General features: G+C 38.0%; 5 protein-coding genes across 7 annotated transcripts; 1 reads left to right on the top strand and 4 right to left on the bottom strand.

Annotated features, from left to right (window-relative positions):
- Positions 1 to 170,272: 170,272 nt before the first annotated feature.
- Positions 170,273 to 176,131, top strand: MRPS22 (mitochondrial ribosomal protein S22; the record flags this gene model as incomplete). The annotated part of the gene is made up of 8 exons (XM_082487285.1): positions 170,273 to 170,393; positions 170,653 to 170,807; positions 171,566 to 171,730; positions 172,915 to 173,058; positions 173,560 to 173,643; positions 174,231 to 174,376; positions 175,577 to 175,685; positions 175,979 to 176,131. 8 exons carry the CDS (start codon positions 170,273 to 170,275, stop codon positions 176,069 to 176,071), a joined length of 1,017 nt encoding a protein of 338 aa, XP_082343411.1. The 3' UTR covers positions 176,072 to 176,131.
- Positions 176,132 to 176,614: 483 nt separating this feature from the next.
- Positions 176,615 to 192,880, bottom strand: COPB2 (COPI coat complex subunit beta 2). Of its 3 annotated transcripts, none has more exons than XM_082487403.1 (22): positions 192,799 to 192,880; positions 190,881 to 191,018; positions 190,189 to 190,275; positions 188,972 to 189,098; positions 187,780 to 187,928; positions 186,455 to 186,601; positions 185,052 to 185,151; positions 184,778 to 184,920; positions 184,357 to 184,556; positions 183,645 to 183,755; positions 183,281 to 183,369; positions 183,096 to 183,202; positions 182,650 to 182,793; positions 181,802 to 181,932; positions 181,292 to 181,499; positions 180,958 to 181,068; positions 179,943 to 180,157; positions 179,583 to 179,675; positions 179,323 to 179,503; positions 179,109 to 179,177; positions 177,350 to 177,442; positions 176,615 to 176,939 (listed from the first exon to the last, which is right to left on the bottom strand). In XM_082487403.1, exons 1-22 carry the CDS (start codon positions 192,799 to 192,801, stop codon positions 176,844 to 176,846), a joined length of 2,742 nt encoding a protein of 913 aa, XP_082343529.1. In that variant the 5' UTR covers positions 192,802 to 192,880; the 3' UTR covers positions 176,615 to 176,843. The 3 variants fall into 3 exon arrangements, with proteins under 3 accessions (XP_082343529.1, XP_082343530.1, XP_082343531.1); XM_082487404.1 differs by having other exon boundaries at positions 177,350 to 177,439; XM_082487405.1 differs by lacking the exons at positions 190,881 to 191,018; positions 192,799 to 192,880 and having other exon boundaries at positions 190,155 to 190,253.
- Positions 192,881 to 210,200: 17,320 nt separating this feature from the next.
- Positions 210,201 to 221,009, bottom strand: RBP2 (retinol binding protein 2; the record flags this gene model as incomplete). The annotated part of the gene is made up of 4 exons (XM_082487343.1): positions 210,201 to 210,254; positions 211,865 to 211,966; positions 215,035 to 215,213; positions 220,937 to 221,009. The coding sequence occupies 4 exons, from the start codon at positions 221,007 to 221,009 to the stop codon at positions 210,201 to 210,203; spliced, it is 408 nt and encodes a 135-aa protein (XP_082343469.1).
- Positions 221,010 to 239,626: 18,617 nt separating this feature from the next.
- RBP1 (retinol binding protein 1) lies at positions 239,627 to 255,721 on the bottom strand (the record flags this gene model as incomplete). The annotated part of the gene is made up of 4 exons (XM_082487344.1): positions 239,627 to 239,776; positions 242,757 to 242,858; positions 254,854 to 255,032; positions 255,649 to 255,721. The coding sequence occupies 4 exons, from the start codon at positions 255,719 to 255,721 to the stop codon at positions 239,723 to 239,725; spliced, it is 408 nt and encodes a 135-aa protein (XP_082343470.1). The 3' UTR covers positions 239,627 to 239,722.
- A 1,346-nt stretch (positions 255,722 to 257,067) lies between these two features.
- NMNAT3 (nicotinamide nucleotide adenylyltransferase 3) lies at positions 257,068 to 288,085 on the bottom strand. Its single transcript, XM_082487184.1, has 6 exons — positions 288,015 to 288,085; positions 277,932 to 278,059; positions 275,346 to 275,482; positions 265,648 to 265,831; positions 261,811 to 261,920; positions 257,068 to 257,738 (listed from the first exon to the last, which is right to left on the bottom strand). Exons 3-6 carry the CDS (start codon positions 275,452 to 275,454, stop codon positions 257,329 to 257,331), a joined length of 813 nt encoding a protein of 270 aa, XP_082343310.1. The 5' UTR covers positions 275,455 to 275,482; positions 277,932 to 278,059; positions 288,015 to 288,085; the 3' UTR covers positions 257,068 to 257,328.
- Positions 288,086 to 288,358: the final 273 nt, after the last annotated feature.

Here is a 288,358-nt window from a genome sequence, read left to right as displayed (position 1 = left end):
GTGCTACCGTTTCAAGTAGTTCTAGTTTCTTCCCTTTTTTCTCTTCTTCTCCAAACACTACTAGTCTTTAAGATCGTGGAGTATTTAGTCCGATGACAACCACAGGAGAATAAAGTTACATGTAAACCCGGCATGTGAGGGACTGTTCTGCACCCCGGCGCTCATAAGAATTAACAAAAGGTACTTCGGGAAGTAAAATATTCTGTCCTCAATGAACACTCATCAGATTTAATCTGTTAAAAGGGTGGAAGAGGGAGGCGGTCTCCTGCGCTCCCTACGCGCGGGAGCTCGCTGTGCCCGCGGGCAGAGCAGCGCGGCGGTGCCCGCGGCACCCGGCTCCTCCAGCCCCGCAGCCCGCCGGCAGCCCGGGCCGCGCCGCCCGCTTCGCTCCCTTTTGACACCTGAAGGCAGGGCTCGATCGTGGAGGTGCTGAAGAGCGGCGCAGCACTGGCTACCAGCAATAATAATCTTTGCAAACTTCAAGGCAACCATTACGCGAGATAAAATGGCACGCGTGTCACTCCCTATACTCTGGCTTGAAAAAGCTTTCGTTTTCAGAACCTCACCTCTCACTTGGCCTTGCAGATCACCTCGCTCATCTAGGGACACCACAAACACACACGATCCTACTTTCCCGTCTATTCAGGATTCCCAGCAGCATAGTCTCAAACGTTCCATAAACGCTCTTTAATTACATTACTTAGTGTGTGCCGCCAGAACAAGGAAATATTCACCTGGAAAGTGTCTTCTTCTGCATGAATGAGTCTCATTGTCAAAACCTTGAGCGTATATAGGTGCATGTATGTTTTGCAGTGGAGAATTTAGTTTCTCGTTTATACTGTAAAGCTAAAAATTCTGGTTGCTTCAGGCTTGTTTTCACAAGTTCCCAGCTGTACAAGGATTTCTGTTTTTACAGGAAAAACTAAGCAGTCCATAGGCCATGATGGCTGTACATCCATAATATGAGCTTCATGAGGAACAGAGCAACTTTATTATGATCAGGACTGAAATCACACTGAATAAAAGCCCATCTAACAGGGCCTGAGGGAAAAGTCACAAATGGGCTCAATTCTATACCCACTCCAGTGGGAATTTCAGACAGAAAGGTTTTAGGATCAAGAGAGGGATTTTCCCCTTCAGCTGACACTATGAAGATACTTTTCACTGTCCCATTTAATTTGGAGCCTGTTCCTACTGCCTTGATATCAAAGAAATCTATTTCACGAGAAAAAGCAGCCCCAACCTTTCTCCCTCTTACATTGCTACTTCCCATCTCTTCTCTACTCGGCTTCTTTTCTGTAGCCCGAGCCAGAGTCTTCACTACAGCATATTTGTTTATGCTTAGAGGACAGGCCTACAGGAAAACAAACTGTATATTTCACTCTACCATTTGGTAGTTCCTTTCTTTCATCTGAAAACACAACCTGATCCAGGGAAGGTTCTTGAATTCACACAACCGGTTACATGATGAAATGCAAACAGTTTCTTGTGGTATTAAATGGCAGCCCGCAGCAGAGTTCAGGTTGGCTGTTATGGATTCACTAGTTACGGCTCTGCAGGATAATCCTGTGTTACTGCCATCCTGCAGTTAGTGGCCTACAGCAATGCTGCTGAATGCTGCAAATAAAAACAAACAAGCCAGCCTCCTCTTTTTAGACAGAGTAGAAATTATGTCTCTTTAGGAAGCTCGAAGCAAAGATCGTTTGTATCAGAGTCTGACAACTTCCAAAGCAAGCTGTTCTTTCTAACACTTCAAAATTGATGCTTATTTTTCTACAGAACATGGAGGGGGGAAGGAACAAAAAAACCCAAACCATACAAGTCCACTCGTGTCCAGATCACCCTGAAGTTGCAAATTAATAGCATTGTACAACAAAATTAGAGCCAAAGCAGGCTTCTCCCATTCTTGCTACAGAGATACACTGTTTAACAGATCATTTTTAGGCAATAAAAAAATCTGCATCCCTGTTTAGAACGTTTCAAAAATTGCACTGTTAAGGATCCAAGCAGGGAAAATGCTACAAATTTCAGATTATTCGAAAAAAAGAGGCTTCAAGAAAAATTCTTCCAACCAACCTAGGGACATAAAAGAGAATTTATGCCTTCTATTACTTCTCTGAGAACATGGGTCCAAAACTATAGCCATCACTCTCCCTGAACTCATATAATCTACTCAAGTCTGTTTTCATCTAGAGTCTAGGATATTACTGCTTTGAGGAAACAATCTTTGAAAATGTTATTCAGGTTACAAGTTGAAACTCCTAAATTTAGGAGACATAGACCTACCAACATAGTATAACAACATAACTGGAGTGTCAGTGATTGGGAGAAGAGCAAATCCTCACCTGATAAAACTTTGCTGACAAAAGCCCTTTTAGAAAGACAGTCATACTGACGAAGCTGTTTTAGTCTGGAGGGTCTGTACAACAGGCTTAAGGCTGAAGTTGTCTGGCAGTTGACAATATTAGTTAGCTTTGACCATACCAGGAGTGCTTTGCTGCAGCAGTATACGGGGATACTCATGCTCGATCTCGTGCTGGGTGCCCCCACTCTTACAACAGACCTGGCCAGATGGGGACATGCTTGCACATGTTGCAGCTACGCCGATTTCAGTTTGAGTGAGTAGCTTGTAGTGACTCACTCGGGCCGCTGAATTTGAGTGGCACATCTGTCTACTGTGAATTCAAGTTTTGTCTTTAGCAACTTCTTGAGAACTTGTGCGGGGCACGTTCAGTGCTCTGTGTCCGTTTTCTGCAGCCTCCTGCAGGGGAGGTGCTGCCTTGGGAGAAAAGCTACACAGATACAGCAACTTACTGTAAAATCCACATGTATACTCAGAGTTTGCTGTCTGCATTATGACCATGTAAGTCACTCTCCTTTTCCATTTCTGAGCAACTAGAAGCAGTTGGGCTTGGTTAAAGCTAAGTAGATATGTCTCAAGGTCTTTCAGAACTTGTAGAAGGGGCTATGTTAGCCAGGAACAGGGTGCTTTTGTTTTGAAATAGACTGTCACCATCTGGAGTTTATGTATGTGTTACCTATATAAACAATTGGTGAATAACTCCATATACACACAAGCTTCTCCCTTATCTGCTTATTGAACAGAAGCCCTGGCTGAAACATTCAGAGAATACCCTGCCAGATCCAGAGTGCAGAGTTAAGGTGAGGGAAGACTACCATGCCTCTACAAACTTCATCTACCCCCTCTTAAAAACTGGAAGTGTTAGATGCAGCCCATGTTCAGGAAGAATACATGGCATCGCCACGCAGATGTACGTACAGCTGCATGAACTGGAACCGCAAAGCCATTTGTGTTTTCTAAGCTCTCCAGTTGGAACTGGTGTTCTTGACAATCTAACGCCCCCACCTCTAGCTGTGCCTCTACTGAATACATGCTGCACTTTAAAACAATTAGAAACACAAGTTTGTTTCCTTTTAAATGTAACTACTATGTTTCTAAAAGGATTATAAGATTCCAAATTATATAACTAGGTTTGGTCTGAGAACAAATCTGTTTTGTTGGATCAAACCACATACAGCTCTAGAGAATCAGGTTAAAAGTGGTGTGATGGAAGTGATTTTCTTCCTTTTGGAGGAAAAGTGCTAAACTTTAGCCAAAGTCAACTTCAGATCACATACAGCCCCCCAAAAACTTGAATGCATAACTTGAAAGCATGCACTCATTGGAGACATAGGTTGTGGTGCCAGTGGAAGGTGGATTTGATCCTCAGACACCATTTAAGTCCCTGTATTGTCCCAACCAACCAGTGGGCTTGGAAGCACAATGCAATCCCACAACATTAATTTTCCCTTCACAGCAAGAACAGAAACCTCGAAGAAGCTGAATATTTCAGTTTAAGCTCAGCCACCTAAAATCTGGAAGTTGATTTTAATCACCCCAAGGTCTTTTTGTTTATCTCAATCATATTCCAACCTTATAAATATGCAAACCTGAACTGGAAATCTACCAAACATGGGAGTTTGTATGACATTTCCAGCCTGTCCTACTTTTGACCTGGCCAGAAACATCAGCATATCAGACTTGCTCACAGTTTTCCAGCATTTCTACTCTTGGTTGCAATGAGAGCAAGGAAATGCAGGGCAGACCAAACAAAAAAAATAATTAACCAAACTTTCTTAGGCTCTCAGAAGGGGCTTGGTTCAAATCCAGTTGAGATGTAGATGAAAGTTCAGCCTGTTCATTTTATTACAGTTTGTTTACTTACATATAATTTCATTTTAACTTGTTTTCCTTTTTTCATCCATTTTGTAGCTAACCCTTGCAACAAATAAAAGAGATACACCCATTATAAGAATAGCTGTCAGAAGAAGTTAAGCCCCGCAGGCGAGTCCAACTTATGCTAGGCACTAATAATTGCACCCTGTGACCTAAGGGTTAAAGTCAAAGGTTCTGTCAGAGCCAGCCAGCACAACCTGGTCAGACAGCAACAACTCTGTGGACGTCAGGACACACTAACATCTTCCCGATGAAGTGATTCAGGGCTGGCTGGCACAGAGACGATGCTGATTGGAAAGGGGAAGGGTGAGGAGCGCTGTAAGTTTCAAAGATTCAATCCATCTCCTGGAGACCTTCGCCAGAGCAGCTCCCGCAGAACTCTGGCCAAAGGCACTGGTGTGACAGGGGATAGACACCCTTGGGCTTATTAAGAATCACCATGATGCCCACAGCAGGGTTCAGAATATAAACAGCACATGTTATTAAATAACAAAATGCAATTATTTGCAAAATAAATCTCTCCCCTACTTCTTCCCTGTCCTGTTAGGTACACAGTTAGCTCCATACTCTCCATCTTCATCTTCCTGGTACCAGAGGTGTGTCATATGAATCATGAAATAATATTATTGGGACAGGAAGGCTACTAGCCAGTGTGCCACATGACTGAATAGTGTATCGAGCTAGTTCTGTTCAATGGCTTCATGTTTGGCTTAGCTTTTGCAATGCCCACTAAATACAGATGCATGTATTGCACTGAATGTATGTTAAAATCTTCAGCAGATATTTGAAATAATTGTTCAAAAAAATATTAAATTTGTTCTTCTCCTGTGGTTCATTTCCAGTGGGAAGGGTGAAAAGCTGGATTTCCTTAACCTTGATTTTATCTGACTTAAATAAATAGCAAGGGAAATGAAAGGGTTTGGCTGTTTCTATTTTCAAAAAAAAAAAGATTTTTGCCTTGAGTGATTTGTTAGCTTTTAGTGCTTTTTGTATCCTAGCATCCTTAGAGAGAACAGCTCTGAAAATGTACAGTGCATATCAAGGAACAAACACAGCCCTATAGATGCCTTACACTCCAGCAAGGAGAAATAGGCTCAGCTTCACCTGATAAGTTAGTTCCTCAACAATTACAACTCTGCTTAAAGCACAAGTCTCTACTAGTTGATGTTATGATTGGAATAATAAGAGGCATTTAAGCAGCACGTCACATTTTGGGTACAAGTATTTTACAAACAGCATCATTGCTGGAAGGTATAAAGCAGAGTTTTACTTGCTGTTGGATCCTCCACTAGCCATTTAATGTCACATTTTTATACATGCGGTTTCTCAGAATTAGGTAATACACAACAGCTTTAAATGCACCTGGGAACTCATGTCAAAATACTGATCATGATTGCTAATTTCAGACATCTCAGTTTGAAAATGGGATATTTAGAGCTTGACCAAGAGAGGCATGAAAAACAAGGAAGGAAGGGCACTTCAGCAAAGACTTTCAAGGAAGACATCGTTCCCTCTGAAAACAGAGAGAAAGTCAGCAGTCATTTCATGCTGCGTGTCCTTGAAGAAATGTTCCTGAGTACCATCCAGGAGCAAACCCTCTACTGACCTGTAAAACTGATATAAGGATGCAAAGAGCTGTGTCTCTTTTCCCTGCTTGTGGGAAGACTGCAAAGTGACAGAAATATCAGGGCTTTTAAAAAGGTTTGCAGAATAATACAAAGCTAAATTTTGGTTCTTTTGAAGCTAAAGTGGAATTTCCCTCTTGATCTCAAGGGGAGCAGAATTTCCCCTTCTGTTTACGATTCTTCATAATGAAAAGGTACTTTTCTGTTTCAGTTCTTTCTGTTGGATGAGGTGTTAATCCAGCACTGTCATAGCCTTGCAGCCATTTTGCACATTTGCTGGGAATTAACAAAAGGAGAAACTACATTTTATGACACATTTGAAGCCTAGTTTTTCTAGTATTTTCTAATGTAAATCTATTTTCTAGATTTACAAAACAAGTTTTTACAGCCAGCTTTGGGATAGAAAACCAAAGAAAGGCCATGTATCCCTTCTTGCTCAAGTGTCTACGTGTAGGATCTTGCCTATGTCAGAGACTTACCACCTTAACGTTACCTATAGATGGACTAACGTGAAGGACAACCCCATAACTCATTGATTCATGGAGCCAGTGGAAGTCTGTATTTTGAGAAACCATTTGTTCAGAGGCTCCCCCTTTTCCAGAGAGACTGTTAAAGTTTCAGTCTTTGTTGTAGAAGAGATTCTTTCCTGAAGCTAGTAAAACACTTTGTTTCTGAAAAAAAAGTGTGTTTCTATAAACAATTATTTTCAGCCAAACATTACCAAAAATCCCAGCTTGGCTTTAGTTTTTCATCAGAAATACCGTTAATTTTTGATGAAAAGCAAAACTGCCTAACTATTCCTATGGGCAAAGGTCAGTTTCTCATTTAAAACTGTTTTGATAAAAGATTTCTGATCAGCACTCCCCTGGGTCTCTGAAACGTCCAGCTGAAATATATCCTGGGCAGGAGCACAGGCTGGGATCAGGGTTGGAGCGATGCATAGGCCACCTGGGGCTTTACCTTCAGCCCACAGACAGCGGTGGTACGGTTGTCCCATGCTGCCATGGAGCACCTCTGCTGCCTCACATCCCAGCCAGAAATCAATCACCAGATAAAATGTTTCAGGGAAGCTTTAGACCAGTAGTTAAGTTTTGCTGCTATCTAACTGGAAGAGTTTTTTCAGAGTTTGGTTTAGTATTTTAAGAGTGATGTTATTGTGCAGCACTTTAGTACCTACTATTATTTGCTGATGGGTTAGAGGCTGCTCCCATCTCACAGAACAGTTGTAAACGGTACAGTATATTGTGCACACAGTGGGATTATTCAGCTGCACCGTTTCCTCTCAATTTCAGTGTTTCTGAAAACTGGCAGAAAAGCTATTTCTCAGGTTCATATGCCCATCACATCAGGACCATCACATCACCACAACTCTGGTTAGACCAAAAATAGGAAAATTTGGGGTAATGTAGCTTTTTCTAAATGGTGATAATTATAGTAAATCAAAAGAGCTTCTGTTTGCATGACTGAAATCAGCTTACTTTGTGCCATTTCTGCCAATAAAACAATTATAATACAAGATGCTTAAGTGCAGGGTGGCTTGCTCCCTCTTACCTCCTTGTATCATTAATAAGCTACCAGGTTCTCCCACCCTCCTTCCCCTTTTTCTTAAATTTCTTTCTTGAGTCCCATTATGCATAGGCTGCAAGTCTTATTTCAGTTCTTCCTTGGCTGCATTAGTCAAACACACAGCAGATGTCAGTGCATTACAAAACTTGGTTTGAGCATAATAAAAGAAGTTACGAACAAGAAGTTAAACGAGAAAGCGAAAATGCAGGGAACTGCAAAGCTCTGAAGCTATCGAGGAGGTCATCCTTCCGTGTTTGACACTATCTCATTAACCACTAACACTGGGAGCATTACTGCAATTTTACAGCTTCTCCCGTTGAACCTTTCTAAGGCTTTTAAATCCCTCACGCACCCAGGCTTTTTGGGAACCGTACCACATGCTTCCCAGCTGGTATGGGAAAGTGATGCCTGGGTATTTTTTCCCCTTTTGCACAATTCAGACTGTAGAAGTGCAGTAGAGTGGAGCAAACGGAAAGCATTGCTGCTGCTTGCTTCGTTCTGTAACTAGAGATTCTCTCTCTGCTTTAGGAAAGTTAGTCTAAGCAAAATATTTCCCTGGCCCGGGTGTCACAGCTGAAACAGAGGTGGGTCATTTAGAGTCAAGCTACGCATACCCTAAACCAGACCTCGGTCCTGCTCCTCCCGATTTCGTTGAAATCGCAGCAATCCAGGAACAAAAGAGAGATCCAATTAAAGGCCTCCCTTGTTTCCCCCCAGAACAGAGAGCGCCCTGGAAAAATAAACAGCCGCTCTCCCCCTCCGGGAGCTGCGCAGATAAAGCCTCGTGAGTGCGTAGGGACCCTTGGGCGATAAGGCACATTCTCAGGAAGCTGAGGACACACACCTCAGTGCAGGGGGCTTCCTTACTTTGTACACCCAGTTTCCCCGCATGACACACATCATTGTCTGGCAGTGGAAAGCCTCAGCTCCAGAAAGCAGCTCACATCCAACTGCCTCACAGGAAACTGCAGAGGGTTTTTTTTTTTTTTTTGTCCTTCTTGGAGAAGCAAAGCAGAATGTTTATCTTTGTTATCTCAGAAAGGAAACCTATGGGAAATGCTATGCCGTATTCTCCACTGTTCTCCTGTCATATAATTATAATGCATTACACAAAGCAAAATCTTTTGGAAAGTCAGTAGGGCTAATGAGAAGACCATCCCATATTAGAAGGTGCTTTTCTTTTCTTTCCAAATTCTGCAAGTCTCATTTGAGCAGCCATTGGTATAAAAACAAAAGATGAGATAAATGTTTGTGTCAGGAAAACACAAAGCACCCCGAGTGTCCCATGGCATTAGGAGAATAATTGTTACACAAGGCAAATCTCTTTTCCCCAAATAACGAACCTAGGCCAGATTTTTTTCAGACTTCAAAGAAAGAACACAGTAGGGCCTTTCCACTGCCAAATTGCTAAGTGGAATAAAAAATTGTGATTTTGCCATTAAATACTTGGTATAAATTCAAGAGGTTTTTTTTTATTTTGTTTGTTTTTTAAACAGTGATGCTATTACATTCTATACTGGAAAAGTATAAATTAGAATTTCAAAGGCTTTAAGTGGTCACTGGTGAAGAAACTGTGCACACAACACTTCTGCACCATGATGGATAGCTTACAGTGTCTATGATCACAAGCCCTGCTAAACTATCTTCTCTATATTATTAAGGTCAGCACAGATTATACCAGAGAAGCATCTAACGCTGATTATCAGTATGTGCCTCACATTCTGCCAACAGAATTTTCCCTTGAAGATTTACTACAAAAGCTCACGGTATTCCTCTAAATTCCACAGCATTAGATAAAAAAAAGACTCACAAATAGTTGGGAAGGCTGACATGAACAAAATCTCTAATGAACTTTAATTTTCTTAGTGAAATACTTAATGAAAATCTGATAAAGAGGATACTGAAACTATAATAAGAGGATGGCAACAAACCCAGCTCTCCAACAACTCACTGCAGAAACTTTAAAGAGCTTGGGACTAGATTTTAGAGTTGAGCACACACAGACAGGCACAAATACATATTTCAAAGAGTGCTCAGCACTCAGTACCAGCATGGCTCTAAGAAAGAGATTTATTTTTTTTTTTTTTAAATCTAAACTACTGAACACTTTTCAGATTTAGCTACTTGTTACCAGACCTAGATGGGAACCAAAATCCTATGAAAGAAAGTACGATCCATATTAGTTTCTGTTTCTGCAGTCTGTACTATTCAGGATTGCCTACAGACACACACTCAGGAAATTATACTGAATTAATGTTTAAAGTGGATTAATTAATTGGCCTCAGTCCCCAACTTATTCACAATCAAGAGGCTTTCAAGTTAACTAAGTTAAAGGCAGTTTAGAGCACTGAAATTCTAAAAAGAATTCCAACACAGCATTTTAATGCCGTTAAAGTAATTGGTTTTAAATTCACATGTTCACTTAATTTGTTGGGTTTTTTAAGCCTTTCTATGTAAATGGGTGCTAAGGCAACACAGAAAAGGGAGTTTGGATAAGTAAACTTGTCATTTTTAAAGTAAACAAAGAAAATGTTTAATATCAGCAAATGTTACCAGATCATTTCATGAGAGCTCTACAAGCAAGCTTTGAAAACATGCTGTTTTTTTTAAGCAAATGTCAGTACAACAGCAAGAAACTTGTTACATCAGAATGCTCCCCCACCGGTATTTGGCCCCCAGTGTAATACATACAAGCACCTGAAAGTGTTTGCAGGTATTCCAGGCTCCTCACTATTTTAAGTAAAACCGCATGTTGTCATCCAGAGAATCAGATAAACTAATGAGAATTAAGTAACCTACGTGAGCCCTGCCAAGCCGCCACGGGAGCTCAGGGGGTGTGCTGAGGGGAGTCCCCAGCCCTCGCAGCAGCCGGGTGGGGAGCAGAGCAGCTTGGCCCTGGCGCTCAGCAGGACCAGGGGCTCAGTTGCTCCCACCGAGGGCTGAGGTGGAGGATGAGCGGGGTCCTGCTGCCCCATCCCTAAGCTTTCTGCCTGCCTGTCTGTGCTGCCCGTGCCTAAGGAAGGTCTGATTGCAAAAGTCAAGACAAAAGCAGGTATGTGTTTCTACCTGGTGATAGCCATGATAGGAACATCCTCCACCTGTCTGGAGCCAGTTTTGTGGGAAAACAAGCCTATTGGTACCGAAATGTACCAATTCACTACTGTCGGCTTTTTTTTTTTTTTTGTGGTTGGAATTTTTATTCACTATAAAAATACATCTCCCATTGCTTCTCTTGTGTCAATTGTTGCTTAAAAATAAATGGTTTGTGTTGGTTAAGGTTTATTTCTTGTCGACTAGCTTCAAATTTAGGTGGCTTGTAACACCTCCTGTTTAACAGGAAGACCCTCAGCTCTTATTGTGAAATATTACAAGCCTGAAAGTTTAAATAAGGTATATGGGAGATAAATTATTTATTCAGACTTCAGTATTTGTAATACTTCTTGCATTAACAACAGTAAACTGCAAAACCAGACAGCACACAACTGGTGCGACAGGCAGCAATGCAGCTTTGCAGATCTCGGTCTGTAGAAGGTTTCTCTGAAACGTGATAGCAATACTGCTGCAGTAATTACAGCCCTCTTCAGATTGACACGTAATCAAAGTAAATGTGGATCACACCTCCAGATGAGGCCTCAAAAAGCCTTTTAACTTTATGTTCCTTTATGTGGAACTGTTACCCATACCTGATTATATGAATGACACCTAGAGAACACCACAATTTAGATTTGCTCCCTAACCCAGCTTATTTCCCACTTTCCACTTACAGAACGAACACGTGGTGCCCTTCATTTGCTGCTACTGCTGTCCTAAGTGCTGTGGGAGCGCTCTTACTGTCCTTCCTCTGTAAGGACCTGGCCATAATTTGACCAAGAATAACAACTCCAAAACAAGATGCACATTTTGTCTGTGAGATTCTAACTTCACTGTCTATTGCTTTACAACGGCTAAAAAAGCCATAATCCAGACTTACGTCCTCTTTAGAAACAACAATAGAAAAAAGCAGCCAACCCATTACTGATACTCCATTGCCATTGCATTCCCCTGCTTTTGTAGGACAACTTAACTACTTAAAGCCCATTTACAATGTAACTCAGTGAACTGAAAAAGAACCTCCACGCTATTATTAGATTTCATCTACATATTAGGTTTCATCTGCCTATTCCTCATTTGAGAACAGGGCTACATACAGACAACACAGCTCTGGAATAAATAATTACAATAGAAGATGTTTGTCCCAGAGCCTGCACTTATCAGTTACAAGAATAATAGCTACTACGGAATTTAGTATGTGAAAGAAGGACTTGATACACAGAAAGGCACTCCTTAACTAGCTGTGTTTTCTAGCTAGACAAGCTTCTTTTAAAAGAACGTAACTAGAACTGGAATCCAGAAGAAAAGGTGTACCACATTTCCTGGATATTCAGTAGTCTACAGAAAATTTCACTGGAGCCTTTAAAGCAGCGTTAAGACAAACTAAAACAAAACAAAAGCATCTGTAGGTTAAGCAGCAGTATAACGTTTCTTTTATCACAAATAAATTTAGCCTGATCAAAAAGCTATTTAAAATGCAATAGGAATTATTATGGAAATGCTATTTGTTGCTTATATGATAATGAAATAGTATTTGCTACCTTTCATTGCTTTGTGTACATCCTGGGATCGTAACACAGCTAACAGAATATGGAAAACAGAAGCACTGAGTTTCTTTGTTGTCAAAACTCCTACTCAAAGCAGGGACTTCATTACAAAGCTATTTTCAGTGGGCATTAAACTGCTTGAATGGAAGCAAGTAAATACTCATATTTATGTTGTACTCACGTAGTAGCACAAAACAGCGCAAGAGGGAAAAAAGCTGGAGACACACTTGTAACTCCAAAGCTCTCACACCAATCTGAGTTTGCTTTGCTACAAAACCCACTTTTGAAAGCAGATTTTGAGCTTTTTAAAAGCACACTTCTCTTGCCTAGACACGCATGCAGGCAGTGCTGGGACCAGAATTGGGCAGCACTGATTACTTTGCAAACGTCACCCCTTGTGTGAACTGCAATTGCTTTTTAAGGCTTGAAATAATTCAGGATGTGGGTAGTTCCTGATCATGTGGATTTTCAGATAGGGACAGAAATTAAAGAACAAGCTTCTTTTCATCACACACACTTTCTCCGGGTCCCTCACACACAGATGAATCAAGCTGGGACTGCAGTTCACTTGCTCTTGCTTTAAACTCCTCTGACAGATCACTTGCTACCTCTGGCTTTTGTACAAGGCTGAAAGAGAAATTTCTTTTTCAACTGAGAAATAGAAATCTCAGTTTCACTACAGCAGTGGAAATTTACTGTTGACTTTACAAGGTCCAGCTTTACACTGGTCTTAACAGCAACTAAAATTACAAGAAATTACTACTTCTACAAAAATCAAAGCTCAGAATAATTTACCGAAGTGCAGTAGTTTTGCATAGGTAAAAGCCTAATCAGCTGCTTACAAGGATGTATGACAACTGCTGTAAAAAGGCTGTATTTTTTGTTTTAAGTAGGTGTCAACGCTACAAAACTGTTCCCTTCTCAAGAGGGTCTTTTAAAAAACCTAAGTCATTTTGGAGCAAAATACTATTTGAAGTAATTAAATTTATGCATGGTATATCAGTAAAACATTTAAAACCCATGATTATCAGATATTTCCCATTGAAAAATATAATATGTAACGCTAGACGAAGCATCTAATATTCACATACATATAACATGTACTTAGCATCAGTTTCCCTGAGTATACTATTGTCAGAAGGAGAGATACATCACTTCTTTCTCCACTTTTCAAGTAAAAATACCCCTATAGAGCTTTTAAAAAGCCACACAAAAGGGGTTGTCAAAGCAAACAGAGAAGAACTGCCTGGCAGTAATACTCATTGATGTGAGACAGTGTATTGCTGTAGCTTCATAAAATTTTAAATCTGTGCATGGTTTTGGATTTCCTTACACGCTGTTTCCAGCTGCCTTCTCCTGCTCTGGGTGTTTCTTAAAGTGACCCAATTATCATCACCCAATTAGTGCTGGAGGGAAAAAAAAGGGCTTCTGTCAGACAGAACTCCATAAACAATTTACAGGTCCTTAAAGACGTGAATCAGGGTTTACAACCTATTGTAAAGATTCATGCACCAGATTCATTCAAATTTCTGAGACAAAAGGAGCGGAAAATGAATTAAAATTATTTACCACTGAGTATAGCGAAGTTTGTGAAAATATTGGCAATAGAAGTGTATAGTAGAGATTGTTATCGCAGCAGTTCAATCACAGGTGTTTCCCCATATTACTAGATTATCCTTATCCAGAATAAACATTTAATGTTAGTATTAACAAAGAAAATCTGTAGCTCCAACAACAATCTCTGTGTATTTAAAGCTCAATGATGATTATCCACTTTAAAATGAATTGAATAGTAAGTATTAAACAATTTTACACAATACAGGTTTTCAAATTGTAAAGAAAACGCTTCCAGTCCCCAGAGGCGCCTCTTCATGAGCCAAGACTCGAGCCAGTTCTCCCTGCAACCCATTCAGAGCAATGCTCTTTAGCTGCCTTGTCTGATTTTTTTCCCCCCACAGATGTCTTCACTACACACGAGTGATGTATTAATGTAACGCATCCACCCACTGCAATGGAGGACAGGATTCCTGACAGTGATTTGTTGTTTGTACCTCTCAGGAGGTTGCACTTCAACTCACAGACTTTTCAGCTACTCTGTAAATCCCCTCTGCTTAGCAGCTCAGCACAAATTTACCTCTGGTGTAAAATAGCAGTGCTGAACCAAGCTGGGATGATTTTAGAGGAATCATTTGAGTGTACCAGTAGTGATTAGTACTTGATGACTTGTGAGTTACAGTCTGATCTTACCAGAGCGGGAGCTGTGAAAGCTCAGAAGATGATCCCCAAGCCCGACACCCACAAAGACTGTAGCACCCTTTCTGCCAGTGACAGAGCTTTGGGTTTTCAGAGGGAGATGTCCAAGGATCCTCCTCACTACGTTAAAACTCCCCAGACTATTAGAAGGATGCAGCAGTTGGATGGTGCTATGCTCCTACCAAGAAAACTCTAAAGCCCACATCTGTAATATAAAAAATACTAGGAAGGGATTCTCAGGGTATTTGGGATGTCAAAAGTACACAGATCCCAGCATGGGCAGTGGGATGTGTAGCTTAGGGGATGCTGGAAACATCACATAAGATTCACTGGGTGAAATGAGAAAGTGGGTTTCCTGTCATAACCTTCTCTGAGATGGCATACAAGTGCAAAATGGATTTGATTATTTTCATGCAGCTTAGATACTAGGTGTTTCTTTCCAGCTTTAAATACTTGAATACTCTCAATACACACCTAAACACAAATTCAGCTCACATACAAAGCTCCCATCTTTTTTTCCTAATTCTCAGAATAGTAGCAAAGAAAGAAAGGGCAGGAGAGACACAGACTTCTACTGCAAAACTTCCCCACTTTTCTTCATTTTCTACCTCTCAAAGCTCTTCGTAGCCTTCTCATTTTCCTAATTTTAACCTCTTTCTCATGAGTTTCTTCTGACAAGTCTTTCATCACTAGTATATTCAGGCTTAACTTTCCACCTACCTCTTCTCTCCCCTTGCTATATCCTATGGCCTTGCGCGTCCCACCATCCTCACAGCAAACCAACTCTGTGTAAATGCCTTTCCCTCCACCACTCAGTATAGACACATATCCCTCATTTCCTGGGGGATTTTGCCCCTCTCTCAACCTCTCCTACCTTCTTCTCTTATGAATTACTGAGCCCGCAAGTTCTGTAGACCCCTTCCCCTTTATTTACTCTTCTTTTTGCATTATTCTTTCTCAAAATTTTATGAGTGGTTTGGGGAAGATGAAAATCTTCCCTCCCATTGGAATAACTTTGATTGGGAAGTTAGGGAGGTAGAAGATGACAGACCATCAACTCATAAGCCACATGTAGTACCCTGGGGTCTCCCAGCATGCTTTTGTTCCACCCCTGTTACGTCTCTATGATCACTCCCACTCTTCCAACCTTCCTTTTCCCGGTTTCTTCTCTTCTGATAATTCCCATCCTTCTTTCTTTCTAATCAAGCAACCCTTCTCCCTCCAGATAGTCTTTTTCTGGAGAAACTTATCACAAGTTGTTTTCTTTTTGCTTTCCCTTTTTCAAAGCTAAAGTACATCTGCCTGGATTTGGTTATATCTTACAGCATTTTCTTCCTTTTTTGTTTTTCCTCTTTTGGGAGAAAAAAGATGAACATTTCTCATGTCTTTCATGCTATTTTGACATTAAATTTTAGAAAATCAAGGTAAAAAATAGACTCTAAAGAAAACAAAGTATGTTTAACAGAACACCATTCTTTACCAGTGTTTTCTATCGCGTGGCCCGCATTCACCTCCTGGGGGAGACAAGAGTGGCCAAGGTTGTATGGGGAGGAGGGTGGAGAGGTGGAAAACCTTTGTGAGCAAACCCTGCAACCCTTGTATCCTGCTGAGTACAGTTCAAGAGCTAGGTCCACTCTAGAGGAGTATAAGCAGCAACATAGGGCATGAAACAAGAGCAGAATACTTCATCAGATCCTCTTTCTGTGGGCTCTTTCAGTACCAACAATTTATTTTGAATATAATCACTTTATGTTGTGGTTTATAAATCCAGGCCTACCTCCAAATAGCAGAAATCTTTATCACAGATAATTGCTTTTGGCTAGAAGCAATTGGAAAAGATGACTGATAATGGTTGTGCAATTATTGTTTAAATGATTATTTCTACTTAACGAACATCAATACATCCTCTGTATCACTTCATACCTACACGTTTGCACTGTTTCCAGGTGTTACTTTTCCTAATGCTCCTGTGTGGATGCACAGAGGGTGCAGCTCCCGTGCTGCTACAACACAGCCTACACAGAAGAGGCAAAGCCTAAGGGGGTCCTGTCAGTGCCACTGACCCTTGCCCTGCACCAGGGCACCGCTGTGCTCTGTGGCTTAGCCCGCTGACCAGTTTCTTCCAGTTGCTGCCCCCTGCTCTTTCCTTCTCACGTCTCCATCCACCTACAGTCTCTCAGGTTAAGCTCGGGTGCTTGGACTACCTTCGGCGTGTGGGTGATGAGCACATGAGATCCCTGCTGCAGGTATGAGGCTCCCCTTGTTATCATAAAGAAAACAGGGCTGAAACCTGCTGCAGCACAGACCTAATGGCCCACACTCTGATGGGGCTGGGGCGGCCCTTGAGGTTCCCAAGGCAAGGGAAGCAGGCCCTCCATGCTCTACTTCATGGACACCTAACACCAAGGGTCTCCAGGGACACCAGGCTATCCACACTCCTCACCACCCTGCAGGGACCTTGAGGACCAGCCCACACTCAGCTGAGTCAGACAAGAGTGGATGGAGCCAGGTGAATTGCTTCCATACACAGCCCAGGCATCCTCAGCCAGCCAATTCTGCTATTCTAAACTGGTATTATTTACAAATGCATTGGATTTCTTTTTCTTTTGTTTTAGTTAGTTCCAGGAGCTATGGACTAGATTCAAAAAAAATAAAAAGCTGAGGGCTTTTTGGTTGGTTGGATCTTTTTTCTTTGGATAAGACAAACAGGGAGATTAAAAGCATCTCCAGTCTTTCCATATACTCGTGGGAAGAGTGATCTCTATTAACACAATCAGTGAAATTTCCTGGTGGAATCAAAACTGTTTATACAAGCAACAGTTAGAGGACTGGTATCATACTATATAGGTGGAAATAAGCAGTGTTAAATTCAATCTCCTTTTCAGTAAGCCCGGCATAATGTAATTTTCTTACGCTACTTAAGATCAAAAGTCTACTTTGTCTTCATATATGGCACAATCCTATTGTATTGAAAAAAGTATAAGAGAAAAAGTACTTATCCCTACTGCCTTACTATACCTATGTGCTGTAGGGTACAATAAGAGTCTTTTTTCAAAGTCTTGCACAAGTAAGGATGTAAAGCTGTGCTTTATTTGTGCTAAGGAATGCAGCATTAAAACCAGGCTTCTCTGTGGGACATCTCTGGGGGACCCAGAGGAAGCCTTGCGCAAAGTGCTTCCTGCATTTTGCTGCTTCTCTTGGGAGGGGATTAAGATTAGGGACCTAATTCCACTGAATATCCTCAGTTTTTTTAGCTGTCCACGGAACTGGCTTCCTGCAAAGAACCTCATCTAATTAACTTAAAGTCACGACTGACTTACACGTGCTATGTTATGAAATATAGATATGATGGCATGTTTTCATACTGCATAGCTGAACTGTCCTTCCCCACAGTGCCATCAGGATGGCACTGTGAGCAATATGTTTAATATAGGCATGCTGCCAGCAAATATAGATGTTTCCTGTCCTTTCATGGGTGCCTCATACTATCTTGCCTAAAAGATTGAACATATTCCACAGTTCTAATAACAAACATTGTAACCTTGCAAATAGCGACACTTGGAGTTTTCTTTAATATTTATATTTTTTGACCCCAAAAGGGAAAAGAATTTACCATACATAGACTGGAAAAACAGTGTGCTAATTTCACTTATCAAAGGCGTTCAAACCAAAGAGCCTGCCACTAATAATAGTGTGTTAAAAAATATTCTTGAACGCAACATGCGTTACTGTACTTTAGTACATGCTGGTACCTAGCTCTAAATGTCAGTATTTTCACAGCGTAATTCATGTCAGCTCCCAGATCTTATGACATCAGACGATGAGTTCAAAGGAACACAGTTTTCTGCTTTATAAAAACAGTTTAAAGATAAAAGCCGGTTTCAACTAAAAAAAAAAAAAAAGAAAAATGAAACTATTAAGCACTGCATTAACCTATGAAAGGCAAACGCCAATCAAAAGAAGATGTCAGTATTTTATAGTGAAACCATATTAGTACAAGTGATCAACTGCCGTTGCTTAATGCCTTACACAATGCTCAATGTCTTTCCTACTAAATCATGCAGCTGAGGAAGCGGTAAAAGTCATATCAGCTATCGGACAGGGAAGATTGGAACAGAACTATGCTCCTATACATCGCTGGACAATATTTATAACATGTAATGAATCTACTATCGGTAAAACAACTTTTCTATCTGCGTGAGCATGCAGAAAAGAGAAAGTGACAGCGTATTATTTTTCTATATTTATAATTAAAACAAATAAATATCAATCACATGGCTTTAAGCATTTAGTTTTCTGTAGATCTTTCAAAACTTTTTTGACCCAGCACTTGGTGCTCTGGAGCTTATCAATGACACCAGGGGTCAAAAGTGTTAGTGCGACTAAAATTACTTGGACAAAGCCAGAACCAGGTCAGATCGCCATGGGATAGTCCCATAAGGCCTCCTGTAGGCTGCTGCCACCAAGGAGTTCTGAGGAAAAGAAAGGAAAGACCATGAATCAAACATCCCAGAAAATTCACAAGCAAATGTGTTATTAATCAAGGAAAATAAAAACAAAGTTTATTAAAATGCCTTGTAATAGTACATTTCAAAACAACACAAAGACATCTTATGTGATGACCATTTTATCACTGAGGCTCATTCCAATTGAGTTACATTCTTCAAACCCAAAGAGCCACAAGTGTGCCAGAAAAGAAAATAAACACTGGAACGATGTGTGCAGTCACACATCTAATTTGATGATTGATCTCACAATTTAAATAGACACTTTCCACCCAAAATAAATGCAGAAGTCTGTATCAATGGCACTTCTGCAAACTGAAGCTAATGGCAGGACTGTTCCAATTTACACACTTCTTTCCATATTTAGCTGAGAAGTTCAACTTAGGACCTGAATGAAGTCAGAGGATAAGAAAACAAAGCAGAAGGCATCTACTGTGTTCTGTACAATTTGGAACACCGCAGTAAAATATTTTTAAAATTACTTTCTCATTTATTGCATAAATATTTATGAAGGGGACGGATCCTCATATGGTGTAAACTGCCTTAAATTAATTGGCTTCGGTGAGTGAAATAAAGTCAAGGAAGTTACAAAAATTTACGTCAACTATGAATTTGCCCCAGCATGTTTACACAGGAATTTTGAATCGAATTCACTGCTGCTCCGACTCCAGGGAATTGATGGAACTGTGACAGTGCATGATTTAGTCTTTTACGCTCTAAACCAACATCAAAAGATGGATCCTGTTTCTCTCCTCCCACAAGCTCTTGTTTACATGAATATTGTCTGTGAAGTGACTCATGGGAGCGGGGATTGAACTATTAGGCCCGCTTTTGCACTAACGAGGCTAATACAGAGTGATATTTGAACTGTATCAAGTTTTTAAGCTAAAGATGGAGGTCAAAGTTACAATTTTATCAGTTACATTTTGGAGCCTTTCACTTGATCATGACAATACCATGTTCATAATACAATTATTGTAATCATATTTCCAGCATTGCTTGCCTTCAGTGGAAACAGATTGCATTAAACTCAAAAGCTGCCAGAAATGGTATGCACATTTCAAAGTCAAATAAAGGTTATAGAACAGGACCTTTGAATTCATGTGCAGTGTATAATCAGTACTTGATCACTAGAGGTATTTTTGAGGCTTTCATAAACTTCACAATTAGTGCTGAAAATAGGCATTATATAAGGAGAGACAGAATAGTTACTAAGCAGCTCACTGATTGTACAGACTTCAGCAAGGCTATGGGTAGAGATGAGGGCTCTACATGATACCTGCGCTGTTATGATTTATTCATGCATACAATTTATTTCCTTGAAGTTTATATCAGAGAGCGGCTTATATCCCTGTTGATGCAGTAGAGATCTTAAAAATCTCCATAGCTCGTCAGGCAGTGTAAGTCAGCATACCGTCGCTGCACTCAGCACCCACTCCTGCCAGGATAGAGCTTATTTTGACTTGTATTCTGTTCAAAACTCTATTTTATTAATATTCATTAATGAAAGCAATTAAAAAAATGTGTTTTTTTGGTGTATTCTTTCTATCCTTGCTTTCTGAAGCACTTTACTTGTTAATTAATGATCTTCAGTCACTAACAAATAATTATGTTAGAATTAATTGCCTCGAGTCTCATAAACCCTGAAGTAGCATTATGTAAAAAAAGCTATCATATTACCAGGAAATACAATATACAGAAAATGTGTCTTAATTATTTGAACAGAAGCTGGATGAAGATTTATCACCTCACTAGCTCCAGAGATTGAAGACTGGAACAAAAGAAGTTTTGTTCCCTGGCTAAACCAAAAGTTTAAGAAATACAGTTTTCACTTTTTTTTTCAGCTCTCCTAGAAATGAATTTCTGTTTTCAGAAGTGTGGTTTTTTTTTTTTTTTTTTTTTTTTTTAAACTAGGGTAAATAAATGCTTTTGTCTGACCCAAAATGAAACTGTGATTAAATTTTTTAGTTTTTGCCAGTCTATAGAATTACTTAAATTAAAATTTTGGATTTCAAAATACAAAGGTCTTTTCAAATAAGAAATGCAACTTTATTTAAATATTGCAAGAAATGTTTTTTGAAAAATCTATTTCCTTATTCATTAGAAGCTTTAAATTTAGTAAAGGATTTTGGAACTTGCATTTTCGGTGAATAACAATAGCAAGTTGAAAAGCATCACCAACATTGCCCATAATCAGGGAAGAAATCACGAACATCTCAAAGTGCAGAAAAGCACTGAAGATCAAGTGAGACAGAATACTGAGTTTGTATGGGGAACAATTTGTTTTATCACGAGCTGCTGTTGTTTTGGTTTATTAGGGTTTCATTCTTATGTGCGAAAAATTAGCCATCTGCAGGGGCATCTCAGGGTCTGAAACTAAAGGCAAAATCCTCTTCAGCCCGGCTGCAGCCGAGCTCAGCACTAACACCACAGGCTCGTTTACAGAGGTTCCCCTCCATGCCTTGCTCCATGGTATCACTCTGTCTCCTCCCTGCCATATGTCTTACATCCACACATCACAGCGCTCCAAACAGCTCCAGAGCCAGTTGCTCCCGGCGCCTGCCAGCGCTTGCACAAAAGCTGAACTTGACACTCCCAGGCAGTTCCAGGGAAGTTCCTCAGACTCTGCACATGTAATTAACGGGGAGAACAGGAACATTAGAAATAGCAGAGCCTAATCAGAGGATCAGTAAAATGGGAGACTTGAGTAACAGGGAGGATAGCAGTTCTCTACAAGCGGCATGTACGTATTCAAGCTTGTCATACACACACTTATAAAGTCCCAATAGATGTGTGACCCAGAGTAAGCTCTGCTAGCCCTAGTCCTTTTATTTAATTTGTATAGATTGTAAGGTGATCACGTAACTTGTAGTCTGACTTCCTAAATAACACAGGCCAAAATAACCTCACCCGCTATTTTCCCTCTCCATTAGTACAGACTGTCTTCACCTTGGAAAATATCACTAATGCGAATCCACAGAAGAATGAGCAGAATGCTGTTTCCAGCACGGTGTCTTTGCCAGAGCGTGCTGGCTCCTGCTGAAGCCAATCCAGCCCTTGTGCGTGCAGAGGGCAGATCAGAGCTCTCACTGGCTAAAAGGAAACTTTGCAGAGTGTCATGTTACTTTTGAATCGAGAGTTTGGGGGTTATTTTCAGAACTTCCCAGGGAGGGTTTAGAGGCTTTTAGTCTCCCCAGCCTGAGGCAGTTCAGCACCAACTACCTTAAGAAATCCAGCTCTGGCATTCTGCGGTCCCAGGCTCAAAAACGAGAGGGTGTGCTCCGAGCGCACTCCTAGCACGGAGCCTTTGGAGGGCTCGTGGCAGTTTGCAGCAGCCCGATCACAGGACTGGAGTCTTGGATTGCAGCTGCTTCAGGGCAAGAATCATGGCTTTGTCATTTGCTTGCGAGATATATAGCTCCACAGCTCTCAATCTCTGGCAGGATGAAAACACCAGGCAAGCTATTTGGAAGCGGGTCTAGCTAGTTTAAAAGAATTTCAGTACTTCTTTCATGTCTCTGAGTTTGCAAGCTCACACCATCAAATTCTACTCCAGCAGGGGTTGATCGGAAAGATAAAATGCTGAGGACCTCCAGAAACCAAACCTTGCTACGTACTTTTCAGAAACCCTAACTGGGACAGCCTGGGTGCAGCCTTTGTCCAAGGACAATTCTAATTCAGGTTCCCCCTCAAAAATGCCATGAATTGTGTGCTACGTAGCACCGGCTGGTTTGGTTTTGCAGGTCCCTATGCAGGTAGCTGCCACACACCAGCCATGCCTGGAGTCCAGTAATACACTGGGAATTTTCCCAGCCCACAGAGATCGTGTCCAAGCTATCAAAACAGAAAACGATGAGTTCCTAGATATTCTGAAATGCTAATATTAACACAGTTTTGTTTTATTTCAGATGGAAATAGGAATTTCTTTTAAAGATTTTTTTTTTTTATCGCTGGTTTTAAGATAGCAGACTTGAAAGAAAGAGGTTAAATATTGTCTAAACTTAGCAAACGTTTTCCACAACTGCAAAGATTAAAGCAGAAATGAGTGGTGGTCTGTACTGCAACCTGAACCCCACTAAATAAACCAAAATATTCCCTTACTTGAACATTTAATGAAGGTTAAATATAACCCTTAAAGCATGAAAACAATGATTTCAAAAGTTTCCAAGAGCCTGTTAACCCCCCCCCCCGCCTTAGATTTTGGAGCAGTGATGAGTGATACTTCTTAGCTGCTTCAGCTATTCCTGAATCTCATATTAGAGATTTAGGAGGGAAGTTTTCTGCAATTCTCCTACTTCACTAATGACTCTCGAGCTGGGGTTTCTAGCATGGACTGAGAGGAACATTTTCCCTGGAGCTTATACAGGTGTCATTTGTATGAGCCTTCGGTGGTTTTATACTAATGATTGCTCCAGGATTCTTAACAAAACAATCCAAAGGGCCTCCTTCCTTTAATATACTATTTAAGCAATAACTTCACTCTAGCCTCAGGCTCGCAATGCAATAATTGCAACCAAACTAGCACTTACCCACAGACACAAATGATGTATTTAAATGTAATGGCAGTATATAAGCTAATTCTAATTCAGAGAATAAGTAATTGAAGTATCTGAAGAAAACATTAAAGAGATGTTAAGGACTTGTACCCACATTAAGATTAATCAGGAAGTTAGATAGGCATATATTATGGCTAATAACATAAACGATACGATGGTAGAGGAACAACTGTTCACCTGAACGGTTGCAATGCTCACAGTAGTAAAAGAGAACAGGAAGAGTACCATACTTTGAAGGACAGTTACTGAAATAAACTAAACTACCTGGATAAAGCCAGCCAGCCTGTTACAGAAACAACTTGATTACTATGGGCAAAACACCTCATTTCACCACTCAGATCTACTTGATGACAACTTTCTTCTCTCCCCTTGCAGTTGCACTATTTTTCCTCCTCACATAAAACTTTAGTAAAATAAAGTTTCCATTTAAAAATGAGATGACAATCCTGCTTATGAGAAACTTGGTAATAAAATAATACGTGCTATCAAACAACACACATCAGCGATGCAACGAAATTTTTCAATGCAGGCCTGATCTCCGGTCATAGAACCATAGAAGAGTTTGGGTTGGAAGGGACCTTTAAAGGTCACCTAGTCCGATGCCATATTTCAGGTCTCCTCCCAGAATGACAGGGTACATTTACGAAGTACCACACCCAGAATGGGTACGGGAGCCCTTTCCCGGAGGAAGCGCATGGAGGAACAATGGCAGAGAGGGGTGCTCGGCTAGCAGGGCTGTGTGCCTGCATCAGCTCTGCCAAGTGGCCTAAGGGGAAAGTTGTGGCTATGTCAACATTCGCGAAAGAATTTCCTATCCATTGTGCACTCGTACAGGGTGAATAGCAGCAAAGAATTAGACTTGGAGGAATCAGGAACTTGCTCAAAGTTACAACTTCTATTTTACCAATTTGCTCTGTCTTATGCAACACTTACCAGGTGAGGTAAGCTTGCCTCTGTGCTCACACAAAGCAGTTCTGCACGCATGGAAAGTAAATCTGAACTGGCCTCAGTAATGAAACAAGAGCTTACATGACTTGCCTACAGAGTCTGTCTGGCAGTTTCTAGCTGAGCCACATAACAATTATTTCCTGATTTTAACCATTGCTACAGTCTTACCAAAGACAGCAGCTGTTTTAATCTCTTTTAGCTATTCAACATTAACAAACCCCTTTAGAAAAACAGCAACTGATTTGTATTAAGCTCAAGTCTTTCAGAACACTTCAGTGAGACATCTAAACCGTCTTTTTCCTAATGAAGACAAGATCTGTATATGTAGCTCCAAGCACAGCAATCTCTCGAGCTTGACGGGACAGTAGGCACCAAATACAAATAATAAGCATCAGAGGTGTTTCTAGTTAGAAAGAGGCTTCAGCAGCCAAGTTGCATTGTTAATTGGAAGCAGGGTGTTGCCTTCCCCAAGCACACGGAAAGAAGGTGCTTGAGGCTGGCTAGGATGAGCATTCACAAGCAAAGCCACAAGCAGCAGTGGGGAAAAGATATGAAGTTACAGGGAAAATGAGGCTTTAAGAACTTAAAGGAAGACAGCAAGCAGTCAGTAAAAATGATGCTGGAAACAAGCACTGGGGGTGACTTTGTGACCTCCAGGGTATGTTTCTCTCCCTTCCCCTTCTGCCCCCAGGGGTATTAGCATGGACTTCAATAGAAACTGGTCGTCAAACACTTTTTGCGTACCACATTAAATTTAGTAAAACTACCTTTAACTGTGCTGAAGCCTGAAAGTCTGTACCTTGTCTCTGGTTCTGCTACATCCACTGCCAGAGAGTACTGTACGGAAAATACTTCATGTAAGAACTAAACTGCAAAGTGTGTCCATGTCCTGTGGTGATGCATTGGGGAGAACTTCACTGCCATGGGGCAGTGGATTTAAAGGAATGATAACGTTATGTTTCAAAGGTACAGAATTGTGAACTTGCATTAAGTCAGTCCTTCCAATCATCCTAATCTTGGCAGGTATTTAACTTTATTTCTACTTGAAAAGTTCTCTCTGTCCTTCCCACCCCCTAACACACACCTTTTCTTAAATGATTAAGAACCTTGAGCTGATGGAAACATTAGAGGGAAACTAAAACAAAAATCGATGTACAAGTCTGTTTTATTTGCACAAACACTCTTTCTATTTTTTCTACTGTGCTATTTACCAGGCAGCAGAGGTAATTTGTTAAGGTCTTATTTCACTCCTGTTACCTCTCAGATAAAAAAATAGCCAATATGGATAATGTGTGTGGGGTCCTCCTCCTATTTGTTTTTGGTGGCCAACCTTTTTATTTTAGGAGGGTTAGAGAAATAATTATTGAACCCTCTTTGGGTAACAGCCAGAGGTTGTTTTCCTTAAGCTGCTCCAGATTGTTACAAGGCAAGGTTGAAACTATAGGCTTTCACATGGCATTTGAAGAGTAGGTGGTGAGTCAGAAAGGCAGCAAGACACAGGAAGGCTGCTCCAGGTGGCAGAAGCAACAGGGTCACAGAGAAGGCCACTTCTAGCTGAACAGAGGAGAGCAAAGACAGTAGGTTATTTAGCAAGGCCGGAGTTAGCCCAAGAAATCCTGGGGAGAGGCCTACAAACAAGAAAGGCAGTTTTGAATTGCACTGGGGAATAATGGAGCTATTTGAAGTTGGGGGCTTTGAGTCTGTGCTTCCTTATCTAGGAGACCCTGGGTAGGAAAACTGCATTTGCACTGGGACTGTAGAGGAAGCAGCAGCACGGAGCTGAAATACGCAACAAGCCATCAGCAAAACTGCAGATCTCGGCAATATGAGGGACCAACAAGATTTAGGCATCTGGTGTTGAATGCCAATTGCTTTGGCTCTCAGCACAACCAGGGAAAAAAAAATGAAATAAAAGCAGCTCTTCCAGAGAGCTGTTTTAGCCAAACAGAAATTAAGTCTGAACTCTGGATGCTTAGGTAGGTAGTAGGACTATCCAGATCTGAAAAAGGAGATGGGTAAGAGGAGGCCAGCAAGCAGGAAGGCAGCAGAACAACAGAAGATGCTTTCATTTGTTCATAACAATCATTCCTTCTTCCAGGTATTTCTGCTCAACTCCTACGTGACACCAGAGGTTCACTTTGCTAAGAATGCCAGAGAAGGTGGGAAGGATGGATTTCAATCTGTATTTCACAGCTCAATATCAGCCTAAAGAGATCTAAAGAAACAACAGAAATTATTAGTCTATTAGCATAGAGAAGGACTAACCCTAAAGAGAGAATCGGCATCTAGGTGTAGTGTCCCTGTCTATGGCAGGGGGGTTGGAACTCGATGATCTTTGAGGTCCCTTCCAACCTAAACCGTTCTATGATTCTATGAAAAGGAGTAAACCAGGCAATTGTACAGGCAGAGGTACAACCCTGCACAGGTTTGGATGGAGGGTCAAAACCTGCACCGACACCAAAGAGAATGGCAATGAGAGGAAACCATGGAGAAGAGAAAATGGAAGGAGGATGCCTATCCAAAAGAAGGCAGCATCTGACATGGCCAGACATAAGCCCAACTCTATGTACAATGTACATATGTATGTACTATATGCCTTAGACTTCTGAATGACCCCATCTGCTGACATTGCTGTAAATGATGCATTTTTATATGCTGAGGAACTTCTGTGGTCTCAAAAGTTTGATATATATTAAATAAAAGCAATGAGAAGAGACCTAAAGGCTTCGGGGATGTCTTTTTTTTTTTTTTTTTTTTAATGATGTTAAAATCCACTTAATAATATCAAGAAACTCAAATGTTTCTAAGTGTGGAAAACCCAAAAACATTGTTCAGTTTGAGTGCTATAGCAGGGACATTCTGAGAGTCTTTCACTGGACATTATGAGAAATATCATATAAAACAGAAGTAGATATCTGAGGAATTTCAGATATTCCACTAGCCTACATGATTGACACTCTAGCACAGCTAATTTACATTTTAGAGATTTATAAAAAAAAAATTAGATTTTCTGCCCTTGACTGACATTCAAGGTGCACTTTACTAGCAAGCATCTTTCTGAGTGTGCAACCAGGGAGGGAAATTCAGTGTTTTTGTTATTCAACAGGATTAGCAGCCTGGATTCAGGTTAAAGTGATACAGAAGGGCATTAACTAGTTCTAAATGACTTAATTCCCTGAAAACAGTATTTTTTAATGTGCTGCTAATTAAAATATTTAAGAACTCACTGTAACAACATTTTGAAAACAAACGAGAAGAACCAATGTAAACAAAATATCATTTTACAAACCAAACGGAATCACTTAAAATCCAATGTAATTCTATGTTCCAATAAAAATAAATATATGTACAGGTGTCAAGTTAAGATTGTCAAGCACACTCCCAAGATACCATCTAAGAATGAACCAAGAAGTTAAAATTAACCCCTCTTGTACTCATTCTTACTTTTTGGGACAGGCAATATGATTTTCTGTGTAGCACCTACCTTTGAAGCCCATGACACTGCCCAAAACCACACTAAATGAAGGAGTAGGAGCATCACCAAGAAATGCTTTGGTGGAAGTTCACCAGAAGTATCTCTGCAGAATTGCAGTGCACTACTGCCAATATATTATGTTTTCAGGTTTTTACTCAACGTTCCCAAAAGCTAGGAGATTTTCTTTGCAGTATTTTTCTTAAATTTTGATCAAAATCTCAGTATGGCAGATATAGACTTAAGGAATGTGTGCTGCGTGACATGACAGTGTTCAGCAGCCTTGGTCCCCTTAATGACCACCTTTTTTGGTAAAAGATTATTCTTGCTCTTCCCTAATACATTGTATTGACACAAAATTACATAAAGATTACATGCTTCACAGGCTACAGATTTGTGCCCCTTAAGTTCAAACTTATTTTTCTACGTTCATTAGTTTCTTAGTCCTGAGAATGTTTTAAGTACTGCTCAACTGTGATGTGAGCAGAATAACAGCAAAACTTTGCGAAATAATCACTCAAGGCCAGGTGCATGAAACAAACCTTGTGCCTCTTAACAGACAGATTCCTTCACGTGGAAATAGTTTCCTTATATGGTATTTGCATGTTTCAGATGTGTCTCTTCTTGCATTCAGCTCCTTTAATACAGCTAACTAGCTAACTTTAGGAGAAAGGAAGAGGGTAACAGCTTCTTTCCTTTTAATTTACTGGTATTTCCCTCTCATTTCTGAGACTTCAGCTTTTAGGTTGGGAGATATGTCCTTGGCCACAATTTTGTGGAGCACAATTCTGTGACTCCATGCATCCGTCAGAATATCGCCCCTTATGTTTAGTTCAGACTTAGTCTTTCCTTTGTATTCTCTGTACTGTACTAGTGGTCCCAGAATGCTATTCAGAAAATATTTTCATCTATATAAAAATGTCTACTAGATTGCATGGCATTGCCTCCTAAAATAACATCTTATGGCCATACAGTACAGAGAGATGCTCAGCATTTAGATGACAGGCAAATGGGGAGAATCAAATTGTAGATGAAATGCTTCACTCTAGCTGCTTTAGAAAGCCATTATTTTCTGTGCACAAGCCAACATCAGGTTACCTGCCACGTAGCTAAGTAAGTTCTTCCTCCTGGATTTATTTTGGTTCCAAATTAAAAAAGCCTCAACATGGGATATGTGCTATTTCACAGCTGAAAAGATGTAATATTACATCAGAAGTCTATTTTGTCCATTAATAGAATACAGGTGGTAGCTTCAGGACAGAAAAAAAAGTCGTCTTCCCCAAATAATGAGGTCAGCAGGTTCCCCACCTTTAGCATGTTGGCAGGGACCAGTGCTAGCACAGAAGACAGGAATGTTTCCTAGGTGATCTAATAAAGCTAGAAAAAACTCATATCAATCAGCAATATGGGGATATTGCCGATAAGCTGTTGCCATAAGCTCTGAACTCTTTTGAATGTCTCATCTTCCAGAGGTCAATTTTTCATCTGTCAGTTCTTAAAAACCAGAAGATCTTGGCCAGGTCATCCATATTATGGTTCAACTCAGTACTATATTTTGAAATGCCTTAAATTTGACAAATTTAAGGTGACAGAGGAGAGAAGACACTTTGTTACTTGCCTCTTCTCCTGTACATCCAGTTCATAACTTTTATCTTTGTTGACGCAAAGGCCCAGACAGTCATTAGCTCCTAAGTAGTTCTATCACCTTTTCCTGAAGTAAGCATCTCCCAGAGTGCTGTGAAGGAAGCACTCAACATAGACCACTTCCTCTCTGGAGTTTTTCAGAGACACCAAGGTGAAAGAACAAGAAATAAGCCATAGCCTGGATTCCTTCTTCATTCCCCCACCCCTTCCCCCCGACTGGCAAGAGGCTACAAAAAGCAGAGATATCAGGGATGTGGCCAGAGCAAGATTGTGCAGTCATCTTGACTGTGAAACTGTTGAAAAGAAAGGACAAAACTGTCTATTCCACCGCTTTCCCCAACCAAACCAACTCATCATGGTTTTTTAAGCAGGAAGATTTCCACATGTTTCTTTGCAGTCCTTACAGTTATCGACAATTCTCACACGGGTACAAGATTCTCTACAGATCAAAGATCAAACTGAAGGGTCAGCATGAAAAAATAATATATTACCTTCATGAAAGGATCTTGAAGAACTCCACAAAAGAAAATTAAACCCAAATATTATTTTATGTTCCTACTGCAGAAATGAGCGCTGCAGTCAACTGAGTGCCAGCTCTTAACCAGCTGGGCAGAAAGCCAGAGGGGCAAGAGGGTGTCAGATGGAATTTAGGCCAGGCAGGCAGGAAACACCAAGAGGAAACACCAGCAGCAGCTGTAGAAGCAAAAGAATGGGCAGAGGCTCTAAGACAAATAATAACAGGCAGAGCAGCAGCAGTAGCAGATGTCAGACTAATGGTTTCTGGAGGGGGATGGGATGGCACTTGTGAAGAAAGGGGATTTTTTTTTTTTTTAAACCACTTTGCATTAATTATCTGAAAAGGGATTCTTCCTCCAAACCCTTTGCAACTTGTTATTTTGGATTAGTTTGTGAGGAAAGACACTCAACCAAGCACCCACTCAACATGTGCAATGCCCAGGACAGGCATTGCTGCTGATCCTTGTCTCATGTATGCATTTGAATTATCCCAGTGGCTTGTGGAGATGTTAAAAATAATTCTGGAAATAAGTTTGGTAGAGGGAACCCTTATTTCTAGAGTGGCTTTACTGAATGGTTTTTAGACTTTCTTTAGGGTTCTATCAAGTGGAACTATCAGGGAGAAGGAGGAAGTTCTGCTTTTCCAAAACATGCTGCAATGCTGCTTTTGTCAGAACTGTCATTTATAGGCTAGTTGATATATTTTCAATCTATTGATCACATCCATCCATTGATTGATTCACTAGATAGTGAGGAGGGGGCACATGCATCACAACAGACTCTGTCATGGTGACATCTGTAATTCCTGAGAAACTTGTCTTCCACACAATATGAGGCACTTCGCAGAGAGGATACTACACACACTCAACCACATTTATCTAATGCTGTAATCAAGAGGTGGTAGATGAAAGAAGAGCTAATCAACCATTCTCCTCAAATCAACCATTCTCCTCAAACAGTATCAAAAGAGGAAGAGCCACCTGCACAACTTCAAACAAGTAGAGCACCGGTTCAAATCAGGAACCAGAGAATGTGACCAGAGAGCCTAAAGAAATAAAAAATGTAAAGAGAAAAATATAAAAACAAGCGATCTGCACTAATTGTATTATCTTTGTTTCACTCAGAAAAAACAGTGTCATTGGACAAATAAAGGAAGCATAGGTTATAGCTCAAACAGCCTAATGAATTTAAATGGGAGCCGGCTTTGGAAAGCAAGTCACCACAAATAGGACATACCGAATCCACACGTTAATAGCACTAACCCAGTGGCTACTCACTCACATATGCACATTATAATCAATGGTTAGACCACCAGCTCCCCAGATAATTAATGAGGTGAACCACCTCATCCTCGCTGTCAGTCATGGCATGCTGTGCAGCAACCTAGCACACTGAAGAGGCCTCCGAGGTGGTCTCTGGAGTAGAGACATGGTTTGGCACAGGTCCTATGAAGTGCACTTGCTGATAGCTGCCTTCTCCCCATATGAGGATGGCAATCTGCCGCACGTCAGCCCTTCAGGAGACACCTGGTATTTAGATGAAGTGGATTCAGATTTCTTAATCCCTGCCAGAACCTAAGGAAGGCATGAAGTAAGTAATTTCAATTAGACATGGATTATGTTGGGGTGAGGAAAAAAAGGAAGAAAAAGGGCAAAATTACAAACTCAGTGATAACAAAAAGAATGCTTATGAATTTGTCAGGATTTCACTTGATTGTTCATGCCAAAGAAGCAAAAAGATTCTATACAATTTTTTTTTTTAATGAAAGGTTTGTATTCAAATTGTCTTTTCATCTCAAAATCACCTTCAATTTTATATTCAAGGAAAATTGCTTGAAATGAAAGCTAATAGTTTTGTTTCACATGAGATCATTTGGTTGGGCTTTTGAGAAACCAAGATTTTACTTTCCCAATTAAAAAAAATAAAATCAAGGTCTAACCAAGATGATTTTCTCATCCAATTTCTCAGGACCCTTGTTGGACCTCGCCTTATATTTCTAATTACATTTCCAAGTTTTCCTGCAAGTAGTATTATATTGAAAAGAAATAAAACATCCTTCCAAAAAAAGTTTCATCGAGCAGTTGGTCAGAAAATACACAAGAACAGAAACGATTCTTTACTTGCTCGAGCCATGAGCAGCACCTGGTTCAAAATATTCCTAACAAGAACATTAACACCCATAGCACACTGCTGCTTGTAGGAGCAGAACATCCATTACATTCGTGCTTTAATTAGAGTATGAAGCTTGTTAAAAGAAAATTAAAATCAGAAAGTAAGACAGAAATTCTTGTATATGATTTAAAGACTACAGAAATATTTAAATATATCACGTCAATGCGACAGGTAATGAACATCTATCAAAGAAGACTTGACGAAGACCAAAGAGATTGGAACAGCTAATGCACTGCTAGAATATTAGAAATACAGACTTTCTATGGAAAGACAAAGTCGGATACAAATGAAGAAAATAAAAACAACTCAGGCAAGCCAAAGGTAAAAATATGTTACCTTTGTTACCTAAAGTCTAAGACTTTAAAGAACAATGTATTACAGGCATAACTACTAAAATCACTCCTCCTCCAAGTGCATCAAGTGCAGAAAGTGTTCAGAAGACCAAACTGTGATGAAAGTGTGAAAGGCTCAAAGAGGTTAACAACACAGCAGAAAAACCAAATGAATTCTTACAACAGCATTTATAGTGCTAAGGATGTTAGTGTGACGCAACCTTCCTTAACAGGATACATCATAAATAATATCTACTTGCTAGCATAAGTTTTAGAATTAATCAATAAAGTAGTAAAACAGTAGAAATTACAAAACAAATATAAGCTCTAACCAAAGTCAAGGTGAAACTGCGGTGACTAACTTCTCACGAGGACTGGAAATTGGCAAAGATGGTACCCAGGATTCTGGAGTCAAAAGGAAGATCCAAACTGCAAACCTATTAACCTGACATAGATACCGTTAGAAATACCATTAAGGAATACTAATGAATGGAACTACAAGACACGTGGGCGGTAAGATATACAGATAAAGGTTTCCCTTCTGAGAAGGGGTTATAACTCCAAAATCTGTTTTCAGGCGTCAGTAAACACAGATGTAAGTAATCTTATTCATACACCCTACTTGCATCCCCAAAGAGCTCAGGACAAGTTTTTCTCCTTCTGAGTTTTAAGTTAGTGAAGGATAAAAACAACCCTAGGTCCAAAAATGGTAGGTCTTCACATTCATAAATAACTTCTTAAAGAAACTAGAGTAGGAATCTTTTTGCGCATGAAACTATGGAGTTCCACAAGAATCTGTACTAGAGCTTGTGGTGTCTAATGTATTCATAAGTGATGTACAAAAGAAGGTGGAGAGTGAGATGAGGTTTTCCGATGATATGTAGTTTTCACCATAGTAAAAACTAAAGCCAGCCATAGATCATTACGTGACAATAGTATATATTTATACATGCAGTGATGGACTCTGGCTATTACTATGCAACAGAAGTATTTTGAAATAGGCGGTTCTACAATAAACAAAAACAAACCCAAAACCAGCTCAGGGACCAGCAACAGACAAAATAGCAGGCAGAACATTAGGAGTTATTAGGAAAAGAATAAGAACAGAAAACATTCCTATGTCAACATATACACACGTTTCACTCATATACTGACTATAATACGTTGCTTGGCCCCATCTCAGAAAGGGCCAACTAAAGCAGGCACAATCAAGGGCAGAAAGAATAGTCAAAGACAGGGAGCATCGTTCACAAAGGAAATCATAAAATAGACCAAGACACTTCAGGCAGGAAAAAGACACCACTGAGCAGGACACAACATTAAGCAAATAAAACTGAGCAGCATGGAGAAGATGAAGGAGTTATGTCTTAGATCCTTGTACCAATGTCTTTCTTCCTCAAGCCCTTATTGCTCTATTTGTCCAGCTACTCCTGGTTTTAGACCAGGATGGCTAAGACTTCAGCAACTTCTAAGTTCAGTTTTTTCCTTCCTTATTCCCTTCTTTGATTTTAATATTTCTGTGCGCGCTATTGGTTGTAGCATAAGTCTCCTTGCACACCCAGCCTAAGCCACCTCCTCACTGTTCTTTCTGATCTTGTTCATCTGAACATTTGCCCTTCCCCAGGAATCATACGTTAACCTACACCTTGTCTTCAAGCACAGCTCACAATCTTTCCGAATTTAACTCTGGCGAGCAACTTTTCTGTGCTGCCTGGGTCTGCTCCTGAAGCTCTCACAATGGAAAAAAAACATCTCTAAGGGTGAAAGCCTCTCAAAGGGTTGGCTATAATGCTGCACCTACATCTCTAGAAAAGTGTGTACAGTGTAACCTGTCTTGTCCCAGGAACATACTGAAACTTTGAGGGGTGAAGACACTCTGAAACCCGGTGACATCCACCTAAGCCTGGCACACACCATCACAACCAGCTCCAGTCACAGTTCTGCACAACTTGGCCCAACAGAGGAAACATTCATGCTGTCCCTTCACAAAGTGCTGCGAAGGGCTGTGGACTTCCTGCAAGGCAGTGAACTTGGTCACTGCACTTCCTCTGCTTCCAACACCCTCTGTCTTGTAAATCATCTGTCAGCAAGAGCATCCTGTATGAATGTGAGGGACAAGGGAATATCCAAGGGCCGTGATCTAAGGGTCATGGTCTACACAGCCTGTAATCTTCCGCTGGCTTAGGAGGAAGAGAAGGACTCCTCCTCACACAGCTTGGGCCTTTTCCAGATCCATCTCTCAGAGCAAACCATAAGCTCACATTAGCTTTTCCAAAAGGGTAAGCAACCTCAGATGGAAAAGATAGCGAGCAGACCACTATAGGCAACATTTTCACTGATGTCAACCATTTCCTCTCCTCCACACATGCCAAACTGATACATCCAGTCTAAATAGACAGGGCCAGCAAACATCTGGTTGACACGAGAATCAGAAGGTCCCAGCCCACACTGTTTTGTGTTTTTACTTTTGTTACACGCTTTTAATTACACCAAAGATATCAGTGCAACAAATGATCTTAATCCATTTCCCCACAACTTGTTTCTCTCCATCAGATGTGGTTCATTACATCGATGCAGATCTGTCTCCCCTGCTGAATTTGTCAGATATGTGACTGAGTGCTCTGTCCTGGTAGTATTCTGCAAGTTGATTTCAACTTAATGTTTTATTAGCAATATCTAGCACTCAAAGAGGACAGAAGAGCCAGGGTGAAGTCCTTTGGAATTTGGTTATTGGCTGCATGTCAAAGGAGCATAAAAACTCCAAGAACTTAAACGAGCCAGTTCATACTTACTGACAGAAAGCCTTCACTGAAGTAATGATATGAATTTAATGCTCCTTAAATATTTGTTGAATATTTACACCTAAAATAGCAGCAAGAAAAGAATAAATTCTAAGAAACGAAGTAAAATTGCAGGCTACATATTTTCCTAATTACCTATAATTTTAAATTGAATTTATTAAAACTAAGGATGGAAACATAGTGCACACTACATAGGATTTTTATTTCTTATGCATCTTGTTTCAAATGTGAAGATAGAAGTGCACAAGAGTTATTTTTTGGAAGCATAAAATTTCAAATCTGAGCATTTTTTTTAGATCATGTTTTATGGAACTTTAACTTACACTTTCACAGTCTCTTCAGATTCAGCTATGTAAACCAAGTCAATCTAGTGCATTTCAAACTCTTTTTCACTTTCAGCATGCAGGGATTTGCCTTTATTAGCACTGAGTCTGTTTATTTCTGTATTACCTGTTTATCTAGCTTTGATAGCCATCTCTAATACACATAGCTATCTGTTTTATTTCATGTTTTACCATGCAGCCAACCTCCAAATGTCATTTTTGACTAATATTTAACGTAATGAATACAGGTTTGCTGACTACTTGTGTTAGCCATGTATACAGAATCAAATTCTCCTCCAGATTAAGTCAATGACACTACTGTTAACTATACATACATCTTCAGGAAGAAAAAAGTAGAATAAATGTTGATAATTATTCTCATAATTATTGATGCACATTAATATTATTGACAGAGTGCTAAGTCAGAAATTCAAGTCAATTTAAGGACATTTCAAGATATTAATCTGAATTCTACATTAATTAGTTATATACTTAAGATACCCGAGTCCTGTATGAATTAAGTTGTCCTAAGCATGCTACTGGTCACCAATCTTGCAAGAGTTAACATAGCTGTACTTTTTATAATTATGTAATCCCACCAGTACTCTATGTTGCTCAATTTATGTATTACGCATTGTTCAGTTTTCATAAGAGTGACTATCATGGACCAGTTTGGGCTGGTATACTACAAAGACAGAACTACAGAAAATATATTGCATAGCATGGTGATTTGTTGTATAAGTAATTTACTGCTGTAATGGAGCCTCAATGGAAGTACAGTTAGGCTACTGTCACAATTTACAGCTTCCCCACCCCCAAGATTTTTGCATTTGTAATGACTTAAGCTTGAATATAGGTATTTTAATTGAATATATTCAATCTTGTGTTTATTCTGCAAAACAGACCTAATAAAACACATTAGCATTCACGACAGCCTATTTCCCTGACAGATCAGGATGTACCTGGCACACATAAAGAAGTCCAGGTAATCATGCTACACAGAGAGTTCAATTTCCTACAGAAGCATGAAGCAATTTCAGTATAATCTAGTGGGCGAGAACTGTACATCAGACCTCGCAGAGTCTTAGCTTCATGAATTTGGACAGGTTAAGTGAAACCCATGTTTAAAGGATCTCATCTACAAATTGCGAGCAATTGTCTCCTTCCTTTAGAGAGGTTACACAATGCCTTCTTTAATGTACATAAAGCTAGCAGTCAACTTGAAATAGGTTATAGTCAGTTAGAAGAAATAAGAACACGGTACAGGACCTTCTGATCCTCAACCATACACCTGTTAATGACTCAGACACTGAAGAAAACAAAAAATTAAGTGTTCATCTTCCCAGATAATCTTCTCTCTCTCCACTCGAGAGGAAACTGATCATTCTGGCACTAGAATGGATGAAACACTCCCAGTACTCTATTTTTTTTGGAGAATTACCTCACAAAGCATAAACCGAGTATAAAGCATCCCTTTTACAGCAACTGTCATGATCTGCGACTGCCAAAACAACCTTATTGTCAAGAGCCAACAGCATAGACTTACTGTTGAGTTTGGTGGTTTTATTTTGTGGTTTTTTTTTTTTTTTTTTTTTTTTTTTAATCATTGTCATAAGGAGGAAGGAGAGGAAGGAAGTGAAGGAGGAGGAAAAAGGTTGCTCTCCCTTTAAGATCTAGTTTGAGTCCAGGTGGCTGGACTGAAGCATCTAGTACAGCTGTACTCCCAGAGCGAGAAAGACTTGGTGTGTTCAAGAGCGACCCAAATCTCTAGTTTCAGGCAAGTGCTGAGTTTTTATCTTACGTCACTCCAGTGAGATGAAAGCAGCACACTGATAATGCTCTTGTCTGTTTGTACGTAGGATTAACAGTACGAAATACTTTCAATTCTACTTTGTAGGAAGAGCAAATATTGCACTTTTTAAAAGACAGTGTCTATGGGGGAAAGCAGTCGTGATAAGAGAAGAAAGCAATACATCTGCGCAGGGGTTTGAGCAGGTGGAGGCCTAGAGAGTTTAGTTTTAAATACAGACGTGCAATGCAGTATTCCGCACAGGGCTAGGAGCCCAACAGAGACAGCACTAGCTGCCTTCCTCCGCTTTTATTTATTGATAAGTACCAAGAACTGCCAAAAGGCTTCCCCGATTCTTTCATTTCAGAGAATTTTTGAGATGAGAATTTATTTCAAGGCAATGACTCTATTAGAGATACCCTGAATGACTTTTTGTATTTTTTTTTAACCTCCATTTCCTGTACAGTATGCAATTACTAGAAGGGTGGAAACTTCTGAACTCCCTAGGAGAATTTGCTACGTCTCTCATTTCAGCTTAATAAAATATAATCTGGATTGCAGCATCTGTAAGACAGTTGTTCCCTATCCAGCTGTTCTAAGTCAGGTTATTCACAGGACAAGGAAGAAGAGATTTGCAAGAGGGATGCTGAATTTAGTTGATAAGAAGAGCACTGCTAGATCTCCAGTATTTGAGGACATTTCCCCTTGTCAAAGTAGTTGAGTTAGAAGGAATTGCCACTATTGTGCTGACCCAATTTATCTTTTTTAGACTGTCTGCATTTTTATGTGCATTATGGCTTTTCATTGGTACATTTTGTGTTCATTATCTCTCTAGGCTACCTCAAGACTTTCATGACTGTACATTAACCTCCTGATTTGAAAAGCAGCTCTGTCAGAATTCAGATGCTGCGGGTTGTTCCTCTGGTAAGTTTGCTGCTACGTATCAGCCTTTGCGCATGAACCCGAGTCAGCTGGAATTCACCAGAGTGGTACTACACACCATCAACTGGCCACACAGGAGCCGAGGACATGGGCAAGTCTAACATGGGTGCCCTCAGAGGGGATGTACAGAGCAGCGGTCAGAACAGGCTGACCTGTGCCCGTCAATGAAAGGTGTGAAAATGCAGAAGTCAATCAGTCTGGGAGTACTGTGCATTAAGTTGTGTCTCATTTTGCCATTGTACCAACCTGGAAAAAAACCTGCAGCTATTTTGCAAAATTAGGTACTTCTAAAGCATTTATTTCAGTTCCTGGAAAAAGGGCAGCTTTCTGGAGCAGAAGTACCTACAGTCAGGGGGTTATGAGAGTTAATTACCAGGAAGCAAAGGGGGACAGCATACTCTTACTCTCGCCTACACTGAAATCTCATTTACCTCTTAAAAAAGAGAAATTTCATATAGTCAGCACAAAAATCATGAAAACAGCCCAGCTAATTAAGAAGTTCACTTAACTAGACACTTCAACATGAAAGAAAGGGCAGAACTAGGGACATAAAAGTGAGGAACTAGAGAAAGTTTGAGCAAAGTGAGTGCTAGTCCCAGAGCTTTTCTTTTGCTAGTTAACTCCACCAAATTGTTTGCTGTTGGTTACTGACATCAAGGAAGCTGATCTAGCCCTGGATAGAGACACTCCAAGACTAGTCCATTGTGAAGAACAGACATTCAACTGAAAGACTTTTTTTAATGATAAATTACAGCTCCCTATCAGATAGTTTAGAACAGGGTTGAATAGACACTTATTTTAAAGAATGAAACACTGGAGGTGTCTTCCTTTTTGCTTAACAGCTCCAGCAAAAGGGAAGTGAAACCTTGTTGATTCTTTCTGAATGCAAAGACATACAGTGAAATTTCTCTGTTAATTCTCACCCAGAAAACAAAAATCCATTTAACATTCAAAAAAAAAAAAAAAAGGAAAGAAAAAGCTAAGGAGCCAAATCCAGTATGACAGATTTCCACGGGGATATGTTTGACCGCATGAATTTTTCATGGGAGTTACTCTATTAAGTGCATTACCAAACTTTGATTACTCAAAGAGTGCAAATGAGCAATCAAATTTTGCTTCAGCAAAAAGTTCCTTCTGTTCAACATTTGCTTTTTAAGTGCTCTTTGGTAAACCGTACAGATTTACATTGCTCACAATACATAAAAGAGAGCTTCATCTGGCACAGAATATATTTTTGGGAAAAAAATACATTGTGGGATAGGATGGGGTTATGTATTTATATGTTTGGAATGGCATTAAAATCAGCTACTAGGAAATAGCTTCTTCATTGCTTCATTCCACTTCTGTCTATTCCAGATTTAAAACTGGAATAATAAATTTATGAAATAAATAGTATTTATATATTTAATTTTTTAACTTAAATTTTTAGCCTTCGCAACTCCCTGAATTTCACAGCTATAGATGCAACTTATATATTAAATATGCTCCTATGACACGCCACAGTGAGGTGTCATTCTGTAATAGCAGGAAAATAGACAAGTGCATTAGGCCCAAAGCAGCATTTGCACTCAGGAAACGTCTCTCAATTGCACAGGGTAAAGAAAGGTCTTCAAGCACATAGAAATGGTTGTGGATTACAAGACAGGGACTCCTTTCTTTATTTCCTGCTGTACACTTCCTAAAGGCATTTGCTGACAAGGAATTTGCAAATCTTGTCTTGTTAACAACTGTAATGCTCCTTGGTATTACTCTGATATAATCATCTGTGTACCTGTCCAAATACAGCTTAGCAACTGCCAGTCTGTGGAGCTGAGAGTTTCCCTCCCTGTCTTTTCACCAGTGATCAAATAACAAAGTTTGCCTGCGGTAACCTTCTCCCCAGTATCCTTGCAGATGTTGCCCGCCCCCTCCTCCTGAAGGTTGTCCTGGAGAGAACATGTAGTTCCAGGGTGACTCATACCCACACACTATCCCTTACTCATCCAAATAGTTTCATTAAAGGCACTGGATGACAATAGATAATCCCTCATTTAATTGCGAGCTTGTTTCAGTATGAACATCCTAAAAAAGAGAATAAAGACCAAGACAGGGACCTCCATGGATAAAGGACAGAACTCAGCTGGGATACTTCTGAGGAAGGAAGAGCGTGTTTGATCACAGCACCCCTTATTCAAGCATTTACAAGTGTTCATTAATTTCTACATCACAGAACTCATGCAAATACCTACAGCCCCCTCCTCCCTAGAAATGCTGACCTTCGCTATTTTGCTTAACGTTTCAATTCTTTAAGAAAAACAAAATATATGAAATTGCACATACCTTCCCCAATTCACTCCCTTCTTTGAGAAAGCAGGTAAGCGCACCGAACACTGAGCTCTCCAGACGACTGTACAGGACTCTGAAGCCCACAAAGCACGGATGGGATTTATCACCAAAACAATACCCTATATTTTAACCGATCTTTGAATTATTTTGAAATTAGAGGCTTTACTTTGCATGCTCCAGTTACCCGAGAAGTGCAATATGGTCCTACTTCTAAGAGGATAAACTGCAAAACCACAGAATGTAAAGACCACAAAGTGTGTAAAAACAGTTGAGGAAACAGTCAGCAGCCACTGAACCTCCTGTGGGCCAAAAGCTAGTTAAGAAATATCACAGGAGAGAAATGTCAGGAGCAAAGGAAGAAGAAAACTAGATAGTATGGTGGCAAGTATGCTAAATGAAAGTTTATGGTGGCTACTCAAGAGCTATTCCAGGCAGAGAACAACACTGTCTTGCTGGAAAGAGAGGTACAGTGTCTCCAATGCAAAGGATAAAGTCCACAAAGCTAATAGTGATTCTCAGTACTGGAATTGTGAAATAGTTTGTTTAAAGTCAACACAGAAAGTAGATTCATGCCTTTTTTTTTTTTTTTTTTTGTTAATTCTCTACAAAAATGAGCTAGGAAAATGCAAGAGCACATTTTAGTCAAATACTGAAAAATGCATCTGAATTTTCCAGGAGGCTCTTTGCATCAGGGATCCTGTAAGAGTCACGCTGATCTAGTCAGGAGAGGGAAGTACAGGATGCCCAGCCCTGTAAGTAGGTAGATCTTACAATGATCATTTTGTACAAGTCATGAAAGAACAATTAATATTTTCAGAATTTCAGATAATCCCTAAACAAAGCAGAAAAATTAATGGAAAAGGTGTTTTGCTGAGAATTTCGCTCTTGCCAACATTCAGAGTGCTGCAAGATCCACAGCCACCCACAACAAGTCAGACCTAAAAATATTCCTTTCTCAAAATAAGCCTGCCATACCACTGCTGACGATGCAGGCTCCTGTCCCGCCACCTTTGCATTCACAGTCAGAGCTGCAAGAGCTTATTTTGCTGCTTGGTTGTTTTTCAGACAGCTGCATACATACTGTTTGAAACCATATGAAAACTAAAATAGTACAACAATACTTTTCTAACCCTAGAAGTGTTAATTTCTTAATAAGCTTGTTTGATTAACCAAGGAAACCCAGAGAACACGCTGACTTTGTCTTGTTTCCCCTCCCCCAATTGCATTTTTACAAAACTGCAGTAGAATCTTAACCAAAACAATGTGCTGATAGGAGAAGCTGTCTGCATTCCTCTTTTGCAATTCACCTTACACTCTACATGTTACTTGCAGATAAGTTCTTCTAGATGCCAAAAAAAATCCAGCAAGAGGTGAAGGCTTCTTTGCGATGGGTAGAGCACTGCACAATTTTGTCAAGTTATTCATTGCATTCTTGTTTGTGGATCCCCGCCCTTAGTGTAATCCCTGCAGTTGCGCCTGTTCCAAGTGACCCCAGCAATACTTAGGGGTGGGAATAGCCCATTTCAAACTTCACTATTAGATAGTCAACATTAGATACTGATTTAACTTCTTTATTTTCACACTCATCCCTCTTTATGTAAAGCAGCAGCCCATTAATTTGATGCCTGCAATAGGCCTGCTTCTTTCCCCGCCAGGAGGCAATATCCAGGGAGCTTATTAATTTCCAGGGAAGTACCCTCATGTTCTGGGACTTTTTGAGTGGGAAAGGGAGGAGGGAGGAATAACATTTCTCTTTGTATTATTTCAGCTTTGCTCTACAGAGCTGCTCTCCGTAAATAGCAGATAAAAACATTTTAAGAATAGTCAAAGAAGAATGCTTCTTCCTGAACACATTTATATGCACACACACACACGACTAAGAGAGTAAGTGCAAGAGAAACACACAGATGCACTGCAATTTGCACTACCAAATAGGTGCTAAGCAGCAACAAATGCTGTAAAAACCTAAGGTATGAACAGAGGAGCTGACAACGGAGGAAACTGGTGTTTTCTGATACAATTCAACCTTTACTTTTAGCATACTTGTTTTATGACTTTTTTTTTTTTCCCCCACAGCAGACAAGTTCCCATCACCCTCCTAATCTTGTAGCTGGTGGTACAGAATTCAGCTTCCAGAAATAGTGTCAGTTAGAATCCTTAAATTTAGGACTAGCGACATCTTGGAAGAAAATCTGAAAAAGCATTAGGAGAAGGAATTACATTTTATTCTAAAGCAACTCTTTTGTGTCTCCAAAAGAAGGTCCCCTGGAGCCAGTGTGAAGACAGAAAATGCAAAATTACTTAGGCCCTGTTGAAATTCCCAGCTCAGGCATTATGATAATCTTTTTCAGGAGAAGGATGACAATATGTACATATAGTGACTTGGACAGTAGGATCCTGAGCTTATTCTGGAGCTTACTGCAATGTTATTAATAAAGATCACTAGTAGAATTAACTGTTCATCTCAAGCGTTCCTCTGACCTGAGAAATAGATGTCTCGTGCTTTATATTTAGAAATAGCAATTAGGAAAAGCACACCTTTGAGGGAGAAGACAGGGATGAGGTGAAAACATCAGTGGATGAACACATAGTAAAAACACATTGTAAAGAATTACATGGATAACACTGCTTTGTGGAATCCAATTCCTTTAAATGCTAATATAAAATATAATGAATTTCCACTATTTCTACCTTTTTTCAATGAACGCACCAAACTCACATCAGAACACTTCCAGAGAAGCCATATGATTCTGAATTATAACTTAAATAACTGCAGTAGTTTACCTGAGAAACATCAGAGTCATTAACTAATATTAAAGTTGTGCAAACATTCAAACACATGGAAATGAAAAAGATATCTTAAAACTAAATTCAATGAAGTGTTAATGCTCTTTAAGTCTATAGCAATATTTCTTCTATCCACTTGAAACCAAAATTAATTCATGAAATCAGAGGCAAGTAAAGGCTGGAAAGTGTCCTGTCACTGAAACACAACCACATCTGCAGTGGAATCCCAAAGCTGCTAAGAAAAAAAAAAAAAGCAACACTGCAAACCAATTTGGTTTGTTTTTTTTTCCTTTTTTTTTTTTTTTTTTTTAAATAGGGCTTTTTTTTTTTTCCTTTTTTTTTTTTTTCTTTTAAGCTCTCTTTAATCTAATTATTCAGTTGTCTTCTCTAGGAAAATATTAAAATTTCTCCAAAGCACATTAAAATCAGGAAACAACTGTAAGTCAAATAGTTCTTTTGGGCTAGTTCAAGGGCTGCTTCAGGAGAGCTGGCTGTCAGAGTCTGAAACCAAATTTGCTCATTTCCTCCTTTATTAACTCGTGAAGTCAGCCTAAAAGTATTACAAGTTCTGGGTTAGCAGAGTTTAATTTCCCCCTCCTTTTCACACGTGTGCACGTTCTGTGAGTGCACAGAGCTTCTACTTAATAAATATTTAAAAATATATACTACACAAGAGAAATCCATCTATGTGTCTTAAAGTTGTGTTGGACAAGCTAACATTTTCCCCTGTGCTCCTTGGGAAAGTAGAGCTGTTTAAAGTAGTATAACGAAAGTCACAGGGATAAAAAAGAGCAAATATTTCCTAGATAAAGAGACTGAATGTCACACTTTTTTTAAAGCAAGAAGCAATGTGACATTGCTCATTTAATCTGGGCTCTGCTAATTGGTCTATTGCACAAGGAAAAAATCTGTGTGAGTCCTTCTGGGAATGTCTCACATCATTCCCTATCAGCTGTTGACATACAAATACTCTGGTAATGAAAATATTTTCATTCCTTCATAACAGCATTCCCTGTCCTGTTTAATCTTATTTTCTCTCTTTCTAAAAACAAGCTTCTGTGTGGGGTTTCTGAACTAATGGACCTGATGCCATATATCAAAACCGTCCTGTGCTCCTGTCAAACTTGCTAGGAGTCCACCCAAAAGAGAGTGAAAGGGAAAAAACCCAAGGATTTATAGCAATAACATAGGATTTTAAACACCATTTGAAATTCATCTCTGGTCTGTATCATTTCAAAGGACTGTGAATGCAACTGAACTAGAACTAAGCAGTACCTGTGCTGCTTTAGAGTGGCGATCACTAGCAATGGAGTACCTGGCACAGGATCCAGCTACCTGCTGGAAGGGGGCAAGCTTGCAAATTCCTGGAAACATTGCAAATCAGAATATTTTAGCCAATTTTTACAACTCTGTCACTGTAATGAAAAAGAACGCTGAGGAACAAACAGCTGGAAATCCAGGGTGCCTTCCTGGCCTCCAACCAGGCTCTTCTAAAGCACAGGTTCAGACTCTCTAACCATGAGGACATCAGGGAGATGAATAAAGTGGTGTTGGAAAGACTTCTAGCAACTCTGCCCGTGCACACTCCCCCGTCTCCAAGAGGGTATCAGCATCTCCAGGAGGGCAGACCCCTCTGCAGAGGCTGCACTATCCTTCAATCTAACAGCAAATCCTACTTGGGACAGTTTTTATTTTCAACAAGCTACTTCTAACCATGTGGAGCCCCACTTTGTGCTCAGCAATTAGCTCGGGAGATAAGATCACATTCTGTTGTGCATGAAATCCATGCAGCAGTCATTACTATAGTCTCAGAGCAACTGCTTTTGGAAATTAGGTTATTTCAAAAGTTATTGCATTCACATTGTGGTGGTAAATACCTCTCTTCCCCTGGAAAACTTCATACTTAAATACAACTCTTAAATAATTTTACTTTTGTTACGTATTTGTCCTCAATACCACAGTTCTTCCATATTCAAGGTCTGAAATACGATGCAAGCTCCTGCTCCTCTCTCCCCCATCCCTCTCCCTGCCTTGGGACTTGTGCTTCCACCCACATCCTGCTGCCCAGGTTGTAACATTCCTTTCTGCACCCTATCACTGTCACACTCCCTCCTGGAAACAGGTGCAAGAAGATTAAAAACCCACTCATTCAGCTGGGATTTTCATCTGTTGGCACCTTCCTCTTTGCCACTCCTATATGTCAACATCTCTTGAGCAGGAGGTGGCGGGAAGGCGCGCTCTCTGTCAGTTCGTGCTGTTTGCTGTTTACAGTGAGAAGCAGGAGTTTTATTCTGAGGGACAGCTATATCAGGGAATGGGAGAAAACTTAAGATACAGAGGCTTTACTTGGATTTTTTTCCTTAGAAAGCATGTGTGTTTTGTTAAAGCTAAAGTTTAATTTGAAATGTCAGTGTTAACAGATCCCCAAGAGCGCTATTTTAATGAGTTTTTGAAAAATCCATTAATTCTGTGTTACGCTTTTTAATTCTAGATTGTTCATGATATGAGGATTGAAGTATTCTACCATTTTTCATTTTAGTCATTAAGTCATTTTATGTCAAGCTGTCATTGCAGCACAAACAGAAGACTTTGACCTAGAAGGGTGATCATTCCACTCTAAGTGGTAACTGCACTTAATATTGTAAAAACAAAGGTAGTGTAGTAACTGAAACCTACGTTCACAGTAATACTGTATCACTGCAACTGATGTTGGGAAACAGTGTTACAATCTGCAGAAAATCCAGAAACATTTCTGCAGACATCTTTTTCCTAAAAATTCCTAGAACTGGGGAAATGTTTTGTGTCTTCTCCCAGCTGTTTTTTTTTTCTGAATCAAAGCAGCCTTTATACTCACCCCTATTTTCAATTAACAAAGTCTCCCACAAACAAAGTTTCTGATTTTTTTGATTACCCAAGCACCTGCACTCTTTGGACTTGTGGTCCATATTACAGAAGTATCCACCTTCATGGGAACTCTCAATTGTCTATGCAAAAGGAGGTCCCTGGAGTTCCCTGGGGAGGACAGGCCTCACAGGATAAGGACTTGCCTGTATGTGGATGTTTCCCAGAACAGCTGTTCCCCACCACTTCCAGAAGAGTCCCTGGTGAGCTACCTGCAATCGGCATCCACACAAGCAATTCTAGCAGAAGAGACATTCCTGAATAGGTTTCTAAGGGCAGGCAGACCTTCAGATTTGAAGTTGTCCAGTGCCAAGGTCACATCCGCCAAACAATTAAAAAAACCTTGTGAAAACTGATGGTTTCATTCGCTTTCCTAGCAAAGTGCACCATAAATGCAACAAATTGGAACTGAACCCTCAGGGGCAGCACCAGCAAAGAACATGAGTCTGGGTAATTTTCTCATCTCTGTAACTGGATCTCTCTGGCAAGAACAGAGAAATCCATCCTGGAGCTGGGACACTTGTCCTTTTGCTGTCTGCCGCAGAAGCGTGGCACAGACTGGTCAGCAAACAGAAGCTCCCAGGGTGAAAAGGGTATATGAACTCCTGTATTGCATTGGAATGCAATTAGAATCCTGTTGGAGCAGGAAGAACTCTGTGAGCAAGAACAGCCATAGAGATTGGTCTTAATTTTTCAAAGATACCCTCTTTTTTTTTTTTTTTTTTTTTTTTTTTTTTAAGGAGGAGCTTATTTCAGATGTGACACTTCAGCTAAAAATGCACAGGTGAGCAGACAACTAACAACTGTGTAGCCAAATGTGCTCTTTGGAGCTTTTTGTTCACACGCTTACACACAAAGATTTCTAATAGATTAATCATTCACACCTCCTTCCCTCAGTGTATTTCTCATTAATTCACAGGTTCTTACTTCCAGAAAATGCAAATAGCTAATGTAGGACTCAGCAACACAAAAGTAATCAGGATGGACCTGTCCCCAGAACATACCCAGCAGTACTCAAACCCAGATTCAATGTCCTATGCTATATGATTTCTGGTTATCATGACCTAGAGATTTTTCCCTGATATGAGGCAATGAGGGCAGAAGGGGGCATCAGTGAAACAGTGAGCAACACAAAGTCCCAAGGAGAGGCAGGAGATAACTGCAGCCAAACAACAGGGCAAAGCACCTGGTGACACATTTCTTTAGGAACCTGAGCTTTTTCTGGGCCTTCCCAAGGAACTTATGCTCTATAAACAAAGTGGAAGCACTAAGAAAATGCCAAACACAGATATGGCTGTTTCTCTTCTGAACAGGAAAAGGATCTTTACAGCTAGAAAAATCTACTAGCATGCAACAAAAGAAAATAATATACTCATAATGTTTAGAAAGATTTTGCATGGCTGTCTGAATGTAGCCAATGATTAGGGAAAAAGTGTGTATTGTTTTCCCTGTCTAATCTTATATGCTAGGAAAAAAAAATTAAATTTCTATTTAAAAGGAAATGATTATTTCAAGATTTACTCTTTCAAAAGCAAGCCAAGAAGTTTTGCAAGTGTAAAATATTGTTCCTATCAGATATCAATTCACAAGAAGTTCTTGCTTTTTTAGATAGGAGAGAGTGAGAAAATATAACTGATGGGTTTCTGATTGCATGTGCATGTATTAAAAATGCCACCATTATAAACAATCCAGTGGTGCTTTCAAATGAGTTCCTACAAAGTCTCCAAAGCCACTCTCAACATTTCTTAAAGATAATGGGGAAAAAATTAAGTCGAGGAAAACCTGCAGTACTGTTGCATTCCAGCTCTTGGTATGGATGACAGAATTAAGTGAATGTTTTAATACACGCACTTGCAAACATTTGTTGTCATCCTTGCCTCAGGTGCTGCCAAGAATGATGACCTGGCCATGAAACATTGAGCATGTACTCCTTGTCCGTGCTCTTTGAAGTCCCTTGCAGAGTTTCTGCCTTGAAATTTTGGATTCCACCAGATCAGGGCCTAAGAAAATGTGTTGCTCTGCCACTTGCCCTCTCCTCATCCACACACTTCAGGTGCTAGCTTCAAAATCCCTTCAGCTTCAATGGGAAAATTGTGCAAGATAACTGGGAGCAGGAGAGCACCAAATTACACCCAGCCTCCTGCTGTCTCCTGGCCGGGTGGCAATGATGCCTCAGCATGCTGCTGGTACTCAGATAGGAGCCAACTACAGAGCTGTCGCTTAATTCCTTTCTCTATTCCTGCCTACATCCCCACCTCCTCTTCAACTTTTGTCTCGTATCTCCTAATTTGGCCCCTGCTTTATGCTGTCCCACATTGAAAAGCCATGTGATAGCCACAGCCAGTCACTGGGTCTTCCCTGGAGGCACATACTCCTGAGTCTAAAGAAATTTTCCACCTGCAGCCTCATGTTGTATCTCCTCACCTCCCCTGGCTTTAATGTGAGCAAAATACAACCCCCACCTCATCTCAGGAGCCAGCACAGGGGTGCAGCTCTCTCTCTAAGTCAGAAAAAACCCAAACAAACATAATAGGAGAGATTCCTCTTTTTCTCTTTTGCCTCACTCATGCATGGGACCCTTTAATATTTAATCTATATTTTAAATTGGTATTATAGAAGAGCTATGTGTATCCTCAAAGGGAAAGCTTTTACAACTTGGGTAGTTCTTCAGGATATATAATTGTACTAATTTTAGTTAGAGGTGTGTGTCATTCAGGCTTCTACAGTCTGAAAATCTACTCCTGCTTTAAAGGAAAGAGGGAAAAAAAATATGTTTGTCCTTCAGAATCCTTAGATGTTTTTACTGATCTTTTGTTGACCATTTTGTGAACTCAGAAGTCTGATGTCAGTTGCTCTATAGAAAGGATACAGGCTGTTCTACCATAACTGGAATTATTTTTAAACACTTCCCGCTCATAGACAAAATCCTTAGAGGCTAAGGGGGAAGGCAGACCAAGTGGGTTTATATCGAGAACAGAACAACTTACAAGAATTTAGTTCAGGAAAAAATAAGGAAAGTGTGGTGAGAAAACACAGGTTACACATATTCGCAGCGGAGGTATTTTGACGGTGTCATGGGAGACAATCAACAGCTTATTTCTGGATACAAAAGCTCAGGTCAGACATTTCAATCAATGTGCCTGCATGCATATTTGTGTCACAATGTGGCAGATTGATACATCCTCATGATTATTAATAATTATGTTTCTGCTGGAATTATCCCAGCTATTTGAAATATCAACTCAAACTCTTGCTGTCAAAAGTTTCTACCCTTTACATATATACAGAAATTTTTCTTCACTTTGAAATTCCAGGCAGAGCATCTCAGGAAGAAAACAAAATAAAAACAAGCAAACAAGCCTCCCCCTGCTTGAGTAGCTCAGCCACAACAAACAACAGGGGAAGAAATTTTACTGGCATGGCTTGGGACAAATCACAAATGATACATAATCCGTAACTTCTGAACAGAATATTCACAGCAGTATATAAAAGCATAGTAACAGAAACAGGCTAGGTAATATATAATTTTAATTAAAGCTTCAATTTTTCAGCTGCTTTTCAGAGAAGCAGCTGAAGCTAAGCAGAACTTATGATCAGTGATAAAAATCACAGAAACAACAAAAGAATAACGCTTTCCTTTAACTCGCTTTCAAAACAATCATAAGGAAAACATAATACCAAACAGCATTTGTAACCAGCTGTATTCTCAATGTCAGGTTGCAGATATTTGTTTTGAAAAAGATATTCTCTCACTTGTCTCTCCTGAGGACACAGTCAGAACAGTGAAATTTGAATTGGTTTTTAATGTACTGATGACCAAGTAGCATTCCTGGCTTCTGTCGTACACATCTGTACCCTATACCCTCTTTCCAAACTGAAAACTCCTACTGCCAACTTAATAACACTGCAAGGATTGCCTAATAGTTCCAGTCTTACTAAAGAATACCGGTTTGAACTCTACTAAACTCAATTTTTCTTTGTTTTTGCAATTTATAGTACTTTTGAGAAAGCCTCAGCTCTTGCATCCACAGAACATTGCAACTTCTACATTGCGAACCATCAACTATTTCACTTAAAAGGTGAGGGGTTTTAGCTCTTACAGCTGCAGATAAAAGTTAGAAGTAGAAAATGCTAAAAAATAAACACAGTAAAATATGTTTCATTGAGATACATTTTAGGTGAATCTCACGGTTATGTTTTTTTTTTTTAAAACTTGTGGCTAACTACAGAATAGAAATGCAGGTATACAAGACTACAACAATAAATGCTCTCATATTAAATTTACAGCTAGAAAGGATGAGACTGTGTTGATGACACCTATCCCGGAAAGCAGAAAGAGAGCGTATATGCTACAACTCTGGCCTACTAAATTTCTCTTTCAGATTTTGAAGAAAACACATTCGTAATCATTCAGCGTTGTCAAGTGACAGTTAGCCAAATTAAAATGGAACTTAAGTTTTGTGTGCTGCCCACTGCAACACAGAAAAGTTAACTCCCAATAGGGACAAAGCTGCACATCCATGATTTTAATCAAGTCACCCGAAATTTGCTACAGACCTCAATAAAACAAAACTTGTCACTGTACCTGACAGGGTCCCTGGGTCACTGGAAGCAGACCATCTACCAGATGTCACATCTTGCAGAACCTTGTCATATCCTTCCTCAGGACCTTTCTGAAATGTTGTGCTTTCTGAGAGGTTTCTCAGCTGCGCTGAGGATGTCTGCGGAAGAAACAAATACACACTTCTTTCAGAAAACAAATGCTATATCTTTAGTAAATCATCGGTCTTCAGGTATTCAATAACACTCTTTATGCATTTTGAAGCATGGCAGAGTTTATATTTTTTTCCATTTATAGCACGGATTTAGTCAGTATCACTTTTAATATGGAATATATCTAGAAAGTATTCCTTACGGAGCTGACAGTATTTATCACACATGTTACAGAACTGCAACTGCTGTAACATGGTTTATGTGTTTTTTTTTTTTTTTAATACAGTATACTTCCTGTGCAATTCTTAAGTAGGATTTCTAAAGTATTAAATATCTAAATTTACCATGGGCTTTTGACAAAATTTATGTTTACAATTTGTACACTCGAATAGAATAATATTTTTTACACAACTTCAAACAAGTCTACACGTTCTTTAGCGAATGCATAAGAGTATTTCAAGTTTACTGGGATTGAGAATAAGACAAGAAAAATTCAGGAGATAAACACATCAAAAGCCTTAGTAAGATTTATGTAACTGCCTTATACCTTTTAACCATCTGATAGTGTTAGATCTTTAGAGCAGAGTCCGGAATATCTGTGTTCGTTCCCACTACCCCAATGTGTCTGGATGCAAACATTTTGCTACAGTCTTCCAGTGCCAAAGTGAAGTGCAGAGCTGGTAAGTGAAGAGTGGCTGCCCAGCTGCCGTGCAGAGAGCAGAAAGAGGTTATGCAGGTTTTCACTGCCTTCACCTTAACTCGGGCAGGCACTGTTCGGTCACTGGCACTCACACACAGAGTGACTTTCTTTGCATTTGTCTTGGTGTCTTGAGGATTAAAAGTAACAAAGCGCATTTACTCACAGACCAAAGTAGTGAAGTTAAGTATTAATACCATAAGGTGTAAGACAGTACAAAGAAACATCAATTCCAGTTACACTTTTTTTTTTATTTGGAAGTTGCACTTAAACTGATTCATCATTAAATGTTTGTGAGGTTCCAACATGGGTCCCAAGGTCTCAGTGCAGCCCATCTGCACAGTCATGGCCTTGAAAGCACTTCCATTCCATTAACATGAAACTTAAAGAAAATGCTTAACTTACTAATTTTTTGAAATGCACTTAGAGCTTTCAGGGGTCCTACTGAGATGAAGGCAAAATCCATGGGGATGTGATCAGCTTGGTTAGACCTTCACTGTCAGAGGAACGCTCATAAGGACATTGGGGCTGGTGGTCTGGCCTGCTGAAATGTCTTCTCTTTCTAGTTTAGGAATTATATAGGGAGTAACTAGAACAGGAAACTTCTCCCTCTCCCCAGCTTATTAAATGATTTCCTGTCAGTCCTTAGAAGAAGCAACTCATTGCTCAAAGCCTCACCACGAAGTCGTGAGTGGCTCACGCCCAGGCTGGGAACAACAGGAAGGGAAGGACAAGCAGAGCTAATCGGCCTTTTTTACACTTTACCTTTAGCATGCAGATAAGCTTTCCTCGCTACTGATGCCCTGTTGGTCCCTTCCTCTCTTTCATTCTGTCTTGCCTTTAGACATGAGCATGTGTGATTCTGGCCAACGCCCAAGGGTGACTTAATGACCTTCTTTACATACCAGCTCTCAGGGAAGCTACATTTAAATCTCATTACTCCACCATTTCCCATGCACAATAGAAATAAGCCATTTTTCCAGTGGCCTCACCTACATAATTAAAAACCAAATCAGCACTAGTAAGACCACCTAATAAGTGACTATTTCATTTGACTCAGTCAATAAGCGACACATTTCACTGATAGAATTTGTAGTCTTCATTTGTTAAAATACTTCTCAAAGTGATCTTTCTAAAACTGTATAATTTTTTTTTTTCCTGAAACAAGTACATTTACAACATCATCCTGGTAAGGCCCATAGACAAATGTGCCATAGACAAATAGGTTGGCATCTAGAAAACCAACTAGCTGGTACTATAGATTAAGTAAGTTCCAGTAGTCCCAGACACAACATATTATCATGCTATGTCTATACAGATGTGATATGTAGGCACATTTACTCTGATGTAGGTTTAAATTATCCTTCATATAACTAAGTATTCACACTCCTTTAACTGCAACTGCATGGCAACTATTCCTTTCTGTTTTCCTGTTCTCCTGCCAATATGGAAGCATAAAAAGTGCACGAATTATATTGATACATACCTAATTTACTGACAAATCTGCATGTTTAAATGCTAGAAAAAGCCCATTAAGAAATACCTCACTTTTATCAAACTCTAGGAGTTATTTGTAGGAAGTCAATGAGCATTATCACAGTGACTTAGGCCCTGAGTGGCATTTCTAGACCTCAAAATATTCTTAGTGCTCAGCACTGAATTGTCCCCATTGGTACTCACCTGTTGTGAAAGACAGAGTCCAGGATAGGACACACCATGCTTGATGCTTTCCAACACTACAGAATAAAATGATTATTCCATAGGTCTCATCAAAAGCACTCCAACTCCAGTGTAGTGTGGGCCTTTCTTCTCAACAGCATGAGTGTCAGGGTACATAATGTGATGTATGGATGAAGGAGTCACAGTAACTGATATTAGAGTAGTCAACTGGCCATTGCTTGTTTATGCAATAAGTTATTCCTGTCTAGGGTCGTACCTTACACATCCTTATTGTCTAGAATCCTGGGTTTTTTCAGTTCATAACTCATCTGCAGATTTAACCCATACTCTAATCTTTCAACCATGTTTTGATGGATGTATTGAATAGCACCATAACCAGGGATCTCTGAAATCCCACCCAATATAGCCTCCTTTAATATAAGTTTCCACTATACTTTTCAAACACGATGCAGTGGTTCCATAAAGATCTGAATTTTTTACCATGCATACAAAACCACCATGAGACTATTACAAAAAAATAAATAAATAAAAAAAATCTTTCTTCTCTATCAACTGGGCCTGTTACTTTTCCTTGTGGAAGAAACAAGGCCACCCTGGGCAGCAAAATTCAAGATCAAGGTGCAACTCTTACTCTTTCTGCAACTACCACTTGGGTTCAGGTGTTTGCAGCATTTAAACTTCCTGTTCTGGACTGTGTTTACAGCAAAAGTTGATGGCACATCCTAGAAACATTTACTCTTGGAGGCAACAACAACGTTGTCAACATTTATGGCAAATAAAAAAATCTCAGTAGAATATATAAAAAAAAAGAGACACCATTATTTTAGATGCAGAGTGTAAAAATGTAGGTGTTTGTATTATAATGAGTACTTTTGTAATTACCCATCAGAATAAAGTAAGATGAACACATTGAATTTTTTTGCCTTTGACACATCACATTTGTGTCTTGAGTTATTTTAAAAACACATTTGCTCTAAACTATCACAAAGTGTGGCCATCCTGAAGAAATAGTTTGTGCAATGTGTGCAAACTTGCAGTTCATATACATTGCACACTTGCAAGGGGAGGAAACAAAAAGCACATAGCAGAAAATCCCCGTGTCTCTACTGATAATCAAACATTTTAAGTAAAACGTTCCAATGGTTATACTTCATCTAACAGTTAAGGATGTTTCATTCTGCACTGAAGACAGGCACTTTTTTTGTCTCCTAAAATATGTTTCTAATTTAAGTTTGAAAAAACCCCCACATTTCCATTGTGCCATATATGCGGTAACTCAAAACCAAAATGAAAGGATTAAAATCAGGGCTGCACAGAATGGTTTAAATTAAATTCAGGTAGTGGGGAAGACTGCCGTATCTGGCAAACTCCCACTTATACTGAGCTTTCTGGCCAAGAGGCAAGATGAAGCATAACAATCCTTACCTGCCAAGTCTAGAGCAATTTTGAGGCTTTTATTCATCTCTTAAAATGTTAATGCTCTTGGAAGCTTGCCTACCTATACAGTAGATCTCACCTGTCTTTTCTTTATCCTCAAACAAATGTACTATAGTACGCTTCAGTAATGACTGAAAATGTTTTCAGACTGTTTTTTTCCTAAATACGTGGTATTTAAACTTATCACCCATTACACTTCAATGGAAGACTTGACTAAATCCTACAGGTATTTTGAAAATCTCAGCTAATAGCTTACAAATTATTGCTAGCAACATACTGTATGAAGAGCTGAAATTTGGACTGTGGAATACCCTTTTCCTGTCTGTCGCTCTTCTCACACCTATAAAACTTCTGTTGTCCCTACATAGTCTTCCTAATTAAATCTGCACCCCCCAGAATGATTCTGTTCATGATAGTGCAAACTGATTTATTTGATTCATATTATTACTACAGCCAACATGAAATCAGCCCCAAGGCTTCCCCAAATACATAGTTATGTCCCTGAATGGGTTGATTTTGGTTAAGGAAAGAAAGGATAAGTAGTGATCTGTCTTTCAGAAAAGGTATCAGTGTTGACAAATTAAAATTTTCATGAGCTTCTTAGGAGATTCCTCAAAATAGTAATATTAGATGTTTTTTATTACCATTTGGCAAGAAATGAAACATGTAAATAATACATAGATCTCTCTGGGGCTTTCTCCTAGTCTTGTGTGAGGTTTAAAGATTTTCAGATGGTACCAGTTACAAAACAATTTAGTAACACCCTGGACTAATAAGGCCGCAGTTAATCTGTATAGACCATCTACCTTCAGGAAGCTCTTTATTCCAAGCCAGGGAATTCCCAAACTTTTTCTGCCACATGTAGAATCCTCAGCAACAGCAAATATCTTCACTGGCAGCATCAGTTCCCATTTGTTTGCTAGGCTGTGTGCCATTTTGAAGTGATTCATGCCCCTCCCAGTAGTACATTCATCACATTATCTAAGATCTTGCATTCTACAGCAATCTAAAAATCATTATTTGCTGTAAAACCTGAAAATTTTGCAGCAATAGCACACTAAGTCACAGGCACAGCTGACTTGAGAAACTACTACTAAACCTAGTGTATTAATGCTATTTTTCATCTCCCTTGAAGATTTTTTTTTTTTAGGATACATTGACTAGGAAATTTTTACAATCTTGTTAAAAAACAAGTTTCTTATCTTTCTGGTTGGGACTAGGGACATTGTAACAGGTCAAAACCAGAAGAATTCTTTTGTTTTGCTTTATTATATATCAAGATCACATCTGATGAAATGCCGTGAGTTCTGAACACTTTGGGGTGAACTGACAGCAGGTACCGGAACTACTCCTAGTACTATGCATTCTGCAAAACGGTAGTTTAAGAAAAAAATCATAGGATGATTTAGCTTGGAAAAGACCTTTAAAATCATCAAGTCGGTTAGCTTTGTTCTTTATAATTTGTCAGGAAAAAGTGAAAGGAGGGGTTAAGCAAGCTTGTAATAAAGGCTTGCTTTAGTTAATTTTTTCTTTCTTGGACCACATTTCACGAAATGGGATACTTGGAAACTAATGCTCACCACTTGCCAATGAAAGGGAAAGTAGGCAAGGATGCCTCAATGCAAAGAGGTGGTACCCAACTTGCCCTTCCGCAGGCTCCTCTCAGATTGAGGTGCACTCCGGAAAGTGCAATGTTCCATGTTGGAACTCCTGCAAAGAGGTATCTGCCTGATATAGGGTCTGCAGAAATGAGGAGTTTAATGTTAAACTTGGCAACTCTGACCAGGGCTGAGATACCAGGGAAAGAAAACTGCACTGTCAAACAGGAGGTAAGTTTTCAGTTTTGCTTAAACTCATGTCCCAAGTGACTTATTTCATGATGATTTCAACTGCCACATCAGTGACCTTTGTATTCAGAATGAGTTTCCAGTACTGGCGCATGCAGAAAGCTTTCTTCTTAAATTACAGACAGTTCAAATAAGTATAATCCTAAATGGGATCTCAGCTTCAGAACAGAATCAGAGTCACTTGTGCCATTATCAGATCATCTTCTCACACAACCCAAGGTCAGGCCAACCTAGGCAATTATTTATAGTCATTTGTGTGGAACTCGTGGCATTTGAAAGCCTCATGAAAGCTCATCAGGCTGCACAAAACTCCAGAGGTCATTTCTGTTCCCTATCATTACACCAGCTCTTAACAGTGGGGAGATTAGAAACACTCCTTCAATTCTAGATGGTGATATTTGGCTTATTAAGGAAAACTAATGTACTGCAGCCCACACTGAAAAGGAGATTGAGATGAATGCCTGAACTCATGTGGCAAGGCTGCTCCGTAACACGAGACATTTCAGCAAGAACAACCTCTCTACACGATCACAGGAATACTCATGGAACCACTCCACATAGGTGCAGGCTATGATTGAAAACATGGTCACCTAGGAGGGAAGTGTATGGGAAAACAGAGGTTTTGAACTTGCCCACATTAACTTCTTTTGAAGGCCCTAAAAGTGAGGTGGACTTTAAATTACATTACTAGTACAGATAGAGTGCTGTTAGCAAACCACTGCAGAGAACTGTATTCCTGTATATGCCATCATCTAATGGCTTAAGGTGGACAGACCTAGCTGGATATTGCAGTGTAAGGTCTGATGAAAAGTTAAGACTTTTCACTACTGTTCTCATCGCCAAGCAATTTTCTCATTTTTCCAGACATCATTCTGGTTTGTAAGGAAATCCACAGAAATCAGATAAAGACAATCACAGTATATTTGGGAAGTATATACAGCCCACCTCCCATTTACCAAAATACCACTAATTACTCTGATACAAAGATACTAAAGGGCAGCTACAGAAGCAGAAAATATCCTTCGCATTAAACAGAGGCAAAAGTATTGCTGAACTCTCATTACAAAAATGAAATTTAGGGAATTTAGGCGGTTTCCTTGTAGTAAGTGCCATGAACTGGATGCTGTGGTCTTTCTCTGCTGGCAATAAAAAAAAAAATCAGCTGTATGATTGCTGGTCTGCCAGCTAGCAGGCACCCAGTATCTCAGCAAGTAGACACAGACCTTTTACCTCAAAGTGTATTCTGAACATTTTCAGTACAAATGCTGGAACTGAATGGAGCCACATGCCTAGGCGGTGCACGTGAACACACTGAATCACAACACAGCAGGAAAGCAGCATTGGCTCTACACAATGAAAACTCTGTAGGAGCACAAGGAGCCAATCCCACCCCCACATCCAACTTCCAAATTTATTTTGAGCTGTCACAGGAAACAAGTTCCATACTTTCCATATCTACTTTTATATGTATTTATATATATATTTACATAAAAACAATGTAAAGAGGAGTTTAATTCTGTTAGGCAGCCACCTATCTACTCCCTCTATCCAATTGCTGGTAGCCAAGCTCCATTGCTGAATAGACTTCATCCTTCATTTCTATTCTGTCTTTTATCACTCATTTCCCTGAAAATCAATCCCTTTATTCATGTGCGTGTGTTCATTCTTTCAGGCTACTGCTCTTAATTATTACATTGATGTTGAGTTAAAAAAAATAATAAAAAAATAATCAGCATGATCTCTCCACTGTCTTCCCCACAGAATCTAGGGTTGGCTGCTTTATTATTATCATTTTGGGATAGCTCTTTAAAAACAGTTGTCGCATTCTCTGCTCTAATATTGTTTTACTTGAGCATTTATCAATATGACAAAGGAAAAATGTAAAATATGACAGTATGCATAGCTAAGACATGTGCAACATGGCAGGTTTACACTATTTATTATAGAGAGAAAGAAGTACCAAAAAGTTCTGACTGAGCTGATTTAATATTGTGCTACCTTGAGTGTACACTGTCTTGACAAACACGATGTATAAAACTGTGATGGCTGTTTTTGTTCAAGAGCATAAGAGCCTGAAGACATCACAGGCTGGAAGCAATCTCCTAGCATTGTATCCCTCTAAGGTGACACACCTCCCAACTTCTAGTGCAGCCTTAGAGTATATAAAAGTGAAAGACACCCAATAGGTTTAAATATAAGTGTATAAATCTTAGATAAACTGAAGTTTCTCCCAAATGCACGGTATAAGAAGGGATCTATTTGCCTGAAGTAAGAAGTGCAGTATACTCACCTACTTTTTAGAAATTAAAAAAAAAGATTCTCAGGTATTCCTACATAGGTATCTATCCACCAAATATTGTAATGGACCTAGAGAAATCTGTTCATTCCCAGGGAGCGTCTTCTATCTAATGTCACCCATCCACTGATTTCAGCAGCATAATTCTCCCCATGGCAAAGCATGCAATCTGCAACCCTTGCTTGGATTTTCACCATCATACTAACAGGTTCCCTTTATGTCCTTTATTTATTAGTGTTTAGACAGAAGACTTATTTGGCCTACTAAAACAAAAGAGGCTTTTTCTCCAGGGGCTGTCTGTTCTGTTTCTGGGGCAGTAAGTAGCTGTGTTTTCCCTGCTCGAGAACAAGGTCTATGTTGGATTGCCACCACCTCCACAAATGGTTCATCTGAAGATACACCTGTATGTCCTTATATGATACCCAATGCAAAACTACACGTGACGCACAGTATCTCAGAGGCATTGCTTCACACTGTATACTTATTCAACTGTCACTCCAACATAAAAGAGTACTGTAGCGGTCTCCGGGGAAATATGGAACTCCCTCTGCTAGTGACAATATATGCACTGAGATCCCTTTCCACTTATCCTCACCCTCCAGTGATAGCTGTCACTTCTTGGGTGGACAGCTCACATCAGTTTTTGGCAGTAGAAGGTTTTAGTCCCCTACAAGGTGTAATCAACAGATCAATAGGTGAGTATTGGCAACAGAAAAGAGATGTGGGACTTCCAAAAGTCTATTCAGGGTTGTTGCATACAGACACTAATAAAGATCATCACCCTATCGGCTGATAGATAAACAGGTGGTAAGAAATCAAATTCCACATGCATGAAAGGAATTGTCAGAGCATCAGTTCATAGACCAATGGAATACACCTGCCTGCAGTTTACTTCTCCACAGCTACACACCAGCAAATGAACTGGTATATTAGAACTTTTTGGACCATGCAACGGGAAGTCACGATGACAACCTGAGAGCCAACATTAAACTCCATCATGATGTAGGTATCCCAGCAGCTGGCTTTTTTTTTTTTTTTTTTTGAGAACTAATCCCAAAATAATGGTCATAGCTTCCCTTCTCTGTGTCCAGGATTATCAACTGTGGAGCTGAACAAACTGACTAGTAGGAAGCTGAACTCAAATTTCACTATGATCCACAAGTCAGTCTTGAGAAGATACTTGCTGGGGTATGTTCCACACCCTAAGATAAAGAGGGAGTGAATACGTCTGCTGTGAGGTAGAAAATTGACTCCTCCACACACAGCAAAGGTTTTGAATCCAACTGGAGAGTTCAAAGCCACATGGAAATGACTCGGTTATAAGTAAACAAACAAATATGCATGCATCAGAGAATGGTCTTCCCAGGGCTGGAGCCTGGGAAAATAGAAAATCTGCAAGGGCACTGAAGGGATAATTAGAAATCTGTGATGCAGTTCAGCTTAACATAGAGGCAGACATTTGGCTCTGGCTCAGCCAAACGGTTGAGAGAAATTAGGAGAGAGATGCATACACTGCCCCTTTTCTGCCATACACAGAAGGTGCAGAGACTGCGTGGCTCTGCAGAGCTGCTGGTGTATCCCTTCTCTCCCTTGCATGGGTCAGGCATGAGTTCAGAGCTAGCCCTTGCAGGAGAAATATATCTTCTTTGCAAAATTTTAAAGCTATTGGGTATGTGCCTTTAAAACCAGCTGTCTGTTATTAGGATTTCATTACTGCACACTGCTCATGATTTTGGCAAGACTGTGTGACAATTAACATGAATTCTTCTGGGAGGGATGCAGCACATGACATCATGTAGTAAATCTTCTGATATTAGAACCTTTCATTCGTGCCCTACTGTACTTGTTAGGGTAACAAACTCAAAACGAAAAATGTAATTACCCAACAGAGCTTTCAACTGTATCATATATTAACTTCTAATACTCCAAGTATTCATTCTCAAATCCAAATCTGGCACAAAACACATTGGAAGATGAAACTTGACAGATCTAATCAGGCACTAATCTGATTCTTCGACAGACACTGATTTAAGAGAATTTTATAATGGGAAGTCTCAGGTAAGATAGTAACAACAGTTGAACAACAATTACCCTTGTCTGACTTAGTGCTGGACTCTGAAAACTCCATGCTAACAAATGCTAAGCAAAATAGAAGACCAAATAAACTCTCAAAACAAGCAGATTTTGCAGCCAAATCTTCCTGGGAACAGCTTTCTGAAAATATTGATAATATTGGGAACCAGCAGTTTACAAAACTTAATTTGTGCTCAAAAGCCCTTCTTGATGAATTTATTCTACCTTTACAGGTAAGTAGTTCAGACAAAGATTAATAACAAGATTTTCAAGAATAGTCACCAAACAGACAAGAAAGAGAAACTGTTATTCTGTACTACTTTTAGGACTTCATGCACTTTTATGAGAAGACTCTCAATAGCAGAAGATTTCAACACATAGCGATAGGCCAGGCCATCCCACCAGTTTTAATCACACTGGTATTAACTAACACTTTTTGTGTGATCTTCAACTTTTGCATAACTGAGTAAACAAGACTGTTCATGTCCCCTTTTTATTTCCTACTTAGTCTTTACACTAATTACTATAGCTAGAAAAGATGACAGTGGCAGGCTCTTCTGCATTTGAGTTCACTAACACATGCAAACTACAGTACTCATTTTGAAAGCTCTGATGCTATCCCTGTTACAAATATTAACTTCTTTCTTTTGAGATGCACTTTCCAAAGAAACCATGCAAGAACATCTCAGCAGCATTCCAAGGCTTTACTTTTCTTAGTAATTACAGGGGAATATTTAAAACTTCAAAAGAAAAGCTGAGGCATTGCTAGTATAAATTGTCCAGGCTTCATGTGTTTTGATAGCATGAAGACAGCATACATCCTCAGATAACCTAGCACAAACCTCTTACTAGAATCCTGATGCAATACTGGTTTTTTTTCTTAAGCAAAGGTACAAACTTTCAAAACAAATTTGAGACCTATAAGCTTCTAATGTTAGACACTTTTCTATCCTTTCACTGAAAATTTATTCTACTTATTCATATGCAATACAACATTGTACTAGAATTAGCAGCAATGAGAAAAATTGAAAGCATACTTACATTTTTCTTTATTAATTCAACAGAAAGCAAAGCTGTTTTAAAGACTTTCAGCCCTGTGTGTTGGTTTTTGAATGATTCCACCATTAGTTTGCAGCAAAAGCAGAAAATAATTGGAATTTCCATAAAGATTGAGCACACCTTGTTTTAACTTTTATGTATTCTGCCAGTGTTATCTCTACCATCACAGAAGAATAAAAGTGAAAAAGACTCCAAGCCCCTACATAATATACTGAAGGTAAAGCAGTAAAATAGATCAAGGTGTGATGACTCCAAGGGATCTTAACCACAGAAGTGAAAATTCAGCATACGGTGTAGAATTATAATGAAGAAGGCTTCAAAATGCTCAGAGCGTTGTATTTGTGGTATTATACTATAACCACAAGATCTAGGTGATCTTCCATACCTCTTTAATTTTCTCTAACAACCTCATGTTTTACCTTCCACTCTTTTCTTCTACTTCCATTTGTTTACTTTCCTTAGAGCACACGCATCTTCCAGCTCCAAGGTGAGTATAAATGAGATCTATGTCTGTGCTTGTCTCCAGAGTTATCTTTTGATACTTGCCTCAAAACGCCTTCATCTTAAAGCTAAGGAGATGGATGATTGCCTGCGATAACTTCTCACAAATGAAAACAGTAAATAGCAAGTCCACTCCATAACTTGATTCACCTCTCCTGCATACCTTTCAATAGAACTTTTTGTGAATGGTAGACCACACCTTTAAAAAAAACAACTTTATTTACACTTGCTCTTGTAGAAAGAACAGTTAGCTGAGTTGCCTATAAATATCTAATATTCAAAACACTGAGTTCTGATTATTATAAACTTTTCAAAAAAATGTTCTTCCTAGCGTTTTACCTTATCATCACAATCAGCCTTAGCTAGAGGCTTTCATTCTCTAAGATTCAAATGCTTGTTTATTATTTCCATCATCATAGCCTGAACCGCACCATAAACCCAATATTCTTCAGCTGCAGAGGTAGCACTAAATCCTTTTGCATTGCACAGAGCTGAATTCAGCTTAGAAGGGCAAGGAGCAGCATACTCCAACGAACAGGGAAAGGACCTGGATTGCATTCCCAGCTGTCCTCAATCTGCTGTGGGACCCCTTTACCTCTTTGCGCCTGTCTCCCTTCTCAGCTTTGCCTGTAATGTCACTCAGGCTGCAAGCCTCATGCTTCTCAAGATGTAGGTTACAAAAGCAGATGTAGATAATACTAATGGCACTCTGATTTCGTGAAGAGACAGAGTTCTATAGTAACAGTTAAGTCCCACTGACTTGCTCCTTGAGTTTGGATACGCTTGTGCAGCCTTTTGCACAAGTTTGCTGGCACTGGGCTCTTCTGCAGGAAGATTTCACATCCTTAGAGAGGTAGATCATTTACTAAGATTTGCTGACCAGTTTCAAACCATCCTCAATATACCACTTTGTAGATCAATTGTTTTCAGCATTAAGTTTACATTTAGTTCACTAGCATGTAGGATATAAGAGTCAGATATACAAAAGCTGACTGCAACTCTCATACACAACAGAAGCTAAAGTAGCTGACTTGCACACAAATGCACCCATCAAGAGGAAGGAAAGGAGTTTCAGCCAAGGTAGAAAAGATCTTTAAATCTGGGCTTGTTGATTTTTATTTTGGCATTTTTCTTTCATCTAACCAAGTAGGGTATTGGCAGTGCTCTTTATAAAACACAAAACTACATGCTGAATTTTGTCACTTAACACAAAAAAAAATATCATAGCAGACTTCAGAAAAGGGATACACCCCCACCCTGAAGTTTAGCACTCCAGCAGTTACACAACAGTAAAAAGCAATGTTTGTGAACCATTTGCTGTATGCGTAGTGTTAGGCACTTGTTAAGTTTAGAATCAATTTTCTGTCTAGGGGAAAAAGAAAAGATCACTTGGTTAGCTAACTCTGTCCCTTCTCCTTTGGGCATAAACAATCTTTTCAGATAATGTAGATGCTAAGCATAAACAGCAGCTGTGGGATACGGGAGCTAAAACCAGCAGAATTTGGAAGAAAGGGCTAGCCTTGAGGTTAAGGCACTAGTGGTGTGTTTCCTTGGCACAGTGCAGGGCTGTGCAAATATGCTAGTTTGGATTGCAGTGTGGTACAGCCCTGCTGAGAATGTGTCTAATTGGCACAGGTTGCAATTATACAACTATACTTAATTTCTGAGTTAGCTGAGATATTTCTGAATGGAACTGATATAAACCTGTGAAAACATAACCGAAAAACAGATCAGGAAGACCTAAGTTAAAATTAATTCAGTACTGTGAGATCTTGAGTAAGATCACTTCCATTTCTACCCCTCAGTTTTCCATTTGAAAGATGGAAATGACATATCGTTTCCTCCCAGTCTTCAACCATTTACTTGTTTGGAAGGGCACATACAATTCCTGATAATGGATTGCATTGTGTATCAGCTTCTGCAGTGGAAACAAATCAGAGTCTCCATATACTAAATGCAGAAAACACGTTGACAATGATTATCTTCAAATTGATGAAACTCAGCCTACAGTATAAAAAAAGGCAGTGTAATTTTATAGAAAAGGGAATAACACTATCATTTAAATGAAGGACAGAAACTGTGCTCACTCTGGAGCAGAGGTTGTACTTTGCATGGCTGTCTTAGGGATCGATCATGCATGATGCAAAGCACCTTGACTCAGGGCATTGCAAAAGCCCTTGATATACTGTAGTGAGAAAAACATTTTGCTTTCCAACACGACTCTCCTGCAATTGCATAAAAGCATCATTGGTAGTCCTGCTTGTAACAGTCAACCTGGAAATTTCCAGTTCTGGACTTTTTTTTTTTCCCTTTGTTTCCTCCCTCCAGGTAGAAACTGAAATTACTTCCCTGTCCACACTTCAACAACTTGGATAATTTTCCTACCAGCTATTACCCGCAAGCAGGAGGCCCATAAAAACTGAGTTTAAATAAAAACAAAGTTTCCATTATAATATTATAGAACCAGCAGATGAATCCATTAATTTCCTCCCTCTGGGTACAGGAAGGTACAAAGGTACCAGAGAATTTCCAGAACAGGCTACTGCAAGCTTATGCTTCTTTCACACACTAGAAGAGCTGCTTCTATGACAAACAGATTAAACTCTTAAATTTCTGAGACAGCTGTCGACAAAGATGTCAGGTATGAAAAAGACCACTTTTTTGGGGTAAACTCTCTACCCATTGGGCTAATATTCAGGAAAATCAAGTAACCACCGTGCTGCTGTTGTATTAGGTGATCTGAGCTCATTCTAGTGCCTTGGAAAATAATTCTCTACCTACCAACAGTAGTCCTCTCAGACTTCCAGACTTTATTCAGGAATGAGATCCTTCCCTGTCCAGTACCATCTGCCCCATGGATGCAACAAGCATTTATCCTAGGGGGCCTTCCAGCTTATACGTTAAACCAAAAAGGTGAAAATATCTACTACGAGATTCAACCTTTGGAGTTTCAAGTGTACACACGACTAGTTAAACACTCTCAACCTATGTACAGGGGACTGTTTACTCAGTGCTTCTGGTCATCTGAGCAAGCTTTCAATGCAGTCTTTCAGTTGAAGGGTTATAAGTACATGGCGGGTCACAACAGAGGGAGAGTTAAGTCAGATCAAACAGCACCATGCAGAGACACTCTAGCTTAGGTGGGAACTGGAAAATGCCATGCTCCAGCTCAGCACCCTCCAAATGCAGCTAGACTACTTCTGCAGCCTCTTATTGCTGCACAGTGTGGCACTGGGAAGCTCAGTGGATGCTTGCTCTGGGCTTCCTTATTCACAGCCTTAGCACTGCACAGTGCAGATATGAGAATCCACATAGAAACTGGCTCACCATAGCCTACCCTGCTCTCCTATGGCTCTGAGTTGGCCTGGGTCCTTTGGCACATCCCACAGACTTAGACTGGTAATGCCAGAATGTTCCTCACCATTAGCCAAGCAAGAAGTTATAGGAAAACTTATTCTACGGCAACAAACATGAATTTTAAAAATGTCCTGACACAGATAATGAAATAATGAATTACAGTCTCCTTCCTCATGAAAAAGTCAATGCAATGTACTGAATAAGGCAAGAATTCTTGCAGACCAACTCAATCTGCGATTGTGACATTGAAGACTGAAACAATACGCAAACATAGGGGCTACAGTTGAAATTACATGAGCTATTTTGAATTGAACACTTTGCTATAATGCCTTTGTATTTCCTGTCACCTTTACGCTATATCTACATTTACAAGTTTTGCCGTACAATAGGAACAGGTCTGCAGGGTGAAGGAGCTGATGCAGAGGACTCAATGTCAACACTATACTCAGTCTGAGGGTGTTACTTCAGACTGGCTCTAATCTGGTCCCCATGCCTGAACACCCAATAATGGCTGGAGTATTTTAATTGTGCTTCTGAAGCACGTTTTCTGTGTTTGTTTGTCAGCTCCAAGACTGGCCTGTGAATTGAATCAATGCACGGTAAGCAGGGATCATCAGGAGTCTCACTTCAGAAATGCACTTCTGGTTCACACTAAAACGTTGAGTGTGGACACATCCTTATGTGCATTGCAGACCACCTTTCTGCAGGTGTTCCCTAGCCACATACAGAAGACATCTGGAAGACTACGCTATTCAACATTTGTAAAGATGCCAGAATATGGCTTACTATTAAGACTACTTCCATAAAATACACTCCTGGGGTAGAAACTGAACTTCAATACTTGATAGAATAAGTCAATGGGATGTCTACAGGATGAGTTTTAAGATATCAAAGTAGTAGGTATATCTCTATTAGAGGTAATTCTTTATATTAAAGAATGTTTTGCTTTGCTTTTTCAAAAATATTGTCACAAACAAGTTAAATTAGACAACTTTATTTCAATGAAATATATGTAGCCCTATGGCTTCTGAAATTTTTGTTTTATAATTAATCCACCTAAGATGAGTTTCAGTTGATGTGTCTTCTCGTACTGGTTACTATCTGGGATTACTGCACTATGAACCAATTGTTATTTACGTTACCAGTCGATACAAGGATTTTGTTAGTGGAATTTAGCTTCCAGATTCATTTCATAATCCCTATGCCTATTACTTAGAGAGAAGGAAAAAGCACAAATCAAGATGACATTTACAAAAAAAAAAAAAAAAGGAGCCTAGACTGGTCTTGTAGGAACATCTAAATCCTTTCCCCTGATTAAATACCTTATCTCAACAGCAGTGCACCAGCCATTTAGGAAAATTAAAGAGGGAGATAGCAAAAAGAGACAGCAGATGATAAAGTGCAGTAGTTTCTAGTCACATAGATAATGAAGGGACTCAGCACATGGCCTTTTCAGTTTATCCCTGCTTCAGCTTATCCTTCATCTGCTTAAATTCAAATGGATCAGTCATTATTAAAATGATTTTGAAATGAGCTGCTCCCGTTTCATGTGACATTTTTTGTGTATCCTATAAAACTTGGTAAGTCTTTGGGAAGACAGGTGCTGTACACTTTTGCCATTTTAATTCAGTTTGGGACTTGATTTCCAAGCAGCAACAGATAGCTAATGCTTAAATAAGATTGATTTTTACTCACACATATCCCTTTGTGGGCCTTTTATCCCTTCCAATGAGTTGTCATCTAAAAAAACATACAGATTATTTTGTGCAAGAGGCTGTGGGCTTACAATTCTAATAGCTACTGGATACTGAAAGTATATTCTAGACAAGATTTCTTTTAAATATTCTTCTGTCATGCTTGGAACATTTTACTTGCTAATTTGGTTTTTTTTTTTTACTTGAAAATTTTGCTTTGACTGAGCCTTAATGTTAAGTGTGCATGGCTTCTCTACTTATATCATAAAACATACCTGATAGAAATGCACATTTTATTTGGAGCAGGAGGTAGAGAAAGGGGGAAGTGATTGGACAAGGATACTTCTACTCCTTTGTTTTGAAGGATTAATACTAAAAACGAGAGAGCATTCCCATCAATTTCTTGATTAAACAAACTTTTTAATAGCAACCACTGCATGTTAAATAGTATATCCAGAATGACTCTTCACATTATTTACCTGTATTCTATAATTTTTATGTCATCCTAAAACATTTACTAGCCAAATTCCTCTTAATCATACATCTCTTTCTCCCCCTTCCTCCTACCCAACTTAAAAATCTTGCAACTGGGACTACTTAGAAGATTTCTACCAATCTCAAGCGCTTAAATAAACCAGTGATGGTTCTTACCTTCACCTTTGGCAACACAGTACTGCTGTACTTCTCCTTTTATGCCTCCTGAAATATTAATAAGTCACATCCAGCATGAACATACCTTATTAAAGCAGCTGACTGCTCCCCTCAGAAGATGGCTTATTACTTCATTGGCTTTTAGCCCTCATTAGTTCCCTAATGAGCAGTACAGCTCCTAAATCACCTGTTCTGCAGTGTGCTTCACTGCCACGTGGTTTCCTTGGCACCACCTTGTTCTGTGCCCTAATGACACAATCCACAAGGTATTTCCTTTTCCCCTGGTGAAGGAACTGAGGAATCACAAGAATCAAGGTTCTTGAACAATATTAGGTCTTGAAGCTCCTGTTGTTGAAGTCAACAGCAAAGAGCTCTGCATCAATTTTTAAAACAAAAGTGTGTTACTTAGCAAGGTTAAAAAGGGTTAGAGACTACAGAATGTGTATTTAGTTAAGGACGGTAAGAGTGTTAAAATCCTTGACTTTGGTTTTAAGTACAAATGAATTAACACATCTCCACCATGTAGAATGCAAAAAATATTTGCAAAAGTTAGCTTTCTAGCTGAGTTAACTCAAGTGCAGTTTTACCTTTCATCAGCCAGACTGCCTCTTTGTTATTCTTTGCACCAAGATGAAATGGATAGCTTAAACATCAAAACAACACAGCCTTACATTCTGCTTACATGCCTCTAACAATACTTCTTCCCACCTGTAGGTCACCAGTTCAGAGGTGAACAGGTCATTTCTGTCAGTTCTTCAAATCTAAGACTAGGAATCCACAGTGCTTAAAGGTTTTTTTTAAGAACAGCTTTTTTGAGTCAAAGTTCCTCACCACAGGTGCGTGCCTCTATTGTCACTAACTGCTATAAAGACTGCTGATTTTTTTTCTTCAAGTGACAGTCTTTTGAAGTTGGCTTGTGCACTTTTCTGCTACCTTCCTACAAGTATATACTGTGGATTAAACAGTGACAACTGTGCTCCTACAAATCATCTGTATCAATTGATCTGGGAGATGGAAAGAAAACAGCAGAAGTTACTGTGAATAATCACTTCCTAAAGCACCCAGTAATAAAGATGAAATTTCAGGAATTGTCTGTGAAGGGAAAAAAGTATGAAGGAGATCATTCCATTGTTATTTACAAATGTGCACGCTTCAGAGAGCTTTTTCAATTTTTACATATTCACAGACTACACAAAATTTTTGTAAGGCACTTGATTAAAACAGGAGGAGTTACCTTAATGAAGATTATAAAAGTTCAAAGCTACAGGTCTTCTGCCATAGGGCGAGACTCAGAATTTTTGGCTCAGCCTTGTGTAAGTGGTGGTACACAGCTGTGCTGCCCCAGAAGGAGCCTCGGGAAAGAGCTGTGACTCAGGTAATGCCTTCCTTATTTTCAGGGAAAAGTCAGACAAAGCAGCCATTTACTACAATTCACTACCTACTGATGTAACTGGACAATGATAACACCAAGCTTTGCCACAAGGACCTGAAACCAAGATTGCCCAAGAGTGGCTGCTACAAATCGCTAATTTAAATAGGATAGTACTTTGCTATTTTTTCTGACTATTTTCTTTCCAATTAAAGTCTCAGTGACTACAGTAAATACATTTCAACTCCATGAAGAGTTAGGAACCAGTGTTTACACTTCTGTCTGTCAGTTGATTTAGCCTTAATCACCAGCTAAAAAAGCATTGTCTCCAGATTTCCCAGTGACCTGTCTGGACCTGACAGATCTTGAGACATATTTAGTAACATCAACATCTCACTCCTCCATGTGCTCCTTTCTGTCTTCTCTTCCACCCACTGCACTAGGAAGCTTAGTGCCCTCAACATAGCACAAATTACTTCATACGCATCATTTAAGATGAACGAAACAGTATTATATTACATTCCACACAACACGCTTTACAGATAAAGTGATATCAAAATTGTATATTACGTTTTGAACTGCATTTCGAAGTTCGTAAGTATAGGCCAGATTCTGCCACCTTTCACTTGTCCGTTTCTCTAATATGTTCCAAGTAATTTAAAAGGATTTTCTCAGGAAGACAGTATTTGTAAGAGTAAGTCATTATTTATGTAACAGCTGTACCTTTAATACCAAATCATGAGGGAGCTTTAACACATGCCTAGACATATATTAGTAGGCTTCAGCTGTGCTAAGCTTTAAGCAGCTCTTCCCAGTAGCTTCTGACATTGCCTTGCACAGCAAGTTGAACTCTAGCAACACCAGCGATGTTGGCTTACATCAGTAGAGGTGCGTTACCATCTCTTTAAGTCATACAGTCATATTAATGTTATTCTTCCTCTGACACTTTCAAGACTGTAGTTTGAGATGCTATCAGCTCATGCAATTAACTCCTTAGGTTGTAACCTAATATGAGCACAATCCTTACCTACCCTCTGGACACAGGCTACGCTTCTTTAGACTGGCAGAGAAGCAGCTTGTGCAGTTGGTATTGACTTTGCCATTGCAAAAGGCAAGTTTCACATGCTTAGTCCTCAACCTTCATACACAACATAACAGATGGAATTTTTTACTCTGAGACATGTTACAAGCACATTGCATGGCACATCATTTTATACCCAGAAGATCTCCTCATAGTATGGTATACAGCCACAATATTTTCAGGTAAAATTTACTCAATAGTTAAACAAAATAATGTTTGCACACTGGTTTGTAGACTTCCCAAATGAGTGTTTTAAATTGAGATACTGAGGTATAGATTAAACCTTCGGTGTCACATTTCACTACTACTGACTGCCTGCTAGATCAAGCAAGCTCTTACCCTTATGGAGAGAATTAGGTTAAAAATATGCCCGGTTTTCAACAGCAATACTATCAGAATTCATATCTCAGTTCAGCTCTTATCTTTGCTTCACTGTAAGTAAGGAATTTGTGTACCAGTTGTGCAGTCTTTTCCAAAATTAACTAGACTAAGAACCAACAGGAAATTTTACAACTGATTTTTTATTCAATATAAAAAGCTAATTCATCAAAACCAGCATGAAACATTAAGGAACGTTTCTCAAGAGAAGATGGAAGGACTGGATGGAGAAAGAACAGCGAGGAACATTCATCTCCTTAGGTAAAATGGACCCGGTACAGATCACTGGTTTTGAATGGTTCTTTGGGAGACTGAGGTTCAATTCCAGTGACCAATAGTGTTTTAAAACCCCAACTGTGATTGAAGCAACATGAAGAGAGAGAATGAAAAAGAATCCCAGCATAACCTATTGTCTTGCTGCTCATCACGCCCTTCAGAAGTGGAGAACTAAGGCTGCACTTCCACCACAGCTTACATCAATGGAAGTCAGCACTGTTGGGGTCCTGTTCAGTAGTACAAAGCTTAAGCGCCTGTGATGGCATCTTGGCTACACAAAGTCAATACCAACAAACCTACTGACCCAAATTATTTAAGATATCACTCCTGACTTACTTCATCACTTCATTAAAAGTGACCTTTCCTATAAATAATATTGCGAGACACAAACTCTCCATCAAAACTGTCATTTCGTAGTTGTTCAGTTCAATGGATACATGCTTTGAAATAATAAAGACCCAGTTCTTTTAACAAACATTGCTTCAAAGATTCAACACTTCAGCCTGCCTGTGTTTAAGCAGGGTAAAGTTCTTGGTACTAATATTAAGAGCTCTGAACATACAAGTCATACTATGCTACTGTCTTTATTATTTCTTGAACTTTTATATGATAGCAAAGAGGAAGTGACCATTGTGGTTCCAACCAGCCAAAAAATTTTCCATTTCAAATTTGAAAAAAATTCCTAGAGAAACTTGGAATGAATTCTGAAAGTTTTTCCTACTTTGTAATCTAGCCATGGAATAGCTTGACTCCATGATGCTCAAATCATAACCAACATTTCCAACACCTGTACAGTAAAAAAGTGAAATACCTTTCCAATGATAAAGCTCACTGATTAGCATATGTAAAAGAGAAATGAGAGAACTGATGACAGGTCCTGCTAAACAAAAATTGAGTGAATAAAATACCAATTCTTCATAACACAAGCACTGTACTTCCAGTTGAGGATTCAAAATGAATAAATATCATTGAAAAGCCAAAGTACGTGCTGCAGAGAACCCTCTGTTGTAATCTGTACTTCATTCAAACTATGTCAAGAAAGAATTCCTCATCCTACATCTTGTAGTGACTCAGCCTGACACTGCCACTTTTTAGGAAATGTGAGACCATTAATTGCCTTATCTGATGAACTAGAGTCCTGCTAATGAATTATCAATTATCACAAGGCTTATCTTTCAGTTTCTTATTAACCAAAGATGTTCTGGAGCAGACTATCTGTGGACTTGCTTAACATACGGAGACCAGACTACTGTGGAAGAAACAAAACACTTTCTGTTGAAGAATACCCAAGCCCTACAGCATCAACATTACAGAAAAAAGAAAGTGAAAGTGGGTATTATTTTAACCACATCAGAACCACTTTTTTTTTTTTTTTTTACTTAATTCTCCATACCTTCTTTACTTTTGAGATAACTGCTAATGAGTCTGATTTTATATAGTAGAAAGGGCCTGATTTATAGGAACAGATGATCTCTCATTAGCTCAGCCAACGTCACTGGGTCAAATTGTTAGGTTCTGTAAAATGTGGACTCCTGAAAAGCTTCAAACAAGAATTTGTACTCAATTGTGGAGCAGGGCAGTGGTAGGTGCTTTGAAACACCCCAAATTTGTCATTCAGTGATTAGTAACTCACACCAAGGAGGGCAAGAGCATTGGAATATTGGTTTCACTTACAGGCCAGTACAGAAAGACACCATCAGATGAATCAACAGGCAATTTATCCATTTACTGCATAACAGTACTTCAAGAATGTTTCCTAAAGCTAGTTTGGTAGGATTGTGAAGTTAAAGTTTTAATAAAACTTAAACTTCACTGAAGTATTAAATTCTGAATCAAAGATGACATGGATCAAAACAGAAACCTTGAAAACAAAAACCCAAACAAAACAGCACCAGAGAAGCCAAATCCTTGCCACATTTTAAAAGTTTTCTTGGGAGGGAAGAGTTTCACCACAACAGTGAAATCAGATCAGTATGAAGCCTGTCTAATTACTTTACGTCAGGACTCTGCCAAGAGAGATGGTAACCAATCCTACTTACAGTAGCTAGTATTTTATCCAATATATAAGAAATCCAGGATAATCCAGGCTAACAGTCCATACTGATAAGATTAGTTTCATTTGTGCTTGTGTGTAAGCAAGATTTGTGTTTGGATGTTTAAGAGAAACAAAGAAAGAGTTTGCACTATTGATACAGTTTTGTTTCTACATTTCAATGAATATTTACATTGATTATTTATGGTATTTTGCCTGCTGTAGTTGTAACACTGTTTACATGGGAAGTCGGACAGTCTACCTACAGATTTTGCCTGTCTGATGTGTTAGAATGGGCTTTTAAAATTCACTTTAAAGAACTGCTGTAGAATTTAACTTTTTGTGCCATGCTGATAAAATTATTGCTTATATTGTCAAGTATCCTCTGATACTGTTCTCTGGGATGCTTTATAAGGATAATTGATCACTATCATCCTTTGGCATTTAGGATATGAAAAACCAACCAAACCCAGTTATGTGCAAATTTGGTAGTGGCTAATACAGATTCTGATTAGGTCTACAATCTTTTTTTCTTGTGGATAGAGGTTGTTTTTACTAAGCAGTGATTTTAAAAATTAAGTATTGCAGTACAAAATAGGAGTTTTTCAGCTGTTAGATGCACAATTAAAACCTCTTTGGGGAAGAGTACGATGACACACGGAGATTAAAAAAAGCCCTCTAGAAGGAAGCTCTGATTTTAAATTCCTGGATATATCATGCAAAGCACTGCTGAATTAGGCACCAGAAAAAGTACTTGCCCTCTCAGGAAAATTATCTGGCTCTTAGAGCACAGGACTGGCAATGAAGACATCTGAAGTCCATGCCTTTGCCCACCGCTAATCGGTCAGTATGAAAATTATATCAGTACGAAGAGTGACTTCCCCTCTTCAGGTTGCTGTTTGCCCCATGAGGGCTCTAGGCTACTGGGTGCACAGGCAAAGCTAACAATAAAATAGTAAGGCCTTATTAGGCTCTTGAAAGTTAAGTTATTCAGAAGTTAGTCCCTAATTCAGTAAACTATTGAGCACATACCTAGACATCTTGCTTATTTGGACCTCCTGATCATCAGAAAGTGTTTCAAGACACTCAGAAGATCCTTTACCTGTTCTGGTAAAGGATCTGTTCCGGGTGGTCCATATCAACTCTCATTTCTCCTAAGTTCTTCCTCTTTGTTAAAAAAAAAAAAAAAAACAAACCAAAAACTTAACTAAAAACCCCATCCCCTAAAATTCCAGACCAGCATTGATTAGGACCACAGTTGTGATAGTTCCGATCACAGTTGATAGCTACATAAAAAAAAATCCCAAACTCAAAAATCTCCATAAAAGCTTTTCTTGCACCATTGCAAGTTACTAATCATGTGACATTTAATTTAAACCAAAGGCAAACTTAGCTATGAATATTTTTCCTCACCAGTGCTCTAAATGTAATAATCGTTTTCAGAATGTGTGGGTCTGGCTCACTTCAAGCGGTTTTGCTCCTTCCTTGACTCCAGCTGCAAACTACTAAACACATACTTTTTTAGGTCATTATGGCCTAATGTCTGTGGCATTACATTATTTCAGTGACATATCTTTGAACATACCGTAATTCCAAAAACTGCAGGTCATCTTTTAGGCTAACTGGAGAGCAGGATTTTATATTAACTCCATCCTTTGTCTCCGTCTCCCTTTTTAAAAAAGGAAAACAAAAAAAATTGCACCGAAACTTCCTTTACTGTTATTCCCTTCTTGGTAATGAGTCTTATAAACTTGCCCTATTAGGAAAAACAATTGCTAGTGGCAAAAAGTGCACCACCACTGAGAACATCTTCCATCCTGATAAATCCTGGCACAGAACCAGACACAGAGGATAGCTAAAGGACAGTATTCATAATCAGAGATTCTTAGACAAGGAAACCTTGCCAAAGATGACTTCTACCCCTCCCCTTAAAAACAAACACCCCCCCCCCCCCCCCCTCCACGCACCCAAGCCAATAAAAGATGATGGCTGTCTTATAATGATACTTTTTATGGTACTTTTTTTCAAAAGGAATCAATAAACTTCATTTAATTTGCTTGGGTTAATCCATGGTCCTATGAGTTAGATACATATTTACCTACTTATGCTCTAATTAGATATCAAATAAAACTAATTTGAGTGGTTTCTGTTTAAGAAAGGAATGCTCAGAAGAGCAAAACTTCTATAAATCAGGTACAGATTCTGCCACTGCAGTGACAGAACTCCATGAACTGTCAGACTTATAATTTCAGCTCTAAGTGACAAATTTAGTAAGAGCACACACACTCAAACACATTTCAGCCACAATCTATGAGCGAAGGTATGTCAGTTGCTGCTTTTGGTCAGCTTTACCCCAGTGAAAAACAGGAATTCAGGTATTTTGTCAACGTAAGTTGTATGAGATACCATCTTCTATGAATCATGCTACCTCATGAGCAGAAAAATACTGGTATTTTGCATGAACACAAAACTTAAGCTTTGTGGTATAACACTGGCAGCAGTATAAAGCATAATTTGAACTATGCGAGTGCAGTACATTGAAGAAATCACTCTTCTTATTTTGTATTCTTCTTTGCTGCAGTAAGGAGCAGCAGAACACAACAATTTTTTCCAATAGAAAGAAAGCAGTCATAACATGGACATTTTTGTAGCTGTATCAGTTTTTCATACCTCCTGGTTTTCACCATGCCCAACTCAGATTCTCCTCGACACAAAACTGCAGCTTCCTAACTTTAGAAAGGGGAGGGACGCAAGCAGTTCTCAGGTTCTCAGGCACCCAGCAGGGAGAGCAAACTAAACTATGAAGCCACCACGAGGGGAGCCCCTAATCTGGACAGGATTCAAAGGTAAAGAAAACTCCATATTCCATTCCCCGCCATCCTCCTTTCATGCCCCCATGCACATACACATATCTGAAAGGTAACTGGAGGAAGACACTTGTAAAGATATTCATATGTTACTCCAAAATGGAAATTTCAGTGTTGCCACCGAAGCCCAAAGACCCACAGAAACCTCAGGGCACAAGAGAACTATGCCTGCAGGAGAAATGGAGGACAATATCTCAGAGGTGGACAACAGCCTCAGACAGCCCACCTACATGAAAGCAGGAAGATGTGCATCAAATGATTGTCTTCACACAAGCACTTTGGAAAGCTGAACCATTTTTTAAAGGCACTTGCATGTTCAAAAAAGCCTCTCTCCCTGCCCACCAATTTCTCAGTCCTCCTACTAACACAGCTTGGCTGCTCTGGCGCTTTTGGCTCTCTGGCACTGGAAAAGTCTAGCAAGATTGCTCATTTTTCAGCAAAACCTTGCTGCAGACTGAAGAGCTTTAGCTAAGCATGCACATTTTGAATGTGTATCCAAACCAAACCCAAACATCTTGAGATTCTTCCTTCACTAACTCCAAACACATTTGATATGCTTAAACACGCATTGTATTCTGTCAGAAACCAAATGGCTATTTGCTCTTCCAAATAATCAGATATATTTTGCTGGATGATTAACAGAAATAATGCTCACCCAAAGCAATCAAACTTTCATTTACATGTTTAAGAGCCTGACCTACAGCCCCTGAAGTCTGTGGGACGATTTCTAGTCACTTTGACAGATCTAGCTTTAAGCGATCCCCCCCCCCCGGATATATTAATCCATTGAAGACTGAGCTCAGTACTGATTTTTTCACACTATAGCTAAAAGAATGAATATACTTAAAGCTTCTTGTAAGGCCGGATATCACTAGGTAAATTGAATACAGAGGCTTGTTTTCCTTACATTTGGTTTTGATGTTCTGTTCACTGAGCCTATGACTGCAAAGGTTATAGATGATGCAATTTATTTTCCTTCTGCTTTTTACCAGTAGAATACTGCCCCTCTTCCTAGATTAAACACAGGCTTTATTGCACATCTATCTCAAAATACACTTCTTTGAAAGATCCAAAATCTAACAGCGTGTTTCACATTTGCTAGTAGTCTCTCATTTTTATCCTAGTATTGTAAGGAATCTGCTTCCAAACCAGTTTTGCCCTCCTAATGTTAAGTGTAGGTTTGCCCAGAATTTAACAGAAAGAAATACCAGTCTTGGAATCTTTGGAAGCATCCTGTTCCTGCAGCAAGCACTGCAGACATTTATATTATCACCATTCCACTATGGATATGAAATTAAAGACACAGTGACTATGTAAAATAAACTGTCTTTTCATTTACTTTTGATTTAACTTTGTTCCTATCCAAACTAAGGTACACTGGTAGTTTTCCAAGTTTATTTTATAACTACTTATATGCATAAACCTGCTCATTTTCTACTGGGTACTGAAAAAAGTTAAATTAACTGCAGAATGCTGATCACATTATTACATGCTACATTTCATTACTTAGGCATTACCATAAAAATATGATCATGTTTCTCCATAAATACATTGGACAACATGTAGGTATACTCAATCTGCACATCTTCATACCACACAGTGCTTTTTGTTCCTGTTTTCTATAAATACAAAACTGAAATCAAGCTCATGCCAAGAATAACTAACTAGCAGTTTGCATACAGGTTTTGTAAATCAGACTTTTTTTTTCTTTTTACATTCACCAAATAGCTTGTCTTAAGAAGAGGTTATTATTCCTCATTTTATTTTTCCAGAGAAACCGGGATCTAGCCAGTAACAGGTAAATGTATATCATTTTTACAGTAAAAGGTAAGTATTATCTGCATTAGGAAATCTAATTTACACTGCTTTTAGCTCAAAAGTAAGCTTTCCGGTAACATTATTTGAACTCAATTAGTGTCTAAGATTGAAGGTAGATCTACTCATTCATAGGTGTCACGTTGCAAGTTTGTTTTACAGTATTCCTCTGACATTAGCCAATTATACGAACTAATTGAGAGCAAAATATTTCTATGTTGCTTTGTATTATCCAACATTTCAATAGTTTCCAGAAGTCCATTCGGGGTGCATGCCAGTGTGGTACCCTTAACCCACAGGCTTTAATCGAATTATCTTCCTTTTTAACTGGTCACAGTTACATGTTGAACAACTAACTATATGTAAAATTGTAACTGGTATATTCAGCAGATATCTATTAAGTTTTTCACATTTCTTATCAAGGGAATAAAGTTAACTGTAAGCAATACAATAACCTAGAATAAGTTGTAAACTTTCAAATAATCAAGCTCATATATGCAAGCAAATGTGACACTTTTGTTCTAAGTGCTGTGAACATCATGCATAGGACATTCATAGCTAGAAGAGTTCAGAAAAAAAAAGAAAAATTTCAAATGGTAAGCAGTGGTCTTCATTTTTAATTACTTATTTTACAAAAACAGCAATGAAAACAGTTACTGCTGTCCTCCCCCTTGACTTGCTTAATATATTACTAATAAAAATATTACTCAATTATCACTACCAAGACTTCATGCAATGAATATCTTCACAGCTACTGCAAAGCAAAGCTTGTTTACAAATTCACTGTTTGAATGCAAGAAAGAAATGAATACTCAGATGATTGAATTTCAGAGGTCAGGTTTGAGATCAAGCTTTTCACAAGCACTTGATACACAGCTCTTCTACCTTGACTCCTCTTAAGCATTTCCAGTCTGTGATTTTGACTAGACACCCAATCAGGATTTTCTTTCTCAGTTCAGTCCAATACATGAAAGTCCTTTAGGTTCAGAGGAAGTGAAAATGCAGACTATGGACTTGATTCAATTCCTAAAGCAAGCAACGGAAAGGCTCTGCTGAATCTAACGGTGTCTAACAAGCTCCAAAACTTGCCAGCATTTATCAAGCACTGTATGGAAACGATTAAATTCCTAGAAATGGGTGGAATAATGAAGAGTTAATAAAGCATTAAAATAACGTAAATTTTTAGAACATTCAAAATTGAAAAAGAAATTACTAAATATAAGATTTCTATTTATCGAGGAAGAAAAATAATGGAAACATCAAACTAGAGAAACTGTTCAGATGTGCTTTCAAAACTAGATAGAGTTAAGGATAACGATCAGTCCCTGGTACTGTGCAAGATACACAATACATCAACCTCTTCTGCCACTGAACAAAAGTGAACTAGTGTTTCAAAATTGTTCTCACAAGCAAAGGGAAAAGAGTTCTGTTGGATCACTTAATAAGCATAAAAAAATAAATCACAGCAGAGTCCCTTGCTTGCAAAAATTCAGATCCCTAAGATGCTTTTCATAGAACATTGGTAAGTACACACATTCTCATTTTACTTCCAATACTTTTGCAACATCAGATTTTTTTTTTTATAGAAGCCAACATAAAAAGAAAAACTAGTGGCAATAAACTTTGAAGGAACCACTGTAATATGCAAATAGTATGCAATTAATCTCAATTCAGCCCTCAGTGAAGTCTCAGTAAGACTTTATCAAGTAGACATGATCATCTGCTTTCCACTACAGCTAATTAGCAGAGGATCTACTCATTACAATCAGAGCAAAAGATATCACTTGTTCTGTGGAAGGACCTGAAGAAGGAAAGTTTGTAAGGGAAAGAAAACAAGCTGCAGCCTCACTTCTCTCTCCCAGACCATTGCCCTCCGATGCTGACAAGGGAAGAATTCCAGAGTAACCAAAACATTTTGTTGCTTTCCCTCTCCACTACTCTCTTAGTAAATATTATCCTAAGTACCTCTTTAGCAAACACTGTTGTAAATAGCCACCTGTTCATTGGAATGGCACTGAAAAAGCTAAGTACCAGCTAACCTTCTTCAGTTACGTTTACACTGCCTTCAAACCAGTAAAATAGGCTTGACCTGATTTGCTTCAGCAAAGCTTCCTTTGCTACAACATGGATTCACTGACCACAGAGACACAAACAAAATTCATACCCTAATCGCCAATAACTTTCCATATTGTTAAATGCCTTTGTGCATCTTACTACTATGTTTAAGAGTGTCCGGGGGCTTCTTTTTGTCCAAGAGGACGTAGATTTCACTAATGTCAAGCCTTATAAGAAGGGCAGCTGAAAATTTCTACAAGCCTAGAGGTCTGTGCTCTGTAAGGAAACGTTACAGGCTTTAAAGTTTTACATGCGCATTGTATGACAAAGAGCACAAGGTGCCTTCTGTCCCACACAAATCGCCTCATTTAAGTAGAAACAACAAGATAGAGACTCGCATTGTACAAGACTCAGCTAATGCCTTTAGCAAGCTGTGATACATGGGTCTTGAAGTTATTACAGACACCAGACTAACAAGACCATAGAGCCAGTAACTATATACATTATATGAACGTCCTTTCCTGAAAAGGAGAATAGATCATTTTCGAGCAAGGTTCTCGGACAAAAACCAGCCCTTTCTAGGCAGAGTAGCTCAATTACCACAAGAATCTCACAGAGTAATGGAAATAGTGCAACGTATTCACCAAACACTCTCAAGATATTTCTTGATAAAAGAGACTACTGCTTTTCACAACAGCCTCGACTGAATCCCCAGAGCAGCCATTACCGAAGGAACATCCAGGTGTTGCTGAGCTTGAACAGGAGAAGGGGCTGGGAATGAGAGGAATTCTGCTCCCTTGCCCACCCCAGCTGCCACTGCCTTTTGTTTCTCTATTTTCTCTCAACTACAGCCACATCCCATTTCTGAACAAGTGACAGACAGCTCCCAAAACTTGACCACCTGGCCTTTATCAATAGGCATAACCATAAAGCCCCCAGGACCTGGGCCAGATGGAAAGTAAAATTCAGCAGCATTCATGAACAAAAGCACTTACACACTAAAAACTTGTTGTTTCTTGGTGAAGTTTATCATTGTTTACTGACAGGTCAGCAGTAAGAGTAAATCATCTCCTTTAGGAATTGGTGTCAACGCTTTCCTGGCCACTGCTAATTGTTACTCTATACTTATGTCACTTACAGACATCACCGCAGTAAAACACAGTTTGTAAATTACTTCACCTTCGTGCAGCAAACCAGCACCTGAAGTAAAACATAGTTTGCTCACTCAGCATTTTAGCAGTGCACAAAGCCCGCTGCTCACAAGCACCTTTTAAAACATTCAAATGGCAATTGCATTTATTTGATGCTCAATTGAAAACAAGTTTCGGGGGTTTGTGTTTGTTTGCTTTTTACATCTCAACTATGATAATTGCTAAGTCTCTGATAGGAAACAGATTCAGAAACACTAAATTGCTTCATTTGAGTTTTGTCACTCTTCATTTCCTGATCTCTCAAGTTGCAAAGATTTCCTTTTTACCAAATGCTACCTACATATTTTTGATTATATGATAAAAACGTTTAAACGCTACTTGTAAATGCAGCATGTTAACAAAAATTTTGTTTTGTTGAAAGGTGACTTGCAAAGCAGTTTTCAAAGCATCTAAAAGGGGTATAGCTGCACTGACTAGCAGGGGACCCTGGGGCTGGGACCAGAGCACTGCAATAGATGTCAGCAATGACAGCAGAAGCCCAGGAAGAGCCCTTCACATTAGCGATATGCCTGATTATCCTGAAGCTCACATGCAGCCTCATTCATTAAACACAACAAAACTACACAAGCTTAAAGAATTTGCACGTTCTGTCATCTGGGAGAGGTACTGCCTTGTCCCACAGAAATACGAAACAATTCTTTACTTCAAAAGCTTTAAAATATCAGTGGGTGACACTTCATTTTAATCAAGCTGAGGAAATTTTGGTTCCAACCCAACACACACTCCTGTCCCTAATTTTTTATTAATTAAATCAAGCATGGCCTCAGGAAGAATATTTTGCACTTAAGACTAACGTGTAACCATTTTTAAGCTTTCCCTCTAAATATTAGTATAGAAGCAAGTATGAAACAGCAGTCATACAAATCTTAGAAAAAAATAGTTGCAGAATGTATAATAAATTAATTGTTATATTTGTGCCTTTAGTAATGAAAACATGTGCAATAAATTAATTGTTATAATATTTTTGCTTTTAGTAATCAGATAACAGATATAGGATGCAGTCTTATAAAGGTGTGATGTTCACTAATTGGACATGAAATCTTTATTATGCACATAATTTCAGACCAAAAACCCATTTTCTCAATAACAAAGGACCAATCTAAATATTATTCATGGGGTTTCAACAAGATTTTCATAAGGCCAGACCATACCTACATAAAGAGATAAAAATGGACGATGTGGTTTCAGAAACACAAGCTTCTGAAATAGTACTCATACATTGTTAATCCCCGGACTGAAGAAACAAAGAAACAAATCTAGCCTCAATAACCTTCACTATCAAAAATTTGCATTTTCTAAAAGTAAAAAAAAAAAAAAAAGGCAAGCTTTATGAGGAACTGGCTTTTCTTATTTCTGAAGATGCAGTTTTCCACTGTTTGAAGCTTTTGTTTCTCATTGTGAAGGCTATGAAATTACTAGTACTAAGATTCTCTTAGCAATTCTATGTTAATATCATGCCAGTAAGCTTCAGTTTAAAAAAAAAAAAAATCCCAGACTCATCATGAATTCAGCAGTCGATGCTGCTGTATTAGAACCTCTTGTTAAGCTTCTAGAGCGAGGGACCAAAGAAAGGAATCATGGACCCAGCTGGTAAGGTACCCAACCTAAACACCTTTTCTTCCTTTATTCTAATTGCACTTCCTTTAGAAACTAAAGACAGGCACCCGGAACCTTGAAACACTGTTTGGTGAATTTGCTTTTGCTACTACAGGAGATTGCAAACTGTTAGCAACTCTCAGACCACATTTTGGCTTATGTGTTGCTATCTATCCCTATACACAGCACTTTCAGCGTCAGGAATTCAGCATTATAAAAGCAGTAACGGATTTACACTGCACGGACGTTTAGTCTTGTGAGCACATGTGGTTCCTAGAAGTGGAAGGCAGAACTCTGTGTCAATACAACAGTCTCAGGGATTTATTCAAATACCTTCTTGCCTTAAAAATGTGTAAAAAGCATATATAAAAACAGGTACTGATTTCATTAATCTCTAGAGACCTTGAAAATTGAGTTAATGCATTTTATGGCACTCTAGATTAAAAGTAATTGACTTCAACATTTAAAAAGTATTCTTAGGTTCTTTCTGCCTTTCCTCCCTTGACTGGGTTTACGATCAACAGTTCTCTTCCTGCTCCCATGACATGATAAAGGAAGAATTAGAAGAAATAGTAATTATTTCAAATCGCACTGCTATAATTTACACCTATTTTACCCTCATCACTGGCTTGAAAATTTGCATTAACCTTTCCTTTCAACTTTGTGCAGTGGCATTGGTATAAATCTGAAGCATAGACTTTGCTAGAAATGCTATGATAACTATTTGTGAGTTGTTATAATCTTGTTTCCATATTTGTTTGGCACTAGGCATATCTGAAATTTTTTTTTTTCCTGACATCCTCTTAGGTAGCAATTGCCGGCTTTAGATAGATACGATGATGTGACAGCCTGCTTTGTTTCAGCTGTTCCAAACTCCAGGGCTTCAGCGTGTGCTATTCCTATAGTGAAACAATCAAGTCTCCCATATTACCTAAAAAATAATCAGATGAACTAAAAACATGACCTCTAATAATTTTTTTTTAAAACAACTTTTATGACCGTACAGAATTTTGCTAGTGTACTAAAGGCAGAAACATAGACACAATAATAAATTAACTTTGTATACCTGGAGAGAAATCTTGAACACTTTTTTCTGCTTTATGAGAGGAAAAAAAAAAGAAATTCTGATACAGAAACATGAATAACTGCAAAAATTAAAACTTTACTCTGGACCTTCAGGAAATCCATTGTAAGCAATGACTATTAACTGAGATCCTCTGTGCTTCCAGCCACTCAGACCAAGAACTTGAAAGCATTCCTTAAGCAAGACACACATATATATTAGCCTCAGTCAGGGCCGTGACTAATTGGTCTTAATTGCTCTTACTAGCCTCACCTGGTACCTACTCCTACTGCTCAAGAAAATCTGTTTAAACGCAGGTTAGGGGGTTCAGTCTTGTTCTGAGCTGTATTGCAATTGTAGTTCAGATTTGTTTCTGCTCACAACTCCCGTGTAGCCCTTGGATCCGTGTTGTAGTCTTGTCTCTTGGAAGAACCTTGGACCTAAACTGTAGCTGGTTTCACATGTTTTCTCTGGCCCTATTCCCTGCTGCTCCTGACAGGATGTTGGACCTGGTTCACCACCTCACCCTGCCTGGGGCTCTCAACGGGCTCTGATATTAGCACCCTGCTCAGATGCCGTGGGCCTGCACTGTGGTCAGTGAGGGCACTGCCTGTCCTGTGGTCACCTGTGACTCCTGTCTTGTTCTCTGTCATGGAGTGGCCCTGTTCTTGCTGCTTCCTGATACTATTCAGAAAACTGCAAGAATCTTCATTTTTGAGCTGAAGGAGTTGTTTTTGCTATTGGTGTGCAAACAAAAAAAGGCACAATTTCTTCGGTGAGCAGGTTTGAACATTGGAAGTATTATAAATATCAAAGAAACTAGGGAGACCTCTGTGGTGCAACTGTACAACTGCCATTGAGAAATTGGAGTATGCTATGGGTCGCAGAAGAAAATTGGAGTTTAGCTGTCAAGAAAAAGACTTGTTCTCTCCTGCCAGCTGGTAGGATTTTTGGTGCTGGTAAAGATTTTTATTGGGTTCTGCTATCTTCAGCTGTGTAAAGGATCTCAACGTGAACTCTGGCTGCTCTGAAAATTCAGGCTTTCCCCCAGTGTATTTTAACAAAAATATTTTTTCCTCCATGATGTGGGACGCTGAAGGTGCCACTGCCTCTCTTCTGCTTCTCTGTTCTTAAGAGATATAATAGAGCTCAATATATTTTTACTTCAGTTCACAAGTCCTATTTTTATTTTTCTTTTTATTCCCGTGTCAAGTTAAATGTGTTTCACGTTGAAAGACACTGATAACACTGACAGAGTGTGCTCTGCTATTCTGCCCAACAAAAGCTTTGTCTTGAAACTAACTTTTCCCTTAGCAGACAAAAGTGAAGGGCACTAATAGCAAATGAAAATACGTAGTTCTGTTTATTAGGGCTGTTGGTTTGAATGCCAAGTTCTCAGTACAGGATTAAGTGCATTTTGTATACAGCTGGAATATGTCAGAGATACATTTAGGTCTTTGAATTTTAATATTCCCAGGTGATTTCTTTTTTTTTTTTTTAGCCTTTAGTGCGCAAAGAAATTTGGATACTTTTAAAGTTCTGTAATTATGAAAAAAAGGTTATTAAAATTAATGCAATATTATTTAAAAAAATATTTATTTTTAAATTGAAAGATTATGAAGCAACGGCAGCAAAATAAATTATAAAACTTTCAGATTTTATATACCTTCTTTGAATAGAAGCATTTTATCTTTAGTATCACTTCAGATATCGATCCCCAATATATTTGATTTTGTGTCTATTTAAATCAGTGGTGAAGTTTTCTAATGATTTTACTCATATGTGCCCAGTTCCACACAAGTAAAATTAATTGAAAAATTCACCACTGATTTAAAGCTTTACAAATTTTCTAAACAAAGGGGCAGCCATCTTCTTCCATATGCTTTTGAAACAATATATTAGTTCCATACAAAGAAAGTAAGGGTTTCTGCCTGCTGTAAATAACTAATATGGTTTATAAAATACGATGCTTATTTCTGGCCTGATGTAAATTCTAGTGAATCATAAAAATATTCCCATTGATTTCTGGGGACTCTGAATATAGTCCTTAGGCAAAACTGTTTGTTACAATTTTGTTGAAGTAGCCATTTGGGAATCGTGATGTCCTGCACATTAACATCAAGGGTTCTTTTATACTTATTCTGATTAGCTTTGGTTTCAGCTTTGTTTATTAAATAATGTGAATAATGAATTTATTCTGAGTGGTGGCATTAAGAGATATACTGAAAACTTTTACAGGAATACAAACAAAAAAGAACTGAAGAAATTAATTGGATGTTTCATACACGTAAACAATTTCTATGACCATCCTCCAGCCTGCCACCACTCAAATCCAGCATGTTTTTATCAGCTATGTTTTCATGAGAGATTAATGAATTTGGGAAGTAGATGAAAATACTTATTAGCATTTGATCATCACTTTTTGGCACTCAGTCTGAGAACTCATTTATTCAAAGAAACACCCTGCATACTCTCTTTCTTTACATGTGTCCTTGCCTTAGGATTTTTAGGGAGGAATGGTGGCTTGCTATGCGCCTTCTCAGCGTGTAGCTGGTCAAAAAATGGAGGCCTGTCTGCTGATAAGGACCTTACTAGAGTAACTTATGTCTTTGACACTTCCATGCTGTTTTACTGCACTGGCCTGTATTTGAAGTTAGCCTTGAAGACCACCCAGAAGTACCAGCTGGTGCAGAACTCTGCTACTCACATTTTTAGTAGAAAGGAGCTGCTATCACTATAAAACAAACTGTGCTCAGTGTTTTGCTCTGCCTATCTTTTGCTTGGTGCTACAACAGCGTGCAAGTTGTACTCAAGAAGGCCGGATAGCCTGGCAACCGATTACTTGAAGCTGCCTCTCCCTACTACTCCATCATGGCTTGCTTCTCTCAAGTTCTTTGATAAAACCTTTAGGACCAGCAGCAAGCCACATTGAGTAAAAGATCAAACTCTTCCCCTCTGGCAGTTTGTCAGCACAAGAACTTGGTAGGGCATAGTGCACATTTGTTATGGCAGGTTTTTAATTACATCTTTGATACAGCAGTGATAGGATTCCATATGTGAGGCTAATGCAGCGTATGTGCTGGTAAATCAGAGTTGAAACAAATTTAGGTCAGATCCTCACCTGATGTAAATTAACTGTTTCACTGACTCGAAAGGAACCCTGTCTATTTCTCACAGCTGAGAATATGATCCCTTGTGAGATTTTACTGAAATGTCTAGGCTATAAAAATTACAATAACAATAGGCATTTTACATAAAAGTACTTTTCTCTCTCTCCTAACCCTGGAGCTCACGATGTTACTAAACTGTTGGTGAACTTTTAGGAGAAGTAGACCATGTGTTGACCTGTGTAAAACACATGAAACCTTGAAAATATTAGAAGGTTGCGGACTTTGGAACTGTGAACCTCAGCTGGAACTTCCTGCTGACTGCTTTCCCAGTTAGAAGGCATCAGCTTGAGTTTTGTACTTTGTAGCATACAGCATGTCTGATCACAACTGACAGACTGCTTTGAAAGCAGGCAGTAAGGATGAACGCTTAATCTACTGCATAATATGACTGTAAAAAGGTTTCTAACTAAGGGAAGCTAATAAAATAAAGCCCATAGGGGTAAGATTATTTGTTTATAATATAATGTGCATAATTTAATATCCATAAATGAAAACAAATTTGTGTGTGTCTGTAAATTTTGGGAGGCTGGTCAGTTCAATTTCACTACAGTAAGAGCATCAATGAAAATAACATAAGTTTCTAAGTAGCGTTCTGTATCAATCTTTAATTATATAAATTATGTGCTGTTCATGTTATGTGCTTGTTTACATTCGGTAAGTACTAATTTAGCTTCATCTAGATAAAATGTCTGTAATAAAGACATCCTACTGCAGTCTGCTTATTGCAAAGCTTGGAATCATACCACAGCTATGCACTCAGACCATGCAAGTCAGCCTAGCTGTGCACATAGTCAGTTGCTAAAGACCTATTGCCGATGCTCACAAGTTTAGGATGTCACTGCTATTTTTATGCTACGGAATGACTTCAGAGAAGGAGATCGTTACTTTGTAGTTCTCCTCTCCCCATTCTCTCTCCACTCCACTTCCTTTCAGTTATCCAAAGGTCAAATATTGAGACTCTTTTGTAGTCATGCTGAACAAGATGGTATTTTACTAATTGCCCCCAGAAGACAATAGGACCATTGTCAGTGTAAGCTACTAATTGGTGGTAAGTGGTAGAAACCAAAGTAAGAGTTCAAAGTATTGTTCCCACTGACTTTGGTAGGTCCCAGGCTGGACTGCCTGGGCAGACTGTTGATGATGATGTGTTCATCAAAATACCCCCAAAACAGTGGGTTTTATGAAAAACTGATTTTAAATTAGGATCTCATGAGAAGAACAGAATAATAGCTTTGAGTTTCAGCAACTACATTAAATCCTGTTCTGAAACAAAATTACTGCCTTTCTTCAGCTCATGCTCTTGTAGGAGTGGTGGGGCCTATCCTTATCACAGAAGGCAGCAGGAGCCCACAGTGCTGTGCCATGTGAAGTGTAGTGGATGGGGGATACAACACTGCCTTGCTCTGACCTATACTTTGTATTTGAAGCCCTCGTTCTTTTTCACAGTGTGTTCTGCAGCCAAAGATCCACAGGGGATAAAATGCCTTTAGTAACTCGCATAGATTTTCACCTTTCTTCTCTGGATCTCCAAATTTAGATAGGGCCATTGCCAAGAGTTTTGAACAAGTATGGAGAGGAAGGAGTGTAGTGGGATGGAGGGAGGGATGAGGACAATCTGCATTTGGCTGTTTTTGCTTCCACAACATTATCAAATATGGGCATTAGGTTTGGCATCTGAACCTCAACAGTTTTTGAGGGACTAACCTCAGTCTCCTGTAGAAGAAGGAAAGGGAGCAAAAAGCCTGATTTGTGTTGGTCTTTTGCTGGAAGGACCAGTGGTGGACACGCCTGTGTAAAAAGACAGGAAGACAGAGGAAACAATGACCACACTATCAGACTTGTCCTCACATTCTTCATATGTGAGTTCAGGCCATGATTTAATGCCTGAGAATATGTTGAGATTTTAGCCCAAGGGAAGAAAATGACAAGGCATTGACCCAAAAAGGAAATGTTAAAGTCTTATGAATGCTTTAGTCCTGTTTATCAAACAGAATTTTCAGCTTTTCCAAACAGAGTATTTTCATTTCATGCTTCCATTTTCTATATCACATGCACAGAGAAAACAACTGAAAATATTCTAGAAGGTTCAACAGTATATTACACTAGAGAAACAATTCACTTTTCTTGCTCCCATTTGCACCAGTGTCCCTCAGGTTTGTATCAATAGCCAGTATGTGAGGCCTCATGATAATGTTACCATGAGAATGAGAAATCAGTGACAGCAGTCAGGTGCCTTTTTGATGTAGTGTTATTTATTAAAGAAATAATAATATTCTTACCTCTCTGAATTAAAAAGAAATGAATACACCTTCCTTTTAAAGAAATCTTCACATCTGTCACTCCTATAAACTCTATGCTCTAGAGCACCAAACCAGAAAGAATGATAGAGGGATCAGAAAGAAAAATGTACAGTTCTGAAATTGTTCTGGTAAAACGGATCATATGTGTTTGGGTGAATAAGGATTTGGGAGAATAGAAATGTTATTACAGGGATTTGTGGTTAATCAAATCTACCATGATATGATATACAGGAAACCACCACCACAGATGTATGGCTGTATTCACAGAACTAATTTTACTGACCTTGTTGTAAGATTATCTGACTCTGTGCAGATGCCTTAAAAATCTTAGGTGCTGATCTTGCAAAAACTTTTGCACATACTTAGCACTTACAATAAACAGTTCTGCTGAACTCAAACTAGTTGCATGACTAGTGTTAAGCAGCTATCTAATGATTTTTAAGTCTATAATTTCTGTCCAAAAAAGATGATCTTCGAGCTTCTGTTTTAGACAACACAATATGATGTGTAACAACAACTAGTTCTCTGTTAGTCTTAGGAAATTTAACAAGAAAACATCCACTTCAAGGCATTATTTAGTGCTACGAATTTATATCAACCCTGCAACAGAATTCCAAGAGATGCTTAAACGAAACAAGATTTGGAAAAGCACCAACTCTATTACATTTTATAAATATTTGGCATAACTTCTGTAGGTATCTATCAATTTTTATAGTTTAATCTATCGTAGATTTTACAGCATTTTCTTTTGCCATGATTAACACTGGACTGTCCTCCCTCCTCTGTGGGACTTTGCAGGGATGTTGATTTACACTTCTGCTAAATTTTAATTTTATTCCTCATTGACAGGCCACAATTTTACATGTAATACTGTTTTTCAGTAATACAACCCACACGGTAAGTTTTAATAAGCTTTCAAATATATGTAAACAAAAGGATAGATGCATTTTTGCTCAAAATTTCATTACAACTTTTCTTACAAATGAATGTCACCAACTGGACAGGTCCTTCAAGGAAACAAAAAACACCCACCTTTCAAAATAAAGATTTAGTTGTACAATATTATTTCACAACAACATTTTTTTTTTATGTAAGTATGATTAATGAAGGAAAATGCCAAAAAGTTTTCTCCGACTCCCCATGAAAAATGTTGATTCTTAGCTATACTGCATTATTAGCTCTGGGGCCCCCAACATAAGAAGGACATGGACCTGTTGGAGCAGTTCCAGAGGAGGGCCTTGAAGATGATCAGAGATCTGGAGCACCTCTCCTATGAGGACAGGCTGAGAGAGTTGGGGTTGTTCAGCCTGGAGAAGAGAAGGCTCCAGGGAGACCTTATAGCCCCTTCCAGTACTTAAAGGGGGGCTACAGAAAAGATGGGGAGGGACTCTTTAGGGTGTGGACCGATAGGACAAGGGGTGATGATTTTAAAGTGAAAGAGGGTAGATTTAGATTAGATATTGGGAAGAAATTCTTTACTGTGAGGGTGGTGAGGCACTAGAACAGGTTGCCCAGAGAAGTTGTGGGTGCCCCATCCCTGGAAGTGCTCAAGGCCAGGCTGGATGGGGCTTTGAGCAACCTGGTCTAGTGGGAGGTGTAAGGTCCCTTCCAATCTAAACCATTCTGTGATATTTCCACTGGAGTTTCTCAGGTAATTTTGCCCTGCCTGACTAAAGCCTTCCCCCCACAGATGTGCCACAGTTAAGGTCTAGGAGGTAGAAGAAAATATCTCAGAAGAAAGTAATTGAAAAACACGCAAGAGAGAGCATGAGCATCAAAAGCCTGCATATTTTTAGAAAGCAATGGAACCTTTGGAATCTCTATCTTCTAACAGGCAGGTGAATCTGAACAACAATAGATTTACTCAATTTTCACTCTGTAAATTGGAACTGAGGAGGAAGGGAAGCATGTTTCATAGAACATCAAGCAAAGAGAAACAACACTGCTGCTTTTAGCACTTACGAAACTGGCAACTACACAGGGCCTGAACTCTGTCACCAAACTCTCATAAACAGTGACACAAAGAAACATCTGCTTCCATAAGTGAAGACAGTCAGAGTAACCTACAGCAACTTGTAAAAAAAAATAATTTAGGAATATGTAGAAATAACTACAGCCCTGCAGCCGCCTAATGCATATACATGTGATGATGCACACATAAATTGCCATTGTTTGTTCTTATTCAGGAGTTAAGAACAACTGGCCACTCCTATTCTTCACTCATTTGTTTCTACCTTATTCACCTGTTCAAAACATCTCTTTAAAAAGCATTTGTCATCCATTTCCTCCAGTGAAGAGCCTGATCCAACTGCTACGGAAATCAGTGGCAAATGTCCCACTGAACGGAAGTTGGATTAAGTCCTTAATGTGTATAAGCAGTTCCATAAGAGGGCAGAAGAGACAGTAAAATACATTTATTCAAACGTCTATGTATTTTACTAAGTTTCCAGGTGAAGAAGCACAATTTTTAAAAAGTATAAATAATATACCAAGTCGTTTCAAAGTTATAATTTGACATATATAATTCACATTGATACTAGTTCATATAAATGAACTTCCAGCTTTCACGACTTCAAGACAAAGAAAGAAATCGAAACATTACAAGGCACATGGGAGGGAAAAAAGTGTTTTCTAATCAATGGCCCAATGAACAACATGTTAGTCAGCTTGCAGGAGGGGAAGGGATATCTGTCTACATTAAATCAGTGGTTTTTTTTTTCTGTCCTTATTTAATTACAGGCTATCAACCTAGTATTTGGCCAATAAACAGAATGATAATGATTATTCCTCAGACTATAAAGCCTCTCACATGGATATCACGCTGTTAGAGAATGTGTCTCATTTCACAGCTGGTATACAAAGAATATGACCAATAAAGGCTTAGCCCAACATCCTCTGAAGTCTTAAGTATTTTTTTCCACTATTTGCAATAACCATCAAATTGGCTTTTTAGTGGAAGAATTCTCTGGTGACTTGCACCTTGAAATTCACACTGAATGAATAATAATAACGTTATTATCAATAGTAGTAGTAGTAGAAATAATATATTAAAGTAATAAATAAATAAAAGCATATTTGTCCGAAATTTGATCTTTTATATCTAAAGACTGGTAATGAAACACCATTGCATTTAAAATTGAACATGCTGTAAGATTGCTGCCATGCTGAATAAAAGAAGGCACTGCTGAAGTAATGTTAAGTTTTGGCTTAGATATATGTTTACTTGTCCACAACGGCATGATGATGCACAGGCAGAAGCACAGCATAAAAAGGGTCTAATTCATCTTTGGCATAATACAGGTGAAGGAAGGGAGCATAAAGGATTAAGTGAGATAAAAACCTGCTACCTGCAAGCAGCAACACTAGTCAATGTAGAAGAGATGAGGGCTACAAACTGGACATGTATTTGTCTCCAGATTAAAGGCTGTATATTTTGAAAGGGTCTCCTTTTGGTCTGTAGGAAGGAAAAAGGAGGAGTCAGTCTTCATCTTAAATATTATCTCAGACAGGAAACTTAGCCTTTACAGAAAAGTTAAGGAACCTCTCATCAAAGCTTAGCTGAAGACATAAAATAAATAAATAAAAAGTACTCCTTTGCTAGGAACTCTGTGAAAGGGCACTGAGCTCTTGCAGCAAGGTCTCTGCTTGCTTTGTTCTTAAAAGGGCTAAAACTATCCTGGTCAGTCCCCAGGGACAGGGCTGTGTTGGATGCAGTCCCATGTAGTTTTAAACTGTTAAAATGGCATTTTGTTCCTACAAGCAGATCCCAGATTGCCAAACGTGTTCCTGCTGTGCTTCCGTCTCCTCACTACAAGAGCTGTGCCGCCTGAGAGGGGATCATGCTCATCCTTCTCTGATTTAGACACACAAGTCCTTGCCCTTAGGGTCAGAGGAAAAAGAAGAGGGTCCAGCCAGCTCCTTGCCTTGCCTTCCATGATGCTGGCGCACATAGAAGAGCTGGAGCTCAAAATGAAAGTACATTTGCACCCTTAAGGGAGATGTGACTTATATCATTATAAAACCCCTTTGCTGATATAACTTTGCCAATGCCCTGAATAGAATAACCTATACCAACAAACTGTTTTTTCTCTTCTTGTCAGCACTGCTTTGTTGATCAGTGCTAGGATGTTTTTTTTAGGATTATGCACTCAAATGAAAATTCACCTTGTACCCGAATCCTAGCACTCTCCCATCAAGCATGTTTTCTTCTGAAGGATTAACCATCAAATATATACTGAGGTGTAAGGAAATGTCATCTTAAATCACATGCCCTCCAGGCATACTCAGGCTTTGTACTGTCATAATGGAACTGCTGTCTGGGAAAAGATCAACTTTGAGAAGTAGAGGTAACTCCTAAGAATTACCTCTGAATTATCTCAATTCTCAGCAAATAACTAGTGCTTGTATTCTGAAAGTCAGATATCACCATTGTAAAAGAAACTTAGTTGCTTATATTTTGTGCATAATGAATTAATTACTACAATGACAAATTTTAGGCGATATTCCTCCGAGACAGATCTCTCAGTTATTTAACTAGACATGATCCCCAAGTTTTCACCAGTGGCATTTACTAAGCTAAACCTTCAGTTCTCAGTAGTACCTTTATATTAATCGTTCCTAGTATGTAAAACATACCTAAAGAGCTCAAAGGATTTTTACTCCAGTTCGTATTTTCTCCCTAATAGATACTGACCAGGGGAAAACATATTAGAGAAGCTAATTCTCTGGATTAAACATGTTAAAATAAGTAACCAAGATGTTTTCAAGAATCACTGCTAACAGAAGAACAAAACTTGAAAGAGGGAATGCAAATGTCCGTAGTAACCCAATGGTAAAGTTAAATATAGAAATCCTGAGCAAAATAGCTTGAAATCTAAGTTCCCAGGAGATCATGACCTTTGCCTCCCATGATATATCAAAATAATAAGTTTATAATGGAATTATCACAGAAGACATTAATTTGCCCCACTGGTTCACAGAACCACAGCATTAAACACAGCAACTACACTGGCAAGCCCCCAGCCTGTGTAGTCTGCTCTTCCAAATGACACCACTAATGAATGGCTGCATGTTCAGAGCCAGTTTATGCCTTCGTCAGATTATACTTAAGAAACTCGACCACAGGTTCTTGGGAGAAAGTTGGTCCCTAATATTTTAAGAACTCTCTTCACAGAGTTCACTCAGGCACCCGAATGCTGTGTCTGACTATAGAGAATTTTAAATTTCCTCTAAATAATTACAAAGAAATAATAGATATAATTTGGAAGTTTTATCATTTTTGCTGGCCCTTACAGAGATAACATTAGCACAGCCACAACGGCAAGCTTCAGGTCGCCTCCAGGCTCTGTCAAGTGCATCCTAAGAGGGTAGCTTCTGTGGCCTTTACCAAACGGCTCATTTTTTCTGCAGAGAAGGCTCTATGTACCAGACACATAGCTTACGTACCTGACACACACAGCTGTAAGCTGTGCAGTGAGTCTGTGATTGAAAGCCTATTAAAATGACTGAGAAATAACCTCTTCCCTATTTATTCACTCAAAGACATACAGCAAAAGATTAAAACAACACAAGGATGCATGCAGAACGTGCTAAACTAGACCTTAATCTTTCTTTGCATTCTTTGATAAACTACAGTGCCTATGCTAAAGCTTCTGTGAAGATGCAAACTACTTTACTGTAGCATGCTCCTGGCGTTCCTTTGGGATGTTCTTAATTTCTCTTCTTTCCTTGGATAGTATCTTTAATTTTTTTGCACTTTCTTTGCTCATAGAATCCAGTTTAAGCATCACAAGCCTTGATAGCTTGGTTAGACTCAGTTCCCCAAGCATGCTTTATGAGGTGACCTTTTCATTGCCGTACTTTGTTTTCTCCTTCCCAGCCTTTCGTAATTAAACTCTATAAAGCCAAAAAGAATACCACCACCTAGGTAAAGTGAGGTGCATGATATTTACTAAAAAAAATGCAACCCCCCAAACCTTCAGACACTTTCATTTCCTCACTAATAAATGGAATTTAAAAGGTCACTAGCTGAAAACAGTTTTTTAAAAGACTCCAGATAAAATTACGGGACCCTACATAATTTCTGTGTCTGCACACCTTAATTTTTATTTAGCTATGAAAGGATAAATCAAAAGGAAGCAAGAGAGTTCAGAAAAGCAATCCTCCTTTGAAGAAGGAGCTGAAAGAGGGACAACTTTTCAGGAATAAGCAGAAAGAATGATTTCCCAGATACAAAAGAAATGATGTTATCTCTTCCACCCTTTAAAGAACAGAGAGAGAAAAAGAAGCTTTCAGTATTCTTGGGAGGTCCGGCAGATTTACATTTCTAGTTTAGATGAGATTTTAACTTCCCAGTAACACACTGATATTGGATAGACTACAACCACACAGAACTATTTTGCTTCCTGCAATATTAAATGGCATGTGAGAATGGAAAGTAATCATAATGGCAGAAGTTAGTTGCCTAAAACATTCACACCAGATGACCACATTTAAATGTACTCCAGCTTGTTTCTTTTCAAGTTTGGAGGGAATATGTATTGCACAGGATAGAAACACAGTGTAATTAAATACATATATATTTTAGCTTCTAAAAATAGATATTCCTTGTATTTCTCATCATCTTCTACATTGTTTCTCAGTCGTTTCTCTGATTCTAAACATACTGCCTGGTGACTATAAAACCTTGTGATATTGTGGATATATTTCTGTAATAATAAGAAATCCAGCCTTCACAGATAGGATATGCTGAATCTGGTCTATATAGAAAGAGCAAGGAAATACAGCAGAAGTAAATTAAAACATATGTATTTCACAACATCTGAAGATGTTCAGAAAGCAAATATAGATGTTATTTTGGTCTATATAAACCAGGGACATCAGTTTAATACCCTGAAATTGCTTGGCAGAATTTACCCAAGGAGTTGAAGGTAGCTTCAAATGATTATTAATGTAAATACAGCTCTTAGAGCAGGTGTGTAGTCCAGCTAAGTATTACCCATGGATTAATAAACTGTAGGATGTGTGAAGATAGCAGTTTACAGTCACATTGGTAGATCAAAATCACGTCTATGTTTTGCCTCACAAACATAAAGTTTTATTTCCTGATTTGCATCCAGTCAAATGCTATCTTGAATGTTCTAGTAAGATACTCAAAACCAACCACAGTTAAGGTATCTTGCATGTTTCCAGCATTTCAAATAAGTTTCTTAAATAATTTATTTCCAGTCACACTGCACAAAGTAGTCTAATATTCTTCTGCAACAAAAATAACCTGTTTAAACATAATAGATTGCAAAGATGAAGCTAATTTCATTGTGCCTATGTTAGAATTCCTTTTAAACATCCTTATGGAGAGTAAACAAGGTCCTGTAGAATATACATATTCTGATTTATTTCTATTATAATTCCTCATTACTTCAATATATGCCTTAGTTAGCATTATTTGAAACCAAAAGAAAAAATTCCACTATGTAAATGGGCTTTGTATGCCAGTTTTTCCTAGGTCACTGCTTGATGTTATTGATACAGAAGAAGTATACATTTTCTCCATATCTTTTAACAAACTGTTAACTGGAAGGAAAAAATAGATACACATATTAAAAGAGAATGTTTATTGTCTTTTTAAGAACTCATGTCCATACTTAGTCACCTAAAGAAATGGTAGATTTCAACAAGCTCCCAAAGACTGTTTTTAAGCTCTAAGTATCTTCAAATTTGATTTGGCAGTGTCTCATAAAACAAGAGAATCAGTACAACCACAAAAGTTGTTTCCATTTATTTTCTCCTTTTTTTCCAAAACAGCTTCCACATTGATAGCCCTTTTCCTACTCAGTCCTTGAATCTGTATTAAGAATTATGGGACCAGATAAGACTATTGACTTCATCTGAGTATATCACAAGGCTTCTGTATTTAATTTATTTTGATAATTTTGACAAGACACAAGATACCACATGACTAGATTCATGGAACCATAACATATCTCCTGGAGATTATCACTGTAAATAATGTACACAATTTTAAATGCTGTACAATACTACTGCCAATGTAATGAAGTTGAGGAATGAGCTTGAGTTGAGGAATATTATTTACATAAACTCTCACTATTTTATGCACAAGTGATTAATTCCATTGGTGAACCAGGGACATACATGCCAGCTTAAACAAAATCTGCTCAGATAAGGGGGAAGAGGTTTTATCAGCTGCATTCCTCTTGATATCCTATGCCCTTGGCTCAAAAAGTATCTTGCAGAAGATACAAATCATAAATAAAGATATAAAAGATAAATGTACGCTTGCTGTGTTCTCATCCTTTCCCCTGGGATTTCTTAGTGTTTAAGACAGAAAAGTGGCCTAACTGGACTTTTGCTATCACCCAGTACAGTTGATCTTACATTTCGCATGGGAGGTGGCACAAGCAGTTAGCACAAGTTAAAACAAGTGGGGACATCTTTCACAGGTTTTCTATAATGAGAGTCCTAGAAAAATGGGTCTTGTGGTATTGCCACCTTCCTTCTTCTTTGAGTTAAATAACTCCTTTTTACCTACATATCCAGCAGTTTAGACATGAGCAAGGGCAGAAAACTCTTCCTCTTTGTGAACTTTGGTCCCTGTGATGTTCTGAGTAAATGGCCTGTGTGGATTCTCAGCACTACATCTGCTCTTTCCTCTCTTCAGCACACTGGGGAAGAGATCACTTAATATATTATGCTAATAAGCAAGCCACCCAACTGAGAAAAGAGGAGAAACAATAGCACAGAAAACATAATTTGGACGCAAGTTCTTATCAACCTGTTATAACAGAGCCAGTGTAACTTTTTCTGAGCCCTTAGACAACAGCAGAACTCTATTTCTCCACACTCTGCAGAAGCACGTACAGAAGTACTTTTTCGTTAGCAAGGCTACTCCTACTAGACACTCTAAAAAAACATGCAATTCCAGCAACCTGATATGTCAAGGTGTCTGAACATTGTCACCTTCATTACATGAATATGAATGTTATAATGACAGTACCAGGTTAACATCCTGCCACCTTTATTGAGAACCTCTAATAATTCTTGACTAATTGTTGATATAGGGTAAGAGGTATTACTAAATCATTTAGAGTCTAACCTATGTAAGGAAACCACAGCATGTCTTAGGAATTTTGTAATTACATTAGTAATTAATGAAGATGAGTATTTCCTTGTCTGGGGCATCAGCCAATGAATTGGAAGACTGGGGTTCCACATCCCGGTCTGACAATGATTTCCAGGGTGAACTTGGAAGAGTCATTTACACTCTTGATGCTTTTTCTTAAATGGGAGTGATGTTCATTTCTTTAGGACTGCAAGGATGTGTACAACAAAGCCTCAGCCACGCTTACAATGTAGGCCATACACATATCTGAGATGAAAGCATCTCTTAGCCCAAGTCTATTAATATCCAGCACACAATCTTCCAGGAAACACCCCCAAATTCACTAATCAGCCTGAAGAGACATATACTTCATTTGGGGCCAAAAAATCTCTTTGTGTGTGTGTATGAATCAGGTTGAGTCATACAGTTTTAAGTTTACAGGGCTTGGAACATTTTAGTTTTCCATAGTCTGAAAACAGTTTTAGTGTTGTTTATTCAATCACAAAAACGACCTGGGGTAAACTTTATCTTTAAATATTGATCTTCATAAAATGCAATTTTTGTCTTGGTTGAGTTTATTTTATAGTCTGCTGATGACCATTGTGGGTGTTAATAGGATGAAATATAGTAACAGTTCTAGATTTTCTATTGTCTGATTTCTTTCACCTCGGTATCATTCACCACACATCCTCCAGTCGATGCAACAAAGAGAGCCTAGAGACAACATTGGTTCTGATTCATCAGCCTGAGTCATCTCACACAGTTCCAGGCTTTCCCCTGAACAATGTAAGGGTCCTATGGGAAAAACAGTATGAAATCAGGTAATTTAAACCAGTATAAGAATGTATATATAGAAAGGGATGATTGAAAGTCATAGAGGCGAGCTTAATCCTGACATTTCCTAACTCTTAAACGCTAGAACGACCAAACCCCCATTCTTCTAACTCTGTTTTTTGGGGTTTAGTAAGGATGTTCAATTCCTTGATAGCAGGTGATGGAGAATGCAACCGAAGAAAGACAGCTTATGAACAGCTGCAAAAGCTAAATGTCAGCTCCTCGTCAGCTTTGTCCCTCAATTCTGGAGTCATCTGAGTCCAGACAACCTGAAGTTATCTGGTTTAACTCTCCTATGAAATGACTATCATCGTATTTACCTGCTGTGGAGAGATCTTACATTCTCTGTGGAATCAGTTTCAGGGCTACTTAGCTATTGACTGGAAAACATGTGGAACTCTCCATGTATAGCACTATTTAAGGACAATTGGCTATTGGATCCATGAAAGGGCACGTTAGGTAGGATGCTTGTTTGTTTTTTAAGTTTTGCCAGTGACTTCCACTCTTTCTCTGCCATTCTTCAGCAGTAAGGCTTTTTCTGAAGGCAAAGCCGTAATACACTAGACTATCCAGAGACACTCAATAACCAAGCAGTATGTAAGACGAAAAAGAGAACTCTCTTCATAATAGAATTAAATGAAATATCCACCTTGCCTGGCAGGGTAAGGAAAATAGGAAAAGCAAAGAAATGACACCTCTCATATGTGTAGGATAAAGAGGGGAATTCCAGATACACTTGAATTTTAGATTTCTCCTCATCATGCCGGTATATACACAAGCCACCACGGTTATTAACTGGTGGGTTTTTTTTATGGGACTGATTGACTTGTATAAAGTCTGTGCCTTGGTTTCTACATCCATAAAACATTTTTGGTTTTTGTTGAACTAAATTCAAAAAGGTTTACCAAGTAAGGAATATCTCCTGGAGGAGATGCTTATCTTCCCCAGCTAAAACTTCACTTTAGAAGGCTCAGTTCCAGCTCTGCAACCTCGGTAAGTCACATGTAGGAGTGATATGCACCTTGAAAGTCTTCACTGAATTCAGTGGGGCTCAATATTGTTGGGACAGTAGTAGTTACTTTGGTCATTACTCAGTCCTTATTTACTTTCACATTGCAAGATTTCTATTGCCCTTTTGGAATATTTGGAGATTCAGCATGGCAAGAAAAATAATTTCCCGTCTAAAAATTTCCTTTCCTTGAAGGGTGCTGTCTGTACCTAACAGCTCATCAGTCTAAGAAGCTGAACCAATCCTGAAATCCTTTGGAGCAGGTACTAAGTTCAGGAGATGTCTTTGTGCTAAGCAAGGAAGTTATTTGCTCCAGAAATGTTTAATTATTGATAAGAATGATATCCTAAGCTAACTGTTTAAGGGTAAACTCTGATTCATGTGTGGTATATGCATTGAGTGAAATGAAAAGAAAATTGCATAAATATTTATGTTAGTTAATTGTGTTTATGTTAAAAGTTACAGTGTTTGTTTAACGTCTTTGCAAAATCTGTAAACTTGGCTTCTGGATAAAGGCCTTCACAATACTGTTTGGGGTTACAGCCACGTGTTCCTGTCACTCACTTGTAACACTCCTGCAGAAATCCCAGACCTGTTTTATTCTCAGGTATCTAGCAAAGTTATACTGGCTATGCCTCAAATAGCCACTGAGACATTTCACACTCTGAACCTGAAAATACAAACACGGGGACAGCTTTCCTTCTCTGTGGCTGAGAGCAAGATTTTGGATTTTGAACCTGAGGGTGTTTTATTCTGCTTTTATTTCTGTACCTCCCCAAAGTGCTTTTTCTATTTAAAGAAACAGAGACCTTAAATAGCAACATTATTTTTCTCCGATTCATGAGCTCTTTCCTTGTGCTCAACTCTGGCAAAAAAAGGCCAGTTCTAGCACTCTTGCTGAGGTAAACTTTAAATTAGAGCTAGGGAGACTTGAGTAAAGCTTTGCCAGTTTGCACCATCAGAAAGTTTGGCCTTTAGTGTGTGCACAGAAACTATTCAGACACCATCAAAGCTTCTTTGAATTGTTCACTGTTAACTTCCATTGAAAACATGGATTTAAAGAGGGCTGGCTCAGACACATTCCCCCCAATTGGTACCACAAGCAACAAACACAGCTTCTCCTCAGGCTTTTAGAAATATCTAGCCCTGAATAGATTTTACTCGTATCTTACGAATAATTTCCTTATTAGCTTAAAACTTAACTATGTGCAGTTCTCATCAGACTCAGAACTGTATTGGTAAAAATATTTCATAAGATCAGCTGTTCTCATAGGACAGCCTTAGCCTGGACCTTCCACTTCGTTTTTTGTTTCTTGATAATATCCACCATTAAAATATTACAAATCTTTGCTTCAAAACAGCTAAAGATACTTTAGCATTCTCAGCAGTGTTATGCTTTGCCATCAGAAATATTACAGCAGAAATATCTATCTGCAAAGCAAAGTCTGAAAGCTGGAAATCCAGGCTATCCAGCGCTGGATAGATTTTGGCTTTAAGAGAAAAATCTGTATATTAATCATTATTTACTGAGTTCTACAGCAGAGCAGGTTTCTGGTCCGTACTTCAGTGCAGCAGAGCATTTTAGGCTGCGTTTAGCATTGAGCAGTCAGTTCAGTGCCAAATTAAACATGCTCCTAGGGGTTCTGATGGACTATGGCCTTTTTGCATGTGCACAAATCTTACTGATATCAAGTAAATTGTGTATGAATAACTACCACTGAGTATGCACTCCAGTCTCATACTTGGTATCAAAGAGAATTTGATTTGAATATGCAAGCTAAAATACTTTCTGTATTAGATGTTCATATTATTTTTCCGTGTATTTCTTCACAAGAGTTTAAATGTGAGAACATGCTGACATTGTTGAGGCTTGTCCTTAACTGCAAGATAAATTTCAAATTCCTTCTATCATTTGTTTTTAATAAGAAATGTAAACAAGTAGGATCATTTTGCAGTGTCCTCGAACAGGATCTTTTGTTAACAGTGATAGGGTGCCAGGCATTTACATTGTTGGTAAATCACAACCATTTTCTCACCAGGCTTTGCCATTTTCAGTGAAACGTATTATTGATTATGAAAGCTGATTTAAATTGGACTTTAGCAGCACTGACATTTAATCTTGGTTTTACCCATGACAGAATACCTACCAAAAATAGCATTCAAAGGCTCAGATCTATTGGCATTTGCATTGACTGTGTTAAGTTCAGAGCAACAAAGTTGTTAATACCAAAACTAGCGAAAAGAATAAAGAAGGGAAGACCGTCTTTTGGTTTAATGCCGGAGCACCAGGAACTGAAGTTCACACATTCCGGAGTGTTTTAGAAAGTCAATTAAGATAACTGTAAATGTGCTTTAATGCTTGAAGATGCTTTCAAGTTTCAGGTTTCTAGGTACAGACATACACCCAAAGAAATTTTCAGAGGTGTTTCAGTTTCTCCCATTAGCTTCCAAATACTTGTGAAAATCCCTTTATATATATGCTAAAGATTGATCACTGGTGATTTGGCTAAATAAATACTACTTTCTTTCTTGAGAGTGAAGACCCGAGGTATGATACTGAGAGATGCTGTAAAAGGTGGAATATGTTTCCATCATCTTTTGCAAGGAGATGTAAGGCCATTCCTGACTATGCTCTGTGCTAATTAGAAATCAGGTTGGCACAGATAGTATTTGTTGAACCTCAGGTTCCTCAGTTCTGCTGAGAGGCAGAAATTATTAGTTCCAACCAAGTGCCACACAAATGCAGGTACAGCACTCATCTTCAGGCCATAGTACAGAGTTTGTTTGCTCACCTGCACTGGCATTTTAAAACTGGGTAAGCATGCCAAGAAGAACATTAAAAAACCAAACATGAGTCACAGTGCACACATAACAAACATGAAACCACATCTCCTCAAAATACATACATCTTTGAGAAAAGGTGGCAATCCCTATCTTCAGACTAGTTCTTTGGATGTAACCATCCAGGTTAGCTTTCTCCTCATTCAGTTCAGAGCGGTGCTTTATTACAGAAGGTTTTCTAGCAAGACTTAGGTGCTTTTGAGCCCACAGCTTGCATACAGTTAGGGACAAATTCTACACAGTACTCATGGTAAAATTCTACACAGTACTCATGGGAGGCCCAGCGCACACCATCACACATAGTCTGAGTGCCTTCTCAAAGGTCTAGTTAGTTCCAAAACACATGCTTTGGTTTTGTAAAAACTTGGCTGCCCAGAGCACTCTGATGTTTTCACGGTAATCATGAATTTAGAGAAGTGACCGTATGCATGTGCTATAAATAGATAATGTAATACCCAGACAGGTTCACAATCCCTGTCAGCATCACACCTAGAAATGGTTTCTCGGGAAGGTTAAGGTTATGTTTACCTTGGCTGATACAAAAAAAAATCAAGAACGCTGATTTCAAAAGGCGTATCTTGGATGGTTGTCTCTAAAAGGATGCTTAATAAAGCAGATGTTTTTCATCCACTGCAGAGTTCACAGTAATACACACTCACTGTCCACATGTTCTCTGTAACCGTAATCATTTACATGCAGTCCTAAAAAGGGTGCTACAGCCTATGTGAGTCAAATTCCATCTTGTTGACACAACCCACTTCAGCTGTTACTATGGCAAAAATGTTACTCTGCTATAATTAATCTGGCCTGAGACTTAAGACTGTCATTAAAGTAGGTTGCCATCTCTTTTAAACACTGCATTCATCTATAGTAGAGTGCAAAAAGCAGAGCAAAATTAAAATCAAATGCAGTGACAGCTTCCAAACATGACACACAGTCTTACAAACATCAATAGTGTAATATTGGTACACTATAAAACCTAAACAAATGTGTTAAGAGAAGAATTTGGCTTTCCGCACTCTGTACAAAATATTTGGTGGCACTACGAGAAAACCCCTATTAGCAAAGTTAACTACGGGCCATCAGAATTAAAAGATAAACTACTTAAAAGATAAAGGCTAAATGCCTGCATAAAACCAGATTGGTTGTCAGAGCCAAATACATATGCAGCACTTCTGCCAAAACTCTTCATGTAAAGTGCTAAGAGACTTTTCAAATGGCTTTTTGTCTATTTGATGTGAACATAGGATGCAGTAACAATACTTCCAAAATTCAGGGGTTTTGAAGTGTCTTTCACATCATGACTAAACTTATCTGTGAGAAAAGCATGGCAACCACCTTAGAAAAAAACTCATGTTTTGGTGCAATGGAAATGATTTGTGATAAAACAATAGAAATTAAAATAGAGGGAAAAAACCATCAGAAACCGGCTCCCTCTTCTTCACTTCTCTCATTATCATCTTACGTTTATTACCTTAAAGAAATATTCATGGAAGATAAAAATTTTTCCTCTTTTTTTCAGAGGCCTGAAGAAACAGGTTTAATCTCTCCCTCCAGCATATGCATATGCACTGGACAAATTGCTCTGGCATAAACGCAGGGGAAATCCTCAGCAAAATGACTTGAGGAAAATTTGGTGTTTGGGAAACCTCTGGTTGCCTTTAGCAAGTGGAAACAAAGGACCTGATTTTCAGTAATGCTTAGAATTGGCAACTAAAGCCTAGATCTTTGAAAGAATTCATCTCCATATTTGTCATCAAAACACGGGGGCCAGATGTTCAGAAACGTTCGGCAGCGTGCAGAGCGGTGAGCTTTCTCCATCTGGCCAGATGCACCACTGTTTGAGCATGGAGAAATAGAAGATTCGGACTCCCCTTTCACGGGAAATATTTGATACCATAGCTACATCTCATAGGACCCATCATTGTCACTACTATCATTGAACACAACGTTTTTATCAACTGAATTGCTGCCTCAGGTTCTCAAAAAAGTTTCCTTACACGTCTAAATAGTTGCAGCAAACAAAATCTTGACAAATGATCAAGGGATACAACTGTTTTTAAAATCATTCTCATAAAATGAAAATTTGATTTTGGAAGGCCCAGAAGCATGGACTGAAAGTATCATTCGGTTTCAACAGGACTTCCTACTTCGGGTTCGGCTTCACACTACCACAATGACACGGCTCCTGACCAGTGTGGAGAACAGACAGTGCAATCAGCCTGCAAATGTTCCCACAGATGTGCTCAGAATCTGCAAATCCTGGGCTACAGCCATAGGGAGAACAGTCAGAACTGATCTGTATTTCTGATAGCAAGTGCTTTAAGGTGCTTGTGTTAATCAAGAGGAGCAATCTAGCTATTAACTAATTGCATTAAAGAAGCATGAGAAGACCTGAGCTGAAGGATATAAAAAAAACCAAATCCAAAGAAAAATATGTTGTGCAAAACAGAAAAAGGTGGTGATAAAAGACTTTACTAATCATAAACTAAGAAGCCAGTTATGAGGAAGGGGTGAGTCCCTGAAAAAGATCTGATAATTATTGAAATTCAGGGCAAAACTCTTGGAAAGAGATATAAGAAACACCAGAAATGAACATTTGCCAAATAAAGAAATTCACGCTGTCCGAGAATGGAGTTTATGGAAGCAGCCAGCTCTGATACAGTATCTCCTAAACAGAATGCAAAATACTGAAAGAAAAAAGGCAGAATACAGACACAGTTCACCAAAACTAACCCAAACATGTCAACAACATTGCAGCAACCATCTCAAGCTAAGGCAATGCCTAGCAGTAGGAAAAAAGATAGATGAAATTCAGTGCGTTACATCGCTTTGGAACTGCTTCTCTGCATACAAAGTATATACAAAGTATAGTTGGAGTAAGAGTTGGGATAATGGTAATGTCCACTCAAATAGTGGTGGTAGCTATGAACATCCATGTTCATGTTCAGACTGCCTAGCCTGCAGTCTTCCACAACTGCCAATAGCATGGTCTTGAAGAAAGCCAGCAGTTGAGACCAGTCTGTTCTCTGGTGTTACCTTCCATCATCTAGAAATCAATGGATGAAGGGCTTCCGGAAATGAAGTTTGCACTTTGTTAGATGTCACTGATGACTACCCCCCTCAAACTTGTGTAGTTTCTTTTTGAGACCCTGTTTTACCCCCAAACGTCTGAAGTCTGCAAATTTCATTGTATAGTTATTAAATTCATGAAACAAGTCATGTTTCTTTTGTTTTAAGTCTATTGTTTGACAAATTCACTGGACAGCCTATAAGTTTTATTTTGGGAAAAATAGTGAATAAACATTTCTAACTCTCCTTCATAGTACTTAATATTATCACAAATTTTATGTGGACCTCTGCCATATTTTGTATCTGCCCACCAATTATATCTTTCAAGGCAGAATCCTACGTTGTTTAGCTTCCTTGAGGGAACATGTTTTATGACTTATATTATCAATGTTGCACTATCCCACATCTTTTCTAGATCTACTATACATTTTTGGGCTGGTCGACTAAACCTGCATGCTCAGTTTAAGAAGGCACCATAACACAAAGGTAAAATTTCTCTTTTTTGTCATCAATTCCTTGCTTGGTATTGCAGTTTTCTTTTCTATCCCAGCTGAGCACCAAGTATTCCATTAGATTTAAGGATTTAAAGAACTGGCAGAAAGACCCCCCCAAAAAGGGATTGCATGAATGTTCTTTTCCTCTTTATTTTTCCCTCTAACGTGCACAGCAAGCGCTTAATATTCCTAGTTCCTTTGTCAGGGGACAGGAGATCTGCCGAATCATCTGCCGAATGCCAGTGTAGCTTACAGGATACACTGCCCCGTGGAATGCAGGTTTTGCATGTGCATTGCCGCAATGTCAAACAGGAAGTGAATAATGGGAAATAGGGCAGAACTAAAATCATTACTGACTTGACAAGGTAAAAGGTCAATATATCAAATAAAATCGACTCACATTTATAATGTAATGTAAGACTCAGTAAGCCCACAGAAGACAAGGGGAGTTTTGCCACTAATTTCAGCATTTCAATGAGGCAAGAACATTTTATAGATGGTCTTATACACCCATAAATACCAATCCATTGAGTAATAACAGGCATTTACTATCTCTTTGTAATAAATCAGCATATTGTCCTTCTTCCTCTCTGCTCTCATGGCAAGCCAAAGCTTTTAATGACGTTCATAAGTTAGAATGGTAATTGTATTTGCTACTTCAGTGTCCCACCTCTCAAGATTATTCCTATACAATTCATATTGTCAAATTGGGTGTAGATTTCTTGTTGTTTGCTTGCAATAGTAAAAAGTTATTTTTATTTTTCAAACTGACAAATTACAGCACTGAAACAAAAATGTATGTGAAAGTAATGCTACTAAGGCTGAAAAACCCCTTTCCAAAGCCAGAAAGTTCTGAAAACGTAGAGAGGCTATGTTTCAGATTACTGTCTCTCCGTTTGCTACTCTAAACTTTCCAGGACAGAAATTAGGAAAAGCAGCAAAATAAAAATGAAACACAGGAATATCTTGGACATTATTCCTATTATTGGGCTCAGTAGTGCAAAAGGGGGAAACAAATAATTGAAAATTATGAAGATTTAAAGATTAATCTTTTATATTACAAAATAGCATCCAAAAAAATCTCACTTGAGTTTCAGCCTTCTTTTAATAATTAATTTAACTCTGAAATTTTGAAATGTTACCCTAAGTTACTATTTACTTTTTTGAGCAGTTATATGACTCAGGTTGTTAGATGAGAGCCTGTTGCCCCTCTTACTCTGAAAAAAGTAGGTGTAAAATAGGTAATACAACACAAAGTAGATGAAAAAATAATCACCTCTCCCCCAAATAAATTATTCCTAATCCAATCTGGGCCATAGAATTCTTATGTAACTCTAGGTAAATCACTTAAACCGTAGTTTTCCCAGAGGGCCTCTTGTTTATGGTCTTGCATGAACTCTGAGTGTTTGTCTCAAGACAAGACAACAGTTATTGCACCCTGCTTTTCTTAAACTGAATGTTTTTTTAAATTTTTCGAAGACCTTTAATTTCCTTCCGTTGTTCATAGGCCTTTTAATCCGGTCGGGGGAGGAACAGTTATTGTGGGATTAACATCGTTACCTGCTTTTGAAACTCAACTTTTTCCAATCCGATAAAGATATAAAATTTGTCACTAAATATACATGGTTCAATAGACTCATGTATACATATTTAGTAGACTAATTCCTTCTTGACCAAAAATCATTTTAGACTTCTACTTCAAACAAACAAAAAAGAAGTAAAGCTGTCATATTAGTTCAACTCCCTGATCGATCCCTCAGGGAAAGGGCCAGCATTGTTTTTTTTTTAAAAGCTCATAAGATGTGTTTGTGTTTAATTTTGTTCTGTAGTTATTTGTTCAGTATGCAGTGCAAATTTTTCTGGCTACAGACATGGGATATAGTAAACCTTTGCCTGGATCAATGTCCAACCTCTTTTAAGTTGTGGAGAAAGTTACTCTCTCATAAAGTTCAGACCTGCCAGACTCAATAACTCTACAAAAATGTTCAGATGAAAATTGCTTCAAGCAATCCTAGTAGAAAGCCAGCACCTCACCCCTAGTTTAAAGTTATGATCCTTATCATAATTAATTCAATAAAGAAGTAATGTACTTCAACCTAGGCATAGAGAATAATTTTCTGTCCTGACTGGTATAAACTTTCAGCTAGGGACGTTTAAACTCTGGACCTGATCTTTTAGAGCAAATAATAAATTACAGACCTAGAGTCAGCAGATTATAGCTGAAGTCGAACCATCATAAATATGTTGCTACGTCTAAGAAAAGGTACACTGGACAGGAGTGATAAAAAGTATAAAACTGGTTATAAATTCAACAAAAATGCTATTTCACTGACAAATTAAACACTAATAATATTTTTTGAGCTGCAAATGGATTGAAGAGTAGGAATTTATATGTGATTCTTGTAAGCTGTCATACCTTGCATCTTAAATTTAAAATCAACACTTTTCTGCTGGTGAAATATAGAACTGTCAAACAAACTAACACTTTTGCAGGGGGTGTTTATTTGAAAGATCCAATCTCAAATTATTTATGATTTATTGATTTTTATTAATTTATGATTCACCTTGCTTTTGCTCAATGTTATTGCTCTCCTGTCACACCTTTTCCTTGCACTATTGTGAGAAGCAGATCCTGCCGCAGAGATATGCTTATCTATTCTAAAATACCCTCAACACATAGAGGAGTAACTGACCTTTTGCCTGTCTACCCATCTGAAGATTTCCATTCTTTATTCTGGAGAGAAATATGCACTGACAACAGTGGGCATGCAAAGAAACAGCATAGGTGTAGAGCTAAGTAAACACACTACAATCATTCTTTAATGTACTCATTGTTATCTTTACAATGTGCGTTTAGTATTAAGAAAGAAAGATGACTTGAAGGGAAAGAACAGGCCCACTAAGTGAATGCAGTAAGGTAGAAGAGGTTGGTTTTGGACACTTACCTAAGTGTTCTTTTCCTCATCTGCTGGGATATGTTAGAGCAAATAGTCATTTTTTTAACCAGCAAAGATGCAATAGTAAAGTTGAGTGTGTACTTCTTTAAATTTTAGCTTTTATTTTATCGGCTCATCTCACATTCCGTCTCATTGCATTCAGTTGTTTCTGTGCTGCAGTGTGACATAACTTGCTGCAGTGCTAACAGTTCCAAAACATGTAAATTGCTTTTCCAAGACATCTTATCCAAAGCAACTATCCCCTTCTCACTACTTTAGTTTGAATATTCATAGATAATCTTTATGACACATACTTAAATTACACATAGTACATATATCACATGTAAGAAGTGTATTTTTAAACCTAATATGTATGGATCTGCAAGCTGTTTCTACTGTTTGTTCTGATTGTTACCAACATCAATTTATATTTTCTTTTCTCAGTTCTTACTATAGAGAGGTTAACCATGTCTCTACCTTTAAAACAATGCAAGATGCAAATCGCAGAACTATTAGGAAACATTTATGACCTAAAATTTCAATAATATACAAGCACTGATGCATTATAAATTACAACTCATATGTAGTTACAACAAGGGAATACGTGTAGTACCCTGACTTGCAAATGCTCATCCAGGTGAAAAAACCCAATGATGAAGTGGATTCCCAGATTTTTTTTTTTTTACAGAAGTTACTGAATGTGGGGGAGTTTGCAGGATTTTAGCTCATATAAAACTCTCTTAATCACACCACAATATGATGTTATCCTAAAGCAAAAAAGCAACCCCAAACTCTTTGAAACAGGCTTTGAGTAGAATGTAAATCACATATTTTCTGACTGAAAACAGTCACTATGGATCTGCCAAGATAAAACAAAATTACATTATTAAGCATTAACAGCTACTCTTCTCAAATTCTGTTTTGCTAATCACTGCATTCTAGGTTAGCTTTACTCAACTGAGTAGCCTTTACACTGTGAGTAGTTTATATTATACGAATTACAATTCTCAAGCTTACTTGTGTACAAGATAAGGCTCAGATAATGTCAGTAGACGTTACTCTTTAAACATATATTTGTATACTTTTACTATTTTGAAAGTAACACTATATGGTATTTCAGGTTCTTTTACGCTACATTGCCTCCTCTTTAGAAGTGTCTTAAATAAATTTAAGCTCACATATGTGTACGTACCATCACATAATCTAAAAGCTTACCCAGCAATTAAAAACCTAAAATCAGTTCAAATGATTGATCAGTTATTTACAGTATGCACAAACCAAAATATATAGGAAGTATGTCAACACACTAGAGATTGGTTGCTGTTACAACAAATGCGTTTTTGCCAGAATGTTTGACCAACACTTGCAACCCTGCACCCCCACCCCCTTTGAGTCCCCCTTGGATTGATTAAATTGGCTCAAGATGACACCAATAATTGGCTCAAGATGCCGCTTCAACAGACCCAATGATCCATATCTTTGCATTCCCTAAAATCAGGCCTTTCAGCTCTGTGTTAGATTTAGGATGGTTTACATTGGCTCTGTCACAAACATTTTAATAAAGTCCCAGAGAAACCTCAAACTGGTGACATCATTGGATGGTGTTAAAAAAAAAAGTTCCACTTTGCTGGTTAGTGGTTAGCCTTTATAATCCGATCAGAATCTTTTTTTCCACTATATTTTGTCATTCCTTTATAACTCTCTGCAATTAGGACCACAGTATTAAAAAGAGAAAAAATTAATATTAGAAACAATATTAGAAAACAATTCTAAGTATTTTGACATCAAGTAGTAAAATGAAAAAAAAACAACCTCAAACATTTACTGTATCCTAAGGGCAGGAGGCCTTCAACTGCTGGGTGTGTTTTTGAACTGTTAGATGAATTAATTACAATGAAAGTATTGGCTGTTCTCATGAGACCATTGTATAAATGAAATGCAAAATCATGTTACCAAACTCACTGGAAAGCGTAATAGTCATTTAACTACTTTTAGAAAATAAATTGCAAATTCTTTAGTGTGTCCCAAGACTGGGTTCAGATAATAGGCACAGGGCCTAATTCTCCTGTAGTTTATGTGCATATAAAAAAAAAGATATTCCACTGACATCAGAGGAGCAATGCTAGCAAAAGGTCTGAAGCTGCTGAGAACCATTCCCATGCATTTGTCTATTTTTTCCTGAATGCACGGCTTTTAAAAAATTAACATTTTCAATCATTAATTTTCATCCACTCCAGGAATGGAATCACCATGGAGCTCCACAACACAGGCACTCCTGTTATCTGATATCCAGGCTCCTTGAGCTTTCCAGTTTTTTGAGTTTAAACAGATGACAGTCCTTGTGTCATCAGATGTTATTACTTAATTACTTCTAGCAGTGGACTTTATATAAAAAGGTTACTCTGAGTACTTTTTTCCACAACACACTGGAAAATTTGACGTGCTTTTCCTTTTCAAACTCAAAGGCTGATTTCATGTCCTGAATTTCCATACTATTGTCCTTAAAAACATGAAAATCCCAAGTAAGTGAAAGTCTACACCCAGTTTAAAGCACAGGAACAGCCTGCCTCGCCAGGTGCCAGGATTTCCTGTGATAACGAAATCTTATTTATAATACAGTAGCATCCTGACACTCAACCACAGCCCGAGAGCCACTGTTGCTAAACGCTGTACTGACACGTGGTAGATACTCCAAGCCCTCATCCCATCCTTGATAACTGGAAATCAAAACAGAGTAGGTCAGCAGAAGAGGGAGCAAAGAGGTAGGAAACGACTTATTTAAGGTCAGTAGCAGAGCCAGCATTTGAACCTGGCTCTTCTACTCTGTACGGCGGTGCATTACCAGCAAAATTTCCTGCCTCACATGTCAATACTGTATCAGACCTCGCTACCTCTTCACATGAAGCAGAGGACACTCAGCTTTTCACAGCTAAGGAGTCTATGTGGATTCAATGAACTGCTTTATTCTCAATGTGTACAGGCAGCAGTATAAGCAAAATACGACCGGGATACTTCTTCTACACTAAAAGTTGCTGTTCAGCTATATACACTATTGGTCCCTTTCATGCACAAGGTATTTGAGAGCAGAAGGTAGTTCATTTTTCCTTCTTTCTTTATAAAGCAAACAGTTGGGTCCAGATACTTGGCTAGTGCGAATCAGTGTCACCACATCATCCTCAATTTACACTACTCACCAAAGAAAAGGGATGCCTTTTGATTTCTACAGTCAGTTTGAGCTCCCCTCAAAAATCAAACACAAATAAAAGAGCTTTGTTATCAAAACACAGAAATATTTATTTTTAACACGTTAGTTAAAAACATGATAGCATGCTTTAATGGTCTAAAAAAATAAACTGGCTTTCAAAACTAAATCAACTTTCTCAACAGATATAATGCTTACAACCAGTATATAAGCATAATGATATTGTTGCACAAGTATTAGGTAAATATAGATAAAAGTATTATTTTTCTCATTCTGTTCTTTTTCCAACATTCTTTACAACACTGAGGTAAAATACAATTACTTTTAGAAAAAGCCTATTTTTTAGAAAAGGTTTCCCGTAAATGCTAAAAGCTTTACTCTTTTCTCCTCTTTTTTTTTTTTTTCTTTTTCTGAAGAAAAAACACAGCAGGATAACTGCAAGCATATTTCCAAAATAAAATGAAAAAGGTGATTTTCCAGGTTTCAATATGTAACAGCTTTTTAAATTATCCAATACGCTGTCTTGATTCTGTACAAATGTTCCCTTCCTTCAAAGAGACAAAAAAGCATGTACTGCCAGATCTGATTGTATGTAGAGAGTGGATCTGATCCCCTTGTCACTAAGGTTACTAATCAAATTTCCATCCAATATGCTCATGCAGGATTTCCTGATCAAACACTTAAATCTGCCCCCTCTGCACCCCCATTAGCTAACATGTTTTATATGTAGCGGGGTCATCAAAAGTGTAATTCCCTCAAAGAAACCTAATCCTGCCCTCTTGTCAACCAGCAGATAGCTAATAACGCTTTCTATTCTACATTTTTTGAACATCAATAGCATACCAGAAATTAAGATCTTATTTTAATCTCACAACAGATGTTCAAAACAAAGGTACCGCATATGTACTTTACATGTATCTGAAAACAGTCAGGTGAAGAAATAAGGAGGTTTCATATGAGAATAGCTTGGATTTTAGCAGGAAAATATAAAGTTGACTTTTGTTTGTTTGGGCTGAGTAACGATCCTGCAGAACCTAACGAAGTAAGGTATCTGGACCACAGTATAATTTCACAGTTGAAGCAATGGTACGTTTGGAGAGAACCTCAGACCAGTCCCCGAACACAATCATTTGGGAAAGCTGCAGAGGCGACATCAATCTGTAACAGTGGGTCGCTCACAACAAGTGTTCGTCCTCACACACACTTCCCTTTTTTACATGGATTTCTACAACTCCTCTGCTCTGAATAATCACTAGGTGTTTTATCACTGCTTTTCTCTTCCTTCATATGAAAAAAAAAGCCAAAGCAAAAGAAGAAAACTATCAAATCGATTTCAATGCAAACAAGAGTCAGTACTGTTACCGAAGGTGGTTTTCATCCTCAAAATCACCTTTTAAAAAAAAAATAATAAAATCAAGCCTTGGTCCAAGTTTTTTTTTGTTTTGTTTTGTTAATGAATTTCTTTATTAACATGATGAATAAGAATTTTCATTAAAGAAATATAACTTCCATGATGATCCTTTTGGAGGTCTCTGTGTGGGTGTGTTTTTTTTTTTCTTTTTCTTTTTTTTTTCTGAGCAATGGTCACAATCAGAGTAGCAGAAGTGGGTCAGGAAATTTAACCTGACTGGTCGAACTCTGGGCTGAATCTGTAAGGTCTACAAGGCCCAGGTTTGTCAGAACTCAGTGGATTATATGCATCTGAATGGCAAAACAGATTTAAAATGCTGTCTATTTCAACTTAACATTTGCCCTAGACGTTGCCTAATTTCAATTAATACGAACTCTATTGACTCAGCTTTAGCAGTCAGCAACTTTGGTATCGAAATGAAATTCTTAATTGCATATGCCGTAGTTAATTTCTTTTTGATACATGGTCATTTTACAATTTTTTAATACCTAAAGAGAACAAGTGCCATGTAATCCTTGTGTTTTCAGTTTTTGTTAGTGGTATTTTATGAAGTCAATATATAATGTTGACAGATCTGAATAATACTTCATGTGGAATTCTGTGGGACCTTTTAAAAATATTTTAAGTGTCACTGAATCATTTCAACTACTGTAAATGGTAAGAAAATGTATTTTAAGCATATAAACACCATTTTGAAAAATGTTTGTTGAGTTTCAGGTTTTTATTGATTTTAAAATGACTTACTGAATAGAGTTAAGGAGAAAGAGCATAAAAGGATGATTTAATTTACTTCACATTTTTCCGTACAATAGCTTTAATGGAAAACAAGTGGACGGTTTATGCTCTAACTAGAATAAAATTAAATATAATAATGTATGGGAGTAAATTCAACTACAAAACTAGTTGCGGACAATCTGGGAATACTAGGTGTATGAGCTTTTTAGAATAAAGCACTTTCTATGCAAAAAATTAATTTTCTTTTTTGCCAATGAGTTTTTTCAGGCTTTTGCCTGATATTGCAGCACATACACATTTTTAAACACTGAAATGATAAACATTTTCTAGGTGGTTTTTAAAGATATTTAAATGAACTGCTCAGATTTTAGTTTCAAAAAATTAAGAAAGTATTCAGGAAAACTGAATTCTTGGAACAAATTACATAACAAGAAAACAATGTGGATACTGTAAGGTCTTATTTGTTTGTGTAAAAAAATCATTTGTTTACTTGTAAACCTGGAAATTTCACTTAGTAGCCTAGCCTGAAATCCTCATTTTGATATGAATAACACTATAATTTCATATCTAGTATGATCTTAAGCTTCTTTTTTATTCCCAGCATATTTAATATACTTAGAAGTTTACCAAATCAGCCCAGTCATTGAAAAGGAAAGAACCGAGTAAGTTTCCAAACAGTAACATGAGTCTTAACGAGAGATTTCAAATGAAAACAGTGATGAGTTATGCAAACGCAGCTGATATTGCATCATACTCTCAAATCTTCTCTAAATTAGCTCTATGTCAGGGGGCTATGCTGAGAGAATAGGTTCTTGTGAAAGTGTGTCAGATTAAAAAAAGTTAGAATAATATCAGTTTACTGCAAGATCTAAGACATCATTGCATTTTATTGCAGTGAGCAAAGTTTTAGGTTCCTTTTTTGGTTGTTTGGGGGGAGGCTGTTTCATTTTAAAGCTATAGCTCAGTGTAATGTATTACTTTAAAGAATTACTTTCCTGTTTTTTTTCCAACAGAAAACATTTTCTGATTTTAGTGCCACCATGAGCTAAATAAGTAGATCTTGTCTAAGTGACAGATACTTTGATTGCTCACAGGAGGAGTCCTTTAATATGACTGTGCTAGAAGAATGTCTGAACTGGTTCTACTTTCTGCACAGGGAAGTGGAAGGATCCCAGATAAACACTGTATGTCACAAAGTGTGTCTACAATTGAAAGAAAATAGAACAGAGACCTTTGTTACATTTGACAGACCAAAATGTGACTGATATGGGTGTTCTTTGTCATACACTGTTGTAAAACATCAAAAAGGTAAGTCCTCAGATGGTGCAAATTTTAGAGTAAGATTATACAGTAGAAGGCACCATTGGCCTAAAGAAGGTCCACAGTGTTTCTTCAGTTGCCAACAAAAAATTATAAAAAAACTGCCAAAATAGTGAATGTTACCAAGAATTCAGTTATAAATCACTCACAGAATATAGCCCAAAACGATGCAGGACAAAAACTCTCACTAGAGGTTTATGGTTTCCAGTTGTGACATGCTATACATGGCTACAGCACTGCAGTGACTGAATTAAGGACCAGGAATACAGCTAGGATGTAACTGATATATATAGGGAGTATCAAATTAACATTAGAAATTTTGTATGTATATATGTATGTTTGGATTTCATTTCTATGTTTATATAGATGAGTTTCATACGAGAATAATGAACTTTAGTTTACACATACAGCCTTTTTTAATTATTATATAATAAAAAAAGACATTGGTGCAATATATAGTAGACGTGAATAATAATTCTTTTTAATGATCTTCATGATAGCTAGCTATGTGGCTACGCCCCACTAAGCTGATACCATCAATGGGAGAAAATGCAAGATTCACATGTCTATTAAACTTCACAACTGCTTTTCCCATTAGAACTACTTATCTATGTATTTATCTATTAGTTTTGTTGTAAGCATTGCTTCTGCATGAACAGATTCATCTTCAATGCTTCTGTACATTAGCTTCATTTTGGGGACATCTGACTGAGCTACACATATTAAGTGGTTGTTGAAGTTAGACAAGAAGTTGATAGTAACAGAAACTGAAAAGCAGAAGCCAAAGCTCAGTCTTTCCAACTCCAAAGTCTTCATATGAAAGATCATAGAATCATAGAATGGTTTGGATTGGAAGGAACCTTAAAGATCATCTAGTCCCAAACCCCTGCCATGGGCAGGGACACCTCCTACTAGACCAGATTGCTCAAAGCCCCATCCAGCCTGGCCTTGAACACTTCCAGGGATGGGGCATCCACAGCTTCTCTGGGCAACCTGTTCCAGTGCCTCACCACCCTCACAGTAAAAAATTTCTTCCTAATACCTGATTTAAATCTACCCTCTTTCAGTTTAAACCATTGCCCCTTGTCCCATCACTACACTTCCTGATAGAGAGTCCTACTCCATCTTTCCTGTAGGCCCCCTTTCAGTACTGGAAGGCTGCTATCAGGTCTCCCTGGAGCCTTCTCTTCCCAGTGGTGAACAACCCCAACTCTCTCAGCCTGTCTTCATGGGAAGTGTGCTCCAGTCCTCTGATCATCTTCGTGGCCCTCCTGTGGACTTGCTCCAACAGGTCTATGGCCTCTTGTGCTGAGGACTCCAAAGCCGGGTGCAGTACTCCAGGTAGGGTCTCACCAGAGTGGAGTAGAGGGGCAGAATCACCTCCTTTGACCTGCTGGCCATGCTTCTTTTGATGCAGCCCAGGATGCAGTCGGCTTTCTGGGCTGAAAGCGCACATTGCCAGGTCATGTTGAGCTTCCCATCAACAAGCATGGCACCTCTCCTTGTTGGCTCCTCTATCACTTGGAGAAGGAAGTTATCATCGACGCATCCCAGGAAACTCCTGGATTGCTTATGCCCTGCTGTGTTGTCCCTCCAACAGATATTGGGGTGTTTGAAGTCCCCCCCCCCCCGAGGACCAGGGCTTGTGAACATGAGGCTGCTCCTATCTGTCTAGAGGCCCTCATCTGTTCGGTCTTCCTGGTTGGGTGGCCTGTAGCAGACCCCCATTGTAATGTCACCTGTTCCTGCCCTCCCTTTAATCCTGACCCATAGGGTCTCAGTCAGCTTCTCATCCATCCCCAGGCAGAGCTCCATGCACTCCAGTTGGTCCTTGACACAGAGGGTGACACCCCATCCTTGCCTCCCCTGCCTGTCCTTCCTAAAGAGCCTGTATCCCTCCATTCCAACACTCCTGTCATAGGGCCCATCCCACCATGTCTCCATGATGCCAATAAGATCACAGACGTGCAGATGTGCACACATCTTTAACATCTCTTGTTTATTCCCCATGCTACGTGCATTTGCACAGAGGCATTTAAGTTGGGCCCTGATGAAGGTGACTTACTGGCCAGAGTGGTTGGAATTCCTTTGTGCTGTACTCCAGGTGCTCTCTTGCTGACCTGCAAACCTTCTCCAGGCTCTGGGCTTCTATTGCTGGCACTGGCATCAAACTGGTAAGAGTTGGATAGAGGTTGAGGTTCCCCTTCCCGACAACTTTAGTTTAAAGCCCTCTTCACAAGCTTGGCAAGCCTCTGATTGAAGATGCTATTCCCCTTCTCTGACAGATGGACTCCATCAGCCCCCAGTAGACCTTGTTTCTCAAAGCAAGTCCTCTGGCTGTGGCACCAGTCGTGTAACCATTTGTTGACTCGACAGATTCAACAGGCCCTTTCAAATCCCTCTGACTGGGAGAACTGATGAAAAAACTACCTGCAACAATCCTATTCTACTGTTTTTTACCTCTCTGTTAAATGTAGAAGCCCATTCTTCTCCTTGAGTTTGTTCTGAGCAGCTCCCTGAAACAAACCCATATTCCCTCTCAGCAGTGTGTTAATGCTGGGAAGATGTATACTGCTCCTGAGGCAGATGTTTAGGCAAGAGGAAAGGGAGGAATATCCATCACCACAAATCAGAGCTGTTGAAAGATTACAAAGACAGGAGTACAATTTTCTAGGCCTTTTCTCGGCTGCCCACCTTGAGCTTTTTAAAAAAATAAACTCTCTGAAACTGTATTTCATGTACCTGTTACTTATGGAGGATGAAACTCAATTCATCCTTTTAACAACAGAGGAACAAGCGTTTATTCAGAAGGGCCACCTGGTAAAATGAAACTCAATCCAACTGTCAGGCTTCCTGAAAGTTTAATTCAGAATCTTACTGCAGCCTAAAGTAAAATAAAAGTTGCAGCCTCTGCCTTTTCTTGTGGTGTTGCTGTGTATATTCGTTCCTTATTGGAGATTTCCACATCCAGACATACACACCTATATCAGAAAAAAAACAACTTCTGGCAGAGAACAGAGCACAGAAAGGGCAGGAAGGCCAGACTGTGGCCTTGTATGTCATGGGAACTTTTATCAATTCTCTTTGAAATAGAATACAATGACTATGAAAGAAAGGTAGGCACGTAATGAGCATTTGTGTCTCAAAATTTCTTGCTCTTTTTCCTTGCACGTCTAACACAGACATTGCACTTCAAATAAATTTTTGCCTGTGATTATTTATATTCTGGTTATCTGTTGCACAACTATGCCCTGTAGGTGTTAAAAAGACACTGAAATTGTATATATTTAGGCACTTGTTTTGGCTTGTTACATCTAGAAAAGGACTGCATGAATATCAGGGTGAAGGGAAATAGAAAAGTAACTTCCAGAATACTCTCAAAGAATAATATGACCTTGTACAATTATCTATGAATCAAAGGTAGTCAGAACCAGCATTGCACAGAGAAGTCAAGCGGAAGCACAGACTCTGTGACTTGGCCAAGGTCACCTAGCAGTCTGTGACAGGAATGGGAACAGGCCAAGGTCTCTCTACTGCCATAAACATGCCTTTATTTTAATACAAACTGCAGCACTGACATGCAGTGACATGTATCCCAGTGAATATTTAGTATACATATGCTTCAAACTAGCCTTACTGATACCCACAGGTATATCAGGCTAAAAAATCTAGAAAGCAAAATGCAAAATGTTAAGAATTCTTGGGAAAGTTGTGAAGAACTCTGTGGCATAGTTCTGTATCTCCTATTCCAGGCCCAAAAGGTAAATATTTCTTGTTTGTTGATTATGTTTTAAGAACTGAAGGCCTCATACCAGAAGTCATACATGTTTGGTTTAGACAGGAATATTTTGATTTTGAAGAGGGAGGATTCGGTACTTTCTGTTAATTGTTTAAAAACAGATATACTGTAGAATCAGCAGAGAGTAAAAGCAAAGAAAATTGTCTTGTCTAAAGGAAATTTTCTTTATTTTCTACTTGTTGTGTCCACTACAAATGAGAGGATTTATATTAGCCTTTTCTTTTCTTGCTTGGCTGTATCTTGATCAGAAATAGCTGCCTGGATAATAGATTTTGTATAAAATTAAAAAAAACCCAAACTTTACGAAGCCTCCTGTTTTATTTCTAATGAAGCAGACAATTTCTGCTTTTGTTTGTGGAGTAAGTATTTGAATATATTTCCTTAGATATTTTCCCCAAAATTTATAAAGAACAAAAATTACCAAAAAACAAATACAGAAGGAAAAAAAGAGAAACCTAATCCTGGAATCTCTAATCAAAGAATAACTTAATTTTTACATAGTGACACTTTGGCTTCAGGCAAATAATCATTTAAGTTTTGTCAATTACTGCATTTTCCCCACATTTGTTTTTTTAATGGTTGAAATTAAATTAGTCAAATTAGCCATCATGTTACTCTATAAGCAACAAGGTAGAAATCCGTCTAGCTTCAGTTACAAAATACACAACCAAATATACTTGTTCTGCTTCATGTCATAAATATGGCCACAGGGTACTTCTAACAGGCTATGTGTTAAAAAGAAATAGAATAGTAGAAATCCCGTAAAATATTAGTCTGAAAAAAAAATAATATTCATGTTCCTTCCCTTCGTTGAAGTAAAACCTGTGAATTTGGGCCTTTGGTGCAGTCCTGCAGCATATGAACATTCGGAGGAAACTGTGAAAACTCTGATCCAAAATATTAATTTAAAGAAAACCAAAATTGCAATTAAAAGGAGAAAAAAAAAGCTAGACAACTGCATGTATAGTCTTTTTTTTTTTCTCCATTGCCTAGAATTGAGGCTAGGGATAGCTCAATCCCTTTGTCACATACCATGTAAGGGCTAAGGCTCACATGTAGGCTGGGCAACGGCTGTAATCATTTCCCGGGGAACTGCTGAATGTTGAACTCTTGAAAACTCACTGTGTAGATCTTTATTTCCAGAAGCACTAAATCATTTCTGATTGATCCGATTTAAAGCATTTATGCAGACTGTTGCATGTATGTTATATGCAACATGAATACATCGGCACAGTTGAATGTGTTTTTTTTTGCCAAGTATAGTACCTTCTTGCCAAAAACTCTTTCTCAACAGTGGCAGAATGGAAATGAATAAACAAGGTGCTGGAGAAAATTATTATTGTACGTGCTACAACTTCACTTCCAATCCAAATTGACTGAGTTCTGGCAGACAGATTATTGAAGTTTAGCCCTTTATTCCAGAAAGCCAATGTGCAACAAACAGCTATCCTACCATTAATGCCTAGAGATATCCCAAATGCACAGTCAAATTTGTTTTTCAGTGACTACATCCATGCCAACACTGAACTGAAGAGCTTGGTCTTAATTTCAGCATTGTAAATTTCCAGTACTCTACTTTGAGTTGCACAATGTCTGATATTTCTAGCTCGTGAAGGCATGCAATTTGACAAGTCCTATACTCTTTTAGTGGAAGAAAATTGCTTACGCTCATTGCTGTGGGAAAAATCTTAATGGTACAACCCCTAAGCACCCAAGCAATTCAAAATCAGAAGTGAAATGAATACAAAATACTACTGTTTAAACTCCCGCAGTTGTTAAGCTTCCTCTAATTTTTTGAGGACCTGAAATAGGGATTCTAAATGCTGGGACTTTGCAATATTGTTAACAAGCCTTCCTTTGCTGGTTTAAGTTAAGGCCCTTGCCTGTCTCAGAGGTTCTCTCATCACTTGACTCTCCAAATCATATGCAAATCATAGGAAAAACTAATAGACCTCTAAAGATGGAGCAAAGGACCGTAAAGGCACAAAGAAATCAGCATTATCAGCACAGGAAAACTATGCATTGCCTTGCCCAAAGGAAATAAAATGGAGTCAAAACTTGACTAGACTGAGATCAGAGTGTAAGCCTATTCATAAGAGCCTGCTATTTGAATAAATATTGCTTCCTTCATAAAATCACAGAAATAAGAGGAAAACACATTTTGGGTCTTGTTCTTCACAAATCAGCTATTTGCAAGCTACACTCGCATCCTTCAGCAACATGACAGAAGTTTACAGAGGGTCCTCAATTAAAGGTGCAGAATACTTGTTCCTTGAAGAAGGATGGCGGTCTTGACATATCCACAACGTTTTCCATCTTACAAGGCAAAGGAAGAATGTGTGACCTCTTTGCTAATGTAGTTGGGGTTCTGTTAAGCTACATAATATCAAAGTACTGATGCTGTAAAAGGCTCATATGCTGCAAGTGTGATACAGGGCCACGTCCAAGTTACAAGGGCTGCTGAGATGCTGTGGAATAAGGGATGCTACACGTTTTTTTTTTTTTTTTTCAAAGTGCATGCACCTATCCTAAGAGACATTTTAAAAATTATTATTTCTGCAGCAGCTGCTTAGCAGGAACCTAGCAGAAAAGCATTCAAAAGAGAAGAATATTGCCGCCTATGCAGTGCAATAACTGTACAAGCTAAGAAAAGCCATACTTGAACAACACAGTACCCAGCCTCCAAGAATCATTATTTGTTCAGACTATAGTCATGCTCTTACACAATGAAGTCCAGGGGTCTCTCTACTGTCTCCCGTTTCACAGTCAGGGAGGTCCTTTCAATCTCTTGTATGAACTGAGTGCCAAGGAAGGGGTCAGCCATTTGCTAAAATGTTTGGCTCAGTCATTACCCACTGCTTTTTCCTTGCCAAAAAGGAATTAGGAGGTAGGAGGGCAGAGGAATAAGAACAGATCAGAAAAGGAAGCAAGAGGAGAACAGGAGAATGATAATTGAGCCATTTTAGCCAATGTTCAGAGGAGGGAACACCTGATGTATATGACTCTCTGAAACAAGTCATATGAAGGGTTTTTTTAACTGCATTTATGGCCAAGGAGAGAAAAGATGATTAAAAGCTGTCTGTTAATGGACACATGCTGTTTTCCAATAGCTCAGAGTCTGCATAACTTCTCCAGTGGGTACTCATGGGGCCAAACCTCTGGAACACCTGATATCAAAGTCCTAACGAGGACAACTTGATCACTCTGCCTTGTAAGGGGTTGAAGCCTTTTCCAAGTCCACTCTAAAAATCCTCAAGTATTGATGTACAACATAAAAGTAGTAAGTGCAGAGGGCAGTACTTTCAGCTGACAAATTGTCCTGCCCAATCCTGGTAAATGTATGTTGTCAGTTCTAATACAGATTACAACAATCAAGAAATTATTGTAACTTGAGGTATACTCCTGATTAATGCCTTAACATTAATATTTTTTGTGAAATATCCAAACCAGATCTGTTGAGCACACTATGCTACCTCATCTGCTCATTAGATCTTGAAACATATTTTCTAAGTAAATTGCACACCACAATGTCTTACTCATGTTCTCACATATCTCTAACTATTCTGTTTATGTTTCTTTTACACTAACTATAAGCCCTCTGGGACTAGGATCATCTTTTGCTCTGTTTGTAGAATGCTTTACTCACAGTAGTCCTGATCAATGGATCATGAATGCTCTGGTCATGAAAATAATTAGAGTTCACTGTAATAAATAAGAGATTTTCTATTGACTTCAACAAAGCTTGTCTCTCTGCCGCTCTTCAGCCTGTCTCTGCGCAACTGTCTGAACCCCCCATTGATTAATTCTCCACACATCTCTCCCCACTGGTATTTTATATCAGAAGAAAGAAACACCGTTTTTCAGAATAAGAATATGCAAATGCGAACAGTTTTGCCTCCATCTTCTCAGATTTCTTGGGCCTCCTTTATTGTGGCAGCCTGTATTTATATTTTTTTCTGGGGAGTATAAAGCTGCAAAACCTCATTGCAGAGGTATGGTAATAAAAACAAATACTGTGGCAACTGAGATAGCAATTTTGGCAACAATATCTCCTGCCCTCTTAAGTGTGGAATTAAGCTGTTCCTGCTGCAAGTGGGACAAGGTTTCAAATGGGCAGATGGCATAGAACCAAACCTCTTCTTTCCTGCTTGACAAATTGTTTGCTTATGTAGGCATAACATGTTATGCTAGAAGCTCTTTAACGGTGACGTTGAACAACCTTCTGCTGTTCATCAAAGGCTGTGCTAGGCTGCATTCCACACTGGTAAGAAAGCACTTTAAAGTATTATTTAGTAGAATGAATACGAACATTTCAAGTTCTTTAAGCTTTGATCCTGAAAAGGGATTTACCAACAAAGCTGCCCATTGTATTTAGGAGGACCTCTGGGTAATAAACAGGTGTATTCAAACAAACTGAATTGCACTTACACTTTCAGCTTGTTAAATTTTTCACTCATTGTGGTTGACAGTATCCAGATTCTCTGATAATCTCTTCCATACTATTTTCAGTTAAGCTTTGAGTATAATCTAAGAAGGTCCTAGCAGAAACCAGTACAACAAATGAAATTACAAATCTCTTCTCCATCTAGGAGATACTTATACTAATTTCAGCTCTTTCAGACCTGATTAAAGTCATAATTATTTACTATATTTACCCTATATATATTTTGTTAGTGAGGTAGTCAATATTTATAACATTGCTGCATTAGTATTCAGATCAGTCACACATAAGAACAAGGGGATGTTTCCACAAACCGATATATCAAATGGCCTAGTACCTGCATTTCCAGTGCCAGAAGAGTCATGGGATTTCACTTAAGAAATTCAATATAAGCCTAAAAGATTCTCTTTCTCTGAATTTAGGCTTATGTATCTAAATGAATCTTCTACAGAATTGCTCCTGTGATTAAAATTAGGCACACACACCGTTAGAAGCTGTTTAGTAAATTGTTGATACATGTTAATTTGGGGATGGAATTCTAGACTGCATAGTTCAGAAGACAGAAGAATAGGATGAAAAGGGTGCTTATGTTCTCTGTTTGCTCAGTTTAATTAGTAAAAGTTTGGTTATATAGAACTTACCTTATGATAGACATGCTTAAAAATTTTTGTAATTATTGAAATAAATTATGCTATAAAAACTTAGATTTCTATCATTATTGAAAGTAACCCCAGTGAGAGGAGAGTTTGATTAAAAATACATAGCTACCATTTCAATAGTCACTTGAATAATCAGTGAGAGCTGGAGCAAGAAAACCTCATTATGTGTACCATAAGTCACATTTATGAAGACACTCTAAGTCTTCAGACCACTTGTGGTTGTCTACGTGGATGGAAAGGGACTTCAATCATTGGCTCCCAGCAGTGCTGGGAAGTGTAGTTCAGTAAGATCTAACTGTGGAGGTGCAGCTAGTTGTGTTTGGATGAATCAAAGTTTATGATTGAAATCTGTTTATTTGGAAAACGATCTTTAGAAAAGGGTGAACTTTTAAGAGGGCTTGGGAAACAGCAAGATTAAGTCTATCTGATCAGAGATAGCCACAAGTCTGAGAATGGAAACTTTTGATTGTTTGTGATATAGAAGGCATGGGAGACCTAAGTAGAAGAAAAGAGTCTAAACTCCTCTCTGGAAAACCCACATTAACACCATACCCTGTGGACAAAGAAAGAAGGCTCCTAATCTTCACTATACCCCATGAAGATGGGGAAGTTGTGGTGTACACAGGCTTCATTAAGTCAGTAAGAAAGGATTAAGAAAGAATTGTTTTCTCACTTCAAAAGGGCATTAGAAAACCTCACACCAAAGAACGCCAGTGCGAACAAGAAATGCACGGGTTTTCTCAAGCCTAAAAGTAATGCTGTATTTCCTGATATAGCCCCTACACGACACAAGTGTCACTATGGGATCCTTTTCAAAAAGGTTGTTTGAGTCCAACACACATGAAAGTGACAATTTACGTCATGCCAGCAGAACAGTGCATTATATATTCTCTTAAATGTAGACATCGCATAAATTTCGGAGAAGATTAAAATGGAATTCTCTGTGCACTGTTATGAAAAGCGAGAGTAGCAATAGTGAAGTGTTACATTTTTGTTGTGCAGTGGTTAAGTGAGTGCTTATAAAATAAACCCCTATAGTTACTAGCACCAAACCTGTACATGAGCTTGTAGTTTTCATAAGGTTTCTTGCCTGAAATTTGTGACAAACTATGCCTCTGATGCCATTTTAGGCATAAATCTGAATATTTTTATTAAATTGTTTTCATTGCTTCCTCCCATGTTGGAATACTGTTGTGGACTCGTGGCCACGTAGTAATGAAAGGTCTTAAAGCTCAGTTATATTGTTTTTAACACTTTTGTTGTCAACATAATGTTATTATCACACTTGCATATCTATGCAGCATTCATTGCTGGATTAGGGAATGCTCTATATTCATACACTGAGACAAGTTTCTTTATCAGAAAAGCATGGGGTTTTCCCCAGTTTCCTTTTCATTTTGGTATTTCTTCAAAACACAGAAAAATACTCTTCCTCCACAAGCATCCCAAGCTTACACCTCAGAAAGAAAATGCTTGGAAACAAAGCAAGTATAATCATACATTTTTAGGCCACAATTCCTCTCACCCCAAGGTAGACATGTGAAACAGATTAACTGCTCTGTCTGTTTATCTCCACTGATTGTAAGGAAAACACAGATATAAAGGAAACGGAGCCGAATGGCTCAGACATCCATGTCCCCACTTCCTACACTCAAACACAGATCAGATGAACCTTGCCTGGGCACTAACTCTACCTTTCTTTGGGATGGCTACCTCTGCAGTGAGATGTATCTGGAGCTCAGCAAATGCCTACAGCACATGGGAAGACTGAGGGGGAGCAACCTGCAGTGTACATTTACATATTATCCTAAAAACAACATTTTGGGATTCCCAAAATTTCACACTGGATATAAACACCTGTCCTGGCTTCAGCAGAGGCTGTGGGACATCTCCTACAATTCAGTGAAGTCTGAGATTATTCTGAATATTAATAATTTGCTAAGTGCTACAGGTATATGCAATTGGTTTCCATCCCTGGAGGATTTATGATCAGATTCAGCCCTGCTGAATCCAATGTTTTTGGAGTCTTTGCATTAATCACCATAGGACCGGGGGGGGAGAGGGGGGGGAAGGGCACCAGTAAAACCGTCCAAGATGTTTCAAGACTGCTTTTGTACTTTTTATGTACTAACATGTACAAATAAAAAATCCATGGCTGTAAGACCTTTAAGTAATTTAAAAATCCTTGCCCTCTGCAGTCCTTCCAATCTTATACTTGTTTATACTAGGTATAACACAGGTTTAGAAATAAGACCTATAATGTAATTCAAAAGAAGAAAAAAAGAAAAAAAATCTAGAGAGGATGGCTCCATATCCCAAAGCGGTCTGTGTGGCCTTTGCTCATCAGGGAAGGTACTGCAGATAGAAACATGCAGCCCAAAGCATTTGTGAATAGCATGTTCCTGTGAATGCATTGTAAAAATGTACATTAAAAAAGCCACTCAGAATGATTCTCTTTCGCAATAAAAATAATTTTGCCCACAAGGGGAAAAAAGTATTCATGACTAATTTTATTGCTAATTGTTAAGTGTCCAGCTGTTTATCTTTATTGCCTTTTGTTTAAGATCTAGTTAATTGCATGTTTTACAAATGAGTGGGTGGATTGGATTCAAGCAAATATTTTTTTAAAGTCTTGTCACAGGCCACTACAGATCTCTTTTTTAATCCTCCATCTATTGCTTCCCACTAGAAAGTCTTCACAGAAAGAGGAACTTCCTCATAATTAAAAAGGTTTCTTTTATTTACTATGTATTATTTTATTCTACATGGCAAGAACAGAAGACATTTGTTCCCTAAGTAAGCCAATTTGAGTTGTACATTCCAGTTCATGAGGCAATTATGGCTAAGTTAAGAGGAAGTTAATAGCAATGTTATATTTGGTGTGTCTCCAAGCATGCTTTCACAGTTTTGATAGCTGACAGAGATGGTCATTTTATGCAAGACAAAATCCACTTACCACTGAAGTTACTTTGCCAGATTTTTCACACTGTCTCCAGTAATAACCAAATGTATAAATGAATCCTATTACTAAACAATAATCCTTGATTAAATACATGTATTTAGTATTTCCATTCTCCAACAGAAAGCACATTATTATTGTACCATTCTGGTGCATATACGACAATTTCTCACACTATGTGATGATAAGTTTCACGGCAACTCTCTCAAGCAAAGCAGCAGGCAGGGTAATACTTCTCACTCACACATGGCCCTACACTTGCCTGCTCTCTGCAGTCTACATGCTATCCAACAAAGAATGTGGAACAGTTTTGGAGCCAATGCTTCCAGGAGAATCTTTCCTTCAAGCCACTCTGTCAAATGCACCAATTTCAGTAAAATAGGGTGGACTTTGTACTAGATACATAGCAGGATCAAAAAGCTTTGTTAGTTATAATACCTGAAAAAGTTGCAAGGCAACAGTCCAAGCATTGGTTCCAGAGTCATTTTTATTAGGAAGAAATCTCTTACTGGAATGAATCATTACATATGGTTGCCTTTACTGCTTCTACTTACTGATCCTCTTTCCCATGCACTCACTGACCTCTCTGACTTTCTGAATAAATCTAATAGTGGAGCTATCCAAAGATATCCTTGGAAACTTGCAATCTAGTGACACGAGGGGTACGTTTCCAAATATTGAGACAGTTATCCCCAAGGATATTTCCTATGGCAGGCCTGGCAAGTATGGAAGCTGCTATCGTCTTATTTTATGCTCAAAAAATGTCCAAAAAGTGAAGGAACTGCTGCCAAAAATATGCCCTAAAATATTAGAGGATGAAAGAGCTAATCAAAAGGTTTTAAGCTGGTGAAAAAACGGCTGAGATTCTATTGCTCAGTGTGGTAGCTGGAATGCAGGTTGTATTGACCAGGAGACAATCTGAAAACACACCTAGAAGACTTTTCAATGTCTACCTACAGACTCTTGGTCACTAACAGAACTAATGTTGGCACACAAGACCTGAGAATCTCTCTTATTTTCCATGTATCTCTAACTTTAGAAAAACTTAATTTTAACTGATATGCGTACGCTCAATGCAAACTAATCTTGCTCTTCTATTTCTAAGTTTCTAAACTTGCTTTAAACACAAGTTTTGGCATAATCAGTACATGGAGAGGAGAAGGGAAACTGAGGCACATAGCAGTGATGTGGTTTCTCATGACATCAGGGGGAATCAGTGGCCAAGAGCTTGAACCCATCAGTTATCCAAGTTATCACTTACAATGTAGGAAAAATAACCAGGATCATAATTTAAACTGATTTATCATGGAAAGTTACTTTTCAAAGTTAACATCAGTGGACTTGCATGACTTTTAACAAGAACAGGGCAAAAGATGTCAAACAGACTTGCAGCAAAATGTTACAAGTTCAATAATGTGCACTGAAATGTGACACAGTCCATAATGTCTAATCTGATTTTTCAGGCAACTTAAAAAAACCCTTGCAACGACACACAGCATTTGTCTCTGAGTTCCTGTCCTACGGAATAGCACACTGGAGCCAGGAATACTAAAAATTCCTAAGAACAATCATAAAGGATTGAGGTTTTGAGTGAGCTCAATTTCTGTAATTTGCAAGAACAGGAAGAGAATGAATCATCTTCTGAACAAAACTAAAGCTGAAGCTTTCCTAGATTTCCATTTCTAAGAAAACTGACTTGTGTGTGGGTGCAGTCCAGGATCTTTTGGACTGTCCAAGTGACACTTATCCTTCCCAGGTGTTCACCATTGAGCCAATACATCTGATTTTTTGTCCCAAAGTTACCTGTATACAAGGATGATGTCCTTTCACTGTGATGGGGAAATTGTTAACAGAAAATAATGTACAACTGTGCATACTGAAGGTATTATTTCCATTCACTGACTGAAGACAATGACATTCAAAATGTACCACAGAGAACATCCCAAATGCCTGTTCTGGTGACAAACTGATAAAAAAGTCTGCATTTGGATACAGTATTCCCTTTGAAGATAGTTTAAATTGCTTTGTTGCAGATCAGGGACCTTATATGTTATTTGACATTGAAGACACTTGGAAGACAAAAACCTTAATATTTGTTATATTGCCATGATACTTTAAATGACTATTGTTTGCAGTTAACTGGCAATGACAAAGCCAGCAATATCATGAATCTATTCCAATTCTCGATGCTTTTTCAAACTTGAAGTTTCCTAGACCTATTCATAAACTGCGGTCAAGGGAAGCATCTTGTAACAGATGGGGCATTTTACTAGATGTTCGCACCCAAACACTACATGCAAAACTGCTTTGGGGTAGAAGCTTTTCATTGACTTTAGTCATTTCCATATTGAGTGTTAGTTTTGTTTTTTTTGACATCAGAAGATCATTCTAAGCCCTTGGCGGAGAAGCAGCAGGAAGGATGGAAGCAATACACTGTCTGAATCTGACTGCTGGACCACCAGTTGAACAACACAGAACTCATTACGCTCTCTGCATGTCTTTTCTCAGCTTGTACAAAGCCAAGGAAAGACTGTGTTTTCGGAGGACCCGAGTGTATCATCCCAAGGTATTATTGATTTGGGAATGCTTGAATTTTTGAATGCCCAAACTCTGAATAGTTCTCAGTTTTGAAGGGTAAGTAAGTACTGCTCCCTGAAGACAGAGCCTCTAGGCAAATGGAGATCAAACATCAAGGCATAGAGAGAGCAAAATCAGCATTTGTTTCAGGAAACATCAGCCCATGTGATCTCTGCGGAAAGGATTTCTGCATTTGCCAATATAATTTTTTCCTTCATAGACAGGTGCTGCAAAACTCTTGGAGAAGTTCAAAGGCAGAGCTCACAAGACCTTCTTCCACTCTAGTTCTTCCCTAGAAGCCACTTCCGTGTTTAACTGCTTTGCTCTACCAGAATGTTGGCTTTGTATTTCTCTATCAGAAAATCCTAGTCTGCCTTAAGAATCAAGAGGAATAGGGTGCCCCTATAATTTTCCAGATGGCTTCCCAAAATAATAATGAATTAAAGTAATGACTAAAAAGACAAAAGAGCCACTGTTTGTTAATCTACTCTGCCTACAAAATATACAAGGATAAGCACTAACCATAAGCAATATAATATAAACTGTCTGAAGTACTGCACTTAAGAAAAAACAACCCAACATACTTGAAAATTTCACACAATGTTTTCCAAGACTCATCTCAACATGTCAGAGACATGCTTTTCCCTTTCTAATCAAATGTCTTAGGACGTTCCATTTCCTATGTGAAAGAATAACGTCAAGTAAACACATATCAACTTCAGCCAGAGCCTGACTTACATATTTATTTCTATGTTCACAACACCACTTTTTATGTGACTGAGCATGCTTGGAACCTGGTCCACACTTAAACAGGTATTCAGACTGAATCAGAGCTCTAGGCTTTACCTAATTAGAACACTTCATAAACAACAATAAAAAAGGAGAAATTTAATAAAAAAAAAAAAAAGGAAGAAAAAATTGATCACTGTGATGTCCATAGTACAAGAAAACATAATATTTAGGGTATATCTGGTATGATCTGTATTTTGAGTAATTTGACATATATAGTTTGGTCTAATAAGCCAACACTTAAATGGGAAAGCTATGCTTCCTCTAAAAATCAGAAAATTGAAACTACCTTGCAGAAGTTTATGAAAAATGGAAACTGTTTTGACTTTGTTTCACAAGAAAAGAATTCATTGCATGAAGCTGTCAGTCACTAACATCGAGACACTCAATTTTCCTACAAAAAAACGCACAAATGGCTTTCATTAAATTTAGCTGCAGCTTTAAGAAAATTTAATCAACTTAAACTGTTTAGTCTTTTTCCCTGATGAAAATCATAAAGTCGAATTCACATTTAAACCTGTTTAAACTGAAGCTCCTGTCAGCACCTCTGTTTATACTAAATCTATAGGCATGAAATGCACTAAAATAAGAATAATGATATAATGTCTTAAGTGAATAATGTTAACATAGGTCCCAGACAGAAAAGTGGGACAGACAGGCTGAACATTGTAAATTAATTTTCAATGTGTTATATTTATAGCTGTCATCTTTTCTAAATAGTTGCTCTTGTAGCTTTTACACATTCTACTTATCCATCTGTCTCTGTTAGTCAATGTCTATTCACCAACATTAGTATTTCAGCAGAAAATTGCTACCTCCAGGTTTTCAGAATGGGTTGGCACACTGGATATCAAGTTCTCCTGGTACTAGCTTTCAGCAATAACAGTAACAATTACTGGGAATGGTACACCTGAGATATCCCAGCCCCTATGCTTGTGGTGTGCTGTCCCTAAAAGGCCAATGCCAATGCTCCTCCATCTCTTCAATAAGTATGGAAACTACAAAAAGAAATAGGTAATAATAAGGGAACAAAACTGCCAGAAAAATACTGGAATTTGTGGATAACCGATCCTAGACAAACAGGTACATATTAATATGAAGTTACATCTGATCAGAAATAAACTGCCAAAGAGGTCTCAAAAACTCAGCTAAGATTTGTTGTTTTTTTTTTTTTTTTCCTGTTTCATATTTTATTAAAATATCATAAGATTAAAAAACAAACCCCAGAAAAAACCAACTATACCACTCCAAACCCACACTGTTAATATTAGGGCCCTTTTTCTGGGCATTACAACCACATCTTTCAGTTCTTGAGTCAGTGACTCAAATTATAGAGAAAGCAGCAAAACATTCAGATTTGATGGCTCTGCCAAATGGGTCATAGAATTAATACAATTTCTCCTGGTGTATCTATGGCACAATGCTGCTTCTTGGTATTTGCTGATAAGTGTGTTTAACATATTTTAAATTTTGCAACCAAAAGGACCATTTGTGCTTGAAAAATGAGGACACTACCATGGAAATAAATTGGCCAATTATTACATTCCAGACACATCCAACTTTCATACTGACTTTACAAAAAGTTTTTTGAAAGACCAGGAACACGATTTTATATCTACATTTACAGGATTACAGCAATACTTTCTGGAATGTAAAGCTATAAATGCTACAAAAGCTAAGTATTTTATAAAGCTTGTGATAAAAGAGACTGTAAGTGATTTAAATTGGTAGAGGTTCCCTGAAATCACCTTAAAGAAACCAAAGGCAAAACTGTAGGGTGCTCTGGGATTGGAACCATGCTGTACAGATTATAAATATGTAAATAGCTCATATCCTATACAAGCTAAGTGTTTCTGATATAGGACTCTGGAAACAGTCAATTTCTATAAATGAGAAAAAAATTCTAATGCAATTTTAAAAAAAATTTGTTATTACTTGGCATTCTTCATGGAATTCTTTTCTTTCTCAAAAAGCACAGAAAAAAATACTGGAAATCAGCTTTAGTTTGTACATCTTATTCAGCATTTTCCTATTGAGAACTGTTGCAGCAACCACATTTTCTTCTTATGCTTATCAGCTTGTTATTGTTCTTAGGGTACTATTTCCTCACTAGCTATACATAACAATAAGGAAAAAAACATCAGGATTACTGAGATAAAAGTTCGTGATTGTCAAATAGTCAATTTGTGGGAGCAAAAGTCAGTCAATCTATTTCCTTTTCAAATTAGTCTAGCACTAATCACAGTACATTTGCTGTATTCTGATGAGTGGATTATTCTGAATTGGGTTTTGCATTTCTTTCGTGCAGAAGACAAAATGTATTGGCTGTGGGTAAAAGGACCTCCATTCTGAAGCTGATAATATAAAAGAGCAATTCATAAACATTATTTCTGGTATCTTAATTTTGTTTTCAGGTATGTTACTGGAAGGTGCACTTTGAACTCAATATAGTGATACTTATCATGGATATTACACTATTTAATAAGGCTTACATTTAAGTGACTGAACTCCCATAACACTGAAATTAAATTCCTACTGTAGCCAATCAGGGCAACACTTCAGACTAAATTTAAGAATTTCAAAATGGACACCAAAGGGAGGTGGGAAACTGTCTTTTGTCATATGACCCTGCTTGAGATTTCAGAAATTCTCCCCATGTAAATTGGGATAGAAATTTGAGGGACTTTATGCAGATTTTAAATAATTTTAATTGAATCATTAACTATGACAGCAATTTAAAACTAAAAGGAATTTTATTTGGTTTAGAAAATATCAAAATATGTTAGTGCATTTTTTTTTGAAAGGCAAACCTACTTGCAATGGAAACTATATTCTGTATTGATGATTCTTTTATTTAAAAAAAAAGTCAAATCATTTGACCAGCTCTGCATATCAAAATTACTCTCACAAAATCTCTGGAAGCCTTGAAATTTTTGATTCATTATTTTGGACAGATGTGTGTGTAGGAAGATACATGTGAATGTTGGTGTGTACGTGCCAATTTTGGTCTGAACACAGAAATTCACCCGGATTTCAAACACATGAACCATGAATTAAAAGCAAAATTAACTTTTTTTTTGGATGTACAACATTCATTATCATGTCTGGGATGCTACATATTTTGTAATGAAGATTATAATACCTTTCATATAAAATACATGGTGCTTAAAGTGAAACTCCCCTGGCTTTACTATTTGTTAAAATGCTTCCCATAAACTTCTGACTGAAAATCAAAAGTTAGATCTCTGAGGCTACATAAACTAAGAGTGGTCAAAGAATAAGCCCCAAAGAACCTTACCGTTGATGTTAAAGCTGTGTATTTATTTCTCTAAGCTTTTATGCTTGTTTTCAAAGGACTTATTATGATTGGAGCTCCCAAAAATTTCATTTTGCATTCTCTGTATAACTTATGTTAGGGCTTGTTAACATCTTAATTTAAGTAGAAGTGAAGCAGAAATAAATTACACATCTGACTAATGTATTAAAATACAGCAAACTTAAATACACCAATAACTGCTAAAGGCTTTATTACTATTATATTATGTCACTAACTTAACGGCTACTTAATCAGTCATCACACAATCATTTGATTGATAGCATTATTAGTCTGATGATTTTCTCTGTTACATGTACTATATTCTTGTAACATTCTTTGTCTTTTTCTCAAGAAGTTTTTCTATTTTGGCATTTATACTAGGAACTGGATTTGTCTCTAGTCCACGCTACCTTCTCTTCTCTTTTGACAGCATATTCTCTGGAAAATTCCCATTTTCTTACACAGCCTGCCAACCTGACCACTAATGTGGTTAAACTCTTTCACTGGTCTCTCAGCAATAATTTTTGTGCATATTAAATTCCCTTCTCAATGGTACCGGATGTGATTCTTCTGTTAACTACTGAAATGCAGTATAACACATCTTCTATGTTCATTCCCATCTTTCTCTTTCCTTAGGCCCCGTGAATCTTGGATTGTTCTCCTGCAGCCTTCAGTGTCTATGACCTTAGTGGACCAGGCCCTCAACAAACACAAAAACCAGTGTAGCTTCATGGGAGTCACTGAAACATAAGAGTGATTTATACCAATGTTCCCATCTTTACAGTTCAATCTATGTGAAACTTTATCACAGCAAAACTACAGTGAAGAGGGAGAGAGAGAGATACGAAGCAGAACCTTATAATACTGGTTATTGTGACACAGCCACAATAATCAGTAATCAGCTACAATAATCAGCCACAGTTTGTGATTTCACAAACTTGTAAGATGTCAGATGTTCAATGAAGGGATTAAAAGACAGTAAAAAGGCACAATATTGAGGAAGCTGTTTTTTTCTTTTGAACCCACTGCCTATTTACAAAGGAATTAAATACTGCACACACTCTACTAGCTCAAACAGCACGTCCTGCACATTCTGCCACATCATTTACAGTACAATTCTCAAGTCTGTTTTGTTCTCCCTTGCCTTCAATAAATAGAAAAGGGAAAAATGATAGCAAAGCAGTTAAGCTTTCTGGAAGAGACAAGGAGGCGAGCCCGTGCCACATCAGTGGGATCAAAATTCCGAAGAGGAAGGTTGTGTCCCTTTTTTCCTACGTTATCAGTTGCTAGCTCATCCCTTTTAGATTCACATGGGACTTTGGCCCAGGTTTTATGCTGTGAAACTGACCTGCCTCAGCTGCAATTTAGTTATCTGCATTCAATTTTTGTCTTTTTTTTTTTTTTCTTTTTCTTGCATTTTAATTGCTTGGAAATACCAAGTTGTTTTGGTTCAGTCAAACCACAGAGGCGACGTTTATCACAGTTGTTACACTGTGAACCAGTTCAGTTCTCACCAAAAAGAACTGTTATTCCCATCAGTGACATTTCGTTCTGAAAACAAGGCTACTGATTTGGCTAAAGGAAACAAAACAGCCTTTCCCACTCTGAGATAGCTACAAGACTCTCATCTCAACCATGAAGCAGAGGGGAGGTGCCAGAGAACCAAGGATATTATAGTTTCTGGAGGACCATTTAGTGATATAGAGGCTAAATCACAGTAAGTGAAAGAAAGGTACTTCATTTTTCCTGCACGCCCTGTGGATCAAAAATTGGAAGTAATTATTCTTTTAAAAAGAAGAGCTATTACAAAATGCTAGTTAGGGTTAATATCTCCACTCTTCAAGATACATTTCTCATTACTGTGGTAAGAAGATATCGTTTCATGTGTTGGTCAGACTAAGCAAGGATGAGAGAGATACTGATATTCTTGAGTAAGCAAAATAAATCAGTTCTCTGATCACACTGCGTTACCTGTCGTGGCTCAATAAGACTGTGAGCCATCAGCAGTTTGTCTTGCTTCTCGGACAGCACGTTAAGGCAAAAAGCAGACTCCCAGGTCTTCAGCTTAGAAAAAGTCACCACAGCTAATGAATAAAATACCTGGATTGCTTCAATAAACGTTGAAGAGTTTACTCCAGTTTCTTCTCACCTTAAAAAAAAAAAAGAAAGTCCACCTGTGGAAGTACACCAACTATATGATGATCCTTAATGGGTGCCTTCCAACTTGAGATATTCTATAATTCTATATGTGAAGAGCTAGAGCAGAATTTGCTCTGGATCAATTGTCGTCTGCCTGAAGGAACATAGACCAAAACTGAGGAATTTTGAAACTCCAGGACTCCTTGATTAACATAATGATATACAAAGAACCGTATCCATCTCTGAAAGGAAGAGGGGCTTCTGTTGAGCAGCAGTGAACAACAGATTAAAGACAACAGCTAAGGAACATCAGAAGGAGCAATGTTGGAGGGGGATTAAAGGGAGGTAACATGTAATCATCCCAGTTGGAACTCAGCCTAAAGTAGCATTTCAAACTGTTTTTCCTTTTTCAAGAATAATTACTATGAAAAAACTCAACCAAGACTGTCAAAACAGATGTCAATATTCTATTCAAAATACGTAAAAGACTTTCATTATAAAAAGGGTATCTGTAACTCAGAACATCAGAAGTTAAGTTACAGAGCTTTTACATATCTGTTAGCAGTTTGCCAACTGCAAGAAATAAAGGTAGTACTCCAGATGTCTAGAAAGAAGAGGCTAAAGTCAGATGGAGATTCAACAGCAATTTTAAAAATCAGAATAATGCATGTTTATTCCTAAACATAGTTCTTTCTTTGCCACCATTCATGCCCTGGCTATGCCCTTTGTGACTGAGGGACCAGTGATTGCGGCGTGGAGCTAACTGCTGGAATTGAAAGGGTAGGAGTACCTTTCACCAGTATCACTGACAAACACACTGCTTGACTGAAACACTGCTGCTATAGACTTTTAAATCCCTTATTATGCTAATTAAAAAAAAAAAGAAAAAGTTGGTAGGTTAAATGTGAGATTAAGGGTATTTCAGCTGGTGAGTCAATAGTGATGCATACCTCTATTACAAACAGGAGGACATTTCCAAGAAGCTAGTGTCCTCTAACAGCTTAATATGAACACTAAAAAAGGTTTTTCATGTTCCTTTCAAGTAAAACAGCAGTTCTGATAGTATCTAGTCCTATTGAACTTTTTATTCATTCCAAACTTTCTTTTGTTCTACAGGGTTGGGTTTTTTTTCTTGGCAAACACAGGGAATTTATTTGGGTACAGCAGTACATCTTGACCAAGTATTTTGAAGTTAAAATATTTCTTTTTGTTGGATGGAATAAAAAAAAAAGTGGCATTTCAGTTATCCTGAAAATATTTCTACTCTCTTGAAAGTTCTCCTGTGCCAGGATAGTAAATAAAATATAATGGATTTAGGGCACAGAAGGGGAGGTGTAGCTTATTTTTTTGAAAAAGCAATGAAGTAAACAGCAGTCACAGCAAGTAGGAACCAAAATTTATCATAAACTTAACCAGTGTCTATGCATCTAAAAAACCCAGTTCTTTTTATAGTTATAAGCAATCATACAAAACGACCATTTTTGGGATGCCTATCAGCAGTGAACCTGCTCATGGGCTGGCATACACAAAGCTATTTATAAAGGGACAGTTCAAAAGCTAGGTCAAATTTGCATCAGTGGAAATTTCTTGCCATCAGTGGAAGTTGCCCAGTATAAATTTGGCTTTAGAATTCTGAGTCTTTCCAAAATCAGTTTTCCAAACAGAACTAAATGAAAGAGCTGGATGCACAGATTAGTCAACCCCTAGAAAGCTGTCTTGATTTTTAAAAACTGAAAACAGAGAAACAACCTCTACAAATAATGTAGTACCGATCCATCCAACAGCAGTTAAAATTAACTTTGGATGAATGAGGACTAAATTTGCCAGACTCTAAAAGCTTGCCTCTTCCCATACTGCCTGCTTTCCTCTATGTAACTGACACTATGCAATTTGTCTCACACTAAAGCTTGGATGGATATTATTGCATGTTAGAGGAAATTATACAGTTTGCTATGTATGAGAGAAAAGACAACAGATCTTCTCTGGACTACTCTGAATGAAATACAGCTGTCTTCAACTGCTGGATTCTGAAGTCAGTGACTCAGGAAATCCCTAGCTCATTTTAGTGCTTACACTTCTTGCCCATATGAATGGACTTTTAAAACCAAAATTTCCCTACCATTAGGGAAGCAAATTTAAAATTGCCAGTTGACTCAGGTATGAATTCTGAAGGCAAATGAAATAGTCACTTTGCTAAAAAGAACTGACAGGGAGCAGCAGTACCAGCTCTGCGCAGTGGATGGGGAGCCAAGTGCAATAATGCAGCTGTCAGGGCATGGGCCTCACCAGCCCTCAGTACCTGAACATGGCAAACCAGGTAGTGCCAGAGATGGCAGCCAGCTTCAACAAAAAGTCCAGATCACCATGAAAGATCATGGTGAGAAGCAGGTCTGAGGCTTAGCCAGCAACTCAAGTTGGTAACCAGGGTCAGACACAGCCCAGTGACTTCTGGGCAGGCTGAAGTGATGAGGCAGGTCCAAGGTCAGGCCAAGAAATCAGTCCGCAGATCAGAGTTTGGATCAGTGGGGTCGATGGCTGGACATAGGCAAGACAGAGCTGCAGACAGGCACTCCTACAACATAGTCAGGCATGGAGGAAAGGTCCTGGGCTGAGCTGGAATGGGTCTCTTGAGCCTACAGGTAAGAAGTGTGTGCGTGCTGTTGGAGTCCCCAGAGGAGGCTGATCAGGGCCATTCAGACTACTAGTGCCCTCAGGACCCTGACAGGAACAGTGAACTGCATACCATTGAGAGAAGCTGAAATTTAAGGTATTTTGAAAGGGAATAGCTACACATGATCCAGAAAAACACAGTTGAATTCTTGAAGCTAAATATGTGCGTTAAAGCAAACCTAAACAATATTTCACTTCAGAGGTATACTCTAGTAGCCTAAGCATAGGCTTTATTTTATATAAGAGAAAGTAAGTAATGATTAAATCACATCAAGGTATGTTCTTTTAGCATGTAGAAATGTCCCTATCAACCTTAATTCTTTCTCATTCTGAAAAAAGGGAAAAATAATCTAATATGTATTTGAGAAGCAATTTCAGCAAATGACCAAGAAACACTACCAATAAGCATGTCAGTGAATGTATTTGTATATATTCTTAAATTGCCCTGAGCATATCCGAACACTTCCTAAAATTTTATTTGACTACTAAAAAAATAATAAACAATCACTTCCTTTTGCTTCCAGATTAAAACATACAGCAACATCCTTAATTTCTTTTAGTTCAATTCTAAGACAGTACAATTCAGCTATTCTGGTGAATCTTAATTTGCTAGTTTACAGCAAATTGCAGTTTTCAAGATCAAGAACAGCTGGAGGCTAGGTGACCCCAGTTATTGAAACATTGGCACAATTCTCTTATCAGTTTGCAATCAGTTTGTTGATATTAAAGTGAAAAATTGTATGTGGAAGAATATTATAGGCCAGGTTAACTACTCTACTCAGTGCTACTGTTCTTATGCTGTAGTTCATCAGTTCTGAAAAACTACATCTGCCTCTCTCTTGTTCTTCTTACTTCTTATTCATGTAACTGTCAGTATTAGCAGTTACAACTTGTAAAGAAATACTAAGACTTCTGTATCTAAACACCAAATGATAAAGACCTAATATTGAAAAGGTTTTACTCTAGTATGGCTTGATATACTTACATTGGGCTTTATATGACCTGGTATAGTCTGCAGAACTGGTCTTAAATCATTCTCAAGAGGAGAAGGGCCATTTAGATCCCTGGCCATCAGAACCAAATAAACTGTAAAGAATCCTAAAGATGGACACTCTTTTACCTTACATTAAAAAAGGAAAAGCAGTATGGCTACAGTTTAAAAGCCTAGGACAGGAAATAAAAAACCATCATAACCAGCTGAAACTACAATGGAAGTTAATATGGGCAAGTTACATTTAACCAAGATGGCTTCTAGTCAGGACACTAGGGTTAACACTCTTATGCTTTTAAAAAGGTACCAGGGGCTATAAAATGATGACATCTGGTCAGACCCTTGGTTGCCCCTCTCACAGAAAACAAATGCTTCAGAACATGTGTTTCTCTACTCTTCGCTCTCACTTTGACACTAACTCTACCTTTTTCTAGTATCAAGCTTATGCTCAATGAAGCCTGTTGCAGACTGTCTTTAAAAGTCCACTTGGGACACGGAATAGAGTACTTAAATTGTATCCAGTCTAAAAATGTAGAAGCAAGTTAGTTAACTTAATCACAGCATAAGGTCTTCCTTGTTTAATTCCATTTCCAATTGCTAAACTAAGTAAAACTAAATATAGTGAGAAAAGAAGCTTGATCAAGTAATACAGAGACAAATCCAGTTACTAAATATTGGAAATTAAGGGAATGTTATAGGGAGTAAATGTTAGGCATGAATTCGGCCTTCTCAGTTATCTGCAAAAGCCCGTTCTCAGTACATTTGGTTCTCCAGTTGGCTCCTCTGCAGCCACAGAGATAGCAGTTAATTGCTTCAGTTGATTAGAAGTCACAGCTGCATCTGCAGCAAGAAGGCTACTTTTGAAATTAACTGAGCTATCAATCAACGGAATAATTTGCTAGAGTAAAAAGCCACTGGTCAGCTGTACACTTATCAACAAAACCAGTAAAGTTTCTCTGGGAAAACTCCTAATGCTCGATAAAACAATCATATGCTTTTCTCCAGCCTGAAACGTCAATATAAATAATAGCCTATAGTTTTTACCTATTCTCTACACTTTTGTCAGCTTTCTTTTCTACACGCTACCATGTTTACTGAAGAAATCTTTACAGATTTCTCTAACGTATTTTAAGATGTGGCATCAATCACTTAGAAGGCATACAGGTAGATGGTTCACCCATGTGAAATTTTACAATCCCATTTTCTGAATGACTCCACTAGATATAATGTTATTCATGCTGTTGTTCTATTTGGTAATTAGGCAAACCTGAAGTTAATAAGGACCTTGCTAAATGTCTGATAGTAACTACTATTACAGTCCAGATTCCTAAGAGAGCAAGAATGAAAACTTAGCTGGTCTGAATATTTTGGAAGAAACATTTGCATGAAACAACATACTACACTAATTTTTTCAGCCATTGTAACCCATAGTGTAGAGATTTTGCTACCTCCTGCCAGACAGCATACTTAGTCATTGAGAGACATAATTATTTTTTTTAAGAGAAAACTCAAGCTATATGCTATTATAGCAAGCCTTGAATCTAACTACATAGAGTACAGTAACTCCTTCAGTCTGATTCACAGCCTTCAAATATATTTTGATCAATTTTGCCTAGTTTCCCACAGGATTTTATATTTGCTAATTCTGAAATATGCTCGTCAGTGCAGATAACAGGCTTTATTTCTACTATGATCACTGATAGTATCTTCTCCCCCCTCAACCTGTGCACAGCAAACCCTTAAACTGTTATTATTGATATACTTGTAAGTGATAAACTGCTAATATTTATTAATAAAAGTACAAATACATACTTGCAATTTTTTTCTCTAGTTTTATAACATGTCTCAGTGTGATAACTAATGCTAATTTTCTTTTTATGTACTTCAAATGTATCCAAAACTTTACACGGGAAAAATTGTTGACATTAAAGCATCTTATAAGGATGGAGTTGTACAGTTCAATAATACATGAAGAATTTCTCCATGTATAACTGCATAAATATTGGGCTTGAGTTCAAGTTTTTGTAGAATTTATTCCCTGTGGGATAAATATTTTTCAGAAAAATCTAGAAAACGCCTTGTTAGAATATTGACTTGTCTTTGATTGTGTAAGGATCAATGTTTAGATAGTTTATGACAGGTTAGTAACTATAAACATAGTCTTTCTGGCAATAAGACAAGCATCAAGTTATCTCTCAATGACGAATACACTGTCTCACAGTTACATAGTTTTGCAGTAATTGCCTAAACGGGTTAGGGGATCCCAAAATTCTGTTGTATCAGAGTAGGAGTTTGTCTAATGCAATGTAGTGACACTCTAGTGTCCAGTAGTGGTTGGCAAGTGGACAGACATGTCAGGCTAAATTCCTACAACAGAGAAAGAAACAAAATCTTCACTGCAGGATAGTATATTACCTAACTCTCAGGAGCTAGACTTTCAGCTACTACTTACTCAGCAAGAACATTATTGCCCTTCGAACTTTGGGAAGGGCAGGGATTTTATTAACTGCAATTAGAAGAGAGTTAAGCCAGAGATGAGTACATTATAAAGCTCCCAAGTGTCTTTATGTAAATAACTTAGACATTTTTATGTCCTAGTTATAGCTTATGCATTATTTCTTAAAGTTATACGCTTCCTGACCACACAAATGAATGCATACAATGTCACGATAAGTATTCTTGTTACAAGTTACCATTATCAATTAAGAATGAAAGATCAGTCACTAGATTAATTTGTTCTGGTAATTACAACTTTTAGTGTGAGAAGCTGTTTTCTACAGCAGAGACCTTTCTTCAAGGGCTTCATGATGAAATTTAGAGTTCACAAAAAGACACTGCTAGAACACATACATGCTGAAGTACCTATACTTCGAGGAAATGAGAAAATGGAATTGTTTTTTCCCTTTTAATGAATGATTAACACCATACTTCTAACAGCTGGGTAGTGAGGCACCTTACACTCAAATGTCAATGTTATCAGCTGATTCTAACTTACAGCAACAAAACTGGACTACATTAAATGGGTTTAAGGTGGAGAAGAATGTCAGCATCATAGTTAAGGTTATCAAGAAGCAGAACAAATCCAAGGAAAAACATCAGCTCAGTGGACTTTATAATAATATTTGTATGTTTCAAAACAAGTCCATTAATTCTTTTGAAAAAAGTCATTGGATAATGTTATGAAGTAAAAAGGTATTTTAAATTTTAGCTTTCTAAATTGCCTTTTAATGTTTCTTTCCTGCCACAGGACAAAAGATCTTGGTGCTACTATTCTTCTGAAATATTTACATTTTTCAGTTTAAGCAGACTTGATTCAAGGTACATATTATAATTAGACAGCTGCATCTGCATAGGCCTACATATTTTAAGATTGAAACTATACACCTTAACCCTCTCAAAATATTTTTTCATAAGAGAACCAAAAGAAATAAATGTGTTCTTTACAGGGCAACTCTTGCAACAGTAAACTGACTTTAATGTTACGGCAAACTGTGTGATGTATGCTTCAATATTCCTTCTAAAGTTAGAAGTATTTCCAAGAAACTACCTGACAGAGGGTAAACGTTGACAACAGCTGTGAGTTGACAGGACAGAAATGACATCAGAAAACATGTTGTGCTATGAACTCCATATGATCAGATAGCCCACAAGGCTCATCACGTGCTTTCCTGCATTATTAATACAAATTTTATTCCTTAGTATTTTTTAAATTTATTTTAGCCCTGATTCTAAAAAAATACAGCATTGAATGAAAACCCTACTATAGTCACGTATAGCTCTATCTAGATGTCCATCGAGCTGAAAGCAGTTGTTTGAGTTTTTTAACTCTCATGGATCTCATTTGCATTCATTTTATTCTCCCGTCCCTCCACTAATTAAAGTTTTAAAAATGCATTTTGTGAGCTATGATCCAGCATTTCTGAGTGCAGTACAGCTATGCTTCCTGTATGGGTACTGACCCATAACTGTGAACAGATGTGCTGCTTTGACACAGACGGAGGTTACAGATGTTCTGCTGCCAGAAAAAAAAACGCTGTTATTTCAGTGAAGCAAGAGGAACTCAGAGCACCTTGACCCATCTAAGGAACACCTTACCCTTTGCTTTACTGTTCTGCCAGGTTTTTCTTCTTTTCATATAATGTCGTTGATGAAGCTTTAATGTGTGGGAGACAAGGCTATTGCTGTTTATCAAGCCCTTTGAAATGTCCAAAAGCTTTGCCAGAACTGGGAAGTGTAAGTTTTATTGAACTGACTCTGCAGTGAACTCTCTACACGAGGGTGTTTTTAGTCTCTCCCCCCCTCCAATTGGTTTTATAATAAAACAGCAGCTGACTCAGCAGACATGCCCAGCTCTTTTCATTATCATTTTAGGAACCTTAGAGAAAGGGGATGCTATAGCATCCTAAAGCAGCCTTTTCTTTACTAAAGGAGAATGGTGGTTTCAGGGGGAGGAATGTCTTAATAACTTTTCTGTAGCTTTGACTTTCCTCGCTTCTGATCTAGTTTCTCTTTCACACTGAGGAGATATTAATGACAGCACAAAGAGGAGCAAAAGGAGGATTAAGGGTTGACCCTTCTAGTTAAGGACAGTCTATCAGAAGTTACTCATACTGCTACAATGGCTATTCCTTGCAACTGCCAATTTCTAAGTTTGCACAAATTCTGAACTTGGTTCTAGATCAAGAAAGTTTCAGGAAGATTTTTAAGAGGGGGTCAGTCTGCTAGAAGCAACAAACCTTGCCAAAAGAAAACATCCACTGGAATCAAACTAAAAATGTTTTTTGTGATTCCATAGCATCTAGTCAAGCAAAACAGCACTGGTTTTAAAGCCACAAATTGGAAGAATTTTTTTTTTCTTATCTATTTAAAATACATGTAAGGGATACTGTTTCTATGTTTCTGAAGATTAAAAAGAGCTTAGGCCAAAAAGATATGCAAGCAAAGTGGCCTTCTGTTGTCTGTCTAAAGTATTTTGGGATACTGCCGGTAATCTAAACAGTTCTTCTTGATTATTTACTGTTACTTTTTACATTTATTTTTGCTCACCTTCTAGGAAAGTAATTTAATTAAACTATTTTCACAAAGTGGCACAATAACAGATTATTCTAGAAGGAGGATGAGTTCTTTTCCTTTCCAAAGAATACTACACTAATGATTATTAACCTACATTAAAGCACTGAATACATGTGCTTTAATGATAAAACCCTATAAAATAATTTAAGTGCTATGATTAAAAATTCACCTTTAAAAATAATTATTGGTCAAAATAAATACAAAAAAATCAGCAATTAAAGGACTTTAGTACATGTTAGTATTTAATTGAGGAAAACATATTCATTTAAGGAGAAGAAATCCTACCTGACAGCTTTGAATGATTGCTTTACAGAGATCACAGATCTGCATGTATTATTTAGGGGAAAAACATCACTGCAATTCCATACAGTTCATGCCATTAAGGACTTGAGGAATCTCAAACTGCAAGTGCTGACATATGAACAAATTCACAAACTAGTAAGATTAAGCAATAGGTGGACTACCAAGCTTTTTGATAAAACACTGCAGCTGCACTGCCTCAAATCCTGCCTCCCTTCCTGCCACCAAATACACCATATTCATCAGCTCAGAGATTGCACACACCTGCAGAAGACAGAACCCTTACCTAGTGAACTGGTGTTCTTCCTTAATAGTTCTGCATATAGGAAAAGTATGCTCTGACAATAAAACGGAATAGTCTTACTAGAGGTGACTCTACAGTCACCTGCTTTATTTGTAAAGCATATATGTGTTTGGTTATACAGCTCCTCAGGTGATCAGTTGCTACAGCTTATGAATGGATTCACGTTTACTGCTGAAACCTGGTGTCAATCTCACTCTATCTTGCCGAGAAGAATCAGCTTTGCAGATCAGGAAGGTATTAAAAGAAGGGTCTGTCTTCATCTCTGAAATAGGCATCCAAATGATTGAATGCACAAGAAGGACAAAGGGGTATTGGAGAAAAAGAGCCATTTTAGCCTGTAAATTGAGAATGGCTGTGATTGTACGTGCTGGCTAGGTCATGTGGTACTTCTGGTTGCAACTATTGTACTACTCATTTAAGGTATATGTCCTTCACTGCACATGTAAAATTGAACTCCTGAGCCCGTGTTAAATGCTGCTGATGACAATTTTATTGTTTTAATTGATACTAATTTATGATATGTGTATTAATGCTTTATGCGTATGCCCCTATATCCCTTTACAAAGCAAATAATATCTGAGTTTTCCTTTACTTTGCCAAGCATATACGGCTACATGATGGTGTTATTTCTATTTTTAATCTGAAAAGCATCTCAGTGAAGTTTCATTTGGGAAATTGAAACTTTAAAAATTATTTGCATCTCAGATAAATTTGGAAAGAAAATATAGAGATAAAAACCAACAACTGTAATGAGATGAAGAAAGAAAGTGTGGCTGTGTAACTCTCCAGATGCACCCAGCTGTTCCTAGGGATATTTCTAATTCTGCAATTGGTACTGAGTCTCATCGAAATAAATGGCTTTCTGACTGCAGATCTATGAAATTTGTTGATTATGTCTTTGAACTCAGATAGTCCAAGTACATAACAGCTGTTCTTCACAAAGAAATCAGACTTACTAAAAACAACTGCATAAAAAGAACTAATGGTTTATGGTAACACCACTGCTGCATGTAGTTTTATTAACCAGACAGAACCATTGTAAACCACTAGATTAAATGAGGAGTACTTTATGTGAGAGATGTAACATTCCAACTGAAGCTGGTTTATATTCTCTTTTACTTGTCTTAATTGCAATCAAAATAATGACAGAACTTGTTAATCATATATATCACTTTGGATTTATATAGTATCACAATCTTAAGAACAATACTGCAGCTACAGAGACATATAAGTATTTTTAAACTCCAAAGATAAAGGAGACTAGAGAAAACTATCAAATGAACACAGGGCAGTTCAGCTCTAAGCTGTCAGTGAAAATTCTCTGTGTCTCTGAAACTTATTTATCCCTTTAAGATGACCTGTGACGCGCCTGTTATCCCCTCTTATTCCTTAATACATTACAGGGTCTCATCAGAAATTGGCACTACTTTGTGGGGTAATGTACCATTGCAGCGTGAGGAATAGTAGTGCTATGTCCGTCATGAGTAAGGAGCAAAGTAATGGATCCCAGAATTTACTATTATGGGCCAGAAAAATTTACTGGTATCATCTAAACCTCCATCCATGAAAGAGCCATGTCCTCATTCATATAGAGTAACAGCTTGTACATACATTTCCATATTCAAAGTCTAAGCAAAACACTGAGTGCTATGAGACCAAAAAGTATGTTGTGTCCATTCATGTATAATTAGTTAAGAATTATTCTGCTCCCGTTAATCTTACTTGTTAATTCATAACAATATCCTATCAATATAGTGATTTAGCGGACTTTTCCATTCCTGTGAATGTATTTACTTGATTTAGAGAAGTGAATGAAAGTTTTGTTGTGGATAGAGTTCAGAAGCTCAGTGTAAGCACAGAGCTCTGCTAGCTTGGCTGCCCAGGGTCTCTGAGGTACTGGCCATCAGCAGCTGGGGCCAAATGCCTTCAGTCATTTTCAGGGCCTGTTATTGGCAAGACTGTCTTGCTTACAGCCCAGGTACTGATTTGTCCCATGTACCAGGCGACATCGTTTAGTATCTGCACTAGGCGAACCCCTCCCACACAGGGAGAACCTTGAAGATTTGGGTTGTAAGCGCCTCAGTATGCAGAACCATCTACTCAGCAGTTCTAAACCGTGCCTCCATTCAAGACTGACTTCCTAGATACCTTAACAAGAGTGACTGAAAAGCTAACATGGTTATTTCCATGTCCATTAGCATTCAGACTGGTAGCTAGTGTAGTCTAGCACCCCCAACTCAAAAATAAAGCAGCTGTGGTAAAATGTTTCAAAGGCTGAGTGCCAGTTCACACATACCTTATTTGGAGTCTGCTGTGAACTATTAGCCACCTCTATACACCATGAATAGCAAATACTGAGATCAATATAAAGCACAGATGACAGGTAGGATATCAACATATTTCTCTTTTATAAAATGAAAAACTAAGAACCACAGCGTGTCCTTTCGCAAAAGCATATTCTGGCTAAAGTTTTATCTTTTGTGTGATAACTCCTTTAATGCTTTGATGCAGTCTAATAATTTGATAACCACCTGGCTTAAGAGACTTCCACTTTACTCTGATTTAAGCTGGAGTTGAATATCTGGATCTGTGCCATTTCATGTTCATTAAAGCTCTGTGTGTGGGGGAAAAATGAACACTATCATCCTCCAAATCTTCATTATCCTTCTGTCTTTGTAATGGGCTCAAGTGAGCACTGTCATTCCTTAATTTGATATCTTTTGTTTTATTTTGCAAGGCAGTACGTTCAGAATCAGTACACATGTTGCCACCAGTGGTGGCACCCATCCCAAAGAGTAACTCTTCTCACCCCAAGGAATAACCAGTTTTACACTAAAACAACTGTAATACAGCTGACTCTCCATTATCCATTGAAATGGGAACTAGGACAGTAATGGTCATGGAAAAAAAATGGGTAAAATGGTTACCAGACTGCATGGTGCAGAGATAGCTATGTGGAGCCAGTCTAGATCCAACAGGGATAATGGTGAGTTGGAGGTAGCTAGTCCCTCTGGGTTTGAAATTAGTCCTGCCTGCAGGGGAAAGAATCTCTGCACGGCAATGTTCATTGCTCCAGGTTATAAAAGGAACTAGGGGACGTGGCAGAGCATCAGCTCTCTTGTGGAACTGTGTCTGCCTCATGGACAAACTTGTTGGGACCCAGAATACTGGGAAGAGTGCACAGATGCCCAGCCAGCTTTCTTTGGGTGTCTCTCTGGCTTAGCATTAGTTAGGTTACACTTAGAGCAGATCCCTGCAGAGCCCTGAGTCAGTCTTTGCACTGCTTATCACATGCTCTGGTTTAGCATTGCTGAGTTGGTAGTGCTGAATCCTTTCAGACCACCCCTCCCCAGAAGGCTGCTCAGGTTTCTATGGCACCACAAGACAACTCAAGTCCAGCATGAGTGGACGTAACGAACTGATGGTCCTTAGGAATCCTGCAAAACCACTGGAGTGTTTTTGCATTTCCTTCCACAGGGCTGACCATGCCAGGAGGAGTGATGAGACTTGCTCTGTACATAGTCATCTCCAGTTTGCACAGTTTGATAACTCTGTAAGTTGTGCAAGTACAGCTATACTGTTTCTGGACCCCTGATCACCATGGCATAATTTGTGGGATCTGCAAAAGCCTAGCTAACTTTACACTCTTCTGCTTCTCCATGTACAGCAATCTGAAAAAAAAAAAACAAAACAACCAAAACCCAACCTGCTTGCATACTTTTACAGGAACATACAAAAACGTCTAAGTTCAGATTTTCTGCCTAATATATTCACAATCTTTGTTCATTTTTATTCTTAAGTGGGTTTAACGAATGACTTAGTAGCCCTGATTTAAAGACTAGGATATTCAAAGATGCCTATAGGGATCATGCCAAACTGCAGCTCACTCTCAGATACTCTCCAGCCTCTTTGAAAAATCACACTCTAACTACCATTTTATGTCACTTTTAGCCTGTTGAAGCACACCAGTGAAACCTTTGTTTAGTGGCCACTTTTGCTGACATTACCACAACTTGACTGAAAAAGCGAGTCTTCTATATCTCACATATCTGTCGAAACCAGAAGCTGTGTGATGCTGTTCTTAGAATGCTGTGCATTCTAAGTTTTATGTGCTAATAACATATCACTATTCTTCACTGTACAGAGACATTTAAAATCCTATGAGAAAGACAAAAAGATATTTTGTTAAAACTAAACTGGTTTTAGAAGCTACAGCTATTTCACTTCTTTGTTTATTCTAACCTCAAGAGTGTCCCTTTTTTTCAGAATTTTTTTACAGCCTGTTTTGTGTTAAGTACCTGTTGTTTGGCACCTGGACATACGTGCAGCTTTTCTCTTGTGTAGAATATCATAATTTCAAGTAGGCTATACGTATGTTGCATGTTTGCTGCATACCTAAGGACCTTATTAAAATCATAGAATCATAGAATCATAGAATCAGTGAGGTTGGAAGGGACCTTTAAGATCATCAAGTCCAACCATTAACCTACCCTGATAAAAACACCACCACTCCTAAACCATGTCCCTAAGCACCTCATCTACCCTTTTCTTAAACACCTCCAGGGATGGTGAATCCACCACCTCTCTGGGCAGCTTATTCCAATGTTTAATAACCCTTTCAGTGAAAAAATGCTTCCTAACATCTAATCTAAACCTGCCCTGACATAACTTGAACCCATTTCCTCTTGTCCTATCACTTGTCGCCAGGGAGAAGAGGTCAGCTCCCATCTCTCTAAAACCTCCTTTCAGGTAGTTGTAGAGGGTGATAAGGTCTCCCCTCAGCCTCCTCTTCTCCAGGCTAAACAACCCCAGATCCCTCAGTCGTTCCTCATAAGGTTTGTCCTCCAGACCCTTCACCAGCTTTGTAGCCCTTCTCTGGACACGCTCCAACACCTCAATGTCCTTCTTGTAGTGAGGGGCCCAAAACTGAACACAGTACTCGAGGTGAGGCCTCACCAGTGCCGAGTACAGGGGGATGATTACTTCCCTAGTCCGGCTCACCACACTATTCCTGATGCAGGCCAGGATGGTGTTGGCCTTCTTGGCTGCCTGGGCACACTGCTGGCTCATGCTCAGCCGGTTGTCCACCAACACCCCCAGGTCCTTTTCTGCCAGGCAGCTTTCGAGCCACTCCGCCCCCAGTCTGTAGCGCTGCATGGGGTTGTTGTGACCCAAGTGCAGGACCCGACACTTGGCCTTGTTGAACCTCATACCATTGGCCTCAGCCCATCTGTCCAGCCTGTCCAGATCCCTCTGCAGAGCCAATCTACCCTCAAGCAGATCAACACGCCCCCCCAGTTTAGTGTCGTCTGCGAACTTACTGAGGGAGCACTCGATCCCCTCATCCAGATCGTTGATAAAGATATTAAAGAGAACGGGCCCCAGCACCGATCCCTGGGGGACACCACTCGTCACTGGACACCAACTGGATTTAACTCCATTTACCACCACTCTCTGGACACGGCCATCCAGCCAGTTTTTTACCCAACGAAGAGTATACCTGTCCAGGCCATGAGCAGCCAGTTTCTCCAGGAGAATGCTATGGGAAACGGTGTCAAAAGCCTTGCAAAAATCCAGGTAGACAACATCCACAGCTTTTCCCTTGTCCAGCAAGTGGGTCACCTTGTCATAGAAGGAGATCAGGTTTGACAGGCATGACCTGCCTTTCACAAAGCCATGCTGACTGGGCCTGATCACCCTGTTCTCTTGCATGTGCCGTGTGATGGCACTGAGGATGATCTGCTCCATGACCTTCCCAGGCACCGATGTCAGACTGACTGGCCTGTAGTTCCCTGGATCCTCCTTCCGGCCCTTCTTATGGATGGGCGTCACATTTGCCAACCTCCAGTCAGCTGGGACCTCCCCGGTTATCCAGGACTGTTCATAAATGATGCACAGTGGGCCGGTGAGCACTTCCGCCAGCTCTCTCAGCACCCTAAAATGGAGCCTCTAGGACCCAGTCTTCCTCTCATCAAATTCAATAATAAAACAGACTTTGACATCATTGGGCAGAAAGAGAATTTTAAATCCTTACTCTAATTCTAAAGACAAATACAGCTTGTGACAATGGCTGATGTGGGATGATTTTTTTTTTCTTTTTTGAGAAAGAAAGTGAGCATTCTTACACCTAAAATATTCTGGAAGTTACTTTTCATTTTTAAACATCTGTAAAGCAAGAACCTTCAGCTTACTGCTTGTGGAATTTCCCACTGAAGTCTACAAAGGTTTTGTATTCAAAACGATTACACATTTAATAAGCACTCTAAACGTCATCCTTTAAATTAGGAAAAGGGTGTTTAGCAAGGCTCATTTGTTCCCATGTCTCTGGTCAGTTATTTAGCTACAACTTAGAAAACAAGAAGATAGAATGAAATTCCATAGCTGCACTGCATTAGAAATGCTGTCAAGACTGGCTGAAGATTACTGATTCTGCTTCAGTTGGAATTTGTACAGTAATGTTATCTAAAGAAGAACCATATGAGGGCAAATTGAGCAGCACAGAATGAAAACTATTAAAGTTTAACCTAGCGGCAAAGTATCTAAAAAAAGATTAGACATTCAGCAATACATCTGAATACATGAACATCTAAGATACCTAATAAGCACACCAAATTCCTCTGATTTCCATTCATCAAGTCATAGTAAAAGTCATAAAATCTTAAGGGCATCTAATTCAGTTATAGATCCACAATGAATTACTTTCCCTTGATAATGCTGCATTTATTAATTTACAATTCATTAAAGAGAACTGATGCTTAAGAATGACATAATGGGTCAATTTTCTAAAGTACAAAGTGGCATATGCAAAAATGAAAATTAATTTATTCAAATAATTTAACTCTATAAAAATGTATTATTTTAGCACAGGCAACTATCATCTGATACATACCAAAACTGCTTCTCTGAATGCTCTTTAGATTACAAGTATGAGCATTTTATTTTGAAGAGGGAATCAGACAATAAATTATCTGTACCAGCAAATACTCCATGGTTAACTCATAATACCTTCCTTTATCGAGTTTTATTTGCTTAAATGCTGAACAGTACTGGTACTCAGCATTAATACTGTTCACTGTACAATACGCATGCAAATCCCACAAAATGCAACAGAGTCATAGGGATGAACTGCCACAGCATAACATACAGCAGCAACCAGTGTAGTAAACTGAAGCAACAGTATATCAGAAAAAGAAAGATAATATTGGACAACACTTTTTTCAGCTAAGAAATTATGGGCTCTGTAGTTACAGCACAAGTGGAGTAGACAGGAAATCTGGGATTTATTCTGGGATCTGTCACAGATTTCCTGTGTGGCTTTGAGAAAGTCCTGTGGGGTTAACTTCAGCCATGAGGTTTTCTTTCCTCTGAGAGCTGCTTGTACCCATATCTTGACAAGCCCTCTATAGTGTGAGCTAATTAACACAAAAGGTAAGATGTTACTAGTGCAACTTTTGCACCTAAGTAACAGCGAAGTCAGGATCTAATACAAGTGAAACACTATGACAAAAAGCCGGCTAGGCAATAAAACCACAAATACAAAGGCAGGCAACATACCCCTTCCTGGGAGCAAGCAAGAAGGGAATAAAAAGAACATTCACTCAAAATAGAGTAAATTCCACATGTTCCTGTTGTGAGCTCATACCTTTTTGGGTTCTTCTGGATGCAGAGAGGATTCCATTCATTCTCTGAGGACTAGCCCAACATTAAAATAACTAACCCACCACAATAAACCATCTTGTGTTTTAGGTCACTTGCACAGCGCTCTCTGATGATCCATTTTTATCCCCTATATTATGAGCTATTTTGTTTCTACTCAATGTTGCTACCTGCAAGGGAAATAAAACTTAAAGAGGACAGCTCAATGCTGTTCTTAACTTCAGTGGAACATATCTTGAACAGGGTATTGCATTTCCTACCCACTAGCCAATATGGTTATTAAATCACAGTAGGTATTTTCACTTGTTTCAGTGATGCTAATAGATGCTTGGATGCTAACAGAGCGCTTAATGCATTTATAACTTTTGTTATTTATAATAAATAAACAAATTAAAAACACAGTATTCTGGGCAATGGAAAAGGAAGTCTAGAAAGGAAGAATGTGTGAAGAAGAATTTACCAAACTTCTGAGTAAAGTGATTTATTTTAGTATGTCCACCAAATCTTAAACTGAAGAATGACTTGCTCAAACTTTCATTTTCAGGGAAAGAGAAGGCTGGAATCAGACTCTAGGGTCATAATATAATACTACATCCCAATCTCCTAAATCATCCTAAAAAATGAAAGAAGTGACAATATATGGCTGCACCCATACAACGCTGAATCACAACTTTTGTTAACAAACTGTCTTTATAGACTGTGATTAAATTTCTAGAAGAACTGAAACTGCATTTAACCACTGAAAATGAGGCACCTGGTTTCTCAGAGATCCAGTTGCTATTCTTCCAATATTGCTCTCAATCTGATCTGCTGGGCAATTGTGAGAAACCAGTGATTTCACTGGAAGTCCTAAATGGGAACAAGTGAATGGTGGTTCTATTCTGGCCCATAAACAGCACAACTCTGGCCCATAAACAGCAAGATAAGAGGTTGTGTCCTGATTTCTGATTGAAATCAGATTTGAATAGAGATGCAAATGCAAACCTCAAAATCAAAGCTTTATAATACAACAGGAAGCTCAGGATACAGGGCCACACATTCCTTTTGTCCACTTGTAAGCCTCCTCCTCCTGGTGTGGAAGCAAAACACATCCCTACAGATTCTTTCACTGCATTGCAATGGTTGCATCTGTCTGCTCACACTCATCCCCATGTGCAGCCTGACCCTCCAAGAGCTCAACCAGCTTACACATGGCAGAGTCACTGATCAGATTCCATCATCATTCCAACTTCACCAAAGAACCTTCTCCTGATGTGGGCCCTGCATTCAGCCCTCTTCCTCTTGACTAGCTCTTATTTATACCTACAGGGACATTCCCAGTAACAAGTCAGGCCTAATTATTCATCAGAAGACATTAAGCGTTCCACTGATCTTAAAGAGGTACAGCATTAAACCACCACAAAATAATTGTCAATGTGCTTTTCTCTTCCTAAGGGCTTTAAGTAAGAACACTAGAACAAAAATGTCCTGGACATAATTTTTCTGTTTAAATCCATAGTAATTGTAAAGAGGTGAACAGCAAACAGATTTCAAAGCCAAGGTATAAAACCAACATCTTCCCGACGTCTCCAGTTTAAGTTCTATTGCTTATTGATCCGGCACAGCACGGATCATTTAAGAATATGTCCCAGTAAAATGTATCTGATTGCCATTTATTTTTCCAATTAATTTTTTCCTCTGGTGTTGAAATATTTCTTCTGTATGATATCCATTTTGTTTGTTATTATTTTCTGGTTTTAAAAATTCAAATCCATCTATCTTCACACAAAATTCATTCACATATATCCATGTTTTCTAGCACTAGTATTGGTACTTCTTGTCCCCACAGTTAAATGCAATTGTAACCTACTGGGGGCTGGTCTTATTGATCTACAACAAATGGAATTTACTCAGTTTTATACCTTCAGGGCTTAGGGATTCCAACTGGTGTGGCACACCACAGCATTTGTCCTCAGCAGCAAACACTTCCTGCCCACATTCCATTGTCTCCCAGGAATATCAAAACCAGGTTCCAGTTTGCAAATACAAAATGAGAAAGACGTTTCACATCTTAATTTAAGAGAAGAAAAACTAAAAGCCTTTATCTTATTGTAGTTTCAATAAAGGCACAAAATTTCTAAACCAAGTATTCCTTTCAGTGCTGTTCTCTTTTAGCCTTGGTCATCTTGTCTAAAGGCTTCTATATACTGTGATAATATGAACAATAGAAGAGTCTTTCAATTATAGTAGTATCAAATTTGGGCCATTTCTTTTTTTAGTGTATGTTTGTGTAACTTACAGCACAATGGGCCTCTAATTCTGACACAGATTTCTGGGACTACACTACAACAAAACCTAAAAAAGAAGTGAGGGTGAAGGTGCCACTGCGGTTACGATTAGGGCATTCTAAGCATGGGCATCAACCTAAACTCATCCAGAAGGGATTAGAAGACCAAATTGTTTACCATATAAGACAAAAACACAAAGAGTTTTTAATAAATATTTTTTCATGCTCTTACTAGATACTGACAACAATATCATTTTGTTAAAATATCATAAGAATAGTTTATTATCTCACAGCATTCTTTGAAAATCTAAACTCTCTGGAGTTCCACAGAACTGTACCATATAATTGACATCAGAACAGCATCCATCTGTTGTCCTTCCTAGAAAACTGGCACCTCAGAAATGAACTAAAGTTAACACTCACAAACACAAAAAAAAATCCCAACAAACACTTCTCCAAAACATGCTATTGCTCTACACGCAAATCTGATTCCCAGAATCCCAGAATCCTGAGGGCAGCTATTTAGGGGTGCCTGTGTCTCAGATGATATGTTCAACTCACAGTCTTGGCTTTTACATTGATTCAGGGTGGGTATGGGTACAGAATAATCTTAATCAGTGTAAGGAAACGAGTTCTTATCATAGTGGGGTTGGGTTCTGGCAAAATTCCAGTTGGAGTAATTACAGTTTGCCTTCCTGAATTCTCTTCTCCTAATTGCTATCTAACATAGGATTCTCTAACAAGGTTGTGTGCTTTTTCTAAGCTAAGAAGTGAGGAAAGTAATTCCTGGAGGTCTATACGCTAAACAGGAGAGATTTTATATATTATCTGTAAGTTACTCTTAAATACCTCTAGCTAAAACAAAATAATTTTTCTAAAAGGAATAATATGTTCTTACCACAAATCAGCCTCCTACTTATTAACAAAAATCAAAATGAACAAAACCCTACCACTTATTGATCTCTTTAATATAATTTGTTTACTGGGGCTTCATTACCTGACCACTGAGCCAGGCCTGAGTAGGGCACTGTCAGTTTAATTTTGTTCCAATAAGTACTGACATAAACCAAGCACCTATGTGGGTTGATGCCCCAACATTTAAACATCCTTTCTATACGACCTGATCTTAAAAAGGCTTTCCTTTCTTTAATGTTCACCTCCACCAGTTCTGCTAAACTGTATCCAGATATGAAACACCATGAAATTTCTTACAACCAAAGTTGAGTGACAGCAGAAGAACATGCACAAGGATATGGCTGCCAACCACTTTGTCTACTTCAGAGCCAGGTCAATAACTGACAGCCACACTCAGCCAGAAGTGCTGACCATAGATGTTGCTGCTACATAATTTGAACTGTGACTACTTCATGTGAAACACAAGGTCAAATTATACAGAACTGGGTGAAGGATGGAAGAAAACAAACCTTTTTTTTTATTATAATCTCTGAATACTTTTAAGCTTCTATGACAATTACTAGAAGTCCTCTTTCTTATAAGCATTTACCTTGCCTTTAAATGTGAGAAGTATTGCCCTTGACATATTGCTATAATTTACAATTATTCACTGATTTGTACCATTTGTTTGATGAAAAAAAACAGTGAAAGCTGAGGACATATAAGCACCAGTTTGATCATTTAGTGACACAAGCCCAGATATTCAGATGCTCTGCATCAGAAGCCATACTTTTGCTGCAATAGCTGACCAAATGGCCCAGGAAAGCTCAATCCTGGCTTTCTGGCCTTCTGTGGCAAAGAAGCCCAGGCACAGGTAATTAACGATGCCTGAGCTGGAACCCAGATATAGAACACAAATAAAAACTTTTAAAAACTGCACTCATGTACCATCTTTCCCCCTTGCATTTTGCAACACATTGTTTCTGTGTGAAAAGCTAGGAGCTAACAAAAACTTCATCAATAATTGGCTAACGTGCTTTACCACCATTCCTGTTTAAGTTACAATACAGTAACTGTTCTACTTTATTAAATGTGACATTTCCAGATCTTCTTCTATGTGATACAAGATAAAACTTTTAAAATATTTTTAAATTTTGTCTTTTACTCTGTCTTTATTACTGTGGAACAGGTCTTCAACCAGAGTAGATTCTTGTATATCATAAACTTCAATGGAGGTTTGTCATCTTTTACTAGCATCTTACACTAGCTGTTTTTGATATGTATTTAGGAAATTACAATAAATATTATCTATGTCTTCTAGGAAGGGAGAAAGCATAATTATCCCTTTCTAATTATTGCACTTTGGCTTCCTCACAATATTCACTTTTATGTTCCAAGGATATTTTACTGAATACTCACTATAAGACCTTCAACTGTGGCCACCCCCAACCTGAAATTTCATTTCTACCTAATCCTGCCTCATGCCATAACAGAGGAAACATTTTTTTTTTTTTTTTTACAAAATATATTTCTTTCAGCAAAACGTACACATCCCATAGTATTTTCTGTCATTTTAAAAAGCTTGTGTAGCATTGCACAGTGTGTGGGTACCTAAACGTGTAAGCATGCTAACACCCCCAAGCACATAACACAGAGCTATTATTGAAATCTTTCATTAAAAATTTGTAAAGGAAGTCCATCTGCCACAGCTCAGGATGTCCTGTTTCTGTGAGGGGCTTTAGCTACTGCTTCGCCATTTTCTCATTGAAAACTTAAGTAGGGGACAAGACCATTTAGTCTTGCTACTGTTAAACCAATCTGATTTGGAAAGGGTGTTTTGAAGGGTTTTTCCCTACCAGCTGGGAAACCTGAAGCACGGACACCTCCTCAGACATAGCACACTTAGTTTAGTGTCCTCTGTTCTGGTGTTGTCAATGGAAAGGAAGGGGGGAAACAATTTGTTCTGTAAGGATGGGATACATTCTGGTTATCAAGATAATCTCAAAATACAGCTGTTGTTCCCAAGCAATATCTGTGCCCCTGGTCATCTTTCAATACAAATAACACAACCTACCCAGGCCTTGTGGGCTCCGGGCAGTGGTGTTCCAGCAGAGCAGATGGTCTGGAGTTCTTTCCCTGACCTGGCCGGCTGCAGAAAGTAGCAGTGCTTCTGAGCGACCTGATCAGTCAGAGCAGGTGGGCCTCATCACACTCTAACCCAGCAAGGAATATGCTTGCTCCTCCCCTGTCAGAGGGAGGAAACCGAGATCCTTGGCTTCTAAAGTATTGGGGACACAATTTGGGGTTAGCATCTGCTCATAATATATATTTGCTTCTTTTAAGAGACTGGTTGCTTTGTAAGAGGATGAAAGCAGCTCTGTGGCTAGTTTGGATTCTGATTTTATTTTGAATTATTGAAAGACAAACAATAAGTTCAAACCTCAGGAAAATTCTTTCATGATTGATCACTGATATTTGTTTTACTTTAGTACTGCTCTCCAATTGTTCAGTTTTAATTTTACAGTTGATCAGTCTGCAAACTGTAGGAAGTCCCAAATCTCATTTCCACTGAGCAAGGGCTTTCCTTGTTTGTGTTCCTCATTTGGAAATAAAGGATTGTAGCCATCAGAGGTAACAGTTTACACTTACATACAGTGGTTACGAGTAACCACAAAAAATGTTATTGTTGGGGACAGGTATCAGACCTAACCAAACAAAACTAAATGCCACAAGGCTATGCCCTTCCACCAAGAAAAGAAGAAGAGGAGAGAAAGGGACAATGGGTGGAAAAAAGAAAGTCCATAAGGTGTCAAAAATGTCTAAATAAACCACCAGTGGGGAACACGGAGCAGAGAGCCCAGCAGAAAAAAAGAAGCTGGGGGTGGACAAGGGTCATTAATACAATTCCCTAAACATTTTATTCTTCCCGTGCACAATTCCTCTTCCCCACATTCTCCCTGCCTCAGTTAGCCATGTTTCCAAAATGGAATGACTGCTGGTGTTTGCCACAAGACAGCATTAAACTCTGCAGTAGGATGGAAAAGACAATGGGGAGGAACTGAAAATAAAATGGCTGCTCTATGCTATACCTCTCCCTTTCGGCATAGACAGCAGCATCGCCTATAATAAAAGAAAGAATGAGACAGTGCTACATTCATCCAACCATCCTACAGTCCAACAGGAACTGCAAGCCAGTTTCAATGGAGCAGAACATGAAACTGCCTTTTAGTCCCCCTGTCCCAAGAGGCAGACCCACAGCCTTCCTGCCACACTCAGAATACACTACTGGGCAGAGGGAATGTAACATTCCACGGTGGTTTAGGCACAATGTCCATCTGTAATACTCTTTGTGGGTCGTCACCATTAAAAACCTCCCTCTTGTTTGTACAGCTATAATACACTACATGCGAAACTGTAGAGGCACATTAAAGTGATATCATCATCTCATTCTTCCAAAAATTATTTCTGCCTACGTTTCTGTAAGGTGAGATAATTAACTTTGCCAAACATAGGACAGAGTGACACTTGCTGGATAAAGAGGCAGCATTTTAAAAAATTGGGCTGTTTGGAAAAATTGAAAACACATTGCACAGATAACACAAAATTATACTAGAAAATAAAATAATACCTGGTCAAAAGCCCTCAAACTTACATGACAGATACTCATTAAACATTTTAATAATTTTTTAAAATCAATATATTTCATTAGGCCTCACGAAAATGAAAGTAGGAATATATACAATAATACTTCATTTTTACTATCCATCCAATCAATCTGTATTTTAAAGCTAGGGAAATTGTGAAACACAAAATGGGAAAGTGACTGACCCAGAGTCACCAAGAAGCCTATAGCAATTATTAACAGAACCCAGCTCCTAGCTGTTTTTATCTTGATGAAAAGTGACCCACACAGACTGGGGAAGAGAGAGACCTAAAGCAGCAAAACAGAGATAGGATATGACACGGAAAAGTAACCACACGCTACATGTGATTTAACTACATTACCAAAACACAATCTTTTTCTTAAAGACCCTCTGCAGCATTTAGGCCTCTTGAATAACATGTTAGTTGTGTAAGATGCAGCGGTTTTGAAACCACTTATTTTGAAGTCATCCAAACCCAACCAAATACAAACAAAGTAACAACTGTTGCATTGGTTGTCTTCAAGATGACTCTGTACTTCAAATTAAGGGTATAAGGTTGCTGTTGCTACCTGGCACCTTTTGCTTTTACTTAATTTTTAAAATGTCCATTCTCATGAATGCCATGGCACTGAGTAAAAGGTTATTTGAGGAGACAGAAGAGGGCAACACACTAGCTGTCATTCCTTCCTTCCTGTTCTATAGTAAGGAGCATGCTGATGATATCAGGAACTGAAAATTCTCCCTTTTGGTAGATTAATCCATTGGAGAGCTTTACAGTAGACCAAAAAAATGAGCAAACGTACTTACCAGTCTAACTCATTAATAAATGTTCCCCGTGTAATCATAATGCAGGAAAAAGAAGGTTTGACATTCCTTTAGAGTGTAAAAATCGAGAATTTACACGTTTTAATTGTTTTCATAATAAAAAGGCAATATTACAAATATTTTTGAAAGATGAGGATTCTTTCATGTGTCGAGAGGTTTTTCCTACGGTCATTTCTATGCATGACACAGCCACACAGTGCCATCTAGTGTTCTGTGGCCATACAGGGAATAACGTTGAGAACTTCGAAAGTACATTCTAAATTATTTCACAATAATAAACACGGATTCGTTTTGTTTTTCAGAAACACAGTACTACGTGATAAAACAATCAAATCTAATAGTTAACAAGGCAGACACTATTCTGAACTACCATTCTTTTTCTGAGTAGCACTGAGGAAATCATTAGAAGAAAGCAAAAGAATGTCTGACTATAAAGTAAGCATCATTTAACTGTCATCAGTAGGAGATATAATCATATTTAGAGCATATAGTATATTGTAGAGTCACATATTTTATCAGCATTTAGAAGAAGTTTGATCAGGTATACCATAAAAAAAAAACCAACCAAACAAAACAAACAGAAATGAGAGGAGAGGGAGAAGGAGTGAACAACTACATAAAATGATACTTTGCTTTAAGGCCAAGTATTTGGTCCTTAGGGCTGAAATATGCACAGCAAATGCACAGTTAATTTCACACAGTTATCCAAAACCATACAATACTGATTTCATATTGCTCTGTTGCTCACAGGATTAGACCTAATTTTCTGCTGCCTCAGCACTCAAATTGTCCTTTTAGTTTTTGGATCCAAACTAAAACCATCCAAGCAATAGTCTACTTAATTTGTAAGTATCAATAAAAAATTCCACTGCCTACTTACAAAGTAAATGGTACTTGGGTTGGAAGTAATTCTCCTGCACTGAAGCACACAGGAAAAATGAAGTGGTCTCAGTACTGCAGCGTTTTACTGTAAAATACCATGTGGATTGGCTGCATCTCAATAATACCTTGTAAGGTTTAGGAAATCTTTGTGCTGTTTCAGAGACACAAAGGGGACAGAATCTAATTTTCTTTTCTCTTTCAGAGCCAGATCCTGAGTTTGTACGTGGCCCAAACTATTGTGTTTCTAATAAAAATTCAGAAGAAAATCATTGAGTCTGGTTAGTGACTGCCACGAAGACCAAAATATTTCCAGCAAGCAAAGCAGCCCAAGGGAGGACTTGAACAGAGGGAGCACGATGGTCTTAGATCAGTTTTGGCCCATTATAAAACTGCATCTTCAGGCTACAGTTACCTGAAATGCTATGACAAAATCTGGAGGCTTGCTGTTAATGAAAGGAGAAGATCCTGCTTCCGTTCTTTTTCCCTCAGAGGCTCTGGCACTCATTAGACCACTCTGTGACCTGATTCAGCTCAATTACCTGAAAAAAAATTATTCGTTATTTCCACTTGCATAATAAGCTGAGACTGTTTATGAAAAGATATGATGTGTGTGTATGGACTGGGTGAAAGGGAAGGAATCCGAATCAGGCAGCTCAGAATAGGGTGAATAAAAGGCAGGACCAAGACATTCCCCTTCTGCTGTGCAGTTGTAAAAAAAAAAAAAATAAAATCTGACCAGATACAAACATTTGGACTTCCAGCACTTTTAGCTTTTCCTCTTATTTTTCAGTCTACTTGATTGCTGTAAGGTTGTTTTTCATCTCCTTCCGCAATAAGGAAAGAATTCCACGCTTTGACTTTGTCTCTCGTACACTCATCCCCCTGACAAATGGGGGCACGCTGCATACAGTGCACGGGGCAGAGTTAGGCCTGTGTTTTTCATGTTTCTGTCACTAATATTTCCCCTGGCATGCTGGGCTGTCTGCTGTTTTTTTTCCCTTGAAACATTTTATAAAGCCACCACTAGATCTCTCCAGCTGCCCAGTTACATTATTTATTTAGATATGTAATATATGCCTTCACAAAGATCCAAGCACTTATTCTAGTCCAAATGTACAAACATTGACATATGTTAATGATCATATCATGTATTGCAAAATGGCATGGCTAAGCATACCGGGATTACGGGTACACAAGAGAAAGAGCTGTGGTAACACAGTGTACAGGTTTCTACCCATATACATACTTCCTGAAAACCAAAGAAGCATAAATGCAATTACTAATTCAGTGCACAATTTTAAAATAGTTTGTAAAGAATATACATAAATATTTTGCCCCAGATTAAGCAGGTATAGCACCAGCTGAATCATTTTTGTCCACACTGTTCTGGAAATCATCTAGTGACATCTCGTACTCTATTCAGACAGTTTGTCCAAAAATGGATGGGAGTCTTCCCATTAACTCTAGTGAGCAACCTAATAAATGTCAAGAGGTTTGCTTGGAAATAAATAGGGAAAACTATCTGATAAGTATTTCACCAAATTAATTCTAGGTCTATTTCTGTTTCTAGGATTTTCTTGATTTTCTTGGATAGAAAGGAAATAAGAATAAAGACAACTGGAAACTGTTCTTGTGAGATATGCTCTTCATTGAAGAGCGAAATAACCACTTAATCTTGGACTTGAAGACAACCTTCATATCAAACAGGTAAATAAAGTTGTTTGGCTAGCAAATCAAAATACTTCTACTTAAAACAAATGAAAAAATGTTAGATTTTAACAGCCTAACAGAAATGGCTGAGATTTAAACTGACAGTAAATTCTTTTAGCTCTGCTTCTGGGAGATAAAAATATCGTTTACTTTCTAAAGCCTTTTCTTTCGCTTATTTGATCATGAAGAGAAGATACTGTAGATTTATGTCTTGTTTGTACTGGAGAGCACAGCTGTTTTAGGTTTTCTGTCAGACCCCCAGGATCTTGTCTTTATAATGACTTTTTAAAATGCACAGTGGGTTTGCCTAAGCAAATTTAATTTGTATTACATTCTGGATCCAAAGGGGGAAAAAAAAGGGGGGAACAAAAAAACCTCGCCACAAAACCCTGCCAGCGCCACCTTTAGAAGAGAGGGGATTTTATTTTAAATTTTCTTTTATTTATTATTAAAAATAATATAAATATAAATAAAATAATTACATAAACCAGAAAAAAGTGAACTTGTGAAAGAATACCAGAGACAGATGGAGTATCAGAGGCAAAATGAACATGAAAAGGGAAGAGCATGCAGTTAAGTGTGGTTTTGTGGCATCACTGAGCAACAAGATGGCTGGTTGTGAGGTAACTGCTCTTTAAAAGGAAAAAATAAACAAACATAAAATTATGATGGAAACTGAACCAGTTTGGGCAAAAATTAATCTATTTAACTGTAACAAGTCATCAACAGAAAAACATATTCACCTACTCCTGAAAGAATTGAAGAATGAAGTGGTTGTGTATGTTAATAAAATCACCCATTATGAGACGAGGCTGGAAGAAACAAAATTTTGCAGTTACCACTGAATAGGTATTAGAACAGTTTATAAATAGGATGATACACTTCTGTGTCACGTAAATTCACTGATGAAATAAATAAATGAAAAACCATAAAATGAGGCAATAGCCCTGATGAAACTTGGATAAAAAAAGCAGGAAAAACCTATCTCCAGACTACTTTGGGAGAGTGACAAAATACAACAAAGTGTAACTAGTAGACACTAGTTTTTATGATTTGGATTTTTATGAAGCCTTTGACAACAGGCCAGGCAATACACATAACACACATCTAGGTTTAATCCAGACAGTCTAGGTTTCAGAGTATTCTGGCAGGTGTCAGGTTTCAGTGAAAAACAGACAAAAGTACATTTATGAGAGAAAGGTATTGACTACTTGCGTTAGCAACAGGAGAGAAGGGGAAAACTATAACCTTTGAATTGGAGTGTGCCATCTCCTCCAAACATTCCTGTTCCCAGAGAAAGAAATAAACCAACAAATCTGCCAGGATCCTTGCTCTGTCCTTCTACTGCCTTCTACTGTGGAAATAAAGGTATCAGATACATCCCATCCTGCCCACACATAACAATTTGTGCTGGACACCAAATTTAGTTTGCAATGCCCTGGTTAGTGCTTGGCTTCAGATGGACAGGACTTTAAATAGTGATGGAATGAGAGGGAGGTTAAAAAATGATTAAGAAGGGGGAAAACAACAATTACTCAAATCCTACCTTGCCATGAATAATACTGAATATTTATTATTATTTTTTTCCTGACAATTCATTTTTAAAAGATAAGTATTACAAGAGCAGAAAGGAACAATAAAATTTATTTGAAAAATATGGATTCTTAATTCAGAGCTTGCTGAAGTCGGGAAGGCCTTCCAATGGCTTTAATGGGCTTTGGCTCAAGCCCTTATAGTGTAGCAAAGAAAACAATATAAACTGAATTGGGATTTATGTCCCTACTATAAATAATGTATGTAATCTCAATTACTGGAGACAGTATTTATATATATCTAATTTATCATTATTAAAGTGAGATTATGGCAGCTTTATGCGAGACAGAGGCAAATCTGGGTCATTAATGAAAACAATTCATTTACATTATCCACTGTAACTACTCAGGCGCTTTCATTCCTGCTTAAAATCTCAACCTTGCCCCCCTGTGGCCCATAGGAATATAGCACACACGCATAGTATAAATTCACCTAAAACTAGACTGAAAATTAAAAATAAAGAGCACATATAATTCTTTTTGTTTTGTCATGTTTCCTTCAAATTTGAAATACAAAAGTCAAATAGTCAAGGCACAAATAAAACCTAGAGGGACATTTGCTTTTCAATCTATGCTTACTATTAGCACTTGCTAAAACCGACAGCACCAAAGAAAAACTTGGAAGACTTTTGCATAATGTTTCACTCATTCCCTTTCACTAAGGATATTTACACAGGCGACAGAAGGCAGCTGTTCATGGAGGATAACGGCTACAGTTGACCTCAATCACTGCAGCTTCAGTGGGCATCTCAGCTATTGTCTGTAAAAATGGGCTTTGTCCACAGAACTACCTTTAACTCTGCCTTCAGAGGCAAGTTTGGCCCAGCACACCCGGACAGAGTTCTACAGCCACATTGATCTGTCCCTGCTATCAAGTATCAAAATGAAATTTGAAAATAAAACAGCTTCAGATATGTATATTGTCTTTAAGATAGAAAATAGTCACTTTGATGTGTCAGCAAAGGCTTATGCATCATCTGCACCACCATCAACGAAATCACTACCCAGGGCTTTGTGTGGCAATGCAAATCCATGGCTACAGACCTTAAAAGACAATTCAAGAGAAAATAATATTCTCTCCCTTAAACAAAAGAAAATGGCAAATAAGACACTTGCAAGCAATAAGCCTGAAAATAGACAATCGTATTACAAACGACCACCCCAATAATTTTAGCAAAAAAATACTCCATCTATGTGTGTGGGGAAACAAAATCAACCACATCTAATATATTATTCCTTTAAAGACTAATTTGATGATATAATAAGGTTTGTGTCACCTCTCTTACTTCAGCGCTCCCTGCCTTCTCTGTGAAAAATAATTTCTCTTCAGACTAATCCATGCAGGTTTAGTAAAAGGAGCTTCCAACCTGGTCTATTGTGTCCCTCAGAAAAATGCTCCACAGGACTGCCAGATTCTTTCTTATCAGGAACAGGAGAACCAACCATTAATTTTAAAAAGGTCGTGTCATCAACTGTGGACATGTACGCAGCCTTACCAGGTTCACTCTGTTTCTTCTTACAGCGGCTGAATGCACAGTTACCAAACCTTATATTTTGTATTTTTCACTCTATTTTTTTCCAAGAAAGAATTCTTCCTTCCTAACAACTTCTTACTGCTAATTTGACATATTTATTATTCAGAAAGCCTGGTAAACTACAGCCCCTTATTTTGTCAATTAAATAGGCAAAGCAACAATGCAAGCTCTTAAGCTCCCCATTTGCTTTCTCTTTCCCCAAGATGTTAACCAAACTGGTTCACTTGCAGCAGCCATCTGATCCTTTTGCCCTCCTGAAACTACCAACAAACAGGAAATTAATGCCAATTGTGGAGGTGATTTTGTATTGACACTTTTCCAATAGAATTCAGACTTAGACCACCAATATGTTTCACAGGGGACATCCACGTGTCATCAGATGGTTGTAATTTTCCAACAGCAACTGTCCTGGGATTCATTCAAAACAGTAAGAAAAGCTAAGAAAGATTCTTTATTTCATTATCATTCATCATTTATATCATATCATTCATCACTGGTTCTTCAAGATGGTGGTGTATTTTTTAAGTATACCTATATAGAACATCCTATTTAAAATGGTTACTTCAAATATACACCATAAATAAAATATAATCAACCTATCCAATATAAATTGCTATTATTTTATAAATTACGTTAACCTGCTATACTTCCATCTACAGTATAGTTAGTTAATATTTCTTTTCACCCCACCAGCCAAAAGGCTAATCCTCACAGCAGCTGTTACTACTCCAGTACAGAATGAATGTGAATTTAACCTCTCCTGGATATAGCCTAATAAATTCTGTTGTTTTTCTAAGCACTTCAGTGAATTAAAATGGACGTTGGCTTGCCATCCAAATTCATGAACAGGTCTGAAGTGGCTTTTAGGCAAGTCGCCAAATAACTTCCCAATTCCCTTATAGGGTATAGCTCTCACTCGAGAGATCTTCTGAGCAAGAATTGAAAAACAACATCTTCTCCATTTCCTCAAAATTATTTTTCATTTTCTTAGCATTATTTAAATAAATTAAGCACAACATTACTTTAGAATAACATTAAGGGTTCGTTTGCACTCTTCAGTTCTCAATGATTTCAACTTAATTGCACCAATACAAATGTGAAAAGAATATGCCCTCCTACAAAGGCCAGGATATAGAAAAGCTTGAATATAAAATGTTATATGTGTTTGGATATTGAATAGGCTGAGGAAAATAGGAATAGTCCCCAGTACAATGAAAATCTATTACTAGAAACAAATATATTTTTCATCTGATGCTTAACTTTATCCTAATATATGCTATAAAGTCTTTATTTTCTCCAAGATCTCAATCTCCATTTTCAAAAGTAACATAATTTAGACTTTGATTTGACAAAGCAATGAACAACTCACTAAACTTTAAAACAATTGGAAATCTACAGAATTTAGGCACATTACTTGTGTTTCCGTATCTCACCTTCTGGAGATGAAATATTTCCTATTTCAATGGGAAGTCAGCAACCAGTTTGCATCCATGTGTGGCTTTGAACATTTTAAAATTCAAAGCATTCAGGGCCCCTGTATGGAGACTTGTCTGCTGATGGTAGGTTTTCCTTCTGTTTCATGCACCCCTAACCACAGTCTGTAAGACTGAAATTCACAATAGAAGACCAGCTAGAGAAAACAAAGTTCAAGTAGTAATAAACTTTCAACCTGTTGAAATAGACTCAGTTATAAGAAGTTATTGTTTTAATGAAATAACATACCAGTTTCAACTTCATATCCCCTCTTCACAGCCATCAGATCTGATCTGCCGTATCTGTTGGATATAAAATTTAATTTTGGTTTTATGCTTGAGTACAGTTATTTATTTTCTCTCTTTTACAAAAACGCTAAAGCTCCCCAAACATGAGAAGACTAAACTCATCACCACCAATGGCAGTGACTCCTTTTACCAGATTGAGGAAAGCAGTGCACGGAAGAGGGACAGGTACTTCTCAGGTCGTATTTTCAGGCATGAATACTCATGGCTTACTTGCTGTGTCCTTTGGAGTTCCCCCAGATTATGGGCCAGATGGAAAACCTGCTACCTGACAACCAGACTCCCCTTTCAGTCACTGTGCAAGTGCCAAGTTAGCAAAGAAAGCCACACGAGGTTTTTTATTTTGCATAAATTACCACAGTATTTCTCCCTCTCAGGCAGACTGCCCAAGAACCAGGGCAGGCAGCTGCCGGCTGACCAACCGGAGGGGCATCAGACCAGGCAGCTCTTCATCAAGCGCACCCACCTACCGCCTCGCACCTTTCCTAACCCCTGAGCACTTGCAGTTTACCAGTGGTTTAATCGCGCCAGTGTGCACGATGTTCTCAATTCCTCTTTCTCCCTACTACTTTGTCTCCCCTCTAATCAAGGAAACCTGCCAGCCTAGAGCCCTGCTCCGTCCTCTCGCCGGCTGAGGGAGCCGGCGGTCCCTCCTGCTCCCGCCGCCGGCGTTGTCCCAACTCTGGCAGGAACGGGCTCGCACCCTACCCCGGCTCTCACCTAATAACACAACCGCAATGGGAGCGGTTTTTTGCCTTTTCCCCCTGGGCGGCCGGCCCGGGGGACACCGTTTCTTTCTCATTGAGGCGGGCTCACCGCCCGGGGCCGCCGCTCCCCCCGGCGGCGCCGCCCTGGTAGGGCGGCTGAGGCGAAGGGAGACTCCATTTCCCGGCGTGCCTCGAGGAGCCATCCGGCGCGCGGCGGCGCTGAGGCGGGAAGGGGCGTGTGTAAGATGGCGGCGCTCGGCGCGTGGGGCTTGGCGGCGGCCCCCGCGCGGCTTTCGCGCGTGGCGCGGCCGCTGTGGGGCTGTCACGCGCGGCGGGGGCTCGGGCAGGACGCGGGGGCCGCGGACGGTACGTGAGGGGATCCCGTTCCCCCCCCCCCCCCCATCCGCCCGGCCGGGTCTCGTAGCCTGCAGGGGCCCGTTTGGCTGCCCTTGCCCTTCGTGGTGGGAGCCTGCGGTCCCCAGGGGGGGCTGAGGGAGAGGGAAGCGGGATGGGGCGGGTGGGCGGGCGGCGCGGCGGGGCCCTCGCCTGAGGGAAGGGGGTGGCCCGACCGCGGCCTCCCCGCCGGCCGGGTTAACAGCCTGCGAAATCCGTCCCCCTCCCGCAGAGGGAAGAGCCGCCAAGCCTTCCTTTGGGGATGAAGCGGTTCAGAATCTGCTCTACAAAATGACGGGGCTCAACCTGCAGAAGGTTTTTAGGCCGGTGAAGAAAGAGCTTAAACCGCCCAAGTACAAGCTGATGACAGAAGCTCAGCTGGAAGAGGTAGGCTGCGCTGCTTCGTTTTGACATAAGCTTTGCTTTTAGCATACAAGTGTGTAACAGTCCGTATTTCTGCTTCCTTTAATGCTGCTGTTGAAAACATTTCGGTTGCTTTCCTTTGCTTCAAGTCGTTACCTAAATTAGTGGAAATTAGGTGTTCCTTCACTTTAAGTGGTCCATTTTATTTATCCAGTTGTTCTTGATTTTATGGAATATAGAAGGAGATTGAATACTCTTTTTATTTCCTCTTTAGTGAAAATGTCTTTATTATCCCCTTATGCTTCCTAATTGTTTTAAATGGATTTATCTGGTGGTTAGATTATAGCCCTGGGTATCCTTGACAACCTGTTGTCTGACCACAGTCCAGGATGAAGAAGGGGCCTGACTTAAACCGGTTCTTATATAAACACCGTTGCAGCAGTATCTAAACTGTTTAATATGGTTTATGCTTTGGGGCAAATTTACAACGGGAAAATACCTGAAATAAACTTGGTGTTTGCAGTAGTATATGTAGATTTTAGTTTTGGAACTTCTTCCAGGAATTTGTCCAAGTTAACGGTAGTGGTATCTCATTCACATGTAATTCGTCTACCTGGAGATTGAATTAGCATTTACTTCTCAACTGGAGAAGAAGAACAAAAAAAAAAAAAAGATATTAAAAATTTATCTCTAAACAAAAATATTTGTCTCAAAATTGTGTGTTTGATTTCCAATAGCATGGGTATTTTAATTGTAAAATTAAACTACTTTTTTTTTTTAAGGCCACAAGAAAAGCCATCGAGGAAGCTAAAGAAAAACTAATTATGCCCCCTGTTTTGAAAGAACGAGAACCAATTGATGATATCTTAGCAGAAGACAAATTCCTTGAAGGAACTGAAACTACAAAATACATATTTACAGATTTAACTTACTCCATTCCACATCGTGTAAGTAACAATATATTAACTTATTTTAAGAGCTTTTCATTCTTAATTTCAAAATAAACTTTAGGTTTTAAGAAATGTAGTTATAGGAGTCTGCAAAAAGGCTAAGGAGTTGTAAATTCAGACTGGTACAAGGCAATACAAAGACATATTTCTAAATGTTTGCTTCTAACTTGTAATGATAAATTCATATGCTCAAAAGCAGGTGTGTGCGTGGGGAGCTGTGGGATAGTTAGTTAATTATTTTAAAAGCATATGCTTGTGATTCACTATGAGAGCTGACTTCTTCCATACTTCCTAGAAGCTTTCTGTGGAATTGGATTACTTGGTACTGTGCGTAGACCAAAAGATGGAGCTGCTTCACAGTTGCAAAGATCTGGTGGAAAGCTGAGTAAATGATAAATGAATTCACGTGAAACCTGTGAAGAAATAGTTCTTAAATAAAATTGTGGAGTATAGGGATAAAGATGACAGCTAGATTTCTTTGTATAATGAAACATCTAGATTGTCTTCAGTACCAGTAATAAGAGGCTGGAAAAGTCCTTAATGATAGTTATGATTTTATGTTGTCTCCATGGTTCAAACGTGCATATGGTGATGATCCTGTGAAATGAATTACCAAGTCTCCCATCTATTACTCCATCTAAGAGCTTTCTCCAGGAACCTGCTATTTATTCTGCTGCCTCAATGTATTGAAAACTTCCTCTTTACTGTCTGCAGCTCTAAATCAGATAGGCCTGTGAACGAATCTGAGTATATTGTTTTATTTGTTTGTTTTGCACTTGCCCTTGCTTGATTCTAGCACCTACCTCTGAAACAAAGTTAAAAAGGTATAAGACACTTGCATTCCTAATTAAGTAGATGTTATTAAATGCATAAAATCAGGCCAGCAGCAACATTAACTCCATTCTCTGGGTATTAGTTATGTTATCTGTCTAAACTTTGGAGTTGTAGCTTTTTGTGTAGGCACATGCGCAGTAATGTCATAAAATAAAATTAAGATGCAAATATAGTGCTCAATTAGCAGGTATCAAGGGAGAAATTATGCATTTAGCATATAGCAACAATCAGAAAGAAACTGATATTGTTAGTGTGGGTTTGCCAAACATGAATCTTTTTTACAATGGTTCTGGCTCTGAAGAGAGAAGACTTTGGGAGATAATGCTCTTTTTTTACCTTCTTTTCAGGAGCGTTTTATTGTAGTTAGAGAACCCAATGGTGTATTACGCAAAGCAACCTGGGAAGAACGAGACAGAATGATACAGATATTCTTCCCAAAAGAAGGGCGCAGAGTTATTCCGCCAGTGGTATTCAAGGATGAAAATCTTGGGGTAAGAGTTTCCTGGTTTTCAAAACTGATCATTTTTCCTTGCTTGTGCTCAGATAGTGAAACTTTGCTATTTAGACAGAGTAGCTCTGAATAAGCCAGTCTGCTTTTATGTTTTAAGCTGCTTGAATTCTGTTTTGAACAGTTGCTTATCATTGTAACTTACTTGGAATACTTACTATAAAGTTCCAGGATGGGACCAGGTAAATCCTGGGTAGGTATAAATATGATATTGTGCTATAAGTATAAATTTAATTGTTATGCCTTGATGAAACTGTATGCTTAATCTGAAAATGTGAGCTGATCATTCGGAAACCAAAGTTGAGAAACATTGTATTAGTGTCATCAAGGCAGTTACTGCACTTGTATCCATTTGGTCTTGTGATTAAGCGAATACTCACTTAAGTGTTGCCTAGAACAGAAGTATTGTGGCTGCTGTTTTGATTTTGGATAGTTGGAATGGTGTGATACAGAATCTATTCCTGAATTTGAACTGTTTTTTTAGACTGTATTTCAGCAAGACCGTCATGAGGATATCCTTAACATGTGCATTGCTCAGTTTGAGCCAGATTCACCTGACTATATCAGAGTGAGTTCACTTTTCAGTTTTCTAATAAATAATTAATATTAGTGAAGAACTTTATAGTTTGGTTTGTAAGCATGAGTATTACCTGGTGATCAAAACTGGTTTTTATATGTGTTCTTCTCACCCCTGTAGATTACCTGTTATCCTTGTGATGAACATTTTTTTTTTTTGCCTTGAATCACTGAGAACATGACTTCTATCAGGCAATTTTTCAAGTACCTTTTTTTCAAAGTAAAATTTTACCTCTTTGCTCTAGCATTTTTCACCTTAAATAGATTACAACTAGACAGCAGTGAAATGAAGGTTCAGAGGTTATGTCCCTCTCTCCCCAGATTTTCAGTGTGTAGCTATTATTTAGCTTTCTGTTAATGTAAGATGTCCATGCCTAAGTACTAACAATTGGGTTATCCTGGTGTTACCCAGAATTATAACGCATATAAATCTTTACAGTAGTGTGGTTCAGCCTATGGCTTACTCCTGCACTTTAGGGAGGTCTGAAAACAGATCAAAAATTTTAAGTGAGAGGTAGAGGGGAGAAACTGTCATCAAGATCCAGTTATGCTAATGAAACAAACATTTTCTGTGGATAGGTTCATCATCGGACATACGATGACATTGAGAAACACGCCAAGTATGATCTGCTCCGTTCAACAAGACACTTTGGAGGAATGGTATGGTATCTAGTAAACAGAAAGAAAACGGATGGCTTACTAATAGATATGATCCACAGAGACTTGTAAGTGGTGTTAATCGCTTATTAATTCTGCTTATCTAAACAAATAGAAAACAAGTAATATTGTTTGAAAATAAAAATAGTATTTCTGTAAGGTCTATAAAAGTTTTAATTTGTATGAAATTTTAGGATAGCCCTAACTTTTATCTATACAGATGCTGAATGGAAGCATGAACTACAGTCCATGAAGTTGTAGGATATCAAATTAGGTTTCTGCAGAAATTAGCCTTTTGTAGTTGTTGGGGTTTTACTTTTGTTTCCCATGTAACTGTCAGTATACTTCCAGCTCTGGACAGTGCCGATCTTAAAGCCTAACAATTTTATGCTGCTGAGCTCATTTTTGTGTTTTGACACACTGGGTTTTAGAGCAACTCCTAAGTAGCTCAGAACAGAGAGATACACTTTCATTTTAAATGGATAGACTTCTATAACATATGCCACTAAACTTATTCAAAACTCCCTGAAGCAAACAGTATTCAATTGTTCAAAATGTTACTAGAGCTAGGAGAAATTTGTACAATTAGAACTCTTAAGTTGCAGTGATAGTGATTTCCTACTGTTGAAGTTGGAAACTTTCAACAGGTGGTTAGATCTTATTTTTACACCTGAGGACATGAAGAAATACAGAAGTTCCCGTTTTGGAAGCATTGTTAAAGGGAAAAGTCAAATATCTGGACAACTTGAATTACCAGAGTTTGGAGCATCTTTACCTGCCACTCACCCATTTTTGGCTTACGCTTACATTTTTGTAAGACAGCTGTTTCAGTTTTAAATTCAGCTGAGGGCTAGGTGTCACAAAACTTATATTGCTACTTCTGTAAAACATGCTAGTTACTGCAGTTGATGTCAGAAAGCTTCTCATTGGCATGGTTGTTCCACTAAATACTTGTTATTAGGTAATTAATTGTATTTTACAAAGAGATTTTAGCTTTTTACTGCTGAACAGTACATCAGGCTTAACCTGCAGTATGGATAAATTTCTGTGCCTTACCTGGTGCACCTTGGTGTTTGCGTGCTCCTGGTGTTCCTTCTCATGGCCAGGTTGTCATTGTGATAGATGATGGGATGCCTGTTTAGCTGTATGTTCTAATGACTACCTACTCAGTGAAAGCAGAAGTTTATGAAAGCTCGTGGTGTGCAAAGTACACTTTCTCTGAATATTAAGAGACAGTAATTGCTACAAATGGGCCTTTATTTGTTTAGGCTGGATGATGCTACAAGTTTAATTACACTGTATCATATGCTTCATCCTGAATGTCAATCAGCAAAAGAAGCTAAAATGGGGAAACTTCAAGGAGTGGATCTGATCAAGGTATGCTTTTTTAATTTAAGGCTACTTAACTGCAGAAGAGAAAGCTTTTAAACAGCAGAAGCCTGTTTAGTAGTCTAAATTTCTCCTTACCTTAACAAGCAGAACTGTTGTGCATGCCAAGTTTTGGTCTGTGTGGGTGTTGGTTTTTTTTTGTTTTTTTTTTTTTTTTTTTTAAATTATAGCTGCATCAGGATTTTGGCTATAGCTGGCTGATGCACCCCTAGAATCATGAAATCTCATTGTGCAACTGTGCTCTTAATTGTACATTAATCTCTCTCCTATTATGTTTGCAGGTATTTGTGAAAACAGAATCACAGAAAGAAGGCTATGTACAGCTCGCCCTCCAGGCTTATGAAGAAGCAATGGCTGCTTCTACAGCTTCATGAAATAAACCTTAGTTCAGAAATTTACAAACATTCTCTGTACAGGCTTCTGTAATAAATACTTTAACCAACTGACCATTGTAAAATTTTTTTTATGGAAACATGTAAGAATCACTACATCAGCTTGTTATTTTCAGAAGTTCTGTTAATGAACTTATAGCAGTGATCAGGACAATATACCCCAACTTGAATTCTTTTATTGTTACATCTTGAATCTAAGGAATTGCCCACTTTACTTATTGAAGTAAGTGTAGGGTCTGGAGGGGTTTATTTAGGAACATGTTTAACACCACATCTGTCCCTTAAGACATATTACTCTTTTAGCTAAAAGTGTTTTCTGGAAGAGTAACTGAACTATTGATTGTAAACAGATATAAACTAAATAGCACAGTGAAAAAATAACTATATACCTCAGTGAATATGCCAAGAAAAGTCAGGTTAAAAGACTAATGCTCAGCTAATCAAATATTTGCAATACACACTATTGCTGCTGGGTTAAGAATAGTAGAATTAGTACAGTAAATGGAGAATTGAGGAATAGAATGTTTAAAAGGGTTTATTGAATCACTTGATAAATGAAAACATTTTTTAGTATTCATTGAACATGTTGAATTTCAACACACTGGAAGCTGATTCCTTTCATACAGTTGCTGGGTTCTTTCTACATGTATGTGGTCCACTTGCAGTATAAAAATCAAATTAACTTGGAGTATGTAGTCCACAGAACTTCATTCCTTTGTTTGGAGTAATTGATTTGGTCATCTAAAAAGTATGTTCACTCATCTAAGATCTCTTCATCCAAATTGATATCTGTGGTATCGATATCTTCCAGATCCAAGTTATCCAAATCATCTTCCAAGTCCAGCAGCGTCTAGGAACAGGCAAGACTAGATTAAGGTGATGCCAATGTGGTTACATGTTATGATTCTCTGCGATGTATTTGCACATTCTGCAAAACACTAATGTTATAATAATATGTAGAGAGAAGCTACCTTCTTGGTAAGAAACCATCTCTCACAGTTGCAACTTTTTACCATGACCAACTGCATCTGAAATTCACCTTTTGTTCCTTGTAAATGCAGAAGGCTGTAGGAACTGGCCTACGTTACTGTTGCTGCATACAACAGGAAGGGACCCATACACTGTCCTGTCCTAACCTGTGTATATTAATACAGAAAGTAACATTTTCCAGTAGCTCGGTTTAATCACATTATTAGTTGAAGTCTTTCACGCAAAATGAATTTAGTGCTTGTATTTCAGTTCATAAATATATTTTAGTACCTTTTGATCTCTTGTTGGAAGTAGATCAGAATTCTGCAAAACTGTTGTCTTCACTTCTGGTTTAGGAGATGGAACTGGTTCTTCAGCCTTCTTCTAATGAAAAAGAGATTCCTTAAGTTCTTTTGAATCTAAATTCTTTCAACAAAAGCAAGTAAACAGGAGACCTATAATCCCCCTGTCCCAGTGATTCTCTTTCAGAGTTCCCCTCAGTAATTCTTGAGCCGCATCTTCACAGCCAGTAAGTGTTCTAGCCCTCACTCCAACAGCAGACTGTTTCCCCACCCAGTTTACTTAAAGCAGTTGATGATGGAACTGACAGAAAGAAAGCAGCCTTCAGAAAGTATCAGTTAATTTCAAATACTGAAGTGCTGTTAGAAAGTAAGTGATCTTCAAGGTTCTCAGCAGAAAAGAGATTAGATTACTTGAGACTGTCACAGCAGTTTCGGCAAGGACTAGTGCTGAGCTTCGCGTTCCATACCCTATAATGGTTGAACATTCATCCTTCTCTTGTCACTGCTGCACAAGTTTTATATTAAGATAATTCATCAGATAATACAATTACTAAAGTAATGGTACTATGCTGTTAATCATGTTTAGATTAATTATATAATAACCTCCTACAAAACTTCCCATATTCAGCCTCAGCTGTAAGAGACAACTGTTGTTAAAGGAATGCTATCATTAACTGAATGCAAAAATATGCTTTTAACATTAGTGGTCTTGTTTTCAGTCTCTAATGCAAGCCAGTTCTGATTTTTTTAAGTAACTTTTGCAATAGTATTTATTTAACAAATGTGCACACAAGTTTGATTTTGCTTTGATACACAAGAAGCAAATAAAGCTACGTGAAAGTAAGCTAACTTCTCTGAACTGTAAATGAAGCTTTGTAGTGCAATTCCTACGAGGACAAAAACAGAGACAGAATGGAAAAGTTGTGATTTTCTGTCTCTCCCTCAGTTTCCACTGCAGTTCTTTTTAGAAGTTTATAGCCTCAAAGAGTTGTGCCAATATAATTGTCTTTAAGAAATCCTAACATTCCAATTTTCTTGTTCAACCATAAAGTGTATTTGGCACGAGCAAGAATTAGAAGTTGTCATCTTCTGTTTAAGGTCTGAAAATCATTTTAAGCGTTCGTTTCAATCTGTATGCTTATACCTTATATTTAAGTCATGTGTTTTCTGCATAATTGTTGGACAACTGAGGTGGTAAAAAAAAACAACACAAAAACAACCAACCCAGTCTGAGTTACTTCAGACATTGATTAGAACATTTTCAAATAATTGAGCAGGATTCCTAGTCAGTTAGTTATGGAATAGTCTCATTCCATAAGCATGCACACTAGCAAGAATACCAAGCATTTTTCACTACTGTAATATGAAAGAGTTTCCACATTCCAACTACTGAGCTTTTAGAAAACTAACAGCAGTTGAGGCAGTGTTTGTACATGCGATTGAAATAGTTTTTCTGCAGGATGAATTCAATGGTAAGATTCTACACGTACTCACACTAACAGAAGATGACCCAAGATAAGGAACCACACAAAAGAAACAATTTCACAATCAAGTCATTAGTAGTTACAGAAGTAGATTAAGAAGCATCTGAGGAGAAAAAACACGGTACTCCGCTGCAGTGCTTACAATCAAGCCAATTTGTCCATTATTGGTGAAATACCAATCTACCCACCAAGGGTAGATGTTCCCATATAATCACAAAGTTGCCTCTTTCTTAGAATTCATCATCATTTAGTAGTAACACTGACCTGAGGTGCCATTACTCCAGAAGGCTCAAAGCCTTTTGCTTCTTCGAGTAAGTTTCTCTCTTCATTTGGCTAAAAGTAAAAAAAAAAAAAACAAACCCAAAACCACATGTTCATGAAATGTTTAAGTGCTTGCTTTGACTTGCTTAAAGCTGAATTTACACAGCATCAAATGTTTTTCTTCTAGAGACAATAAGAGCTCCCACTTCTTACTTACAGTGACAAGGGGATATTCCCTAGCTGGCCGCAAGTCAGCAAGACTTTGTTTAACATATTCTTCGGCAACAAAAGCTTCCTTTAATCCAGGGAAAAGATTCTCATATTCTGTAGGATCAGCAAGGGACTCGGCAGCTTTTTGGTTGACTTTAGAGAGATTATCCCGCCACAGTTTAACAACCCTGCAGATGCAAACCATCCCTGTTATATACAGCTAATTTTCGCAACACTATTCATGCTCTGCATAGGCTTTCAAGTTACCTTGAAACTTGGCTTGGCAAATATGTCCGTGCAAGAAAAGCAGCTTCTGGGAGACGCCCAGTTTTAATCAGGAGTTCCAAACATGAATCAAGCCTAAAAGATTTTAAAAATGTAATTTTAACCAGTAAATTTAATAAAGACGATTTTTTTCAGATTAGCTGTTTATTCTATTACATTAAAGTGCTTTCATTTCAGATTAAGAATAGCAGCCATCCTAAAATAGAATCAGATTTTCTGAAAAGGCACATGCCACAATCTTTCTCCATGAAGTTTTAAGTCAGCTGTAGTTAACCATGTGAAGAACCTGAGGTTCTTTGCATTTCAGAAAGAACAGAACAACCTGAATCTCTTGCTACTTACTTTCCCTGCAGGAAGTAGCTCATAAATGCAACATTGTTCTTGCCATCTTTTTCGGCTCCTTCAGCTAACTTATTCACCATGTTAGCATTCCCTGAAGCTGTAGCCAGAAGCAGTAGTCCTCCGTAGTCTTGTGCATGGTGGAGACACTCCTGGGCTAAGCCAAACTGGCATTTACTAATGGCAAGCTCAGCAAGTTGCTTCCATTTCTGTTCTGACTAATAGTACAAAAGGGGGAGAGGGAGGGAAAGAAAAAACCAAAAAGTAACCCTCACATTTTTGAACAGCAATTAAAGATTTTCAGAGCATTTAATATGAAAAATGTAAGCTTACTTGTGAAGGTACTATATCCTATCATTACACTTGTCTTGCCTTTGAGATACTATAATTACTGCAACTTCACAGCATGACACAGTGAGTGTTATATGCAAATCATTACACAACTATACCATTACATAAAAAAAAAAAACAACATTTTTTCATTAAACATGGAGGAGATAGAAATAACTCTGAAGATTTAAACAGTAACGATCTCTTAAAGAAAGCTCCCAAGTTAACCTTCAGAATGAAAGAAAACTATTTGTGTCTGTAACTAAATTCACATTCCTTATCACTAACTTCATTATTTTACAAGAATTGTGGGACAAACCCCTGTCTGTCAGTCTTCCTACTGCATTTCTGCAAAGCTTGCCAAGGCTGGAACAAAGGCCCAGAGGCTTCAGTCCTGCCATTCCTCCTCACTTTTAAATACTGGAAATTAAGACTTGGTTCAAGTTTTGTATTCTCCAGGAGTTCCTGTAGCTTTCTGAGCAGACAACGTTCTTCTATCCCCATCCCACAGCTTCGATTCCTTTGAATTACAGGCAGAAGAACTTAATCAAGGAAGTTGGAGGCATTTATATAGCATTCAGAGAGCTGTGCTGCATCCCCACATACCTTTGTCTTTTCTTACAGGGCCTCTTAGATTCATGCTCATAATCAGAATTAGTATAAATTACCAAAAAATATATATGTTTACCTCCGCTTCCACTGCAAGCTGATACGCTATTTTTAATTCTCCAAGTTGAAGAGCAAGTTCAAAACGATGCTCTGGATCTGTAGATACTGCAAGAGCTTGTTGTTTGAAGCCCTGAAATAAAAACCTGGAAGTAAGACTCTGATCTGTCAGATCACACAGCACCCTAGATGTTCTAACAAAAACCCTCTAAACAAACAGTTACAGTACTCCCAAATAAATATGGATAATTAACAAGAGTTTATGCTCATGACTGAGTTTTGCTGAGCAAATTCAATTAGAAATGGGAGCACACTGATTTATTAAATTTTTGGTAACTAAGAAATAGTTGTCTTGCCTGTTTTTCAAGGAAATGTGCAACTCTGGTTCTCTGTTCTTTCGGAATTGTAGGAAGAACTTTGTCAGCCATACTGAAATCTCTTCTCATCACAGCAGTTTGATATTCAAGCACTGAGACCAGCAAAGAGTAGCTAACAATGTTTAGCTCCTTATCACCCAAATAAAGTCGGTTGTCCTTAGGGATATACCCCAAAAGATACATTGTCCTGAAACAAAACAAAGAATATCCATCTTGAATAGATCCACTACCAAATAGTCTATAAAAAAACGCTCCAATAGCTCTTAATGGTAGCAAGAATACTCACATGAAAGACTTTTTCAATACGTACACTTTCACATAACACTGTTTATTCCCTGCAAGATCACATTACTGCCTCAGAACATACATTAGCATGATACAGTAAGAAAGAGTAGTAGTGGCACAGCAAGCAGGTGACAAGGTTCACCATATCCTAGCTTCACTGAAAGCACCTTTAACACTTGCTTATAACCCGATGCAGGAACTCACCTGTCTAAATGGGCAATAGTGACAATTTCTCCTCCAACGTAGTAGTTAAGTCTGTTTACAGAACTGGTGTAAATAAAGCAGTCTCCTACCCACAAGCCTGTTTTCACAATCTCCTGAATCTCACCAAGAACCTGCAAATTAAGTATGACATAATCAGATATATAAAAAGGTACTTTTAGAAAGCAGTAAGACTATTGCATCTTCAAATTAAATTTAATATTCTATACTTAATAGTTGGGCAAGTTGCAAAAATAAGTTTAGATGGAAATTGGAAGTACTTAAACAGTGCTTTTAGTTTTACAAAAATGCTGTAACATGTGAAATCTCTCCCTTAATTCTTAACCAATTATAAATCTAGGAAACAAGCACCAAAGTAAACATTAAGCAAGATGATTAACTAAACGTTAATCAAAGACAACTTTCCTTGTGAAATTTTTGTTTCTGACAGTTCACAGCATGAGTTCCCCCCCCCCCCCCACTTGTTCTCAACCTTCAATAACATTTCAAAACTTGAAAACTGCATAAAAAGTTTAAACTACGTAGGCATACTATCTAGACATGTATTTTAAAAAGAACCTCTATAACTCTGTGAGAACAGTAAACAGATGTAAGAAGAGAAATGCAAGCACAAAGTCTGTTGTGCTGGGATTCAAACAGGGATACTCTCCCCAGGGAACCCAAACAAAATGGTTAACACTGTTCCTGAGGCAGATAGACACTGTGTGGTACTCAGTGTTCTGGAAACTAAAATTTAATAGGTCTATGTTAAGGACTAAATTTGCTGCACACTCTGGGAAGACTTGCTTCAATGGTCTGTAATCCCATTCCATTTTGTAAATAGAAGGTACCTCAAAAGCATCTTCAATTCCATCTTCAGTGACACCTTCATGTGTTTCTTGGGCTGCTGCAACTTTTTCTGATAGATATTTCAGAATGAAGAATGACTCTTCCGTAGCAATGCAGACAAGCTCCCCTGAGTCAGACCAGAAAATCTGTATAACCAGAATCAATAATTGCACTGTTTTAGAGACCCCAGGTTAAGGAAGGAGGATGTGTAAATTAATGTTAGAACATACTAACTGTAACAGAAGTTTTAGAACCTGAGAAGCCAACACATACAGGGATTTCCCCCTCTCCCCCCTTCTGCTACAAGATTGAGATAAACTTAAGTTATTACTTTATGATTGACAGCTTGGCTTCATTCAAGAAAATCAGTAGCCTAGTAAAAAAAAAATAAAAATAAAATCAGTAAACACAAAGAGGTAAGTATCTTCAGTCCCATTGAGAAACTTACATGCTTGGGCTGAATTTCAATTCTGCGAATCAATTCTGTATTTTCCCAATCATAGAATGCCAACCCATTAACAGATCTGACCCCCAACAGGAAGCCACCATAGATGCCTGCAAGAAAAAAGGTGGAAGAAATCCACATTGTGCAAAAAAAATGCACCAACATCTATTTTAAAAGTAAATACTTACCTTCTGCTCCAAAATCAGGTTTGAATGACTTCTTCTCTTTGAAATTTTTAAATATCTTTACAACACTGTTGCTCTCCCTGATTGCGTATCTAAATAGAGATTGCATTGTAAAAGACAAATAATTATTCAGCTTCCAAAGTAGCAAATTACTGAAATCGTAAGGTGCGACAAAACAACTGCATTTGATTTATCTTCAAAAATTAGTAGAGTGCCACAAATGGAAAATTTTAAAGCATGACAGCTATTGAAAGTTCATTATCCACACAGGTTTTAGTCTTCAGGCCAGTTTACCATTTGTACAGCCTGAAAACTACCAGCAGCAAATTTACATTAATACAAAGGAAAAAAAATCTGCAACACTTACTCTGAAGAATCATGTGCCCATACAAACTCCTGTGCAGAACCAAAGCTCTTGTTTCTCAAAGCCATAGCTGTGTAGATGATGTATTCACCATCGCCACACACTACTACAAACCTAGAGCAGGAGAAAGATTTATCTGTTGGATATCTGTGTTCAGCTCAATAGTCATGATCAAGCACGCAGATTATCTGAAAAGTTAAAGGCTCCCAGCCCAATATAATCATCACAAATGCAGACAGAACAAGAGCTTTATATATGCCAAAAATGTCACAGAACTGGATTTTTCTCTGCATGATGTTGCTAGCTACTTGCTATTCCCTTTTCCTTCTGGTGTCCACCGAGCAGCTCTTGCACCTTGTATCCCTCTACCTTTTCTTTTAATTTAACTTATGTGTTAACAAAAAACAATTCAAGAGAAGTGACAAAAGAATGCAGTTTGCCACTATAACCTTATACATTTTGTTTGCATACTTCCTCCTCTACCTAGAATGTCTAACTTGTCTGTTTAAGCTGCGAACTCTTACAGGTGAAGCCCATCCATTACTCTGATTTTACAGTGCCTGACTCTTGATACACCTGTTTTCCACAGGCTCTCAGCCACCAGCACACATGCAACTTATTTTTTTCATTAAAATTTTTTCCAATATAAAATAATAAAAGAAACAAACAAAGAAAAATCAGAAATGTTTAAGTATTTTGTTCTAAAATGTATTACCGTCCATTAGGGTTGTGCTGAATTGTCTGAGGATAGATTTCACAGCTCCCCATATCCTTTACAGCCAGCGGCAATCTTTCTCCATCTTTGATTTCAGCATCTCCCATAGCTTTCAAGTTAGCCTGTTGGACTTCTGAATGTTTAGCCCAAATAATTTTTCCATTTGCATCCATGGACATGGCAGGTTCTTCACGACCAAGCTAGGAAGCATAGCATAAGAATTTAGCAGATGGAGAAAATACATTCGTGATTTTCTTTTCACTTGAACACATCTAGTGAAATACCCTGGCTCTGTCTAAAAGTCCCAATTAAAATGCCAAATGTTCAGTATTTTACATATTATCACAGGATCAGAAGTCAATTGCTCTGTACACAGGACAGTGATGAATCACCATTTCTTATTTCAAATCATTAACTGTACCTTAACAATAATGCTGCCTTCATCATATCCCAAAGCCACATTATTGGATCCTCTTAAACTGGCCACACACCACACTCTCTCCATACCATAGTTGAGTGTACTTTCCAGGCGGTAAGTGCTTGAATGCCAAATGCGCACAGTTCCTAGAGGAAAAAACAAATGTCTCGTATCTGTTCTTTCAATGTGAGGGCAGGAGGTGGGTTATCCACACCACAAGAAGGGTTCTCCCGTAAGTTCTTGCCCTGTTCTTTGTATATCAGAAAAAAAAAATTACCATCTTCTGAGCCTGTGATAATAATAGGCAATTCAGGATGGAAGCTGACACATGACACGTTTTGAGCATGTCCTTCCAGTGTTTGCACACAGGTTTTATTCTGGAAAAAAAAAGTCAGAAGTACAGGTATAGATAAGAAACATGTTGCTACATTTTTACCCTCATTTCTTAAAAAAAAAAAAAAAAAAAAAAAAAAAAAATCTCCCCCCAAATCCAAAATTTATCTGGAAACATTTATCTAGATTTCTTCCAGTAACATTTATTTCCAAGATGCTCAAACAACAGCATTAGACATATTAAAAGGTATGATTGTATTGAATTAATTTCTCCTCCACAGAAGAAAATATTTATTTCCCTTCACATAGCTGTTTTCCTCTATTTTCAGATGGGTTTCTGCCTAGAAGGTATGCTCTCTCTGAGCTAGGTGGCACAGATTAAAGCAAGACAGAAAGCTGAGTTCACTGCAAAAAAATGAGAGCAAAACATCTGTCAGAATCTAATTACAGGTGAAGTCAGATCTAATATTGACTTTTTAAAGAACGTTCATTCACACATTTGTGAAAGAAAGCCTACTCTGCTTTAGATAACTAAGATAAGACTATGTAACTGATGTATACAGATGTACATGGTGGCGGCAAAATTTTAAGCACTCTTATGCAAGAGTCACTACTGCAGTGCAGACTTAAATTAACAGTGCTAGCTTTAACTTCTGAGCTTGGATTTACCCTAGGGCAATATGCTTTAACAACGTGAAAGTACTATCTAACAAATTTTATACACTTGTACACAGTAAGAACTTATGAGTTCTAGGTTCCAGCAATAGTACCTGGATTCAGCCTCTCTCTTTCCTGGAGAGCATTCAAATGAGTCACCTAAAGACCTCTGCAAACTGTCAAGTACAAGTGCATGTGAGCATACATGCATGTGCCTAGCTAAATGTGCACAGGATAAAAAAGGAGAGGGAAGGGAATAAAGAAAAAAATGAGTAAGAAGTGAAAGGATGGAAAGAATTGATACTTGAAGAATATTTACACTGGAACATAGAAGAGGAGCACCTGAATCCACAAAAGTAAAAGGCCAGAAGGCAGGGATTACTAGGTTACAAGAAAAAAAAAACCACAATGCTAATACTATGAACCTTATGTGAAATTTAATTCTACAAGTTAGCTTTGAGGTTATTTAAATTCACAGTAGGTTTTTGCAAGGGTTAACAAAATTTTTTTTTTTTTTTTTTTCAGAAATATTTATTTGCATGAAATATTCCCCCCCTTCCTTCTTTCCATGGAAAATGGAGGAAAATCTGCTGGTATATTCTAGTCCTTTCCCTCTTTTTCTATTTCTTCACTAATGGTTGTTTTGCTATGGCAGTCTGCACAAAAGTTTATGAAGAGTCTAACACATACCTGGTAGTCCCAGATCTTAACCAACCGGTCATCTGCACCTGAAATGAGGTACGGCTTGTCTCCTCCGCTGTAATAGTCAATGCAGTTTACTCCTTTCTCATGGCCTTCCAAAGTGAAGTTGGGTGAAGAAGAGCCAAGCTGCCACACCTTCCCAGAAAAAAAAGCAACAAAACAACCCAACAATAAAACACAACCACATGTAGTTATTTATCTTTTGCATCCAGGGCAACCTTGCCAAACAGAGTAGGCATTCAGATGTACATTTACAGTTCCAAATATACGGAATATGAAATTCAAAAGATACATTTGTTTTTCTTAGGTGAAGAACTTGAACAACTGCTTATCAAACTACCAAGCCCCACCATTAAGCAGAAATAATATGCTGAGTTGCAGACACTGGGCTCACACCTAAGAACAATGGAATTGGTTTCTTTCAACTTTTTTTTTTTTATTTAAGGACATAAAACCATGTAAGACACTTGTTTAAGAAGTATCTGTTCATAAAGTTAAAAAATAGACCTAGAATAAGCAATCAACTGTTTTTGTATATACAGGTTGCCCCCAACTGTGTCCAGAATTTTTTTTTTTCCAGTTTCATTAAATGAATTACAAATCTCATGCTAAATGAAGACTCCAAATGAATTGAGTCAAGTTGTAGATATACTTCTATTTTCCCATGACCACCACATCATATCAACATTTATACACACCTAATATCAACATCTGAGGATGTAGGAAATCAAAACTGGCTTTTTACAGCCGTTATACTGATAATTTATAGGGAACATAAAGAAGTCTCATTGCTCAGATGGCTGTAAATATCTAGTCCTATGTATTTAGTAATATTTTCACAGCAAATGAGACTCATCAGGGTCCACCATGAGACAGCTGAAGACATTTCACACGATAGACAGCCAAGCACATGAAAATAATGTGAAAAATGCCTTTACTTTTTTTGTTGTTTGTTTGTTTAAATGCACACAGTTAAAGGCTTTCCCACTAAATATATATTCCAATTCTCCCAAACTACTCATTGACAGTATAAGCATTACCCTTCCCCAATATTTCTGTGTAATCCAGATGGAAATGCAGCACTTCAGTTTAAAGAACCACATTTCAATGATTAAAGGTGACAGGTAATAAGTTTACCGAATTACTTACTACGTGTGTGTAACTTGAGCAATGTTCAGGTCTTTGTTCAATAAAAATTCTATTATTACACCTGCTTTTAAGAATTGTGACCCACAGTCCATACAGTATTATTGGTTTGAGTATTCTGTCTGATAATTACTTAACAACTACCCCCCCCAATACAGTTCATCTACCTTGATTGTCCTATCCAAAGAGGCACTGGCAAACTGATTATTGTCTTTTGGGTTTATGACAATCTGCATGACATAATGGGTGTGTCCTTCAAACACCTGAGAACAAGACCATTTTTTATCCCAGTCCCAGAGTTTAATAAGCATGTCATCTGAAAAAAATAAAAAACAAACAACCAAAAAAAACAATAAAACAACCACAAAACAAAGCTTCAGTTAGTTTAATAGATTCTGATACCTACCTTCTTAAACTATGTAATTCTTAATAATTTCAAGTTAAAGGCTCATTCATCCTTTCTCTTCCAAAGGAAGCACTCCTAATAATATATTTTTCACCTGTAAGATTACTAGTCCTTCCTTGCAGAAGAACCACAGGGAGTACAAGTTTCTCAAAACAATTGTCCAATAAAATGGTCATAAAACTGAAAGAAATTACTCTGCCCAGCTCAGCTACACATTCTATTCAAACCATGCATCTGTTTTAAAAAGGGAGATTAAGAATTTATATTACGGTATTGAATCATTAATCTTAAAATACTGAGCCGATATTAAGGAATTGGACCTGTGCTTTCTTCTGCAGCATCTACTCTGATGAGCACTAAGGAACAGGCAGCAGAGACAACCAAGCTGGCTTTATTTCAAGCGTAAGCACACTAGCTTCAACAGCAAAACACAGAAATATACGGTACTTCTGATTCAAAAGGCTCTCTGCATTCTTGTAGAGCTCTGACTGCATTAGTAAGGTTTCCAGGAATGAAAAGGACGGAGAAGCACAATGTAGATGTTCTTGGGGCAGATCTATTGCGATCTTCCAATCCTGAGTGATATATATTGTCCCAAATAACAGAGAACTCAGTAGTATTTTGGGGGGAAAAAAGATGAGTTATCTGTTGCTTCAGGTAATTAGTACATATATGAACTTTCCCTCCGGCAGATATTAAGCAAGAAGGTTCTCTGGTTTTCTCTGACAAGAACACAAACTATTGTATTTTAAATAGCAAGTACATTTGATACTCCATTAAAAAACAAAAATGCACATGGCAAAGAAATAACATGAAGTGGCAATGGTCACGTTCGCTACTTGCTCAAGGATTCCTGTTTCAGCAGAAAAAGGAAAACCCATGCAACCCCTCAGTAGACAGAAATCTAATAATAGCTGGTTAACAAATATAAAAATACACGAAAGAACTCTTACCGCTGCTTGTCAGTATGAAAGGCTGTGTGGGATGCACAGCAATACAACGAATGTAATCTGAATGTGCTTCAAACATGTGAACTCTTTCCAATGTGTTATAATTAAAAACTCTAATTTGCATGTCATCCTATGAAAGAGATTAAAAGCAACCATTAAAATAGGACTCTATGTAAAATACACCTTATATTCAATGCAGAGTAGCTAGAGAAAAAAAAAACAACAATTAAAAAAAACACATTCCACCATTGAACAGCCTCTAACCACCAAATGTTTAAGGTGTAATTAACATGGAACACACAGTATAAGCAACAATGATCGTGACATTTTCATAGTCACTGAGACTCAGCCCTGTTGCTGAAAGCAGCTGTTTTACCCTTTCCTTACTATTTCTTGCTACTGCATTGCAGCATCCCTTGGGAAAGCTAGGACAAATACAGCTGCGCACTGAGTCAGATCAAGAAACTGACCCAGGTGAAATTAAGTTGATAAAAACTTTCATCAGTTCCTAACCCAGTTCCTATACAGCTGTTTGAACTCCTGCGCTGCCAAGGAGGCAGCATCCTACCCCTTGGGAAAGAGCACCCACTTGAAATAACTGGGTCATGGCAGCATAAGACAGTGAAATAACAAGAAATTTTTTTACTTTGTGTATAGGGCAGAAGACTAAAAAAAAAAAGACAAAGTTTTAGGCAATTTAGACAAAACCACATTCATTCATCAAGAAAAATGTGTAACCAAGATTAGAATAGAACTATTCCTCTCAAAGAAGTAGACTTACTGTATAAAAGAACAGTATTTTTCTTGAGGTGAACAAAACTCTAAAAAAATTGTTTTGAATATCATTAAGAACAAAAGCAGAAAGCAACTTTTAAGTCATCTTACTTAGGACAGTCAATAGTCTCATGTTAGTTAAAGTAGCACTGCTAATATTTAGTCAAAATTGGGTACTGAGTGTGTTCCAGTTGACAGTAAAAGTTGAATCTAGATCTACCTTGCACTACAGACAGGATTAGCCACCATATTAGGTTGCTCTTCTTTGAAATGAAAAGTTTACATTTCTGAGATTACTTAAACCAGAAAATTTCTGGGAAACTGTAGTGAAGTATTCCTTTCCCTTCTACAAATTCATAACAACCATAATATTAGGTAATGTACAAAGTAATGGTATGAAGAGAAATAGTACTGCATATGGAAATCACAAGAAGAAGATATCTTACAGCTCCTGTAACCACCCAATTCTTTCTTGCCACGAATTTGGCAGCTCTCACTGGTAGGTCACACACTTCAAAAGTCTTCACCAGAGTCTAAAAATAAAAATAATAAGTTTATAGCACTGGATAAAATATAAGTTTTTAAATCACCTTTTTATCTCTTCTTAACAGTGTCCAACTCTCCAAAGAATCCTACAACATTACATGTACGCTTTTTTAAAGGAATATACCTGTCCAAGAGGCAAAAATACTTGCCTGTTCTGCTCTTTTATCACCACCTTTATGTTCTCCCTTCATGCTCCCCGCCCCTCCCCATATTGTTTGGAGCTGCTTCCCAATTTCCTCTATACTTCATAGACAGGTAGAGGTCTAACAGTTCCTACAACATTCACAAATACAGATGGCACATACAAGACAGAGGCATCCAATCTCTCAGACGGAAAGGCATTAGTTTGCAAGAAATACACAACGGAGATAATTTTTGAAAAATAAATTTATAGCAAATGAAACACCATTAGAGTTATAGCCCAAGATATTCCTTGTCTATTATTATAGTGACTTTTGTAAATACGACAGGGAGAATACAGTCAATTAGTGGGAGTAACTTAAGATTCTTCTTGTGTATCTACTATTGGAAAATAGAGTTCATACATCTTTCCGTTATGAAGATTTCATAATAAAGAAAAACAAAAAATCACCTGGGTTTCATGGTTCCAAACACAGACACTGCCATTGTAAAGGCTAGCCAACATCCATGGTTCCGTGGGATGCAAGTCTACACTCTTCACCCGGTCAGACCGAGCTGTTAGTTTCCGCTTTATATCAAGTCGGAGAGGCTGGAGAGGAAAAGAATTGAGAATATGAAGTTATACAACATAAAACTGGCACAGGAATATGATGGAGAAAGGAAAGCTGAAGTTAAACCTTATAATAAAATGAGTCAATCCTTCTTTTCAGGCAGACAGAAGACCACTATTTTATATCCATCTGTTTGTTTCTGTAGGGGGTTTCTGGAAACATCACATCTCTACCAATGGCAATGGGTACATTTAATTTACTTTTGTGAAATTCACCTTTTACAGAATGAAAAAAAGTCTATTTCCAGCACAGTCAAAAAAACCCCAAAAAGCACTGCACATCTTCCCGGTGACCCTGAACTACTAAAGCAAAGAGAATTTGCTTCTAATACAAATGACAGAAGATGAATCTTCCTGCTATTTCACTTGAAAAATCAGGTGGAGAAGCCAGTTATCATAGCGAAACACAACATCTGCCCGTTATAAATTTATTTCCATTCACAATTCCAACATTAAGTTTTAGAATGGAAAAATACGTTGTAAAAACTGGGGGAGGGAAAAGTTGAAGTCTTTCTGTTATAAAGAAGTCTTTGACCTCTTTGACCACTTTCATCACTGGTTATGCAAAGCCAGAGTATTTAAAAAGCATAAAGTAAAGCAAAGTGATTTTCTAAAGCATTTGAGACATTATAGATTCATTCAGACACTCAAAGATTGCTGAGCTCACTTAATGCTGCTGACATTTTATCTCAGAGAGTGTAATGGGTGATATCTGATCACAGAATGCTGTGTGCGTTTTGTAGCAGAATAAAAGTAATAAGACCTGCAGTTATATATGTTATACACTGCAAGGAGAAAAAGATACCTAGCTATCATGTAGTACCTGTAACTTACAGACATGATATCCGACAGCAGAGAATGAACTTGTCATTTATTTCTCCTGCCATAAATACTAGAAAAGTAGGCAAGACAGGTGCACACAATCCTGTGCATATCCTTGGAACTGCTCTTACCTGCTGCTCCTAAGGACTAGACGATGGCTGATCTAAAAGGTTAACTCAACACATACTCAAAACACGATGACAACTGTTAGGTCTGTTCGATAAATTATCACGCAATCCCACACTGGTGACGCAGCCCAACGGATCTGCTCTGTGACCGCAACCTTAATGATGCCAGGAGACTTTCAAGAGCTTTCTTCTGTATTTAACTTGAATTACAGAATAACACTACAGCCTGTTGAGGCAGCACGGGCACAGGGAAGCCCGAGTCAAACCCAGCAAGAAGGCCCCGCACAGACTTATCATACAATCATAGAACGGTTTAGGTTGGAAAGCACCTTGGGAATCATCGAGTTCCACCCCCCCTGCCATGGGCAGGGACACCTCCCACTAGACCAGGTTGCCCAAGGCCACGTCCAGCCTGGCCTTGAGCACCTCCAGGGATGGGGCCTCGACAACTTCTCTGGGCAACCTGTTCCAGCGCCTCACCGCCCTCAAAGGGAAAAATTTCTTCCTTATCTCCGACTCGTCCTGCCCAGAGCCGACTCCAGCTGCCTCAGGCAGCCCCGCGGCGTGCGGAAGGGCCCCGCGGCGGTGCAGGCCTGGCTCCCGGCTCGTCCCGGCGGGGCGGCGGCTCAGGCCCTCGCCCCTGCGCGGCCTCTGGCTCTGCAGTCCACCTCCCCGCTGCAGCCCGTCATTAACGGCCGCGGCGCCCACCGGGACAGGCCCCTAACCCCCGCCGCACGGACCCCCGGCCCGCCGCGCTCCCCGGGCGGCAGGCCCCGCTGGCGGTGCGCCCCCTCCCTCCCCAGACTCACCATGGCCCCGCGTCGCCCCGCGGCAGCGCCGACGGCTGAAGTGTCTCCGCGCACCGGTCCGGCTCCGACCCTCCGACGTGGAGCTTCCGGACCCGCTCGCTCTCGCGAGAGTAGCGGCGAGAGCACCCGGGGCTCGCGAGACCGGGAGAAGGGGAGAGACCCCGCGGGATGCCGGGATATGTAGTCGGCAGCGCCCGGGCCGCCCCTCGCGGGGCAGGCTGGGAGTTGTAGTTGCCGCGCGAGGGAGCGCGCGCCCCCTCACCTCAGGATGGCTGGGATGGCCATAGCGGCTGTGGCGTGAGGTGAGGCGAGGCGAGGCCCTCGCTATCCACTGCCACGATCCTCTGTGCAGCCATGGACCTCTCCGTTAGATGAAGACGATGATGATGATGATGGTGGTGGTGGTGGTGGAGAGCTGCCAGCTTCTGCCCAGTTGTGAGCGAGCTTGGGAAGAAAAAAGCCCTCTGGTCCTCTTTGCCCGCTCAGGGTGGTCTCTCAGTGTGCATAATGGTGACGCTGGTCCTCCGCGGCGAGCGTGAGGGTACTGCAACCCCAAACGGCATCTTGTAGAAACATCGTGCAGAATGTGAGATTTTGGGAAGCACCAAAGCACAAGGAACCACTGTTGCAGAAATGTCTCCTAGCACTGCTGCCAGATTGCCTTTGATTAAAACCTGCAGCCCCCACATTTCACTATGTAAATGAGAGGAATAATATGGATGATATTTATATTCATTGGGATACGGTTAAAGAACATTCTCCTTTTGATACAAGTGTTCACCTGGGATCTAGAAGCCCCCTGTGCTCTCTCCTACAACACAGTAAGAAAGATTACATTGCCCTGGAGTGTTTACAGTTTGAAGGACATAAACAAACAAAAAGATGACAAAGATCACTTCAGCTCTTGCTATTTTCACTCCAAGAGAGCAAAGACAGAAAAGACAGATACTTAAAATTCGAAAAATACAAGCCTGATGACAATAAGTGAAGAGAGAAATGCCTGAAGCAAGGAAAGGGGCACAATGTTGTCAACTGTTGTGGGTGAGTTTAGACTTTCAGCTCTCTTTGAGGCTTTCTTTTCACTTTCATTTCATTATATTAATGATTATGGGATAATGCTTGAAACATTTGAGTACTGAATTTCAGGATGTAGAATCTGGATAAGCTTGTTTAAAAGTAATGATTTGAGTAAAATATATGTCTTTTGAGTCTCATTAATGATTTTTAGACAGCTGAGGCAGAACACAAAGAAAAACAGGCTGGAACACTGAAAGAAGAAATGTAGGGGAAGGATACTCATATTAAAGAATATAGGTAGTGGAGGATGAACAGCACGCATTGCATATTTTTCCTTGAAAAACTCAACAAAGTCCTGTCCAGAGAGAGATAAGGGTGTTACAGGTGAATCGAAGACAGCAAGGAAGGGAAATGAAAGATGAAGGAATAGAGCTTGTTAGTCAAGAAAATAACAGCAGGGAAAGGAAGAAATTACTTTGCTGTTAGCTTCTCCTGGGAACTTGTAATAATAGAAAAACTGTAGTGCAGAAAAGAGGCGTAGGGTATAAGCTAAGGCTGACCTTACAGGAGAAGAGAAGCAGTGAAATAAAGCATTGAAATTAAGAGTAAGAAATATCCATCACAGCTGGTAGATGCAAGGGTACCAGTTCTGAGTCAAGAAGACCATGATCCACAAAGCACTGGAAATTAAATGAGTATACAGAGGAAATATTATTATGTATTTGTTTTCCTTTCATATTCTTTCCTATGCAACCTGTAGCAGCCACTGTTTCACCCGGGGTTATATACAAAGTAGCTGGAACCACAGGGAGTCTCTAAGAAGACTTTCAATACAGACATTAAATAAGAACAAAATCTCTACTTTGGGTTCTTTTATGTGACCCAACAGCTATTGTTATGTCTATTTGCTGAAAGGTATTTTTCAGGTAAAACACCCTAACCAAATGTTTTCTTCCAGAGTAGCAGAACAGAGGAAACTGCTTCTTATGGGCATTGCCCTTTCCTGAAGTTCCTCATTGGCCCTTTCATACCCCTGCCAGCTTACCTGGAGCAACATATGTGCATGCAGGGTGTTTGGTTATTTCCTCCAGGGGCTGAAAAAAATCTAGCATTTTCTTTACCTCGGAGGAAGGGCACAAACATGGGGCTGCCTGTCTCCCAATACTTTTGTGGCTACTTGATATCTTTAAGGCCATAGACAGGGAAATGGGGGAGGAAAGAATGATGTAGGGCAAACGATGAGATGGCTACAGATCAATAGAGTGTAATCATAGGCTTTGCTTCCTTAAGATACCAAAATAAAGCCGTATGGAACATTTTCAATGCAGTGTCCAGTACTGTTATATAGCTGCCTTCTGTTAGAGACACAAACAGGATTTCTGTAAAGTGTTGTCCTGGTTTGAGGTAAAACAGAACCAATTTTGTTCAGTAACTTCGTTTCTTAGCTAGGCCTCTCTAACTACTGAAATTAACAGCCCCAGTGCCAGCCGGTGTCGTGATTGTCATCTCGGGAGCTTGATACGGTTTTGTGCACATTTTTCATTATTTCTTTTTATTTTACTATTAATATTTCATTAAAGTGGTTTAGTTCCTTCTAAACTCATAAGTCTCTTTTTCCTCTTCTGCCTCTCTCTTTGAAGAGGGGTAGAGGGGAGGGAACATCTGTCAGTCCCATCTGGGGTCTCCCAGGTCCCCAGTAGCGGATTTGGCCTAAACCATGACGTGTGGATATGTATGTGTAATGAAGTGTATAATAAGGGAACTGGTAATATGGTGTTGCAGAGGACATATTTCCTGTAGGTGCAAAGCTACTTTTAAGTTTCTTGAAAGTTTTCAACATGAAGCATTAAAAAGGACCTTTATTTATTGCAAAAAGAAAGAGTGTTCTAAACAACTGGCCAGCTAAGTGCTGGTAGTTGAAACAATTGCATTCTGACAAATTAATTTTGTAAAACTAAAAAATGGACTGGAGTTCTATAATAGAGGAATTCTACACATTTTTATTGTTGCTGATTCAGTTAGAAATACAGCAGCTATAATGGGGTTGCAACAAGAGATACAAAAGTTGTAAGGAGGAAGCAACTATGATATGGTTTCAGCCTACTGGTAATTTCTTCTTTACAAGGGTCTCGCTTCTTGGGATAGCCAATCCATTTGGCCTTACTTTTCTGAGATTTCAGCTTACTTCCTTTTGAAATTATTGTCATGTTTTGAATTTGTATGACAACAAAAAGTTTTCTGGAAGCAGATTAGCATATTTTAAGATAAAAAATACTACAATATCTTTCTTCCAAAGAAAAAGGTTAAAGTAGTTTGGGATACCTATCACAAGCACCTATAGTTTATCCTCATTGTACCAAGTGCATTTTAACAGAGAAGGGGAAGGCTAACAATAAAGCACCGGTCCACTTTCTTTTCCTCTCAGGTAAAGACTAGAGGCCTGGAAATAAGAGCTGCATCCATATAGCTCATTCCATATGTTTGGAAATTAATATTCATGAAAAAATATAACTGATGCTGTTAGCTAGACGCATACATGGTATAATAAATAGAGTATGTGTTGCTGCTTGTTGCAGTAGGCAGCTCAGTCCTGAGGGTCCAATATTTGCTTGCCTTGATTGTTCTACCCAGGATGCCCCCACTATTATGTAGATTCTTTGTTTCTCCAGAGCTCAGCCATTGCTTATTTTCTTTATGGGGATATGTGGCACCTCCTGAGATCACTGCATTTTACTTTGGATCTGTTTGCCAGGATCTCTGAGCTTGACTAACTTTATTATCTCGAGGTAGTATTATGGATGGCATACTAATTCCCTAAGCATTCTGTGAGTTATCTTGTAATCCAAATGACTATTATTTTCATTAGATCGTTTCTTTTAGAATATAAAGAGGTTTTTATATATTTAGGTCAACTCTATAGTATTGTAAAGTGTTTGTTTCATACGCGAAGTTAATGTGAAGTGCTGTTCATTGCCAAGAGTTAATACTTGCAGTGCAGTGAACTGAAGTAAAACTCATTGCAGCCTTAACTTGGAAGATGGTAAAGATTGATGGAACACAGTGGGTTTAAAGAAAAGATGTTATTAACATGTAGGTGGCAGAGCTCTGAGACAAACGCCACTCTAAATCTGAATTAAAAGCTCCCTTGAACCTATAGTATTTCACTTTGTTGCAGATCAGGGATACAGCAGTGTTGTGGAATGCAGTTTGTCTCTTTCAGTCTGAGATGCCCAGCCTTTTTCTCTACTCACCCTCTTGGAAACATACTAGCCTTGGCTGCAATCCTGACTCATATACAGAGATCAGAGTATTAAACTCACTTGGATAATGAGGAACTAAAATTCCAGTAAAGAAATCAGAACTTTCAACAGAACAGTCAAAACTGTAGGGTTCATATCAGAAAAAAATAGTCCTGTCCTCTCCAAAACCTGCAATCTGCCAGTAGCAGCCTCGTGGAGCATAAACTGATAGTTTTAAAAAATGGTTGTTTCTTCAAATACAACCATATATGTGGTACATACAGAGAAAATAGATACTGCAGTATGTAAAGAATGGATTGGAAGTTTCATATTTGAAGTCATCTAAAATAATATCACTTGACACTTTCATTACAAGCTTGCCTTTTCAACTTACAATTCTCCCAAACTTCAGCTGTGTGGGTTTAGATTTTTTTTGTATGGGATGTCTTTGTCTGAAGAAGGGACCTATACTCAGCTTGTATTGTCAAGTTTCTATTTATTAAAAGGTATTAAGGGAGCACAAAATACCAGCTTCTTTTAAATCGGGAATGGGATAATCATCAATATTTTTAGCAGCATCTGATATGGACTTAATTTGAGCAGAAAATATAACACAAAATATTAATCGTGGTAGCACAGTAAGTTACCGGCATGCTAATAAACAGGAGAGAGATGTCCATAAACAGGGAACTCTGACAAAAAAAAGGTTCTCAGTGAGAGTGAACGAAGTGTTGTACATAATATAAAGACTCCCATTCTTACCCAGTTGTGCTACAGCTTCTTTGAGTATATTTGATTCATTAGGTAACTGCTTTCTTTCTGTCATTTATGTAATCACTAAGCAGGAATGATCTCGACTGACCTGCTAGTGCTTCTGATTTATTAACACTTGCTTCTTTGTGTTTTATTTTCTGGAGGCCATAGTCACAATTTTGGCATGATTCCACTTCCATTAAGACCAGTGGCAAAAGGGCAGGCCTTGAAAACACAAAAGTGATTCAGAATGCAACAGTATATATCCTCCCAGGTATTCCAAGTTTAGAGCATATAATTTCTTTTTTTATTAGATTTACAATGTCTTCCACTGTAGCTGAATGTTGGTATCAATGTACTTTTATTGAGTTTTGAGGCTTCAAATAAACTTATTCCATTTTCTCTGCTCTTCTGAAAGCCTATCTGTCAAACTATTTCTAAGATCTGATTCAGCAAGCAGTTTAGTTTGCCCTGCATATGGTCTTGAGATAACATGAACTAGAAAACTTACAAAATTATTTCTTCTTGTCTGAGGAGTATCAGTCCAATAGCTACTTAAAGATTTCTATAGCATTGTTCATGATTTCAGGACAAATACATTCATTTATTTTCACTTTTAATTGCTGTTATATGCTATTGCCTTATCACTGCTGAGTTGGAGTATGGTTGGGACATGATTCAGCATAGGGTTTTCCATAAGCTCACAAAGAATGTTTGTTGAATAGTGTTGCCAGTCATTAGAATTATCTGTTGCCAGCACTTTGGAAAACTGAAAATACATGTTTGTGTTCTGTTACTGTTAGATGAGATTGACATACAGTCATTTTTTTAATCCAGATGTAAAGCAGTAATAAAAGGAACTTCAAGAACAGCTGTATGGACACTTAGTTAATGCAAAAAGTTTGTGGCCAGGCTTTGATAATTGACTATAGCTTGTGAATGAACAAAGTTGTTTGTTTTCTCTTGGTCAGGCAGTTTTGTGTTTTCCCGATGCAGAGATGAGGTCTCAGCCCCTCATGTAACAGCTGCATATACAATGCGCATAACAATACAGAATCAAACCGTCAAAGCACATTTACTTAGTTAAAACAAACTGAACAGTATTAATATCTAAATATTCTACATTAGTATGTGTTTCAAAGGAACAGTAATGATGTTAAAACTACTTTTACGGGGTTACAATGATATAAGACATTTCAGTTGTATATTTTCTCAACAAAGAGAAGGAAATTGAGGTTAAAGAGTAGCTGTCATTCTTGTTACCAAGATCCTATTGCTTAGGCACTCATCCCACATGACCTAATGCTCTCCTATGAGCACTCTTCAGTTTTATAGTTTGATAGCAGTGTTTCACCACAGGCTCAAATGCAGGTCAGACTTGTGGCGTGCTAGGCACATAAAATCAAACCCTTACTACTACATTTTGTTTTCAGGTCAGGCTAATTTACATAGGCTAATTTACATAGGGTGTCAGAATAAGCTTTTAGAAACCCTAAATGTGACCATAATCCAGAACCATTCTCTCAAGATAAGCCTGTCAAATGGAAAGTGGCTAAGTGGCTGTGTCAACAGTTTTAGGGCTTTTTTCAAATTTTATTTTTATGGTTTTTTAATTTGTTTTCAGTAGTTGGAAAATGCAGGGTTTGTTTTTTGTTTGGATTTTTCTTTTTTTAGGAAAGGTTAAGACCACTCTGTCTTTATGGTTTGAACTGCATAGTTACATGGTTTCTAAGTTAGCACTGGAGTTCAAACAATTAGCAGTCACAGAATTGTATGGCATTTCTGTAGCACTGACAGTATGTCTTTGTATTTGAAGCTTTTTCTTCACAATGACACAGTAACAAGTTATTTATGTAGGAAAGCAGACAGTGATAAAAGCTGTATTAGATTTTATCCTTGCTCTTTTATAATAATCACACATAAATAATATATTGCCAGAAGCAAATGTAATAATGTATTTATATATACAAGTGCTGTACAAGCTGTTCCTTTTGTTTTCCCATTTCTAGTAGGACCTGCATCATTAAATTTTTCACTGATACAGTCATGTATGTAATTAAATAGTAAAAGTGTGTGCTATGTACCCTTTTCATCTAGTCTGAAGACTGCACGTTATCACAACCATCCCTGTCTAATGTCTGAGTTTTTAAACTCAGACTGTAGCAATTAATGCTTTTAGTTTTGAATGTCTCCTTTTCAGTCCTTTGTCAATATAAATGGAACCTGACATAGAATTTGCAGCATTCAGATCTTCTGGACAAATTCACTCTCAAAGATGAAATATATAATTTATTGATGAGTGAGGGTCAATACAGGGTCTTAGTTCAAGCTGAAAAAGTTGAGGCTTTTAATCCTAGAGGTTTCTGATTCAAGTCCTCTTATGCTACTGTTCTTGAAAGTGCAACCATTCTCTAATATATAGTCAACTTCCTGCCTCCAATTAGTAATTATAACAATTACCTACATAGTTTTGCATCCTTTGTGTAGAAGCACATTGAATTCTTCTATCAAAAATGCATACGTTCTAGTATTATATAGCTATCCAAATTAAAACTGATGAATTTTAGTAATATGTAGCTAGTACGTAGTTGGAATTTAATCCCCTCAAAGTAATAGCTCTTGTAAAGTTGTGATATGGTTTAGATTAAACACATTGTCTTAATAGTTCTCTTCTTAAAAAAATATTGTGAGAATATTATTCAATCTACTATGGAGACATAAAATTACAAGAATGACAGTATTTGTTGTTTCGGGTCTGTGAAGAGACCAGGAAACTCAGATAAAAAATCCTCGGGATGCCCCCCTCAACTGTGTGTTTAGAAGATTAGCCACTAGATGCCGCCTTGATTCTGTTAATCTCTTTTTTTTCTTCCCTGACTGATGTCAGGATCTGAAATCCTGAAATTTTTTCTTTAGTAAATCCGGCTCAGAAAGAATGATTTTCACGTATTTTTAAATGGTAACTTTGAAGGCCTTCTACTGAAGTAAATAAAATTATTTCAATTTTCACCTCTGCTTTTAACTCCAGCCTGTTTTGTGTGGGTTTCCGTTTTGTTGTGGTTTGTTTGTTTGTTTGTTTGTTTGGTTGGTTGGGTTTTTTTGTGGTGTTTTTGTTTCTTTGTTTGTTTGTTTGTTTTTTCTTTAATCAGATTTTCTTTTTCTGTTATACTGAAAATTTATTTGTCTTGGAGAAAAACCCTTTAAATTTTTTTTTCTTCATACATTTTTTTTCCATGTTTTTCATGTCCCTCTACTTCACAACTGTAACTTAAAAATAGAAGCAGGTCAGGATAGTGTCCTTTACACCACCTATTAACAGATATTTAGCATGTGCGGATAAACGTTTGTATAAATGTGTTTCATTTGGTGCACATTTTTCCTTACCAGGAGGGTGGGGGGAAATAAACTACAGTTCTGTTAGTTCTGTACTGGCATAACTGTATCCAATTTATGATATGGACTCATACATTTGTAAAAATTATCACTGATCCTGGTACTGACATGTTTATATCCATAAATAATTCCTGTGTGGACCAGGCTGGAGAGAGACTGAAATCTTCATTTTATCCACAGATCAAGGGAAGAGTTGTAATTTCTATTCCTCATTCATTAGTCTCTGCACTAATAAACTTGAGGTCTGTAGTCTGTGATTCACAAGCAGATTACCATAATATAAAAAATTAATGTGGGTCAGCTGCTCCACGGTGAACTGTGTGCATGTTTCTACCTGGCATTTTCTTGCCATTAATCTAAGGAAAATCGCAACAGCCTCCTCCCTTTCAATGAAAGATGGAGAATTTCCTCATTTTTGGTTAAGCAATACTTCAGTGTAGACATTCTCAGGTAGACAGTTGCATGTGAGCAACCTGACAACCAGTTGACCAACAGGAACTATTTCCTGCGTGATAATTTTTTTGTGTGTCAAAGGGCTGCACTAGGCCATCCTTTACAAAAAACTTACTATAACAGACCTTTTATGATAGGACATTACTGTTCCTGTGCATACTTGGCTGTTTTGCTGACAAAACCCCAGCCTCATTAGATGGGCTTGTAACTGGAAGAGATGTTATCCACTGTTTGAAACTCTTAAATTACTTGAATATAAACTTTAAAGAAAATGCTATCTGATTTTTTATGTGAACTGTTTAATGACAACTGATTAATGTTGTTATGTTAAATGTAATAGAAATCAGTGATAGAGTTGTTTGAGTTGCTTCTAGAGATGGGACTCAGAAGACTGGCTTTGACTGCAAATAGAAGTTGGGAGCTTATATAAAATAACACTGTGAGACTGTTATTTTGTCAGCAGTATATTTGGTGACTGTATGTTGGCTGAGAGAATTTTGTATTTTGGGAAAGTAGATTTGATTTGAACAAGACAAAAACTGGGCTTTACTAGCTTACATGAAATACATATTTATACTTTCAGTGACGAAAGGAAGTTTTTGGCAATAGGCCTTTGCAGTGTAGACCAGACATTTGAGGAACATTTTCTATGATGAAGATGGTAGTATAGAAAAAAGATATGCTTATTGTATTACTCATTTTATTAAAAATATCATTATATAAATTCTCTTCTAAAAAAATAATTAAAATATTTGTCTTCAGAGAAGAGGCTACAAATTATTCTGTGGCTTCAAGTAACTTCATAAAGGGCCATAGAGCGTATTAGTATGAAGTATTTAAGAAAGCGTACCTATATCATCCATTAGATAGGACAGGCATGCTGTACTTTGCAGCTCATTTCACCATATACAGTGACATGGTTACAACCTTACACGTTAAGGAGAGCTATATAAACCAAGATCTTTTTTTCCCCTCTCTAATTAATACTGCCGGATAATAAGACCTGTCATTGAACTAGATATAAAAGTTCTCAGATTGAATCCTCTGCTACCTAAAGATCTTCTGTGCTGTCTTTTTTGATACATAATCTTTGTAATGCAGGGGAAAAAATGGTAATAAAAGCACCAAGCTACCTTTACGCTCTTCAGTCAGTGGAGAATAATTACTGCTGATGCAGCTGACAGGAAAGGATAGGAGTAATAATGGTTTTCATTACCAAAACCTAATGGAGTGGTCAGGAAAAAAGAATAACTTATAATCTTTTAACAATCTAAGAGCAATTGATTGAAATGTTTCCATATTTCGTTCTTTAGTCCAAGTGGAATCCAGAAAATAACTAAAACATGCAGGCCAAATGCTCTAGCATTGATCTAATATTTGAGAAAGTGATTTGCACTGTAAACTGCTTAAGGTGAAACCGACTGTTCTGTGTGTGAAGCTGTAGACATACATGGCTGCAGAATTATATCCAGAGTGTATATACTTAGAAGTCTTGATTGTTACTATTGTTGGTAATCTAAGCAAAGGACTAAGTATATTTTAGATATATTGCAGGCCCAGATTTTTAGATAAATTGTAGCACTGTTGTTATATCCAATAGAGCGATACTGATTTATTCTATGAAAGGATTTTAATCTGTGTCTGATTCCATTTGGAAACAAATTTGCAGTGAGAGGTGGATTATTTGGTCCTTTTTTAAACCCTATTCCAAGGTGCCAAAATATGTTCTACTTTTCACTACAAGATTCCTAATATGTTCAAGGTCTCATTTTATTTAAATTACTTGCACTAGTACAGCTACAGAGTTCTGTCATATACTTTATAAATAAAAATACATATCTGAGAAGTTATTATAGTGTTTTCATGCACATTCTTGTTTATAGTTTGCTTATATTGAGATCTAGAGTAAACCAAACAGATTTTTTTTCTTTATTTATGACTTTGGGAAGGATTTACTTTCTTTGAAGCAAAAACCAAACATAAACTGTATCAACAGAATATAGAGATTTATCCTTGCGAAAAAACAAGCTATGAAGTAAACCCAAGCCTGAGCTCAAGAGCCAGAATCTTCATTGCCTTGCACTTCATGCTGTGTCAATGGAGCATTACAGAGGCTTAATCTACTCTACTAAAATATGTTCTGCAATTCCTTTGAGTTAACTTGTTCCATTGAAAGAGTTCAGCCAGTTGGTATGAGATCATCTCCTGATAAATATTACGCTCTTGCAGTACTGCATTGCCCCTGTAGACTCTGATAGTGCAGGTACAACACAAGCTAAGTGAGGTGAGTCAGGTAGGAAGAGGTGTAACCAAACAGTCTGATAACCCTCTTGCTGTGAGCAGATGTATCTGGAAGTCCAAATGGGGCAAGGGCTGGAGCTGTCTAGACTTCCGTTGGGGACCTCACTGGATCCTGCAGCCCGATGTCCAGCTGTTAATTTATTCCTGCCATTGTGATATAGTCACAGTCAACACTCATTTTGCACTGCTGCAGAATGACTATGCAATCATCATGGCAGTAGAAAATCTGGTTCTGCTTCCCATTTTAAATGGCACAAGTTCACTAAAACAGAAATAGTTCAATTATGATCATACAAAGCCCTTCTCTGGAAAACAGTTATTTTCCTTTAGTGACTTTTGATGTGCTAACATTTTAGCTAAGTGTTCGTGTTTTCTGTGTATTCAGTTTATGCCATCAAGGAAAGCAATTTGCTGTAATGCTACTCAAGGCACCCATTAGTAGCAAACAGCAATCTGTGTTTTTAGAGAACCAAGGCTGTTATTTTACAAAGGGAGCCATTCAACTCTGCCTTAATCCTCTAGCCAGTAAAGCTCATCTTCCAGGTGTTATTCCTGACTATTTTACTGATACTGGCTTCCCCAAAAATGTTTAGAAAATGAAAACCTAATTTAGATTAAGGTGTTGGTGATTTATTTTAAAAAATACAACGCGATATATATCTACACAAATAAATGTAAATCCACATTTTTTTTTGAGATAACAGAAAAAATTGCCATATGTCACATGCTCTTATTTTTAGTTGCATGTTTTGAACATCTATGTGAAACAAAAAATGTTTATCTTAAAACCTTATTCCTAAATATTTGGGAAGTTTATTACATTCTTTTGTTATTGAATCTCTAAAGCAGGTATGAATAACAGTGAGTAGTAATACACATTTTTCTGACACTGATACTTTGAATGCATAAAATTCTGCAGCTTCAGAGTCTATATTCTGTGTTATCAGTAAATGTGCATGACCTGACTTGGGATCTAGATGAATGGAATAAATGACTCCACAGAAGTGCTCCCTGCTTAAGTAGTACTGCTTGCAAACCCAGGTCCAATCTACAGTTAGGGTCCCTTATAATTCTTTAAAAAGCTGACATTGAGTTAAAAAGGTGTAAATAAACAATAAAATTATACATCTTCAGAATATACTATTGGCTCACTTGTCATGCCAACTGATTTTACTAAGACTTTACTTGCTTTTGTGACAAAGGCTCAATATCCTTTCTCTGATCAAGCCAGAATATATGACCATGTAGTATGGTACTTTTCAATCAATGAATCAATGTGTTGAAAGGACATACCAAAGTACTCAGTTGGGTTTTAGAACTACTGCATTGGACGGCATGTTGGAAGAGCATTGCTTTAGTCTGACCACCAGAAAATTTAAGCAATCTTTGGTTTTAGAGCACCTCCAGGAAAAATATATACTTATTCTTCAGTTATTAAAGTTCTTTTTCCCTACACATGTGTAAGAAGAGTTGATCAAATTTTGAAAAAAACAATTGATCAGATACTAGAGATAGCCAGAAAAAGAGACATCAGAGAATTAAGTAGATAGCAAAAATATTAAATATTATAAGGTAGTCAGTGAAACAAGTACTACTCTGAGCAGGAGAACTAGAGAAGCTTGGTTTGCTATGGATTTTGTCTCATGATTGAATTCATTGGTATCAAGATATGAACTCCAGCCGAAGGTTTTGCATGGTTACAGGCCTTTATCATGATTTTATCCAAAGTGATTTTTTGGGACTTGATAAACGTAAGTTCATCCTGTAGCCTGTCTTTTACTGAAAACATTCTGTCTTGCCATTAATTTTCATATAAAATTGTAGAACTGTTATAGCTTAGAGAGTCTTTATCTTTTGTCGGATTTGGTTGGCCAATGTACACTGGGCAACTGGTTCAAAAGCTGTGACAGTGTGGGTAAACAAATATTCTGGACACCTATGCCTCATTTTCTTAAAAAATGAGGCTAACGAACCCCTCTCCCCCTAAATGTAAATGCACGTATGTGTAAAGGTGCGTATGTGTAAAGGTGCATATGTGTAAATTCAAAAGTGAATGAAATAGAGGTGATAGATAAAAAAGCAATTAAGAAACTATAGGAAAATACTTGACTTTGGGTGCAGTGGCAAAAGGCAGCAAAGGGCACTACATATTAAAGGCAGTTCAAAGGAATGCCCTTGGCAGCTTTCGCAGGAATATATCCTATTTAACTGTCATGACATGGTTTAATTCTGAAGTCTCAACTACATTTACAGGAAAAGCCTTTGTGAAGTGTTTATCATGTTTTCTGAAAGCCTTTCTGTGACAGACCGTTACCTAAACTAAAAACAGCAGGAATCCAAAGTATAGCAACATGAAAACTGGTAAAGAGCATTTCCAATGTTTCTTAAAGGCCTCTTTCTGGGTCTTGGTAGATAAGGGTTTATGCTGTAGCCTTTCGCTTACTGCAGGTACTCTATTTGGCCTTTTTTTTTTCATAAACCTAGTAAGAATATAATATGTTTGAGATCTTCCTGACGGTCTTTTTGTCAGCTACAGGTACAATGAAAGGCTGAGCTTGATTTGCTGATGGAAGAAAGTGGATACTATGGTTGGACCATAGAGTCTCCACAAGCTCATCTGCCAGCGGTCCTTCATTATCTCTTGAGTACAGAGGTGTTGTCTAAAGTCCACATGCAGTTTCCATGCTGAAATTCAAGTCTTTTACTTCTTGTCCTGTCTTTATTTTCCTGTCTTTGGGTATGGATGATAGCGTGCTCTCATTCCTTTAGCAGCAGCCTTTCTTGTTTGTGTTCTTATGCCAAGAGGAGTCTCTGTTTGCTGTCCTAATCTTTCCATGGATTCCTCCACATCTAAGAGCTCTGGAATATGTACTGTCATATACTGCATTCCCATTTCTATTTAATGATGACTGAAGCACTGCAGTGTGAGCTATAATTAAAGCAAGTGTGATATTTAGAGAATAACTGACAATTTTTTGCTGCTATTGAAAAGCTTGTCTGGTTAATTTTATTTTAAATCTCATTTTCACAAAATGATTTCTTCTAATCTTCACCATCTGCATAACAAGTGTAATAAGCAAGATGAAATTAAAATATCTGCAACCTCTGCCCTTCAAATCAGTCATAAATTAAACCTGAAAAAAATGCGTTCTAGTGGGGGAAAAAAACTTCAGAAGAAATTCTTTCTATTAATCTCTCCCCACTAAGGAAAAATACATACCCTTGCTTAAAAAGAATAAAAATACATGTAATTAAGCAACTTCTATTGGTGAAATTTTATTTGTCTTCATCAGATCATGAGGTAAATGCTGATTTAGAAACCTCAGACTTTTTGCCAGATGGCAATGGAGCAGACATCTTTCACAAGCAGCAAATCAACAAAGCGCGTAGGATATTCATGAAAAATTTGAAAGCCATTCTGTGCACATAGTACCTCGGTGACCCTTCAGAGCTCAACAGAAAGAGAGGATCTTAGGAACTAGTCATACAACATTATTGGTAGAAGCGTTTACAACATTATTATACAGTGTTTTGCTTACAGTGTTGCTTTCTTCTTTTAACAGTTGCTAAGAAAATGCTAGTTGACTTCTAGGGAGAAAAATTGGCTCAATGCAGAGGATTTTTAGAATCAATGTAAACATTTCCTACACGCACCTTTGTCATTGTCATTTGAAAATTCTAGTGACAGTTCTGACTCTTTGCCCAGTACTGTACTCACTAGGAAGTGCTTTTGTTATAGTACTGGCTTTTCTGTTGTTTTGGTTTTTTTTTTTGTTTATCAGAAGGTTGCAGGTAAATTCCCTTCCTGTTAGCTGTATTTGAGTAATATTCTCTGCGAGAAGAATCAATGCAAATGGTAATCCTTCAAAACAGCTGAGGCAGCATTGCATGCCAGAGGGCTGAAAAAATGTGAATGAACATTCTCTGATTTACCAGCAAAGTCCATTCCTCCCGTGCAAGCATTTAATCTGCTGACAAGGTGATAAGAGACTTTGTACAGCTTAGACACCAACCTAACAACACAAATATGATACAAACAAGTATATCTTTGGAATTAATTATAATGCAACATAATTAATATCTCCTCTGTCTCCATTTCTGTGCATACAGTTGTAAAGGATGCTGCCTGTTCTTGCATATCAATATGTGAAGGAAGAAAATGTTGTTTTGGAGAGTAAAAAACCTTGCACGTTTTCTCATTACCTGTTAAAAAGTCTGAAATTTTAATTTCCAAAATTGGCAAAAAAACCCGAGTCAGGTCCATTTTTCCCCTAATCAAAGTTTACTCAAGTGCCCAATTGCCTACTTCATTTACTGCCCAACTATATCCATTAGATAAAACTAGTAAACATAATAAGAAATCAATTGAAGAATGCTTGCTTTCCATCTTCAAACTCATCATTTGTGAATTAATCATGGTTCTTTGTGATATATGAAGGCTTTTCCTTTGCTTTATTATTTGGTGTGAAGTTATGAAACCCTGCATTGTGCAGGCTTACTCCTGGCAAGAACCAACTATGAGAAATGTCACTGATTAAAACATGCACATTTTGCTTCCTAGTGATTACTTTTTTCTGATATAATTTTGACAGCTTGAACTGTGGTACTTCTTAGCCCAGTAACTAGCAGAGATTTAGAAATAGGAATTAAATATATTTCTACTGGAAAGTCCAGGTCAGGGATGAATAGGAGTTTACCAACTTCAAGTGCAGTTTCTTCAATGCGAAGTAACATTACAGCCTTGTCCGATTGAAATACACGGGAAGTTTGATACCAGGTCAACTTTTATCAGGAGAAACAAAGTCCAATTCATAAAAATATACTGCCATACTCACTTATATGCCTATGGCCATGTAAGTAGTAGTGACATTAATCAAATTTGGGGTTTTGCAGATGTAACCTTGTTTTCAGCTGGGAAACTGTCTCACCCCTTTCCTATCCTGAGCTATTGACAGCGAGTAGGCTAAGTAGCAGGTGGAGATGGGGAGAAAGCATATGTTCCTCCATTTCTGCAAAGTTTTTTTCCACATCTTTTCTCTAATTCCCTACCACTGATCTGTTTAGTGAATTTCCACTCCTCCCATACTAAACAGAAGATGAGGGCCTATGGACAAGAGGGAAATGAAATGGTGATAAAGTTTATGTGAAAGTTTATGTACCTGCAAGGCAAAGTTGTAGGAAAGACAGTATATTTTATTAGAATAATTCATATAGTTGGGAAAAAACAGATGAGCTTTTGGGCATACAAGCCCTTCTTCAGTTCTTTGGAATGTGTGCACACATTTTGTTGAATAATTTCAGTGCTCACCATCCATGGTTAACTTAAACTTGCCTTTAGCAAAGAACATGAATTCTTTTGAAAAAGCCTAAATAAAACCGAGAAGAGTTGCATGGAAATGACTTTTCTTTTTAAAGTCTCTGAAAGGTAGGTACAAGGTGAAGATTGCAGCATGCTGGGTACCCTTTATGCACAGGGTACGTGCAGTCTGTGTATACTTTGCAGTTTTCCTCTTATAGCTGTAAGTATGCCTTCGTTTTCACATCATGGAGCAACTCTTGAATGTAGAGTTTGCTTCAAACAGCAGACTTCTCCACTGGGATTATTAGTAGGATGCCAGTTCTAACTGGAGGTTAGCAGCATTTTTGATGATCTATGTTAGGACTGTGTTAAGGAGCTACAGCATTTTGCGTTGGCCATGAGACATTTATCTGGTGATAACTACTTGCAGCTATAGACCTGGGCCAAATTCAGATGAATAACCTTGATGTGAAAGGCCATGTATCGTGTTCAGTGAGCCATACTGTTGCCTGAAACTGTGGACTTAGTGATCCAGGACTAAATTAAATAGAAACAGTCCAATGAATGTCCAATTTTACTCAGTCATCCAAATATATTAGGATATTACAGCACTGTGGAGAGATATACTGTGGTTGAGATAATTGTGACTGTTAATTTTCAGCCTTGTTGCTAAAGGACATTCCTCTGGAAATTATTACAAAGATGTTGGAAAACATTATTTGAAAGATAAGTACTTTTATTTAACTCCAGGCTGAAAGGCAAAGGAATTTATGATGTTTGTAACTGATATTATTTCTATAAAATGTGTTTGTTTCCATAAACATGCACAAAATACATTCACATAGCAGTGTCAAAGAATTATTGCAACTCTGGCTTGGTTATTCTTTTTAGACAAAACATAACAGCATAATATTGTGATGAAGATCTGGGTGGCTTTCTGGTCGATTTTAGTTTTTCTTCTTAAATATCTGATGGCACACCTGGTCTTCACATGTCAGTTCCTGCAGTATTAAAACAATTAGTAAGTATACAGAGGTACAAATTGTATTTTGCATACGCAGCAGATCCCACCAGAAATTACTACAACCGAGCCATTGCATTAAAAAGATAAGCTAATGAAAAAGAAAACAGAAAGAATAGTGTATTATATGTAACCGATCAGCAGCCACACACTACATGTTGCAGTAATTAGATTTTGTCAATTAAATTGAGCTCTAAGAAAAATAAATATGAAAAATGCATAAAAATTGCTCTTTAATGCAAGGCTTTTTCATGCTCTGTTATTAAAACAATATAATAGTTTATAATTCATATGTCGCCTCATAATTCATGAGAAGCAATGAAACAAGGAAATAAAAAGAAAAGGAGGATGCTTTAAAAAGATGAGGACATTTGCTTCAGAGATGTGCCCAGCTGTTTTTCAGGGGCCAGAATAATATGCTATTTTTGCCCAGTGTTGCAGCTGACCTCTTAAAGGTTGGCACACTGCAAGGCAGGCAGTTTGGCTTGTCTGCTGATTAGCCAGCATTCCTGTGCCAAATAAGGCTTTGAGGTGTACCGAGGCCAGCAGTTGGCCAAACCCGCAACAGACTTTCTACAGACTGTTGTAAGAACCTACTTGGTCTCTCTGTTTCAAACAATCTTAGCCTGAATCCTGGTGCTAGCATGTAGAACCTTTGTTAGGTCAGGTTTTGCATATGAGTTAAGATTGAGTTGAAAAAGTGTGCCAGATAGTTGGCTTTAGGTTAGGTGGCAGATAGTGTTTTTTAATTCATTGCTTTGACCTTTCAAGCATACAGACTTGACGCAATGTGGTTGGCCATACCAACTGTCTGAAGGGTAAACTTGTGAAGGAGTAAATACCTAGATGCAAATCATGAGAGAGAAACAATGAACTCTCCTCCATAATCTTTCTGCACTCGCCTGTCGCACCATCCAACATTATCATGCCAGTTTCTTGATTGGTCTCCCAAGAAACTCTGGAATCATTAGCACTATGTATCTATTATTTTGAAATCTTTCTGGACTTCACTGACTGCTTGTATCCTGCACAGGCTCTTCTGGCCTCTCTTGGACTCACCTCATTTATCTTTGGGCTCCATCTTACTAACTCAGATGTATGAATGTTTTGCCCTTTTACTGTACTAGCATAAAGTAATTGCAGTGTAGGTTGTTTGCAGGATCGTCTTGACTATCCAGAGGTTTCTGATCTGTATTACAGCATAATATGCTAAAAATTCATACTGCTTCTTTCAGAAAAAAAAAAAAAATATTTTTCTTGCAATCTGTCCCGTACTTTTTTTTTTTTCTACCAATGATTGTAGAAGAACAAGATGATGTTAGAGGTGCACTGTAACAAGAAGGGTTAATAGCTGGAGGGCAGTGGACTGGAGCAAAAAGACACTGCAGGGTTATGACTTAATTGGGAGCAGGTGGAAGGAAATTGAGCATTCCTGAGTTGTAGCAGAGGGGGGGGATTTCCTTAGAGTTCAGAGATCAGACCTGTCTGAAGACCATTCTAACTAGAACAAGTAACAAACTCTTTGAAATGGAAAATGGTACTTTGTTGCAGTCTCAGTTATGTGCTGTGTATCTGTATAGCAGCCCTTACCAGATGCAGTAGGTCTCCTTCAATCCAGTGCTTCCAGCCCCTGTTTTTCTTTTCACCTTTCTGAACGCATACTAGTTTGTCACCATCCCAGGTCACTAGTGTCTACATGAATCAGATAATTAACTCAGATATGTTAATGAGAAATTTATGAATACACGAAAATAAGCTCAATCAAACAATGAGAAGACGAAATTACACTTGCTTCCTACCATTCCCCATCTTCCTCCTGAAAAACCCCAAATCAGCCATTCAACCAAAACTTGAATGCATTCAAGATGACAACGTTGATGTGAAGCTTTGTTGTCATTTCCATTAATTTCTTCACATACACAAATATGAAGTGTTCATACTAACTAGTGTATTGCTGAGTGAATTAACAGATACTTGTGCAATGTATGCAAACTATTTTTCTTTTCTTGCTGTTTCAAGCCATTAATAAAAAGATTATAAGGTTTCATGAATGAAGACCTGGGGGCTTATACCAACTAGTGCCGTGCTAACATGTTTCTAGCGCTGCATAAAGTAACAAGATGAAGTGTATGTTAATATAATCTCATACAATAAATTTATTTATTTTATAGCGTCTTTCATGGACTTTAACAAAAGACCTTTAAAGTTGTAAGTTGGAAAAGGTGCTCTAGCTGGCCCTGCTTGAGCAGAAGGGTTGGACTGGGTGATCTCAAGAGGTCCCTTCCATCCTCAGGCATTTCATGATTTGGTGTGATTCAGAGTCTATCACCAATAAACATGGTATTGAGTATCCTGATTCTTGCCTAGGAGCAGGATGACCATTTGTGTAAGGAAAGGTTCTCTTTACAGGCTAAATTCTCTACTCAGATATGCTAGAGTAAATTCAAAACAACTTTGTTTGAATTGTTCTAGATTTGAACCATTGTACTTTAGGGAGACATTTAACCATGTATTATAGGCAAATCCTCATCAGAGACCAGTTACAATCAGTGGAAGTTCAGTTGTTAAAAAGCTCCAAGGGTATTGGGAGCTTAATTCATTTTATAGTTCAGCACTGGATGATTTATTTCTCTTATGAGGGAGCTTTCTATTAATAACGAGACAAAACTCATTCCATTTCAGTTAACTTCTTTCTTATTTACGGAATTTTTAAGCTACATGCTCTTTAAATTATCCATGCCCTCTTTACATTTAAATGTTGCCTAGCAGTTTTATTACCTTCATCTAACTTCAATGTGTTTGAGGCATTGTTTTGTTAATAAAATGACCAGAAAATTCTTTTAGAGCAGTCCTGAGAATAATGGCATTATGTGCTTTCTTTTTGCTTCTCCTCTTGTTAGAAACAAATAATATAACTTGTTTAGAAAATAATATTAGGCAAATATGATTAAACCAGGTAGTGTTATAATTGTACAAGCTGTATTTCCTTCCTTCCAAATAATTGATAAGGAAAAGGAGAGTCTGCAAGTGAGATGATTTTGCACAGACAGACCATGGCTTTGGTAGTGGTGAAGAGCACTAGAGGAGCATTAGTCTATGGGTTTAAGGAGTGATGCAACTAATGAGTCCTTAGATCCTTAATAATGACTTCAACTGATCTAAAGAGATGTGGCAGAAATGTTTTAAATCACAAACTCTGTCACAGGAATATGTCCCACCCAGTGCTCACTGGAGAAAGTGTTAGGAAGACAATTTAGAGACAGGGATATTCAGGATACTGGAAAAAAATGCATCTTATTGTTTGATGCCTTGCAGTGCTGTGAATGAGAAACAATTTGGAAGAAGTCATAGCAATTACACTGCACAAAGTTAGTTTGAGAATTAAAAGTGATCCATAGTGAATAAACAATGTCTTCTGTCAGATCTGTGCCATGCCAGTGAAGGGTGATATGAGTTCAAATGTAAATATATCCTTTATGCTGCCAATTTCCTGTGGCAATTGCCAAACCAAAACAGGTCTTACTGACAGTAAGCTTTGATCTCAGCTTCTCAGAGTTTCGCAAAAAGTTCTGAAACCTTGTTTATTGAGCAGAGACTGGTGGAAAAGGCAGTGTATGTTTGGAGAAGAGCAAGAAAACCGAGAGCTGAGTGGAAGAATAAACCTGTGGTAATTGGCAGAAGAGTTGATATGGGTAGATTCAGTGAATGATGACAAAGAGAGGCAGGTGATGCAACATTATTAAGACTCTGAAGGGGACAGTCAATGGAAATTTAAGATATACTGCCCTTTCTACCATTGAAAATCTTGCTTAAGTATTTTAGGGGTGAGAAGAGAGTAGAACAGAATCAGTATTGATACAGAAATATGAAGCTGAATTAAGTAAGTGAATTTAATTAGTGCTCGTCTGTACTGATTTCTTTACTAACTTCCCTGATACTGTCTTGTTTGAATGCATCACAGGAACAGACTTATTGGTTGACTCAGTCCATCGTAGGAGGTAGGGCATGGGCTGACACAAAATATGGGCCTTTATCCAAACGTTACTTGTCCACATATCTCACTGAAAGGTGTCTGAACATATGCCCATAGTTTCCTAGGGGAATTCTGAGCTCAGGTTACTCCTATAATCCTAAAGATGGTAAAGCATGCACTGCTGGGTCTCCTTGCCTGCCTACCACTGCTAGTAGGCCTGCCTCCCCTATCAGTGGTAGCTTTGCCTCGCATTTTTTTCTTGTCCTTTCCCAAAACTCCCTTAAGATTAATAGCTGAGTGCAGGTTTATTTTTAACAATGTCCAACTGTTAAATTGTCCAATAGAGGTTGAACAGGCTCAGATTAAAAATACAGTGTGAACCTAGCCATTCACAACTGAAAATTTATATTGACACAAAGTCCTAAAGTCAAAGGGATGAATTGACAGTTTCATTAAGGAAGATACATAGGTAAAAATACAGTTACTTTGCTACTTTCTAAATACAAAAAGGTGGATCACAGAAAAGCTGGAAAAATTCTCTACTAGAAAACCATGTAATTAATGATTGTCCTCACGTATCTGAGTAACCATTCTGATTTGCATTTATAATAAATGCTTGTAGTGGGAAAGAAAACAGTCTCAAGACGCAAATTATTTCTGCTTTATAAAAATCCTCTGATGTCTGTAAAATACTAGGGCTCTTTATCATGTATTCAGCTGATTTTTGGAACTGCTCAGTCCTGGTGCCAACTGTAGTGTAAACAGATACCAGGTACCAAATTTTTACCTTTACAACTCGGTTATCCAGTCCTTTGGTATGTTCTTCAAACTCCACTCCCACAGTGTAGTCCAGTTCATAGTTTCTGAAAGTACTGAGTGTTTTTGTTTTAAAATTGTCTCCATCTTGAATAATCTCCTTTGTTTGTTTCAAGTGTTTTGCAATCTTACGAGTTGCAAAATCGATACCTGTGAAAAAACAGAAAAGAGTATCACAATGAAAATTCCAATATTTGTTACCAAAAATAAAAACACACAGCACTTCTATTTACACATCATAAAAATAACATTTTATGTGGAACATATTTCCATAAATGACAGTTTTACCTGCAACATTTTGCAGAGAAGAAGATGATTTCAAAGAAAAATAAATTGGTTTTGCAAGTAGACTTTCAATTTGAGGATCTTCCACTGATTATACAATTATTTATTAAGAGGATATCTGTGGGAATGTTATGAGCAGAGCTACAACATACAATCAGTAGTGAATAGTTACTGGCATGTTAACTCACCCCAATCTCCATTTTTTTTGGAGAATGTGAAACAACAGGGGCTATTAAGACTGGCATTGCCTTTTGGCCTCATTCACACATGAAGCTGTGGAATGTTCAGGAATGCTATTGTCATCTTATGCTTGGAAGCCATTCCCTTTCCTAAGCATGTGGTGTAAATTATATAAGCATATGAGGGTACTGGTATGTGTTCTGCAAGGTTACAAACATTAGACACCCAGAAAAGAAGGAACTCAGAATAAAATTCCTTTTCAGAAAATAAGCATATTAGAATGAGTATGTAATCAAGGGGATTTTGGCATGTTACTTTTATGATGAACTTATAGTCCGTGGGAGTATACAAGAGGTTAATTAGTTAATTTAAAAATAATGAAAATTATACTAATGAATAAAAAAGAAACAATCAAATACCAGTGTGACTTATCCATTATTGTTAGACAGCAGGCACAGAAATAAATTGTAATTTAGATGTTAAAGGGAGACAAATTCAAAGTCAAAAGTCAAAAAGTGTCAAAATACAGCATTTGACAGTTTCTGTTTAATATTCTGTCAACATTTTATGCAGTACTGATCTCCTTAACATCCTTATTTTGTTCGTGGTGAAGAGTAACATTATAATGTAAACAACTGCTTGCAACTGAATGCATTGAAAGTTACCAAAAGGAGAATATATATTACCATCATGACAGTTTGCCCTAGACAATCCACCTAACGCCAGCTGCATTACCATCTGCAATAAATATTTCTGACCAGCTGGCAGTGAATCTTATTATGGTCCTATATGCAAATGAAATAATTTCACATGCTTCTGCAGGAGATTGAAAAATGGTTTTGGTTTGTTAGCCATCCTTTAGTGGTTTTGCTTGTGAGTTAATCATTGTCAGCTCAGCAATGCCACATACTAATGGAGTCCTTTTTCTTTTGGTAGATTCATTATACTGCTTGTGAAGTACTAATCAAGTTGAGTAAGAGGATTGGCTTGAAAAAAAATGTGACTTTTTAACATGGGGAATAATGTTCTTGTTCAGTGTTTATATTCAAGACTTCTTGGGTATATTTATCTGCTGTGGTGGATTAAAGGTATCTCTGGGTCTGATTTATAGACAGGTAACATAAAATTTAGTTTTCTCTGAGGAAAAAAAATGTCTAGACTTCAAAGAAATGCTATTTCTGACTAATATATGAGTCTTGTAGCTCCTGGAGAAAAATCAGGGGAGGTTTTATTAAAGCATGGTTTTCATAACTGCATTTTGAACAATACAAGCAATAAAAATGATATATTGTTCTATTATAGTAGATTAAAATACTTTGTAACATGTTTATGACAAAATCAAAGTTTCTGGCTTAAAGAGCAAAACTATTCTTTAATTAAAGTATAGAACTGTGTATGTATTAATTATAAGGATGGATGAATTTTAAAAAAACAAAACCTGTGTGCTTTGAACCTGAGCACTTTAATACTTAGAATATCAACCATGTAAAATTGTGAGAAACAGAGAAGAAGAATATTTTTCACCATTTCCATGTAATTTCTTTCCGTTCAGAGAATCACCTATAGCCATATGCATCTTTTTGGTGGGTTATTTTTGCTAATTCATCGGCAGTTTTTAATTAGTATAACTTATAGTATATATATGCATGTATACACAAAAACATTATGATGTACTTATGAAGGGCCAGATCCAGACAATTGGTGCAAATAGGTACTTCATCCCAACCAGTTTCTGGCATTCTTACTGGGAAAGTAGTTTGAAAATTTTATCAGAAAGTTCAGTGAGCACCTCTCCAGTACAGTCTGCCCAGGGTAGGCAATGAATTGAAGTATTTCCCAGGAAAAATACATCTATATTGCATTCCTTATTCTAACAGATTCTTTCTCTTGCTTTGTTTTGGGCTATTGAGCGGGTGAAGTTCTTTTGTTCTCGTGAACTCTTACTATCCTTTTTTAAGCAGTTTTCCCAGTATTGGATGTCTGGGGTCCAGACCCCATTGTAGGCTGAATCCATCCATATTTCTCCCAATTTCCACTGGGATATATGAGATCAGAAAGGGATCAAAAATCCACTTGATTTAATAATAACAAAGTCATAATTTATCCACTGACTGAAGTGATTCAAAGGGTGCCACTGCAAAGAGTAGCTGCTGTAGACGAGTTCATGCTAGCATTTATGGTACAAAAAGAATTATAAAATTGGAAAACGGATTACTTGTTATAAAAGGATCTGAATATAAGGATGATAGTAATTAAAGTTGAGTTTAAAGCTGGTATAATTAATACTTGCATTATGACAGTTAGACACTAAATTCTTATTGAATTTGAATGAAAATCACGGTTTAAATTCAACAGTGGGTAAATTAAACAAACAGTGGGTAAATTAAAATTCAAAGAAATCCATATTATTAGCAGCAGCTATCTTTTTCCCTGACATTTTTTCCTGGATTTTAAGACAAATGCAAGTGAAATGTTATAGCTCAACTGAAATAAACAATACAAGAATACCTTGGAAGGGAAGAAAGGAAGAAAGAGATGGCCACTAAAACCAAATAAAAACTTATCACCACAATTACAAATCCTTTGGAAAGAAAATATTCACACCACAAGTGTTTAATTTGCATCCAAAGAATATGGAATGAATAAACCTAAAAAGCAGAAAGATCTTTATGAAGATAATTATCAAAAGAGAATTATCAAATATGATGAAATTTATCACTACGAAGCAAGGCAGAACTAGAGCAGGATGACTATCATGGCTGGTTGTTAGAGTAACACCCCACAAAAGTGGGTCAGGTCTTGGAGCAAAGGGCTGAGACAGGACTGAAGCAGAGCCAAAGTAGAGAGAATTGAGCTAGAAGCAAGAATTGTAGGTAAGACCAGAAGCTGAGGCAGGCAGTAAGAGAAGCCTGAGGTAGACGAAGACAGCCTGGAATAGTCAATTTGTGACAACTAGGAGTTGAATTAAATATCATCCAGACCAGCAGGCCCCATAGCTCACTTACAGTTGGCATATTTAATGCTGAAATCACATTTCAGTTGCATATAAAGTAGCAATTACTCTTTATGCATAACTGTCAAACCTGAGCACTCAAATTACTTCAGTTAGTATGTTTCTTTCTCCTGAAATTCATGATATTGGCTTAACCATTCATAATTTTAAAAAATGATTTTTTTTTGTACCTCACAGGTATATGTGTATAGTATTTACAGACAAAAGTTATTGAGCTTTTCTCCATAAATGCAAAGGATAAAAACTACAAATAGTGGAACTTGCCTTTCTCTCTTAAAAGAATTGAGGTTTTAAGGAAATTATTTTCAATTGGTCTTGAATAAGGATGAGTGTTTATTTTTATGTGTTTGTGTGTCTTTCTTCTCTTTCAATCTGAACAGACAAATAAATTAGGGTTAAGATTCTTTGATGAGAGTAAAACTAATAGAAAATCAATTAAAGCATCAAATTTTTTTATGTCAGTTAAGGATTTTCTGGTACTTATCCCTAAGTCAGTCACTAGTGTAGACTTTGAGAATTACTTGAAAAAGGATAGATTTAATTACCTGATTACCACATTACCATGTGGTAGACTCTTCTTCCTAAGAAATACATTTTCTTAGGTTGTGGAAGATGGCTAAACAGTGTACTCATTGATTTTGAACTACTGAATTGTTTTTATAATGTACATCTTTACAAGTAGATACTTTGGAATTTGAGCAAACAAGTTCTTTAAATCTCCATAAACTTGGCTCAAAACCTTTTAAACAAAGCACAACAAACCACAAGTCTGATCTCAACTTCTGATGAAAAGTGCAAGGTACTTTGACCTGAAAAAGCTGCTGTTTATCGGCATCTCTCTTGCAGTTGTGTCAGCTACTGTAGAAAGGCAGAAAAATAAGAAGAACAAAAGATAGGAATCAATGACCACTGGATAGAAAACAATGAGACATCTGGGAATGAGAAGTTCATAGACCCAGTTGGGCTCCTGAGGGCTATCAATTGTAAGCATAAAAATAAAATATAGGATTGATTTTTGTCACGTGCTAATTTATGATTCAGAGCCAGACAGACATCTCCAATCTAGGTTAAATTAGCAAATTCTAATGACTACTTTTCTTGTATGAGTTTTATAGACATCATGTATGCTGAGGAAACAATGGTCCTTTATGCTCCTCATCTGTGATGTAGAGCTGGGAGAAGACTTCCGATTCTAAAAATTACACTTCTCATGCCTGCATAAATCTAAGTCCCATATTTTTTGCAGTTTTTGGAATGCAGCTATGTTTTGCAGTGGTAGAAAGGTGATAACTGTTCTTTCAATATCAATCCAGAGTGTACTGAAGAAATTCTTGAGAAATGTTGATGTCTTCTATTATTTCTTCTTATCAGCAAATTAAAGATCTACACCTTTGCTAACCTGAGTAGAGGAAGGATTTCCTGCATGCTAGTTGCATAATCATAATGACCTCGAGCAAAAAGTTTATACCTTTATGAGAAAATGCTTGAAAGACAATTTATATTGAAAATAATAGTTGCAGCAAAATAAGACATTTCTCTCATAAAATTATCTCACAGTCATTACAGAAATTGAGTCTGTCAGTGTGAGGAGAAATCAATCTACAAACATCATAAACTTGATCTTTATATGAACTGACAAGGATATTGCTTGCATTCAGTTAACAGTGTTTTGGTATTCTAGCATCTACAAGGAGTATGCTTAATATCCTATATAATGTATACACAAACTGTAGCTATCAGACCTCTAATGACAGAGAGCCTAACAAAGTGGTAAATGAAAGTTGCCTAAAGAGCGAAACGTCTCTTTTTGCATGTACACATATACTGTTGTCATCAATGATGGTAGTAGACAAGTGAAATTAAGCTTAGTTAACCATGTGAACATATGTTTAAGAACTCCTGTGACCTAAGTCTCCTTGCTGTGTTAAGGATGACTCCCACAAAAATTGTCAGAAATATCTGCCCATTTATTTTTAAATGCTTTTGAGGGCTTTTATCGCCTTTACCATGCAACTGGTTCATATAATTTCTGCTAGTTCAAGCAGCTAATTAAGTACTAAACAGTCTTTAATAGAGCCAACCAGGTTGTGACTTGACTGTTACAGTAAGTATATACCAGTAATAAAAAAGAGCTTCTGTATCTGAAAGGTTGGGTTTTGCTCCCCCGCCCCGTTTTTTTCATTTAGCTAAATAAAGACTAACATCTTTGGCTACAATTCTTCCCTTCCTTATATACTTAGATCATTGTAATTATAAGTACATTACAATTATTTGATTTTTAATGTGATTAGCAGAAACCCTTATGCCACAACACACATTAATTTTTAGAAGGATTTTACGTATAATTGAAACATTTTCTCTTTATCTCTATATAGTTAATATTTTTTTCATTTACCTAAAGCAACCATGTAGCCTTCAAAGTTTTCATTGGTTTCCATTTCCCACGTCCCATTGTAATCAGCAGGCATGGTGGCAAGAGCTTAAAACCAACTTCAGACGAAAAGGTGAGGCTGGAAACAGGATCTGCTAAGAGAATGTTTTATAAACCTTTTCATATCTTTTTTTTTTTACAAGGTTTATGGTTTTCTAGATAATACAGTTTAAGGGTCAGAATGATAACCCTAGAAAACTTTGCCTTCATTTACAAAGTCCAGTTGAACAGCTGGCAGACAAGGAAGACTTTCTTATATGTAGTGATACAGGATATGATTTCACAGTGACCTTTGTAAAGAACTACTAGCTATTATGGGATACCTTTGAAATATATTGAACACAGTGGCAAATTGTATGACCCTGTTCAAGTTTCCAAGGTGAATTCTCTTTTTCAGTTCCTTTCTACATTTCACATTCCACTATGAAGACCCAACCTGACAGACCTGACACACCCAGAACTCCCGTTTAAAACTGATGGAAGTCTTGAATGTCTAACAAATGGAAGGCAGGGCAGAAATGGAATATTTCTGTTGAAAATAATGAACATATAGAGATTTTGGTTTTCAAATTATCTATATACCAATAGCTACACTTATACCAACAGCACTTCCATATTTTTGTTTTAATTTAACAGCAAGTTTAACAAATGTAAAGTGAATCACAATCAATCATAATTAGTATCAATCCTATCCTAAAAATGATTTTTTAATTGCTCTGTAAGATAGCAGTTTATGTTAGAAAAGTATTTTTCACCCAGCAGCATTACATTGTTGTGGGGACAATCACAGATTTCAGTTGTGCAAATAAGAACATTCAGAATGTGTCTGAATGGAGAATCTGAATGTGCAGTAGAACTTTATTGGAATTGAAAGTAAGCACCAAAAGCAAATTAATATAAGTTACTGTTTTAAATTCTTTGGCTTTAATTAGTTAAGATAACTTACAGATGGCTCTACAGATAGAATAACTGATGTGATCAGGAGCACAAAAATCCTTGCTTTTCTTTCTCTCTCTTTTTTTTTTTTAAATGGGACTATTATTAAAAATTTTGCTAGAAATGTATTGAGTGATACTTAAGGAGCTAATTTAAAAGAAGGAAAAGAAAAATCTTGATCTATACCTACAGGAGATATTACAAGGGTTTTCAATCAGACATCAGAAAAAGGCTCAAGGAACCACAGTGACTGAAAGTTAGGTGAATTCCTATGTGAATGCACGTAGGAAGATACCTGCATTCTTAACTGTACAGTATAGTTTGTCTCTAGATGAGTTTACCCAGGGAAATCAGTAATCACTGTTTTAAATCTTTAAATAGGTAGAGTGTGGCTTTCTAAAGCCTCATTTCGAGCACAATTTATTGGGCTGAACACATCTACTTTCGTATTTGTTTCCACTATAAGAATTTCTAGGTGAAACACTATAAGTGATGTTATGTTGACAGTGAAATTTGAAAATCTTTGTGCTTAAATTATTATGTAATACTTATGCAATAGGTTTGATTTTACATATCTTCGCATACTTTCTTTTTTAGCCTCCACATTGCATCAACATTAATAAATGCATTATTGTTATTCATACATTTGATATCTATACTAAAAGATTCTAGAAAACCAAGAAAAATAATAGGTTATTGTTCCCCAGTAAACCAATCACAACCACTCAAAATTAGCTGTGTAAGCAACATGAGTTTCCTTGTGCATATGCATAATAATCTTTAAGTGCATTATCACACTGGTTGTCCAACTGGAAGTCATTCTCTCCTTCAGTGTACTAAAGGGATGATGTCCAATTTAAAAGCAGGTACTCAGTGTTTTACCTTATATCTCCAAATGTCTAGCGATGGATTTATGAGGAATGAATCAGACTGAATGTCTACAATCACCTTCTAAAATCAGAGCATATGCTAGAAGCTCATGGTGAGAGATTTTATACGCTCATTGATTTTAATTCTGAAGTAGTTTGCTTCCTATGTACCAGTCATTTTGGTAAGATGCAGAAGTCACTGACATTGTATCATGTGATGATCAACAATTAACATCCGTTAAGAACGAAAAAAAATAGACAGTTCTATTGCTGTAGATATGCAGAGCTAGGCACATTCAGAGAAGATTATGAGATGAGAAAATTCTTTACACATAAGGCCATAATTAATCAACAGTGTACACAAACAATTGTACTACAGGTTTTTCACAATGGTGCTTTGTTTATGCCCATCCCTTATTATTTGTTTAAATAATTTTTTTTTTCAGTGTGTGTATTTTGTAAACTCCATATTAGGAATTCTCTAAGCATGTGTTTATCCATCAACCTGAAACAGTTCTTTTGAGCTTTTGCAGGTAAATACGCAACTAGGAGGTTTACAGACACTAAATTTAACCAATCAAAGACCTGGCTAAGCAGGGAATTAATAAAACATGAAATATTGACTTGACAGAGTTCTGTGATGCTTCATGAGCTTTTAAAGAGAATTGTGTTAAGGTCCACAAAGAGAATTTTCAGTTTATGAATCAATATCTTGATAGGCAGGAAAACCTCTACCACATTCAAGTGCCTCCTTAATACATACGGAGGCAAGAGACAGTACAGATGATGTTAACACACAATTTTTTAAAGCCCTATGTGGAAAATTGTAAGTCTGCAGATCACTGACCCACTGTATCCTCAGCATTCTCTTGGGTCTGTGCCTTGCTAGCTACATTGACCTGCCTCTCATCACATTTCAGCTTTAAAATTTTGACTTATTACCCTCTTCAAATCTTAGAAATAATTTTATTTGCCCTGTGTTTATTGTTTATATGCTACATACATAGAGACAAACTCAAAATGGCAAAATAGTATTTCCTTCCTATGCCATAAACATAAGTTTGGGGGAAATGAAGAAAAGTTGCCCTCTCCTAATCATCGTTATTATTTAAGACCACCAGTAAAATCAGTAGGGATGCATGTATAAGATGTACTGAACCCTGGGAATGGCGGGAGGGAGGTGTTGCCTTCAGGTTTTCCAATATGTACATTAAAAACCAAGGCTCTGAGCTCATAGCTTGTGTGTCAGGTTTCAACGCAAGGATAAATTTTATGGCTGAGTAGCAAGACCTTGGAAATAAAGCAAATTCATGAAAAGTCAAAAGACTTGTTAAAAGCCTACGTAACATTTTCAGTCTTCATTTTTTTTTGTATAAAGAAACAAAGGTGGCTTTTCTTGCCCCTGTCCTATAAATCAATATTGATTAGTGGCAGTTTAAAACAAAACATCTCATAAAAAGAGCCTAGACTGACAAGACTGAAAAGTGAGGCCCAAATGTTGTTTCTGTAGAATGAGTCAGCAGTCATGGGTGCTACTTCTAACACTTGCCTCCAGTTCCTCTCACTGTATCTGAGACCTGCCCAGAAGAGACATCCTATATGGGTAGCTGAACAAAGTTCAGCCTTCTTGCTATCTGAAACGGCAGGTAGTGCACTCTCCTTGGGACAGTTTATGCTGTAAAGGACAGTTAGGAGCACTATTTAAATAACAGAGCTACCAGTCAAACAGAATTTTCTCTGCAAACTTTTGGGCATGGTATTTTGAAGACATGGTAGCATGCATCCCACTCTGTCCTTGCCTCATTTCATTTTCCTTTAAAATTATCTAATATGCGTATATAACACAGAAGAAAAATGTCTTTTACTCCCCCAATCAGCCCCTACACTCCTCCTGCATGACAGCTGGGACTTTTGCCTATAGTTATTTGGTTGTTTTTTTAACACATAGAAATATGGCAAGCTGCGTAAGTTGTTCTTAGCAACTGAATTCCCCTGAAGGATTCAGACAGAAGCAGCATGGTCACAGGCACCTATTATTATTTTTAACTTGTTAGCACATGTGCACTCACCAGGTTTATTTTTATTTTTAAGAAAATTAATCACTTGAAATGTATTCAGCAAAAACTGTCAGAGGTGCTATGTCACCAGGCTTGGGGCTCTGTTCAGCACAGACACGAGTAGTCACATTATGACAACTAAAAGCAAGTTGGAGGGAGGCAATTCACTTCTTGTCAGTATGTAAGATGGCTGGCAGCCTTGGGGATTCAGCTGGGTGAAGATAGTCGTCAGCTACTGGGCAGATAATTTACTAGGAAGTGGCAGGAGCAGCAGGAGACATGTACAGCAGGAGAGGACAGAATCAAAAGGTGTTATCTGCAAAATGGGCTCAGCAAATAGAATTTGATTGCCTACTTGTTAATGGCTGCCCTCCCCCAATATCAAATGGCACTAAACTACCTTGGATATGCCTAGCTTATGAGCTTTCTTGCCAGGTCAGATACAACAAAATATAACCAAGCCTACCTCAGTGTCTTGGAGTTAATTAGAGTTTTGGCTTCTGACTCTTAAGCTTGCTTGCTTGTTGAGGTCTGGGCCCTGCAGAGAAGGACTCAAAGTTTGACCAGTTGTACGTATGGTTGTTGGCTAAACACTTATTATTTAATGTCAGTTCTTAGCTGATCACGCCAAAACAGAAATCTGCAGGAGGAAACTTTCTGTTGACACCTAAGAGAAGGGAGAATTCCTTCATTCACATCTCAGGAGAGGAACATGTCTGGCATCTTGTTGACAGAACAGTACCGACTGGTTGCAAATGCTGTGGTAGAGTGAGGACGTACACATAACTTGCAGTTACGCCAGTTTGGCACATTTCGTGTTTACCTTCAATTTAAACAAAGCTGCACAAAAATATGTTTTTAATCACTTAAAATAATTGAAATAAAATAATTGGCTTTCTGCCATTGGATTTTTTTTATCAATGACTGCCTCTCTGCAGTTGTTCTTATCTCTCTTACTCCATCTGCTTTTGCTGATGGAGTTGGATGCAGGTGTTACACTCTTTATTAATTAGAAGCCTTCTTCGTCTCTGAGGACGGACTTTGGTTTAGCTCTTAGAGACTTCCTAATGTCACCAGTGATCATGTTATTGAGTTTGATAATAATAAAAATCATCCAGTGGATACTACTGGCTTGAGAACTCACTTTTATTAAAGTGGTTTACATTATGAAAAATTATGCTGTAGAGGAATAATTGCCAGTGGATAAAACTGACCTTGATTTTCAAGAAAATGGGGAATACTGAATTTATTTGTTCCTTAATTCTTGCAAGCACTTATTCAATGCTCTTTATATACTGGCTTCAAGGAAGCAAGTAAAAAATCATTAGCCTTTGTAAAATCAGAAAAACTTAAGGAGCGACATAGTTTGGCCAAGGTCATGCAATAAGCCGCTAGTCAAAGCAAGTTAGCAAGTATAACCCTTTATGTGAGCCACTAAAGCATGCTTCCTCCTGGGCTAATATCAATGTAGATTGAAAACCTGAATGCAGTTTAAGTGCTTTGTCATTGCCATTAAGGCTGCCTAAGTTTTCCCTTCAAAGATTTTTTCAGGATCTGAATTCCCTGCATGAGCTGTGCGTTAATATCTGTAACTGTAATCTATAACTTAATTGTATTTATTCTGTAGCAAAGTTTTGTAATTGCAAATGCCATTTCTTATCTTCATCAGATAAAAGTTGCATTACTCAGACATTGAACTGGAATACTGATTGATGGTTTTTGAATTAAAAGAATCTATAGAAAGCAGTGTGGGTTTTTTTCTTTGATGCTTCTATGACAAGCACAATCTAGCTAAGAAAATGTGTATCTCCTTTAGCTTGTTCATGCTTGACTATAAAAGCTGAAATGTCATTTTAATGCAGGGTCTCATCTATTAGAATAACATTTTAAAGAATAAATTTTGTCAAACAGAAATACTCCTTTTACCTCATCTGGAGAACACTTTATAGGGATACTTTCAAATATCTTAGACCTCAAGTTTTCACATACCTTGTAAGTGGTATAATTTGATGATGGACAGATTTTGCTTAAAGTTCTAGAATCCAGATAAACAGAAAATGTCATACCAGTTGCTGCAATTAGTGCACAATTTTGAATTCACTGTAGTCATTTAGAAAAGATTAAAACCATTCTTGTGATAACCTTAAGGACCTAAAGTCACTGTCCCAGAAGGACTGTAAATTAGGTCCAGATATATTGATAAAACTCCGCAATAATATTCTGCCTGTTTGTTTTGTTGCTACCGGTGTAGAGCAGTTACAGAACTGTTATCCTAGTCCTAGGAAAATTCCTAGATAGGTGAGTGTATCTGTTTCCTGAATGCTTTCTTTTTGCCATAAATCAGTTTTACTGCTTCAGCTAGAAAAAATTACTAGCTCAGTAACCCAGAAACAAAATCTTCTAGGTAACTGGATGTTATCATCCTGTGTTGTTGCATATCTCTTAAAACATAAGCCTAAGTCTCTATTTCCTGTTGATTAAGCGATGCTCTGTGTTGTAAATCTCATAAATTTATTTCTCTCTCAGTGCTGTACAGTCATCCTATTCTGCCTGCATCTCCAGCTCCACAACAGCACTCCTGCTGTGGGAAAGGCTCTGGCTTCATTCTGCCATTTCCTATTCAAGAAATGAAGCCAGTGTTTAATTCTCCAGTGCACCCTGGAACTTATTAGAAAGTAATCTGTTGTAGTAACAGTGGCATTTAGAAGTCTGTCTGTCCTTGTGGTGAATTTCTGGCTTTAAGTTGGCAGTTATTTGACAGAAATAGCATTTAAGATGGAAATTTATAGTAATCTTTAAAAAATGTAATTTGAAAAATCCAAATATTGCCTGATGTAGTTAAATGAATCAGTATATGCTGTGTTACTAAAATGCAAATGCAACATACTTCACACTACAAGATGGCTCTTTAAGCATGTATATAATCAGTCAATTTAAGTTTCATTGGTGGTGAACCAAGCGAAATAACTCAGGACACATTGCAGAAGTTAAGATTTCTTCCAGACATCTGACAGGGTAGGTTCTTAATAGCAGTGATACCGTGTGGTTTCAGGAACTGCATGCACATGCATACAAAACAGGGGGAAGGATCATTTATATCTGATTTACCGATGCTGCCACTGGATGGCTGAATTGAAACAGGGAATTGATAAATATCACAATTTCAGTTTTCAATAAAAAGTACCAAGTACATTTAATATTGAAGAAGATACAAATAAAAAATAAAGTTTCTTAAAATGTGTATTTTAGTAGAAAATTTATAGAGGTAGATGTAGATGTGGATGTAGATACAGGTATAGCTATACAATATAACAGAATGGCAGACTGTCTTTCGCTAGAAGAGGAAAAGAAAAAGGAATTGAATTAGGTGATATCCAAATTGAAAAACTGAGGCCTAAATATAATCTCAGATTAGGAAAGAATTCCCCAGAAATTCAGAGTCATGATCACAATAACACGCTTCAGTAGGTTCTATGTGGAAAGCAAGTTAACCAAATGATTAGGAGAGTTACTTTTAAGTAAGTATTTGAAAGTGACTTTTCCAAATTTCCATTAAAAGCTTCCTAGAAATGGTGAGAACTATACTAGTGAGTCTTTTCATATACTGACTGGGTTTAATCTGGAAGGAAGGAAAAGAAAGAAGGAATGAAAGCAAGAAAAAAGGAAAGAAGGAAGGAAGGAAGGAAGGACGGACGGACGAAAGGAAGGAAGGATCCTCATTGATGGATGTTAAAATATATTTTTGTCTGTAATCCACTATATAGTTATCATAACAGCTTGCCTAGGATGTTGCCAAAAAGAACTTAAGGAAGCTGAATGAATAAGGCAGAGCAACCATGTTTACCTCTGTCTTGCTAAAACTATTTGGTACTTAGTGCAAAATGAAAGCATCCACTCTGGTCTCCAGAGATTTTTCCCACTTGCCCCTTTTAGACTGTATTTGAAGTTACAGTAATTAGTTGTTTGGCTTCACCTTGATTGTATGGGAATTTCCAGATGATCTGAGGTTTGAGCAGAGAAAAACCCGATATGGAAACAAGTATCTCCTTTTTATGAACATAGGCAGACTGTCAGGTGTATGAAAACAGCACAAGTGAAGCATCAGCTTTGGCCCCTGTCATAGCAACAATGAAAAAAGAGCTTGAGCTGGGAAGCATTTCTTCAGTACCGTTAGACTCCTTATGAGGAGTCTCCCTCATGACAGTGGGAAAACAAAGTCTTGTGCTGAAATGAAATGTGTTACTTGTAAAAATAAAGACATCTGGGTAGTTTTTTCTAACTTGCCAGACAAAACCAGAAGTCTTTGTAGTAAGCTATATATCTGTTAGAATGATGTTTAACATTGCCTTTGTTCCCAGTGAAAGACAACCCTGTCAGGGAAAAGAAAGTGTATCAGTTATCGGGGTATTGTGCTCCATTGCTTCCCAGTTGAAAGATGAACTTTTGGGGGAGAGGACTGCTGCCTGAATTAGCTCTCTTATCAAGAGATTGCAACTAACGGGCATTTGAAGGTGGAAAAAAAAAGTCTTTTAGAACAATATTCAGCATGAGACGGGAAAAAATTCATCCCTTCTCCTCCTTGTGACTAATGCAGCTAATCTTCAGCCAGCAGCCCTAAGGATTCAAAAAGCACCATGTTGTAACAGTGACAGTGGCAAAGTACAATATGGTTGGAAGGTATATGGGCCCTACTAACAGACAGTTGGGAAATTGCTTTATGCCTGCCATTCATTGGAATATGCTCATTGCCTTTGTAGGCTGATCTGCTATCTCTGTTCAATAACACATCTTTCACTTGTGAGTAAAGGTTATATTACTGCGTGGCAATCAGAGATATCTGAAATTTCCAAGGAGACATCATATCATTATTATAACCTTTTATATAGTGTCTATTAAATGAATGCTCATTAGACTGACTCTCTAATGGGATGCTTTCAAAGTTCAGATTTATGAAAAGCAGCCGAAAACTGTTCTTCTTCCCCCCATTAATACATTTTTCATTAGCATCTGACCATGCAGACTGCTGAGTAACCTGCCTTTTATCTAGCCAGCACATCTACATAACATTTTGCTTTCTGTCAGTGGATAGCATTGTGTTTTAATAGTTTTCGTATCAAGGTAGAGATCTCAATACCTTGCAAAATCCCATTCAAACACATTTGCAATGCAGACAGTATATTAAATTTAGATATCTAATTACAACAAATAAAAATATTTGCATTAATCTTAAACAAGGAAATACCTACTTTTAAAATCATCAGTGCAATTACAGGTAGCTTTGCTATCCTTTCAAGGAAAAAAAAAGAATGAAAAAAGTTTTACTTCAGCAAATACTTTCATTGCAAAGCAATCAAATTATCAGCAAATAAGCACTGAAATTACCCATGGTACAGCTTTACAAGGCAGAATCTTCTAAAAATAAGGAGCGTTTGCACCAGAAAGGAAAGTAATATGAAGAAAAGGAAATCTTCTTGCTTTGCCCAAGCTGTTTCATTAACTTTTTTTTTTTTTTTTTTTTTGTCCTATGTAATGCTTCTCATCAACCAACACCCCTAAGTCCTCCTCCTCAGGGCTGCTCTCAATCCATTATCTGCCCAGCCTGTGTTTGTGCTTGGGATTGTCCCAACCCAGGTGCAGGAACTTGCACTTGGCCTTGTTGAACTTCATGAGGTTTGCACAGGGCCCCTTTTAAAGCCTGTCGAGGTCGCTCTGGATGGCTTTAGTGTCTGATGAGAGAATCTGATTAATCCAAACTAGTCTGTTTGGAAAACCATTCACTTACTTCAGGGGAATATGTGACTGAGAAGGCAACTAGATGTTCCTGAAGTTACGCAAGCTGGAGTGGGACTGCTGCATGACACTGGGCCAGCTTTTCAAAACATTTATGTGGCTGAAGAAGGAAAAAGGCTCTCCTAAAAAAACTAGGTACTTATTACCTGTTAATTTTAGCTAACAGTGAAGCACCTGGTAAGGTTTTTGAGTGACCTTCAGCAGTTTAAGTGCCTATGTGTTTCTTTGATCACCAAAATATATTTGGAAATAAAGTAAAAAATATATGCCATCATGCTGGGAGTTGGAAACAGAAATGGAATTTTGTGTGATGTGATACTTCAAATGTCTGCAAGGCAGACTTGCTGTGTGAGAAAAATGCATTGTAAAGAATTGTACATATGTTGCAAAAAGCATTCTCTGAAATTATCCTGCATATGTTTTTGGGAGATATTTGCCTTGTGTTCCATTGCACAAAAATGACTAGGAAAGTTTCTAATGGAAATTTGGTTTTTTTTTTGGTCCTTAAGGAGCTGGAACAAGACTGCTCAGAGACTATTTTGCTATGGAACTCTGATGTTCTACTTATTTTCTGTTTTGCTTCCTAGGGAATGAGTCATGTGTTTCTGCATCATTTAGGACAGTGTGAAATCTAGTTTGCAGTTCTTGTTTGTCTGGCTCCTAAATCAGCCCCCGTGTCTGAGACAGGTTGAAGCTGATCTCAGATGAAGTTTGTATGATATGTTACTGTTGCAGAGTGTTGCGAAAGTCTATTCTGTGCTTTCTGCTGTTTCTTAGGTATAATAGATCTAAAACTCACAAGCAATTCTTTCAGAATTCTTTCAGAGTAATCTGTGAGCAGTTTTTAAGAACTGAGAAAGGACTGTGTTTATATCTGATATAATGGAACATATGTGTTGGAATAAAGGAGTAGTGATGACTAGCTTTCTATATAGTGATATTTTAGACCATATGTTGCCCTTAAGGATTGTCCTGAGTAATTAAGCGTCTCTGATGAACACTGGTATCAGCAATATAGTGGAGAGGACTGACTGCATTACAGTGAATACATTGTTGTACCTAAAAATGAGTGTTTGGAAGAGCTGCTTGGTAGTGTGTTTAAATAAGTTCTTTGCTGTGTTGCTGTAATATATATAAAATGGCTCTTTTCTCCCCTTTTCCTCTGCAAAAATAAACTTGGAAATGTCATCATCAAGAATGGCAGCATGTTTCTTGACAGGATGAGTGAAAGATCACACAGCTATTTCACAGAAGTACTACTACACCTTCTTGAAATGTGTTAACTTCTTCTGCATGCCCTTAACATGCCCAGCTGGAGAGAAGCATTGGAAATTGTAATCGTTATAGATAATAAGTATCAGTGTCTTGCTAAGAAAAGATGAATCGAATCGTGCTGATTTAGAATTAGAGAAGGGGAGCAATGAACTGCTGTGAGTCTTGTTGCACTTGATTGAATGTTAAATTTCAGTGAGCACACCCCATATGTTATGGTTCTAAGCCCTAACAAATTATAATGGTGACTGCATTGCATTATAAATATCTCCTTTTTGTAGTAAGTGCTAGCACTTGATGTTAGGTGGGAACATCAGGACAGTGAAGGAACTTTCAGTTGCAGTGTAACTTCAAATTCCAGTACAACTTTGCATTAGCCTTTTCTTCACCTTTTCTTGTATTTCAACTCTTTGCTTCTGTACTGTTGCTTTGTGTAGTTGAAAGGGGAGGGGAAACAAAGGCCAGCCAAACAGTTGCAGGAAAGCTCTTGAAGTGGTTCCACAATGTTGATAAAAGCATTTTTAAGAACTGCACATCTTTGCAGTTTACTGCTGATAATCATGCTCTGTATATTTCTGCAAAAGCGCAAACACACAAACAAATTCTAAATGTTAGCTACTCTAAAATATGTATCCATAACTAATTGCTCGTGCTTCTGCTGCAATCTTGAACTGTCAAATAGCTGAAAAAAAAAAATTAAATTTTAAATGCACTTGTCACAATATTGACCTTTTAATATGCTCAGCATTAAAATAGTGTTGTACCATGAGATAAATGGTCTCTTGTTATGTAAATAATTGTAGAGACAATAACTGCAGACCATCTTCCATCCTTCTTTCCTCCCCTCCTTTAATAAGAATGTGGCCCTTAAAAGATAGAATTTTAGTCTGCCTCCATAGTGTAGAATCTTAATCTTTCCTGTTGAAGGGACCGGTCAAGAACTGAAATGCCATTCTGCTTAAGTGTTCAGTGTGGGTACTTAACTGCTAGCTATTAATGTAGAGAAAGTTCTTGCCCTGGTAATAAAATACACAGTACTGAAGGGACTCTACTTTTGTATGCACTTTTGCTAGACAGGAGTAAATTACTTAACCTCAAAGCAAATGTTTATTTAAAAAAACTCCTTAAAATAGATATAGCAGTACCACATAGGTAGTATTCCAAGACAAATTTTTTACTAATAGAGGATGAAAGGATGAATTACCATGAATCTGTTATGTGATTACAGATGAGTCTGTCCAAAAAATAATATAATAAAATATGTTACATACTAGGAAGTTTTATTAATGTTCTTCTGGAGAACTCTTGCTTTTTACTGTCTGCTTAAATTTCATATAGAGTCAACCAAATGATAGACATTGAAAGTGGATGTATCTAGTGGAGCACATCATTCATGCCATGCCAGTAGGCTATTACCCTCTACTGCTCAGTCCCATAAGAGATTCTTTAGGAATCTAATGCACCTTCTTGTTGTAAGATATTTGCCATTCAGCCTACTCATGCTTATTTTACAACAAAGCTGTTACATAGATCACACTAAGCAATTCTTTCCCATCTTTCATAGTTAGACTGTTGCATAAATGTAGACGGCAACCCTAACTCTTATTTTAGTTCTGGTTTCCATGGATTAGATTATAAGAGTTGCTCTTAGTCCATGTATTTCCATGGAGTATTTCAGCGGTGTGGACTGAAATGGGAACACTGTGATCTGTTTTTTTAAACAAAAGCGTCTAGGAATGAAAACCATCAAATCTATACACTGGAATCAGCCTACTGACTCTGATTCTATTAGAACACTTCTCTTACTGAGACACTAGGGGTGATGAAAATCTGAGTGGCGTGGAAAAATAGGGAATGGCTGTTCGGTATCTCTTGCAGTACAAGAATTAGGAGGAATTACGTTATAATAGCAGGTAGCAGGTCCAAGCAAACAAAAAGAGGTGTTTTCTCAACAACTGACAGAGGCTGTTGGGTTTGTCAAAAGTTTCCATTTATCCCAAAAATGACTGGAGAGTTTTGTGAAAGAAAAATATGGTGAAGGCTATTAAATACAAAGATAACATCTGGCTTGAGCTACAGATCAGTAAAGGCTGGGAGAAAAAAGGCTAGGACAGGAAGAAATGGCCACAAGTTACGGCAAGGGAGGTTTAGATTGGATATTAGAAAAAATTTCTTCACAGAAAGGGTTATCAAGCATTGGAACAGCCTGCCCAGGGAAGTGATTCAGTCACCATCCCTGGAGGTATTTGAAAGACAGATAGACGTGGTGCTGAGGGACGTGGTTTAGTGGTGGGTTTGGTGGTGTTAGGTTGATGGTTGGACTTGATGATCTTAAAGGTCCCTTCCAGCCTAGACAAGTCTATGATTTTAACGTTGTAGTATAATGTTAGTCATACTATGTGCCTACACACTATAGAATATATTTGAAGATTAAATGCTCTAGCAACATTAAAGGCATTTTACAAGATTAATTAAGACCATTCATTTCATAATATTAATTAATATTAAAATAACTCTTTAGGTAATGGAGTCTGTTTTAACTTGTGTTCTTTTGTGCCAGCAAAATATTTTGGTATCTATTAAAAAATCCTAGATTTCTAGAATATAGAAACAAAAAATTAGAGAGTCATTAGACCTGCATGTATTTTGTATACATTAAATTAGATTTGCGCTCATATCAAATATCCAGTATTTAGGTACTGAGATAAATGTTTTATACCCTTGTTTGTCCCCCACTAAAATTAATATGCATGTTTGGAATTATTCGTCTAAACCAGAAAACAAATAATGTTCCAAATGAAAATACCACCTGTACAGATTATGCCATTACATCAAACATAATCAACTTGTTAAAAAATATTAGTGCTGCTAATTTTTCTTCTGTCACCCTTTCCTCTCCTCCTACTCTTAAAAGACCATCCTGTTTTCTTTACAAATCATACCACTGCAAAGGGTTTCAGTTCTATACCTGATCCTTTGCATTTGCAGATACTTTATGCTTTTCAAATACTACTGAAATGTCTTTCTGCTCCTCTTGGAAGTCATGTGGGAATTCACAAGGGGGACGTGCCCTAAATTTGTACATTGTCCAAATGAGCAGGATGTCCTCTGCTGGACAGGGCAGAGCAGGAAAGTATATGATCTAATCACTGGGAGAATTCCGGGGGAAGGTAAGCCTTGTGTACAGTAAGGCAGTTTCCAGAGAAAACAATTACAGAAATATATGGAACAATCGTGAAATTTGGGTGGGGGAAAGAGGGAAAGGAAGGAAGGAAGAAGAAAGTCAGTACAAAACTAGCTGTATTCCAGACCTTCTTACTCAGGCTATCCAACATTGTTGGACAATGAGTGAGTTGAAGGGAAAGAGGGAAGAGGAATGGGAGGAAGTTAGGGGAGCAGTAAGTTAAAGGTAGGTTGAATACCTAGGACTGGAACAAATTTCAACATCTAAGCTGTAGTCATTCTAATCTACAAAGAAAGGACTGAAATTATGGGGAAGGAGTAAAGTAGCAGGATAAGAGAGATGGAAATACAACCTCTGGGATGCATTTCAGAAGTACACATAATTATAGGGGGCTTATAATGAAAAGATCTGCACAAAATATTTCAACAATATTGCAGAAGGTTGAAGTTGACATTATCAAACCAAAATTATTTTTTTCCTGGAAAAATCAGGTGAATATCTGAGAAATTTTGGATGAGCTTATAGCTATAGTAGTGTTACATACCTCAGGTAGATTAAGTTTGGTTTATCCCTGTGTTTGTTTAAATCTCTGTATCTTCAGCAAAGGTAAGCAGGTTGTTCATAGCTGTATTACACATTGCTGCTTCTGTTTTCACAGTAAGTTTGGCCATCCTGAACTTTCAGGCTCTGAATTTTGGTCTGTTGAATCATGCTTGCTAAAATCATGGTTATCCACTTCTTCCTTAAAGCTGACACTTCATATGCACAACGTGCCTTCATGCGCTATAAAGACAGCAAGTATGCATTCTTTCTGTGTGTGCCTTTCACTGAAAAGCCACAGAACTATAAATGGTGGCAGTGAGTTCCCCAGTCATCTTCAGAAGATCATACCCACCTAGAAATTGAACACAAAAGCCCAAACTGTGGGAGCTGAAGAAGTAGAACAATCATGCTTATGGCACATATTGGTCTTAATTTACTTTTCAGCTTTTGTCAAATTGAGTTTTCTGGATTAAGTATAATATCAATACTGGATTCAACTTTTAGAAATGGTGAAATGCACCTTCTTATCTTTTCATTCACACTGCTGCTGTAAGCACTGGTCTTTTCTTACAAAATTAAAATTGTTCATTATCTGGAAGTAATGCAGTTGTACAGAAACACAGGGTTGGTATGGGCAAACTGTAGCTGAAATTCTGTGAAAGAACAATAAAATTAATATGAAGATTGATTCCTGACTAGTAAGCAAGTCTGGATATGAACTCACTGTGAAGGTCTTGGCTACTAGGTAGCTTTGAAAGTAGTCAGGGAGGCTGATGTTTGTCAAGTAATTGCTGAATGTTATGTGTTCAGTAAGCAGCTATTTTATGGAGGAAGTTTTAAATTACATTTTATGATAACAAGTTGTTAAAGATTTATGGAAACTGCATGGCTAATTTTACATGCATTATTTGGAGAGCATCATCACGGAAGCAATGAACGAACATAATTTCCTTTTCCAAGGGAAATGCTTGCTGCAGTAGAGATAAGAGGTTACAATTATAACAACAAGCAATTGAGATTATTTGAAGAAAATGTATTCACAGTTAAATGTTTCTGAAGTTTCTGTATTTTACATATGTGAACCGTGGAAGTACTTCCTGAGCTTGCCTTTTCTTCATAATTAGAAGCATGTTACATTGCTTTTGGTTGATAAGCCATTAGTTATTAGTATGGTGCTAAATTTAGCCTTGTACCAAACGATGCAAAGGGGAAAAGCTGTCTGTTTGATTACAATAATAATAGCTTTTAACAATTGGATTTACTTAACTAGATGTTAATTGATCCACTTACAACCTTCTGCAAAAAGAGTTTGTGAATGTTACACAAGACTGCAGGGAGCCGCAGGCAAAAATTAGAAGACATCTGGTGAATTAAGGGTTATGAACTGCCAAGTTCTATTGAAGGAAATCTACGTTTCAGAAAAGGTCTCAGTCAGTGCTGAACATTAAAAAGAATTATGCAAAGTTTAATTGTGGATAGTGGTGTGAACCATCTCTTTATTTTGTAGTTTCAGTTTTCACATGAGAAGGAAAACATAGGTGGTCTGAGAAAATTAAGATCCGTTATAAATGAGAAGTTGGAGTTCACTCCTTATTTTCCATTGTTCTCAAGCTTTCCTTGGGGCTGGAGTGTGGAGACGTGTCTGGAGAGTGTGCATGGTTAAGAAATCAATAATTTAGAAACTTGAAGGAAAGAGGTTTCTGTGTCAAATAATCTTTCAAGAAAAACAAATGACTGATGCACTGAAATTTGGCAACTGGGATATCCCCAACCTTGTGTAAGGTGATAAATAACATTTTAAGTAGACAGCTATTTGCGATTTCACTTAAGCAGAACACCGTTTTTCACCTGATATACACAGGTTTCTGATCCTTTTCCCTCCCCCACAACATTTCTGTCTTATTTAATTGTAACCAGTTTTGACCTGTCCCACTCCAAGTACGAGAAAACTTAATCACCATTAACTGCTGATCTGTATGTCTGTCAGGAGGGATATCCATTTAGCCATGGAAAAATAGATAGATGGCTAACACGCTCTTCCATGAGAGAAAATCAGCTTCTGCATGTATCTGGTTGACTAAGCTCAGGTATAATTCCCAGAGTCTTCCTCAGGCATGATTATTACGTATTGCCAAGAAAAAATATTACAAGGGAACTTAAAGTAAACGGTTGCATTATATATGTCTGTAATTCTGAGTAGTATGTGCCACAGCTGTTACAATAGTAACACCAGAATTTACATGGAGAGGGAGTATTTTTCATAGAATCATAGAATTGTTATGGCTGGAAAAGACCTTTAAGATCATCAAGTCCAACTGTTATCTAACGCTACCAGGTCCGCTTCTAAACCATGTTCCTGAGTATCATATCTAGACAGCTTTTAAATACATCAAAGGATGGCAATTCAGCCACTTGCCTGTGCAGCCTGTTCCAGTCTTTGACAACCCTTTCAGTGTAGAAGTTTTTCCTAATGTCTAACCTAAACCTCCCCTGGCACAACTTGATGCCATTTCCTCTTGTCCTATGGGTTGTCCTATCAGTTGTCTCACCTGTTTATCACATAGGGATGCTTAAGTCTTCCTGTATAATATTTTATTTGTATTTTCCGACGTAAAGTAAAAACCAAAACTTTACAAAATCGCATTAGATGTCCATTACAGCACATCTGGTGCTACACTCACAATATATATAGTATGGTTGAATTACCCTAGTTCAGAAAGTTTATCATCCCTGCTGTACTAAGTTTATGTTTTACAATGACTGTTCCTGAACCTCCATTTCTTCATGTTAGATCAGGCTGCTAGCTTTTCTAAACAGGCTTAATAATGATGCATATTTTAAAACTGTCTCAGATTAGTGGAGAACAGTGGCATTTGTTGTCATTTTCATAATGAATGTCTAAAATTTCTCACTGTCTTAGCGCTGGGTTCCCAAAGAAGGCAAAAGCAATGCTATGCAAAGGGGTTGCAGCAGAATAAGTAAAGGTATCTTCCCACTTTAGAACACCTCAGCTTCTGCCATAGCAACCTCCCCATTGATGATGTCCCTGAAAATAGCTAATAACAATTGTTACAGGAGACACCTGTAATACCGTGTCATGTGCTAAAGGTCCAATCCAACCAGGCACCCTGTGTCATTGTGTCCTTTTGAACATAAAATGAAGTGGTTGTGATAATTGTATATCCAGTGTGTTGATATGACTGAAAATATTACAATTTGGTTAGCAAATTACTATTAATATAACTAGTGATTAAATCAGTGTTGGAAACTGCTAGGCTAATGCTTTGTTACGCACTCAGTCTGCATGAGAATATGAAGACTATGATGGGTTGTAAAAAACATCTGCAAACGATATTGTACAAAGCAATTCTAGTCATATCTTTTGTGTCATGTGTGTACAATTATATACAGTTTCTATCAGTGATCTTACTATTAGTTTCTCAAGAAAAAGACCAAAAAAACCCAATGGGCAAATAGTAGCTAAAGTGTTTAGAAAAGAATTTCCCTTTGGCCATGCTTCTGTAAGTACTGTTTTTCCAGATTATTGATCCATATCTTTACTTATTTTGAGAAATTAGATTTTTGGTTTTGGTGGAATACTTTCAGTGAGGTACCGGTCCATTGGAGCTGATGGTAAATTCTCACTGGCTTCAGTGAAATCAGAATTTAAGTGTAAGCCACTTACTACAGCTCTCAGTCACTTCCCTACAACTATAATTCAGCATCTGAAAACAAGACTTCCTGACTGCCCCTTGCTAAGGCTATGGAAGGGTGACTTCCACTGTGAGAAAAAAATTAGCTTACAAGGTCTTAAGGTCCAGTATCTTGTTTTATAACAAACAGACCTATGTTAGTGTAGTCAAGAATTATGGTACACACACATTTGTAGTGTTTAGTATCTTTAATTGGCATTTCTAAAAATAGTTTTATTTGCGGTTATTTCTTTAAAATGATTTGTTAAAAATATTTTTGCTAAATATACAGTTCTAATGAGATCTTCATTTCTGTGTTTGCTCTTGTCACTGATGATGTTCATTACTAGCATTTGGAGATTTGGTGGTAAATTCTACTGTTCTTCACTTCTGTGTCAGCTGTAGGCTCACTGTACCTTCTTAAAGACCTGCTTGCACTTGACTCCACACACTCTTATTTCCTAGGAAGAAAAAATAATTAAAAAATGCAACTTTTACACAGGACACATGCCTGAATCTGTATGTTGATGACTGGTCATTCAAACCTACAAAACCAGAAATCAGCTGAAAGCCCACTCTAGCAACACAATGGTCATGGCTAGAAAAGGACAGGTAGTTGTGTACAGAAGATTTGATCTAGGTCTATAAATCACAGTACAGCAATGAGTTTTGACTGAACTTGATCATACTGGATGTCTAATGCTGTTGACTGTTCTTTTCTGTTCCATAAGAGCTTTTAAAAAATCCCTACTTACTAGTCATTGGATCACACAGAACTGTGCATAAGCGGGTGCAATGATGTTTATATCTTGGGCGCTGATTTGTGAAGCCTACTGTCATTTATCTAATCTCACTGAAGATGCAGTTTAATCTTCTCCATTACTGAAACTACTTAAGCTAGACCTGAGAAGTGCACACAATACGTGTGGGGATGTGTGGAGGTGTTGACTGATTTTGGTGGAAGAAGAAAAAGGGGTGGAACTTCTTAAGGGACATAAAGACAAAGTTTATGTATGACCTAGCAGAAGGGATGTACTTTCTATTTCAAGATAAGACTTTTAATAGAGCTTTTAGAATATTTTGAGGAATCAGGAGGCACAGTTTCCTGGGAAGTTATGCACATTTTCTTATGGGGGACTTTGATAAAATGACATATTAAAATAAACTTACACTGAGTCAATAACCTTATTGGCATATGTTGCTAGTCCCTAGTAAGAGAAATTGCTTCATGATGAATTGATTAAACTAGCAGACTGATACAGTGATTTTAGTTAGGACCTGTTTTGTTCACTTCTATATAGGTAACCTGGAAGAAGGAGTGTGCAATAAGGGCTAAGAGATCTGCTGACAGTGACAAAAACCTACAGAGCAGAAGCAATCAATACGATAGAAAAGGGCAATAAAACTCAAAAGGAAATGGAGAATGGTCAAATAAGTCACTCACATAAAATAGAATCTAAAGAGGAAAAAGAACTACAAAGTACAGACCATAGAATGAAATGGAGAAAATAGGAGGCGATAAACTACTAAAGGATGTGGTACTACTCTCTACAGAACTGTGGAAAGAATTAAATTAACACTTGGCTCATTGTGTTCAGTAGGATCATAAAGCTATCGGAGTATCAATTTTTTAGAGGTAACTGCCCATTGCATCAAAGGACTCTCAAGAGTACAGGACGTAGTAATCTTAGCTGGTCAAAAATAAGATGCTAAATGGGACTCTTTTATTGTATGTTTAATGGAGAGAGTTACATTAACAAGGATTCAGAGAAATAAAGATGACATCTTTTGAAGTTCATGAAATATAAAAAGTGATAAAATTGAAATACTGGGGACTGTCCTCTAAAATACTTGGTTACTTCCTTTGCATAAAGTAATTTTGGACTGACTGTTGTGTATATGAGAGACAGATTGTGATAAATTGTACAAGTGCCAATGAGTGCATGGGTGCCTGCATGAGCTGGCAGGTATGATACTGAACTCTTCAAAGCCTTCTGAAAAAGCCGCCTCAGATTAGTCAGTTTACCTCGCGGTACATAAAGTGGCACTAGACACGTATGTCTGAACAACTGAATCTGAATTTATGACGTCTAAAATCAAACTCTTGACAGGGTCAAGTATAGAAAGTGGTTTGGCCTGGAGGTCCATGGCCAGGTTGTACGGCTAGAGCATGAATCAGAGCAAGGATAGCAGAAATCAGGGCTAAAGAAATTGGTGTTGGGGACAGGAAATAGGAAGATATATTGATTGCAGTGCTGGCAAGGGACAGAAACCGGGATGCCAATACAGAGAAATCCAAGAGCAACTAGTACTATTGCTCCATATATGTGCAGATGAGTGCGCATATGCGTATGATTGAGTGCAGCAATGTGTAATTTGAACTTCTAGGCCAGACATTATATGGCTAATTGCATCCTGTCCACCAGTAGAGAAAGGAAAGGGCTGATGCTTGATCTCATCGCACCAACTGTTGTGAACCTGAGAGGTAGCGTGGAAATACTGTAGTGCATTTGTGTATAGCTAGAGAAAATATGTATATACAGGAAATTCTGGAGTCTCCTTTTTATTGCTTCCCACCTACTTTCAGTGAGCCCATGACCTCAGCTATAAAATGATCACTTACACAGTAAGTTTTTCCCTACCTGCGTTATATCAAGTGTGTAGTCCATATGGTAAGATCTGTCATATATATTCCTTTCCCAAACTGGTTTCTGGGACTTCCAGTACTTCCTGAAACTTGTGTTTAGTAATAAGGGGTTTGGAGTACTTTTGCAAAGATTTCATAACTTTTCTACTGATTTGAATATTTAGAGAACATCCATTTAGACAAACAGTGAATGGAAATGGAGGTTGGATTTTATTATCTCAGCAGGAAGACTGCCTTTTACCCACATTGATGAGAGAGTGAGGATGCTACAAAGAGCTATGTGAGAAAAGAACAGGCATCTTCTTTCAGGTTCTGTTAAGTGAGAAAGATAAAAATGATGATCCGAAAGAACATGACATTTCAAAAACAATTGCTGTTTTAGGTCTCTAGGCTATTATGCAGTCTGGCCTGTAATTATTTTAAAAGAACAATGGTGTATTTTCCCCTTATGGCTTGTTGTTGAATGCATAATTTCACCAGCTTCCATACTGTGTATTTCACAGACTGTATGAAGGACATCCTGTTAAAAGTCTTCCTCAGTGTAAACATTTCAAACTGGTATGTCTGGACAGAGAGTTAACACAGAAAGAGTACTGCTTTGAAATCAGGCAGTCTTTGTAGGGGAAATAAAAGAATAATGGCTCCAAATGAAAATGTTGCTTTATAAACAAGTCAAATACCGCACCAATACAGAATTATGTCAAAGTAAGCCAAGATAACATACCACACAGCCTGCTGAATTACATCTAACCATTTTAATTGAGTGGCATTTAAAACCTGTTACATGATCTTACCAGGTGCATTTCATCTCCTTCAATCCACTGGGTCCAACCACGACCTTCTTTTTCTCCATTCTGTACACAAAGAAGCTTATCTCCATCCCAAGATACGGTGGTCTAACAAAATAGGTATGTGCAGTGTTACTGTAGTATTCTCTGATATTATGATTAGTTTCCTTAAACCAAAACTTCTCTTCAATATAATAAATGATTAATGTGTCTCATAAGAAGAATAATTGTAGAGTGTTGTAACAGTTAGGATAATTGCAAAAGAGATGAGCCTAAATAGAAAGCTGCTGCACAAGTGCCTCCCAAAACCTGGAAGGATCAGATAAAGCTGTTTAAATGCAAGAAAAAAAATCATAAAATTCATTGTGCAACAGCACACTCCTCTCTCGCTGCTGACAGATACAGCAGCAGAAGGGATGTGAAGCCTAACACTGTATTTGCAAAAGGAGCTGAAAACTTGAAATTCAGTTTGTTCTTCTCCACCATAAGAAGAATTCCTCAGCTGCTCTACCTGTAAAAAGTACCCACCTACGGGCAGCTGTGGGTGACAAGGCTTTTAAATCCTAAACTGTTTTTTTCCCCATGTCTTAATCTGCTCTCTGGCATCGAGTAGAATGGTTTGGAATTATCAGCAAATTGGTAACTTTGCCAGCAACCTGATTTGTGTAACTGTAGCTGGAGAACTACTTGAGCCAGGACTGGCAGAATAAGAGTGAGAGTAAGGTGTTGCAGGATTCAACTTTTGTGAATAATGGTGCCATCTTGAGTAGTTCAATAGAACTTGATTCATAAAACTACTTAAATGTATAAGGGTGCATCCTACAGCTTGTTACTCTGGTTAGTCTTTACTGACAACTTGCCTTTCACATCTCCCTAAGATAAAGAGAAGCAATCCTCTGTAAAATAGTTAAAGAGGGAAGGGGAAGAGCAGTGACAATTTGGGCTTCATGAGGATAGTTTAACATCAACATTAGCACATGACTTTTATACCAGCTTGTTTGAAGTGAATCTGAGGACTAAATATGGAATTACTGTCTACGTTGTAAAAGTTTTCAGCCACTGCCTGTATGAGTAGTCAAATATGGAGACAAGATGAATTCTGATCTATCGTTAAAATAAAACTTACTGTGTCCATCCTGTGTAGTTTCCAAGAAAAGTAGTCAGCCTACATTTGTCATTCTAGCAACTAAAACCAGTTCAACATTCAAGAACTACACATTCAAGAACACTACTTGTATATGTCACAAACAATTAATTCATAAATGATAACCATGATAGCCACTATCTTCAAATGAGTACAGCCAGCAGTCTCCACCCCTGGGAAGCTTTAGACTAAACAAGCATGGAAAATGAATCACGTAAGAGTGCCAGCATAGATAATCATAGGCAAGGCATTGTTATGGATCCCATATAGTCTGTTTGCACCATATGGGGTCTCTGAAAGATAAACTCATGTGTTCTTGCTAAAAAACTCTCTGATTTGGAAAATACATTCACAAATGCTTCTGTTCACTCTTGCAAAATGACGTATTTAAACCAAATAGTAGGTAACATTTTAAAAAGGCCATATCCTTTTAATGTATAAAATGTTAATGTAGGCAGGAACACCACATTTGGGTAAAGCTGTAGTTAATGTGGTCATCATAGTTCATATCCTCTTCCATATATGTTTTTAATCTGTAGACATCCAGTTTGAGATAGAAGATAACAAATAATACTAGTCAAAGTGAAAAATGTTTAGTTTATAAGTTAACATATTGAAGACTTTCTGATGAGTCTAAAAAATGAATAAATCAGAAAATTAACATTATTTCTATCGATGACTTGTAGATGTGAGGGATACTGTGGAATGAAGCATTTATATATGCAGCTTTGCTTAGTAACAACTTATTTTGATCCATTGAGTATTAGCTCAGCATAGTTTAATCAGACTAGCTTAATAGTTAAAGTGGGTTTGTATGTGAATTCAAAGGCAATATACCATGATAAAATAAGATTTAACTTTATTAGTACTATTAATATTCGAAGTCAGTCGTGGAAGTTATTAGTCTTGATAATATTCACTACCATAATACATTTGGGGCCAACTGAGAAATGTTTGTAGCAGTGCAAGCAAATGTTAATTTTTTCAGCCACCAAGGGTTATTGAAATTATTTCATCTCACAGAACAACACACTTTTTTCTCTGGATTTCTTGTTTTTCCAGTCAAGATTAGACATTGCTTTAGGCAGTTTGGTGATAACCATGAAGAGTATAATACCACAGACCGTTAACCAAGCTTTTTTATCAGCCAATATTCTCAGTTATCATCCTCTGCCTTCCCTTTGAGAAATATAAGCGGATATGAGTAAACCATACCATTTCTGATTTTTGTATGTGGCTATTTTGCTATGAGGGTTATAAAGGACAGATTATATTGCAGGAGAACATAATGTCCTCTTCTTTGTTAGCAGGAACAACCACTTTATGACAGTACGGTTAATCAGCGATATTTTTATCTTTTCTTTCTTTAGGTCAAACTGTAATATCTCATATAATAAAAGACACAACTCATACAGCAGATAGAAACTTCTCTTTTAACTCAGACTGAAATAAGGTCTTCCATTCTGAAGATCTCTGTTGAGACGCACATTGACTATTGGTTGAGGCTGGAGTTACTATGGCTGTTATATATGCACTGGCTGCTGCCAGAAGTCCACCCTTTACCAACAGCTAAGATACAGCAATGCTTGCCTTAGAACACTTCCAAATATTTGAGTCACAACACAATAGTAATATTCCAAAAATACCACCGTAGGGCAAATGTTGGTAAATGTCATCTCTTTTGTTGTATATATTTTTAAAGATTGGATCAGGATATCACCGTTGTGTAATTAGGAGTTAAGCACTTGAATAGACTAGTAAGGCAGTTCTGTACGAGCCTGTAGTTGCTTTGTTTTCCTCTCCTGGCACACAGTTACTATCAAGATAAAGAAATGCTTTACCTTTTCTGTAAAGCAACTTTTCTTAGAAAAGTAGGCTTTTATAATTAACCTTGTTTGCCACCATTTTGATAATAGCATTACCTAAGGTTTTGCCTGATTACAGAGACTGAGCTACTGCCTCCTATCTGGAATGACTGAAAGACTTTGCCAGGGTTTGGTGAGCACAGCATCCCTGGGCAGACAGTTCCTATTCTCCATCTTCCTGCAAAAGCAAGAGGAAGAGAAGTAGACAAACTTTAAGGACACTGGAAATCTGCAGTTTCCTGATGGTAACAAACCCGAGATGATAATGGAGTATTTCTCTAAAACTGAAGGCTCCTGCCTTCTTGAGCATCTTCTACTACTTGTATGATAACTGGATGAATGGAAGAATTCATTTATTCCTTTCAAATTGCTAGTACGTAACCTAGTTTGTCATAAGCAAGCTTAAGTTTTGATTACTTACTACTTGATCATACTTCTAACCATCAATATTTCACACCTTTTGGATTATACACTCTTTGCTCTTGAGGTGTAATAATAGAGAATGGAGCTCCTCTGGGAGGTGAAGAAGCCTTTGAAGCCAGAGAAGACAAAAATGTCCAAATTTTCTTTAGTTTTATGACATGATTTCTGTAGTCTTATACTATTTTTGTGTACTTAGATATTCTCCTTATATTACTTGGCCATTCACATACTTTTGTTAGTGATTTAATTTCTTTGCATTATGAAGATTTAAATACATGTGCATAGCAACACCATCTTCCTGAAAATTAAAATGAGAAGAAATGATAATTAAAGTATTCTCGTTACTGTTTTCAGTTATGAAGCAAGGTAGATTTATTAAATGAAATATTTAGTAAAACCAAAACAAACCTATTCATTATGAATTTGCATTTTCTCTAGTAGCAGCAACAGTAGTGAAGTCTTGCAGAATTACAAGAGATATTACTTCCAGGTTCTAGTGGCAAGTCATATTGACCCACAGCCAGAGATACTGACTTTTGTAATTTCCTGAAGTATTCATCAAACAAACTATTATATCAGAGAACTTTGCATTTCCCAGTGAGGTCTAAGTGCACAAACATTTGTCTGTACAATGTTTCTCATTCCCATGTTGGCTATTCCTAATCTGTTTGCTTGTGTCATGTGCTCTGCAGTTGAAGATACATAATGCATTTTACAGGTGAATGAAAGAAAATAACATTTTTTTAAAAAGTAGTCCATGAACATTTTTTGTTAACGCTACATAGATTTTCAACACGTTGCATTTACAAATGTGAATTGCAGCTACCACCTTTCATCAAAAATATATTATTGATTTCCCATCTGGAGGAGAAACACAGCAGTACTAGTTCTATTTTTCTTCCACTTCCCTTCAGAGAGTTGTCTCTGTATCATGATGCAGCAAATGACTGCAATACTCTAAAACTTCATGACACACTCCCTGCTCCATCTCAAACCAGTAATTTTCTTCTTAGGAGAATGACCAGTCATTTCACAACTGTAATTGTTTAACACTACTTAAATCATAATGGCAAGTAGTTGTTTAGGTCAGATGACACACTCAAGCGGTGTCCTGTATTGTGTTTTCAAATAACACCAAAGAAAATATCCTAGAATTTTTGGTCAAACATGCAATATATCCAACAAGATATTTAATATCTTCTCAAGATAAAGCATTTTCATCTGTACTAGGTAGCAAAGTGATATAAAAACCTCTGGTAAGCAGTCTGCAAGTGAAATTTTTGTCAAATGAAGTGCTGATGGAATAAAATAATGTTGATATCACAGACAAAATCACTGTCACTGTGAAGGGGCATTCTGTAATGTAGTCACTACCTATGACCTTCTGGGTAGGAGGCATGCTGCACACTGCTAACAGGGCTACAACCATGTTCAGGGTTTGTCATCCCTCCATCCTGTAACTCCTTTTATCTCATCAAATATGCATCTGGCAGGTTGGTGACAGACAGATAAACTACTGAGGAAACAACATCAAATCCAACAAAAAAATTAGTGGTAGGATTCCTGGAGTTTATCTCAAGATACTGCTGCTGGACAAAGTCTATGCATACTTCGCTATCCTGTCGCTAGGTCAAATTCCTTCCTTTACTAACTTCAGCTCAACCCTGTAGAAGCACTTATAAATCTAACCTCCCATTTCTTCATTCCCGTTTTTAGCCACGCAGCAACAAAACTCCCAAAGTTAACTCATAGGAAATGGTTGGTAGTACAATACAACTTAGCTGCATGTTGGGCTGGCAGATGTGATGCCTCATAATAGGTATCTATCGCTACAGGACTCTGAAATGTGTTCACGCCATTACAAACTTGCTCAGATTGTTATTGAAAGAGAAGCTGGTTATAATGTGGGCGTTCTGTACCTGACTGATGAAGTTCACTGTAGTGAAAAGATGAGACACTTCTAGAAGCAGTATTTTGCTTCTATGATTGTCAGCATCTCCATTGCTAGCAAAGGGGCTTAGCATTGGATTGACAATTTTTAGATCAAAGGGTTAGCTGCTGTCAGAGAGGATCCAATCCTAAACGTTCAAATTCCTTATTTTGAATCCTTATTCATAAAAGCGATGAATGAAAGCAATGACTAGAGACATGTTCCAAGGAGCAGGAGAGTAAATGCGTCAGAGCTCCAGGCTATGCGGGTGACAATATGTGGGAGGAGGAGTATAATCAATATTTTGGATAGTGCATACTGTTTTATTTCTTAGGAATGGTGGATTTCTTTTTCTTACTGAAATAAAAATGTATACAAATAATACAAAAATAGGAAGACTTGTGTATATCCTATGCCAGAAAAAAAAGTACAAAACAGCACACCCAATTCACTTTGTGCAAGGATCAGAATTGATTCTAAGACACTTACTGTTTAAATAAATGTGTATAAGTGATTTATCCTCTGTAATTTTAGCAAGATGCAATTGTCCCATAACACTAATGGTTTGTCATTCAAAATTGGATTTGGTAAGTCTGGTTCTCAGGTCTTCAGCTTATTCTTTCTGATTGCACTTTCTGCATTCATAACTCTCTGAGCTTTTTAGGATTCACAACAAGCTGAAATGCTCAGCCCATCCAAAACCACTTCCCCTACAAAGCTTCAGTATGTTGGCAGCAGTTTTGTGAATAACTAGCTCAAAGCTTCTGATCAGGCTCAGGTTTTAGACATGAATCCAGCACTGCAAAATTTGAAGTTAATGACATCTTAAATTATATGGCAAAAGATTCTAGAGAGCTCATTTGATATCACTGTGCAAATGTGCTGAGCATATCACAGATAATAAGCAGTAATGCCAAAAGGGCATGCAGTGTGAAACAAGGCAGAAAAAAGGAAACAGCTCCTCTTTATTGAGGCACAGAGACTGAATGAACCAGAGTTTCAGAGAGCCTGAGACAGATCCAAGAGTCAACTTCTGTTTTCTGGAGCCTCAGAGGGGTTGACTGGAGGACTGTTCTTCCTCACTTGTGAACAGCAGTTTGTAAAGTGTCAAAAGTATAAACAGAAAACTACATGAAGACTACCTCCTTTAAATTAAAACCCCTCAAAGTCAGAGATTATTCCAATGAGGAGCTGGGGAATTTACAGTACTGCAGAGAGAGAGGACACTAGATTTGAGATAAGACTAGTATATACATACAGGCAATGACATAAAAACACCTCCCAGCAAGCGTCATTCTAGAACAATGCTTGTTCCAACAATGTACATGAGAAAATGCTTACAAGCCAAAAAGAAAAGGACAGCATTTGAAGAGGTAAAGAAACAAAATAGTTCAATCGGAGAGATCAAGTAAAGACATATTGCTGATCTTGCATCTTACTAGACAAGCACAATTTATTTTGAATCTTCTCACCCTGTGGGGGATCCCTACTGAAATTCCAAGTATTGGAAAGTTGTTTGTTGGTTGTTCATTTTCTGGCAGCAAAGTCTTCATTCCAATACCTACTCTAAACTAGATTAACAGCTGGGAATTCCATCTGTGGAACAGAGGAGCCCAGCCTAAATAGTTAAATAAGCTTCATGAGCCATGTGATTTTGTAACAGGGCTTTATTCTGACCTCGCAGCAGTGTAAATCAAATTATGCCCAGAACAACTAAACTTCAATGTGTTTTTCCTGAATACAAACTAGAAAGGAATGAGTCTCACATTAGGCATGTTTGTTATTTAAAACAGAGTCGTGATCAGTTTCAAACAACTTACCTCATTTTGCTAGGATAGGGCACATGGAACTAAGCACCAGTTCATGTCACGAAAAGATTGGTCAGGTGCCTATGGACAATCCTTATGTGGCTGTCTTAAATGTTAAATGCCTATATAGTTTCAGGAGGATACTTCATATGGCAAGATGTATGACAGACCTGACGAGTGAATTCTCCAGCTCCCAAATCCCCCTTACCACCCCAGCAAGTCTTAGCTATGACTAAAAGTTGTATTAGTTCAAATAATGGAATCCTAAACACCCATTTGATAACTTAACCATGGTTATAGTCTGCTTGTATTCTGTTTTGGTTAACTAAATGGTTGATTTGTACGATTTCCCACCTCCATTTTCAAATTCTTGCAGTTTTGTCTGTTTACCAGTCCCCAGTCACTGTAATTTCCTTTCCTGCTTCAATGTAAGAAGAAAAATACTATGCCAAAGAGCACAAGGCTCTGAGTTACTGAAGTATCCTTCACTTGCTTCGCCAAATATTCAATTCGAATGCAACTAATGCTGTTTTCAGTTATCCAAGAAATTCTGCTGTTCTTTAATTAGAACACAGAAACTTCTTTTGTCCTTAATCTCTGTCAAAAGATTCATTCTGGATAGCGTAAGCTAAAGCAATTCAGTCTCATTCAAATGCTTGAACAGCAGAGAAAAAACATAATGCAAAAACTTTCTCTGACTTTAGCAGCAAAATTATTAGAAAAGTAAAAATTTTAGGGAAGTAATTCTCAATCTGCTTGGATTCATTGGGTGCAAAGACTTGGAACACAAAACTTCAGACTAAGATTTTTCAGTTAACTTTTTTATAAACTTTTGACTGATGTACTAAGCAAATTCACTGTGAATGTACATAGGGCTAACTTTTCTGCTTAGTGTCAGATCCTGCCCCATTCTTATGTTTACTGGTAAATATTTCACATTGCAGATGTTTCCTCAGCTTTTGCATCAGGAAGGCAAAATTATCTGGTGATGAATGAGACATACTTTCAGAGATGTTTTTTCGTTAATTGTTGTTTCAATAAGGTCTTGCTTTTCTGCACGGTAGTTTTTTTCCACAGTAAAGTTTATGTGCATGAAACAAGGTTTTACACTTGGTGCAATACCTGAGACACTCACCAAATTAATCACAACTACAGATTATAGAATTTATCTTTAAAATTGAGGAATTTCATGATGAGACTGGAATTTCACTGAGAATGAAGATAGCATGATCAAACACTCAAGTTTGGGAAAGACCTAAGCCATAGCTATCCATTTGACTTTAAATTTCTGTCTTTGTGCACTGTCTGTTACCAATTAAAACCGTGAACAAACTCTTCAAAGTAGTAGAAACTTTATCACATGGTCCGATTCAAACTTCACACCATAGAGAAATAATGTAATACAACATTAATGTTCTAAAATTCTTTCTACACCATCTTACGTGCACCTTGTAACATTTGCAAAGAATAAAATATGCTTCTGAATACAGAAACTTTCATTTTACCTCTGTAGTTCAAACTGCCAAGTTTTCAACAACCCTAAATACAACAACCCTATGATTAAACTTGTGGAAACCCATTTTTCACAAAATTGACAAACAGAGACACTCCTATTTAACTTTTATCTAGGAGATAAAATCTCTGGGGAAAAGCTCCAGGAGAAGCACAATACCATTACAGAGCTAAGTGAATGCAGATGTCTGCATTCCTTAAGAGATGAGGTTGTACTGCAGCGTGCTCCATACGTGGTTTCAGTAATGCTTAGAATGCATTGAGTATCAACTGTCTTCTTGGAAGTACCTTGCACTATGATTAGTGATGTCTCCTGTGTCCATACATCAGTGTGGTCAACTTTCCTAATCTTTGGTTTTACAGAACAGAGAAATTGCATCTTTAACTAAACTAGAAGGGCTTTTGAGTTTCTTGAGATTCCAAAGTAGCAAATTTTCACTTCTCAACAGAAAAAAAATCTTAAAGGAATGGATGCTGTTACCTATATTTCTTAAGACAACAGAATCACCTAAAACCATGTTGCATACAAGGAAGCGATAGTTAAAGGTCAAAAAAAGGACAAACTGAAACTGCTAAGGTTTATTCAGCATAATTAACTCACTGTTCCAGAAAGTTCAGACAGGCTTCCAGGAGCGACCAACTATAAAAATGAAAAAATCCTAACTGAAATGAAGGATGGGGGCCTATACTATCACAGGAGTATCAATTCCTACTGTCAAACCTTCAATTTGCTTCTAAAATAAGTACCAGCAAAACTTTTTAGCTTTTACTCATCACAGACAGTATCGATTTGAAATTATTGTAGTTACACTCTACCCTGACTGACTCAAAGATGTGTTTTACAACTGAAAGGTGAACACAATTTTAGTGAATTATACACAAGATCTAACCTGTTCACCGTGCTAATATTATTTTTACTGGTATGTTAACACTAGCTAGATGATATATTCTTCATTAAAAGAAAAAATGATGTATACCTATTGGATGATTTTTTTTCTAAGGTTATTTCTTCTAGCTTCCTGATGATTGCTCTGCTATATAGATTAATGTTTAATGTGTAATTTTTCTTATCCGTGTTACTTTGTACTTCTCATACATAGAGTTCCTTGGATAAAACTTGCCCAGTGGGCTGCTCAGTCCACAATACAAATAACGATAATTGATTCACAATCTCTCCCATTACATAGGTTGACTATTAATGATTAAGCCATTTATGGTATGCAGTTTTACAAGCTACAGGTGAGAAAAGGAAACGCCAAGAATGATATTCAACCTTTGCTTCTACGGTGGTTTTCTTCATAGCACCACTCAGGGAGTGGTCCACCTCCATGACCCCTCTCTCACAAGACGCTTTCTGGACTGTCGGAGTTATTTTGTTGCTTAACAACTGCAAGTTTTGCCTGACATTATGGTTATCAGATTTGGGCTGAAGTGGCTTCAGAAAGACAGCTTCTTATACTGTTTTGCATTTGAGAAAACTGAGGTTGCATGTATAAAAGAAATCTTTAATAAGAAAATTGAACTTTAAAGTATGATACATTGCTACAAGGCAAATAGAGAACCAGTGACCTTAACTGTGCAGCTGCAGCTGGTATCTGTTGGTGGAGGCCATAAAGGGACATAGAAAGTTTTTCTGGAGTTACGTGCCTAAGTCATTCTTAACAAAACAGTCAGGGTTAGTGACTACCCCTTGGGTATTTTTTGAAAAGGCAGGAAGATGCTCGTACCTTCTGCTTCCAAGGCTGAGTAAACATCTTGCATTAAACAGTCAATAGATAAAATGTTTAAGCAACCCTTGGAAGTAGGGTGAACAAGGTTCCACTCCAGATCATATAGCTGTTGTAGTGGCTAGAATAATCTTTCTCTGATTTCTTCTTTCTGGTTCAACATTTTGAATTCTTCCCCATCGCAAAATTTAGCAAAGTAGGGTAGAGAATTTTGGCCTGTTACAAATAATGAAATAGTTACAGTATTTGTCAGGAAATTAAAAATTGTGTGTTAAATCTATTCAGCATTTCAAAAGCAGGACTAGGCGAGGGCCACACTTCCGTTTTCTGAATTTGATTTTTCAGCACAGTGGTGATCTGACACATTTTGTAAGAACTCATTGCAGATATATGTTAGACAGCCTCACAGCACAACTACTTCTTTCTGCCATGTAGAGGATGTTTTAGTCCTCCTTTTAGATGGAATTTAGTGGTATTAAAGTACAGATAATGTTTAGATGGAGACAGTTCTGTAAACACACAAACCAGTACTTCACTGATGCAAACACTGAAGACTTCAGACATTTTTAGCGCTTGAGCAGATGTTTTGAACATTGCTATCTTTGATAGTAATTTAGCCACCTAAATCTAAGTCTTCCTTTGGGCTTGTAACTGTTCAGTGGATCTGGACCTCATTATCATGACTAAGAGCCTTCCAGCAGTCAAAAATGCGTTACGACATTGGGGCACTTTCCTATACTCAAATAGACATTGCTTTTCCCTTCTGCGAATTCTGTATTCTGCACTGTATCATGCTTCCACCCTCTGTAACGAGGAATACAGAAGGATTAGTTGAGGTACTCGCTAGCTAGCCATTCCTTTTTACTGATCTTCATGATCCTTCCCTTTCCTGCCGTCACTTTTCTGCCATCACCAGACCAAAAGCAAATTTGCATATCCTAGCGTTAGAGAATAGCATTGGTTTTAAATGGCACTATCTAAGAATGGAAAGCTATTAACTCTTTTTTTTATGTGATTTTTACTTTATAGTCCCTCTTGAGATAATTTTCTTTTGCGTATCAACTTCTTCACTGTAGGATATTGCAGGTGTCAGGCTTTCAAACTAACAGGAAAGAACTCGGTATTCTCAATTTTTCCCCCTGTTAATTGGTATTTATCAGTCATAAGTTAGAAAATATTGTCTCTCTAGCAAGCAAAGAGAACTCATAAGGCAGAGTCCTCAGTCTTCACTTATTGATTGCAATAAGATTTGTTCTAGTAGGCTAATTAACGCATCTGCTCTAATAAATCCACCTGGGAACGAAGGAGCACAGGAACAAGAACAAGAAAGAAAAGCTGCAACTTCTAAGAACTTGGCCATTCTTACACATGGAGAATAGTGTCCGACCCTGGAATCAGTGGATTTCCTTTTGTGTAAAACATTACTCAGCAAAGAGTTTCTGGAAGTCTGAGCCTAAATGTCTTTTTGACTAACAAATATCCCAGTATAACTGAGTAACGTTTCATTGAAGTTACTATTCATCCATTGATAAAACTGATATAAAAGCATGCTAAAAACTGTGTGCACATCTTGGCAAACTGAGAAGTATAGAAATAATTTTAGGAATAATCACCTAAAACAGTTAAAAGATGTGAAAGGCCTCAGATTATTAATATTCTATTTTTTTCTCTGTTGTTACAGTTCTAATTCTTACCATGCATTTGCGATCATCCACCCCAGCTAAATCCTCCTCAAACTCCTTTCCTACATCAAATTCCATGATGTAGTTTCTAAAAGTGCTTAGCGTTTTAATGATCATGTGATCCCCATTCTGAAGGATTTCTTTGTCAGGTTTTAGCAAGTTTGCTATTTTTCTTACAGCAACATTTACATCTGAAAAAGAAAAGAAAAAGAATTCTTTTAATCCAGAAAAGTCTACCACAAAAAGAAGCTTGTAGCTCTTGGGAGAAATAAAATGAACAAAGATAAATAAATGTCCAGATCTTTCAGGCCAGCTTTCTCATCAGGAAGAAGTCTATAACCTAACTGTTTTAACTCAAATAAGTTCATGTTTTGATCTTCTGATTATGTAAATAATACCACTTGTATTTGACAGTTAATAAGGCCTTCAATATTTCTATAGAAATACTAGCACTTCACATCAAATGCAAACACACAAATAATGTACATTAAGTACATTATTGTGTCTTTATTACACATAAAAATTTTACTCTTTTTCAAATTATGGTCGTTTTTTCAAGTTTGAAATCCGCCACTTACCTCTTCAAGCTACGTAGTTTAATCTCTGTTAATCTAAGCTTCAAGATGGTAAAAAGTAGAAGCTGCTTAAGACAAAACAATTTTGCATAAGGCAATTCTTAAAGTGCATTTCTGAAAAAATATTTCTCACAAAAATGATTTATGATTGTACGAGAAAAAATACAATTCATGTAAAGACTAAGATAGGTTGCATTTATCATTTACTAAAGAAACATGAAGGGGACCTTACCCAGTGCTTTCAGATACTCCTCAAAATTGTCATTGCTGACCATTTTCCAGTAACCATTGAAATCTGCAGGCATCCCTACTTCAGATAATTCTCAAAATCAAAGTCTCAGAACAGTGTGTTGATTCTGCACCACACAGCTCACTGCCTTTCTTTGTGGAAAGTTTGAACTCTAGTTTCTTTTATCTCTTTTTTAGACCATGTAGCTACGCAAGTCCTTCTAATCCGATTATTCTTGAAGTGTTGCCTTTAAATCCTTCCACAAGGCTGAAACTCTGAGATTTCTAATGACAGCAGGATGACTTGATTTAAACAGAATGAAACATTCACCTTCCATATAACTTCTGTAAGGGTACTGATTATCTGGGGATCCATTTTAACCATATTACCCTTCATTCTTCATGCCGCTCAGAAAAAAAACCTTTAAAATAGCTTTAGTTTAGGATATTAGCCAAAGTTATACAAGTACTTATCTTGTGTGTTTTTTGAGGCAAATCTTTCTTCCTTGAATATGTTCCAGCTACTTTAGGCCGCCTTCTTTTCAGAAAATGACCATACAGAGTCTTTCAGTGAAAACAATTTGTGTCTGGCATTACTTTAACTTGTTCTATGAGCTCCGTAATTCTAGAGAACTACCAGTGGAAGCTGTTTGGTCAACTGAGGGCTCAAAAAGGGCCAGTTAGGTGGAAACTTGTATTAAGAAGCAGCAGTTAATTCTGTATATTGATAAATGTTACATCACCACTGAATGCATGCTTTCAGTTAATTTAAGCAACATTGAAACACAGAAGTAGTAGTTTCTAGAGATTCTAAATTCATTGAAGGTGTCTTCTGTCAAAAGTTAGACAGACTTATACGTTGTTTGCCTATTCTGCTGATTCAGAGAATGGATTTTTCTGGCTATTAGGGCTCAAATACTGAGATAGCCTCTTAGGTATTTTGATTTATTTTCCCTTGTGTATTTTCAAATGGTACAGCTGAAGTTCCTCTGGGATATGTTACCTACTCCAGGGCTTTGGCAATTAATTACTCTTATAGAGGACTCTGTATCAGAGAAGCAAAGACCCACTTTAAACCCACTTTAGATCTGCGGATGAGGACTGTCTGTCATTTGTGAATCTGAAGGCTTAAAAGTGACATGAATAGTGCGTGCGTTTTTAAGTGCTTGCATGACAGAGATTTATTTCCATCTCTTGTACAAACTGGCAAAACACAAAATGTTATTCAGGGTCCACAAAAGTCAAAGTTTAGCAGTAATGTATATTAATATATATATTTATATAAAGAAAAGTTATGGTTTATTTTATTTTGCTGCTTCAGAAGGGTAAGGCATCCTCATGCTAAAACTGTCTGTAGGATTACAGAATTACAATTCAGGAAAGTGCTATGTTTGACCCTTAAGTATTACTGGAGATTAATATTTATTAAGATTTATTTATTTTTATTTTATTTTTGTATTTCTTTTATTTTCACAAAGAAGCTGTGCTTTATATATCTTAAGCTATGCAGCTGAGCATCCAGATTTGCTTAAGCACTACCACACACAAAACCACGAATTTAAAACACCACATGAATTCAAAAAAATTTGGACTGATGTTCTTTCCCCTCATTAACAAGAAACAACTTTCTCAAGAACTTTACATGAAAAAATGCCAGGTCTGTCCACTTCACACACTACAGACATCAGTCATTTAGTGGGTTTACTGTTGCGTTATACAATTTAAGAGGCTGAAGCAAGTCACCTTCATTCTTCCGCTCACTCACTTCTGTGTAGATATTATGGTGTGCAATGTAGGATATAACAGAATCTGGTATGAGATATTTTACACTTAATCCTCTGCACAAGGCATAGCGTATCTGTGTTGCACTGATTTCATTCTGAATCCATTCTTTCACCAGAAAGATATTGTGCTGAAATTTAATTAAAAGGTCTGATTCATTGATATACTGAGCAGGATCAGAGCCAGCACGGCTAATACAGACCAAACCAAACTTTTCCAGTATTTCTTTGATGTGTTCCTCCTTCCAGAGATTGGGTGTCTTAAATGTCTGTAGAAAATCAGCCCCACAGAGCAGCTTTAATTCTGGTAAAACTGGAAAGACAAAAGGAAATGAGAGATTTCTGTTCTTGCTTGGTTTTCTAGGAAGTTTATCCTTAAAATTGGTTTGAACTGCATCTTTCTCATCTTTAACTTTTTTTTTTCCTTATTCATTTACCTTTACCCCAGTTTTCTTTCAAAAGGTTGCAATAAAAACGCAGCTTGGATTTTATGTGTCTAGTCACAGTTACTTTATCACCTACTTCACCATCAGTCACAATATATCAAATATTATCTGTACAATGTTAAAGGAGAATTATTCCTCTACTCAAGCAAGCCAAAAAAGGGGAAGAAGCAAATAAAGAAGAAAATTATTTTAGCACAAAGAGTAGACTTGGTTGAACCTGGCTACGACACCCTAGGCTGCCCTGCTCGCTTTGCTGAGGCACTGTGGGACCAAGCCCAGCCAGCGAGGCCCCTGCCTGCCCCCGTGTTCCCGCATATGGCTCCCAGTCCCTTAGGGACCAGCTGCCCTACTGCACCCTGGCACACAGACACAATGTTTGCACGTTGTCACATTAGCCAGAGCACAACCTGGCTGGGTTTCCACCTGGGTTTGTGCACCTGTATCGTCTAAAACATGAAGGACTGTATCTAGTTTAACTACCCTTGCAGGTACAAGAAGCTAGTTAGTTAACCTACTAAGTTTTATTTTATTTTTAGAGAAATTTGAGCGAGCAGAATATTATACAGATAATATTTTGTGTCACGTGGCCGTGGCATTTTCGTTTGAGTACAAAGAGATCTAAAGCCAAATTTGCTTTGGTTTGAATAATGACCAAGAATGATACTTCACTGGTATATTGTTTTTATTTTTCTCTCAATTTCTTATTTGCTACCCACTGCCTGAGCCCCAGTATAGAACTATCTCTTTCCTCAAAGCCTGTTCTACAGGACTCATCATTATATCATCTGAGTATTTTACAAACATTGACTAGGAATTTTCACAGCCTTGCATTCATGTCAAATGGAAAGGGGAAGGATGGAGGTATTGTCTCCATTTTACATTCATCTGTGGTTGTGGACCATTAGCACATCTGTAAGTCTTATACAAACACCTTAAATCAGCAATTCAAAAAATAAGAAACATACTAGTGATGATGCATGAAAAGCATACCTTAAGTGCCTCAGCTTTGCAGAGGTTTAGTATATCCCATTGGTTAACTATAGCAAGCATTTCTTCCCTTCTTACACCTCTCACTACATACCTTCTGATCCCTACAACAAAGGCAGCAGAAGTACCGCACTGCACCTTCCTGTGCGCTGAATGCAGCACTACTACAGAAGGAGGACTGTATGGGACAAGGCCATCTTTTCTCATCTTTCCTTTCACAGACTCTACTCTTCCTTTCCAGTTCCCTGTCCTCAGTTGCACGCTTAGACATGCAGTCCCCTGCCTTCCACAGCCTTGCCTGGGTTTTATGTCACAACTTGCTTTTTACTTAACAGCAACCTCCACAATAAAACAGTACGCTGTCCCAAGCTGTACCAGAGCTAAAATTACACCACAGCTTTTACACTCTTGATGGGTTTTCTCTGAATGTACATGCACTGCAGTCCTAGGTTAATAGAAGCTAAATTAACAGATTGTAGGCTTTACAAAAAGGCTGTCAATTTTACAAATACATCTCTGCATATCCCCACATCATCTGCGCCAATGAGAAAAATGTGTCTTTGGCCTTTCAAGGGCACTTTGCTAAATGATGATCTGCAGCTTCCACTATAGATAATGGTATAAAACCCAAATGGCTTCTGCAATGTCCCATTTTTTTTGATTAGGACAATAGCCTTTACTTCAGGCCATGGTATGTCTGGATCAGGGAAATTTTTGCTTGTTTTTGATTGGTGTAGCTCAATCAATGATGGTGGACAGAAATGAATTGCAATTCTTTGAAGCATCGATCAGGGAAAAAAGAGAGGGTAAGCTAAAGGAGAAATAACTATTAACACAAATGAAGTAGCTGGATTTAAGATCTAATTAAGGGAGACGGCTGTTGGAATATGACAGGGAAAAGCATTCAAGAGGTGGCAACAAAGTTGTTCATGTAAGGCAACTGAGAGATTTGAAGTGCGGGCGATTCAATTAAAAATGAAATTAAGACTATCAACCATCTCTTGTAAGTAGGAGAAGAAATAATGGATGCGAAGCTATATTTGGTGAATCAAGGAGCTCCTGGACACTGAAAAACAGATAAAAAGAACTCTGCAGTCTTGTCGTTTTCATCTTTGTCCTGAATTACTAGCACCAATACACTATTCTAAGTTTATTAAAACTGCAATCATTTGTCTATACCTGTCCTCGGTGAACCTTTTTATTTGCAATATATATTAAAGTGGCCTGATTATTTCATATGGAACAAAATCATGAGGTTCAGCACCATGAAAGAAGTCTTACAGTTTAGTAGGCATATATTTAGTAGAAAAATAGCATATTATGGAATTTTGCCACTACTAAACTCAGCCATCAAGCTGATCTTTGTGAAAGCTTCCATCAGGTAACTGAGCCTTCAAAGTTCACAGAAACCCCCAACTCAACAGATTTCATTGTTGGGAAGATGATGTTTGGTTGGGTTTTTTTGTTTGGTTTTTTTTTTTGTTTGTTTTTTTTTTTGTTTTGTTTTTTTTTTTTTTTTTTTTTTTTGAGGTGGGGAGAAGGGAGGAGGAATTGGGTAACAGTTGCCTGCCGTTAGACAGTTAGTGCTATCTAACATTTATTTAAGAGAAAGAGTAGGATCTCTATTCTGCTCCAGAGTTGTCAGTAGCACTTGATCATTCCCTGTGCCCCATGGCACACCATGCTAGTGACCAAAGGAAGTGGGAAGAAACCATTCTGTTCCTTCTTGGTGGGCCACATGTTTAATATAGCCAAATCCATATCACTGCCCAGTCAAAGCACTGAAGGCAGAAAAAGTAAGTAACAACAGGGTAGTAGCATTACTCTGTTCAAAGTAACAGATTGCTCTTTGCAGATAGCTGCCAGATTGACTAAAGAAAAAAAAAATAAATCCAGCCACTATGTACTAGACAGAGAAATCTATTTCTTGCCTGTCCTCCTTTTCACCCAGTTTTTGCTATGCCTTTTGTTTTTGACTGTAGAGGAATCCTGTAATGATGAGTGGTGAATTCTGAACTAAGAATCTTTATTGGGAAAGAAAGACTAGTTTTAACATTTGTTTTCTTGACAATTTTTACATAAAATGCTATAGAGCCTGAAATAACTACAGAAAATAGCCAAAAGAATTTTTTGTAATGGAAAATTAATATAGTCTTTACTATTTTCACTCTGATTTTCCTTAGTGTGGCAACGTGGAATAATCTGACTTGTCGCTTGCCAACAATCATTAACCTCATCAAACACAAGATTCCACTGCAGTCCAAATGCCTTGAGAATTTTTTTTCCCCTACCATCTATAAAGATACAGCAACTCATCTTTTGGAAACTTTTGTATAACCACAAACAAACGTATTACTCATGTTCAGGAATTGCTGCAATACTACAGGAAAAATGTAATGCATCAAAAATCTAGCAGCATCCTAGCAAGCTGTAGGGCTAGGGAATATGATAAAATAGGAAACCCAAAACTGACAGTTTCCAGAACCTGACATACTTCTAATGTCAACAGAAGCTTTTCTGTCCAGAAACACAGTAAACACCAATGCAGCAGCATCACCAGTGTGGTATCCATGCACTTCGTCCATTGTCTAACACTAGAATTAAGATTCTAAGTAATCCCTATACTTTTTGATATTTTTTATTCATATATTCTATGCTTTGCAAAACCAGCAGGGACACAACATACATCTCTGACACAGCTAAAGAGATGCTTATAAAACCAAGAAAGAACACAGCTCCAAAAAAAAGTCTCCTGTCTATGTGGGAGTTACTACAAAATAACTGCACCAGCAGTCATGCTGGCATTTGGCACAGCTAGTTTTTGGCAGGCAGCTCCAACCCTCAAAACTTACCAGCTACTATGTTCAACTTTTTCATCAATTAGTCTAGTCTGGTAAAGCAGTATTGTTTTTAATGATAAACAAAGAGTCGCGTTTACATTTATAAACTAACCTGAGTGCTGGTTAGAAAGGGAATCCTCTGCAGATTTTTCTATGGGCCGTTTGTTTTTCATGAATTCCTTCCTGGACTGGAGCAATCTGAGTGATTCATTGTAATGGTGCCTGCATTTAAAATAAAGACTTCTGTGTGAGGTAATCCTCTCAGAGATGCACAAAGCGATTACCTGGCACTTTCAGATTCAAGAACAACGTCTGCTTTTATGCACTTTGGATTTGAATACAATTTGTTAAGAATTTAGCATATTCATTCTACCATGAGATTAGTATCAATGTAGTTAACAGTTTGCAGAATTCACAAGCAATCTCCATAATGCCATTCTGGTTTTCAATTCCTTTTTGAAATTCTACCGTTATGGCAATTTTGGTATCAACATTACATTTAAAACATTGTGGAGGTTTTTGCTTGAAAAATGATTAAATCACACTTCACTCACTAGACTTAATTTCTTTATTAAATACAACCCCTCACGATGAAGTTTCTGTACTGTGTGCTCAGTTTTCAGGAGTAAATATTCTTGTTCTCTCTCATCCCCTTCTCCACAAAAACATGTTCCCCGAGTTTTCACCTTGTGGTTTGCCCTTTCATTTTAATTAAAAGAATCACAATCCCGAGAAACTGAAAATATACAATTCCCATAAGCTTTTTGACATCTGCTATGCTTCTAATTTTCCTGAGTTCAGATCCACGAAGGCAGGCAAGGATCCTTTTGTCAGTTTTTCCAGGTTTCTATTACGTTATTCTTTTGCTGCTGCAGTGGTGCCCCACTGCAATACTGGTACTATTACCTTATAGTAGCAGCCCCTTCTTTGATCATGAGGGCAAGTGCCAATCTTACATCCAATCACCTAAACTCCTGCCCTTCTAAATCAGCATGGCCTTGCCTGTTTAAAATAGTTCCTGACTTGCACCATCCTGAGCCATGCTTAGGCATTGCTCGTATTGACATGAGCGAAAACCGCTCCAGGAAACAAGCTCACGGTTAAACAGGACTGGTAGACACAGCGTCAAGCCACTGTTCGACCGCCATCTAGTACATATATAGCCAAAGTGACCCTCAGGTCTTATATAACTGTATCAAAGCAAAGACTGTGAGTTACAAGGTACAGTCCAAATTCAGTACGCAGAGTAAGCCATAGATAATGCGTTGAATGTCTGGCCTAAGGAATGCATTTATAGATTCGTGATTTAAATGTACACTCTTCCAATCATGCAAGTAGCACAACTTATTGCTGTGGCTGGAGGAAGTGTCAAGAACCTACACCCAGACAGGCTGCATAACTACCTCCAGTAATTTTTGATGCTCAGCTAAAGAAACTGCATAGACAAGAGGTAAGGGACATATAGTAGCAGAGGGTAGGCAGCGGTAGCTTGGCCTGTGCCTTCCTCCGTTTCTAATTGTAATCCTGCATTGCTGTAAACAGGCTGATGCTATGTATAGGCAAGTACACTAACTTTGTATCATGGACTGACATTCTTGGGCCATGATTCAAAAATAAGACCTCTTGGCAAAGAACTCACTGCTGAACTAACGTTACAAGTACTGCAAAATCTTAACTGCCCAAAGTTCTGTTCAGCACGTGTTTCAAGTGCTGGGGCAGGGAGGGTTAAGTCATTTTAAAGATAGACCAAAAAGGACAAACCAATCTGTCAGTTTATCAAGCATCTTCTGAACTGTGTATGAAGCTTTGTATAGTTAAATCACAAGCACAATTCAACGAAAGTTGGGTAAGGTAGCTCTTTACCAATTCTAAATTAATTCACAGTATATCTGCACCACAAATCTACATTTCAAAAGGAATGAATGTAGTTCTTTGGTTACTGACAATACTGTTTTCTTGTCTAGGAAGAATATTCAGGAACAGCAGCTAAGTGGGAAATAGCTCTATCATGTTTTCTCCTCCTCTCTAAAAAAAGCCTTGGGATAGTCTCCAAAATTTACATACTCAATGTATCAGGCAACTAACAGCACCACCACAAGGGGGATATGAGCTTTGCTGCTTAAAATTCTTTTATGTCGTAACTATTTGGGAGCATTTGCAAAATCCAGAGATATTGATGAAATATGACATTTTTGTCACACTCCGGTAAAACAAGTACTGTACGAAAAGGCCATTCATGTGTCTCAGGACACAATGTTCTACTGCAGTCCAGTGTACAATTCAAAATACTGATAAGAAGAGACATTTAGGTACAATAATGCTTTTTGCCTTTGCCTTGCAATAGGTACTAAATTTTCCTACCTGAGGGAGCTTATAGTGAAGGCAGCAATTGGTTCTTGGTTCTTTGACCAGGGAAGCATCTATAGATTAATTTTCAACACTTGTGAAGAAGCACAACTCCACAATAAACCATTGCCTGTTTATATGTGGTAAGGATCCAGCCCTAAAGCCACCTCTTAATATTCACGTGTGACAATTAAAATACAAAATAAAGCCAAAATACCTACATGTGCTATTTCATCAGGATGCTGCTTCCCCATTCAAGGGACAGGGTTCAGCATTAGATTATGGCATTGGTTCAACTCATTAATATAGGTCATCATTTGGGGAAAAAAAATGATGTAAGCTAATTTCTCTCCTTAATAGGCATTCATTTTAACATTTTGTGAATTTATTTGTAAAACTAGAGGTTCACTTTCTAGGCAGAAAGGAAGTTTGGCTGTTCATACCACATTGATACTACTTCCCCTGAGCAGAAAATTATACATACAGGTTTTATTTACCGTACTTCCTTTTTTTGTAAGTATGTAGGGTATTCTTAAGTATGCTTTTGTAAAGCAACAGGTCTGGTTTTTAATTGCTTTCACATAGAGCCACGAGAGCTTTCTGGGCAGTTGTTGGAAAGCACATTTTAGAGCTTTAAGCTATACAAACAACTGTTTCCAGTTGAAAGTAACCTAGAAAATGTGGATAGAAATGAAGAATCATTGATAATTACGACGACACATTCACTTTCTTGAAAGACATCCCTAAAGTCTTTCACTTTAACAGTATCTATTGTCTTCTGTAGCATCTACATTTCCAAAAAGGGGCTAGCAAAAGAAGTTTGTGTTTTCATACATTGCCCCATAATGCATTTATTACCATGACCAACCATATGGGAAAAAAGCACGTTTCAAGGTCCTTACATCAAGCTAACAGGTTTTGGACAAATTGTTTTATTTTTCCTTCCATCACAAACCCACAGAAAAACCAGCGATTCTGAAGAAAACATCAGCAGTTATGGCCTTGGGTTTAACCTGCCATGAGAGTTAATAAGAAAATTTTTCAAGGATGTGTGAGTAGATAAACCTGCAGGCATAATAATGCCACCACAGCTAATCTGGAATAGGGATTCTCCTGAAGAATAGGCTTGTTTGTAAACTCTTACTTTCTGATTAAGATCTCTATATTAACTGCTTGGAGACTTAAAACCAAGAGAAATAACAGGAGATCCAAGAACTTTGCTGCAGAACTCTTTCAGTGACTACAATTTTGCAAGACCCTTTCTTGGCAGAGGCTTTCCACGTGCATCTAACTACTTAAATGGCACAAGTGCAGTACTGTGGAGGATTGCATCAGTCTGGGGAAAGCCTATCTGCTTTGCATAGGAAAGGAAAGACTCCAGATGGGGAATACTGACTACACAGCGTTTTGGAATGAAAGTGATGTGAATTTTCACTGCTCACAGGTCTAATACTTTATCTCATAGCAGATGCTGCCATAAACAGACATGTTCTGCTTTGCTTGGGTGTTCTACAGGAACGAGTCCTGTGCATTGATCTGGTAGCCTGCAGATTTTTGGCAATTAGTATCTTCATAAAGAAAGGAAAAAAAAATAAGTAATTACCTTAATACTTTTACTGTCTCTGTCCATGTCTCCTGCTCACTCTCCCATGGATCCACTCGAATCCAGTCAGATGTCTCCAGTGCTAGTTTAGCCATTGCTATCCGGTGCTTTGCTGAAACCAAGCCTTTCTTTCCATAGTCATCATTAACAGGAGACACTATGCCTTCAATCACCTGATACCTTCCTTTTGAAAAAAAAAAAAGAGAAGAAAAAAAGGAAAATAAGTAATCTTCACAGAATCTTGAAAACTTAGGGTGAACAGGACTTTGGGAGCTCCTCTAGTCCAACCTCTTCAAAGCACGGTTAACTTCAAAGTTATAAGAGTCTACAAACAACCTGATCTAGGTATTTTTTTAATACAGAAACAGCAATTTAAAAAATTAAAAAGCAGCCTTCTTGTTCCTCTGGGAAGTGCTCACAATTACTATTGATATGTTTATCCTATTAGATGCTTCAAAAAGGAAAGCTGGATGGACATACAATTTTCAAGCAAATAGCATTGTTTATAACTTGTGATGCAAACTATCAAAATTCCTAGATATAATTTTTATATTCCAATAAGCACAGCTTTTATATAGCCAGAGCAATGGATGACTTAACTGACCACTGCTTTTTTCTTAAGCAGCTGATGCTTGTTATTTATCAAAATCAGTGTCTTTTCATTGTGTTAAAGCAAGAATTATAGCATATTACTACAGCCGTGATTAATGCGATTCAGACAAATCAGAAGATTCAAGAACAAAGATGGGGCTAATGGAGTCTAAAATGAGACTTATAGCACTACGGTCCAAACATCAGCTTAGCAGCCATTAAAGACCCTTTCTATCTGACTGATCGTGTTAATTAAATTTGAAAATATGGCCATATTTTTCTAGTCCTGTAACATAATGTAATCATTAACACAACAAGCTCTTTTTGTTAGACTTTGCAGTTCTGGCCTCAAAAAAAGGAAACAAACATGTAGCTCTCATTTTAATAAATCAACAGGGAAATAAAGCACTGATATGAGCTGCATCCCTCAAGAAAGAGAAAGAGAATGGGTGTTTCAAAGAAACAGAAATGAGACAAAATGATTTCTAATGTAACACATGCATTTTAAATAACTATGATAAATATGATCCTGAAGGGGGAAAAACACTCTTCCTTTTTTCCAATTAAATTGTTTCAACAAAAACTTAAATGCAGTAAGTTCCCTCTATTGCTTTGTAATGAAAATGATACCCATAGGCTCATAATTTCTGATACTGGCACATGACAATTTAATATTCTAAAGTGAAAATTTAGTAACTTCACATTTATTTTGATGTAATAGGGTAAAATTTTCAAAAGAACTTAAGCAAGTTGGACTTAAAAAAAATAGCATTAAGATTCAATGAGATTTACACGCCTGTCTCCTGTTAAAATGTCAGTCCAAACGATCCTGTTTTAAAACATTCTCAGGTTAATATCACAAGATAAAATTTTCCAGAAACATGCAAAGATGTGTGTATAATGAAATCCATCTCTTGATCTGAAATTGGAAATAATTTCACTTGATTAATGAACAAAGATTATTCTCTGGTACTTTGATACTATGTAATGATATAACAAGTTCTCATTGAAAGGAAAAGAAATTACAGTTTGAATTCATTAATGTTATTCTGATGTCACGGTTTAACCCCAGCCAGCAGCCAGGACCATGCAGCTGCTTGAGCAGCTCTCCCCCTTCCCCTAGACAGGCAGGGAGAAGAGGGAGAAAAGGAGGGAAAAAAGAAAAAAACCTTGTGGGTTGAGATAAAGACAGTTTAATAGAAACAATAACAGAAAAGGAAAATGGCAACAATAGTAACAATAATAGTAATAACACAAGTCACTCTCACTGCCTGGTGAATTGGCACCATCTGGAGCAGAGACTGTGGATCCACCCCCTGGCTAACCCCATTTCTATACTGAGCATGACATCTATGCTACGGAATATTCCGTTGGCTGTTCCATTGTTCTGTCTATGCTCCTTCTCAGCTGCTATGGGAAGCTGAAAAGAGTCCTTGAAAAGCATCAACATCACTTAGCAACAACTAAAAAAATATGCATTATTGACATTCCTTTCACAGCAATCACTAAAAAGAAAATTACCTCTTTCCCAGCTGAAACCAGGACACCTTATTAAAAAGTTTTTCTCACATGTTAATTTTATTTTTCACATTTCAGTTCCTTTCTTTTCAGTTTCTACAGATATAAATTGTTCCCTTATATTTTAAATGAGTATATTAAATGTAAAAATTAAAGTTATGTGAGATTATGCTAGCCAAGGATGATTGCAATGCTGCCATATCCTTGTGAATTGTAAAGATTTCAGTCTCTAGTCTGGCCTAGAACTGTATAAATTGGATGAGATATGAGCATCTGATGCCGTATCAGCTTGTTCCAAAGCAGAAATGAAACCAACTGGAAGAGAAAAAAAATCAAGCTTGCTAATGCTTAAGGTACTGAAAGTCAAATACAATTACTGTTTGAGATGATTCACAACAACCGAGTAACCCAGCACTATGCAAACATGATGCACATGAGAGCCTTCTGTGTAAAAATACAAGCTTTAGCACTCAAAATATAGGAGCATATTTTATTGCTGGCTCTGAATAATTTTGTCCTTTTCAGTAACTTAAAAGATCACCTATTCAAATATGCCCCTCAATTTTGGCAGGCATGCAAAGAGGAAATAATTAAACTCTGCCACCTTGTTTGTTTTTTTTTTTTTTTTAAAAATTTCCACTGCAATTCTCTTCTGTCTCATAAATTAATACAAGTAGTTTCAAACCTTCTTTGGTACAGAATTATCTTCAAATTCTATTTCTTTGGAATGGTATTTGTTTTCATCATGAAGTATGTTATTATTGCTTGTCCTAAGTATTTGTAAAAATTCTGCAGGCCCTTAAGTGGCTTTGTTTTGAAAAACATACATATCAAAAGCAGCAAAAAATTTCCTCTTGCTATGAATTTATATTCTCTAAGAACTGCTTAAGATAACCGGTAAGAAAACCAAATATAACAAAAGTATTGAGACAAAAAAACATCCCTCAAACATGTTAAAGTAGTATTATTAAGGAAAACAAGTATTTAGTATTCTGTTATAGAGGTCACTGTAAATTGTCAAACACTAACACAAATCGTAATGCTGAATTAGTTTATTAATATTAAAGCAAATTTATCACATGCCAATTTCATATGAAATTGTCCATGTACTTTGGCGGGGCTTTTAAAGATTAATTTCTTCTAGTAGTAAGTCTGGGATATACTATTATAAACTACACAAAAAGTAAATAATAACAGTAAGTAACTACTATAGAAAACGAAATAAAAGAAATACTTCCATACATTTAACTCTCACCCACTACTCATCTTCCTCTCAGTGTCCTTGGAAAATCCACAACAGACTGGGAACCTCTGCAGCTTTATGGTGTTATCCTATCCAGTGAGCAGGAATGACACCATTGCTGTTCTTTCTGTCATGTCCAGAGCAGGTTACCACAGGACTTTGTGCCTGAGTGCTGCTTTATTTCACTCATTTTCCAAGATGCTAAGTATTATGAACTAGTACTGTTTTAGCATAAACAAAGTTTCTAAAAACTTTGCTCCCGGCTGAACACTGCCTACAAAATGTAAACCTCTTTCACATTTCTGTGACAATTGAGAATTAGGCACATGCATTTATCCAGCCTGATTCTTTATACCAAAGTAACTATCCCAAGCAGTATCTTCTAGATAAGAGTTTAGATTTACAGCATGTCACTATAAACAGGCACTACCAATGTTCATTAGTCGTTAAGTAACGAAAGTGTCAAAAGATGAGAGACATGGCTTCAACAAATGGACCACTTGGTGGATAAAAAACTGGCTGGACGGTCGCACTCAAAGAGGTGCGGTCAACAGCTTGATGTCCAAGTGGAGACCAGTGATGAGTGGCATTCCTCTGGGGTCAGTACTGGGACCCGTACTGTTCCACATCTTTGTTGGTAACATGGAGAGTGGGGTCGAGTGTACCCTCAGCAAATTTGCCAATGATACCAAGCTGTTTGGTGAGGTAGACACGCTGGAGAGGAGGGACGCCATCCAGAGGGACCTGGACAAGCTGAAGACGTGGGCCCAAGCCAACCTCATGCAGTTCAACAAGGCCAAGTGCAAGGTCCTGCATCTGGGTCGGGGCAATCCCAAGCACAAATACAGGCTCGGTGGGAATGGCTGGAGAGCAGCCCTGATGAGAAGGACCTGGGGGTGCTGACTGACGAGAAGCTCAACATGAGCCAGCAGTGTGCAATTGCAGCCCAGAAGGCCAACCGTATCCTGGACTGCATCAAAAGAAGCGTGGCCAGCAGGTCAAAGGAGGTGATTCTGCCCCTCTACTCCACTCTCATGAGACCCCACCTGGAGTACTGCATCCAGCTCTGGAGTCCCCAACATAAGGAGGACATGGACCTGCTGGAGTGTGTCCAGAGGAGAGCCACGAGGATGATCCGAGGGCTGGAGCAGCTCTCCTACAAGGAGAGGCTGAGAGAGTTGGGGCTGTTCAGCCTGGAGAAGAGAAGGCTCCGGGGAGATCTTATTGCAGCCTTCCAGTCCCTAAAGGGGGCCTCCAGGAGAGCTGGGGAAGGACTTTTTACTAGGGCATGTAGTGATGGGATGAGGGGGAATGGCTTTAAACTGGAAGAGGGCAGGTTGAGATTAAACATTAGGCAGAAATTTTTCACTTTGAGGGTGGTGAGGCACTGGAACAGGTTGCCCAGGGAAGCTGGTGAGGCCCCATCCCTGGAGGTGTTCAAGGCCAGGCTGGATGTGGCCTTGGGCAACCTGGTCTAGTGGGAGGTGCCCCTGCCTATGGCAGGGGGGTTGGAACTAGATGATCTTCAAGGTCCCTTCCAACATAAACCATTCTATGATTCTATGATGCATGTTTCATGCTAAGTTTACTGTGTGGAAAATTTTATGGTTTTGTATGACTACACAGATGAGCCAACATGCTTATTTTGATGTAGATTGATACCTTCCTTTTAAAATCCAAAGCTTTAAAAGTTTCACTGATGTAGGCTTACATAAAAATATTACAGACAAATGCCAATCTCATCTCTAGGTTAAAATGAAAGTCCTTATCATTCATCATTCAGCTCTCCCAATTTATACTTTATAACAGGAAAAAAAAACCCACAGAGTTAGACTTACTGGTAGTTTCTATGACATCAATTAAATGTGACACCAGCTCAAATATGCAAAATTTCCCTTCCTGCAGATAGGGACATTAGTTTAAAGAACATATAGCTCACATCCACACACAAAAAAAAACTCCACCACAATAAAGAACACCCCATCCCAAAAAACACACCCAATTCCTTTTCAGCACTGAACAAGTGACTAACTTCTACATATTAGTGCATTAATGTGAACAATTGCAGGACACAGGATTGCAAATTTTTGGTTTGGGTTTTGGAAGGTTTGTCCAGGAATAAGCATTTTCTCTGCTTCATTAAGCCTGTTCTAAGGGCATAAAGTTACCTACACATGTAAGATTTAACAAAATGAGTCTGATGAACAGTTTGGACTTTACTGCACAGTACATAAACAACAGCAAATAAATAAATCACAAAAATCACTTTGACTTCTGAGGAGTCAGTCCTCCTTTGTGAGGAAAGTAGCAGCTATTTCAAAACATAAAATGATGTAAAACTTGCTATCAGAAGGGAACAATGTTGGAAAATAGCTACAATACAACCTCATGTTCTAACCATCTAAGATGCAACAACAGCTTCCATTAATATAAGTTCTCATTTCTTCACTGAAACAACCACTGAAGTATTTAATTTTTTTTTAAATCAGCCTTCTATGTGTGACTATACATACATTAAAATCACAATAAAATTCTGTATTTAAGTAATAGTTTCCTTTGAACCCACAAGAAATCAAGAGTTATCCTCCCAGAACTCTCAGCCTACTAATGCTAGGAAAACAAATACAAGAATTTTTCATTGTTCCATTTAAACAAAAATATTGATTTTATTTATAGGTTACAATTAACTGGGGCGCAGGGAGGGATATCTAACAACTTTGTTCAGATTAAATATCAAAAGGATACCATCCTATGCTTACCTTCCCCCTGACACGTATGTAGAGATCGCCAAGCATGAAAATGGAAAATAGGCAAGACTTTTTTTTACTTCATGTTCAGTCACCTTCTGTGAAGGGAATTCAACAGAAGGAAAATCAAAGGGGTAAATAACTCAGCAATCATTGCACTGAAAGTCAACATAAACAACAAATTCATCAGAGCAGTAATGGACAATCTTTTAGGATAGCTCTCCATAGGATGGATGACACTACCTTCACCACTATAGAGTGCTTGAATTAGATGAGATGTGTAAAAATCGTAGTGACAGATGCCATACGAGTACCTAGACAAACATAAATCATATCCACCTCATTGAGTGAACTGCAAGGCCTGAAGACGCAGATTTACCTCTGCAGTCAGACAGCCACTCAAACACATTGAGACTTCAGGAACTCCGCCAACAGCTGAGTAACTGAACATGCACAATGATCAGTCCTCAAATGCTGAATGATCTCCACGCATCACATCTATAAAAAACATTTCATATCAAAACCTCAAAATATAACTTCACTTCTATAGAGTTCACTGGATTCATACAAAAAGAAGGAAAGGCAGTATCTTGACAGCTATAAAAATTAGTATTTCTTTGAGAAAGGAAGGATAAAACCACCATCTTGAAAGCAACAATGTGAATAGTAAAGTATTGTAGCTCTATTCACAGGACACCTTATTCTGAAATTCTCTCATCCAAGCTGACTTTTGCCATGCAATGTGATTGGGAAGCAATGATTCTCTTCAGAGATGCTACAAAACAGATGACTAGGATTCCAAAGTCAAATACAGGGCATAACCCAAATACCACTGCAAGCAGGGGATGCCCACCCCTTATTCCGCAGGGTTTTAGAGTAAGACAACAAAACCTGTGGAACGGAAAGAGGCCTACTTCTTCCACTTAGAGAAGCATTCCTTAAATTCAGAAAAAGGTTAGGACCTAAACTGTACACACTGATAGCAGTATTTAGAAAACTGAGTTTTATGTAACAGAAGTGTTTTCTTTAGGTATGTGGTATGTCTTGAGATGTCTTAAGATTCATGCTTTTGCTGCTTTGATTTCCACCTCTGCAAAGTGCACTCTATAGCTTTAATTCTTTCTGAATGCTAAGCCACACATGCATCCCTCTTCATGTGTCTTTCAAGGGTAAAGCCGAATACAACTAACCTAGTACCGCCATATTTAAGCAAGTACTGCTGTAAATCTTGTAATGAAAAAAAAAATTAAAGTTTTGTTTCCTTTTCATTTTTCAAGTTTAGTTAATTTTAACTAACATCTGTCAATATTTATTGTATATGTAGTGAGTAACTAGCACTGATATGACCCTATTCTAGCCATGTATCTGTATTGCTATACACACTATCGAAACAGTAGGATCAAACCAGGTTTTTTCTGTGTTCTTTTCAAATTCCAGTTATCAGACTTGTTGCAGGAAAACAAATTGAAGTCTGCATTTATGCTGACTTGATGCTATTACAATCTGTTCCTATCCCTTTCTTGAAAATATCAGTCCATTTTAATTAGATGCAGCCCTTGAACAACACAAACTTCCAAATTCCCAAGGCTGGTTAGTGACTAATTACTCCTTGGACTTCTCAGGTCTGATGCCCAGCTCTGCATCTGACATAACCCACTGATTGTGTCACATTTTTCCCAAGTTTTCATAAGATAGCAGTAACTCATTGTCCTTCATCTCCCCCTTGTATCTATCTTGTGACAGATAGAAACATCTTGGCTTTCATACTTGCCCCCTTTGCCCTCTGTCCCTTTTGGTCTTAACTGGGAACTTGGTGATGTAAGTATCCTCCACTGGCAATACCTGGGAAACAAGGTTTTAAACATCTTACATAGATTGATTCTAGTGATACTTCTTTGGACTTTATTGATCAAATGAGAAATACAGTCAAAGAGAAATAAAAACATCTGGCATTAGGTATTAATAGACTAGAAAGGCATTTGCCATGATCAGTGCAAGTTTCAAGAAAGAATTTTAAAACAAGGGATTGAATCTGAGAAAATTCTAGCTACGCGTGAGGATATGTAAAGAGTCAAATTCACATGAGTAGAGACAAAATCCAGATAAAGAGAATCATTGACTTAGTCACACGTAGCTGTCTGTTGTATTTAAAAGACAGCATGACAAGATTTGTCAACTGATATTAACAGAAAAAGGATGAATTACTTGACATGTGGCAATGAAACTGCAGATATTGCTTAAAGTATCAGAAGCTCAATAAAATTCCCTACTTAAAATAGGCATGTATAAAAAATAAGATTAGACAGCATTTGAAACTGAAGTGGTGTGCAAAAAGCTGGCAGACAGAATTACCGGAGATGTCAGTCAGGATGCACATCAGGGATAGTCATGGCATTCCTAACAGTAAAACCTGACTGTGAAGTCAACTCCAGCCAAGCTATTGCACAACTCATTTCTGCCTGATTTGTGATTGAGCAGAAATACTGAAGTAGAGTTACCAATTGGTCCCACATTACCTTCCTACTCCTTGCACACCTGGGCAGCAGAAGCAGTTTTAAAATTACAGTGAGAATAGCCAATACAAATCCCTTTTTAACCCTTTATTTCTAGTCCTGCGGGAGCAACAAAATCACTTCACAGTTACAGGACTATAGAGACTTGTGGAGGGAGCCCTCAGAGGCGGTTGTGTAATTCTTGTGCATGAAAGTCAAAGTATTCTCACAGTATATGGCGAACACACAGTTGCTGCTTTTACTGCACAATGGCATCAGTGGGTTACCAGATTCTCTCCCCTCCTCTCCACAATTTGACAGCCAAATTCCTTTTACTATTATTGTCTGTTCAGATTCCTACTGAACCACCTCTGTAGGAACTTCTCTGTCAGGTTCCAATAAACTATGACTCCCTTCCAACCTCTTCCATAAAAATACACGTATATTTTAGCTGCCAGATGGAAAAAAAAAAAAAGCCTCAGAAACTAAGTAGTTGATCAAGCTTCAAGTTCAATGCTTCTCAGTAGCTTTTCTGATTCTTGCTTAAGTTCCCGATGTTACCCACCTTTCTCCTTTGCTGCCAAAACTTTCTAGCCTGCTGACATCTAGCTTTTCTGATCTCCTTGATGATGAAATTATTTTGCTTGGGGAGATAACTCGCACCTCTTATTGAAGATGGCTAATGAATAATTAACATTTCATCTTTTCTCCAGTTTCACCCAGCTGTCAAAACTGCTAACTGTAACACTTCATCATATTAAAACACAATGTATCATAAAACCCATGAAATTTGAACATAAATGTTTCTTCTCACTTTTGAAATTGTTAAGCACACTCTTTCACAAGGCTCAGTCCATCCCATTAATATGATCCTAAAACTGCTGATAAAACCTTCACTTTATTTGCATGAACATTCATTATGATACTTGTTTATGTACTGAGCCAAAGGAAGAGGAAATGCTAGACTTTCTATATTGAACAATCAATAAAAAAAATTAAAATTAAGCCAGCTCTAAAGTGACAGCTTATCTATAGCAAGTATTAAACATCTTTCTTACTTTTCACAGTGAACCACTGTGTGTGTGATCCTAACACCACCTTACTGACCTGTTTGGTGCAGGTGATCTCTAGCCAGCTCAAATAAACGCATATGCATGTTTGTGATGGGGTTAAAGGAGCCACAAGCTAGAAGAATGAGAGGTATCCTGCTCTTCATTCTGACATCAAAACATTAAAACTCCACCCTAAAGGAAAAAAAAAAATTAAAATAAAAGACAAACTTGACAAAAAGCAGTCTTCCCATTGTTCCTCAAACTAAAAGTACTGTTTTCAGAACTGTGTATTCCTCGAACACTAGTGAAGAATCAGAAGATCAGTCTTCTGTATCATCACAACACACAGGAAGTACTAGCACAGAAACACATATGTTCTTTGATGTTAATTAGGAGAGCATCAACAAATCCTGTTTCCCCACATACAGAGATGGTAAGAAAGGATTTCTAGAAATTCATATTGTCATTATTATCAAAAACTGTCAGATTTTTAACTTTTTTTTTTTATTTTTAACCTGCTTTTGTCAGAAAACAAGGTTTTGTTCTGTCTTTCCATCAACCCCCTATTAATAACTTTGGAACCTTTAGGCCTGCTACAAAAGCAGATTTATTTTATTATTTTTTAAATAAGTTTTTACAATGGACCTTTGGAATATATGACAAAACCCTATATGCAACACCCAAACCTACAGGTCTGACTTTCTTAGACGTGGACAGGCAGCAGCTGGTGGCCATCCAGCCAGCACGTTCTTCCAGCCACATTATCAGCAATTGCTTGTATAGTTTCTTTGTTGGATGGCAGAGCAAGTGGTGGTGGATCCACGACAGGGAACAGCAGGGAGGAGAAACTACAGCTGTTACAGGAAAACACTGGGGACATTAAAAAACTATTAATAGGGTGAATGGGTGGGGAGCCGGGCTGTTAGAAGCCTTGCAGGTGTATTTAGAAACAACCCTTATATAATTTAATTGTTTGTCATCTCAATAAAAATGCAGCGGAAATCAGTTTAAGTTAGTCACTGTCCTCGGAGCTACCTATTTGCATAGCTCTTTTTACAACTGATCCAGAATATGTCCAGCATGATATAAACAGTCGTGTCCCACATATGTATCTGTGAATCTGATATTTAGATGGGGCTCTCTTCTTTTCCTAGGATTTGAAATCTCTACAATGCTCACACCCATATATCATACATACACCATTCTCTTCCCTTCCCCTGGTCTCCAGCTCTCTCCATCAAGTGTAAGTCTTCCTGCAGAAGACACTTGCATCTCAAACTTCAGAAGCCACTCTTGGGTTAACAGACCCAATCTGGTACTGACTCTGTGCTCCGTTTAACCAAATCCTATTCTCCATTTGCAGTGTACCAAAGCACTGCAGCTCAGAGCATAACTCTCACTGTTCCAAGCCCTTATATTCACTTTTTTTTCCCTTTTCTTACTTAGAAAAATAATGGTTAAATCAATATCAAGTTGATGTTTTATATCTGCCAACTCAGTTCATTTACAAAGGATTTATAACTCTGAAGACTGGGACTGTACCATTTAACAGCATTCAGTGCACCTAGCAACAAGTTTTAATATTTTCACTTGTGATATGTTGGCAGTTTGCAAACTTTTTAATACAGAAAATTCTTTGAAGCATATGTCCCACCTGTACTTTGACCATCTAGTACTGAATATACATATTAAGATTCTTTTTTATACTGTTTTCATTTCACTTTACTCATTTCTCATCTCCCATCACACATCCCTTAGGAGATATACCAGGGGAGAAAAGACTCACTAGCTGTAGAGCATTGAAAGTTAGCAACAACTTTATGGTCTACAATTGTGGCAGCTGTAGTAAGCACATTCAACAGCACTCTCTCTCTTTACTGTGATTTACTATTCCTTTATAGACACCAACAAACTCATACATGAAAATTGTATGCAAACTTTACAGGTTGTTTATTCAGAAAAATCAAATTCAAGGTGTTCTTCTGTTCAGTATCAACAATTCTGTAAATTTATTTTCATTGTACAGGGAAAGGTCTTTTTGCCTTGAAACAGGTAGCAAAACATTAGTATCTGTGATTAACTGAAAAAAAAAAAATATCATTGCTAGAACATATTAGTGTTCTCCTATAGTCCCATTTTTTTGCTAGATAGATTCTGTTGCCACAGATTAGCCAATGCTGAACTCTCAATGATAAATCAATTAATTCCAGACTAAGAATTTCCTAGAATCAGAAACTTTTTACTGTAATAACTACAATGATGTCGCTCAGCATCCAGCCCTGCAAACAGGCTTATTACAATCTTATATGACAACCTAAAATCAATGACATGGTCACATAACTTTACCCAATTGCCAAGCCTTATCAGTCAGCATCAGTATCAGCCAGAGAGAGACTCAAACACGCGTTCAGGGGGAAAAACACATACCCATTCTTCCCTATTACATGTACCAATAGCAGCTCTAGCTCTTACATCTGCTAGTTGACGGCTCTGGTATCTTCTCCTCTGTTCTGATGAAGTGTAGTTTACATTTCCTGTGTTGTTTTTTTCTTTTATTTGCCATCTTAAAAGTTTTAAATAATAAAATAAATCATTCAATTTATAAGAAGCATTTAATTCTATAGACTTCTCTGTTTCTCACCTGAAACAGATGTGTTGGATTGTTTGATTGCAGATCTTACTCATTTATACCTCGGGGACTCTAGGGAAAGCCTTCAACCTGTAATTCTTAATGATAACCAGACAGTACTGCTAATGCAAACTCAAAACCTGAACCAAAACAACAACAACAAAAAAGACAAAAAGAAAAAGGAAAAATTCAAACCAAGAATGTACTAATAGTAAACATGTAGCATAGAGGAATTTCAGAAGATGGTTTTATACATATATACCCCCCATATATATAAAATATCTATCTATATAAATAAAAATCAAAATATCAACTTTTTTATTCCTATTATCCCTTATACAGTGTATTCTAAACTTATTCAACAGGTATAGTACAACTTTTAAGATTTCAAACAAAACTTTCTGATTCAGCTGCTATCTTGGCTGCTATTAACTGCAGTTTAAAATCTTTAGACCACCACCCAAAATAACAGGAAAAAAAAAAAGAGAGTTAACCGATTTTTCAGCTAAGCTCTTCTGAGAAATCAAACAGAGGAGAAAACTTTAAACACAGAATTTTAAGCAGAGGAGAAAGCCTCTTGACCTTATGTGAGGCAGTGGCAGCCACACTTCCTTTAAGTGCTACAGCATCCCAGTGTTCCTACAATTATAGGCTTCTACAAATGTTCAGTTCAAAGTCATATGCATTTTACCTACACACATGAAGCGGACTGTCCTTAACTAGCTTCACCAACTGAATACAAGATACAAACAAGTAGATGACTATTCTGTTATCAGGCATTTATGGAATATGCACATTGTGCCAGGGGAATAAATTTCTATTTCGTGTGTTCCACAAAAAGAAGCCATTAAGCCAGTCCTGAATACTCCAATAAGTTTTATCTCTTGCCAAATGGCCTACAGACCAAGAAAGCAGTAGTTTCTGCATGAATTTAAATATGGTCATACCAATTTGCACCTATTAGTTGCTATATGTTTGCAAAAAGTCTTTCTTAAATAAATAATCAGATTAATTTGTCCTAGCAGTTGTCCCTACACAATGCATATTCCATTAATGGCATCCCAGAAGACATGTAAGTGTTTTCTCCTATTGCTGCTCCCAAGTCTAGCTAAAATACAAAGTACTTCTTCAGAAGTTGTGCATGGATAATTCAACTGTTAATCCAGTCTTGTTGCAATGCTGTAAAAAGAAATTCCAATTAAGTTAAACATGTATCTTGATCTTCAAATGGAAAGGAGAATGAAAAATGCACAATGCATACAGATTGAGAGAGGAAGAATGGGCAGAGCGTGCAGTGGGCTGCAACCAAGAAAGCAAATTTTGTCTCTAGGATTTCCGTGGTACTCAACTTTTAGGAGAGCTGCAATGTAATGATGTTCTCAATCAGCACAAACAGCAAGTATTCAGCCCTTCTAGAATTCAGGTCCTTATCTCTGTGCTTCCACTTCCATAACTGTGAAATCAGAACTAACGTTCAGCTATTTCAGAGGCTGCACCCGGCTTCATACACACCTTAATTTAAGTGACCAAACCTGGAGATACCTTCTTCATGTCTTCTTCTCCCTCATTCTCCCTATTACATCAGTGACAAAATACTGCTTTTATGTATAAGCTACATACATGCAAGTGCTCCATAATCATTAAACAATCATCTCAAGAATCCTTTGAGGGTGATTAATTCTATACAGGAATCACTTTTGTACTTACAATCACCCTTGCATCAAAATGTTATACCTAGCCAGGAACTGAAAGGAAGAGAAAAATCTAGATATAAACAGGCAATATTTTATTTTGAGGAAATTCCAATACTGGTATCACCCCTATTTCAATAAACATAGTGTATGCATTATAAGGAATAAAGCATTGTTATGCACATGCAATTTTACAACCCTTTCTGTCCTACCCAACAAGACTGTACCTTCACCATATATTTAGGCATTGATTAAGCACAGGCTGCAGAGAAGGAATGCAACCAAACCTTCCAAGAACAGGCACTTTATTTCACACCATTTCCTCAGCATTCCCTTCTTGAGTTTATAAAAGAGTATTGTCAACAAATCAAATTTGTTATGGGAAAAACCCCAACCATTTTCTCTTAGTCTCTCTCTCTCGTTAGTACTAATCAGTAATTTTTAGATGTTGGTGCTAAAAGAGACAGCTGCCCCCCCCCCTCCCCCCCCTTCTTCATTTACTGCAACTGCCAAACTCTTATTCAAGAAGCAGAAATAGTAAATCGTATGGTAACATTTTATATCGATTAGGTATTCACTACCTGGCAAAACAGTTTTAAATCCTCAGTTTCTTGAGGGAAGGGGCAGAAAATCATTGAAATGTTACATTTGTACTGAGGTTCTCCCACCCCTGAAGATCTACTGTACCTCTGAACTATCTTCATATGATTGAAGTGATTTGCTGCCGCCTTGCTGAAACCAGCAAGTTTTTAGCAGAGCATCCTCTGCTATTCAAGTGTTTGCTGCATCGGTACCATGGCTATGTGTGCACCTCAAAGGATCAAATCAAATTCAAAGCACCTGAAATCCCACTGGAAAAAAACCTGTATTTCAGAATTCTTAAGAAAATGCTTATAGTGTGTTAGTGAAAAAAGTTTGTTAAAGCAAGAGACACAGATGCCAATTGAGCTATGAAAGCATTTTTTGATTGATGCAATTAATATTTTTAATAATTGCCTGTGATACTTCTACAGCAAGACTGTACCTTCTACTTTCAAGTAGTTTAAGCATTTGACAGAAACCTTGGGAATAAGTCAGTTAACATCACTATTATCAAGCAGTACTAGTAAGATTCGTATGTTTATTTTAAGAGTAATTGACTTAATTTTTTAAATGTAATCCTGGTTTTAAAAAGAAACAACCACATTTGATTTTTGCATGAAGAAAAGTCAGTAAACGCTGTAAATACATGTCCTGTTAGTTCAGCCTTCCTCCTGACATGACAGACACTGCCTTTTGTTGTACTTCTAAATAGAACACATCTTTTGTCACCTTTGCTGTCAGTCTTCAAAATTCGTAAATAACAGAAGCAAGAGAGAGCACAGCTCTGGCCAGAGACTGTGACAGTTTGCTGCTTTGGAACATTATAGGTATTGCTTTTAATGATGAAAGAGATGACTTAAAGAATAAGGTTTGAAGGAGACAAGTTACAGTATGTTGCCATTTCACGCAGTAACTGTGTATGGCTCCTTCTGGTGAGTGCTTCCGAGTCTGCGGGCTCTGCCCTGGGCACCTGTACCAACAGCCTTGGCCAAGCAGGTATTTTCTTATAAATGCCAGTTACCTTACATGTGAGCGACTGCAGTTTAGAAAGCTTTCAACAATACAGTATGTCATATGGCTATACATACAAGGGCAGATACCTTCAAATGAGGCGGCCACAATTAAGCTATATAAAAAAGGTTTTATGATGGAAAAATCGTTATATTTTTCATTAGAAAATTCCTGCAAGTTCTTTTCCTATTGCCTATATTCCTACAATATGTCAATAATAGATGACGTTATAGATGACCACAGTTAAGTTCTGCTGAAAGTCAGTAATTAGAGCCATATCTGATTAATTATCAGAAGCACAATGGAGTGCTGAGCAGTGCAGTCTGATTCATGAGCTGTTAAATTAGTAAACTGGAGGACAAGACACTGATACGTGCCCGCTATGAGGCAGACTCACCCTTGAGGTAAAATTTCTGCAAAGAGCAGAAATAAACTGAATCCTAGCACAGGATAAAAGCTTTATCACCTCCTGTGAGGGTGAAACCAGACTAATTTAGATGAAATTTAGATTTGAACGAGTTCAAAGCTGCCCACATCCATTCTTCTACTTGGCCACATCATTAGCTCCTATAAATTCATGCAGTTGCACTGAGCCCAGCTGAGTTACACCAGTTGATATCAAGGATGTTATGATTGCAAGACACCTTTTCAAAGTCAGAAAATAAAAAGTACATTTTAGTAGCTGACCCAAATCACAGCAAACCACATTACTCAAATATCCCTTGAAAGTATGACCAGATATCAGATTTTCTCCTGCTGTTCCTAATGGGAGTCACTGCCATAACAAAAGTTACTCCAGTCAGTAAGTTCCCAGCATGTGCTGTCACTAAAATCAATCCTCCACAACAGTGACCAATATTTACCTGTATATCCCCACCTTCCACTTTAATAATGAACATAACATAAATATCCAGGTGAGAGAAGAAATGAAAAATGTATAATCTAGGGTGATATTTTATTTGCTCATCAGAAAGTTACTCACCCCAGCCAAGAAGAATTTTACAAGGTGCACGTAAATATTACACATAGCCTAATATGACACTCTAATCCTCTAAAATAGCTTTTTCAGGGCCACATGATGGATCATATTATTGTTAAAATCCAGTGACTCAGGTGCATTTCATTTCTTTGACTTTCATTGGAAAGCCATTAACAAAGTATATGATAGGATACATGGTTTTCTATCAGATTCAGCATATCAAAAGTATGAAGTTGCCCCTTCCAATCCCCACACCAGACTTTTAGTCAGAAAATGCAAGTCCCATTGCAGTTTCAAAGAAAACCCCAAACCTAACCACCTCCAAGCTTGTCGCAGTCTTCACTAGAGCAGCAGCTTATACAACCTTATAAAAATCATCTGGGCTTTTTTACATATATCTGTGAAAATGGCCCAAAGCAAAGCAAATATTGTCTGTAGTAATGAATAAGGCTCTTCTTTTGCTTAAGATAGAAGATCAGCTTAATTTTGGGGTACTTGCCATTTTTTCTTCAGCTTTGTCCAGGCAGCAATTTTCCCAGCAAATGGTAGTGACCAAAAAGCTATCCCTGGACAAGTTCCCTCACAGAAAACTGCAATATACCTGTGGCCCAAATTCCAAGTGCCTTGGTAGCTAACAGATAAAGCAGCCTCAGCAGAACTGTCTCTTCCTTTCCTGAGATTAGAACCCTTCAAGTCACAGCACAATACTTCACTCTTGCAATTTCTTTATTTCAGGCTGTATCAGTGGGGAAATTCCCTTCCACAGAAGGGCCAAGACCTCTTAATCAGTTACAACTCTTAAATAACTTAAACATAATTTACACTTGTTTTGTCCTTTTAATAATTTTTTTCTTCCAAATAAAAGATAGTTCCCTGTTTCTAATTTTCACTCACAACTGTTTCTGCTCCATTGCTAAAAAGAAACTGCAGTTGAAAGGCACTAAACAAGAAAATTCACCATAAAAAGTGTACATGGACAAAACATGAAAAATATAAATACTAAAATGACCACAGGACTCATATTCTGAAATAAATGCTAAAATTGAATCTCTGGTTAATAATGAACATGGTATAGCCTTAAATGATTTTCAAGTGCTAAAAATTTGAGCAAAATAATTCCTTAGCACAACCTTAAAAAAATAGTATTCTCAACACACACAAAACAGTGCCAGTGAATTCAAGCCAACTACAACATATTTTTTAAGTCTTTGAATTGTTGCAGGTTTGTAACTGGAATTACACAGTGGGACACAAACGTGTCTGGTCCCCAGAGTCTAGTCGATAAGACATTCACAGAGATATTACTACTCCAGTGGTAGTATTCTATAAGATATCATTTTCTTAATATTCTTCACCTGGACCCTCATCCTACAAAATAATCACACTTATAGGCTGCCTATTGCCTGAACAGCAATGTAGAATTCAACAACTCAGCAACATGGAATGCAAAAACCACTATTCATGTACATCAACAGTAAACTCCCATATTGTTAACATGCATATATATGTGTGTGTTTACTAAATATTTTGAAGTTGTCAGATTTATCTGTTGTCTTTATACAGTAAAAGCTTAAGGATAAACTGCAGCATAATGCTGCTACGTTCTTTCTCTGTATCCTCTGGGAAAATCATGGAATAATCCCCATTTTGTAAAAAAGCTATTTAATTCTGACTGCCCATAAAACATTCAGCAATGCTTAGACACAGAGCTCTAGCAGTTTCATCTGGTTACAAAGCCAATGATACTACACTAACCCAAAACTATGCAGAAAATAAGTAAAAAGGCCAGCGTGGCAAACTACACTCATTCAGCGATTGCTGGGTAGTGCTGGGTCTCAGCATGCATTTCACAAAAGCAGTCCTTTTCATAGCATTTCAACAAGGTCAAGAGAATACAATCAGCTCCTGGCATCTTCTTGTATTCACTGCAGTATGATTACTTATCCAATAACCCCTAGTGATCTCTCAACATCTAACATTTAACTCTTTGCCTATTCCTTTTGCCTATCACACTAATGAATAAGCTTTTTCTTCTTCTACAGTTGCATAAACTATTCTAAGTAACCAATACTCATCCTTCTATTTACATGTACGAGTCAGTCATCCACAAAGAACAGTATATTGATTTTTAGAAAAAGAGGATACATGCAGAACTGCAACCTAGGGTGGCTATTTTTAAACAAACTGCTGACTTAGTGAAAGTACCAACTTGTCTGTCAAACTCTTACTAAAACTTCGAGAGTTCCTTTTGAGAAGCCATTCAAAGTGATTTTTCTCATATCAACATCTTCTGCAATTTTCTTACAATTAGCAAAATACATTTAGCAGAACCTAAGGCAAATCTAGTAACAGAAATATAGCTTGCACACAAATGGTAGCTATTAAGTGGTAAAGAAAGCATCTTCAATCACTAAAATCTGTTCTGATAAAGCTGCTCTAAAGATAGAAAACTAACAAAACCCCTAAAAGCACTACTGCAAAACACTCAGATGCACAATAATCACATTGCAACCACAGAGCAATGCAGGATTTGCAGAACATCCAGCAAAACCAAAGTTAAAACATCAACATCCATAATCCCACCACTCTTCTGTTTCAAAAAAGGGATAACTATTTGCTACCTACTGTGCTAGGAGCAACTTATTCCTGACACTGTTTGCATAGTCAGGAAAGAACATCTCACTGGCTTTACAGTTATATGGAATAGATCTTCTAGCAAAAAAAAAAAAAAAAGAAGAATTAAAATAAAATGAAAAAGTTGACTAAGGCAGCTGTCTTTCTGTGCTTCAATGTTCACCTGACCACCTCTAGGAAGCAAGAAGGAATTCTTCAGCAATATACAGAACTGCTCAGTTAAATGTGTGATAGGTCTCCCTTTCCTCTGAAACTTCATCTATTAGTTACTGCCAGAGGCAACAAACCCAGCTCAACAGTTAAGGTTAATAATGAATATACAAAGCTGCTGTTCGAAATAACATGCCCTCCTGCACCAATTCAGTAGCATCCAGGTATCCCTAAGCGTAGCATACTTGACAGTGAGAACACTACTTCCAATTAATTTTTTAAGCCATCAAAATGAAAAGCATTATGTGCATTTATTACACTAATATATGAATTTGCCTACTAACACTGAGGATTATGCATAGCAATGAGGCAGTTTAACTAAATGGCTCCAAGGCTCAAGAGTTCACATTACTTGTTATCTTTATACTTTAATTAAATTATCAATTTAGAATTTCTATTTCCTTCATTTTGTAAAACCAAAGAATTAAAGGAAATTATAATCATGTATGTGCCCTGCCTATTGTCCAAAATGTTTTGTTTGCTCTTGAAAAATATCTCACCTGGACTGGGATTTCTGTCTATCCAAGGAAAAAGAAGTGAGATTCTGAAACAACTACAATGAAATTAGGTACCTAATTACAACTGAAATCGCATTGTAACTATCCCTCTGTCGTGGTTTGGTCTCCGCCAGCAACAAAGAACCCCGCAGCCGCTCGCTCGACTCCCACAGCCGTGGGGAAAATCGGCAGAAAAAGGCAAAACTCGTGGGTTGAAATAGTGTAATTTAACAGAACAGCCAAAGGGAAGAAAAAAGAAAAACAATAACACCGATAAAGGAGTACAAGAAGGCGATTACAGTACCGCCGCGCGCCGACCAGACCAGACCCGCCCCGCCGCTGCCCGCCCCCGAGTGGCGACTGCCTCCCTCGCCCCGGCTAGCGCCTCTTATAGCGGGGCACGGCTCACGTGGGATGGAATACCTGCCTCCCCTGCCGGCTCCTTGGGGAAATTAACCCCATCCTTGCTGGAACCAGGACACCCTCTAAATAAGTTCTTATAATAACTGAAATAAACATTAATAAGCACACAGTTATACCATCTTCAAAACTTTGACTGCACCTCCTCTGGTTTTTGGTGGCAGCCAAAAAGCCACCAAAATGCTGGGCATCATGAGAAGTCCTGAGACCATCACACAGGGTATTGTTTTAGCACTGCAGAGAACCTGGATGGGCCCAGGTTTTGACTACTATGAGCAGTTCTGGTCTCAGCTCAGGAAGGGCAGTTCAAATGGTCAAGTGAATGGAGCCACCACTATTCAATACAGGCAAAACAAGGTCTGGGACTGTTTGGTTTGGAGAGGAGGAGCTTGGGGGAGGCTACAGCCAAGTTTTACAAAATGATGAAGACACCAGATAAACTGAATGCAAAACTTCTCCCTGCAATACTACACCTAGGGGGCTGGCAGTGAAAGCAACAAAAAATGCTACAACAGGTGAAAGCGTACACTGGGAGGTTACATGCATGTTTGGTGTCCCTAACGAAGCAGCTGTGGCTGGCAGCAGGGAACACTGGGGGAAGCAAGGGGCCAGATTAGTTTCCCTAAATCGCATCTCCTCTGTCCATTGCCTGGGACAGATCGCTGGGTTGGACAGGCCACTAGCCTGACACGGTGCAGCATTTCTGACATTTATGAAGATCTCCATAATGCTTTGTAAGCCTATATGGCTAATGTCTGTCTTTCTTTTTATTGTTAAGAAAAGTACACAGGCTTGGTGGCAGAGGGGCTTCTACAACATTTTTTGAGTGGTGCATTGCACTAAACCAACAATATGGGGTGGAAAAATAAGAGTCGTGAAGGTGGCTCTTGCCAGTGAGGCAGCCCTCCCTCCCTCCTCCAGGGCGAGAGCGCACTGCTGCGGACAGGGCAGACAGCGGGAGTCCACAGCCTCTCCCAGCCAATTCCAGCTGCCACGCCAGGTCAGCACGAGCTACTTACACATTTTATGAATTAAGACCTTAGAAATCATCACTGCAATGAAATCCAATTTGTCTCATTAGCTTATTTTAAAAGGCAGAACCTCAAATAGCTCAAACTCCCCTTTGACAGGACTGTCACCTATTTCGTCCTCAGCCATCTCTGGGATTCTCAAAGGTCTTTTAGATCATCTAAACGCTAATTAGCTTATCATATCTAAGCTAATTTCTAAGATTTGCATTTCTGAAGTTAAAGGCATGAAGCTAATTTACTGCTAGAATCAAACAATGTAATTAGACTTAAGTAGCAAATAATGTCTGAAAAATGAAGGGCTGGCACATACTGTATTGCTACAAAGCTTAAAGAAAACAAACATCTGGGTCATTTATAAAACCAAACAGCAGCTGTTGCACAAGGGGGGGGGGGGCAACCTCTTAAAGTGAAGCAGAGGAGAAAGATGAGTTACACAGTGAAAGCCAGGTAGATTAAAAAAAAAATAAATACATCCTCGTTTCCTTTGACTCTCACTGACACTTGAGTAGGTATTCTGGGGAAAAAAAGAAAAAAAAAGCTTTAATTTGCTATTTTAAATATACATATAGATGGTGCTGGATATATGCTTATCGTGTATTTGACGTGGAGAGCACAACAGACTCCGGTCCCTGAATTTAAGGGCGCGCGTCTGTCCCGCGTTGCCCCGGGACTGGCAGCCGCTGCCCCCGGCTCCGTCCGCGCGGCCGCGCCCCGCACCCAGCGCACACCGCTGCGCGCCCCGCACCCAGCGTCCCGCTCCGCACTCGGGCGGCCCCACGCCAGGCTCTCCCGCGGAGCCCCGGCCCGGCCCTGGCGCTGCAGGCCGCCGCCAGGCTCAGGCCCTGCCGGGGAGGCGGAGCGGAGCCGCCGTCCCAGCGCGGCCGCCAGCCCGCCGCGCTCCGGCCCGCCCGCCAGCCCCAGCCGCATGCCGAAGGACGGAGCCCGAGGGAGGGCCTCACCCGGCCTGCCCGCAGCCCAGCCGCCGCCAGCCCCCACGCCGCCGCCGCCTCCCCTCCCTCCCTCCCTCCCTCCCTCCTTACCGGGGCCGGGCCGGGCCGGGCCAGCCTCTGTCGGGCCCGTGCGGGACAAGCGGGGTAGCGCTGCGGTCGCGGCGGCGGCCTCCCCCCCTTCCCCGCCCAATGCCGCTCGCCCTGGGGGCTGACTCTGCACTGCCACCTGCTCCTGCCAGCGCAGCCTGGGACATCGCCGCTCGTCCTTTAGCAAGCTCTGTTAGGCGTCCTGCTCTTGTTTAGAGGGCAGGGGAGCTGATGTTTAAACTCCTTTATTTACCTGAAGGTGACGTTCGAAACTTTTGGCTTCCTGCTGTTGTTTCTAAGGTCGGGCTCTGCGGCTGCGGGGTTGTGCTTTCAGGGTGGCGAGGTCG

The sequence above is a fragment of the Vanellus vanellus genome (assembly GCF_965231255.1).
Source record: "Vanellus vanellus genome assembly, chromosome: 8".
NCBI lineage: Eukaryota > Metazoa > Chordata > Aves > Charadriiformes > Charadriidae > Vanellus > Vanellus vanellus.
This window is presented reverse-complemented; position numbering and strand designations above follow the sequence as displayed.

Bases quoted from the DNA above. Each gene is read 5' to 3' on its own strand.
- COPB2 (XM_082487403.1), bottom strand. The intron at 186,602-187,779 runs GTAGATGAACTG...TTTTCTGGGAAG, and splicing joins CTTTGGATAGGACAATCAAG to GTGTGGCAGCTTGGCTCTTC. The intron at 183,203-183,280 runs GTAAGTATTTAC...TTTTTCTTGCAG, and splicing joins ACCTGATTTTGGAGCAGAAG to GCATCTATGGTGGCTTCCTG.
- NMNAT3 (XM_082487184.1), bottom strand. From the start codon at position 275,454: ATGAAGAGCAGGATACCTCTCATTCTTCTAGCTTGTGGCTCCTTTAAC. The intron at 265,832-275,345 runs GTCAGTAAGGTG...TTTTTTCAAAAG, and splicing joins AGATCACCTGCACCAAACAG to GAAGGTATCAGGTGATTGAA. The intron at 261,921-265,647 runs GTAATTACTTAT...TTTTAAATGCAG, and splicing joins GAGACAGTAAAAGTATTAAG to GCACCATTACAATGAATCAC.